The 274,028-nt window shown below is 44.1% G+C and overlaps 7 protein-coding genes across 26 annotated transcripts; 3 read left to right on the top strand and 4 right to left on the bottom strand.

Annotated features, from left to right (window-relative positions):
* The first annotated feature begins 41,221 nt into the window (after positions 1–41,221).
* Positions 41,222–164,853, top strand: PHF21A (PHD finger protein 21A). Of its 20 annotated transcripts, none has more exons than XM_021533419.2 (20): positions 42,187–42,340; positions 72,400–72,440; positions 76,150–76,285; positions 78,541–78,672; positions 79,122–79,181; positions 79,733–79,765; positions 81,824–81,910; positions 139,174–139,374; positions 142,996–143,250; positions 145,037–145,123; positions 147,359–147,655; positions 149,373–149,471; positions 150,546–150,597; positions 151,397–151,476; positions 151,918–151,978; positions 154,417–154,580; positions 159,116–159,271; positions 160,825–160,900; positions 161,227–161,330; positions 163,243–164,853. In XM_021533419.2, exons 5-20 carry the CDS (start codon positions 79,179–79,181, stop codon positions 163,495–163,497), a joined length of 2,010 nt encoding a protein of 669 aa, XP_021389094.1. In that variant the 5' UTR covers positions 42,187–42,340; positions 72,400–72,440; positions 76,150–76,285; positions 78,541–78,672; positions 79,122–79,178; the 3' UTR covers positions 163,498–164,853. The 20 variants fall into 20 exon arrangements, with proteins under 20 accessions (XP_021389085.1, XP_021389087.1, XP_021389088.1 ...); XM_021533422.2 differs by having other exon boundaries at positions 42,188–42,340; positions 81,845–81,910; XM_021533410.3 differs by lacking the exons at positions 78,541–78,672; positions 79,122–79,181 and adding an exon at positions 41,222–41,629 and having other exon boundaries at positions 42,255–42,340.
* An 8,457-nt stretch (positions 164,854–173,310) lies between these two features.
* Positions 173,311–196,673, bottom strand: LARGE2 (LARGE xylosyl- and glucuronyltransferase 2). Its single transcript, XM_077784165.1, has 15 exons — positions 196,612–196,673; positions 179,772–179,945; positions 179,223–179,479; positions 178,751–178,833; positions 178,350–178,477; positions 177,773–177,940; positions 177,513–177,617; positions 177,149–177,261; positions 176,920–177,045; positions 176,617–176,772; positions 176,338–176,501; positions 175,792–176,070; positions 175,305–175,451; positions 174,961–175,156; positions 173,311–174,853 (listed from the first exon to the last, which is right to left on the bottom strand). The coding sequence occupies exons 2-15, from the start codon at positions 179,869–179,871 to the stop codon at positions 174,656–174,658; spliced, it is 2,220 nt and encodes a 739-aa protein (XP_077640291.1). The 5' UTR covers positions 179,872–179,945; positions 196,612–196,673; the 3' UTR covers positions 173,311–174,655.
* Positions 196,674–196,745: 72 nt separating this feature from the next.
* PEX16 (peroxisomal biogenesis factor 16) lies at positions 196,746–203,517 on the top strand. The gene is made up of 11 exons (XM_021533432.2): positions 196,746–196,907; positions 197,048–197,083; positions 197,309–197,385; positions 198,631–198,764; positions 199,057–199,163; positions 199,634–199,714; positions 200,649–200,801; positions 201,145–201,217; positions 201,502–201,621; positions 201,831–201,895; positions 203,007–203,517. Exons 1-11 carry the CDS (start codon positions 196,751–196,753, stop codon positions 203,063–203,065), a joined length of 1,062 nt encoding a protein of 353 aa, XP_021389107.1. The 5' UTR covers positions 196,746–196,750; the 3' UTR covers positions 203,066–203,517.
* A 1,151-nt stretch (positions 203,518–204,668) lies between these two features.
* On the top strand, positions 204,669–205,260 carry FREY1 (Frey regulator of sperm-oocyte fusion 1). The gene is made up of 3 exons (XM_077784164.1): positions 204,669–204,736; positions 204,948–205,021; positions 205,124–205,260. Exons 1-3 carry the CDS (start codon positions 204,669–204,671, stop codon positions 205,258–205,260), a joined length of 279 nt encoding a protein of 92 aa, XP_077640290.1.
* A 221-nt stretch (positions 205,261–205,481) lies between these two features.
* MAPK8IP1 (mitogen-activated protein kinase 8 interacting protein 1) lies at positions 205,482–230,496 on the bottom strand. The gene is made up of 12 exons (XM_021533433.2): positions 230,382–230,496; positions 223,102–223,207; positions 215,526–215,759; positions 211,786–211,867; positions 210,375–211,247; positions 209,683–209,758; positions 209,078–209,250; positions 208,678–208,787; positions 208,445–208,564; positions 207,346–207,416; positions 206,923–207,021; positions 205,482–206,504 (listed from the first exon to the last, which is right to left on the bottom strand). Exons 1-12 carry the CDS (start codon positions 230,462–230,464, stop codon positions 206,432–206,434), a joined length of 2,100 nt encoding a protein of 699 aa, XP_021389108.1. The 5' UTR covers positions 230,465–230,496; the 3' UTR covers positions 205,482–206,431.
* A 3,571-nt stretch (positions 230,497–234,067) lies between these two features.
* On the bottom strand, positions 234,068–256,683 carry CRY2 (cryptochrome circadian regulator 2). Its single transcript, XM_021533435.2, has 12 exons — positions 256,479–256,683; positions 253,650–253,758; positions 250,026–250,168; positions 242,996–243,180; positions 241,592–241,680; positions 240,381–240,521; positions 239,575–239,886; positions 238,350–238,501; positions 238,020–238,222; positions 237,459–237,548; positions 236,819–236,960; positions 234,068–236,329 (listed from the first exon to the last, which is right to left on the bottom strand). Exons 1-11 carry the CDS (start codon positions 256,667–256,669, stop codon positions 236,821–236,823), a joined length of 1,755 nt encoding a protein of 584 aa, XP_021389110.1. The 5' UTR covers positions 256,670–256,683; the 3' UTR covers positions 234,068–236,329; positions 236,819–236,820.
* Positions 256,684–257,042: 359 nt separating this feature from the next.
* Positions 257,043–261,234, bottom strand: SLC35C1 (solute carrier family 35 member C1). Its single transcript, XM_021533623.2, has 2 exons — positions 260,691–261,234; positions 257,043–258,986 (listed from the first exon to the last, which is right to left on the bottom strand). The coding sequence occupies exons 1-2, from the start codon at positions 261,232–261,234 to the stop codon at positions 258,427–258,429; spliced, it is 1,104 nt and encodes a 367-aa protein (XP_021389298.1). The 3' UTR covers positions 257,043–258,426.
* Between the last annotated feature and the right edge of the window lie 12,794 nt (positions 261,235–274,028).

Below are 274,028 nucleotides of genomic sequence, written 5' to 3'. Positions count from 1 at the left end.
TTGCTTTGCCTTCACCCTGCATTGTTGTGAGCAGGACACACAAGACAAGGTAAGCAGACCCGGGGCTTGAACATGTGGACAGCAATCCAGGCCATTTGGTTACAAGCCAAGCTGAAGCTTTTGGTTCCCCCACCAAGGACTGTGCCAAGAGGTTTCACAGACTCTGCAAGGATGAGTGTTTCTTGAGGAATGTAGGGTGAAATGTCGGTGATTTTTGGTCTGCTGCATACAGGCTCTGTTGTTACAGGAATGGTCATCTGCATAGTGTTTGCAGCCTGGACACCTGGTATGGGAATGATTCATGCTGCTAGAACTGCTTTGCTTTAGAGGTCAGGCTGGCTCTTTAGGACTGCCACCCACCAAAGACAAGCTTTTACTTCAAGTGTGTGAAAGATATGATTTGTCCTGTTTATTTTTTCAGTGTTGGTGTTCATATGGATGGAATATACAGTTTCTGCCACAGCCTGTCTTCCTAGTCATGAAGGTTTTCTGGAGTCATGTGGACTCCATACTTTGGCTCTTTGCAACAGTCTTGCCTTCATTTTGCTTTATCTTTTCTCTGGATTTGATGTCTTCATTTAGGTTTTTATGGGGACAATTAAAAACTCAGGAAAAAGTCAAGACAGTGATACAGCAAAACATTCTCTAGCAAAAGGTAACTTTTGAGGAAGGACTTGCAATCACTGGAGCCTTTCTTTGCCCTCTGATTCACAACCCTGCCTCATCCAGGAAATGTGTCTCCCTTTTGATTTCCTTCCAGTGGCTGGTTTAAACTCTCTCTCTTGCACACATGGCTCTCTCCAGCCAGCATCAGCTGCTTTCCATTTCCTTCTTCCTGCTGTGTGCCCTGCCAGCCAGGTACCCAGCACACCTGTTCCCACCACCAGCAAGCAGCAGCGGGACAGGGAGGGGAGCCAGTGCAGAGATCATACCCATTGCAGCTCCCTCCTAAAAACAGAAAAGAGGGTAATACCTGTGAAAAAAATGTTCATAGATCTGCCTCCACAACTGAAAGAGGGAATGAATTGTGTTCTGCATATTGCTTTGTGTGCAGCTGCATAGGACATCAAATTAAATGTCTGCCTGCAAGCAGAAACACTTCTTTAATGTCCACCGAATCCAGGTAGGCATGAGCCATGCTGGAGCACTGAAGAGAAGTGCAGACACGTGTGTGTCATAAGGAAATATGCACCACAACTTGCACTTTTTGCCCCCATATTGCTTAGGAAGTACAGGGGAAAGTGAAGAGCATATTAATTGCATGTTTGCATATGGCAAGGGTCCATGAATGCTGTGGTTTCAATGAGCACCCTAATGCTATGTGGGGAATGAAAGGGAAGCCACAGAGCTCAGCACTGCAATTATTATTCTTTCTGGGGTAAACCTGGGGCTCTTGGATAGATTTGAATCAGCCTTGCAAACAAGGACCGAGTGACAGACAAGAAAGAAGGAAAGACCTAGGAAAAGGAAAGCCTTGAGTACAAGACATTGGATCCATGAACATCCCTTCATGGAACCCTTTTAGTGTCCTGGGAATGTGGCTGAGCTGCCTGTGGCTGTATGTCTTTCTGCCAGTATGACAAAAAGCAAAGCCCCCAAATAGTAAATGGGTACTGTAACAAAATATGAGAAATAAAACCTCACCACTTTGGAAGTAACTGATATAGGAGGAAAAATCTCTTTGTAATTCCTTCATTTCTTCATGGCAAGCTAAGACTGTTCCTTTGCCTTGTCACACACAATCTCCCCTTCCTGCTCTATACATCAGAAAGAGCACAGGCTGGCATAGGCATGACAATAGGGGATTCAAACAACTTTCAGGCTGACTGGGTGCAGAGTAACTTCAATATGAGGGCATCTCCTACCAGCAGTTTGTTAGCATTTGAAGATACTATGTGAATGGGAAGCTGCAGGACAGCAGAAGACAGTGGCCACCTCTGCTTCCTACGCACTACTTTTTATTTACTAGGCTTTTAGCCTTCATAGTTGCAAGACGCGCTTGCAGAAGGGATTCAGGCAGAGTTCACAGGGCTGGAGACAACCAGAAGAGTCATTCTTGGGGGAACGTATTGCCTCTTTTCTCCTAACCATTTCCTACAACTCAAATCTTTCCCTAGGGAGGATGACAAGCTGCACACTCTGAATTTTACCTCAAGAAGATACCCTGCATCAAGGAGTGGGAAGCAGATGGCTTTTGTACAAGAGGCAGCTGAAGAGCTGCTGGAACAGGACTGGTTGCATCAGGGCAAGGGATGGCAACAACTCTGCTTTGACACACTGTTTGTGCCATGTAGAGTCAACTCCAAACTCCCACTTACCCACATGAATGACTAGAGAGCAATTTATGCAGATTTGTGCCACTTGACCCCTCAGGCATGGTAGAGAAGTTAGACACTTGCATGTTGGCTACATCCAACAGAATCTGCCCTGGTCAGAACCAAGTGGACACAGCACACACAGGCTGGTCATGAAAGTGGGAGGATGATGTTTCCTGTACTGCCAAGGGTTAAAAGCAAGGTCCAGATCCACAAGAAATCCTGTGAGGAGAAAAGCACAACCCAGCAATTCAGGCATGTCTCACCCCCGTTCAAATGACATTGTTTCAGTGCTGTCTGCCTCACCCCTCAGTGGTAATTACAGACTTTCACTACAGGGGAAGAGAACACGGTGGAAGAAACCTTCATTACAGACATCTCCTAGAGAAAAGCAACCCCAGTGTAAAGTCTCAGGCACATAGCCAGGATCAGCCACCAAAGCAAAAACACATTTAGGACAAAAATAAAAGGCGGAGAAGTGTTAAGTGTTTTGGGAAGATTAGAAGCCCACCAGGTTGGCTGCTGTACAGTGCTGGGTGTGGGGAACACTTTGGAGGAACTGGAATGTTGCCCTGCTTTTAAGTGGTGCGGTTTGCATTTACATTCTTCCTTCCTTCCTCCTTCTCTGGGTGCTTGTTTTCCCTGATGTGTCCCTTTGTCACCCCTGGCAAACACCAGTGGGCTGGGAATGGATGATTTTCCTAGGCTTCCTAGCTCGATGTTTGTCAAAGGGGCACATAAACCTGTAGGTGTACTTGGCTGACCCCTCTCCCTTTTGTACACCTAGCTTAAGATATACATTCAAGAACAGGCTTTTTGTACTCAAAGCTGGGGGTTCCTTCTTACCTTGTGTATATTACAGGGGACCAAAGTTTGAGTTTTGTTACAAAGGATGCGAGAGGGTTTTTCTTCCCAGTAGGTCATGCTGGGAAGAAAAATCTGTTACAGCCCATGATCATTTCCTATTGCTATGGTGCATCTGTCAGGCTTAGTGTTGACCTTTCCTCAGGTGTCTGACATCTCTGGCAAAAAAATGGTCTCATTCCTGCTGCTTTTCTTCCTCATTCCAACTTTCTGTTGACAGGTGGCATAGGTCCAAGCTAAGTTGCTCTTTTTACCCATGCCTATTCACATGTGTGAAACTGAGAACCACTGTCATGGCATGGTAAACTCAGTTTGTGGGAGAGGTCACTTCAGTGACAAAATTTTCCTGCAGAGCCCTTTTTTGTTGCTGGTGGTAATACTTTGTTCTTGCAGGATCTGGGGTTTGATGCTACATTAGAAAGATCCTTCAAACCAATAGGCCTTGTCCCCAGGCAGCTAACACCAGGGATGGGAGAGGACCAGGAGGAGAAAAATGTTCAATCAGAGTGCTATTAAGAAGTGTCTAGGGAACTGGCTGAATTTTAATTGTTCTTTCCTACTCAGTGAGTGAGCACAGGAAAAGATTTACCTTCTGGCCTTTCCATTTGGGCATGTTGACATTTCCAGGCGGTACTTTCCTCTGATGGAGAGGTTTGACGTCAGGTAGGCTGATTAAAGCCTGCAGTGCCTCTGACTCATTTGGCTACGTCCTGTGCAAGGGGAGTTGTAATGTGTCTCTTGTCTTTCTTTCACTCGTTATGGTTGGTTTTAAATAAATAAAGCTAAGCTCAATTCACAACTTCAGGGAAGATGCAACTCGGCTCAGGCTCAAATATGCATTGCCATGGCAACAGATGCTGTCAGGCACACACAGACGTGTCACTCTTGGCAGCAAACTCCCCTGCCCTCCTCTCCCTGCCCAAGCAGTGCATGGGGCTGGGGTGGGATGTAGGAAAGCCAGGCGAGGCTGGCACTGTCCACACCACTTGGGCAAGCAGCTGTTCCTGGGAACTGGCCTCACTGCTCTCCCAGCCTCAGGAGAGCTCATCTGGGCCAGCCAACTGCCCTCTTGCAGAGCAGGAACTACTTTGGGGGAAGCCCTGGTGAATGAAATTGCCCCTAGTGTCATTTTCTCAACTTGCAAAAAGGAGGGGAGGGACTACCTGGATGAAAAAGTCTCATACAGCTGCTGCCAAGTGTGGCATGCTCTTCATGCATGGATTGAGACCTGAAGTAAAGAAATAAAAAATATCATCTGCCTTCTGTTAAGACTCACTGAGCAAATCCTTCATGATTGCTAGAGAGATGCCCAGCGAGGAAACAGAAGTGGGGAGAGATGTGGTTTCTGCAGCTGACTGTGGGGCAGATAGCTTAGCCAAGGCAAGGCAAGGCAAGGCAGTAGAGTCCCAGTGTATCTGTGTCTCCTTGGCATACTGAGCAGGTCCCTTTGGTACTGCCATTTACTGTACAGCTTTTGATTCATCAAGAACTTGAGTATAGGAGCAGCCTAAAACATGAAACATGGCCAAAGGCAGTGTCATTAAGAAAGTGGCTCTTTGAAATGCTCAAGAACTCCCTGCCCATGGCTCTGCACCTGTGCATCTCTAACATCCGCTGATTATACAACCATCAAAGTTGGAAGAGACTTTTAAGATAACTAAGTCCTAACATCCACCCAGCAGTATCACGGTAACCCTTAAACCACATCACCCATCACAGATCCAGATGCCTCTTAAACACCTTCACGCATGGTGATTTCACCACCTCCCTGGGCAATCTATTCTAACGTTGACCACCCTAACAATGAAAAATCTTTTTCTAATACTTCATCTGAATCTCCCCTATCTCAACTTAAGGCCACTTCCTCTGCACTTCACTACAGGCATGGTAGAAGAAATCAGTCTCTCTACCTGCACAGTGCCTCAATGTCCTTTTTAAAGTGAGAGGCCCAAAACTGGATGTAGCACTTGAGGTGTGGCCTCACCAGCACTGAGTACAGAGGGGAGATCACTGCCCTGGCTACACTATTCTTGATACAGGTCAGGATGCCATTGGCATTCTTGGCCACCTGGACACAGACTGGATCATGTTCAGCCACTGTTGACCAGCACTCCCAGGCCCTTTTCTGCTGGGCAGTTTTTCAGCCACTCTTCTACAAGCCTGTAGTCCTGCATGGGGTTGTTGTGACCCAAGCACAGGACCCAGCACTTTGCCTTATTGAACCTCATACAGTTGTCCTAAGTCCATTGATTAAGCCTGTCCAGATCCCTCTGCAGAGACTTCCTACCCTCAAATCAGATCAACACTCCCACACAATTTAGTGTCATCTGCAAATTTACTGAGGGTCTCATCAATCCCAATGTCCAAGTCATCAATAAAGATATTAAACAGGACCAGTCCCAAAACTGAGCCCTGTGGAGCACCACTAGCAACCAGCTACCAAATGGATTTAGCTCCATTCACCACAATTCTCTGGGTGTGGCCATTCAGCCAGTGTTTTACCCATTGAAGAGACCACCCATCCAAGTTATGAGCAGCCAGTTTTTCTAGGAAAAGGTGTACTAGAGAAATGAGACTTTCTGGTTTGTGTGGCAAACAGGGCTAACAATGTTGCTAGATCTTCCTTTCTCCGAGTACCTCAGAACATTTAGCAGCTTTCTCAAAGCTGGGCACCTGAAGTCATGGAGATGTGGAAATTTCTTGCCTTCCTTGCTCTTAGGTGACTTCTGACAGTTGCAGGGAACTGGCTGAAAATGTGCACTGCTGGCTCCGACATAGGCAGGCAAACCTATGAAACCATCATTTACTGGTTTTAATCCTATTATTTTTAGATCACCCCATTGAGAGAGTTCTGAATTACAGTTTTTGGTTTGGTTTGTGGGCAAGCACAATGCACACAGGAAAGTGTTTGAGTGCTGTCCCACTGACCTGAGCTGCACCAAGAGGCAGCATATACCCTGTTGGACTTGTACAGGGGCAGGAAGGGGCATAAAATAATTGAGCTAAGAATCCAGTCTTCCCAAATAGATCTCTAGGGTGGGGGAATGCTTTCTAGCTTAATCCTCATTTTGTAGGTTTTATTCTTTCCCATATGGGGTGCCATGTTTTTTTCTACCACAGATGATTTGAAATTAACCTTACCTCCTACAGTCACTGCACCCTGCCACACTGGGGAAGTTAATAGTATTGGAAGAGTTTGAACTTGTGAAATGTTTCTATGACTGCATAGATTGAGCCACATTACCATGATAAATCACTGAAATATGAGAAATCTAATTTACAACACAAATTTCTTTTTTGTATGTGTGTCTTTCCCAACTCAAATTCAAGTCAGAGTGTGTCTGAAATGTGCAGTAACTCTAATCTAGCAGAACTGTGGGTGTAAGAAGGATGAAAAACAATTGCATGAGGTCTCCAGGGCTGGTCTACAATGACTCCAAACCCTAAATTGCTTATCCCTTGAACGTGGTTTACAGCAGCAATGGATCCTGGCGAAGCTGTGTAACCAGCACTTAAATAAAGGGGAGGCAGCAAGACCTCCTGAATCAGTGGCATCTGTTCTGGGAAGGGCTTGCCCAGAAACAGCCACAGCAAGTAGGTACCGAAACCCACTGTCTCCTCCTAGAAACAGAATTGAAGGTCACAAAGTAAAGACCCCTGTAAAAAGCACTGGCCTCTGATTAAAAATAAATCCTTTCATGCACAGACAGTGGCTTGAGAAAGGAAAATATTGAACTGCAGTGAAATCTTGGAGAGTTCACGGCTGGACACCTTGGAGTGGAAACACAAGTAGCATCAATTCAGGTAAAGCTCTATACCTCCAGCCACTGGCATGGCATCAATGTACAAGAGTACTCACTTCTCTCAAATATAACTTCTTCCACAATAAAACTGATTTTTATGGTGCTTTTGTCTGGGATAGTGTGAAAGTAACTCAGGAATGACAGAGATGAAAGTCTGCTTGGAGTCACCAAGCCACCTCTGAAGCCAGGAGAATCATGATTGGGAATTAGCATCATTATTTCCAAGTGATGGGGGCTGCCACTGTCTCTGCCAGAACAATAAACAAAACAAAGCACTGTGTTGTGGTCCTCCTACCCCCTTTATTGTACTCTCAGGACTAGCAGACAGCAGAGATATTTGAGCGCTTAGCAGGTTCACTTCTTCCTTTAAAATGCACTAAAGGAAGTACTGGTAAAATACATTATATGAATGGCCCACATAACTTACTGCTGTCATGTATAACTGAGAAAGAATTTCAAAGAAAGGAACTGATATTTATAGGGGTGAAAACATCCTTCTTTATTCTGAGGGCATGGCTTACAGTCCTATGAACCCTTTGCAGAATCCAGGTTATCATATAGCATCTGAAACAGGAGTTTGAAAACAGAGGACTGTTAAAAAACCTCAGCACCCTAAACTCCACATCAAACCAGAAATCTTCCTCATGAGCAAGTTAATATATAAATACACTTCATATAATATCTTTATTTCTGTGGAAGACCATTAAATTTCCAGGAAGTACCCAGTGCTTCTTGGCACATACCAAGGGAGGCCGTGACCTGAGCAACAGCTGTAATGATCCCATCACAGACAGAATATTTTGCAGTATTCTACACAAATATTAATTCTGGTGCAAGCAAGTACTTTTGCCTGGTCTTTTGCTGCCTGGTCAATCACATGTGAGTCATTCCTCCCTCACTGCAGGCTGCCATCCTCTCTTTCTTGACCAGATACTCAGTGGATTATTTTTGTCTCAGATCACATAGTCCCAATGGTACAATTACACACTGACCTCAAAGACTTGCTTTTAAAATTACCCTTCTTTAGCAAACCCTCTGTCTAGTGGGTTGGGTGGTTTTCTTATTTTTTATTTTTATATCTAAATGGTTAAATAGTGGGTGTGGCTGGGGAGAGAGGAAAAGAAGAAAGAGAAAGAAGCAGACAGAGCAAACAGTAGGGGAGACAGTTGTGAGGGTCATAAGTGCACCCAGGAGGGGACCATCCATGTAGTCCAAAGAGAAGACACTTGGCTTCCTCTCTTTCCTCAGTAACATCTTCTCCTGGAAGGTCAGTTCTTCCTGTCAACAAATGTCATTTCACTATACAGACAGTAACAGTCTCTCTTCCTCATAGCTACAGCTAAAGATTTATTCTTGGGAACCACTACCTAAACCAGAGACCAAACAAACCAGCAGCTTTCAAATATGCCATGAAACTTGGAACTTTCCTGTAAGTGCTCACAGATGTTAAACATTTTAAAAAGAGAAGAGACAGAAAAGCAACTCAGAAGGGCTCTGAAGGGCCTAGAGGAAAACAAGCCTAGGACAGGGGTAGACAATCTTAACTGTAGAGATGTGTTCACAGTGAAACCCATGTAGGACAGGTCATTTGTCCATGTTGCTCTTCAGCTTACAGTTCCATCAAATTTTTGAAAGTCTTCATAGAATGCATGAAATCTCTTCAGGAGAGATGAGTATCTTCTTTGAGGATGATGAGCTGGAGGGAATAGGACAACAGTCTGTCCTTACAAGTAAGAAATAGGGAAGCAACTCACAGGCTGACAGGAGAAACTTCAAATATGCTGCAACTTCTCACATCCAGGTTGCGCACACTACTTTTTGAATTTGCTACGTAACAGGACTTTCCCCTCCACACTATAAATAGCTTTAAAACCCATCTGAAATGGTTTTAAGGCTGATGGGAGCTGCAGTGAATTAGCTCTAAGTGATAAAAGGAACTTCAGCTGGGCTGGTTGTGAAAGTAGGCTTTCTAATAGCCACCTGTCAGCTGGGCAGTGGCTGCTCTTCCATTGTGCTCATAATGGTCTCCTTCATCCTTCACATCTTCAGGTGTGCATATGTACTCCACACTGTTCTGCATACCTTATTTTCTGTAGCCTTTTCCTCACACTGGATATGTCTCAGTCCTGACAGGATGAGTTCCCTTTGTGTCAAACCTCATCAACAAAAGGTCAAGAGTAGTACTTGAAGAGGAGGCTTGCAAACAATGTCCTGATGTATTTGAGAAGGAGGCAACTGTCACTCAGGCGCCTCCTGCTCTGCATGGGAGTTTGATTGTGTAGGACAGATGTGAGCACCATCAGATTGGAAATGATCTTTGAACATTTCATATAGTCCATATTCCAGCAGTCTGGGAAAAGAGACAATCCTCTTCCCTTTGTTCTTCCTGCAGCTACTCTTGTACACAGCATCTTTTCCCCTTCTCCACTTATTACACAATTGCAATGGGGTGTTGCCCCTATGCTGTTGCACAGCTGGCTTCACCCACACCTGAAGTTACTGCATTTTATGGTGTGTGAACTGATCTTTGGTTTGGGGAGGGTTTTTTTGTTAATTTTGTGAAAACCGAAAAGCTTTTGAAGCCTGTGAAATTGAAATGTACTTGATAGCTTGCTGGAAGACACAACAAGCTGGTTAGCACAGCCTTGGTTGGGGCAGAAAGCAGGATCAGAGCTCCAGTTAAGTGATACCTGTAAATACTGGCAAGGGACACAGTGAGGATGAACAGGCATCTATGGAGTTTGTTTCACGAATATCAGTCAGCAAGATGTCAGTCAAAAGTATTCATCTATAAAATAAAAAAATTCAAATTCCAAACTCTGGTCTTTTAATGAGCTCTGGTAAATTTGCTCCCTTTTACAGTCCTCAGGTCAATGAATTAGCAACTGCCTAGGGGTGAAACTTAATTAAGCTCAGATAACACAACAGAGGTTTCACCTCCTTGCCTTCCCTCTATACACATCCTCATTTATACTTCTGGGTAAAAGCTTCACTGCAGAGCCTGCAGAGAGCAATTGCTTCAAGCAGAGTCTCTGAGAGCACATCTGAGCTCCCAAAAAGCATTGCAAACTCTTGCATCATGCAGAGACAGGAGAAGGCAAAGCAGCTAGGAAACGAGAAGATCCACTCTGGCAAGCTGCTGCCACGGGGATAAGGTGTCACTGGGAACAACAGAAGGTGGTTTTACTGAGGAAACGTGGTGCCACGACGTATTAGTCTTTCAGCAGAAGCAGGAATCCTAGCGCTGCTCTGATGGTGCTGCTTTTGCAGCAGGAGCGAGCCAGCCATTCAGGACTAGTCTGACAAATCTGGCTCCAGCTGCTCGACTTTATTAACGACAGAAGCCCTGGAGGGGTGGGATCCAGAGGCATCACAGCGATTTTTTTCCCCTTTCCTAAGCACAAAAGACAGAAGTGGAATGTAGCTGAGGAATGCTTCGCCCTTGGAAGGGATGTAATAAATCTCCTTGGATGTGATATTTGGTTTATTTTGTGGGAGTCATTCAAAAGGAAAATGCAGATTGTGGGGCTTAATGCTCAGCCTATGCTGGCAAAGGATCTCCGACAAAGAATGTCCATTGGCAGGGAATTTCCTGACTTTGCAAGTGAGCAAACGCCTCTTTCTCAGTTACTCTAAAAGCTGTTTTGTTATTATATAAAAAGTTCTATAAAGCAGAAAACGATCAGTTCTACTCCAGATCCACTAGAAGAAGGACAAGTAATTATCAGCCTTATTTGCAGGGGGAAGGTTTTGTGCTGTGCTCGAGAGAGTGCTTTTTCTCCAGGACGGTCTCCTGGGCTGCAGGGGGCTGCTGGGGAGGCTGCAGCATCCCAATTGCTGGAAGCATTTAACGCCCATGTCATGCTCTGCTCCTGGGTGACCCCACCTCGGAGAGGGGGTGATAACTTCAGAGATCTCCCGAAGTCCCTGCCAGCCCTCTGGTGATTATTACTGTATGATTATTATTTAATAGCAGAAGTTGCCACCTTTAGGATAGGGGCTTAAGGAGGGTTCTTCCTGTGCCTAAGGTCGCTGTACCTAGGGATGTGTTAGCAGGCAGAGGTCAGGGAAGAAGAAAACAGAAGGGTACTGATGTGCAGATGAATTGGATTTACTGCAGCAATATGTCAAAGAAAAAGCCCAAAGGTCACTATGGACCCACCAGAGAACAGAATGACAGCAGGCTTACTGACAGTGGTGGGCAGGGAGGAGGGAATGGATTTATCCTGAGTTCTCAGGTCTACAAGAGAACTCTATGGGGAGCTCATGGCAGAGGCCAGATGAATGGCTGTAAACCACCTGGGAACCCTAAACCATATTTAAAGGGGACCTGGAAGGGAAGAGGAGCAGACTGCATGGAGCCAATGAAAGCTGTCTGCAGTAGTTCTACCATTGAGAGAATCCCCACAGTAGAAGGTAGAGGGGACAATCAGACATTGGGGTTATACAATCTATTTTTCCATAGTAAATACTTAATTATTACCACTGGTGGTAAAGTTGCAGCTGTGAAAAGCCCAAAGTCCTTCCACCTGCTTGTTTGGATGGAAGTGGAGTAGCCTGGACAGGCAGAGCTACCATTAGAGCACCATAATACCTGGGGAAAGGTGAGGGTGTGGTCCCTACATACACTCAAAGAACCCCAGGAACTGCCCAGGCTATGAGTGGTGGCATCACTGATGGAGACCACAGTTCAGAAGGGTCAGCCACACAAGCCTTTATCTTTGTTGCTCTGCTTATCCTCCAGAAATACAATCTTGCTCACTCCATCAGGTTACTGGAGATTCCCCTTCTCATCTGCTTATAAGAAGAGATTAAAAAGGATAGCAGATGTTTGCTAAGATTTTGATTTCCTAGAAGAGAACATGTTTGCAGAACTCAGTGGAGGGATGAAGGCCTCTACAATAGATTGTAAGAGTCCTTCAGGTTGTTGCCTGCCATTGTCACCTGCTGGAAATTACATGTTTTCAGTGTCTCCTGTCTTGTCAGGGAGCACAAATATCTTCTGTGCTACACCCTGTGTTTTCATATGGAGAGGAGGTGCCTGTGTGAAGCAAGTGACCTTATCAAGGAATTAGCACTCTTGGGTTATTACCAGGGCTGGACTGAACACTCTGCTGCTGTTATCACTCCTATTGATTTTACATTTATAGAGAGCTGCAAATTTACACAGTGCTTAATAAACACAAAGTTTCCTGGACTGCAACTAGTACAGGAGAACTGGGAGGAATTTAAAAAAAAAAAAAAAAAAAAAAAAAAAAAAAAAAAAGCAAAACAGAGCACAATTTTTAAAAAAACAATTGCATGACATTTCTATGTTATTTTTTCCACGACAGCCACAGGCTGAAGATTAAGGGAGCTGTTGCTATACTCCCATACAGCCACACACATATCAAGACATTGCAAGAGCAAACAGATCCAAAAGCTTCCCAGACAAAATGGCAATTTTGTACAATTTATCCCCACTGATATCATCCAAAATTTTGCACAGAAGGGTCTAAATTGTGTTGGGTAAGAGTATACCAGCAGAAGATCTTGGGTTCTACTCCTGTTGTGCCACTTAAAATTTCACCCAAGTTTTCCGAAGATGCAAGCATTTGCCATTTCCCTCCTGCAGGAGTGGGCCCATGAGTCTCAGACTGAGATACAACATGGGACATTACTGGACTGAAGTATTTGTGAGCAGGAAAATGATAGTTGAATTAATTCCCTCAGGGCACAGCACCATTATCATCACAAATATTTGACTGAGGACAAATTGTCAGCTTAAAAACTAAACTGTTTTGTCTTGTGGGTGTTTAAAAAATAGATTTTTTTCTGAAGGAACCTCTGAGAACAGAATTAACATCCCCATCACCTCCACCATATCTGAAAATATCACTTTGTGTGACGCTTTGTGGCAGAGAGACTCAAAAAAAAGGAAAAGGAATAGCAAACAACCACGGGGACAGAGAAACTGGAAGATGCAAGGGAAAAGTGGAAGTCATGTGGCTTTGACAAAAGGGAAAGGAGCACATGCTGAATTCAGATAATCTCTGAAGAATTAGACAGGTAGGTTGAACAATTTCTAAGTGAAAGCAGTGGTTTAGGTTCAAGATCTGAGTCATCACATATTGGTGATCAAAGGGGACTAGACAACACTAAGTTTAAGCACAGTGTTTGGGAAGCACTCAGGTAAGTGGAAACAAATGCCTGAAGGTGATGTTTGAGGGGGGAAAAAAACCCAAACTCAACAAAAAAACTCCCAGAACAAAAAAGGCTTTAAGTGCAGAGATGACATGTGGTACAGCAGAAACTCTGGCAGGAAACCCTGTGAGATACACACTTCCGCCAAGAATTTGGGTTGTCTGCTGCGAATTCTGTCTTCAGCCCCTTGCAAGGAGTTAAAGTTCTGCCACTCTTCACTCACTGCTTTTGCTGCAGACCTGGCTGTGAATCAGGCACACCATTCACACAGTTTACCTTGGCAGGATGTGAATGTCTACTGCGGGCTACAGGGTGTGGACAAGTGCGCCCAGGGCCTTTTCTGCACAGCTTCTCCATATTCTCTAGAGGCTGGCATGGATGAATGGCTCGGCCTTGGAAAATATTATTGCCTCCCAGAGAATGCTGGCTCTGAGCTGTACCCAAAGGAAGCCAGACAACACTTAGGGGAAAACTTAATAAGCAGCTGGGTGAAACTCCCTGGGTTCTGTAGATGGAGGGAAGCCAAAACCTTTGCTTTTGAGAAGTTCACCTGAGAACATTCCCCCACATCTTAGTCTTGACACTGGGCTTTCAGCCCGGTATGTACCTGTGTGCCATACACAGTGCCACCTAACAGATTTTTGGACTGCTAGGCATGTATGGATGTAACATATTTATTTGTCTGCCTCTTCCACCAGGCTATCCCAAAATACTTGACTAGGTGTTAACAGCTTGACACTCCAAGGTCCCACAGCAGAATTTCCCCAAGTACTGCTTCTAGTGAGAAGAACCCACACATTCAAATGAAGTTCTGCAACCACCTTTCCAGGTATCTTCCAAACTTCTCACGCAGTGGCCAAAGGCAGCCTGTCCAATTCTATGATCCTACAGGGAATTGCATATTGTTGTAAACATTAATTTTTCCTCTATACGTGACTGCCTGTCCTAGGAAACCAATCACAAGGGCTAAGCTATGGTGGTTCTGCTGTGCACAATGTTACTGCAGAGGCCTTGCCAGTGCTCTTCACTGAACAATTCAACTTCACTTTAACCCACCATTGTTCCATCAGTACATCTTAATGCATCTGCCAGGCAGATGATCATGTGATTCAATTTGGAGTTTTCCTGCTTGGGCCAATAGATACCAGAGTCTGTATATGAGCATATATATACAAGTTATTTTCAGCTCATCTGTGACATGCAATTCCACCCACCAGGCTTGCAGAGATATATAAATCATGGAGGTGTCTAAAATAACAGGCACTGAGGAAACATCTGTCACCTTTTCAAGCTTGGGAGGGAGGAGGATGAAGCATTCAACTCCACAACAAATTGAATTTTCTTTTAGCTCTAAGGAAGCAGAGAGCAGCCAGTCTTTCTGACACAGCCGAGATGCCCTGGCAGTTGGGTATTCTCATTGACTTCACACTGTGTTTGACCTGTGAGCGCAACAGAAGCAATAGCGGTATGCTCAGCAATTTGGATGACATTTGTGCTACCTCACCCTTATCACCAAAAGATATGGATTGCTTCAATTCTCTTTTGTTTCTGTGGGTTTTTTTTCCCCACACTAACTGGTGGTTGGCCCTTTGCACTCGATCTTTTAATCAAAGGAAAACAGAACTTGCTGTTTTGGAATCCACTGACAGCTGCTTTAGTCCTGAAACCCGCCACCGCCAGCGCTGGTGAGGCGTGTGTGCCAGAGCCTCGCCTAGCCCACAGACACTCCCCTTTCCACTCGAAAAGTCAGGAAAAGCCGTGGAGTTGTTTATTTGCCCCGTCTCTCGCTCCTCCTTTCTTCTGAAATGATCTGATCTCCTCTCTTGGACCTCAGTCCCGCTCACTCCCCGCCGCTCGTCTCAGCGGAGAAAACCGCAGCGGAGCGGGGTAAGCGGGGGGCGGCCGGCGCTGCCGGGCCGGGGCCGCCATCAGCCCCGCCCCGCCCCGCGCGCGGACCGGGCCCGTGAGGGCAGCGCGCGGCCGGCCCGCGGCGGCGCTGCCCCCTGGCGGCGGGCGGGCGGCACTGCCGCGTGCTGCTGGGTCCCTGTCCCTGTCCCTGTCCCTGTCCCTGTCCCTGTCCCTGTCCCTGTCCCTGTCCTCGTCCTCATCCTTATCCTTTACCGTGCCGTGTGCCTGTCCGTGCCCGTGTTTGTGTTACTTGTTGCCTGTGCCAGTGCCCGCGCCTGGGCCGTGCCCTTGTCCGTGTTTGTGCATGTGGCCTTGTTGGTGGCACAGCCCTGGCATGCCCGTGCCTGTGCCTATGGCATTTTGGCCATGGCCATGGCTATGTCCACGTCCTTGCCTACATCCATGTCTTTGCCTGCGCCTGTGCTGTGGCCATGGCCAAGTGCCTTTTTGCCCATGGCCTTTTAGCCTGTGATACGTCCTTGGCTATGCTTATGCCTTGGCTCTGGCCATGACCATGGCGATGACAAGTGTCCTTGTCCATAGCCTGGATGCAGCCATGACTATGCCATGGCTGTGGCTGTAGCTTTGACCATGCCGTGCCCATGTCCTTGTCTGTGCCTGTAATGTCGCTGTGGCCTTGTCTGTGCCATTTGCCATGCTGTGGCTATGCCATGCCTATGCTGTAGCCATGGCCGTGCCGGTGTCTGCACCATGTGCACCGTGAGTGCTGAGCCAAACCTCGAGGCCGAGGTTGTTTTTGTAGATAAACCTATACGGCGGACCCACTGCCCAGGCCGTAAAAGGAGAGCTGAGTATTCCCCTCCTTCGATGTATTTCCCCCAACCCCCCCCCCGCAGTTATCGGTGATTTTCCGGAAAGTTTGCGCAATCTCTCCTGTAAAACCTGCTGGTCTTTAATGTCATTTCAGTCAGGAAAGAAACCCAAACAGCAAAGAACCCAAAGCGAAGCCCCGGAACGCCGCAGTGCCGCGGGTGCCGGACGCCGGGGCGGCGATGCCGGGCTGGAGCAGGGGCGCCGGGCGGGCCCGGGCAGCCGCGGCACGCGGAGCCGCGCGCCCCCGGCACGGCCGCCAGAGGGCGCCGCCGCCGCGGCCACGGCGGGCCAGGGCGGGTCCGCGAGCGCCGCCGTGCGCGCTCCCGCGGGCGGCCGGGGCACAGCGCCGGGAAGAGCGGCTGTCCCGGGAAGCGCCGGGAAGAGCGGCTGTCCCGGGCAGCGCCGGGAAGCGCCGGGAAGAGCGGCTGTCCCGGGCAGCGCCGGGAAGAGCGGCTGTCCCGGGTCACACCTTCGGGTGGGCTTCGCGCGGCGGAGCTGCAGGGCCGGCGTCAGGCCTGCCCAGCCCTTATCTCGTGCTGTCCATTCCAGCGGAGAGGAGCTGCCTCCCCTCCATCCTTAAGCAAGGCCGTTGAAGAGAAGTCCTCGAATGGCTGCTCTGGCTAAGCGGCCACTTCTTCAACTTCAGCTCAAAACGTACTGGTTTCACTAGGCCATCCAAGAGGGAAGCTTTCCTTGGGGGATGCAGGACAGAGGCGACACTGCCTCTTATTGGAGAGGTCATTGTGTAGGGGTTCCTGTACATCTTTGGATCATTGCACTGATAGACGACCACCAGCCTTCTCCAAATGCCAAAACAGGTCCAAGATACAAACACGGAGGAAGATTTTCAAGGAGGAGATAACTGAGATTATAATTATCTGTCCAAGCCAACTATTTCCCTACTAAATAAAGCTGACTCTAACTTAGAAGAGCAGTTAAACAGTGGAGCTGGTTTTCACTGGCAGCTTGCTCTGTAAGTGGAATGTTGTGAGCAGCATGATATTTCATGCCAACTGCAAACTTGCGGAGAGGCTGGGGAAATACCCACCACCGAACCCCCAGCAGCCACGCTGTACTGTTGGGAGCTGCTAGCTGGCAGCTGCCTCCAGTCTGTCTCCACGGCCCTGGCAGCAAGGTGACCGTGCCGTGAGAAGTGCTACTGCTCACTGTGCATCAGTATGTTGATGGTGTCATGTCATCTGTTCCCTGCAGGAGCCTGGGTTTCCAGTGCAGAAGGATGGGATAAGTAAGGAATTAATTCTTTCCACTTTTGCAGTCTTTTGACTTATGTTCTGAATTGCATCAAACACCTACCTTTTGCCAAACCACCCAGTATTTAAAACAAAGCTTTTAAAAAGCTAGAAAACTAAAGTTCAGAGTTAACTCAGGTTAGCTCTCCACCCTTGTAAAAACTAGAATTTATAAAGCATTCTTAGTGCTTGGCTAAAGGGAAAATCCCATATTCAAGAAGTGATCAAAGTTGTATCAGATAGAGGATAATTAGCAGATCATGGGAAGTCACACAGACATTAATGTTCTTGGTGGCAGCAGACTGCGCTGACAAACATACATTTGACAAAGTGATGTAAAATGGTGGCAGATCACCTTAATCAGATGGATAGAAAAGGAGCTGCATAAGGGCATCCTTACAGATTCTTCACACGTGCAAGAGCTGATTGCCAGTGCCATTGCTGTGTCAGTATCTTTAATGTTTTATCTTTGATGTTGGCTCAGCACACTCTAGGACCTGCAGTTTCTGCATAGAAGTAGCTCTTTAGGCTGCCTTGGGTTGCCAAGCTGTCTCCAGGTCATGCAGAGGAAAGAACATCCATAGAAACAGAAGTGGAAATCAGTGGAAGATCTATAAAGTGATGCCAACTTATGAAAAATCTGCAAGAAACATGGTGAAACCGAACATACTGTGTATTGTTTTTGGTAAGAAACTACACAGAAAATTGCCTGTATATAAGCTGGGGAATATAAAGAATTATAAAATGCATGTAAGGGCTGAGCTGTCTGCTCCAGAGAGAGCATGGACAGATCTTTTCCAGCCACAAAGCACTGCAGAGACTGCAGCGAAGTGCAGCAAGTGGAGCATCAGACATGGAAGATTTCAGTCTGAAGTCCAAATCATGGACGCCAGAGCTGACAATGATAGAAACAGGAAGCTGCTCAGGAACAGCTAATCCTGGAACAGTTCACCAAACACCCTATTCTTTTTAACAGATACTCCACGGGCAGTTTCTCAGTTGTGGTGCATACTTATTTAGAGGGGGAAATAGCTGGATAATTGGTAAGTTCTTAAAGAGATGGCAACTAAGTTCAAAAAATTATATACTGAACAAAGGCATAGATTCCAGTGACCTTCTGGTGACTGCAGATTTTGATTTGGTTAAAAAGTAGTTAGAATCAGAGTCTGGAGAAATTTATCCCTGGAAAGCTGGTTGGGGTTTGTTGTTGTTTTTGGTGTTTGTTTTGTTATGTTTGGGGGTTTTTTTGTTGGTGCTTTTTTTTTTTTTTTTGCCCACAACAGCACTCAATTACTATTTCTGATACTTATAATCTAATAAGAAAATTCCCTTGAACAGCAGTCGGCCCTAATATATTCCTCTTCTTTTCCCCTGTTCTTGGCCACATATTGCTTGCTGTGCTAAGTGCTAAATGGCTCTTGGAAAGTGCTAAGAGGGTGTTGTGAAAGGGCTAACCCCGAATTTCACAAACAACTGCCTGTACAGAGAAATAGTCCTGTTGGTAGGTGGTACCAGGAGCACCTGGTTGAAGACCCTTGTTTTGACGAGATTGGAGAACTGAACTTCATGGTTGCCTTAAGATAATTTAAATGAGACTTTTTTATCTTGTGGAAGTGAAGGTTTCTTTGACTCTAACTGAAATGAAACCACTGAATGCTTTGTCAGAAATATTAGACGAGATCAGTATGTTCCTACTAATTAGGTCAAGTTCATCCTCTCTGCCTGCTACACCAGCAACCACCTCAGCCATCAGTCTTAGCACCTGGAAGTCTCAGAAATGAAAAGCAGTTCCTGGAAGATGATGGCCCTGATACAAATTTGTCTTCTGAAGACCCAGACAAAGTCAGGAAGAATCCCAAAGTATCCACACTGCAAAGAGGCACTGACTTGCCAATGCTTGTTCAAACATTTCCCAGCTAATCATCATTGTCTGGTCATTGGCAGAAATAAAAAAAATGGACTGATGTGTTTTATTTCCTCCAAAAAATGGCATCATGTTGGGGTCACCAATAAGCATTGCCCAGCGTATAATCTACAATCTACGTATAGCATACAATCATACAATCTACGTATGCAATCTGCAAGTAGAGGAGGAGATCCACCATGCAAGAATCCCCTTAATGGCAAGAATGTTTCAAGACTGTTTCAAGTGAAGCAGTTTCCCTGGTGAACCATCTCAGTCTGAGGTTGCAGCTTTCTTCGTAAGTGTTGGAAGATGTGGGTCTTGCCCTGTGTGCACATGAACTGGGATCACAAGACACCCCTTTGCACTGTTAGTCACTGTCACTTGGGGCATCTCTGTGACACTGGGCTGTTGCACATGGATTTACTCCAGGGAGTGCTGACATGGACTGGCTTCCAGCCCGAGTAAGCAAACACTCTGTGACTAATCGGTAAAGTTACTTATTTTAACTCTAACCCAAAAGATTTGCAAAAAACAACTCCTTCTTTACTTAGCGATTATATTGTTTATTTTATGGGATGCTTCAGATACTATGAATTTCTGTATAAAATAGATGTAGTATCATGAACATTGAGGGGTGCCTTGATAATCGTTTTAATTTTGTAATTAGATTTTTGAAATTACTGCAGGTTAGCTGCTTGCTAATACATTTAAATCAGTCCAATGAATTGGGTTTGTATCCTAACAACACATTTTGAAAGCACATGCTTCCCTTAAGTAGCATAGCATCTGTAACTGTTTTACTGAGCTATTTGGGTTTAGAAATGTGTTTATTATGAAAAATGCCACAGAGCCTGCTATGTCCTATGTAGTGTTTGCCATGCAAGCTATTTATAAGGCAAGCTATTTATAAGGAAAGTCATTCATAAAGAAAGTTAGTTAGATCTTTTAATAAGGCTAGGCTCATCTCATTTTATATTTGGAGATGTTGTGGCACAGGGACAGGTGAAAAATTTCCTCAGTGTCTTGCAGCAAGTCCAATTAGTCTCAACTCCCACTACCTGCCCATCCATCCCTCTACCTGCTCAGCCACAATGCTGTTGTTCATCTCCACCCCACTCCACAGCAAACAGGATAGTTCAGTTTTCTCAAATCCTTCCACCTATGGTGTACTGCAGGGGACACAGCTTCCTCAGTAATGATGAATCTCTATGGATCTTCTCAACTTCCCAGCTTTTATGAGAAACTTATGTCTCTTGATAGATTTTTAAGACCAGTATCTGCTAATCCTATTTCATCCAAAAAAAGGAGATATTAGTTACTAGATTTGGGCAGTGGGGGTTGGCAAACCCATATTTGTCACTTAGCACTTGCTAGGCTTTTCTTCCCCTGGTTGAGAAACAGGGTGAAAAACTCAGTGGGTTTCAGAATTTTTCTGCATTTTTGTTTTATTTTTTCCTCAATGAAATTCAAAGCTCTGGTATTTGAAGAAAGTGCAGCCAGTTCTAGAGAAAAATGAAAACATGGAGGAAAATATTGTCAATTTTTTCCCATTTAAATCACAACAGAGACTAGTAGATACTGAAACAAAAAGTGTCCACATGGATACAGGCAGACAAGCAGGGACCGCTTGCACTGACAAGGACTTAGGCACTTTATATTGCCTCCTGGAACCCTCCCAGGATCTCCTCACCAGGATGTTTAGAAATGGCTCAATGGGAAAGGCCAGGGACATAATTCATGGCCTTTTCCTGCCAGCTGCCACAGGGTTTCTCTTTAACTTTGTATGTAGGAGGAATTTGCTCTGCTTTCACTGTCAAATTAAATGTTGGCATCTGAGGGCTTACAGCAAAATAAGTAATTTTGTCTTCATTTCTGGGATGGCATGATTCTACTGGGGCCTGAGCAAGTGCCTTGAGCTTGTTTCCATCTGCATCCTTCATTTGCTGCTCACTGTCAGGCCTGATCTTACCTAGACCATCCCTGGATGAAGTTGGCCACAGCATGGTGAAGGGCACTGTGCACAGCCACCTCTGTATCTTTATGTCTTCATGTCCTTATGCCTAAATGGCAGGGGTTTTCAGAACTTCCTGGGGTCTCTGTTTTGAAGCAGAAACCTCTATTTGTTCCACTCCCAGCAATCAGCCAGAAGCCAATGGTTACTGTATTGTTCTCTAGGCCTGCCCATGTTAAACAAACCTCCTTAATCTTCCAAAGCCTCTTCTCAGGTTTGCTGCTGGGCTGTGAAACCTCCGTTTGTGTCTGTCATTCTCCAGGCCAGGAAGAACAAAATGGTCATGCTGCATTGTGCATCCAGCACCCTGCATTAGCTCAGCCTTTTTTTGGAACAGCATCATACTGTTGACTTCAGTTCATGGCTGACACCCCAAGCTGCTTTTCTGCAGTACTGCTGCCTGGCCACTTAGTCCCCATTTTCTCTTTGTGCTTTTGATTTCTTCCTCTTAAGTGTAGCACTTTACACTTTTCTTTACTGAGTCGTTGATTTTCTCCAATTTAGCAACATCATTTTGAATTCTCAGTCCATCCGCCAAACTGTTTGCATCCTCTCCCAGCTAGATGATGTCTGCAGATTTTATGAGTACTCTTTATTCCCTCGTCACAGGTTGTTAATGAAAATACTGCATAAAATGGATTCCACACAGATGTTGGAAGGATCCCATTTGAAAATTCCTCTAAGTCTGACAGAGAACAATAGTTAACTAGATTTTAAATCTATTTTTTTTAACCAGTCAGGTATCTCCTTTATGAAAATTTTAATCTAAACTGTATTTTTTTGTTTTCTTTGGAGAATGTTGTGTATAATGGTGTTCAAACTTTGTAGCAATCAAGGTGAATGACAACTGTTATTTCCTCCTTACCTGCAAAGAAAGGTGTGTGGGGCCCATGCTGACCTAAGCAGAGAAAGGTATTTTTCTACAGGCTTGAACTGCTTTATCAGTTTCCAATCTTCAGTTCAATTGCTGCAATTTTGTGTGTAGCCACAGCCTGAGTAATTGTCTCCAGTATCTCCGTGATTAAAGCTCATTCAAAATTCCAGCAAGCTTCAATAAAACATCTTCCTCTCTTGATACAATATATAGTCAAAGATCAGTTTTGGTTTTTTTATAATTCCAAATTCAACAAGGGAGAAGTTGGCACTAATACATGTAGCAGCAAAAAACACCTTTGCAAAACCACAAAGAGGTAGGTAGATTCTTGAAGGCATTTCCTACTTTGTAAAATTCACATTCAAGAAAGCATGCTGATGTGTGCTAATAGCTGTGTATCCCCTCAGTCTAATGATTTTAATTTATGTACTGTTCTGTACTACTGTGAAGTTCCTGATGTAATCAGTATCATTGCAAGAAAGTAAAGCTGTTCTTGCAGATGAGTTACAAATACTCATTAACCATCAGATGTTACATGAGACAAGCATTTGCTACATCCTCATTATATTATGCACTTTTTTTGTGCTGTTTATTGGTCACTTCTGTGTTTAATAGCCTCCATCACTCTAGTATCTAAGCAACTTGATCCCACATACACATACACGTCCGTTAAATAGAGGCCCACCTCTCGGAGATCAGAGACTCTTTTTTTTTAGTACTTTATCTGAAGGAATGAATGGTTATGATTCTGTAATATTGGAAGTGACTAATCCAGTGTTGTAAATGGGATAAAGGGAAATGGCATGTATTTTGAGAACAAACAGTAATCATTGACACAGTAATTTGCATCCCTGGATGTTCTAATAATGACTAAGTATCACTTCCCCTTGTTTGCATAAGGAAGAGGAGGCAGAGAAATCCAGTCATTTGGCTAGTGAACCACCAGCAAGCCACTGGAAAAGAGAAGATCTGAACACAGATCACTTCTCTTGCAACTTGTTTTTCTGTTTTCTGCTACATGTTTAAAATACAGCATTGCAACAGGTGTGATACCTTCAAGTGTTAAGATCTGTGTAAGGGCTTCCCTAGCTCATGCCAGAAATAGTTAACAAGAGTCGGTCAAGACTGCTGGATTTGAGAGACATGGGGCACAGCGCTTTGCCTTCAGAAGAGCTGGTGTGGACGTGTGGCTTAGACTTTTTGACAAATTACATATATTAAGTGCCAGCAGCCTCAATCTGTGCTGTCTTGCTGATGGAATTAACAGATTTCTACTGCCAAAGGAAACTTTCTTCTCTTTAGAGACTGATTGCAAAGTGTATTGAATGACCCTTCTCCTTCATAACCAGCTTACATGGATTTAAAGGGAGGGTACTCACTATGAGTTGATCCTAAGGGCATATTTGTACAGCGATCAGCTGGGCACAAACATTTCTAGAAAGGCATCCCCCTGGAAGTCAGAACCACTGCATCAGAGGGATGGAGCATTGCAAGCTGAAAAGCAAATATGTTTAATGTCTTAATTTTTAGAAAAAAATTAAACACATGAAGTACGATATGCTTTGTACTAAGTAAAGGGAGTGCAAAATACCATCAGTAGGACTGGTGACAGCATTCCAAATTGTCTTTGAATTTCACATTGCCTGCATACCACAGGACAAGGGTAAATAGCAGTTAATACAACCTTTACATAGCTTCTCCTGACAAATATAGAGTGAGGCAGTTTCATACTGACATATGGTCAGATATAGGAAAGATGTACCTAGCAAAGGTAATCCCTCTTTCTCATAACTATTTATTTTCATGTGGTTATTTATCATAACAATTCATTTTCATTGGGTCCAAAGATATGAGCAAAATCTGTAGAATTTACAGACTTCACAGTCCAAGAATACAATCAGTTTTAACAAGCACTTTTCCAGCACTTTTCTCCAGCTAACATAGTTAAACATGGGGATTAGACTTTACTGAATACATGAGGTAAGAGTTATTTGGAACAGTGTAGGATTCAGTTACAAGCAGAAAAGGGCAAAAGAGCAGAGTATCTAACTGCTTGATGTATCTCAGGCCCAAGAGAAGGACCAGAGCTGGTGAGGGCTGGCTAACTGTGGGAATCCAGGGCTTCCCTCTGGCTGCCCTGGAAGGTCTGGGACCCTGGCAAGAGGGTCAAGAATCCCCCTGTACAGAGCCCCGAGGGACACTGCCTCTGATCTCTGCCCATGGAAAAGAGTTTTCAATCTTACAGAATGACTTACAAGCTCTGAGTGTTTGGTATAAGTAATAATTAGTGTGGCATGAGTGCAAAATTAGAATTTTAGGATTCTAGATAAGGGGTTCAAAAGAGGCAAGATAGAGAAAATTGAACGTGCCTTGTCCTTTTTTCTTCTTCTTCATGTCTTCCATGTTTCACTGTAGTGTTGGCATTTTTCTATTGGTTTAGACTGGGGACACACTGTTCAACATAGGTAATAGATATTAGCATGTTATTGTAAATGTAGAATACATAGTTTCTAGTATATAATGTTTGTAACATCCCACTGAGGGGCAGAGTCCCACATGCTGTCCTGCAAGACAGACCTGCTGCAGGTCAGACAGAACATGTTATAGATAAGCAAAAATAAACAACCTTAAAAACCAACACAAACAAATTACGACTTCTTCTTTGGCAGCGGGGCTGAAAGACAAAGACTTTCTGCAATCTCAAGATCATTTAAATATCACAAATTCCAACAGCTCACCTGTGGGCAAGCATCTTCACAGAATCAGGAAGGTTGGAAGTGACCTCTGGAGTTGATCTAGTCCAATCTCCCTGCTCAAGCAGGGTACCCAAGAGTACTTTACTCATAATGGTGTCCAGAAAAAGTAGACTCCAGGAAAGTAGACTCCACAACTTCTCTAGGGAACCTGTTACAATGCTTGGTCACCCACATGGTAAAATTATTTCTCATGTTCATGGAACTTCTGTTTCAGTCTCTGCACATTTCCTCTTGTTCTATCGCTCGGCAACACTGAGCAGAGCCTGGCTCCATCTTCTTGACACCCTCCCTTCAGATACTGATAGGCATTGATGAGGTCTTTCTCTCCATTGTCTCTTCTTGAAGCTGAACAGACCTAAGTCTCTCAGTCTTTCCTTGTAAGAGAGAAGCTCCAATCCCTTAATAGTCTTTGTTTCCCTCCTCTGGACCTGCTCTAGGAGTTCCATGCTTCACTTGTACTGAGGAGCCCAGAACTGGACGCAGTGCTCCAGAGGAAGCCTCATCAGGGCTGGGCAGAGAAGGATCACCTCTCAACCTGCTGGCAGTGCTCTTCCTGATGTGCGCCCCCAAAACCATTGGTCTTCTTGGTCACAAAGGTACCACTGGCTCATGGACAGATTCTTGTTCACCAGGACCCGCAGTTCCTTTTCCACAGAGCAGTGTTCCAGCAGGTCAGACTGTGTCATCTTTCCAGCAGATAATCTTCATGTGTTTCAGATTTGGTGGGAAAAAAACCTTGGAAAAACTCAACCAGTTATTAACCCTCAGCCTGATATTCACCTTACAGCTTTGCAGATATGCTGTACTCTCCTCCCTCTTTTTGACTTTGCCTTACAGCAGAAGTGCTGCTGGGGGTTGCGAGGTCTCTTGTGGGCAAATAAACCTGCCGTGCTGTGTGATTGGCATCCTTTGGGCACCACTGCAATAAAGATGAAGGAATATTTGTTTACATTTGAGTAGAAGATCAGAAACTTGCTGATTCTGACTCATTGCCACAGCGCCAGATAACTAGGAAGAACCTTATCTTTTCTGCTGCATTTTCCAGCTGTTTTATTTGTTTTTTTTCTCTCCCTCTACCATGTCTGGGAGATTTGTGACTCTTAGTTCCTCTTTCTGGTTTTGCCTCCCTGGTCTTATTTACCTTCTTTTACTCTCTTCCTATACACTTTACTTCTTCAGCTTTACCTGTGGCTTGTTCTTCTTGATTTCTCATTTAAAGTCCTTCTTTTCAGGTTTGTCACCCTCACAGGCTATCTCAAGCCAGTCTTCCCAGAAATAGAGTGAGAGTTGGAGACTTTTGGGCTGGAGAGGGGCAATGGCAGGAAGAGAAATCTGGGAGCTAGGGAAGTTGCAAGAGAGCAAGGAAGAGGATGGAAGAAAAGGAAGAGAGGAAGGGGCACTCACTGGGATACAGGCAGCAAAAAGGAGAGCAAGGAAAAATGTCGAGAAAGGAGGCAGAGAAAGTAATGGGAAGCTAGGGAAGTGCATACACAAGAGCAAGGGAAAACAGAAGGATATAAGAGAGGATATGCATTAGGAGACAGGAGAGAAGGGAGATTTCATGGAGGAGAGTAATTAAATGTACAAGTATTCTTGCACTTAGGGCTGAAAGGAAAGAGAGGGGAAAAAATGAAAGACCTTTAATAACATGAGGTCCAACCATCAACGTAGAACCACAACCATGTTTGCCATTAGACCATGTCCTCAAGTGTTACATCCACATGTTTTTAGAACACTTCCAGAGATGGTGACTTCACCACTTTCCTGGGCAGTCTGTTCCAATGCTTTATAACTCTTTCCGTGAAACGTTTTTGTCTCATATCCAGTCTAAACCTTCCCTGGTGCAATTTGAGGCTGTTTTCTCTTGTCCTACTTGTTACCTGGGAGAAAAGGCTGACCCCCACCTCACTATAACCTCCTTTTGGGTAGTTGTAGAGAGTGATAAAGCTACTCCTGAGCCTTCTCTTCTCCAGGCTAAAAACCCCCATCTCCCTTAGCTGTTCATCATCAACTTGTGCTCCGGACTCTTCACCAGTTCTGTTGCTCTTCTCTGGACTTGCTCCAGTGCCACAATGTCTTTCTTGTAGTGAAGGGCCCAGAACTGAACATAGTATCAGACCTCTAAAGGAAGAAGTCTGTCAGGAATGACAGTGCCTCACCATGACATTTTCTGAGCCTCACTGTAGCTTGCAAGCCCTCACCTTGCTCTCCAGCACAGGAACTAATACAACACCAGCCACTCTCTTGGCTTTAACCACTAGCTTGCCATACCCAAGAATTCTGCTCAGGCCTGTTTATCACCCCTTGGCCAAGCCCCACGAAGCCTGGGTGTAGACACAGAAAGCCCATACAAATTTGGACTTCAATATTTTCCTGTACTCCTCCCACCAACTGCATAGAGGTTGCCAGAAGCACTGTTTGGATCAGGGGCTTCACAGAGAATGAAGGTATAATGGATCTTCCCAAATTTAAGAAGCCAGAGACACAGGGGAGATGGTGCTCAGCACCATATGTGTCTTGTATCTAAGTTGCAAGGTGCCCTCCCAGATCCAGATACCCAGAGACCTCCAAGCTCTGCCCTTCTGATACCCACCATACTCAATATCCTGGCAGCACCATGGAGGTGCCCTTGGGCAACTTCCCCTCCACAAACTGAAGTTCTCTGGTCCCTTCTATGTCATACAGTCCTGCACTCCAAACACTGATATTCCTTAAGCTAAGTTTCCATCCAAATGGCTGTATCCTTAATATCAGTACTGGCATATTGAGGCAAATGGACTCAGATCTGAAGGTCCCTGAATGTTGAGTGCCCCCTATGTGCCTCTCACTGAATAAATGCCCTGCAGTGAATCTGAGGCATTCTCTCATTGCCAAACTGAGATGTCTCATATCATCTCAAATGGAGGCTTAAGGGACACTTCTGAATTGTGGCACCCATTGAGATGTTTTTCTTGAAGCATCATCCATCTCCCTGGCACTGAGTAGCCTCAGCTGGTCCCAAAAGAAGCATCTTAGTCCCCTTTTAATTGAGATGATCTGTTCCCACCTTAAAATGCAAAGGAATCTCAGCCTTCAAATTACTGTGGAGCACTCCAAAAGCAGGGGTACTATCCAGGCATCACTCCACTCCCACCCATACACTGCTGAATTACCCTAGATCCTTACAGATTCAAGCATCACAGGGACCTTTCTCACCCACACCACTTGGAGTCTCCCTCAAAGTGATCCAACTGCATGCAATGCAGAAAGAAGCTTTGGCAATGTGGAAAGTTGGCATTGTGAAGGCCTCCTTATTACTGTTCCGTTTCCTCTCCCAGATGAAGATAAGGCCCATGTCTGAATAATCCTAATGCTGCACACTCTGTGCTGAGCACAGGCATATCCCCCTTGCAGATGTTAATCCCAGGTTTGTGGGTGGCAGTAGCAGAAAGCCAGGTGCACGTTTTCTCTCTGCACACAGATTTAGACTGAGCTAAGGGCGGGAGTTTGTTAATGCTGATGCTGTATATTAAGTTTCTAGGGATGGAAGTAGTCAGTCTTTTCCTTAACTGTGCCAAAAAATGTGTACAGTGCCAAATCATTCTCATCTGAATAAGGTGTTGATGCTGCTGTACTGTGGTCAACATTTTACATCTGGGACAATCCTAGTTTGCAGTGGAAAATCCCCCCACTTCCCAGCATAAGGTGCCATGCCTGTATAATTTCAAAGCATATCTATGGGGCAGCTGTATCTTGAGCCAGAGAGTGCAAAATGATGTTATTGTTTATCTGATTATGCCATTTTAGTCTCACCATTGAAACAAAGAAGAAGCCTCTAAATTTTTCAGTTGCATAGCAGAGAAGCAGGACAGACTGGCCTCAGGGGCAGGTTCCTCACTAAGCAGTTCGCTGCCTCAACCAAAAGTGAGAGACACAATTAACTAACAAGCCAAAAATCAAGGGAAAAAAAATCTCTGCTTCTCCTGCAGCTGCCTGATCGTGAAAGGAAGCCATATCGATGACAGAAGGAGATAATCCACTGACAGCTGGTTATGCTAGTAAAGATAAATAAACACAAGCTATCTGATCCCCTCTAAGGACTCCATGGTAGAAAGGGACTAACTTCCTATCCCTTGGCATTTAACAAATAGCAGGAAAACATTTTTTCTGGGGAATAATTAATTTCTTTCAGTTCTAGGTGAAAGTATAATTGCTGAGGGGTGTGGTGGATGGGAGATTGTTTTATATATTTTGACATGTTCCTTGAATATTTCTCTAAATCTGTAGTAGAGGCATTTCTTCTCCATGAGAGCATGTAGAGTTTGAGGTCTCTCATTTTATCCATCAAGGTTAATATCCAGCCTTCTCATCTTTGCCAGGAGGCATTCCTGAAAGGATTTTAAACTTTTGAGGGAATTCCCCAGAAGTATCCATTGACATAATTACTCTCTGGCCCTCTAAGTTCAGTTTTACTCATACTGAAGCTCTAGAAAGCTGCAAGTATCCCATGCAAGCAAGGGAAGACATGGTTCATGGGAAACTAGGGAGTTAAAAATATATTTTGCCAAGTCTCAATATTATATTTAGTAGTGCTGTTGTTGCCATGGTCTAAGGATAAAGAAGGGCAAGTTGTGAAGGTAATATATATATTATGAAATCAACCAGTATTGCTGAAAAACACCAACAAGCTTCTAGGCACACAAGCCTTTCCTTAGGTCCAAACTGGAAACTTCAAATTTCAGACTGATACTTGTAAATAGAGCTTCATTGTTGTGTAACATGCATTGCTTTATCTCTGAAGTGCTGTGCTTAGGACATGTCACCTTTCAGATGTTCCCTCAGAAATGAGGGCTCTGCTGCTCTTCTAAGTTTATATGGTTCAGGGAGAAGGGTTTAGAAAGAGTGGTGACTTTTCAGCAAACCAGCCCCTGCAGCTCCTTGTGGCCATCCTTTTTCTCTTGTGTGCCTCCGCAGAACCAGTGGTACTTCATACACACTCACCAGGCTGTTTACAGACAGATTTGCTCATGCCTGGAAATAAACCTTCAAGACTCTGATGCTTTCTGAATTCTTCCCTTCATCTATGTAGCAGTGGCCCCTAAGTGGAAGCTGCTGTGTGGGCTGGCCCTGATCTCCGCTTCTCCAGGGAAGAGTCTACCTGGGATGGAAGTGTGTTGGTGGATGGCTACAAACCCACCACAGAGGCCCAGCAGAGCCACACCAGGCACCAGAACCATTGGGCAGACCCCAGGCTGGCTCCTGCCTAGCGCTGGCTGCCTGGGAACAGTGGTGGAGATCAAGGATCAAGCTGTTTAAGTTTAGCAGGGACATGCAGTCCATTTCCTCCACAGCTTTCAAGCAGGCCCCTTATGTGATTCCTCTCAGAACAGTGTTTTTATTAAAAGATAAATTGCGTCTTGTTCAAAAAATGTGGTATGAATGACAATGTACGGCCTGTTTTCATTCTCAGAAGAAAACCTGACCCACAGTACAAGCAGTTTCACTTTATTTAAGAGCAAAGCCTATATACCATTGGCACTCATGAATACAGAAGCATCTTGCAGTGATATTTTTCTTCTTTACTGAAATATTACTGCTTCCTTTATTCCTGAAGTCATAAAAGTGACAGTAGTGAAGGAGACCAAAGGTGGGTCTTCTAGAGCAGGCTTTTTCTGAAAATGTCCCAACTAAGATGTTTAAGGGGGGTTGTAAGGAATGGGATGTATCCAGAAGGATCTTTCCCCATGAGCCTCTGGCAATCATTGGTAAAACTGCTTGCTGAGTCAGATGTTGTATCCTTCAGTGGGTTTGTTTAATGCCTTTCTGAACACATTTATACTATCAGGATCCATGAAATCTTGCACCAATGAGTTCCAAATGTGATTATGCATTGAGAAAAAAAGTATTGCTTTTTGTTTGTTTCAAACGTTGTATAATCATTTCACTCAGTACTTACTCTTGCAACTTGATGGTGAATGATCTCAATTTTCTTTCTCCATGATGCTCTCCCTTTAGCAGGCCTCTTATGTTCCCTCTTCAGTTTCTGTTATTTCATCTGAAACATCCTAGACCCCAGGTTGGTTTTTTTCCTCTTGGTGAAAGTTATTCCCTATCCCTTCTGTTGCCTTTTTAATTCTAGTGTATAATTTTGGAAACAATATGCTTCAGCTTGCTCTGAGGGGGTGGATGCATAATGGCTTCATAAATAGACAAAATACAAACTCCTATTGAAATTTGTACTCTTCAGTTAACTTTCAATTCCTTGTTTAACTACCTAACTGATGGCAAGCACTGAGCGAATGTTTTCAGGAGCCCCACTGATATTACCAGTGACACTAAGGTGACCTGGAACTTTGCAATGTTTTCAAACTATCATAGGTTTTTATTCAAATTCCATATGGTGTTTTCAAGTCCACTGCAAGGCAAACTAATTAAATTGTGTCATGTCATGATTGCCATGACCTGAAAATATCATAATCATATAAATAAGATTATTCTGGGAGTTACTGAAGAACATCTGAAGGACAGCATGGTTATCAGCCACCACAAGCACAGGTTCATAAGGTGAAAGTTCTGCTCATCAAATTTATCTTCCTTATAAAACAAGGAAACCCACCTTGTTGATCAAAGGAAGCCAGTTGAAGTAATCTTTTTGGATCTCAGTAAAATTTTTGATACTGTCTTTCACAGCATCCTTCAAATGTCCAGCCCACAGCTGGATAAACACATAATATGATGGGTAAGCAACTGGCTTGCAGGTTGGACATGAAGGGTTATAGTGAATGGGGTGGCATCAGACTGGCAGCTAGTCATTAGTGGGGTTCTGCAGGGGTCCAGCTAGGGGCCAGTGCTCATCAATACCTTCATTAAAGAACTGGATTCAGGACTCGAGACTCAAACTAAGTAAGTTTGCCAGTGGCACTAAAAATTAGCAGGAGCTGCTGACTCCCTGAAAGGCAGAAAGGCCCTGCAGAGAGACCTTGAGAAATCAGAGTGTTGGGCATTCACCAACCATGTGAAGTTTAACAAGGGAAGGTGCCCGATTCTGCGCCTGGGATGGGGCAACCCTGGTTGTGTGTATAGATTAGGAAGTGTAATCTGGCTGTAGAGCAGTGCCACAGGAAAGGGACATGGGCTGACAGTGGATTATGAGTCAGAAGTGCCCTGGCAGCCAGGAAGGCCAAACATGTCCTGGGGTGCATCAGGGCCAGCAGCACCAGCTGAGCCAGGGAAGGGATTGTCCCACTCTGCTCTGCACTGGGGTGGCCTCAGCTTGAGTGCTGGGGGCAGTTTCGCGTGCCACAATATAAGAAGGGCATGAAACTATTATAGATTATCCAAAGGAGGTCAAAGAAGATGGTGAAGAGCCTGGCAGGGAAGCTGTATGAGAAACTGCTTAGGTCGGTTGGTCTGTTTAGCCTGGAGAAGAGAAGACTGAGGGGAGACCTTGTTGCAGTCTACAAATTCCTCATGAGGGGAAGAGGAGGGACAGATGTTATCTCTTCACTCTGGTGACCATTGACAGGACCCAAGGGAATGGCCTGAAGCTGTGTCAGGTGAGGTTTAGATTGGATATTAGGAGAAGGTTCTTCACCCAGAGGGTGGTTGGGCACTGGAACAGGCTCCCCAGGGTAAAGGTCCCAGCACCAAGCCTGATAAGAGTTCAAGAAGTGTTTGGACAATGTCCTTGGGCACATGGTGCGATTGCAGGGGCTTTTCTGTGTAGGGCCAGGAATTGGAGTTATTGATCCTTGTGGTCCCCTTGTAATCCAGGATATTCTACGATTCTATGATATCTACTTGATAGTCTAATAAGAGTTTTGAAAGAAACAGACTTTTCATTCTGTTCCTCCTAGTGAGAAAAAAATACATGTATGCTTATGAGTGCTCTTCAAATACAGACGCAATGCCAATGAGATTTGTGAAATTATTGACATTAACTGTCTTTTAGCTGAAAAGCACAATGTTGGTGATCTTACCGTTATTAATCAATTTTGAACACAAAGAACACACAAACATGTTTAATTGCTCAATTCCCTAAGTCTTGAGTGATATATTTTGCAACTTGCCTATCACTCAAACAACAGAAGACTTGAGTGGAAGATATTAAAATCAATTATAAATAAAATATCTGTGAGGACCTCTCTCTATAAACATGTGTCTCTGAATTTATGATGTGGTAGTTGTATTGTAAGAGATGACTAAATAAAAAGGGCATTGTCTTGCTGTGCAGTGCCTCCCCTGTCTATCAGGTTTATTGACTTTTTTTTGATCTTTACCTTGTCCCTTCTCACTGTGTTGAAAACCCAGCCACATTAAACTCCATATTATCCCAGAAAGCAGCAAAATGAGATAACACAGTCAAACCAGAAGCCCAGAAATAGCCAAGGAAGCTTGGAGAAGGAGGTATCATGCCATCGGGAAGGACTGGTGACTCCAGAGGCTGTGATGGCAGGGGCGCCACAGCTCCTCAGAAGATGCAATGCTGTGTGGCACGGTGCTGTGTGAACAAGACCATGCTAATTCAGCATCGGTCATCTCAGGGGTATCTTTATCCATTATACACTTAATCCCAGATAATCTAGAGGTGACTAACACTATTTGTTGTTAGGCCATGAAAACTCACTCTGAATACCTGTACTAGCACTAACCTTTCTGTCCACTGAGTCACTGTTAACTCTTATTCTTGCATGCAAAGCTAGGCACAGCTCTGCTCCTAGATCCCCCTTCCCCATCCCTTCATAACACTTGTTTCACAACTCATCATCCCTCCCTTGTCCCTGTGCCTATGCTGGGCTACTTTCCAGCAGGGTAAAGTCAAGGCAACCTGGAATAAATACACAAGATTCCAGTAGTTTAATACTTCTCAAAGCTTACTACTTTTTTATTGCTTTCAAACACTGATGCTTTTGCTACATTACTCTATAGCATAAGATGCTGCTCAGCTGGTAGTCCCAAACTGGTGGCTAAAATATATGTTTAAGTAAATACTTAAGATAACTGAATTGCTTTTCAGATGTTCCATCCACTCAAACTCCAGGCTGTTTATGTATCTAGTGATATTGAAGGGCTTAGGGGACAAATTTACAGAAGTATTTTTGAAAACCACAATCAGTATTTATATTTGAACTACTTAATATTGTGGAATAATCATCATCCTGTAGTTTTCCTTAGGTCCTCTGATTCCCTGCCTTTCCTCTTAGTGACCTTTTGCATTATATGTTCCTTGGACTTTGGAGCAGACTTTGCTTTATGATGTCTCTCCTCAAGGTGCCAAAATTACCATTGACACCTAAAAGGACTAAAAAAACATTATTTCCCACCTAGTGGTGTTTTATTGTTTACAGAAATTGACTTTTTTTTTTTTTTTTTGTTGCTGTTTGTCACAATATCTGTACATATGGGACTCTGTCTGCAATACATTCTGGTAGCTGCTGTCTTGGTCTGTGGCTCATGCCCTTGGTTTGCCACTCTGCATTTCTATTTGCTTATCAGGTTAGTGACACACTGAAATGCTTTATTACAAAAGTTGTCAGTTCCTTTCAGCAGTCCTTGAAAACATACTCACTGGTTTAATTTCCATCCACAGTTTTCCAATTCTATATTTTTTTCCCAAGTTCCTCAGAAATAGAAGTGGAAGAATTCTTGTGAAAGCATCTGGAAAAGAGCATTTTGATGGAGACTAGATATCCCTAATCACTAATGGTCCAACCAGCACCAGCTGAAAAATTTAGTAGGGGTGACCAACATTACAACAAATCAGCTTGAATTAGAGGGCATTATATAGTTTAACAAAAAAAGGACAATGAGTCAAAACCAGTTTCTTGTATCTGATAATGGAACTGCAATTGCTCCTAGGATACTTCATACTGCTGGCTTAAAAATGAGGATCCTTTCCCTGGACCATTTGCATCTTGGCACACAACCTCTAGCTCATTGTGAATTCTAAACAGTGTACAAGATCCAAAACCATGCTTAGTCAGCCTGGCCAGCCACCTGAGTGCCATGAGCAATGCCCCCTTTATGACTGCTCACTTCTACCTAAGGGAAAAAAAAAAAAAAAGAAAAAAAAAAAAAAAAAAGAAAGAAAAAAAAAAGTATGGAAACCCATTGCGCTTGACTCCCAGAGACAGCACCACACCTCAGATCTTCCTTTAGTATGGAAGCAGCAACATCACCAGGCTCTCTGAAAAGCAAATGCATATTCAGAACAAGAAAGCAAGCATGGCTTGTGAAGGGTAAAATGCTCTCTGACCTCCCTTAATTGCAGATCTGATACAGAAGTACTGGTTGAAATAGTGTTTTGCAGGTGGTCAGATTACATAAGGAGCTGACAACCTTCCTGACTTTACATATCAAAACCTTAACAAGGCTGAAAGCCTGAGAGGGAAGCCAAGGAAGAAGAGCTCTGGGAGCTGCTGGCAGGTAAGAGATAATGGTGAGTCCTCACAGGTCCCCCATGCTCTCTGGTAGAACAGGCCAGGCTACTGCCTCTGAGCTATGGACCTCTACTTTCTGTATGAAATAACCGATGTCTCTGGTAAGCAAAGCAGTAAGTGATCAGGGGAAGAAAGAGCAGGACACAGTCTCCTTACAAGGCTACTCTCAGAAGAGTCTGCCTCCAGTGAAATCCCACTGCAGACACAATGCTGTAATGTGCTGACAGGCCTTCCCTGGCTCAGCTGCTAGGGGCAGCCCGGAGAACATGAATTTTACAAAAGCAACAGGGCAGCCTGAATGTTGAATTACTTTTACCTGAATATAGATCCTGAACAATGCACTCCTATGGCTGTTTTTAGCTCACCCTAACTGCCTCCCAGGCAGAGCATTCAGGAGAGTGAGATGTGCACCACTCCTGGTTGGACTAACTGACAGCTGACAAGTCAGAAAGCCACTTTGGGATGAGACAAGGTAAGCAGGGGTCTGCTTTATTGGCTGCTGTAAGCAATAACTCCTGTGTAAGGCAATAATCCACAAAGTCAGAGGTTGTTGTGTTAAGCAATGCAGTTTCCACTTAGGCTGATGCCCTTAATGGTGAGTGCTTCATGCTCATCGTGTTTTCAGGCTCTGGTCCCAACTGGTGGTCTAAACAGCCTGGTTAATTTTCCTTATTGTCTGGAAGTGAGCGATGCCCTATCCTTTCTTGACCTGGAAAGGGGAAGATATTTGCTTGTAGAAGGCACTCTTTGCCTGGATCCTGCTGGTGAGATAACTGTGCTCAAACACTGATGAAAAAGACAGATTCCCAACTGTTTTCTTAGGCTGGGGTATGTCTTGCCTGAAATGGTCTTATAGCTTTCATTTTTAAGCTGCACAGGTTATCTGCCCTCTTAGTTGCAGCCATCTAGCATTCCTGCCAAAAGCACAGTGAAAAACAGCAATAGGCAAGTAATTAACTCTTGGTTTAGTTTTTAAGGTAGTTTTGTTGCTAAAAACCAGAGGAAGAGAAAGTGCTATGTGACTACTCCACTGTCAACCTAATCTGTGACCTGTCAATGCACTTGCTGTGAATTCTTTTTAATACAAGTTGCTAGAAGACTGTTTATGCATGTTAACTAATATCTTCTCAGATTATGTTCAAAGTATTCTCAACAAACAGCACTGCAAGATGGGCTAACTGTAGCAAAGCTAGCATGCTATGATGTAACTTTTTATTTTGTACACTTGGTACAATAACTGTTAGCAATTACTCTTATACTTGAGATGCTCCTGCATTCATACTTTACATGGACTGTGCTTCTTTCTCTGAAATTCTCCCAAACTGGTGAAATAATATTCAATGAGAAATAAAATCTAGCAGCTGCTTATAAGTTCTCATCAAATCCTGCTGTTTTGTGACTTTTCCACTAACTCTGATAAGGCTTTGTATTTGGCTTGTACTTCCCAGTGCTCCTAGGATAAAAACTAGGCAAAGGGGATTGGACGAGCATTCAGAGTGATGTGATCAAGCAGAAAGTGGAAAACCCAGACAAACTGAACTATGACTTGTGATAAGCAGCACAAACATCACATTCAGAGGCAGAGGTGTGTGGGTCAACTTTGTGCAAAAAGACTCAACAAGCAAAGGAGGATTTTTCCCCTAAGTTTCTAGCAAGATTCCCTTTCACTGAAAGGAAATAATGGTAGATATCTCTGTATAGACCCAACGTACAAAACCAGTTTATTCAAACATTTAGCTGTGCATCTGATGATACCATTGCTTTCCATTTTATACATGAAACTCATGTTTCACCTCATGCTACTAGAAGGTGAATTCTTCATATGCACAAATGGGGGCCCTTTTTGTTGATGTGGAAGCGAAGCTAAGTAGCACAGAGGCAGGAACCGCTTCTCTTCAGCATTGCAAGTCTGAACAAAGTGCACATGCACAGTTTTCAAAGGAAAGACTTTTGGCATGTCTGTGATAATCAAGGTCTGTGGCTTAAACTGCTGAATTCAGACTGAATTCAGATGTGAAGCCCAACATGACCCAGCAATGTGTGCTTGCAGCCCAGAAAGCTAACAGCATCCTGGGCTGCATCAAAAGCAGCATGGCAGCAAAGCGAGGGAGGGGATTCAGCCCCTCTGCTCTCATGGCACCTTATGAGAAACTGGAGTGATTTGTCCAGCTCTGTGGTCCCCAACGAAAAAGTGATGTGGATCTGCTGGAGAGAGACTGGAGGAGTGCAATGAAGATGATCAGAAGGCTGGAACATTTCTCATGTGAAGACAGGCTGAGAGGGCTGGGGCTGTTCAGCCTGAAGGACACCTTATAGCAGCCTTCCAATACCTAAAGGGAGTCTACAAGAAACCTGGAGAAGCACTTCTGACAAGGGCATGTAGTGATAGAACAAGGGATAATGGATTTATTCTGAAAGAGGGTAGATTTTGATTAGATGTTAGAAAGAGATTCTTCACAGTGAGGATGGCAAGGCACTGAAACAGCTTGCTTAGAGAGGCTGTGGATGTTCCATCCCTGGAAGTGCTCAAGGCCAGGCAGGATGGAGCCCAGAGCAATCTGGTCTAGTGGAAGATGTCCCTGCCCATGGCAGGTGGGGTGGAACTAGACAACCTTTAAGATCCCTTTCAACCTGAAAGGTTCTATGATTCTATGAAAATGGTCTGAGCCACCTTGCCATGACCCAGAGATCACTGTGGGCAGTGTGTGAGATACTCATCATGGTCTGAGCTCTAAGACAAACCATGAAAAATTTCTGCGTGCATCTACAGTAACAGCTGATGATTATTTTTCCTTTGAACTTTGTCCAAAGTTCATCTTTAAAAAACAAACTTTAGGCTGTGTGTATTGACTCCTCAGCAAAATAAACATGCCGAATCTCTAATAACACTTAAATCACTCATTCTAGATTCTTTCAACTTGCTTGTTAACCAGAAAGATAAAAAAGCAGTAAAACAAACAGGCTTTACTCAGTTATTTATTTTTCTGGTGCCTCTATCAAAAAAATCTGAAGGACAAAAGCAGCTCTGGTCTGATTGTTTTCAGAGTAAGCTGACTCCTTGCTTCAAACTAACTGAAGGTAAAATCAAAATCCAGGCTGTCTTGGCTGTAACACTTGGCCTCTACAGCTTAAAGTGCTGGTAGTAAAAGTTTACACAGAGGAGGGAAAATCTAAGTATTGAAGCTGAGATTTTCAGGGGGGTTTAAAAATTTGTTACAGATTTGAGACTGGAGGGCTAAGGAGGGAGGGGGCTGGGTAGCACCCCAGCCACAGGAGAAATCACAGCAAACTACAAGCTGATCTGACAGTAAAAGAGCTTAGCCCAAGCTCACTTGATCTATTAAAAGGCTGTTGAAATAAAGTAGAAAGAAGTATAAAAAGCAAATATATACTTATTAGAAATGGTGCAATATCTATATCTCAGTTATACTAACCACAACACTTCTTGTTACAGTTGCACTGTGATGGCTGCTAGATTTTTGGTAGTCTTGTGACCTTACCTGATATCCCATGAAATGTGCACCTATCAGTAATAATTTGATGAGCACCCAGATCTAATTTCTGTGTTTTCTTTTTCTTAGTATTCTGTTAACCCTACTGTTTAGCATCATACCTGGCTTGCAAAAAAAGAAAAAAGAAAGAAAAAAAAAAAAAAAAAAAAAGGGAAAAAAAAGGGTAGGAGAAATTGCCTCAAAAAGAAAATCCTAAACAATATGACATAAAAAAAAATAAAGGCATTTTTAGATTACTCTATTTACTTCATATCTTTTCCTTTGTGTCCATTTAAGGTTTATGTCTTTAAGGTCACATCCACAAACCCACAGGCTAGAAACTTCATTAAAAAAAAATAAGCCTGAGTTTCTTGCATAATTGTATGAGTCCAGGAGCTGCAGCTTTAAGAAGGACACTTAAATGTTGTGAAGTTCACAATTAAATCACACAGAACTTTGCAACCAGTTGATGGAAAAGAAGTGGAAAATTAAAACTAATTAAATAAACAATGGCTTACAGATCTTTTTTTTACAGTTGAGAGAAAACATCTCTGTAAGTTCTCACTCACGCTGAGCCCTCTAGAATCCTCCAGATGATAAAATTGTGTGTTTCTGGCCAATTACGACTTGTCCTCGAGTTACTCATCATGACTGCTTTATGGATTTAGTTTCACAATATAATAAAAGAGTTCATCCTGGCTTCCTGAAGCATTTGCAGAGATAACGCAAACACTTTTCTTCACAATTTGTGAGAATTTCAAAGGAATAAAGCGATATAAGAGGCTATTAAAAAAAAAATCAGTTTTGCATTGCATCAAATCCCGGCTTTTCGTGAGAGCTCATGCAAATCCCGCGGCGTCCAGAACACGTCCCACTGCTTTTAGCAATGGTAGCTTCGACAGAAATGCGAGGTTTTAAGTATTTCTGGGACTCTGGAGACTTTCAGAAGCCGGAGACGCACAGGGGCATGCCTGTAACTTAAGCTAGTGTATTGCAGATAAGGAGTGACCCTGCAAGGGCTGGCCGCTGGCGGTCGGGCAGCCCCCAGCAGCGCCTTGTGCGGCGGCAGGGAACCGGGGGCACCGTGCTCCCCGAGCCGCGGCACCGGCGGGCCCGGAGCGCCCGGGGCTGCGGGGGAGGCAGCGGGGAGCCCCCGAAGCACAAGTCACGTATATTGGATTTCCACGCCAGCCAGTGCCGCAGAAACGTTCTAATCCATGGCGTGTTAACTTCCCTGCTTTGAGACTGCCCATGAAAGTTTCTGACTCGCCACGGTTGCTTTTTGTTGGTTTCTTCTTCCTTTTTATTTTATAGTTTATTTCTTTCCCCTTTCTGGAGAGGAATTAAAAGAGGAATGGGGAGGAAAAAAAAAAAAAAAAAAAAAAAAAAAAAAAAAAAAAAAGCGAAGGCTGATGCGCCGCCGCTCGCACGAAAGCAAATGGCAGCATCGCCCGGCACTGGAGTAGTAAGTTAATAAATAAATAAGCCAAGCCCGCTGCATGAACGGCGAGGCGGAGGAGGGAACACCCTCCCTTCCTACCCGGCCGCGCGGCGAGCGTGTGCGCTATTCCTTCGAATAACATGGCAGGGCCAGCGATGCGGGGAGGGAGGGAGCGGGAGAGGGCGGCCCTTGGCCCGGGCGAACGGGCCGTGGCGCATCCGCGCCTCACGCACGGCGCCGCGGCCGCCGCGCTCCCGCGCTCCCTCCCGCCGCCGCGGCCGCTTCCTGCGCGCGCCCCCCGCCCCCCCTCCCGCGGCCCTGTTGCATCAACTTCCTGTGCGGAGCCCCTCGCGGCAGGGCCCCGCGCGCCGGCTCCTCCCGCCAGCGCGCGCCCCCCCACAACCCCCCCCCCCCACCGCTCTCCGCTTCCTGCGCGCGGCCCCGCGCGCGCACCCGCGCGCCGCCCCCGCTGAGCCCCGCGCAGCCGGGCCGGCCGGGCGGGCGCGGGGAGGGAGGGTGGGAGGGGTGTGTGTGTGTGTGTGTATGTGTGTATGTGTGTGTGTGTGTATGTGTGTGTGTGTGTGTGTGTGTGTGTGTATGTGCGTATGTGCGTGGCCCTGGGCTGACGCGCGGCCGCCCCCACACTGCTGTCCCCGGACCCCGCGCCCTCACGGCCGCCCGGGACAGGCGGTGTGGGGCGGTGCGGCCGCTCAGTGCCCCCGGCGGCCGCGGCCGGCGGCGCCGCTGCTCCGGCAGAGTTTGGTGCCCTACTTCACTCTACTTTAGTTTCACTCACTTTACATCCGGGCTTTTTCCCTAGGCAATGGGTGCCGCAGCACAGCCCGTTCCTTAGGCAAAGGGAAATAAATTCGCCGCACCGACACGTCAAGTAGTCCCCCCTCAGGAGAAGCCGCCGAGCCCGCCCTCCTGGCTCCCCCCCTTGCCCTGGCCCGGGCCCGGCCGGCGGCGTCCCACCGTTGCAACGGGGAGGGGAGACCGTGGGCGTGGGCCCGCCGATCCCCGGTTCCCCGGTGGGTCTCCAGCGGCGGGCCGGGCCGGGCCGGGGCGGACGGGGGCGCGCGCGGCGGCGTGTCGGGAGCGCGCCGCAGGCAGGCAGGCAGGGAGGCCGGCGGCGGAGGGATACCGGCGAGCGGTGTGCTGCGGCCGGGCCGGGTGAATGGGATTGAAGAAGAGTTCAGCTTCTCGGCTTGTTTTTGTGTTACAGTTTCTCTCCTCCTGCGCCTCTTCGGCTTCGTGCCGCCCTCCCCGCCCGCTCCCTCCTCCCCGCCGCAGGAGGAGCCCCCCGCGGAGAGGGGGAAGGAAAAGGACCCCACAGAGGCGAGAGCGAGCGAAGAGGAGGAGGAGAAGGGAGCAACCTACCATCTTCCACTCCCCGCTTAGCTTAAAGAAAGTGAGAGGAGAGAGAGAGAGGCGCCCAGAAGAGGGGGACAGGGAGGCCCAGAGGAGCGGCGGCGCCGGCACCCTCCCCCTATGAAGAAGAGTCCTCCCCCTCACAGAGAGGTCCTGCCAGGGGGACCCCGGCCGGCCCGCAGCAGCACCGCCGCCGCCAGCAGGGTGTAGTATCCCACCTTTCGGATTCGCCTCCTCCTCCTCTTCCTCCCTGCCCCCCCCCGCCCCCCGGGCGCCGTCCCCCCTCTCCCCCCCGCGCCCCCCGGGATGGCGCCGGCGCGCCCCGCACTCTCCGGCCAACTTGGCGATGAGGAGCAGCAACTTCGCCGCGGCCCCCGGCCCCTCCCTCGGGGGGTGGCGGGGAATAGCGGAGCGTCCCGGGGCGGCCCCCCGGCCTCCCCGGCAGAAGTTTGCGAGCGGGAGCGGGAGAGGTGGAGGAGGGTGACACTTGGGGTAAAAGGAGGAGGTGACACATTGGGGTTGGGGGGAGGAGCAGGGGAAGGAGATGACACATTGCACTGGGGATGGGGTGGGGGAGGGAGGCTTATCCCCTCCCCTCCGGTTTCCTTCAGGATGATTATTTCCAGGCCCTTTTCTCTCGGTCGGGTCCTTCGCCGCGATGCTGTCGGGGAAGTTTTATTATTATCTGGGAAATGATGCCGCTCACGGTGATGGATAATTCGTAGTAAATCCGCTGCTGCGGTTTTTCTTTTTTTTTTTTTTTTTTTTTTTTTTTTTTTTTTTTTTTCGCTTCCCTCCTTCCTTTCATTCGTCTTTGTGGCCCGAGCAGCGCCGGGAAAATTCCGTTTCTTCAGCAACTTGTTATTCCGGAGCCGGGCCTGCTCCCCTCGCCCTGGGGCTGCCCTTTCCGCACAGGTACGGGGCCGGGGGTGCCCACGCCTGCCCCAGCACTGGGCACGGACACTTCTTTATTTTGGTTTGTTTCCCTCCCTCCTGCGCCAGTGTAGGTGGAGTGGGGCTCTATGTGGGACTCTGCCATTTGGTGTAGTCCTCTAGTCCTCTCATGCATGTTCCTTTCCTTTCTTCACTTGCCTTCCCGCAGGATTTTTTCTTTTTTCTTTTTCTTTTTGTGGTGGTGTGTGTTTTGTTTTTTTCCATTCTTTATTATTCCGTGCTTCACTGTCGGTAGAGCTTTCTTCTCAACCACCTCTGCAGTTTGGTGGATGCTGATGGTTTAGTATGCTGAGGTTTTTTGGGTGAATTTGTATTTTATTAATGCATGGTGCTCTTCATTCAACTTCTTCTCAAGTGTCAAAAAATAAGGCTATGAACAGATGTGTTTCAATATGGAGAAATTTCTAAGTTCCTAATTCTTGGGGGTGGAGGAAAGAGTGCCATTGGAGAGTGGCTTTTGTTTTCGATTGGTGAACAAATGTCATCACATTTCAGTCACGTGCTGTAATATTCTTTGTTCAGCTATCAAACTATGGTATCTGCTACACCTGTTCCCACTTTTTAATTGTAAGTAATAGTGATTGCCTGCACATCTTTTAATTGCAGATAGGAGCACTTTCTCCCTTTCTCTCCCCCTTGTATCCTCTTGGGTATTTGTTTGGGCCCAAGCACTGAGCTTGACAATGAACTTTTGTTCACTGTGGAGACTGCATGTAAAAAGGTCCCACTGGGGGTAATAACGTGCGTGTCACGAGAAAGTTGCGTCCTATGATGTACGGTGGGTCTGAGCATGAAGAAATCAGGTGGGGATGTGCACTCCGTAATGGCAGGGCTTGAGGAGGAGGCAGGCTTCTTTGGGCCAGGCAAATTTTCTTGTGCTGTTGCTTGTTAGGTTAAAGGATACATACTCCTATACACCCATATGGGTAGATAGAAGCTTTTTTTTTCCTTAGCTGTAGGTTTTCAGGTATCAGAAATAAAATGGATTTTGGCTGTTTACTCTCTTTTTTTTTCCTCTTCCTCCCTTCCCCGCCCCCCCCCCGCCCCTTTTTCTCATTGTGCTCACTTCTAACAATGAAGACACCTGCTTAGTTTCAGTTTTGTAACTTGTCTTCCTCTGGCCTTCCTGTGATTTCCCAGAGTTAGCTGGTGAGGCTAGACCTGCTACATAGCAGGGGTATTTCTAACTTTGATGAAGGGAAGCTTATTTTGAGGCTTCATTTGTGAAAAAAATTACATGCGTTTCAATGCCTTGTTTAAAAAAGCCCGTAGAGCTCTAAAATTCATTACTTCTACCAGGTTAGCATGTAACAACAGAACTTTAATATTGAACTTGTTAGTTATACAACTTTATCATTTTTATTAAATAGTGATATTATATTACTACTGAGAACAGGATCTTAAAGAAATAAAAAAATAGCGTAAGTACCTATATTAGTTAAACAAGTTAATTATCATATCTTAGGAAAAAGATCACAGTCTTTGGAAATTTTGTTTATATCTGTGCATGCTTCATGATAGCTAAATGAACTTTCTTTGGGGGCATTTTTTAATGTTGATTTCTAGAAAGGAATTCTGTAGCTCAGTAAATGATACTTTAAAACTGCATAAAAAGTAGATTATGAGGTTTTCAAATGTTTTTAAAACTTTCAACTTCACAATGGTAGCGAGATTCTTTTATGATAGTTATATCAGCTAGGGGTTTGAGCTGATACAGAGGGATTATGGAGCAGCCTCTCTATCCATTCATTTCGTGTTGTATAGTGGTGTGTATAGAATATCTCTTCAAGGTCTTAAGGGACCCATTGTCTAGCAGAAGGTAGGTGCTTGCTCGCTGGGAGTACTTGCCACCAGATGGATGTCAGCTATGTCATATCCCAAGATTTCAGCCTTAGTGACCTGATCAACAAGAATTTTGGAGTGGATCCCATTATGGGTTTTGGTGATCTTTCATTTAACCAGTGAAGCTAACATGTTGTGTAATTCAAAATTTTATGTGGAGGAGTCTTTGTTATTAATAATTTTTTTGCCATTAGTGTTTTTAAGATTTTTACCTGAAAGTTTTTAATCTTTACTCTCCTCTGTGTGTATCCTGAACTGGTTTTATTGATGGAAGCAGGCATTTGAAAGTGGTTTTCTTCCTTTAAGGAAAATAAAAAAACTTTCCTTCAAAGAACTTTAAAAAAGCAAAAATAGGAAATGAAAACTTAGGCTGCTTAGAAAAAACTGCTATTGTGTTTCCCAGGTTTAATAGTGAGATCTCCACTTTAGGTTTTGTAAAGCTATCTCTTCATTGTAGGCTATTCAGCTTCAGGTGTGTTTCAAATATTGGTCCTAACTATTTCTTATCCCAACTTTACTTTGTTTTTAGAGATTAGGTCTTGTGTGTGCCTATTAAACTTCACTGTAGAAATTATGATTAAAAAAATTAAAAATATCTTGGTGTGGATCCTTACAAAGGACGCAAATTTCATGGATTTTTCTTTTCCTAAAAAATAAGATGTGTTTTATTGACTCCTTATAAAAAGTTGTGTAATTCTGTGTGCAGTTGGAAAGCTTTGATAGTGAGCTTGGCTATCACTTGTGTTGTTCATGCAGTTTGTTAATGAACACATTGTAGCTGCTCAGTTCCTTTATCCTTTTTTTCAGAGCCATGAAGAATTTTATTTTGTCAAATGAATTGATACTACTGGAAGTTGTTTGCAATGGAGAGTTCTCTTTTATTTTAGTCCAGTTTGAAGGAACCTGAATGGACTATCTTATTTCATGTGTTATTGGCATTTTGTACAGGTACCATAAACTCAAGGTGAAAGTCATGTGAGAAACGTGTTGGTGACCCTAACCTTTTTACTGTTGTTTCGGGTTTGCTTGTTTAAAAAATTAAGTATAAGAAAGAACTTCATGGGGTGATAGAGCTTTGCTTTTTGGAGGGCCATCTCGTGGGGATGTGAGCTCTAAAGCATTTCCTTCAGGAGAGGCTTCTTGGGTAGAAGGGGCAGTGCTAAAAACCTATTATTAAGCTTCTAATAATATTTCTTCACTGTCCCCTTCACCCTTTATGCTTGCAACTGTGCAGTCACATGTGTAGCTGTATACTAGAAGTGTAAGACTCTATGAAAGGCCTGGCTCCTGTACGTTTGTGAATTGCCCTTGTTCAATTACTCTGTGCCAGAAAGCAGCTCACATCCTGTTTCTGGTGTATTTTAACAGCAAAAGGTTTTTTAGGAACAAACCATATAGTGGCAAGGTGGGGCAGAGCGCAGAAGGGTTTTGAGATGTCTGCCAAATGCAAAGGGCTGGTACTTACTTCTGTACCCTGTAATTAGAGGGTACAGACGGATAGTTTTTATAGGTATCTTACAGTAATATTTCATGTTTGGTATAGCACAAAGCCAGTGTCTGGCTTGTCCTGGTGATGGAGATATGCATTATGCAGGCAAAAAAAATTTATTTACATTTACTGCTGGGGGGGCGCAACTTGGTATTTTCTCAATTTCTTTTCATTTTTTGCCTTATGTCACATAGAGTCCCATTAGAAAAAATAAAATGCAGCTGCTTTGTTTCTTTCATTAGTTTTTATGTATGGCTTTTGCACTTTAAAAAGTTCCTCTCTGAACTGAAATTGTTAAAATATGATTTAAAGTTTTGATTCTGCTTTTGTTATGTCAAAACGTCACAAAAGTGAAGTGTAGATCATAGAAAGGCTGTAAAATGTACAGAAAACTAAGATTTTTTAAAAAGTCCTTAGTGTTGAGGAAAGATGCACTTGCATTGTAATCAGACTTTGCAGTTAGAATCACCCATCCCTAAAATAATTTTTTAGCTGTAGAAAGTTCTTACAGGTCCCTTCCTTTGATCTTCCTTGCCTACTGGCCTAGCAAAGCCCCAACTTTGCCACAGAATCTTTTGTTTAAATACTTTGATCATTCCAGGTTTTTTTTAGGAAAAAATGTGCTTTATGATACAGGCTTATCTACAGCATTATTTTCTTGTATATTGTTTACACCGGTTGAATATTTCTGTTGGAATTATCAAGTTCCCCATGCCTTAAAAGCTCTTTGCCTAGATGGTTTGACCTATTATTTGTTCCCTCTTGCCTGAGATTTCTTGTTTGCTGTCATTACAAATGCTCACTCTTTTGATTAGAGACTGTATGCTCAAAGCATGCTTTGAAAAACCGCACACCACAAAACAAACACACTGCCTCCACCCCCCAGACCCCAGCCCAAGCCTAATGTTTGTTGTTACTGGTGGGAATGCATCTATAAGTGGTACAGGAGCAGTGAGGCTCTGCATCCTGTGAGCTCTGTTCTAGGCCACATTCATCCAGCTTCTATGCATTTTTAATGTCCGATTTCTTAAAATGTGTGTTTTGGATTCCGCCCTTCTACCTGGCAGTTCTGCACTTGTAGGACAAAAGAGAAAGTTTGCTTGGTACAGAAGTTGTGTCACCTGCCTCTGGAGTGAGGGACTCTACCTTTGCATGTGTGATTAAAAGTACGCTTTGAAAATGTAACTGGTGTGTTTCTTGAATTGCAGTATGGATGTGTGAGTAGTTAAAACAAATGAGAGCAGATTTGAGCCTGTGACTCTAAGATGGCCTGTGAGAGAACTCTAGCAGAGCAGCCAAGCTTACGGGTAGTTCAGGTTCCTTGTTTCTGCGTATGAAATACAAGCTGTCAGTATGAAAGGAAGAAGGAACATTGATTCCTTCCCCTTTTCCACTTCAACCCTGCAGATCCAAGTTAACTGTATGGATCCCAAATGCAGTATAGTTGCAAATAGTTAATTGAGGAGATCAAGTGGTATCCTATTGAAGGTTTAAATTGTTTTAACAAAACTTCTGAGTAATCGTAATAATTATTTTCTGATAAGCTGGCTGATAGTAACTATGGCAACAGCTGTCTGGCCTACGGACAGCATTGCTGTATTGACAAAACCTTTAGATGCTCCTGAGGCCTCTTGCCTCTATAGGGAAGTGCATCAGGATGACTTTCAGGTGACTGGAGCATCACCATTTCTTTCTCTTGCACTGGGATGCTGTCTTTCTCTTGGCCCAGCCTTTTCCTTTTGCATGGTCCTCTTGCATGTTTCTGCAGGTGCTGCCTGCTAGCCTGGAAATGCTGCAAAGCCTGTCTTGTACTACAAGGACTAGGGAAGCATATAAATTCTTAGATGGAATTTTATATGCATATTATTGTTGTTTTTAAATTGTTTTAATAATAATAATCCAGAGTTCAGGGAAGCGGGAGGGCAAAAAAAAAAGGAGGACTTTTAAATTTTGTTCCCTGGTTGTTTCCTTCCTCGATTAAAACCTTCTTAGAACAGACTGGTAGGGGGAGCTGCCATTCCCTTTACTGAAGTACAGCGTATTCCTCTCTGAGGCCTACGCTGAGACACAGCTATTTAATTTTCAGCTAAGAGCCACTTCTTTTCAGAAGAGAGAGGCAAGCCCCTGCTTCAGCACACTGTAGAAATGGAGGAGGAGAGCAATTTGTTTCCAGATAACTGAATTCTGGACGGGGTGAATATGCCCCTCACCAAACATACTTTTCCTATTGCTATTCGAAAGAGTACTCTTTAATGTTATTAAATGTAGCAGCCTTGGGAGGGAAACCCCATGAATTCTTGTTGCACTTCAGTAAAAGATGTTAAAAAGCTACAGTAAACTGTGCATGTTTAAAAGTAGCCCAACTGCTGTTCTGTAAGGACTCTTGGTTAGCTGATGTTTATTTCTGCAGAAATCTTTGGCCTCTTAACTACAACGCATGAGCAATTGCTATCTATCCAGGTTACCTGATGTTTACCAGCAGCAGTCTCCCCGTTCAGGTTGTGTGTGTTGTTTGCGGGCCTGTGGAAGTGTGCAATATGGCCTACATCTGGTCTCATCTTGAGTAGGAATGTGCTCGTGGAAACTACAGGCCCCAGTGTGCAGTGCTGTGTTTTCATTGCAGTGGCCTGTCAGGATTGTGCTATCCTAAGGCATCCTGGGACCTGTAGTTTTCTTGAGCAGAAGTTGGGGATATGGAGTGAAGAGTATAAGATGCTAGCATAATTCTAGAAATGCAGTCCTCAATACTTTTTCCTGTTCTTGTTGGTCAGCTTAAGCCTGTGCAACAGTCAGGGATTTTTGTTTTCAAGTCAGAAATGGTTTATAGTTGCGTAGTATGTTTAGAGAAATCAGTCCATGAAGGAAGTCTTCCAACTGCTTATGTGTTTTTGTGTAAAGAATATATTAACTGTATTTGCTTAATCTGTGATTGCAAGTATCTTATTTGATATTCTGGGGATTTTTAAGCTTTCAGAGCAATGTTATGGATGGAAACATTTGGCAGAAGGGGATTTCTGTTACTGGCAGTATGGCAGCCATGTTGTCCTTTCCCAGTTGCTGGAAGGACAATGGGTCACGGTGGATTTCTTTTCACACAGTGAAAGAGTTTTAACAGCATTTTTAACTGATGAGAACTCACTTCTCGGCTGTTTTTCTTGAGAGTGAGTGATGACATAGCTGCCTTATGCATCAGAGCAGGGGAACCAATTTATGTTCATGCTGTGGGGGCTAGTGACTCCACTGCTGATTCCCAAGGGGACGCAGAGTCACAAACACAGGTACTGGCAGGTGCCACCAGAAGCAGAACACATCTGGTAGTTTTTGTCAGGTGCGTTTAGTCCTGACCGCTGTGCTTGAACTCACGTCAGACTTGCATCAAAGAATATGAAGTCTTTCTGAAGTCGGTATAGAGGAACAGTAATTTTTCAGAATACTTTATTTATTAGGAACTGTGTATTTTCACACAATGCTCAGTCAGATTTGCCAAAGTTTGAATGGGCCTTAAGCTGATTTTGGTTGTTCATCTAGCAACAAGTTTAATATTTGCTGTAATCTCGTGTGACTTGATTTAGATAGTGAAGTTCATTTTCAAGTGAGCAAACACTTAACTTTAACTGATCCCTGTCAATTATTTTTTTCTTCAGTTTGTATGAGATATTAATATAAAAAGGCTTGTATTTAAGTGGTAGACAATAGCAAATACACTTTGTTTTTATGTTTTTGAAGAAATTAACTAGAGCTCCAGTCTTGCAAGAATTCATGTTATTTAACACTAGTCCTGCAGGAATTAGAGAGAATAGCTGAATGCCTGAAATCAGAATCTATATAAGTAGCAGCAGGATTAAGACCTCCAGGCTTCTAATATTGGAAATTAGCTTCTTTGTAATCACCATAATTAGCTAATATCTAGGGCTGTGTGACAAAATTCTTTTTCTTATAGTAAGTGTCCAAAATTCTGCTCATTATGAATTCACAACTTACATGCACTTCATAGGTTGTACAAAAAAACACCCAAAGCCTAAAAAACATTGCTCATTCCTTCACCTGTACAGATTATATGTATGACAGATATTTTGGTGGTAATAGCCTCCTTGAGTCAGGATTGTATTTTGTCAGCACTGATGCATTGTACGCACTATATGTTGCTGGCACTTTTTAAAACTGATACAAAAAGGTGAAGAGATTAGTCTAAAACCTTACAGATTCTGTAATTGTGAAAGACTTGATAAACAGTAATATAGTTTCCTTAAAGTGTTCCCAGCCCCTTGACAGCCCATGTGGAGCAAATTGCTGACAGGGCATGCACTTAGCTGAAATAGTTACTATTAGTATCTTGACATGATTAGAAAGGCTGACATTGTTGCTATGCAAGGATGAAATTCCCATTCATTGGCTGATTTGGCCTATACAACAGGCAAGAGAAGAAACCAAGATAAATCTGTATGTAGTGGAAAGATGATGTATCTGACGTCCTTCAAGGACGTTTTACCTTCTGTAGAGAGCCTGCAACAGTGCCCTTTGTAATGCTGCTGTATCAGAGTTTCCTAGATAAGGAAAGTGAGAAGTCAGGATGTACGAAAGGGTTTGATGCACAGTTGTAAAGAAAAACTTCTGTAAGTACTTCTTATCTCATAAGAGCAAATCTGTTCTCATCTGTGAAAAAATTGTGGCCCTGTTCAAGCCAGTGGGAAACTTCACAGTTGAATTGAGAGTGCCAGGATTTTTGCCTCCCAAAATGTAGTTTTAGGTGGATTTTGCAGGCCTGAAGCTCTGGACAAGATTTGAAGACTCTCCCACCTGTTTAAGAGGCTGCTGGTGATCCCTGGGGGATCTCACTCTTGGTACTTTGTCTCCTAGTGTCTTTGCTATGCCTTTAAAAAGTGGTGAATACTGAGCTCTTGTAATGCTTTGTAAGGACTTGGAATCTATTTATTCAGGACTTTTACTTAATTTGTTAGCACGACAAAATTTTGCATGAAAGCTAGAAATTAGTCCTTGATGTGTCCAAGGAATACTTTCTGTCTCTGTCCCTCTTGCTAGTGTGACATTGAGATATTTGGTCTGAAATTTGAATAACTTGACTTGTGATGGACTTAAAAAAAATTAAGCCAAAACAATTAAAAGCACAATAAAAATCCAACCCCCTAACCTCACTAACAAACCTTTTTCATAACTATAAAAGTACTACAGTGGCCTATATTACTAATAATGAAGTTTTTTTTTTGTAATTTGCATCTAGCTGTAGCTCAGATACCACTTCACTGATTCTTAGCTTGCAGTAATTGTCTCTGAGAAGCATCTTCATCATGTAAATCTATTGTGTGTAGCATGAATTTGCTGTATTAAGGATGCTTTTGTCAGTGACCCCAAATGGAAAGGATGTGGCTACCTGAGCTTCCCTTTTTACCCTTTCAGAGAGTACATTCTGGTCAGAAATAAATTGGGAAGCACTAGACAGGTTTGTGCTGTTTCTGAATGCCAGGTACCTGCCCTTGAGGTAGTTCTTCAACTGCAGTTCTTCTCCCAAGGAGGAAACCCACCACACCATAGCTCTTATTTTGCGGTCTTAGAGAATTGTGCTGAAGTCAGTGGATTTGTCACTTTGAAATTTGTTTCAGAATCAGCCTTAGTTTCCACTTTTTACCTGCAATTTGGTGTAATTCATCTGCTCTACTTACTTTTGAATGTCAGCCTCTGAAAAAAACATGGAAATACCTCCCTTCCCATAATTCTCATTCATGTGTGGCAGTTCTTCTTGCCATAAGACTTACAATGTCTTCTTCTACCTTCTTGCAGGAATTACATTTGGATGCCTTGCTGTTGAGGAAGAACTTGTATAGTGTTTAGTGTATTTTTTTTTTTCTATGGTGATGAGCTGCTTTCTTTGCAGTCAGTCCAAATCTGGTGGTGTTGGCTGGGGAGATGCAGGTGCAGGGTTAGTGCTCTACTATGGTAACAATATCTTCTCAGCTGCAGAGTCCATTAGTTGGGCATAGGTCAGTGACACTGCAAATACTTACCTCAGGTTGTATTGCACTGACATTGTCATTGCTGCACAATTGCATGAAATGTAAAAATGCTGATTTTAGGTTTGCTCCTTTGTTGAATTGTGTTTCCAATGTCTATCCCCTCATATTGGTTTATCCCTTCATATCCCCTCTTTGTACCTCCCCACCCTCCCTATATCTGGCTGCTCTGGGCGGGGCTCCCTCTCTTTCTTGGGAGGTCCTTCGAAGCTGGATGTGGCCTGGGACCTCTCCAGGCCCTCATTAAATTTTGGAACTAATCCTGAGGGAGAGCGCCTCTTTCCTTTGCTTGTGGGACCAGCTCGTCTTTGGACTCACATGGGAGCTTCTCCCAGCCCCCCGGGATCCAAGGAGAAGTTCCTTCCCTCTGCCTGCCTCACCCCACTGCCCAGCTGGCCGGGCTCCACAGGGGTTTTGTCCCCGTGGATTCGAGGGAGAGACGCAGCACTCCTTCCTGAAGTAAAATAAAATTGTATGATTCCTCACCATTTGGGACCTTCTTTCTGCCTCCCTTTTGCTAACTTAATCTACACTTCTGTGCTCATGGTTGTTTTTGCTTCAAAATGCTGGTTTTTCCTTAAATTAATTATAAATATATTAGGTGATTTCATCATCATATATATAGAACATCTCAGTCTAACTCGCTTGAAACCTTAAACTAAGGAAGGACAGAAATATCTATTAAATACCTGTTTGTGTGTAGAAAGTACTATACATTAGACATGCCAGTACTTTTCTCTCAGGTAAACCAGAAGCTCTTGCATAAATTGGGAAATGGAGTTAAAGACTATCTGCAGATTTTTAAACATATTTTTCCATATTCCCACATATGCAGGATGCATTTTAATCCTTTACCTTTACACCTCTTTGGTATTCCAGTTGGCAGTAAGACTTATATGGGTTTCTTGGGGATCAGAAGTTGCATTAGAAGGGGACTTAAAATTATACAGTAAATATTCTTTTATATTTCTAGTCCTCATGGCTTCCACTACCACCCCTTCTCCCCCCACACTGGATAATAACCAGAGTTTAAATTGATAGGAACTGTGATTTTTCTCAAAGACATTATAAAAATAATAATTAAAAAAAAACCCCAAAAAACCACAACAACCTTATTCTTGAAATGGTAAGGAGAGGAATATGTAAGGACAGAGTAATGAGAGGAGTCCATGAGATTTTATGTGTATGTGCCTGTGTGTAGAGATGTGTTTAAACATCTTTTATAGTACAACAATAGGATTGTTAAAAATCTGGGTATTAATTTTTAAACAAAACAATATGTTTAAAGAGTAACTTTGCAAAGTAGTCTCCATAATGATGGGCACTGCACTGATATCACAGTAGTGTGAGTGTTGCTCTTGATACAACCACGTATCGGCGTATACAAATGCATACTGGTATATGCAGTACTAGTTTAGTGCTCCTCACTGTTTTCTCTCATCTTAGTCTCTGCTCTTGTGATAAGTCTTCCTGCCATGGGGTGGTTTTCTCCATCTTCTGGGACAATATTGGTGTAGGACTGTTGTATACATGGAATCAGTGGATCCCAGGAGAGCATGAGAAGATTGTGATGATGTTGGTGTGAGGGGATGTGAAGAAGTGGCCCTCAGCAGCACGTTACTGCCTTCTCTTCTGGGTGAATCACCCTGGCCCCTTACGGGCCAACTCTGCCCTCAAATAATTGGCTGCCACAACAGCCTTCTTAAAATTGCCAATCCTTTTGTTCAGAAAGTGCAATCATACCATGCTCCATGATATCTTTCATTCTCTGTCAGCATTGTGAAAGTTGAAACTGATATGACTTTCAATTGTTTATAGTAGCCACTAAAATTAGATAAACCTACAATTTATTTTTCCAACTTTAAGTAAATGATCAGTTAAAAATCTGTGGCAATTGGTGTGAGTAAAACTGTTTTGGACACTTAGTTTTCTTGTAGCTGAAGTCTACTTCCATGGTCCAGCGGTCTTGCACTTCCATTAAATGCTAATTGTTTGCTTATGTGATTCCATATTAAATTGGCCCAGTGATTCAGTATTATGTTTGTAACCTAGTGTGTAAATCTTTTTACTTGTATTGAATAATCATGGTTTTGTTCAGATTAGTGACTACCATCATACTCCCACGTTGCATGTGACTACCCCAGCTACAAATACCATTCTCCAGATGTTACAGTTCCCATTTTGAGGAGAAGAAAGAAGAAAAAAAAGTCTTTTATGGGGTAAGGAGGGAGAATATAATAAAAGGGGACAGAAAGACAGTATTTGAGATTGATACCTGTGTACTTAGAGCAGTGAGAATGCCAGCTGACTGCTATGTAGGAGAAGGAAGATAAGAGCACATCAATGTAATAGTTTTGGAGTGCTTCCTGTTGACTTGTTAATACAACATGAAATTTGGCCCAGGCAATCTGCTGTTGTGAATCAGCATAGTTTATTCATTGGAGTATAGGTGTGCTTATTATTATTTGAGAATCTGCTCTACTTAAAAGATAACAGGTCAGTCTGGTAAGTAGCATTATTCCCATGTTTGTATTAGAAACTGAGGTAGCGAGATAAATTGATTTATTCTGCATTGAAGTAATTTTATTGAAGACCTTAAACTAGGAAGGGAGGCCTTCCCTTGTGTGTTTAATACTGAAAACTGTCTGCTTGATTCATCATATCCTTATTGTTGCTATATTGTAAACAAAAGTGAGCCTAAAACTGATACACTGATTAAGTATGGGTGGTGTGCAAATAGGTACTGTTGTCCCGATGGAGGTGAGATTCTTGTAAAACTGGTTGTACAAATAAATAGGGTACTTTTTTTTCTTTTTAAGGTGTTGGATATATTTTTTTGGTTATCTTGGGTTGAAGGAAAAATAAAGGCTTGAATCAGAATGGGAGACCTTCTAATATGTGGGGAGATAATGATAAATATGAAATCCAGTAAAATCTGAGTTGCATGGGTAACCACTGGTGCAAAGAGAAAGTCCTAAGTTCTGCAGAACATGAAAAAAAGAGAAGAAAGATGGTGGTGGTAGTTGTTGCTGTTGAAATTTTGTCCTCAGATCTCTTTCTAGCTTTCTAGCCTTTCTAGCTCTGTTGCAATGTATTAATACAAGCAATTGCATGTTATCATGTAGGTATGATTGTTTCTAAAACACCTCCCGTATGTACTATGTCCTGCATATGAATGAGGTACCAGTAGCTTTACTGCATACCATCCCTGTTTCTGTGCCATACTTTAAGTTTGATACAAAGAATTTTACAGGTCTAGTTGGGTGGAATGGTTCAGTGCACAGCAAAAGTACTGAGTAATGAGTGTCGTCAGTGCTGAAGTCTTAACTGCTTGTTAAAACTATTTTGTGTACAGCTTATGTGTGCAGAATTCTTCAATCCTCCCAAGTGAGTACTGTTCAGGGACAGATAACTTCTTAATTTGTAAAAATGCCTTTTCCAAGTGAAAAATCAGCAGAGTTGGCAATACTCAAGTTTCTGCATCTGTCACACCTGGCTGGGTCCAGTGTTGCTTCCACTATCTCTTAGTGCTGCATAATAAGGGACCTATGTTCCAGTACAAACATGAAAAGTATGACTCCTGTTTTGTTATATGCCGTGCTGTTTATTGTAAACGGCTCACTTAAAACTGTGAGTCTCTTGCTTAGAAGCCCATGTCTGAGACTACCCATGTTGTTTAGCTCTTGAGCTCTGGTGGGATGTTGAATCATGATCATTTACATGCATATCTCTTGTTCTGGAGTATCTCCAGCTATAGCCCTTAATGTCGCTGCTGGTGATCTTCACTGTTGTCTTAGAGTATTTGTCGAGCACAGAAACTTTGGCATGTGCCACTCTCATGTTTCGTTAAGAGTTGTTCTGAGACTGTTTCTGCATAAGCCTGGAGTTGTCTTTCATCAGTAAGCTGGGTTACTACAGTGTCTTTACTGAACTATTTGTATGTTGTGACATCTCTACTCTGTAACTGTGGAGACAGCTTCAAGGCCAAACACAAGACAGTTTAAGTAACCACTATGTCTCATACTCTGCAGTGTGACTTCTGTGAAGTAGGATTCTTGTTTTGGTCACATCTTGATTTATAGATGGGTATAATGAAATTTCAGAAAGTATCTTGTGTTAACAATTCAGTGATTGACGTGCTTCTGTTCATGTGCAATTAGTCCTGCATACATCACCACTGCTTAATGAAATGTTTGTAAAATAAATCTCCGGGCAGGGTATATTGCCGTGGTATTAAAGGCCTGAGATCCAAAGAGACATTGTTAGCTGGCACTGCATTCCTCAGAGAGAAGACTTTCAATTCTTGTTCTTTGTATTGCAAAAGAAAGCAGTTTTGCTTTTTGTAGAAGTGTCACTGAAATGTGAAGTATGCAACTTCATGGGAACTGTATTGCACTGGGAAGCTCAGCCTTGATCATCACTAGGACCAGTGCTTGGAATTGCAGGCAAATGTGGATAAATCTGGAGATATCTGTACAGTTTTCCAGTTGCTCCTCCATCTCTGTGCAACCTAGTGTGTGAGAAGGAAGAAGACAAATCAAAACGCCTGTATTTTGGAATGTATGCGACTCAATGGAGTTTTCCTGTGTAGTAGTTGAAGAAGTAGATATGAGGGAAGAGCAGAAACTCACCTTGAACTTGAGAGGAGAGCAAGAGGATAAGCATTTGTTTTTTATTGGGAGCAAAAAGTGTGAATGAGATTTGAGAGGAACTGTTGGAAGTACACTAGAAGTGACTCTTAATGAAACATGGGGCACTTGAGAAGAAAACTTTCCAAGTTATGTATCAGGAAGACAAATTATGCATGTCTGATGGATTTGCTGGTGGGATAGAGAAGAAATGCTGCCTCGTGGATGATTAACAGTAGTACTGAAGCATGAATAAACTCAGTACACACACATGATTATATCTTCCTGTGTTTCTCTCAGAGATACCAACAAATTCAACCTGAAACATTGAGCCTAAGTCAGCTTGGAGTGAGAAAACACAAAGTAAATAAAAAGTTCCCAACTACAAACAAGAGTGCCAATTTCTTTGAATTGTTAATTTGTAGTGCTGTTTGTTGCTGGTGTAGTTTGCACAAACATCTATGGGATGATAAGGGCATTGTGTTGCTGTTTTCTTTCAGCAAGACCAATTCCAATGCTATTACTGGTCTAGATGATACCTCCCCTTGCAAAACAAAGTGAAAGACCCCCAAACCAATCTGTATGATTCTGTAAGGAGATAGTTATTTAAATAACAAAATTATAATAGCCCTTACGTGAAATGAAGGGGAAAAAAATAGCATTGCCTGAAATTCGTTTCTTGTCCTTTTATGTGACTTAAGGGATTTCTCATGTAAACTGCATCTTTCTCATATAAACTGGATTGTGGTCAGCTTTCTCAACAGTGTAGATGAGCAATAATCTCATTGAGGCAATATCTGTGAGTTCATGAAACTGCTCATAAAGCTGCTTCTCGTTTGTTTGCATGTTTTTATCCTTGATAGTTTCTTGTTCCTGGTAAAGATGATAAGCTTATTGGGTATGTTCATCTTCATCTTACTGCCTACAGCAATACTGGAAGGTTTTATATACTGGACACTTGCTTTGTTTTCCAGACCTGTTGTAATTTTGGGCTTTAGAAAATGAAACTTCTCTGTTTCCCACAGATTGAGACCTGCTTGTTTATCCTACATGGCTTTCAGTTTGGCTATCCTCAAAAGCTCATCTGTCAGAAGAGAAGGAAGCTGACAGTGATGAGAAGGCAGACATTCACCAAATTGTTTAGGCAGTGCTTTCTAGCAGGATTAGCAATACTTCTAGCAGAATTCTGTTCGATGTTTGTCCTGGGCCTCAGCTTGAGTTTATGCATTTTCTGTGACAGTATTACTTTTTCACCTAGATTTCCTTATTAAAACAGAGAGCATCCTGCACTCTTCCAGGGTCAGGCAGGACCTGAAACAAGTTCAGTTTTCTTGGAGAGGAGTCAGACATTGATCTACATGTTCCTTTTGAATCCATTGGTTCAGGAGATCTCACTCTGGTCAGCTGGGAGGATGCCAAATCTTTGCCAGTCTTAAATGGGTCTTGGCAGTTTTTGCAGCAAATATCCATGGCTTATGTTTAGTGCTGCTTTCCAACTTTGAGTCTTTCTCAGTTAGGAGAGACTTCCTGAGTCTCCTTCCATTGACACCCTAATTGGTGAGGGGCTTGGAGGAGAATTTTTCATCAATCTGGTGGGGTATATAAAAACAAAAAAACTCTATAGCCTTCAGTACTTGCTTATGGCTTTATTTCAGTGGTGCATTATGTTGCACAAACCAATATGATTTCTGCTTCATAAGCTGCAATTTCTGCTTTTAACGTTATGTGCTTGAATTTATTTATTTACCTGGTTTATTTACCAGAAAACAAATTTCCAAAACAAACCAAGACATATACCATCATGGCTGCTCAATGTGATTAAACATAGGAACTAACATACTCTGCTGGACCAAATGTCCATCTAATCCAGCATCTTGCCTTTATCAGTGCCTAGCAGCAGCAGCTGACTGAACAGTGTAGGAAATGGGTGCATTCTGTCAGCCGCTGAAATATTAACAGTAGGTTTCTGACAGTTGTTTAGCTGCTGTCTGATATGGAAGCTACATTTGGGCTATTGCACTGTGAATAGCAACATCAAAACTATTTATAGGTGGATTTGCTGCCTTTCTGAACTAATTTATAAATATCTGTGGCTTACACAGTGTTTCACAGCAGCAAGTTCTGTGCAGTTTACCTGCATTTTCTGTGTGTGGGATAGCTTGGTGCAAGAAAAAAATAGTTTCATTCATTTTAAACATATTGTCTTGTAGTCATTCCTCTTGGTACCATTTCTGTTTCTCCCTTTTTTGAGGTGAAGCAGCCAGAATGATGTGCAGCACGCATCACAGCAGAATGTTCCCTGTTTTTTCTCTATTCTGTTTCTAATACCTTCTGAGACTTTTCTCAGACTTTTTGCTGCTTAGAGTTAACTGCTTGCTTGCAGTAATCTTGAAATCTTTTTTATAAGTAGTCATGCCTAGTTTAATTTCATTGTTGTATATTTATAGCTAGATTATTTTTTCCTCTGAGTATATTATTTTGAACTTCTTGACCTGGGACAACAAAATGACAAATGAAAACCAGTCATTTGGTATTACCAGATCCCCTATACTCTCTGAAGTTTAATTACAGCTATCTGAAATGATGGAAAGCATCACAATGTGTGCAGCCTTCCTATTTGCCAGATAAGTTAAAAGTATGTTCACAGGCTTAACCCCAGTCCTTGTTGTGGTAACTTCTCTGTTGACGGTTCAATGTTTTCTTTCTTTTTATTTTCTGTATTACTTTTGTGTAGGTCCTCTCATGGCTTTTGCTCTATAAGGTGGTGTGAGGTATACTAATGGGTTTGCTTCCTTTTGTTTTTGTTGCAAATATGGTGTATGAACATTTTGGTATTTGAGATGTAGATCTCCCAGCATCTCTTTTCATTTGCTTTGAAGTTGGATGTCCAAAAGCTTCATTTCATTAAGATTGCAATCTTTTATATGAATACTTGGCAGAGAGTGTTCCTTAGAAATGTGGGGTTTTGTTGTTGGGTTTTTTTTTTCTTTGTGTGTGTGTGGTTTTGTTTTTTATGTTTTGGGTTCTTGTTTAAATGGCCAGTGCTTTGTAATCATAGTATCATGAATTATATCACCTTCAAAGGGTGATATAATTAATTTCTGCCTCTATAATTTGTCCCTACATCCTGCCTCATCCCAGCCTCTTTTCTTCAGTTTTCTCTTTCAGTTTGTGGAAGTCCTTGTCTTGTCTTTTTAACCAAATCTGTGATGTTTTTACTATGGTCAGCTGTGATATTATTTTGTAATAGATAACAAGAATCCTCTACTCATTTTGTTATTGTGATGGAATTTTAATTTTTTTACTTTAATACTCTGATTTGAAACTCAAAACTTCTCACTCACCTAGCATTGATATCAATGAGTTTTAAGGCAGTTTGACTGTCAGGCAAACGGCAGCTGTTAACTTTCTTAGGTTTACTCCTTGTCTAACTAGAATATCTTAATTTGATTATGGGGGAAGTTTGTATTAACTAGTTGAATTGTTAGGACACAGGGAGCAGATACTCTCACAGAATAAATACTGCTTGAAAGTAATGCTTCTTCTGAATATCATGCTTCTATATATATGAATTTACCTTTCTTTTGCTGCTGTAAGTATTGATTGGGTGTTAAATAATTGAACTCAAACAGTAGTGTGTGAGTGTTCATTCCTATATTTGGAGGGTAGGAAGAAGGGCTACAACAGACACTTCTGTCCAGAAGACTCGTAGCCAGAGGACAAGGAGACTAATGTGTCATGTAGGAACATGCAGATGTGACATCCAGACTGTAACTTGACAGAGGATATTCAAATGAACTAGTTCAGAACTTGGCAACACATGGTAGTGCTGATTTACCTGCTGTAGGAATTGCATCCTTTACTTCAGCTTTGCTCAGTGTGCATGGATTATACAAATTTTCAGATATCTAGGTGATTTAGGTTATTGTTGGGGGAATCAATCCTCCTTCAACGTCTTGCTATTTGTAATTGCCTTTAGTAATTTGAATTACAATTTCACATTATTGTATTCAGGAGTTCATAGCACTTTGTACTCTTGTGTGGGTGCATGCTTGTGATGCTTTGCAAGTTGTAGAAAAAATATTTTTTTAGTAGGTTAGTATTAAGCTGTTGTAGAATTTGAACAGTCTCTAGTGTACTGTGTGACTGCAACAGGAACTTAATAATCACAAAAAGTTTAATTCATAAAAATTGCTCTTACCATGAATGCTTAAGTAAGAACTTTAAAACAGATTTTTGAAAAGTAAGACTGGCAGTTTTTGATGCTCATGAATGAGAAGACTGAATACTGTGTTTTGGTTTTGTAACTCATGAAGTTAAGCAGCTGAAGCTTTCTTTGGTTGTTGGTCTCTAATTGGACAAAGCATGTTTTTGTGTGTTAGTGAACAGACACTTCTAAAAACATACAAAGCCAAGAAATAAATACTTGCACTGTTGTAAATCAGGTCTCATTATTTTGTATTTGGAAGATTAAGCTCTTAAAGTGACTTGACAGAGTCAAGTCAAATGAACTTCAGAAATTGGCAACACATGCTACTGCTGATCCCAAGGTCCTTTGGTCTGTTCAGGAAGCAACCATTCCTGTCTTCTTCAGAAAACAAATTATTTCTTACCATTCTGCCCTCTTCCAGGACTGGAGCCTGTAGAGTGTATGAAAGGATGAGGTACAAGTCTCTTCCCTCACAGAATTTGTGCCAGATGTTATGTGCTTGGTAACGCAACTTGAGAAAATAGAAAGGGCTAAAATAATTGCAATTTTTACTGTTTCTCCAATAGATGATTTGAAAATATACCATTTAGCACAGCTTAAAATGACGAGAGGGACTATTACTCACTGGGAGTGACTTCTGAAACATTAAATACCTCTGGGTTTAGCATTCTGTAAAATGCTCATGTTTGGCTTTGGGAACCTAAATATCTTCTGTCTGGGACAAGCATATATGTTTTTTTTGCAGCAGAGGGGACTGAAAAGAGTGTGGGGAGTGGTGCCATCCTTCTTTTCCTTCCTTCTAGGGAAAGTGATTTTTGAACAACAAGGGACTGAAACACAACTTGTAATTTAGTTGAGGTATATTGTGCAGAATAGAGAGAAGGAAACAGCTGCTAAGATCAGAAAACAAATCTGTAATGGAGAATAGAAAACAGGTCTTTCCAAGGTGTGTATATAAACTTGTTCTCACTTGTCCATCTTTTTTTGTTTAGGCTGTTGTCTAATACTTCATTAGGACTCTGCCATAAATGTTTTCTGAAGTGTTGTCAGGGTTTCCATTGCAATGAGCTGGTTAAATCACTGTTTAAGTAATTAAATATATATTTTAAAAGTTGTATATACTATGGAAACTCTACTTTTGCCTAGAAAAATCTTTTCTCTTTGAACTGAGCTGAACTAATACCTGGAAGAAATAAACTGGTGATTTTTTAGATTTCATGTTGATACTTTTTTTTGAGTGTAGAATTAAATTTTTTAAAGAAAAAAATGGAGTCAATTTTTACCTCCAGTGTTCAGGAAAAGTTTGCATCTCTATTTGCCTTTAAGTCTTGGTGATTTTTTTTTTTTGTGTGTATTTATTTATTTAATGCAGCATTCTGATATATGTTTGACCTCCAGAAGGTTACCCCATTTTGCTTGGCTTGGTGAAGATGAATTTTGGGAGTTCATTTATACTTTAGTTGATGCTATTGTGTTTCTCCAGTAGTTTTGTGTCAGTCCCATGAGGCTGTGTTGCACTGAGTAGTTCACCTGGGTGTCATCCAGGGTAAAGCTATGAGAAAATGTGGGGTTTATCTCACCGTTATTCCATCTTGCCTGATGAGAAAGTTCATGACTTACAGAGACAAAATTCTTTGTCCTGAACATGAGTATTGCAAAGCTACAGCTTAGATTAGAAATCCTAAGAGCAGGAAAATGCTGCATTAAGTAAAGTAAATGCTTCAAAGTAGTTGTCAGAATAGGACTACCTTGGCAGAAGAATCAAGTTCTCTATAAAAACTTCTGAGGTACTTAGGCTACAGCTTAGTTACACCTTCATTTAATAGCTTTGTATGAAAATAAACAGGGAAAGAAAGAATTGGTGTTGAAAGAGAGGAATGTGTGAATATTCAACAGTGTTGGACTTGTGTATCTGTTGGGAGAAAGAAAAAATCCAAATATTCACAGTGCTCAGCAGGAAGCAGGGAAGAGGAGATTTTCGTCCTCTTAGAGGTGTGCTGTGAAAACAGTGATGCAGCCTGGCAGGCCAAGTCCTGTTGCATTCAAGGAACAAAAAACAACAGCTGACAATGGCTCAGAAGCTGCAGGGGAGCTGGTCTAGTAAAGAAGGAAAAAATTAGGGCCAAATCTTTCACAGTAAATTGTGATGCTGTCGTCTTTTTAAATACAGTCATTACAGCTGAAGGAAGCAGAGAGAAAAAGCTGATGCTGGAACAATCTGGTAGTTAAATCTAAGGAGATGGGGAGAAGGGGGGGACTCCTGCTCATCTGCAGCAGCACTGCACACAGAGCTACCTGATTTAGGCCTAGCGACAGTGCGTTGTAGGCCTTGGGAAGGCAGATCGCTCCGGCAGCGTGTTGTGTCAGCGTGACGTGCTCGGCAGTGTGTACAGCCTGCATGCTGAATGCCACCGCTGCCTTTGACTTCGCTTCTCACACTTCTAAGAATGTAATGAAATCCCTTCTCACTCACGCTTTTATTTTGGGATGGAGGGGGAGAGAAAGGAGCTTTCAATATTCTGCTGTGTTCAGAGTTTCAAACAAGCATGTTTTACCTAATTCTGTTTACTGCCTTTTTATTTAGGCTATGTGTGAAACATATTGATACCTTTACATGCGCTATCATAATTTATCAGTACACAAAACTAAAAACTCATGATACTTATCTAATTAATCTCTACACAGGGAATACAGTAGTTATTGTTGGAGGGTCCCAAGCTGGTCTTTTTTTCTTTTTTTTTTTTTCCTTTCTTTGCTGGTCTTTGTGCTCAGGAATGCCAAAATGACAACATGGTTTACAGAAATAATGGCTGGTGAAAATGAAATAAATTTGTCTAAAAAGCAAATTGAATGCAAATATAGAATGAGAATGGTTTTTACTAAATGCAAGCAGGCTGTACTTAGAACAGATGTTATAATCAAAAAGAGAGGAAAATGTGATACCTGTCAGATAGCAGCAGAGGGTCCCAGCCACCTTTTCAGAGTTCAGAGCACCTGACAAAAGTCTGAGACTGTTTTGTGTAGAACTTTGTCAAGTTGATTTGCCAGTATTCATTCTAGAAAAAAAGATCACTTTTAGCGGTGAGAAGCATTACCTTTTTCCTCTTGTTTGTAAAATCTGAAGACAGATTAAGAAACAAATGATTGTTCTTTTGATATTTTTTCGTGTGAACATCTGTTCACTAACAAATCATTTAATATTGTCTCTTGGCAATAATTTAGAAGCCTAACATATTAGAGCAAGTTTTCTGTAGTGTTGTAAAGGCAAGAATTTATGTGTAGTTTCTCATTTTGAGCCATGTCGCTTCCTGTTAAAATGGAAGCTCCACATAAGATGAAATGAACTCCTATATTCTTATAAATATTCTTTTAAGTATTTTTCAGTATCGTAAAGTACAGAGTACAAGAATGTGTATTATCAGCTAATTTTCAATTTTATCTACTGTACCTCATATACATTAAATGGTTTCTTTTTAATATATGTGATAAAATAATTAAATTGAGAAGTCCAGTTTATTATAAGGACTTTGACAGACTAAGTGTGGGCCAGTACCTGTTGCAGTATACTGACACAAAAGTTGACCATAGCAAAGTCAGTATAGATTGGCTTAATCTTGGTATTTAAAGAATACCTATTCCATAATGAAGCTACACAGAAAAGAACAGTGATATCTATTCTGCCTGAGTAACAAGCAGAACAGAAAGAATTCAGGACTGCCAAACTCGGATGCATCTTTACCCCTAGTTGTTCTGTAGGTCTTCCTGTTTCAAAATGAAAATGATGTTCAAATGTGACTCTGTCACTGAAAATGTAGCTCACATGCCAAATTTCTGACCATGTGGGGAAAGTGAAAGGTCACTTCTTGATGATAGTTTTAATTAACAAGAATCAGCAAAGTGCTCAATCCTGTATCCAGTATAGCACACTGGAACTTGATAGCTGCTGAAGGAAGGAAGGTCTCTTCTGCTGAAGCACAGTGCTTCCACTGGTGGAGCTTGTGCATGATGTTTCCCTGACCAATCTGTGAATCACTTAAACTTTGTGTGGAGTGTGACACCCTCTCAGCCGCCATTCCTCCCAGAAAAAGTGAGGACTGCTGGAGGTAGGACCTCTCAGCTGGAAGAGGACATGAAGGAGAGTTCCTTGGCCAGCTGGATTAGCTGACTCTGGGAGTGTTATTTAGCCTGCAGGCTAAATAATAAAAAAGAAACTGAAGGTAGAACTATAAACTTTGAGCAGAACTGGGCTTCACTTAGGTCTTTGGATATACTGATAGTCTAAACTTTCCTTGTGCATGCTTAGCAAACTGCATTTAGCTTTCATGGACACATTGAGACAAGGGTTTTACTGGAAATACAGCACCTGATTTTGAAAGAACTTTATATATAAAGAACTATAAAATATTACCTGTTATTTGAAGGTACCCTGCCATATCACAATACATGTGCATTTTTAAATGTTTGCATGTTATTACATGTGTACATGCTTCTGTCTGATATTTGTGGAACAGTAACATCAGTAGAAGCTTGTGTAGCTAATCTCTCTAAATCTGTCACTGAAAATCTCACTGCTGCTCCTTGTGATTCTCAGCCAGTGATATTTTAAACAGAAAGCCCTTGTGATTGCAGGGCTTGTCTTTTTTTCTTCATTGGAAATGCCTGTTAAATTTCTTTGTTCAACAAATTATCACATTTTGCCTTTTTATTTCTTAATTTTAAAACACATTGTGGAATTGTATCTTTTTCCTGTCTGTTACATGCAAGTTGCCCTTCATCAAAGTGCATTTAACACTAGATTTATTCACTTAACCAACACTCACTTTAAGTAATTTTCACTATACTTTGTAAGCATGGAAATGCTGCATAGATAATACTTATAAGGTAGAAGGAAATTCAGGGTCTTAATTGGAGCCCTGCTGTTCTGAAATTTCTTTGGGAAAAAAAAAAAGTCTGGACTCTTAGGATTCTGTATAAATGTAATATGAAGTTTTCTGTAATGCAGAATGATCTTCTAGAATATGTCTGCTCACTTTAAATAAATTAATTTATACTATATATTCATGTTGGATAGTCCTTCAAAATATATAATCTTTCAGTTTAGTCCTCTCGGTTGTTTAGTCACAATGTTTTGCTTTTCATTTTAACGCTAGATGTAGGAAGACTTTAATTGATTTGCATTCACTCTGTGCTAACATGAAACTGAGAGCTTGCCTTTACTTGCTTGTGTTTTGGACTTGCACTTTCCCTGTTTCAAAGCATTCTTCCAGAATTTAGAGAGGAATCATATATACTTCATTTATCCTGCTTTCCCTCTCTGAGAGCAGAATCTCCTCCTTCCATTTCGACTGAGGAGATGTGTGTGGTTTGCCGAATTTTATTCCTCATGTTTAGTGTTTTAACTTTTTTTTTTAATCTTCACTTGTTTGGCATTTCCCCCTGCTGGCCGACTGCGGTAACAGCAGCTCTTTCCCCGTGGTAATGGAAGGCCAAGACTGTCCTTGAGTGTCGTGGCTGTGTCGTTGAGGCATTGGCTGCTCTTCTGACATTTTTTTGGTGTCCTCTGAACGTCTCTGGAAGGTAAATAAAATTCAAAGAATAATCTGTATAAGCAGGACGTGCACATACCTGAGGTTCTCTCCATCACAAGTGCAGTTGCACTTCCAGAGATAGTCAGAGGTACCTCTAATTTTGCACTTCATGCCTGCAGTCTTGCAACACTACCCAGATCGTCTTTTGTACTCTGGACCTCATACCAAAACTCTTAAGGCAGTTCTGCCTCACTAATATATCTTTCCCACAAGCCAGTTCTTTCTAAGATAAAGTGGGTTGCTAGGAGGGGAAAAAGGGTTTGCACTCAGTAAGAAATTTCTCCTCATGTTTAAAAGGATAAAACTGGGAATAGAGATCCCTCCCTTCATAATGGAATTTCAGGGGGAAAATTAGTTTAATAGGTACTGGGGTAGAGTTTTTAAATTTTTTTCTTGTTCCTTGCATCTTTGATTGTTAAATCAATTATTAGGATTTATCGTCTGTGTTCTTTCTAGAAACAGTCTTCTCTCCTCCTCTCAACTCCCTCTCCTCCACTTTTTCCAAGTAGTCCTCTGTCTCTGCAGTATGAAAGGAGGGCAGGAACTTCTCAGGGACTGGAATGCGAAATTTGCAACACTGGTTAAGAACAATACAGGTTAATTAAACTGATTTTGCTAGATATACCATTAAAAAACAAAACAAAACCATAAAGCACAAACATTCAAATAACTTCCCTTTGCATTTCTTATAAACTTTGAGACCTAAACAGTGGACTATTACACCTAGGAGGGGACAGCTCCTTCTGTTTTTTGTTGACCTTTGATCTTATTTTCCTTCCCAGTGGTATATATACTTTGTAAATACTTGAAAATAATTCAAAAAGGAAAAATTATAATTTTAAGACTTAACAGATTAACTGACATATTTTTGAAATGAAATTGTTGAACAATGTTTAAAAAAATCCCAAATAACCCAGGTTTCCAGCAACTTTATGGAATATCAAATAATGCAGTAAAACATTTTTAGAAACAAATGCAAAACACTCTGCCTTCTGCTGATTTATACCTTCACATCATGTAAATATTTTAATTTTGCAAAAGATTCCTCAGCTCTCCACTTCAAATATGAACTTTGCTGTTGCACTGTTAGTAAAAGATAAACTAACAGACCTTATTACTACTCTTCATGTGTGTTTAGCTAAACAGTTCTTCTGGAAAGTAATTCACTGAAAATAAAAATCCAGGTCATTCAACTTTTTTTACACGAGCAAGAAATTAGCCACACTGCATGTAAGATGATTTTGTGTGCACCTAGAACCTGGTGAAAAGTAACTCGCCGAGCAAAGTGAGGCTTAGTGGTTCTGCAATACTAGAACTTCTGAATACGACAGTGCTGTAAAACATCCTTGTACACTGGTGTCTGGGTACAAAAAGGAGAATTTTACTGATGGCAGTTTTATGAATGTTAGGTTAAATGGGGAATCTTTGGTACCAAGTCAGAAAGAACATCTTCCAGGCTTACTAATGATCATAGGTTAGAGAGGCTTCTCTGATTCAATAAATAGGCTAAGACTGTGCAAAGAAGAAGGGTTTATGCACAGGTAAAAAGTGGAGAGCAATATATCTTAAATCTGCTCAAGTGACAGATGATTCTGAGATTTGAAAACATGTTTGTGCTAATTTTTTACAAGGCCCAATGTAGTTTATAATTTTGCCAGAGGGTGAGAGTTCATACTCCTTCCCACCCCCAAGATGCTGGGAAAGACTGTGTTCAGGAAGAATTACTAATGCCCAATGTAGTTGTAGTCATAGGACAAGAGCTAAGAGGGTAATTGTCAACTGTTTACATGTGTTTGGTGCCATGGCAAGTTTTGGCTGATATTTTAAGAATCAGCTTGTGAGGTGGTTTTATCTTTACACTAGAGTTGGTCTTTTAAACAGTAATGAGTCTTCCAGCTCATTTTGTATGTGTTAAATATAGTACTGCTTCTGCAAAGACAAATGATGATGTTGCACAATTCTATTTAAACTTAGTTTGATGGTTTTATAAAGTGTTTCAGGGAAGGTGAAGCAATCTATCCCCAAGTGAAGTCGGCTTTAGGTGTCTTAAACTCCAAACTGCATTTGCTTCATGGCAGAAAAACTTTTAGGTAGAACTGAAGTTGTACTTTGAATCCTATAAGTTGTCTGCATGCATGAGCAGAAAATCCAGGCTCCTTGACCAGTTTGGGAAGAGTTATTCTATCAGTAGTGTGTGGGGATAAGGAATGAGGAGGAGAGAGCAGTTGTACAGATGGACAAATTGGAAGGCATGACTTCTACACTTCAGTGCAGTCTTAGTTATCTTGAGCAATCTTGTTGGTCCCTTTACCACCTGCTTGGCATGTGTTCCTGGGGCTGACTGGGAATTCTCCCAGCTGCAGCACAACAGGAAGGTCAGATTCTGTGCACTGCCACAAAGGAGGTTTGTTTTTGTCACAGAAGCAGCAGCACCAGCACCACTAATGATGGTCATCGAAACACGAGCCTTATAATAATATATGAAATTGGTTATATACCCTGTCTGGCCTGTGTCTTCTTAAGACTGCAGAAATCCTGCCCTGTGAAGGAATATGAGTTGCTGACTTGAAAATCACAGTAAAGTGTCTGCCATGACTTGTTTTCTTAGAAGATAGTGGTAGAGTGCTCTCTATATCCAGGATGTCTTTCAAGTATGGGAGGGAGAGCTGTTGCTTTGATGAGTTCACATCTAAAAACAAAAGTCCAAAGAAAAAAACTCTGAATCCCTTCTGTGTGGTGTATATTTTGTGCACAGACACACACAAAATTAATAATGCTTTACCCTCATATTGTAGAGCAATTCTCTGAAATGTGAAAAGATATCAGGTTCACAATTGCCTGTGCACAGCATTTAGTCTTTTTTTTTTTTTTCTGTGTACTGAACAACACTGAGATCCTTTTGGCAAAAAGTATAAGATGCATAATTAAATATTGTAACATGATATAGATGGATAGAGTTCCATGGTTTGACAATAAACATTTGCTAGTTTCTAGAGTTAGGAAGAATGTAAAGAAAAAATTGCTGAATGTGACATTTAATTCTTTCCAGTTTTTCCAAGTGAGTCTCTGGTAGCATAAACTTTATCGTATAACTTGAAAGTAGTAATAAGTATATAAGTGTTATAACCAGACATCTTAATATACAGATAATGAACATTTAAACAGTCTTAAGTTTTCAGGTGCAGTATGCTAAAATGTTTTCACCACCATGTGTTTTTCTGATGTCTTCAGGTGCTACTAAGCCTTAAACACAGGAGTTTTGAAGTCTTAGTTTTCATAATGGCCCCATGAAATGAGTAACTTTTCTAATCATAGATCATATATATATATATTTGGAATAAGGCAGTGCTCTTAATTTGACTCCCAGACCAGGGGTTTAAAACCCATTCCCAAAATATTACAGAATGTACTGTAATAATCTGCAACTTAACCTTGCAGGCCCCTACCTTGGCCAGTTTGCAGCATATTTCTAGAGCCTTCAAAAGGCTACCTCAGTAAATTGGATTGCTGAGATTTTGTGATATATTTCTGCTGAAGTTTTTGTTACAAAATCCCTGTATAATGCTAAACTCTTCAGTTGATATGAGTGATTGTGAGCTGTCTAATCCTAACTTTCTAATGTGTTTTGTAGTGAGAATGAGAGAGGCAATGTGTGTTTCTATATGTGCTTTTGCTGTGAAGAAGAAATAATCTCATTTCATCTACAGAGCAGACTTTATCCCTTTTTCATTAATACTATTCTGTCTTGATTCACAGCATCCACAAATACAGGCAGTTGTCAAGAACCAAAGTTACAGATATGGGTCGTATGCTGTTCTTACTATAAAAATGCTAAGAGCAGTTGAAAACTTATATCTGTTTAAGATGCTTGTGATTACTAATCTTGGGTATTTGTTTTTCATTTCTCTGTCTCAATTCTCTATTCAAGGAAACTTGCCTGTATCAGGCACAAGTTTTTCTGTGGCTTTCATTAGTGCACTGCATATGAAGAAACCAATTTTTTATTTGTCATAGGGCTTAGATGTTGAGTTTAAAAAGCCACACAAATCAAAAGTTCAGAACTACAAGAAATTCAATTGCTACTTCATTCTTTGTGCTTGTCCTCTCTACTAAATGAGGCACGGATGTTAGTAAAAATAGTATACCTGCGTGAGGGCAGAATTTTGTGTTGCCAGAGGTTTGACATTCAAAGGTTAACCTGTTCTAAACACTAAAGAAAAAGCCTGCAGTAAATTATCTACAGAAGAGGATGCAAATGTATTTCCATTCCCTATATAGGTCCTCTCTAAGTGACTTCTCCAAGGCAACACAGTGGTTCACTTGGATAGTCACGATTAAACTCCTTGTGTTCTAAACTCTGTCCTTGGGAGCTCCTGGCTTCCGAGTCTGAGGTTGCAGCAAGGTTAAATGCAATCTGAAGGTTTGTAACTGTGCAGCTTTATTCTGCACAGTTCCATCTTGGTGGAGCTAGGGTCCTGCTACGGAGGCGAGTCTCTCTCTACGTAGGGGGAAAATAGGAAGGAAGGAACAGTTGCTGTTATTTTTAAGTGACAGCTTTCTTTTCAGGTTGTATGTACTTATGTTACAAGGAAATTGATATTTTTCTTTTTTTAAATAAAAATCGTGCTTATTTATTATAAGACTGCATTTGCAGATGTGTAGTGCTGACTGTTTTGTTTAGCTTTTCAAAGGCAGTGATCTAGAGCAGTTAGATTTTTTTTATTATTATAGTTTTATTAATAAGCATGGACAGATAGTTGTTGCTTGTTGAAGAGGGCACTTAGTACTTGCATGATGAAAGGGCTTCCTCTGTAGGTCTCTGGGCCAATCAAGTGACTGATTGATAGTGGGAGGTGGAGGTGACAAGTAGGATTTTAGTACCAAATAGAAACATCTAGAGTTTGAGAATAATACCTGTCTCTTCAGCACCCTCAAAAATAACAGTATTTAAAATTCTGTAGCAGCCAGAGCGAATGTACTTACTTTGAATACAACCTCAAAACAGTCCATACTTCCCAGCTCATAACCTGTCGTGGTAGCAGCTGGATGTTACAGAAACTTACCTGAAATTGCTCTGAAATTAAACATCATCTGTAATATTCTGTGGTTCAAAATGCACAGTAACATTTGAGGCTAGGAGACTGACAATACTGTCACTGCCAGCATTAGGCTTCCTGTTTTCTTTTCTGTTCTCAGTGGCCATCAGCACTTGGTTCTCCTGGTTGTAAACGGAAACCCTCCACTTGTGCTGGTCTCCAATGAGAGAGAGATGATCCTGACTTTCTACTGCTGTATCTTTTTATAAGGCTGGGGCTTAAACTTTAGCTCTGTGGTGACTTATGTGTGGATAGAAATACCTCCAAAGCTCTGGTTAGCTGTGAAGTTAAAACTTCAAATACGCTAATATTACAGTATTTTACTAGAAAATTTGGAGTATTTTGGAGCCGTTTTTTAGCATCAGGCGAAGTAATTGAACAAATGAGTTATCATTTATATTGTAGCTATCTTTTTAGAACTCTGACTCATGAGTTTTTTATGATTCATGTGGTGATTTCACAGGTATTACCTTGCTGTGCCACAGAATGTTCTACCCATGACCCAGGCAGAGTAATGGACAGTGCCTCTTCTTGGGCTCCACCTTTTGTGTCTCACCATGTTGGTTTACACTGCTGTTTGTTTCAGCCCCCAGCAGTACTCAGTCTGGTGACTGAGCTGACCTACCACCTGCTCTACCATCTTTGGGTGTTGGTGTAACCTCTAGCAGAGATAGTGGGCAAATGTCTAGGGTGGGTAACCTCATCATGTTTAGCTGTGGCAACTGACAGGGTTTATGATAGAGATCTTAATAAATGTAATGGAGAGAAGGTCTTTCTTCCATGGGAGGGGTACAATGACCTTGCATGGAACTAGAAAAATTTGTACCTCTAATTACTTCACTCCCCAGTGACAGTAATAGTTTGTATTTTAATCCTGACTAAAGTTTAGGTCTTCTTAGTTTTCCCTGCCACTTCGAACAGATTTTCTTTCAAAGTGGTGTTTTATAGTTAGCTTCAGCATTAAAAAAAAAAAATAAAATTCAGCTCCCCTGGAGAAAAACTAACCAAAAACCCCCTTCTAAAGTCCCAACCCTTCCCTCTACAACTTTTCAAGTATTTGAAATTATTTTTTTGTTTCAAACTCTAGTTAAAAATATTTGTAATTATCTTTTTTGTTGTTGTTGTTTTTTTTCTTTTGTAGGAGGGGGTAGAGAGCTGAAAGGGATAACTTACTCAAAACTGGTAAGTACTTCTTCCCAAGGTTAAAATGGCTTACCTAAGAATAGATGATATGAAGAGCTGGCATCCATTCCTGGAAAACTTTGATGGTTACTGAAACTGAAATTCTACCTATTCTTATATTCTGGAATTAAGTCTTAAAAAGCAATTGTTGCTGATGGAAGTTTTATAAATAAAATCTCTGTAAGGCTGAGATTTGGGCTCAAGGGTCTATAAGTATAATGAACACTTAAATTCATCTACTCAAAAATAATATTTTTTTTCTGTGTAATGTGAAAACCAAATTTATTTGAAGAGATTTTTGGCTCAGAAAGACTTCTCTCTAGAATTCTGAATTATTCAGAGTCCTTCCATACGCACAGAAGGCATCCATGGCTTTGTGTGTGTCCTACCCTTGTTTATATAAATATATATGCCTTGTCAGCTGTGTTTCTAGTGTAGCTTCCAAAATAGCCACAGTTGGAATAGTATTGTGATATTTTAGAGGTTCCCATGTAGATTGTATTTAATTTAGATAACGGAAGTATGAATCACTTATGTGATTATTGTAGAGTTTAAGGTTTCATTCAGTCTTTGAATATATAAATAGTCTATATGCAGTGCATTGGGGCACTTATCTGAGTATGAAATTGTAAGTCTTGAAGCAACCACTTAAGAAATAAGTGATTTTTGGTAATAAATGAATGCAAGCAAGAAATTGAATGGAGGACTGCTGCCTCCAATAGTTGAAATCCATCCAAAAATGCCTCATTTACCTCTTGCTCAGTGTTCTTCCTGGCTGAGACTTGAATTATATCTGGATGTACAAGAGATGCATGTACTCCTGAATCCTGTGCCTTCCTTTTGGAAATCACCAGTTCTGGTATTGAGCAAGGCATTTGCTTGTTTTCCTTTAAAAATAATGCGATGAAGTATTTTTGCAAGCTGAGCCATTCATGCAGTTTCGGTCATCTACAAGCTTTTTATTTGAAATAACTGCACTGCCATAAGAATAAAGTGGAAAATGCACCATGTTCTATGATTGATTCAGAGATGGTTTTATACCTCTTTGGGTGTAGTATTATAGGTAGTTTATAATGCTACTGAACTTAAGTTTTTTAATCTTCCCTTTAAGTTCGGTCTAAAAGAAGAAAAGTTCAAAAATACTGAAAGTTTTTGCACTAGCAAAATGTATAGTCACTTATGTAGTTTTTTTTACCTCCATTAAAAGGAGGTAATATTCAAATGATCAATATTTAACCAGATGTCCTGATAGATATTTATAGACATTTTTCTATGTAAACTGGAAAAAAGCAGTTTAAGTTTTTGCTGGATGTAAGGAATGATTGGGGTTTTTTTTGGTTTCTATTTTTGTTTCTTTAACTGTATTGGTTGTGTATAAGGTACTTGGGGGGAATTCTAGACAGAGATAACTGAATAGTTATTCCTGCTTGGAAAGGGAAGCTGCCAAATGTGTGTTCTAGAAAGAAACAATTGTATATATTTCATATTCAGAATTTGGCAACTTGACCAAACTTTTAAATGAAATATATTTTTTCATGTTTATACTGCTATAAACATAGCTAGGCTGAGCAACTACTAACTACTTTTTTCTGCAAGGCAGTGTCACTTTTTTCTTGAACCTCTTAAAAATTAATTTTGAAAAATCTTGATAGCTGTTCAAGGCATAGATGCAATTAGCTTGGATTAGTTTTTATGAACCATCAATACTGCAATTCCTATCTGTCAAATTAAGTTGTGCATTAATAGAAGTTGCTCAATCTTTATATATTCTTTTACAGAAATACCGTGTCATATTTGCCATGAACATGTATTGGACTTTACATTACATATATTTAAGTAGTGGATATTTTTTATATTCTTTTGGATCTCTTTTGCATTCAGTTGAGATAACTCTTTTGCACTCAACTTTGAAGTTAGCATGTAGCTACAGAGCAGTGTGAACTATTCATCACGTGTGCCTTCTGAATTTTTGAAGACCCACTGAGAAAGAAACTGACCAAATCTGCCTGTCTTTACCCTGAATCTGAATTTTCAAGGGTCAAAAAGACTTCTGGCCTCTGCAGTGGGTTCCAGTTTTCATTAACCAGTCTCCCACGTGGTTTTCTGAGGCATGGCTTCTTTTGAAACTGCAGTGGTGGGGACTCAAAGCATGCTGCAATTGTTCTTGTCAGTGAGTGGAAGTAATAATCCGTGATTCTGTTTTCTCATTACTGTTTGTGGTAATAGGACAGGGAACTATATGTAATTTCCATGTATCCCTTGATACAGATTAGAGTTTTATAGAGACTAGTGCTGCAAAGGCAGCTGTTTTCACTCATCTGTGTCACATGTGGGAGAGGCCCTTGCAGAAGGTCATTTCATGTGTTGGCTAGAAAGTTTGATCAGGCCTTTGTTATTTAAATAAGTAACTTTAAGCTACCAGCAGACAACACTGACGAAGAGTTTAAATGTACTGCTTTTTAACTCCCCTTTATAATCTACTCTTTTTGTAATATATTTCTGTTTGAAAAGATAAATGATAAATAAACAAAACACTCACCTACAACCTTTTTTTTTTTTTTTCAGGAGTTCACAAATTTGTCCATTACTTCAGCTTACTGTAGTGAGACAGCATTAAAATAAAATTCTTTAACTTAGGGGAATTAATCTCTTTTTACAGCCTGCATGTCTAATCAAAGCTGTCAGGATCCTTTTGAAAACATTGTCGTCTCATTAGGAAGGCCTCTGAATTGGCAACAACACCTGTGCAATGAATGTGAGAAATTTTCAAAGAATAAAAAAGTAGGAACTATTTTAACACTGCAGCAATTCCTTAATTGTGGTGTCTGGATGGAAAAGTGACTGGAAAAATTGCTATATAAAGTTTTCCAGTGACTTTCATGTGTTTGCATATATAGATGTTTTTATACAGGTTCCACTATAATTTGAGCATATGGAAATCTTAATCCTGTTTCAGAAGCTGATTACTTTTAACATATTTCTGAAAAAAAAAGTCTTGTCCAGCATTCAGGGCTTTTAGAAGTATGTTTGATAATGCTTTTCTATGTCAGAGACTGGGGGGGGTTAATTTGTTTGTAGTACAAGTGAAGATGCTAAACTTTATACTTATGATCTACAAGTAGATTTCCAAGATTAAAAAGATTATAAAATTAATCTTTTTGAAATGTCTTGTGCTGCTAAATATCACTCTTCTTTCAGAACAGATTTCAACTGAAATTACTAACTTGGCACAAACTTTAGGAAGTGAGTTATTAATATAATAATGTTCTGTTAAATAACATGCACACTGTCCCATCTAAGAACAGCTCTATAGTATCACAAACATTTAATTTAACTATTTATTGTGGTTGTAGAATTTTATTCTCCAGAATAAATTTTCATTGACACAGATTTTTAAAACATTCTCGGTAGTCAAATTTGCTAATTTAATATGCAACTGCAATAGGATATTGGTAGGAAATAGCTGCCTGCAAACTAAGATAAGGGATAAGTATGTCAACTTTTGGATATGTGGGAAGTAACAAATTTGGCTAAATGACTCCAAGGCAGGCATTTTGTAGAGCCTGCAGATTTCTTGTGTTCAAAAGACTGACTGTATTTAGGCATTTGAATATAGTTCGCTATTGAATTCCTGTTGTGTTATAATCTCCTTTTTTCAAATGGACTTCTCTCCTTCACTAACCAAAATAAACCCCTTATTTTTCTGTAGGACTGGTGTTAAAGAGGAAACCAGAAACTAAAGGCACTGGAATCAGCAAAGACACTTCTAGAGAAAGTGGAGAAGGTAGAGAATGGAGCTGCAGACTCTACAGGAGGCTCTGAAAGTGGAAATTCAGGTTCACCAGGTAATTTATATACTTTATTGCTTTAAAGCAATAGTAGCATTAGTACTATTGACAGTATTGCTAATAATGGGAGCATTAAGCAATAGCACTACAACTATAATAATAATTGAATAATTGTTTTATAAGCTTGAAACTATTTCAGAATTTTGTACTCTGCATTTTGACCTGACCACCTGTTGTTTTTTAGCAAATGTGAAAAATCTACATATCAAACTGTGGGTGTGGGGGTTTTTTTTAGTGTTTTGTAGCAGTAATAAAAACATTCTGAAAACTGTGTTCAGCTGCTTCTGTCTGGAAGGTTTTTCTGATGTTCTGAAGCCAACTTCAGTATTCAGTTGGCAATGGAGGAATATGGTGGAGGAACTTTGATGTGAAAGGTATATAGTGCTGCAAAGTTTAATCTGATCCTTCTCTTCTGGAATTTCTTCTACTTCAGTAGCTTCTAAACTATATTTTTGATAACCAAAATGTTGTAGTGCTTGGGTTTCATAAATTTTTATAAGTTGGGTCTTTTTACTAGTAACCTGTTCAATACTATATGGCAGTAGAGTTGCAGTTTGTCATTGTTTTACAATGCCAATGAGGAACTATTACAACTAATGATACTAAAACATATTGTAGTAAATATAGGAGGACATGCATATTAATTCTTGGAAGAAAATTATTACAGTCATAGACACAGATTAGCTGCAAACTTGAAATGTTAAATTTAATGAGACCTTTTCTAAACACAGTTCTCCAAGTACTTCTGGTGCTCTTCAGATATCTGAAACTCACAACTGTTACACAAAGGATAAAAAAATATAATAAGTAACATTGATCAGTGTAGTCCATCATATGAAATTTGGAAAATGTTTCAGAATTACTTGGTGACTTGTCTAAACTTTGATCTGGATGGGTTGCTCAGTACTCGCTGCAATGCTGTGCATATTGCAAGAAGTCGAATGGATAAATTGGTAAAATCAAGCTATGTCTGCTTTAACAAAATACAACTTACAGCCAGGGAGCAAAACCTGAAAAAGCTAAGGATTTCCAGAACTATGGATGAATATTTTGCTCTCCTCAGTAACTCCAAGGCCTTTGTATTCAAAACTTCAATGAAGTTTTGTTGTGGAGGTAAGGAAGTTCAGAAATTACCCATGACATTTTGCTGGAGACATACAAATGTTTAAGGCCAGTAAGTAATTTCTGCAAGTATTAACTACTGTAAAGCAATCAAAATATTAATCATGCTCATGTTTGTATGCCAGCGTTTACCCCTTGTGTGCATCTTCATTCCCCTTTATGCCCAAGTGAACCAAAAATTTTAAGACTGTGATTTCTGAATAACCTTTTGCATCTGTTCATAATGACACTGATGAACAGGGATGAAGAGAGAGAAATATCCAAAAAGACCTTTTTTAAACAGCTTAAAATTGGTGGGGTTTTTGATTTCTTTACTTTGCCCAGTTGCCGTTCAGAAAAAGCTACCTTTTTGTCTATTTTCTACGATCAGAGAATCCACCATGAATGACACCTGACAAGATCACTTCTATATGAATGCACAACTTGAATATTCAAATGTCTTTCCTGTCAGAGCTATATTGCTTGCCCTGAGAAGGGATGCACCAAGTCTAAGTAGTTCATTCTGCTACTGTGTTGACTTAATTAAGATAAATTTGAAGCAGTTTACTCTTCATGGTTTTGATCACAAGAGGTGCTAAAGGACTTATATTTAGCTATTCTTACAGAAGGGTTGAGTTTCATGGATAATTCTTCAAGCTCATGTGTGGAAGGAACCTAAAGCATCCTTGTCTTTCTCTTATGTCATGTCATCAGTAGCTTTTAAAATACCTTAAATTTAGCTTATGTTTAAGAGGCATATCTTTTTCCTTAGGATTGCATGACGTAGTACTGTGTGATCCAAAAATATAGCAATATTTTATGAAGAGTTTACAGTGCTGACTGTATTGTCTTATGACTGCATCTGCAGGAGCACTTTATATAAAAACTAACAGATTTGTTGCTTGTCAAGCTCCAATGTGGCAGGAAGCACCGAGGAAAAATAAGCTAAGTCTGTTCCTGTGATGCTGAATGGCAGCATGACGAAACAATAATACTCAGTGTAGATAAATGCCAAGTGATGCACTTTGGAAGAACAGGCCCAGTTCTACATCTGCACTAGCAGGCTGTGAACTGGTTGTTGGCACTGTGGAAGGAGTTTTTGCAGTTTGGAGTACTTGAATGTTGCACATAGTTTTAAACTTTTTCTCCAGATGATAGAGACAAACTAGAGAATCATGGAAAACTGCCAAGAGTGAACAAAGCAATGGAATGATTTGTGCATGAGGAGTTGTTCAATCTGAAGAGGTGAAGACTGATGGGGGAATATATGGTGTGGAAAAAATGTAAGAACGAACTGCATAAAGAAGCAGCCTTAGAATCATAGAGTGCCTTAAGTTGGAAGGGATCTGTAAGGATCATCAAGTCCAGGTTCCAACTCCTCTTGACTTAAGTCAGCCCTGGTTTCCTGTAATCATATTAGGCCTTCATGCTTGCATTGTAAGGAAATAGATTCAAAAGAAAATGGAGGTCATCCTTTTACATAAGAGTCCTGTAATTTAACTTGGGAACTTATGGCCACAGAATCTAGAATGTTTTCCTGATTCAAAAAGTAATTAAAGCACATCAGTGAAATAAATGTCTGTTAGTAGCTACTAAATCTAAGGCATAATCTTTGAAAACATTCGAGATGTAAATTTCTATAAATTTACCAAAAAAGTTATTAGGAGTTTTTGCTTTACTTTGTGTCTTCAGTCTGGTCTCTGATTTTCTTTGGTAACTTTTTCTTGCTTAGCAATAGACAGCATTCTCCTGCAGCTGCCTGAAGGAAGTGAGAGAGGAAGAATAGTGAATGGTAACAATCTGTCTGTTTTCCTTTGGATGTGGAGGGCATCTCTTCTACAATGATCTCAATCTCTCTCTGAGGGAGAAAAGTGGCAAAGATACTTCTGAACATGGGTCTTCCATCTGGTACCAGCCAAGTCAACACACAGGCAGAGCTTTAGTACTTGAAACATTCTGCTCTTGAATATACAAACAGCTTTTGTGCCTGCAGCAGTTATCTGTGGTTTGTGTTTCTTCTGACTGCAAGCAAAGAGGCCAGCAGTTCTAGAGGAGACACAGCTATTAGATTATTTTACCCAGCTGGCTTAAATTGTCTTTAAAAAGCATCACTTGTTCAAGAGCTGTTTAGGAAGAGCAAAAGTGATGGCTTAATACAGTACTTTTACTGTATTAATAAGAATGGGTTTGGAAATGTTAAAATACTGGAGTCCAGGCTTTGCTATTGAAATGCTGTAAAAAAATACTTTGCTTTTACAAGAGTTCTTAAAAAATACTGATTTTTAAATTGTTCAAAATATTAGTAATGAAAATCTTCATTGTTGTGGTTTTTTTTCTTTCTAGAAATTGGTTGCCCAAATGAAGCAAGATCCACAGGTAACTATTTTTTTTATATTGGATTATTTTACTTAAAATTTTAGATATTTCTAGATCATCTTCCTCCTTGCTAACACAGTGTTTAGAAGAAAACTTGTTCATAAGTTTTTGGACAATGACTGTTGGATTGCTTAAAACAAAACCAAAATTCTTGCTATTATGGAGCTTTTTGTCTCATACATATTCTTAGTAGTTTAAATCAAGTGACTTTTCTGGGCTATGATGCAGTTCAGATGAGCAGTAAGTTTCTGATTCTATTGGAAGCTGCTCTCTATAAAAGCTGCCATAATTTGCAATAACTTTTTTTCATTTTTGGAGTAACAGAAGGTTCACAGTAAAAGAAGAGAGAGGATATTCTGTCCAAGAAATTTTGTCCAAACAATATAGCTTAAGGTTGTGCTCAGACTGCCTGTCTTGGGTGTCTTACCAGCCCTGTAGTGTCCATAGCAGGGACACTCAGCCTTGGGAAGTTTCAGAGCTTCTGAAATTGGATAACTGGTCTCCCTGCATAGACAGGAATCATCCCTTTCTCAAAGACTGTGTAAGGTCCCCGGGTTTTCTTGTACAGCAGTTAAACACTCTTGGATGCTGAATGGGGAGTGCTCTGGAGCTCTCAAACCAGTCTGAAAAGTTGAGTAGAGGGATAAAGGCTGCTCACTTGAGGCTTGCTGTTAAGAACTCCCATCCCCATACAATAGTAAATGTCCTGTAATTTTCTGAATGTACATTTTTTTCTGAGCTCAGTGAAGTAAGAAGACAGTTTTTAATAACACTCAGGTAGTTAAAGCTCTGACAGGGAGGGTTAAGCGGGGTGTATTGGAAAATCTGGTTTTTTGAACATTGTTATTCTGATGGGATTTGGGTAAGATCTGCTGCTGAAATTCACTGGTCAGGTCTGCTAACAATTAGTCTGCAGAGCAGTTCGCTTTCAGTTCATACTTGCTGAAAGTGAGGTCATGCTGCAAACAGCCATGAAAAGTTCCTAGAGTCAGGAAAAGTAAATCTGGTCTCTGTTTCCAATGCTCTTAATGCATTTTTATCCCAGATTATAAAGTAGAATCTAGAAGTAGGGAGGATGACTTGTCAATATCTGGTTTTGCTGAAATCAGAGACTATCTGCAAGCTGAGATCAAAATGCATTTCAAAATTGGAGGAATATAAAAATAGGGAATATGCATGAAATTCCTGTGATTATGTTAGTCTTGTGTTCTAATATTTCTGCTTAGCATACTAAACATGCATAATCTAGTATGAAAAGTTTACAATATAATTGAGAACAAAAAAAGTTAGAAAGGACAACAATTAAGGAAAACCTGATTCTCTGTCACATTTCTGCAGAATTTCATAGGTTTTAGACTAAAGACATATGGCTATTTTAATTTCAGTAGAAAAGAAAAAGTCCTGGTAAAAATTGGTTTCTGTCTGCATTTTTCTAGTGTTTCTTATGGCTTTAAAATCTGAAAATTTGAAAAGTGCTACTGTAAACAAAGTGCTAATATTAATGACTTATCAAGACAAATGTCTGTTTAGCACAGCCTATAGCATAAGCATATATGGAAATAAGGACTTATGTATGTTTTTCTTCAATTGATATATGTGTCAATTAAGATTTAATAGATATGCTTGATACTCTATGTAGTTAAGTGTATATGTCTTTGCATAAATATCATAGGTAAGAATGTTTTAGGTAACATACCATAGCATACTGTTATAAACAGTATGATACTGTTGTATTACATATTAACAAACTTTTACTGTTTAATTTGTAGTCTTGATGAAATGTACAAATGTGCTTTGTAATGTGATAAGCACTAATGGATGTTTTAATGAAATCTTCTTTTCAAACTGGGCTATCTCTCTGAGTGCCAGAAAGGTTCTCTGATTATTGTTGCACTTAGCGACTTAAATAAGGCTTTGTTGAGCCATTTGAATTTTATTTGCTGTACATCCAGAGGTGCTGTATTTGTAATACACTATGCAAAAACAAAGCAAACAAACAAAAAAAAACCACCTTCCTGCTACTACTCTTTGTTAACAAATGGAATATCTTTCTCACAGATATTTTTTCTTTCTAATCAGAACGCTGATTTGAAGAAACAACTTCATGAACTTCAAGCCAAAATCACAGCTCTGAGTGAGAAACAGGTAGGGAAACAGAGCTGTATTTTTAACACTGTATTCTAAAGATGTCTCTTTTCCCAGCTTCCAAGAGAGCTGCTAAATCTTTAAGTGCAAAAAAAAGTGTGGGCAACCAGACATTTTTGATTTCTATTTGATTCCTCAACAAAGGATAGGTTGAGTTATTGTGAGTCTATCAAACAAGAAGCTATTTAATCAGTGGAAGTTATAGCAATTTTTCTTGTGTGGAAACTAGCATTTTATATTAAGGGAGATGGAAAATGGATTAGTTTTGTCACTTTCTTCTTATTATCTTGAAACTTCTTCTAAACTTGACCATTCTGGTTTGGGCAAATCTTTAGATTTTGACTTAGTAGGTCCACACTGTGTATATGGGTGAGTACGCTGGAATTTTTATTAATGTCAAGACCAACTAAATGTATGTCGGTTATGGGTACTTAGTAGACAATTTGAAAATTAGTTGAATGCTTTAACCATGATAAATTGCACCACAATTTTCTTATGGTTGCCATTTGGTAGGAATACAGCTCTAAAGTATGAGTAATAATTACAACTGAATGTTTAATAGAAAGATGGTTGAACTTGAACATGGGCCTTGTGAATAGCAAGAAGAAAAAGACATAATATTGAGATATCTACAGAACTTGTTCTCACTTTTTTTTTTTAAACATGAAAGAGCAACACATGCACAAACCCCTCATATACCACATCATCCTATCTGTAGTAAACTGACTTAAGCAGTCCCTTATTGTGTTGCTTAATATATCAATAATGGAACCATATTAGACCAAAAGATTAGACCTTTGAAAAGGGGAAAAATTTAGAGCATTGGTAAAATGCATGAGTGTCACAACTAGATACCTCTATTTGTGTCACTAGCTGCATGTGTTCTGTTTTGAGTATTACTATCCCTCAAAAATAGCCAGTGATTGACATTTATCTAGAAACTGTTTACTGAAGAAAATGTAGTATGTTTTAATAGGGGAACAGCAAATCTAGGACGAAACATGTAAGGATAATAAAGAAAATTATTTTTTAATGAGAATAGTAGTTCAACAAAAACTGAGGTTTTGCTGATGTGATAGCATGCCTCTCTTGAAGATGATTTATTCTCTAAAACCAGCATGAGCCTCTGCATGTGGCTATGTCTCACAGCAAGCTGTTTCAGGATTCTCTGGTAAGCTCTGGATGCCCATGGTAATTTCAAAATGAGCTTGTCTTGATTCCACGAAGCAAACTGTATTGACTACCAGTTCACATAATGAGCATGGACAGGCAGTGAGGCACTGAGTGGAATGTAAGAAAGCAAGTACATTCTACCATAACTTTTAAATTTGTATTTATAACTATGTAAAGTTATGCTGCAGAATGGTCTGTATTAACATATATTTTAAATTACCCATCACTAGAAATGGACCTATATTTTTTCTGTTGAACTCAAAGTACTAAATTACACTTTTTCATGGGATGAATATGGGTTAAGTTTCCAAAAGGTGTTGAAAATTAAGTTTGAGTTTTCTTCTACCACACAGTGAATACAGTCTGTATGAACTCGCAGTAGTTTGCTTCTTTGTATTTTTTGGGTTTGATTATCAGAACAACAGTGAACTTCCCCATGATTGTTGAAGTTTAAATGTTTTGTTAACTCTACTACTGGACTCGGGAGCTGCCAGTGTTCCAGATGATAATGTTGTTAAAGTAGTATGACTGCTAAAATGCAATGGTCATGGTAAATATAAGTTCTAGGAAAAGAATCACAGCTTCCCTGTGCAGAGAAATGCTCACTCCCTCTTTATTTGCAGGAATCTGTTGTATATAAATCTGTGGCTTAGCAGTTCAGTTAAGCAGCACCTTAGAGACTACAACAAAGCCCTTCTTCTGTTTTCACTTTCACTTCTCTTCAGGAAAAATCATTATTATCAATTGCTTTATGGGTAGAATATTAATCAGCAATTAAATTTTCACACAGCATGGAGAAATATGCAGTTTTGTACAGTAAATATAATGGTTTACATTATGCAGTGCTTGTGTTAAGAAGGGGCACAACATGTGTAATCTGTACTCTTGTTTAGAGCCAAGTAGTTCTGGTGCCTGATATCCTGTGAGTAAACTCTGATGGCCCAACGGATGCATAATGGGCACTGTTCAATAAGGTTTTAATGATCTTTGAGAAACTGAAGTTCCAGCCTGTGTGGTGTCTCTACTTGGAGACACAGAGCTGAGATGCTGGTGTTAGAGAGGCAGAATAATAAAATACCTTTGGCTTGTGAAATGTTATGTCACCCTAATACATGCTTTTTCTTTGCTCTTACTTAATGAAGTTGGATGAAGACTTGTGCAAGAACCAAGTCAGCGGTAGGTTTAGCTTTTAGTTGCTTTAGGACTTCCCTCTGTTTCTGAAGCATTGTGAGAAGAGTGCCGACACTTGCTGCCAGTCACTGCAGTGATTCAGAATGGCTTAGGTGTCTTGCTGAGAATTAATAATGACAGTTCTGTTCAGAAGTTTGTGAAATTGAGGTGATCTGGCAAAGTACAAAAAGAAAGCAAGTAGGCTGTACAGTGTGTAGGTTTAAACCTAAAAAAAATTGTTAGCTGATGCAAGGTTGAACTGTTACAGCATAACGTATGACATGTATTCATATGTTTTTTGAAAATGTCAGAGGTGAAAATAAAGGCTTTGACTTGTTACACCTGAGAGATGATGAAGCAATATATGCTGAGTGTGTTAACACTTGAAAGGAAAACTGCAAAAAGGGAAAAACTTTACTTGAAAATAACTTGCATTTGAAGGGCTGTAAGCTTGAATTCTTCAGACTAGTAGATTTCTGTCTGCTAGTCTCTTTGTATTATTTTCAGAGTTGTAAACAACGCTTACTTGTCTAATCTGTGGGCAATAAGTGAAATTCAGTTTAATAGTCTTGCTCCTCAGCTATAAATGTGAGAGCTGCAGTCTGGAAACTCTGAATGCATTGGTTTTATAAATGGTTTCCTCTTTCTTCCCTGACCTCCCTCTTCAGTAAAGAGAAGTCAAGAGTAACTTTTTTTAGAACAGTTGTAATTACCAAATCTAAGGTTGAGTTGTAAATGTGAATTGATTCTGTAGCTTTGGAGCACTGTTTTTTTTCTATGTTTTCACATCTTTGGAAGAAATTCACAGTCAAAGTCTAGCACTTTTTCCTTTGCTTTTTATTCTACGATAGTGTTGTCTCTTGGCATTCTGATTTGTAGAATTTTACCCACAATTACTTTGCACTACTCAGCCATTGTCTGGGTTAAATGCACTCTTTACAATACCAAAATGTAAAGAATGTATTTTTAAAAAAATTATATGAGGAAGTTTTTTGTGTATACTTCTTTTTTTTTGTTTTGGGAGATTGGTTGGAAATTATTACCAGTAACACTAGTGAAAGGCTGGGGTTGAGCAGGGCTAGCATAAAGGAGGAAGAGATGTAATCTTGAAGTATTACCTTTTCTTCTGCCTACTTTCCTTCATAATTAATTTAAAAAACAAAGAATATTCACTTACAGATATGTCATGATTGAGTATGTATCATAATAGTACTTAATTTTGAAGACAAGGAAGAGGTCATGTGGGCAGCAAAAAAGATGTAGTTTTTAGCAATACTGTGTCAGATATAGGGGAATTTCTAAATGTGCTCTTATCACAGTCTCCTGGAAAAGTTAGAGCAATATTCTGTCTTATACGTGAAAGAAAACTTACACAAATAATCTTTTGACTGTGTGATAAACAGGTGATGGTGGTAAGCAGGTATGAAAGAAATCAAATGTCTCTTTCCCTTATATTTGAAAATAAAATGCAAATATCTCTTCCTGTAGTGAAATTCATTGAATCTCTAAGAATAGTGTTGTGAAAACTAGATTTGTATTGTAATGTATTTCCTCTTGATGTTGAAATAATAAAGTGGATCCCTCTGTTATTTTGATTTCTGCATATATGCAAGAAAAAGTAATCAAAAATAGTTATCAGCATATATATGCTATATGGAGATACTTGTGGTTGTATTTTTTCACAGGGGAAAAACTTTAACATACTTTATTGTGAAAAGCAGTTGAAACTGTGGAATATAATTAGAAAAAATGCATACCGTAAAAGCAAGTTTATTATTATGAATAGGCAAATTTAGTGAATTCTCCTTTTATTTGCAGCTTACAGCAAATTGAGATAGATGAGGTTATTCTAAGTCCTGTATGTTCAGGGTGAGACTCCTTTTAACCTTGCCACTAAATAGCAAGTAATGAGAAAGGGTATTTGGGATAGATACAAAAAATAACAGAGTAATTTAACCATGGGTTTGTATAGTTGAATAAATGTAAACATGTGGTTTAGACTGACAAAGGAAACTTGTTATTTAAGTTTCCAAAAACTGTCAGGAATGCTTTTAAGCATTACTGTTACTATTACAGGTACCATAACTTAGTAATGAAAAGATTGGTAGTGTGCATAAATTCATCCTATGAGACTGTTCTTCTTGAACAGTTGTCAGTCACAGTAAAGGTGAATCCTTATGGAGACTTTTTGAACACATTATCAGAAAATTGTACCCGAAACATGTTCTATTATGTTCTGTAAAGAGAAGCAGCAGTTTGGTGAGAGGAATGCAAGCTCAAGAAAGCTAGAGAGCAGGAGGGAAACTAGGTACAGTTAACAGGTAGGAAAGAGCACTTCATGCTTGTTCATAGGAAGGTAGGCAAGGTATGCCTATGTGTTATAGGTATACCAGATGAACATCATCACAACTTAGGACTAAAAATCTGGAAAGAAATAAAAAAGTCACTACTTACTCCTGCCAGTTTTGTCTGGAGTTTTTGATACTTCCTTTCTCCATGATTGATCGAGGGCATATTAAAATGCCAGTTATTCTGTCAGTAATGGATCAAGTCTGCAAATATGCCATATGAAAGTTTAATTACTAATAGCTAGAGGCAGGTGATGCCTGATTTCAGTTCCAGTTGTTTATTTGGAACTGTACATATAACTGTACTAAACTGATCTTTTCTAAGTAAATGGCATGAATGATAAAGATATGCTAATTTGCATGTAACTACAAGAATGCATTTGTGCCAACTGTTTATAAAGCAGTTGTAAAATACATGAAAAAACCTGTTTGTATAATCCTTCTTAGACTTTTTGAAGTAGTCAGTCATTTTTTCCTGTCAAAAAGATACTGGTCTATCTGGACATAAGGAGAAGTAAGTTAACTACCTCAGATCCTTTTGAACATGCTGATAGGTGTGAACAGCACCTGTTTAGAGGTGAATTTTCGAAAAATCTGCATAAGCTTACTATTTTAATCTTTGGTATTTATTTAATTTGCATCCAAATATTGCGTGAAAATGTGAATATAATGACTTCTCATTAAATTATCATCTTTCTTATTCTCAAGATATACAGGCTGAAGCAAATTTTGGACATTGTACAGATGATTGTAGATAGGCAAAGTGGATGCATCTCTCCCTGCTGCCTCTTTTGCCCCAAATTCTCATGCAAAACTGGTGTTATAATCATTTGTATATGACTGAAATATTGCTAAGCTGTCTCAGACTTTTTATAAAGCTTAAATCATTATTAAACCCATACTGGCATGTAAACTTGGATTTCCCATTCTTTTCTTAATGTAACTTCACCTAGACTTCTCACTGTTGGTTTGTGAACTTAATTTTTGCATATCTAATGTACAATTAACACTGGAATTACTCAATTTAAGAAAAGTGACCGTTTCATGATGGCATTAAGAAGAAGAAAAACTCTCCACACTTCCCCCCTGCTACTCTTTCCCTCAGTACTGATTTTCTGGCTCAACTTTTAATTTTTGAGTTCATGCTGTATTTAAGCCAGATTTGGAGGCAGCTGGAGAACTTTTTTAATTGAACCTAGTTGGATAAATCTTTCATCTTCATATAAGCCAGGGCATAACTCCAAAATAGCCTGCTCTGCTTGAAAATCAACATTGTAGATAGAAAATAGGCAATTAAACTACAGTATTTCCAGTATTTCCTTGAAAATCCCCTACTGATGGAAAGAGTTGGTTATTAGATGCTCCTGCATGTTTTGACTTGCTGGATAACCTCACAGATCAGTAGTTATTTCAAGGCCTACTATTCCCTTTTCCCTTTTATACTTGAAGGGAAGACAAGTGAAACATTAGATGATGATGACTGGGATTTAGGCTGTTTTGTATAGCACCCTTAAATGCCTCTTAGTTGGATGCTGGGAAAAGGGATTAGATCTACTGATGAATTTTTATAAGTTAAAACAAATTTAAATAGTTCATTCCGCTCTGTTCTGCATGCCTCGGTGGAACAACCTCACAGCCACAGAAACAGTATTTTGATTTATTACAAGTTAGAAAAGGAATAAAAACCAGGGATCTGCTTTTCAGAGCCTTATGTATGAATCTTTAGCTGCTATCAGAATTGCTTGGTTCCCCAGCTTTTCTGAAGTGTGTTGAATTTTGGAAGGAAGAAGAGAGACAGTGTATCCGATGTTTAGAATACAGGCAAAAGCTTGTCTCCACTGTTTGTTCTCTTCTGCCTCTACTGATTTGAAAAGAAGCCACTTCCTGAAATGTGGGTTTTTTGCACTGAGTTACTGACTGTAGTACAGCCATGGGCTAAAATACTTTTATTACCAAATATTATCTTACTGGTTTGTACCACACCAAGAACAAGACTGACTCGGGTAAGCAGTGTTAGGTGGTGTTTTCCCACATATGGGTCATGTGTTACCCCTTCATAAGGTACTGAGGAACCACTCAGTTCAACTCCTGCTGCATAGGTTGGAAAAGGACTGAGATGGATGTGATAAAGTCGCATTGCTTCTATAATGCAAGTTTGGAATTATTTTCTGTTAATTGTACTGGCTTTTACAGGTGGACTAAGGATCCTTTGTAGGGACAAATAAAGAGGAAATACATCTTTCTGGGAGTGATTTGGAGAGATGACATATTAGGGAAGTGTGAGTGGGCCAAATGAATGTACACTTTATAAAAAGATTTTTTTGGGATTTCACTTTTCTAACTGAATGTTGTCTGTCCTTATTACTCTCGCTATGGATTTTTTGTCTCATTTTTTGTGGAGACTGTGATAGGCTTGAAGGGCTTAAAGGGTGAACATACCTAGCGTATTAAAAAGTAAGAATGCTCTTCACAGAGTTTCTTAAAGTCTGTGCTTACTTTTCTATATTGGCACTGTTGGAGGCAGAGAATGCAGTTTTCTTCCTTAGAAAATCTTGATGTTCACTGAAGTGATAATCTGGGTCAGTTTTCATTTTCTGTTCCTGGAATTAAGAGTTTTATTTTCTTCAAGTATGGGCCAAGTCAATGTGAATTCACCTATTTCTGGTCATTATACACAGTCACTTTCTTTCAGTATTCTATTCACTTCTGGGTTAACTTTTCAAATACTTGTTCTGGTCTTCAGAAACTCCAGAAAGTGTATAATTTCTTTAGAGCAACTTTTTCCATCCTGTTAGATAGCAGAGACACCTGACATCGCGTCAGGGAAAATAAGTGGTAGCCAGATGAAATGTAAGTTTTCTTGGTGTGATTTTGTTTTTGTTTAAATTAGGTCCTTTATTATTTGAGCTTCTTTTTATCTCCTCCTTTGTCCTAAGTTTGTAAAAAGTGGTAGTGAAGTGCAAGGGGTCTTCTTCAACTTTCCTCACTAATAGTAATGTAACAGATTAATTTAGGCTATGGTGACTGCAGAATTCAATGGAATTTTTGCTGAAATTAAGTCAAATGTGGGGGATCAGTAGAGTGGTGAAAGCACCACCAGAAGGCAATTCAGACATGGGAACCTAATTTTTACTGTTCTGTGTTGACTTTATGAAGGCCACTCTCACTCTACTGACTATAAAAAACTACTAGGAAGATTAGGCTTTAGTTCTTTTCCCTACAGAGTTTATCTGATGTGTTCTATGACAAAGAATTCTTGTTCTATTCTGTCTCTTTTTAATTTAAGTGACTTCTTAGAGTAGACTTTTAAAAGCTAGCAGAGAGAAAGCCCTCAAGTTTCAATGAGCATATATTTTGTCCTGTGAACTTCCTCCAAAGTGAGGTGAGTTAGAAACAGTTAAGAAGTTATAATTACTTTTTTTTCCCCCTGCCTTTTTTTTCCCTCAAAGTTTCCTCAGTAAAATGTTGGCAATGTGTCAATAGTAAATGGCCATTAGTGTGTTAAAGAGTTGAACTCAGACTGCCCTGTGTAGCAAGGAGAAATGGGCTGGTTTTTTACTTACTCAATGAGAAAAAGCTCAGTGACTGTATGTACTGTTTATAGAAGGCAGAACTTGTTTATCTTATTTTTCCTTTGAAAACAAAAAAATTACATCGGAACTACAATACGTGATGTGAATTTTTGAGATACATGCTTTAGAGCTGCCTGATGTTCTGCAGAACAGCAAGTGGCTACCCTTTTATTTTAGACTTCTGAAAATTTGAATACTTGGCAGTATTTAAGCCTGTGGAGTCTTGCTCCATATCCATTCACTCTCTTTATAAATTGCTTCATTTTCAGTCTAGTATGGCACTTTTCAGAGCAGCAGTTGGTTCTTTAGAGTTGTGGCTAGCCCAGAGTGCTGTGGAAGTGTGTGATTGTCAGCAGCTTTCTAGCATCAAAGGCTCCACACACACCTTTGGGCTAGTAATAAATGCTTCAGCAATCAAATTGGACAAAATTAGGTTCTTGGGTTCTCCAACTCATTCTAAATTTTGTCATACATCTCAAGAAACAGACGTATCCCATTCCCAAGTAAATAATTTGGGGAAAGCAGTTTACAGCATCCCAGTACATTAAGCTCTTAACATTTGTGAGCTGGGCAATTTAAATTGTGTGACCTAAAGGTACTGATCTCTGTTTGAAATTTAATTTATTAATAACTTGGTATATTTATTTCCTTTAAATATTCACTCAGACATGATTATCACAAAATAGATTTGAACTTTATAGCAGTTATAAAAACTGACAAAAGACTCAGTAATTTCTCTCAAAACTATTTTAAGTGCTTTCACGTAGTTGCATGGCTTTGTTTCTGTCAATTTCAAGAATCAAGAGTGAAATTTCTGCAAAGGTCTTAATTTTTGAGCAAAATACAATTTATTTAAATGAGAAATGTTGATACTACAAATTCAGTTTTCATCTGTTTATAGAAAGATCTTTTGGATAGGGCTTTTAGTTAGTAAATTTGGGAGTTATTATGGCTTTGCAGATCAATTTGCATTTTTGAATGTTCTCTACAATCTTTTGTTTAGAGCTATGTGCATCTTCTGCTAACAGGAGCATTGGGTCGGGCCTTCAGTGAATATCAATTCAGATTTTAAAATCTAATAAATCCTATGGCTAGAGTTCAGTAAGCATTGATATGATGCCATTTTTAATCTTCAGCTTTTAATCCATTCTTCTTCTTAGACTAGCTTTCTGAAGGTCTGAAGGCCTTTAAATCCCACTTATGTGGAAAGCTATACAGAGAAAACTTCAAGAACTGACACTTAGAATGCAAATGTCATTGGATGCTGCAAGAAGTCAAGCAGTCTCACCAATAGAGACAAACAAAATGGTCTGTTGGGCAAACCAGCTTGCCAGCTGAATGGATCTGCAAACATGATTTTTTTTGGTGGTCCCCAAAGTTGCTAGGTGTAATATTAATCATAAAACCAGAGTACTTAGAAGAGAGGAAATAAATTGCCAAACATTTTTGGAAACAGCTGTACTACCTGGGTGTACCTTACTGATGCTCTACAATCAATACATTTCCCTGGATAAACCGGGTAAAAACACAGCTGATAGTTTTGTTGTGTCTTTGTAGTGAATACTGAACACATTGTGTTTATAATTTGCCATAGGAAGGTGCACTACGGTAGTATAAAAATATGTCAGATTCTGTATCCCTAAACCTTCCTTTTTCTTTTAAGATTGCAGACAATAATCAAAGTATTATGTAGGATGACCCTGCAGTAGTAGTGTGGCACTATATGGGACATTAATATAGTGTACTGTTTAAGGTAAAATCACCTTGGACTGCAATGTGGCAGTGGTAAATTTAAATCCATGTACGATATGCTGGAGTTTATATTCGAATAGCAAGAGACAGTTCTGGTCCTCATGCTCAAGAACAAAGTTTCTTATTTGAAATTCTGCATTTCTTTTGTTCTGCTTTTTAGTTTTGAATGAAAATGCAACTTGTAAACTAAATTACTTTAGAATAAGAGTATTTAATAAGCTTGTACATCCCCCTACAATAGTCAGGTGTGCTTTCAAAGCACTGGCACTACTGCACAGTGCATATGAAGTAATCTAGGTAGCACTTTTTAGAAAGTAAAGGGTAAATAAAGAGGTTTTGCCCTTTCCTCTTTCTTTATCCTGCTTATCTCCTTTTACTGTATTAAATGATGTAAACACTTTATTCCATCATTTCATAATGGCTTTACATCATTTGCTTTTAGCTGTGTGGAATTAAACTTGATGTATTTCTGAGAATAATCTTTGTGGGTTCCAAATTATTCAGAAGTTGCTTGAATGAAAATCCTGATAATTTGGAGCTTTACAGTGATAGAATCTCCTTAATCTATATAGTTCACTTAATTATCTTGAATTGTGTCAGTTTTGCTAGCTTTTAAATTTCTCTATTCAGAAAAGTGTGTTTTAAACACCATGTGTGTTATAGAATTTAGCAGATAGTTAGCTTCCCTTCTGACCTCTTCTGAGTTAGCAGGAGACCCACTTAACTGACACACATACAGTCATTTTGAGCCTTGGCTTTCAAAAATATTTTAGTGGGTCAGATGTCTCCAAAATTTCATTACATCCTTTATTTGCCTTTAAAATATTAATGATCAGCTCTTGCAAAATGCTGATTAGGACTAGAAAATGCTGAGACAAAAAGTTCATCTTAGCGCTTATGATCCTAGAGGTTTTTCTGTGTTTAGTTACATGTATGAACCCATATTACATAGTCTTAAGATCTTTTTAGTTTAAGTTCCTTCCTTGAAAAGGCAAGGTTTGACTTATTGGTTACACAATGTCTCATAAACTTCTGTATGAGAGGAGAAATCGGTTGTTGGTTGAAAGTCTACCCCACTTTGAGGCATGTGGAAGTGGTATCTTCTTATTTCTTTGGGCATTTTTATTACAATTATATCCACAACCCATGGGACAGAGTGTCAGTGCTCTCTTGAATGGATTGAGATAGCCAGTAAATCTCAGAAAATAGATTCCTTGCTCCCTCCCTCCCCACCTAATATTTTGAAAAAGAGTTGTATAAATTTCTATAAAGTTACAATTTTCTGCTGGTCTAATACCAGCACCACATTCCAAGGCCATGCAGAAATGCTAGATGCTGTAATAATCCTGGGCTCACTTGGTAAACTCTGCACTAAGACTTGGTAGCATTACTGCTGTGTCAGGCTGAAAGATGAACCAATTAGCTTGGACCAGAGCAGGGTCAGGAGTGTGTCTGAACTGAAAGTGAAGAAGGCAGGACTGCAGAGACTCTGTTAGCAGCCAGCTCGGAGGACAAAGTTTGCACTAAGCTTGGTGTCACCACTGGGTCATCTTTCTTATCAAGGGGTTTGGGTATTGGGGTATGTGTACTTTGACTGGAAGGTTTTGTAGGAGCTCGGCCCATTCTCCAATTCTTTGTATGCCTTACTGGTGTTTGGTGGGGCAGCGTTTGTATCTCTGGCTGTATCTTCCTCTCCATTATTGAAGTCATGAGGTAAGGTGCTGATTGATGTCAAAAGAGAAAGTTTTGCCTCTGGTGCTTGGGTTCAAATTGTAAGAGCAGTCACACCCAAATGCACTCTCAGTTCTACAGAAGACTTGACATTCTGTTTGCCCATCTAGTTTCTATTTGCTCTGTGTTTCCCAGTGTCCATTTCAGTTTTCACACCTGCTTTTAAGGGAAGCTGCCCAACTGTGCCACATGTTTACCTCATTCCTGCTTGGACTATTCCTGTTCACTGGAGATGAAGCCTTTTTTGCAACCCACTTACTATTTCTGGAAGTCAGCAAAGAGGAGAGACTTTGGAGAGAGGGAGGGATGCATCACCTGAAAGGATGATGCAGCTTGTGCATATCCTGTTTGCACTGTTGTTTGCTGAGTTGGTTTTACAACTGGGAAATGGCCCCAAAGGCCTGTGCTTTCAGTGTGCTGAGAAAGATGTGAAGATGATGAGTAGCAAGTGTAGTATCATAAGAAATAAAATTCTCTTCCTATAAGGCTTCAGGTAATTTAATGTTTGTATTTAAACTGCTTTGGTAAATAGTCCAATTAACTTCTATAGAAAAAAAAGTAATAAGAAAGTATCCTTAAATGTATCTTTTTTTCCACAGTGCATTCTGTTACCTTGCCTGCCCTAAAAAATACTGACTGTTTTGAAATATTTTATTTTGTAGGGCTGAGTGCATTTCCATAAATCATTTAATTGATATGTGGCATATAAGGCAAAGAAAGAGTTATTCTCTATCTGTTGCCCATTATGGAACATAAATGTTTCTTTAAGAAGCTTTTGCACTTTTTATTTTTTTAACAGGCCTTGGGTAACTCAGACTAGAGAGGTACCTGCTTTTTTAAATAAATGCTTGACTTACATAGAAAATACCCCCCAAGCCTGCTTTTTAAAAAATGCTATTTTCTTTGTCTTTTGCTAATGGTCCTTGAAAGACTGTAAGCAGGTTGCTGAGAAATATCTGTTTAAGAACATCCTGTGGTTGGGCTGATGATAACACTTTGTATTGTCATTGTGTGGAATTACTGAAGCTCTGTGCAGGAATGAGGAAAGTCAGATTGCAGTTCTTTATGCTGTCTTCCTCTGGAGCCAATGGTTCCAGCACTGTGCTTCCATGGAATCAAATTCACTGTATTTCAGAGACAAAACTGAGTTAATATCTCATACCTTTTAGTTTTGTAGGTTATGATTATATTGCCACTTTGATTATGTTTCAAATTTGACAGCTGCCATGAAAGCTGTGACCTGTCCTCCTGCCTGGTCTAGCTGCTGACTTCTACCCCTCTCTTGTGCTGGAACTAGTGCTCATGTTGCAGTGTAGTGACCAAATGAAAAAGCTGGCTGAAGAAAATTTCTGAGATGTACCATTTTTGGAGCATGATCCAATTTGCACATTTGGCTTGTGTGCAGCTGAATGAATACAGCTTTTGGTGTAAGGGAAGTGGCAGAAAGGAAGGACTGAAACCAAGGGTGAAACAGTTTACATTTGACAGCTGTCTTTATCTTGGACCAAACAGCTGTGTAACCAGAGCTTTGAGCCCAATCTGTGGTTTGGTAGTCTCCCTTTTCCAGGGATGCAGATCCAGTAAATGTACCTGCAGCTCCTAAATGGCAGAAAAGAAGGTAGGCTGTGTCCCTCTTGCTTCTCCCACTGGAATAGCTGATCCACTTAGTAGCCCTATGCATGAAGCAGGCACAACAATGGCAGTGCAGTCAAGTGACTGGAACTGAAGTATAGAAGATAGAGATTGTTACAGATGCACATGGAAAATTTCTGTTGAAGCTTTGCATTTTGTTAGTCACAATTGATACTATTTTCAGTATTACCTAACACTATAAGTATGAAGATGAAGCACAAAAAGAAATCTAAAGTAGTTCTTGAGTGTTCTTTGAAGAACTGAATTCCTGTATCTTGAGTTGTATATATGAAGAAGAGCTGAGAAGACTTTTTGGAAGCTGACAGCAGAGAGCAACCCCTTTTTCTTACAGTGTTATGATTTTGTTAAGCAAATTTCAAACTGAATTATTTGGAGACAGAACTTTTAAATTCTGCTTGAGAGCTTATGTTGCAAATCCTGAGGGTTTAGATAGATCATATGTAGTAGGTCCAAGCAGGAAGCAATGAGGTATCTGAAACCTTATTCAGTCAAAGTCCTTGTTTATTGCTTAATCTTCAGCTTTGACTAAAACAATTTATGGGCAACGGAAAATCAGACCTAAATGGTGGGCCACTGTGGCTATCCTCATTCCTGCTGCCCACTTTTAAAGAGGAGGAAGCTGGTAAAATCTGCCTAGGAGGATGTGAGCTTTTTTATCAGTACTTTTGTTTTCAATGGTCTTACACAGCCATAGCTACACTGAGAATTTGTCCTGTAGTTGGAGCTTGGTTAAAATTTGTTGCGTTATTTTTTATGTGCGTGAATTGGAATAGAAACAAGGATGTTCTTTTCCTTTTAAGTTCTTCAGTGCTGATTCAGCTTTAATAACAGTAAAGTTATTTGTTTGGGACATCTGAGTTGTACTGGTTTTGCTAGGTGAGGTTTTGGTAACAGGGAGGCTACAGGGGTGGTTTCTCTGAACATCTGCTGGAAGCTTCCCCTGCATCCACTGAAACGATTCCAACCAGCTCTAAGATGGACCTGCCACTGGCTAAGGCTGAGTCCATCAGCAATGGCAGTAATGCTTCTGAATTAACACAATTAAGAAGGAAAAAAATAAAGTTGTCGTGGAGAAGAAGATTGCAGCCAGAGAAGGGAGGGGCAGAAGATGTGTGAGAGAAATAACTCTGCAGACACCAGTCAGTATGAAGGAGGGGCAGAAGATGCTGCAGGTGCTGGAGCAAGCATTCTCTTGAAGTACTTGGTGCAGGGCATGGTGAGCAGCAGGCTGTGCCTCGGCAGCCCATGGAGGTGTGCAGTGGAGCAGAGATCCACCTGTGGAGAAGCCCACATGAGAGCAAATGGAAGACTGAAAGAAGGCTGTGACCTGTGAAGAGCCCTTGCTGGACCCTGGAGAAGCCCTGTACACAGGCAGAACCTGTGTACCTGAGGAGAAGGGAGCCCATGCTGGAGCAGATTTGCTGTCAGGACTTGTGACCCCACAAGGGAAGCTATGTTGGAGTAGTTCATTCCTGAAGGATTGCACCCATGAAAGGGTCCTACTCTGAGCAGTTAGTGAGGCACTGTAGCCCATGGGAAGGAAAAGTTTGTGAAACCGTCTCCTACAGTGTGGAAGGGGCTCCACACTGGGGTGGGGGAAGGAGTCCTCCCCCGAGGAGGAAGCAGCAGCAAAAACTACATGTGATGGACTGACCATAACCAACATTCCCATCTCCCTGCTCCTCAAGGCAGAAGGAGATAATCAGGAGTAAAATTAAGTCCAGGAAGGAGTGTGGGGACACAATGGTTTTAAGTTTTGATTTTGCTTTTCATTATCTTTCTGATTTCATTGGTAGTGAATTATATTTAATTTCTTTGAGTCAGTTTTACCTGTGACAATAACTGATGTGTGATCTCTCCTGGTCTTTTCTTGACCCATGACACTTTCTTTATATTTTCTCTCTCCCCTGTCCAGTTGACAAGGGGATTGACAGAACAGCTTTGGTGGGCACCTGGTCTACTGCCAAGGTCAAACCACCACAGGGAAGATGTCTTTGGTGGTTTTTTTTTTTTTAGACTTTAAATTTAAGTAGTGATCGACCTACTGAAGAAGACAGCTTTTCTGCACTCATGTTTCAAAGTGCAGCTGAGTCTAACAGAAAGTTAGAATTATAACTTACCAAAATCACTTTCAGAATCAAGAATTCTAGATGGTAACTTCAGTCCAATGTTGTAGAGCATCATTTTAGGTTAATATGTTGCAGTTATTCTTAGGACACTTATCCCTTGATCATTAAAAAAGTGCTCAAGAAACTCAAAGAATGCTAAAACATAAGAATATGGGCATTTTGATTTAATTAAAATTTACCTTTTGGGGGGGGCACTTAGAAGAGGTTTTCTGCTTTTTCCAAGCAGGGCAGCTTCTGAGTTTTCTGCTCTTCTGCCCCCTGCAAATTCCACATCATAGTTGTTTTAATTGGTAGCAGGGTGTGGGGTAAGGAGGAAAGACATCTGTGGAACTTCTAGCATGCTGTGTGCTGATGCAATCAGGATGTTCCTGGACAAACCAGCAGCCACGTCCACAAGGAAAGATTTGTAAATGGCAAAGACTAACATAATGGTGCTTAAAAACAGTCCAAAAACTACTTCCTACCATATCAAGCTACCACAACCACTGCAAAGAAAAAAGAAACATGGAGAAAATTTTCTTCCCAATGTCAAACAGTCTAGATATCACAAATTAGATCATCTCAGATATGCACACTGTGGGGTAGGCTTTGTTACATCCTTTGACCCGGGCTTATATTTGTGCTACTTCACCCTCCTCAAAGTGCACTGTTAATAGAGCAGATGGTTTGACTCTGGAGACATAAACTCCTGTAGGATGCTTCTTGGAATTGAGCTATGCCTCAGTGGTAAGAATTAAGATTGTTATGAGACAAGAAAGTGAAAAAAATGGAGAAGTTCAGGCTTAGGGTATACTCAAGAGCATATAATGCAAGTTTTATTTTTCTAATGTTCATTCTGGGCTGATACCAAAATTGGTGTTTTGATGGGGTAAGTTGAAATCTGTAGGTACAAAGGGAGCTACAGAGGTCATCTAGTACAACCTCCTGCACAAAGCACATATGTACTTCATGAATACAGAGTGATGCCACTCTCCTGAAAGGATTGATTGACTGGGCTTGCATTATTTCAATGGAAATATAAGCTGTTTTCCCATTTGTATTACTTAGTATACCTGTCTGATCTCAGTGCATGTGCCATCAGTCTTAATATGTTCACTTGTATATTTGACAATTTATTTTCCTGGGATGGAAAGCCCCCTCCATTGAAGTGTTTTAGGAAGATGTTTTGAAAACACTGGTGTTTTTTTATTAAAACTTTTCCAGGGCATAAACATTGCTGCAGCTCTATTGGCACTAACACCAAAAGGAGGGGTGTTGTATGCAAATGTTTTTTGTTACTGTATTATCTGTTAACTTAATGTGAAAGTAAGCAACCAATGCCACTCTCCTGTGCATCCAACCTTTATTAAATGCAGTAGATCTGAACAGGTGCTATGACAAGGAGATAAATGTTTTCATTTGTCCATCTGCAAGGTCTTATTCCAGTCTGGAAAGAGTCTTAAACTGAGTTCTTTTGTCAGTGTTTCAGATGGAATCTTTCTTACTCAAGTATAATCTAGAGCTGCTGCTAAACTTGTATTCATTTGTTAAAATTAGTGTCGTTTTACAAGAATGTAAGGAGTGAAAAGCTTATTGCGTTTTCCCCTGACTGTCAGCTCAGTTTAGTCTCTGTATACATGTAAAAGATAACCCTAGAGCCAGTTCTGTCCCTTACACAGTTAATTAACCCCCCTGCTGTGGGCCTAGATATGTGCTCTTGCTGTTCAGTGGGGTGTGTGAATTGACTGCAGAACACAGTCTTGTGCAGGCTATACAGAGGGGGAGAGAGAGCCTCCAAGAAACACAGTGAAAGATGATGGGGCAGCATGTGGCTTCATAATCTGTCATGCTGAAGTGAAACTTTACTTTTCTGAAGTAAAGCTTGCAGAAATTGAGGATTTCAGGTAAAATAGGTAACTGTAGAAAGGTACAGCTTACCATTGTATGTAATAACTAGTCGGTTTTTAAGCTGTTACTTTAGGAACAAACAATAATAAATGAAAACTTAGAAGTGTTCTTCAGTATTTCAAGCATTTGAAAACTCTCTAGTAACTAATAATCTTACACAAGTAACTGTTCAAAGATTGACTTGTGTTCTTAAAATACAGATCCTAGAAGAAAAGATGCAAACTCTAGGAAATCCGTAAAACCTGTAGCAATGCTGCTTGTGTTTAATGAACTTTAATGGAAGAAATAAAAAAAAAATTGTGCACTTTTATTGCACGATTAACCCAGTTAGTTCCCAGAAGTTTTCACAGTCCTATTTCTATACAAACTCCTATACAAATGCACACACCAAACTTTCACTGAATTTGTCATGCTTTGAAACTCAGCTGCTACAGCAGTCTCCATTAAATATATTGGACAGTATTTTTTTCTTGACTCATCTTTTTTATTGACTACTTTTGGATAACATTGTCATTGTAGTGTGATAGATTTTAATGGTTTTTTGTAGTTTCTTGGAAGGATAGGCAAGTTCTAAAACTGGGAAGGACATACCACTTACTGTATAAAACACAAAAGCAAGCTATGCTAGGGCCTGAAATCTGATTGGCAAATAGTGAGAAGACAGTAAGTGGGATATAGCAAGAGTATCCTGCTCACATCAGCTTGAATCTGCATGCCAGTCATACTAGCAAACTGCAGCATTGATATGCAAAGTGCTTAGATCACCTTCAAGGATGTGGTGGTGTGGAAATTAAAGCCCTTCCTCTCTCCAGCTTTAAGGGTGAGTTTTAGCCCGATTTCCACCAAACCCTTCCTTTTGGTCTCTGCTGTGTTGATAGTGGTACTACTTGCATGGGTAGTGTCAGTATCATTCATGCTGGGCCAGCCATGGCTGCTGATTGTTTTGGTTCCTGTGTGTGACATTAGCTATGGGGACTGTCCTGCTCTAACAGGGTTGGCCCCTTGCATATTACATTTTTTCTGAATCCTATTACTTGCTATACATATACATGTTATGTGACATAATTTCATTCTTGACTAGGGTGCTCACTGGAAATGTGGATTCAAATGTGAATTTTGCTTAACTGTGAGCTGGCAGATGTCAGTCTGTATTTAAGGATGCACAATAAATAACATAAGCTCTGCAGTGTTTTCCTGTAACTTACATGCGTCTTCATCCCATCTGCGAATGCTTCCACATTTTGCACAGTTGACTGAGGAGTCAAAAGAGTTTTAGTAAAAAGAGGCAGGAGATGCCTCCTCATACTGTGAAAAAAGGCACATTGGCACACTGGCTGTGCAGAAAGGGCACATTGATGCTCTGTAATGTGGAAAACCTTCAGACCAGGGATAATCAAATTTGAAAGTTTGATTTCTAGTGCTGTTGAAGTGATAAAAATACAAAGGGCTTTCTGTTTAACTAGTGTCCCCTAAAAAGCTGGTTTGATATGCTGATCTGTGTTGTTCACTCTAAAGCATCCACGCTCAGAGGATGATTTTCAGGCGCTTAGAAGGAGAAAGGAACTGAGAGGGTACTCATGAAAGGAAAGGGAGAACTACAGTTTTGGTCATTCTCATTATGAAGTTTAAAACAAAAAAGAAGAGGAGAAAAAACCATCTACCATCTGTATTTTCCCCTTACTATTTCACCATATTCTCTCTTCACAGAACACATTTGCAGCACGTTCTGTTCAGTGAGTAGGTAAAAAAATCATAGTCTGGAAGTTAGGGACTGTTCTGAATTCTAATTCTTACTTTCCTGTCATTCACTAGAAGTGCTTGCAAAAGCTTTTTGCTTCTCTGTCCCAGATCCCTGATCAATTAAACATGGTTCAGACTATTTCATCAAATGTCTAAGTAGCTGAAGATACATTAATTTCTGTTTACAAACTACCTAGAGTATGCAAAGAGCTATATTACTCTTGAATATAAGAGATCTGATACTATACACATGGGCATGGACATGGAAGAATATTGCTGTCAATATAGCTACACATATATAGCTATGTATAAATGCTATGTCTTCTAATTTCAAAAATCATGCCTTTTTAAAGATTGTATTTTTAAAAAATCCTTTATATGTGGAAAATCACACGTGGAAAAACTTTCAGATATATTCTGGTCTTCCACGGGAAAATGCATGCAAGGCAATAAGAGCTTTTTCACTAGACAGTAATATTTATCCAAGTGCAGTACTTAAATAGGGAATTTAAGGAAAGGAAGAATGAGAGGGCTTCTGCAGGACCCCTGCTCCTCTCCCAACAAAAGCAGTTGAAACCAATTCTAAGCTAATTATAAATTTAAACATTATAAGATACCACATTTTAACAGTACATACTTTGCAAACAAACGTTCATTAGTATTAAACTGGGGGAATTGCAACTTGGTTGAAGCTCTTTGCAACAGGGTGATAGTTCAAAGAAAGTGATCAGAGACTAGCAAGCTAGTTTTACTTTCTGCTGAATTTAAATAAGCCTTAATCTAGATAGAAAAAATGTCTTGAAGTAAATTTTTTTTGTGGAGATTTGGGTAGGATGTAATGTTTCTCAGCTTCTTGTCTTCAAGTATAATGCATTAAAAGTTGTCAGAATCAATCTATCCTTGAGAGTTGATCCTGTATTTGAAATGGGTTTCAGTCAGTGCCTTAGTGGTAAATTTATGCTGGCCTGAACCTCAGTGCCCAGTGAGAAAGCTTTGTTAATGTATGGCAAAGATGGAAACATGTTTAAAGCCGTTAGCAACAAACCCAAACTTGCCCAGTTCCCTTGATTTACTGCAAATTCAATTATTAAATGGCCTGATATAAATCATTAAATGCACATTTTATGGTTCTAAGAGAGATTAATTTTTCATTGTTTTCTTCACACATAGCCACCTAATCTGCAATTTATAGTTCTGAGGGCTAGGAAAATTATTAGAGGAATGTCCTTCAGGATGCTGAAGTGAAATGCTCACATCAGTAATCCTGCTTGGAATGTTTGCTTCTGGCATCATTGCTTTTAGATATAAATATTCATATTTGTCCTGGAACAAAAAACTGCTGATTTTTGAAAGTGGGTAGTTTTCTTTTGAAATTAACCTTTTGGCACTTTTTATTGTGTGTATTTAATACTATATCAAACCTGGGGTATTGAGTGGCAGTGTTTGTAGATGTATTCTCCTGAAACTTAGATACCTTGACAGATCCACACATGGAGAAGAGAGAGATCATTCACAGCCATATGAAGAAGGCTGCCAATGAGGAAAAGCAATATATTGTGGTATAGGCTTAGTTTGTCTTCTGCTGTGTTCTTACTCATTTTAACTAATTCATTTAGAAGTAATTATGCTGGAAGTCACATAAAATGAAGATTTTTATTCCCTAGTGCATGAAATTAAAGTGCAAAAATTGTTCCACATGTAGAGTTGTAGAATGTAAAATTTCTACTTTGTAGAATTTATTTCTGTAGACTAACTTAAAAATTACTTTCCAGATCAATTTGTTAATGTTTGTGTGGTCCTTTGAAGTATTAAATTGTCTCATATGCAATAGGGACAAAATACTATTATAAGCTACTTTGGTTGCTCATACACAAGGAAGGGCAAAATCTGTTATAATATCATTGGTTTGGTATAATGCCATAGTGTCTGGACACCGTCTAGATGTGTGTAGGTGGAGAACCATCTGTGTAGACGAGCCTACAAATATAAACACCTATTTAGGACAAGGTCTTAATGTTCAGGAGTTTCACATGTGAATCTGGAACATACTTTCGTGCTTCATTTTGCTATAAAATGAAGTGTGGAACGAAAGAAAATATAGTCTGATTTACTGCTGGTGATCTTCACTCTGATATATTTACTTAATCTTACTTAGAAAGTTTTGAGCTTCTTCAGGAAAAAAGTTGAGATTTTCATGTCCTCCACTGGTTCTTTGCTTATGGTTTCTCTATTTCTCTTCAATGATGGCTTTCCTTTGCTCGTGGAGAAACTCTTAGAAGGCAATGGATTTTAGTTATTTGCTTTGTGTTGGAAGGACACAAAAAGAATGAGTAGGTGGCAGCTCTGCAACTAGGGCCCTGCCTTAAAGTAGCCAAGATATTTCTGTTGCAGGTTGCTGCCCTGTCAGTGGAGGGAAGGAACAGGTTGAATGTTGAGTGCCAGTTCAGTCCTGTATCATATCTTAAAATCAATGTAGTAAGTTGATGTTTACAATAACATCAGATTGTGAACATGTGTGGTTGTGGAACAGAATTATCCTCTGTTCTATTGACTGATTTTTTTTTTTTTTTTTTTTTTTTTTTTTTTTTTTTTTTTGTGAACTAAATTTAGAAAAAGTAGTAAGTTAATAGGTGCAGTGCTTGGAATGGCGAACTTGCACATCAGTTTACACTGTTTGTTCAGGAAATTTCAGGTGACCACTCATGAACATCAAAATAAAGATGGCACAGAAAATGATACTTTTTTTTTTAATTGAAAGCCTAATCTGTTTACCTGTTGATGCATATGATGGGATTCTAAGTATACTACATGTGTCACAATATTCACAGGAGAGTTAGATGCCATAAGAAGTTATTTTATGCTCTCTGTCACCCTTGTGTCATTGGTTACTATTGAATATTCACTTCTTATAAATTCTAAGGATACCTTTCTATACTACTTAGCTAATTTTACAAAAGGAAAGGCTATTTTGTTGTTAAAAACAGTAGTCTTAATTTAAATTTATAAGAAGTTTGGGATCAAAACAAAGGTTTCAACAAATATTTTCCTGCTTTTTAAAGCAGGTTAAGTAAATTAACAAGATTAAAAACATAGATCAAAGTTATTGAACAGTAACTTTAAAATTTTGTTTGAATTTGTCTTGATATGAAGCAGAAATTAATATTTATTGAATAAATTCTATATGGATGGATTCACCAGTATTTAATAATAAAAGTTTGCAAAATTATTATTTAACTTTTATAACTTACAAAAAGTCTGATTAGAGTTTATCTTTGTGTATTTTTAATTATTTGCTACAATGTGTACCATATTCCAGCACCTCCCCAAATTTTATTCTCATCAGTAAATACATTTTCTGTTCACTTGAATTGGTACAGAATCAAGAATCCCAAGGAAAACTTGTATTTTCTGAATATCACTAAAAATAAAATAATTCAACTCTAAGCTGCTTTTCATCTTTTAAATAAAAAATTTACCTCTGTTGTCAGAGAAAATGAAACTATAGATCGTGAAATAGATGCAGTCCAGAGGTGAACCCAGAAACATGCTCCAGCCATGGACAGCCTGAGCAAAGCAGCCTTCAGGGCAGTATTCCCTGCAGTCATTCTGAACAGTAGTGATGGTTGACTCTTAAAGATGCCAAACAGAATAAAGGTGACAGTGTTCATAATACTTTTAATCACTACACCAATGACAGAACTTTGAGTACTTAAAAATTATTGTTGTTAATGATCATGTAAGGCATGAATTGTAGTGTATGCCTTTCATTAATGTAAAAATGCAGGTCTATAGTGGAAGTGGGTGTGTACTTAAGCACTGGTCCTGCTGTTAATTTTCCCCATCCAAAAATGAGATTCACACACTTTTGGAAAGGTGTTAGCTAGAAAATACAGCCAGTTCTTGAAGTGCTCTTTCAGGTGAATACTCACTGAATTGCTGAAAAATGGTCTTAAAATATTTGGACTGAAAAAAAAGTGTGTAGCTTAGGTATTTAGTCCATATGTAAAAGTGAAAGTAAAAGTAAAATCCTGCAAACACACCATTAGCAACATCTGTGAGAGTAGTTAAACCAGGCAATTAATGCAATAACATTATTTGCAAAGTTTTTTACCAACTTTTCTGTTGTATATCCTATTGTGTAAAAAAAGATTTGTTTCTAATCAGCTTTATTGATTCAAATATGTGTGTTGCAAACACACAGAAGTGCTGTCTAAATAAAACTGCTTTTAATAGTGTTTTGCGTTTTTTTTTTAATTGTGTAACGAATTGTTAATCTTGCTTTTTGTGGGCCTTAGTTCGTTCTCAAATATACTTTATTTGCAGTCAGCCAGGGTTTGTCCATTTCATATTTAAGAGGAATAATGGAATAAATCTGCAAAGTTAGGACTTGCTTACTTCCATGAAGGTGCAGACTTTTAAGTATCTCTTCACCTTATGCAAATGGAAAATAGACTTTGTAGTCCTTTGGGCCATCGTGGAAAATTTGTCTTTATTTAATTTGAAATTATTTTCTAAAGATTGCAGCAGGTGAAATGGAGTATAAAACTATAGCCAGGCTCTACAGTTCTTTGGAAAACAACGTGGAGCAAACATTTTGCAAAATTGTTCAGTGTTCAGTCTTTTATTGCACTGGTATGAATACTGCCCCTTTTGTTTTAAACATTGGTAAAATGAGTTAATTAAACTGAGTAGTCCTTTTTAAAATTAGAATGTAAATAGTGAAAAATATCTGAGGTTTGGTATTCAGATGATACAAGAAAAAAGAAAATTAGGTCCTTTTATAATCTCTTGACTCTTTCCCAGTTATTTAATGAGATCTTACTAATACTAAAATGTTAAGAAACTATATTTCATTCTGCTTCTCCATGGTATCTTCAGGTCCATTTTCCAGTATTAGGCAGTTATTCACACAGTGTTTGTCAGATACCATGTCATCAGCTGAAAAATGGCCAGAATTATCTCATTTTAAAAAATCCAGATAGCAGTGAAGCTTATGTACATTTTCATATTTATTTCAGTGAGGCCAAAGTTTCATCTCTTGTCCTCTTTCTGTCTCTAATTCTTAGTTTTCTTTTTCTGCCACAGACAATACAGTCTTCAGTTTCTATGTTTTTCAGGTGTGCAATTTTTAGACTTTTTTTTTTTTTAGCATGTTCATTCCATTGGTTGTAGTCATCTAGGTCAGGTATAAATCTGGTGCTTGCTATCTTAGCATCTTAAGACATGCTTTTTTAAAAAAAATCCCTATGAGCAAGCCTTATTTCATGCCTTGTCTTAACCAGTGCACTATCTTCAGCTCTGTTCTAGACATGTCTATTATGACAGAAGGAATAGAGACTTTTTTCACTTCCTAACATGTAGCTGTTAAAATAATGCTTCCTGCTTGCTGATTTAATTGTCACTCTTATTTTTGCATTCCCCCTACTGTTCACCACCCATATTTGCATCAGATTTGAGCTCTTTTCAGTACTTTTAAAGTTCTATATAATTCTGCCCTTCTTTACTTATGTTCCTTGATGAGTTTCCTGTCTCTCCCCCACTCGCTCCACTTCTTTAATGTTCCCACACATCCATCTGTCACTTCTTAGGCAGTTACTTCCATGTCATCTTCCATGTTACCATCTATACATGCTATGACCTCCCAGGACTCACCTGCAGAAGTGCTTAGATCGGCCACCTTCAAGTCCCATTTAACAGCACACTCCTCAGCTGCTTTTATGGAGCTGAGCTGGACTTTATTTAAAAAAAAAATCTTCCCTGTTTATTATTCCTCCTTCTGTAACTTCTGTTGCTGTATCTATAAACTGTATGCTGCTCATATTACTAGCTCCCTTTAAGTGCCTAGACAGATATTCTTCTGCAAAAATGTCTAGAATCTTTAAGACATTACCAGCAGCAGTTACATCTTGAAGCCTCTCAGTTAATCAAGTACTTCAAATGTCTTAGAAGTGATAGTGACCAAACTTGGGACTAAGTGGTCTCAAGCTTTCATCTGCAGAAGATTAGAACATAGAAGTAGGAATGAGGATTATGAGATGGTTTCTGCTGGAGTCCAAGATGATGGAAAGTAACCAACCAGTCTGTTCTTTGTGTTGCAGTGCTATACAATGGGTTTAAACAGGTAACCCATAACCACAGAATTTTACACTTGCAAAGATTAGTAATGAGTTTCTGTGTAGTATCAGTAAGAACCTGGGCAAGAATAGGAATCTAGACTTTTTAATACTGACAAAACTTGAAGAACAAGTGAAAAGTTTTGCTCATTATTTCTTTACTTGTCTGTGTCACCTATATTGATACTGCAGTCATGGTAAAGTCTTAGCAGCTACTGAAAATTTTAGTTCAGCATGACTATCTTAAGACTGACATAAGTGTGGAGGTAGCTGGGCCTTGGGTTTTTTTTCCTTTTGTTTTTATTATTGGTACAACACTGTTTTGTCTCTAGTTGTAGGATCCTGCCTGCAAAAGTCTGAAGCAAACATCTCTGTCCTATGTTGCTCTAAAAGAAGAAAGATATAAGATTAACCCTGATCAATGTCTTTGTTCTGATGTCTTTTGCTGAGAGCATCTGCTTCCGGCTTTCTTGAACTTTAAACAGCAGAAGTTGCACTGTACATGTTTATTTCAGTATTTTAGAGGAAATGTGCAGTAAAGAATGTAATCTTTAAATTGATCACACTGAAAATTCTGAAGTTAAGACTGTTCAATAACATGTGTGTATTGAAATGGAATAATGTGCCTTTACTGAAATAGCCACTAAACCAACTGGACTTTGAACTTTTTGGTCAAGGAATGTGTAGAAGAATTGTGACTCCCCAGTTACTTGGAGCATTATAATCATTAACAGCCTTTCAAGAAACTTTTCACTTGTGTATTCTGTTTTAAGATTACAACTTATAAGAATATAGTCTCATATGGTGGTATCTGAACATACAACTTTGTCAACAGGATGAAATAAAACTAATACTTGTCTGACAAAGTAATATGCCTATAGTCAAAAGAAAATACTTCTAAGGACAGAAAGTGTTCAAGTGGAAACAGTGTAAAGACTTCATGGAAGAAAATGTAAAACCAGAGATCATGTCTTATATTTTTTGTATTATGAATTGTACTCTGAGAGTCACCCTTTATATAATCACTCCAGAATGGTAATTATTATAAAGTATTTTAATGGTATTTCTGTGCATAACAGAGAAATAACTTGGTTTAGATTATAACTTTGATTTTTGCTTCATATGTAGTTTAAAAATGAGCTGGCAGACTTCCAAATGTGCTTTTCAGTATGTTGGTATTTGAATAAGTACCTCACTGAGTTGCATGGTTTGTGTTGCTTGCATGACACAAGACTTGACCATCTTATGATTGTTGCTTCAGGCTTCTGTGTTCTGGCATGTATATATTATTTACCTGGGTCTTGTAGCACAGGCAGTTCAGTTGTTCCTCTAAAGATAGCTGAATTATAATAGTAAACATTTAATTTATAGCAATCAATGTAAATGGGCAGGCCTAGTTAGTGTGTACACATATACAAATCAGGTAAACAGTAACAGGTTAGCAGAGAATTGTATTATTGTGAATAATCCTAAAAGCAAATGTATTTGTGCTTGTCACACCTATTGCAGAGTGTGGAGAAAATATGCAGAAATCACTGCATTGTGTTAGAAATCTAATAGAAATGGAGGGAGAAAGCAGAATGATGAGAGACAGCTGCTGCTGCTGCTGCTGCCCAGATTGGCAGCCTATTTATAATCAGGCAGGCTGAGAGCTGGAGTGCTGTGCTGGGCTCTAACACATCCCAGACCAGTGGGGATTGGTTGTATCTACACATTCAGCATTTTGTTTTTAAAGCAATGCATATTTTTCACATTCTGAAGAAATTCAATAAATGGACCAAACTAAATTTTCAGTGGTTTAAATAATTTTGGATGGTGTAGTACTTTCATTTAGAGAAGCTCTATTTAGCAGTTTGTTATTGAATTTTTGTATGAATTAAACCTGTTGGAGTAGTAGGGCTTGTTTACATGTCCTGAATGCCATCTGAAATGACAACGTTAGGTAAGATTGAACATCACACAAATCTTGGCTGCATATGAAAATGGGTCTTAACAGTTCCCATCCTGTTTCATGTTTTGCTTTTTCCTTATTTTTAATTGACATTTTAAACACATGCAGTGGTAATGCCTTAAAAGTACATTTTTAAGCACTAGGGCAACTTAATGTATAAGTCACATGGGGGAACTATAATGGCAGGCTTTCATTCCACTTGGAGGTGATTTCTGCCTAGGTGTCTGCATAACACACAAAGGCACAGAGCCCAAATGACTTGTTTCACCACTCATATGCAGAAGTTTTACCAACTGATTTGATTTCATGTAAAGGTCATTCCTCTCCAGTCTCCCACCTAGCCAGTAGCCCCAGCTCCTTTACTCTGAAACTCTGGCAAACTTCAGAAATCTTTTAAAAAACTCAGTTTTTTACATTTGGGATTGTTTCACAATAAGATTATTCTACAGCTAAGCAGTTTGGAGTGTTGCATTTCATCTTGACCTGATCTGCTCTTTGGAGTATTTCTGACAAGGAGACAAGTAAAATATTTTTATATATTGAAATAATATAATTAGATTTCCTGATTTCAAAATGTGCTATGAAATTGTAATTGATTTGGTAGCTTAACCCTTGAGAAAAATTAGACTTTCTGTCTTTTGAGGACAAATGGGAAATAAAAGGGTAGAAAGAGTCTTTTCTTTACATAATTATGCCCATACCTAAATAAATGAATGCAAGATCTTCACCAGACTACCTTATGGCTATGAGTTCTAAAAGTTAATAAACAAAATTAGTTTATATTCTATTTTCCAAAAATCATTTACATAATTTTTTTTTCACCAATCCTGTACTGTTCAGTTTTTAAAAGGGCTAAGAGGACTTGTTTTTCTGTAGCATTTATTCATTCAACTTCATCTGAAGCAATTATGTAAGTGTAATTCATATGAAAATCTTTCTAAATCTTATTTATTTGTGTTGTCTGTTACTGAATGAATTACACTTTGGCTGTTTCTGAGGTTAGAATTAGGAGAATACATACTTAGGATCCTTGGCCTACTGCTAATTCATACAGTGCTGTATCATTTCTGCATTCCATCTTTGCTTTTTTATAAAATATTTTTTCACATTGTGCAAAAACTGAGAGTCCCAAAGAAACATTGCAGTTTTTCAATGTCAAATATATTTATTGATGGATTTTGCTATGTCATTGCTGACTGGCTTGTCTAAGCTAAGCAAAATGACTTTACACTGAAGAAAAGATGGTTAAGCTGTAATTTCTTTTTGCATCTGTTAGTATAGCTATAGTATTTATATTTTAGCCTGGTGTGTATATAAAATGCCTGTTTCTGTCACTTTCTCGAGTCCTTCAAATTAAATTCCTTCATGTTTTCATGGTATTTTGTATAAATCCTCAATGACTATTTCTCCTGTAATTTTATCGTCTTGATTCCAACATCATCTCTTTGGCATCACCCTTATCATTTCAATGTATATGAGAAATAAAGTTACTGGCATATATTAATCTTCTGTGAAGATGTGTCACAAAGACATAGTTTTGATTTTTCTGCAAATTTTTGACCTTAGCCATCCATTGATTCCTCAGCAGCCCATCAGGTTGGTGGCTTCCTGCTTTCATGTGTTTTGGGAATGCCTTGGTATTGCTGGTATAGCTCTGCTATTTTCTGTTCACATTTCCTCTTGTGTCTCCTTATTTCCATCTTTCATTTCACCTGTCATAAATGATGCTTCCTCCTACAGTTTGTGAGGGGTGAGTTTTCCCTTTGAAGGTTATGTGTTTGCCTCTAGTAACCTTTCCAATCACACCAGTAGTGAAATGGGTTATTTTTCACATTTTTCCTTCCTATTGTGTATGGGTTCTTTGCTTATTTTCTGGTTTCTATAAACCTTTTTTGTTTGGTAAAAGGCTTTCTGGTAAATCTTGGTGTTTCAGTTTCCCTGCTTTTATTTTAAGGCATTTTGACCCACATAAAGTTTTCTGAAGTTTTAAGCTGGCAGTTAGTGTTTGGGCTTCCAGGTGTATAACATATGCCCTTTTCCAAAGGGATACTCTCTGGGGAATGTTCACACACATTAGTGTGTATGTGTCTGCTTAGCTAGCTTGTGTGTTTGTAGGAGTTTCCAGGCATAACCAGAGAAAACTGGTGGAGCTTGTGAACTGAGCCAGGGGGTAGTTCTGGGTTTTTTTTCCTCCCCTTTTGAAATCTAAAGTAACACAATGCAGGCAGCTGTGCTGATGCTTTTAAGTTTTTGGCTTAGATTCAAAGGAAGTGCTTTCCATTAAAGCATCCCCTGCCCGATAGACAGATATCACGGTTGGAGCCAACATCTCCATTTTATGGCGTTCCCCAGCCAGGCTTTCTGCTTCCTTTCCTCTCCGTGCTTCAGTGACCACCACCTTGTGTCATCTTTCTGCTACTGCACCGTCTTTCCTTGTTGGATTTTAATGTCCCTGGCAGGAATCTGTTCCAGCCCAGAAACAAAGACCAGACCAGCTCTGGCAAGGACGTGTATTTTTTATTTCCGTGTGCTCACATAAGTCAGATGCGTGTTGGAATATATTTCCTTTCATTACTCTTTCCTCAGCACACACACAAAGAAGTGCTCCTTCTGTAATTATTTTAACAAACTTTTTGTTTGTGGGGGAATGGAATAAACCAAAGTTGTAGTAAAAGTACTGACCCAAAGCAAGGTCAGGTTTTGCTCCCAAAAATCAAAACAGATCTGTAAGATTGCAGCTGAGAAAAACTTCACTGGTTATTAGAAAAAAATGCTCTGCCCTAAAGGGAAATGAAGACAAATTAAGAGCACCAATGTCCTGCTAGGAAGTTATTTACCTTGAGCTAATATGCCATAGCATATACCATTTTCCTGTGGTGAATAATCAGGATAGCCAAAGGAGGCAGTGGTAGTCTTTCTACTTCTGTACTGTAGAAATCCATGCAGGAAGATGTCCTCCTTGTGTAAGTCTGGAGCCAGCTTTGTCCTGCTCTATGTTAAAACCAAAGCAAAAATGGTCCCAGGCTGGTGCTTTGGTTGCTGTAATTCTGACAAAGGTGGCATTGACACACTGTACAATTCTTTATTTTACACAGTATTAAATAAAGGCTTCTCTGTATTTCTATATCTGAAGAAATAACATACATTCCTAGTTGTAATTAATTATTACAAAAATGTAGGTAAGATAACAGCCTTGACACTGTAACAGGACCTGGCCAACCATGCTATAGAACTAGACACCCATTTCATTAATTACAGAAAGGAAAGTAATGAAATTAAAAAATATAATAGTAATAATAATACAATATTATAACGTAATAAAAATGTAAGCCCACAGTGCCAAATGTCCCAAGTCATACTCCCGGAGAAAACTTGTTTTCACTGGCTCAGAGCTCCATCTTCTTTTATTGATTTTAGTGCCTTTAAAATCAGTCTTTTTATGCTTAGGCCTTGACACTGTATTTGGGGGACCTATACTTGATTTTTGTTTCTAAATTAATCTCTGTTTCAATTTTCCCATATGTGAAGTTAAAGAATAATGAATACTTTACTCCCTACCAACATTACAAGGTTATTGTGAAGATTAACTATGCTTGTAAACATTACATAAAAGCCTGAATATTGCCAGTAGTATTACTATGCTTTATTAGGTATTTGCCTGGTTCATCCTATAAATAAATGTGTACTGTTCAATGATGAGTAGTTAGCAGTTGATAATTAAAAAAAAAAAAGTGAAGAAAAAAAGATTGTTCATTTAAATATCTCCTTTTATTTTAAAATGCACCTACTTAAAGTTATTGCAAATCAATGTCATGCCCTGCTTCAATTTGAATAAATCTAATTTTAATAAAGATAATATTAAACAGTACAGGGTTGTTTCTGACATCCTAAAGAACTCAAATGAACTGCCTCATGAAAATGTGTTAAATTGAATTATGACAGTAGTAGTCCCTTCTACAGGTAAAGAGCGTATTTCCTCATTTATGTGTATTCAGTTGATTTTAGTTTATAATTGCTTCATAAAGAGCTGAAAAACAATAATGATGAAAATATTTTCTATCTTAATCTATAGGTAAAAAGCAGCTGAAGAAAATCTTGGAGGACATGTTTACTAAAAACAGTTCAGTTTTGTCTTATCAGATGGTCCTTCTCTGTTTAATACATCTGTTTTAGATGCAAATCTATCCTTGATAAACTTCCATTCCCCTGAAGTACACAATACATTCAGTATATTTGTACTGATCTTCTTTAAAACATGTAATGTTCTGGTATAATATTAATCTTCTTCTTGCCATAAATTATAGTCAGAGATTAAAAAAATAATGTCTAGTAACATGAAATAATATTTTTTATCATAGTAGTCTATATGTACATTATTTGAATAAATGCATGTTTAATTTTGTTTTTTAAAAAAATTATTTTGATAATTAAAATTATATTGATCTAAGGAAAAAAATAAGTAAACATTTTAGGGACTGTTTGTTGCATTGTCTTATAGATTCACTTCCAGTGCGAACCAGCTTTTTTTTTACAAGGTTAAAAAGAAATACAAACTCAGAAAAGATTAAAACTCAGCTGTTTGAAGATCTTCCTGTTCAAAGGAAAAAATTAAAATCAAAGTTCACAAACTTTCATGTGCACTTTAATGAATAAAATGTACCCATAGATTTTAATTTAACTCATTTGATAGTGTATAGTACATACAGATCTTTGTGTCTAGGAGTCACAGAGGGCAACAGCATTGCCCAAGTCTCTCTTTGTCCACGTGATCTGTTTTGTTCATAATGTCACTACTTTATCCATCCAGTGTCACTGGATGTTCACTCTCTCCATACCTGGAGAGAGAGGTTTGTTAAAAGCAAAGGTCAACAATATAGTGCTTTTTCTGCAACATTGTAGATTTCTGTACCTTGTTACTATTCTGTTGGTTGGTAGATTACCTCCTTGCCCATGTTTTATTCCAGCCACAGCAGGAGCAGCAGAGATGAAGAAATGAGTAGCAACTAGGCTGAACTTTTCAGTAATGTAGCAGTGTATAATAGAAACATGTAACCACAGCCTTGCCATCAGCACCCAGAAGTGAACGTGTAATTCTCCATACTGGAATTATGCTAACCTTATAGTTTACATTTTGTTGTTTGATTTTTTGAGAGTATGATTCTACAGGGCATGACTTTTTTACTGAGATCTTCTGTCATTTCAATAGATTTGATAGGCTCTTCTGTTTTTGTTTTTTTTTTTTTTTTTTTTTTAATTGGATAGACTTAAATGGGTAGTCTTTGGGGGAGTTGATATGAATTAGAATTTCACATTTTAGCCACAGCATGCCTTTGTCACGCCTATTTGTGCATACCCTGATTAATATTCAGCTGATGTCATTCTGATGTAACTTGATTTGAAGCCGAAGTCCTGAGCTCATCAGAAAGAGCTTCTAGTGGCAAATGAGAATGCTGACACTCCAGAAATGCTTTAGAAGGCTTTAAAAAACATGTGAAGTGGCTTTTCTCTGTATATTCAAGAAGTTAAAGCAAAAGCCAACTATTTAAAATGAAAAAATTGCTAGACCTCATACAATACAATGTGTCTGTCATAATGTGCTCACAAAGAAACTATATTAATTTTTAATCATCAAAGACATAGCTGATAGCATGTGGAGAACTTCAAAACCAGGCATTTAAAAATAATATTGTGTTGATGTATCAACAATACTTGAAACTTCAGAAAATGTTGATATTTACTGATAGGCCTAAGCTTTCAAAACATTCCCTCTAGGAGCTGACTTTCAAATAGGTATTACTGGCCTCTGTATATTTCTGGAAGTTTAATTTTGAATTAATTGCTTACTCTCCCTGCTCTTTTGTAGCTGCTCTAACTTGGAACCTGTCACAGTGGAGCTATGCTTTTGATACAGATACATTTTTCTGATAAGTCTTGTAACTTTTGCCAGTGCCTTGCACTGAGCTATATTGTAATTTGTCATCTCCATGAGAAGCAAACTGGACACCAGCAAGATATTAGAGATGAAGAAAAGGAAAGTGTCCTGTTGTCATGCATTCAGTTGTTCTTACTGCCTTCCCATTGTCCACCTGGAGTTACACAGAGCATCTGCATAAATACACACAAACATTCATTATCCTTGTTTTGGGAACTGCAGTCATTTCTGCTGCAACTGTGTCTTAGTGCAGTGTGTTTCAGAATCCAAAACATGCAATAAATGTACTATAAATTCTCAAAAGGCAACATTTGGAATTTTCCTAGTCTACATATGGGTTTGGGAATTCTGTAGCTGATATAAGTGGATTCTGTTTATACTGTATGGACTTCAATTTGAAAAAGGACTTGAAAAGGTACTTTTAGAAGAGTAAAAAATATTAAAAAAAAATATTAATGGATATGATAGACATTTCAGAAGAAGTTTAGTACAGATTGAGAAGGGACAGCAGCTGCTGCTCCTCAGCTTGAGTGGCAGAGAGTATTGTCATGCCTTGCTGGTCAGCAATCCTGAACAGACATGTCTCATAGTTTTCTAGTACCTTCTTAAAGCTACTGCTTCTGCTTTGGAAAGAAGGTTTTTGCAGGGGGAAAACAACAGTCAGTGGTGTGCATTATGTGAGAGTTCTCAGTAACTGTTACAGGCAAAATGCAAGTAAGAAAACCCACTGGACTCACCTGACAGTGCTTATTTGCTGGAAGCTGTCATCTTTTGTAGCATTTTTTCCTCTCTGTAAGAAACAAGGAAAAAATATTTGTAGTCTTAAGGTGTAGTTATCCACAAATAACAACCTAATTTTAATTTTTTTTCTGAGGCAACTGAGGGTAGAAAATGTTTTTAAGGAAAAAGGCTCTGAGACTTACTTAAAGGATTTAATGCTCTGCATGTTGCAACACAGTTGTTTTCTGCTTATAGTTGGTAGAGTTTTGCAGACCAGAATTTCTGAGTTGTGATTTTAGAGAATTTCTAAGAGTTCTCTCCAGTACATTCTGTATGCAATTTTTCATTGCTTTGTACACAGTGTTTCAAGAAGAAGGTAAAATAAAAATGCCAGAACTGTTTGATACAGAAGCTAATAAATGAGTCCAAAGAAGACTGAGGAATAATTTTGACTTAATTGACTCTTCAAGTGAAGCAGATAGAACCTGTAGGTAACATGTAGCTTTTTCAGGTAGAGCTTTAAGACAATCCTCCCACTAAATTGAAACCTGATAGAAGCCCTTGTGTGCAATTCTTGGTAGAGTCTGGGTAAGAATATGTCTCCAGGATGTCTTGCAGACTTTGTTCACTCCAAGGGAGGAGACGTGGCAGTGACTGAATGAATGTAGAAGATGGATTTTTGTAGTTTGTGTGCAGTGGAGTAGAGGGTGAGGGGGGAGTCCAGATAAGCCAGACTATATGGGACTACTTCATATGTATGGTATCTGGTGATATTAAACGCAAACTTAAAACAAACAGATACTGGTGCTTGTGCAGCATTCTCTGTCAGGAGAAATCCCTCTGCTTTATACTTCCTCTTCCCTTCTCATTCTATCCCTGTAAATTTTGGTTTCTTTTTCTACATTGAGGCAGGGAAGGGGAGATAGGAAGTGTCCTTGGCTTAGAAAGCTCTTGGGGGAAAGAGATGTATTTTTTATTATCTTAAGCTGAAAGGGGAAATGAATGTCATCTATCACTTTTTGGGCAAGTTCTCCAACCATAAGGACAAGTGCAGCCAAGCATTGCTGGAGTAATCTGGGTAGATGCCTAAGTGTGCAGAAAATATGTGATTTTAGGCATTCTTTCTCTTCAGGACTTCCTTCAGGCAGATTTGGACTGATGGGACTCCAGGTGCTGTAAATACTTCTTTTGTGTTAGCTCTCCCTAAGTGTAGTGACCAGCATGGCCATCTGAGTCTGCGTGTGTGAAGTCTGTGTAGTACTCTGTGTGTATTAGCCAGGATGAAGCTTTTGGTTGCACAGTGTGGAGCTCTGCTGCACTATGCAATAGGAAAAAAGTTTAGAAAAGTAAGAATGAAGTAGCTCTAGGTGCTAGACTGACTTTTCCTGTACAATGCATTTGGATTCAGTTCACTAATGGTTATTCCTCACATTTCACATGCAAGTGGTGACAAATGACTTTGCTATCCTTTTAGGTTTGAGACTTACATACAGTGGTTTGAAATGCAGATTTTGCTTTCTTAATCTCTCTATTAGTCTAGAGGAAGCAAAAGTAGGGAAGGAGATTGCGTTGGTAAATTGCCATTACTTTTCCATTTCTCCTAGGTGTAAAAAGTGAAGGCTAAAGACATCTTTTGTACAGCTTTATTGCTGTATAGCTGAGGATGAATTGTGGAAAGTGAATTTACAGGAAGTAGATTCTTTCTCAAATTAAATGCATTCTTTTATTTAACTGTTGCGGTTAGTGTATTTTTACTGGTTTATTTTCCTTAAAAGTATTAGGTTCCAGGAAGACTTTAGACAAAGTTAATATTAATGAGTAATTTTAAAAGAAAAGTTTAATTATTAATAACACCTCAGAAAGTCAGTAATGTACTGGAACAAAAACGGTAGCTTCCTGAAACAAGATTGTTGGAGTAAGGCTCTTCAATCAGTGATTTCCAACAGTATCCCGGAAAACAATTTAGTAAAGTGCTCTGTTCAACATCTGGCTTTCTCATTTTTAAAACCTCTGTTCTTTCTGTTTCCACACCCTTTACAAAAGGTGCTTCTGTTTTATGTAGAGGCACATTCTTGTCAAGCTGAAACAGAAAGAATGGTTGCATTTCTGTTTGATTCTGTGTTCTGATAAGTTTTCTTAATTACTACATTGTTATTTTTAGCTAAGTTCATCCTTGCACTTACCTTATTTAAACTTCCTTTTCACAAGATTCTAATTTTACCTTGATTTTTTGTAGCATATTCCTCCTTACATGTTCAAACCTAAGTTGAAGGATAAAAAGGTTGATGTGTTCAGTCTATTTTGCATTTACCAATAGCAGTTTAACTCAGCTCTTCCAACTTTTAAAGGCTTATTTTTGCTTATTAATGTAGACAGAAGACCTAGTTGGGATTAAAGTCTCTAGTATATGAAACAATTGTACTGGCAGTTGTGTTTTCTCCTGCAACAGTGCAAAAACATCAGGACAGAGGAAAGGAGAAGTTTTTTCTAAGTGCCTGGATACATTTAACTGCTTTATTTATAAAGTTTGGGAGCAGCAGATTAATCTCAGAACTGTGGAGTTAAGAAAAATCAATTTTTGTTCTTTGCAATGCTGGAGTTTCTGCTGACCCGTCAGCCCCTTGGGCTCCTGCTCCCACAGAGCTGCTGGGACAGAGGAGGGTGGTGCCTCAGCCTCCACACGCAGCGACATATGGTGTGTGGGACATCATCAAAATACACGAGAAGCAAGTGAAATTTCCAACACCTGTCTTCTGTTGTGTGTCTGTGTAATTTCAGTTATGGTATTTTTGTCAATGACGATTTTTTTTTTTAGAAAATATTCATGTGTATTTAATCTGACAGTTATTTATGAAAGAAAACTAAGAAAAAACCCACCAACCAACAACAGATTTTGCTACTGGCTATCATAATAAATATGATACTTTTTGTCCTTGTGCAAGTGGATTACAGGAAGATTTGAAACAAGGGCCTTTCATTAGCTCTCAGCATGGCTCTGTCTTGACAGAGTTAATGGAATAGTGGGAGAAGTAACTAAAGCAATTTGTTGGTGTGTTTGCCAAAAGTACAGCTATTTTTAAAGTAATGTTTGAATGTGCATTGGATTTCCTAGAACCTCCTCCTATTTTGAGTAGAAGCACCAGATTAGAGCTGTGGTTTTATGCAGGACAGTCAAATGTATGGATTTGACCTGCCAACTTAAATGCTGACTGGGTGAGTCTTTTTTCTTTTGTATTGGGATTGTGTTTCGTGTCTGATATTGAAGAAATACCCTCGTACAATCTATGCTAATTCATTTATAAGGCAAAAAAAACCCCAAAAAATTGTCACCCTGACAGATTGAATGGTTTGTGTCCATGTTTGATAATAAAGTGTTAGAATTGAACAGAAACACAAATAGCAGTGAGTTCACCACACGTTCCTTAAGGCCATGTATTTTATAGAACAACCATTTTCTCAACTTCTGCTTTGTAGCTTTGCATGTTGAAGGGACTTACTAACTCGAGATCTGAAACATTAAAATGTGTGATGCTGGAGAAGCCTGGAGTACCTGTGGCACTGGCACACATCTCAGAGTGGTGCTTGTGGGTTGTTAGGCCAGCAGTAGAGGTGCCTGCTCCTTTTAAGTGTGAAACCTTTTGTGTGCATGGATTGGCCAGACAGATTGCTGTTAGGAGCCGGTGGAAATTAGTATTTGTTATCAAGCATCTTGGCATACATCAGGCATCTATCCTTGTACGTCATGCAGGTTAGAGGAGGGTGCCAATAATGCTGGGGTTGTAGGGCTGATCCCTGTAAAGGCCCTTCACTTAAGAACTCGACTCAATGATCCCTTCCAACTCAGAATATCCAGTGATTTTGTAAATCTTACTTTGGTATAACTCTCAGAAATGCAGAGCCAGATTTCTTGTAATATTAATTTATTCACATCTCTTATATATATGTGTGTTTTGGTTTGTTTATGTACTTCTCATTTGAAGACACATGAAACTGGACTGGCCTTTGCTGTAAGTTGGAGGAACCTGAAAGCCTTTTGCTGAACACCTGCTTGGCTGTACCTCCACTGGCCACGGGGGTGGATAAGTCTGAGAGTGGATGTAAAGTTCAGCTTTGGTTGTGCCTGGTAGTGAGCAGTGCCCAAGCTCATGTGCCAGCTGTGCCACATGTAGGAGAAGGGGACCCTGTCTTGATGGGGTGTCTGGTGCTCCTCCCACTGGCTTCTTCCAGCTGCCATGAACCACTGGAGCAGTGCACAGCAGCTGGAATGGGATTAGCAATGGAAGTCTCAAAAGTCTTGTTCGCTCTTCTGTTAGAGCCTATGCAAACGACATAATGTGCATTAGGAGTAAATAATGTCACACAAGAGATGTTTAGTGCTGACTGTGGAGTTAAATCTAGAACAGTTTTGTTAGGAGATGAGCGTGAATGAAAACTGAAGTACAGCATAACAGCAGTACTTCAGTTTCACCGCAGACAGCTTTAGTTGTAGTTTGAGATCGTAACAAACTCGTGGAAATTTAAGTTCAACAGTGGCGGTGTGCCTTTTACATTGCTGCAAATTTTCATCTCCGCCGGTGCCTGCTGAGTAGCCGAGGGAGGGAGGGAGCGAAGGAGGGAGGAAGGGAGGGAGGGAGGGAAGGCGGAGCGGCCGCGGCCGCCGTCCCCGCTAGATGGCGGCCGTGCCCTCCCGGCTCCGGCGCCCGCGGAGCCTCCCCTGGCCGGACGGAGCTGCTGCGGCCCCGGGCTTGGGGCCGCCGAGCGGCTGCGTGAGCGCCTGCAGCCCGCGCCTTTTTCATGACGTGTGTGGCTGCTTGTAAGCTTCTGGTTTCACTGGTTTGTTAGCATTTTAGAAAGTGAAGGTCGAAACTCCGTTGCAGCTGGGATTTTCTCAGTATCTTCCAAGAAGAAGAAAGTTTTATACAACAGAATTAACAACTAAATGATTTGTTAGCCATTGTGGTCGTTTGCCAAGCAAAAAAGTGCAGTAGAAGAGATGACTCTTGTTTATTTTTGGGTTGCTTTAATATGCTTTGTTTTTTTTTGCAGTATCCATTATTTTTAATTCTTTCTTAGGTAAATTTGTGGCAAACATCCTGGAGTGCAAATTCTTCAAGATCCATGGAGCAGCCACTAGTTTGAACACCATGAGTTTATTTTCAGTGCTTGTTTTTTACTGCCAGAATTTCGGTATTCAGATTTCTTACTTTGAATATCATTCCGACCCTACTTAATTGAAAATTAATACAGAAACATTTGTAGAGGAGAGTTTTGGACAACATATTTATTTTAGTGTGCACATACATTGTATAAATGAGTAGATCTGGAAAAAAGTACAAAAGCAGAAAACAATAGGCAGAAGTGTTTAGTACTCTTAACTGATTTTTGAAGAAAATACAACAGCAAAAGTATTTAGGTGTGTAAAGTAGTCTAAACTGTCTGGGATTTGTAAAGACAGGGCACACGCTGAGCAATAGATACTATTAGTCTGTATTGTTGATTAGTGCAAGAGATTATTTTTTAATTACAGCATTAAAAGAGTTGAATAGCATTCTAGGTACGAATTCCTTATAGGGATTGCTAATCAGTTATGCTGTTGTGCTTGTGTGAAATTTATAGTTGAACAACACAGTGCAATAGCAGATGCTGTGCAACTTGCAAACACAACTTTAATCTGTGCAGTATCTCTGCAGAGTAGAATGTTGTGCTTTGAAATGTGTGTAATATGTGATTGGCAGTAGACTTTGTGAGAGGAACCCACTTGCCTGGTTATTTGTCCCACTGTCTTGATACTTACACCGAATTATGATTAAAGTAACTTCAACTGTATGACATCAAGCAGCTTCTTCACTGCAACACTACCATCGCTTACAACTTAAAGCTTTTAAGTTCCTTCCTACTTACTTCCAGTCCATTTTGCTCTTCCTGTTAAACTGTTAAAATTTTAGTAAGCATTAGCACTTTACCAATTATCATTTTTCATTATGCTGTTCCTTGTCTTTCTCTTTCTATGTGAAACACAGGTAGCAGTTATATATGATGTGGGAGCAGAGCCTCAGCTGTATATCTGAAGTTTAGGCAGTGTAGTCTGAGTTTAAGGCTAACCAAGTCTCTCCATGTCCTTAGTCACATTTCTGCATCCTAATATGTAATTTGCAGTTAATTCCCACTAGCTGTGCAGAATTGTCATGTATTTTAATTTTTATAATAGATGTGTCATTTCAGCCCTCAGCTCCTCACCCTGTAGTACTGAGGCACTCGGGTCATTCTACAGGAGCTCCTTGCAAATGCCTGAATCCCTCTTTCATGAAATGCTGTTAGCATCACCGCGGTGTGTCTCCCTGGCTCCGCTTGCCGTCGCACGAGTCAGGGAGCACAGCAGAGCAGGCAGGTTTTCTTCAGCCTCAGCCTGCCGTGCCACGTGCCAGCCGTGCTGCTGTCAGCAACAGCACAGCCCTTGGAGCCTCAGGCTGTCGTGTTTCAGGGACACGGCTTTGAACAGGAAGGGCTGGGGTGGAAGAGGATTGCTGAGGAGCAGGTGATGGGCAGGTGCTAACCTGGGTCTCTCAGAGCCCACCTTGGGCACGCTCTCTAGCTCCATGATCCCGGGGTCCTAGCTCAGGTGTTGTGCAGCAGGAGAGGCTCAACAGCAGCAGGCGGCTTGGCTGAGCCGTGTGAGGGATGGTTGTTCTCAGCTGGCAGTGCCAGGCGCTCCCGAGTGATGAGGTGGCACTTGCAAGCCAGACTGGAGTCCTTCTGTAAATAGTATTGGGTAGCAGTGCTGCAGAGGGGAATGATTTATGAAGAGAGTGTCTGCAGTTTTAAATAAAGTGTTACAACAGCTGCACAGACCCAGATTTTAAGGTTCTGTGTTCCAGTTTTAAATGTTACAGTCCCTCTAATTTTGGATTATTTTGACTAGGCACAGCTGTTAAGCCTTTCTCTCTTCCCTTGCCTCTCCCCAAAGAACATAAGCCTCTGAAAGTCTATGGTTGTCTGTTGTAATACAAGCCTTGCTGGCTATCACATATTGAATTAATGTTATTAACTACCTGGTGATTAATTTGGAAGAGAGAATGAAGAGTAACTTAGAACAGGACAGTGACTAAATAAAAAGATAATAACTTGTAGCAGAAGATTTTTCAAAATAATGTGCCTAAAGATACACATTTATTAAGAAATTCTTTAACTTGTTTTGTTTTGGGAACCATATCTTTATATGTCACATTTGAAAGTCTTATAAAAAGCTTTTACAGGTGTTTCCTCAGAAGGCATTTTACTCTTGTTGCCTAAACTGGCTGGCCTATTACAGTTGCCTTCCCAGGATGTTGTATTAATCAATGCCTTTGAGACTTAAGATCACCTCACTTGTGTAACAACAGGCCAGTTAAATTACTAAGAACACATATTAAATGTTTTTGTAGTTTTGCTAATGTTAACTAAAATAACTCATTGTTACTAATTTAATTTCCCGAAGTGAAATATCACAAATTTGCCAGTTCATAATGAGTTAAGTAAATTGATAAAATCATATTTTGTGATCTGTTTTTTGCTTTTAATGTCTGATGGTAATTTTCCAGCACTCTAGTTTTAATGAAAACATTTACTCATGTAAATGAGGGTTTCAATTTGCTTGTGTTGACAATATTATTTACTTTCAAAGGGAAAAATCCTTCCTTTCTTTACCACCTACTTTCAGAAATCTTTTGGAATGTACCAAGGAAATGTCATCCTTCCTTTGACATTCATGTTTTGTTTGGGTTTTTTCTTTTATTTTAGTTTCTGTGAAGTAATGTAAACTCTAGCTTAATTTGATCTGGCATCCCTGCAGTCGAACATTTGTAAGTATCTTGTATTGTGGCCCATCTGGGTTGTCATAGAAACCAGAGACCTCCATCCTCCTCATTGTTGTTGAAAATGGAATGCAAACAGGGCATCAAAGTGACATTTTTTGTAGTACAAGTGAGAGCTGGGTGAAGATCCAAACAGAAAGGGTTCTTACTGGACTGGTGCTCATGTGGCCTGTTGTAGCAGTTGTTACAGTTCACCCTGTTTTCTCTTAAATATCTACTAGCTGGGCAATAGAAAAAAATTTGAGCATTGTGAAAAAGCCAAGCTTGTGTGGTTAATCTTGTCCACAGCTTTTTCCTCTCTATCTTTCCTTGATGTATTTGTCTTGGACTGGACTGTTAACTAGTAAGGAGATCAGAGCATGTTGCTGCAAATCATTTGTGCTGTGAGAGGCTGAAAGAACCAATTATGTAGCATGTCCATGTGGTTTAATGTTTTTCTGCACTGATCTTCTATCCACTTACAAGCAAAAACAGCCAAATACTTCTGGCAAATATGTTGAAAAGTTTGCACTTGCAAAATAGTAGAAATGCCAAGTGATCATTCTTCAAATCTGTGTGCATTTACCAGATATAATTGCAGAATCACACACGGCTTCCCTTCCCCCACATACGCTCCAGCTGTGTACTCAGCAGTTCTGCCGGCTTGCTGCTGAATGGTCCTGTCTCCTCCCCAGGACAAAGAACCTTTGAAATCGCTGCTGAATACTCGCCAGTGCTGCCAATTGTACATGACTGTGGATTTCCAAAATAGGTTGAGAAATAATTTTCTAAATAGTGACTTGCTCATCGACTGAGAGACAGGCTCCGTCAGCACAAAGGGGGCACAGGAACAGTTTGGTTTTGTGTGTGGGAGAAAAATCTTAGTACAGTCTGTTCATGCTGAGCATGCTGTTGCTGGCCTGAAAGCAGCTGCCTGTGTAGTCTCTGCTGCTGGTGCAGTTTCTTGAGCAATGTGGGTCACTAGGCAGGCTTTTGATCTTCTCTAAATTGATTAAGGAAATGAGATTCTGCCCCTGTGCAAAAGATGAATCCTCTAGTTCAGAGAGCTATGCAGTAGGAGAATCTGTGCTGCAAGAGTTAAAAGCTTGGAGCAAAACCCCCTCTTTCGTCATTGCTCTGGTAAATTGGAAGAGGAAGATGAGAAATGTAGAGGCAGAGTGCTACAATCCTACATTATTTGTCTAGCTCATAATAAATACATTCGAAATGCAGAGTAGGAAAAGGCTTCTGAATTATTATTACTGTTTACATAGTGCTAGTATGTGTTAAATATTTCAAAAGATCTTTGCAAACTTGGTTTTTGGCCTACAGTGCATTGTGTGCAAATCGTACAACCTAACATAACAGCAAGGAAGCAAAATAGGAAAAACCATTAAGAATGTGGGTCTGTGGGGTTAAATCAAGCATGGTTTGCTGCTCAGTTCTTGCTTATGTATAATGAAATATAAATGAAATATGGACTTTTTTCTTCAATGAAAATACATTGAAAAAAAATCTCAAAGTATTCCCTGCACTACTGCTTGTGTTGCCTCAGACTTCCCTCTGGGCATAGGCCTGACATATCAGTGAGAAGGGATTTTAAAAGGGATTAGTATGACTGAAGTGTGCCCTTTTTTCAAGTCATTCATATAAAATGTAATGCTTTCTTCTACAAGCCCTCCATGGCTGTGAGGAAGGACTAATTTTTGCTTGTCCGACTTCACTACTTTTCAGTTCAGCTTTACATTGTCTGTGAATACTCTTTGCTTGTGCAAACCTTTTCTGTGTTTCCTGATTTTGTTTTTTGATACTGTTATTTTGCTTTCTTCTGAGCTTCCTCACAATCAGTGACAGCTTGACTGTCTTCCTGTGTAAACTGACAGATGTCTTTTGGATTTATTTCAGTTTTGATACAGAATCACAGAATAGCCGGAGTTGGAAGGAACCCAGAAAGATCATCAAGTCTAGATCCTAAGTGAATGGTTCATATGGGGATTGAACCTGTGACCTTGGCATTATTAGCAGCATGCTCTTACCAACTGAGCACGAACATATTTATATGATCCTCCAAACAATTGCCATGAAAGTCCTACTGGGCTCATAATTAGTACTGGCTATACAGTGCAAAGTCAAGTATTTCTGTTTGCATGTAAATGGGTTGGTTTTTTTTTTTTTTTTTGTTTTTTTTTTTTTTTTAAATTTCTACAACACCTATTACACATTGACATTCTTTTACAATTGGTCGATAATTTCTCAGTTTTTGGTCATGATGGTTTTTTTTTTCAAAGTAAAGGTAGGTCACTATTTACTTACATGCACTTGCATGTATTTAGTGATATAAAAGTGTGCATAGATTTGTGTAGGACAGATCTTTTAAAAGCCTCTTTTCTTACATCCTGTCTCAACTCCAGATGAATTACAATACAGGGTGGTTTTACCAAGACAAACAAATAATTATGGTCTATTTTCTTGAATATGTGCCCTGTTGTATTTGTTAGAAAACAAACCCTGAAGTTTGTTTCCCCAAAGCAGCCGTTCATTTCAGCATCAGCTTGGTTTATTCAGAGGTAGTGTGAGGGAAAATGTTTTCTCAGTTGTTTCTTTCATCTAATAGCCCCTCAACCTCAGATCCCACAGAACTTGCTCCCTCATATTGAAGCTCCTTTCGGCTTCTCATTTTGTGGAGTTTATCTGAGAAAGAGCATTATGTGGGGGCTTATTTTTATGAACAGTTTAGAAATGTAAACACTATATGTATAAAACTTGAATTAAATTCTTTTTGCAAAGACAGCACAGCTTTAAGTTAATTTTCTGGGTTAGTAATAGAGCTAGAGGTCCCAGTATGAGTAAAGCTACCAGACCTGAGGACACAAAGCAAGATGGCTTGCTGTAACAACCTGTGCTTCAGTTGCTAGGTTTCTGTAATCTTTCAGTCCTTCTCAACAGTGCAATATGTGATTCCTTTAAAAAAAAAATTCCATCTGTATGAAACCATGTGGAGGCAAACTACTACTGTTTTGTGATTTATAGCTGTTAGAGACAGATGTGATAGGTGTTTTTAGAGAAACCTGAGAGAGACCCAATGGTGCTGTTTCTTAGAGGTCCATGGGTATTGAGCTAACACTTCCAAACAGATTCGCAACTGAATTGTCATGCAAGAAATGCTGAGTGAATGTCAATGAAATAATACTTCTGAGTTTCATTAAGACTGTCTGATACCTCCTAGTGCAGGTTTAGCTTTTCAGACCAGTTTGTAGAATGAAATGTGTTTTTCTGGTTATACATTGCATGTACTCTGCAGTAAGTAGCAAGTCAAACATATGGTGTGAAAAAGATCTTGCACTTCATTATGTGATGAAAATATGTTTAATGTTTTTGTTTAATCTTAAAAAAAAAAACCAAAAAAAAACAACAAAAAAAAACCCAACTAATTTGCCTTTTAAATCTAATATGGGCCTGACGTGGCACAGAAGAAATCTTGGACTTCCCCAAAACCACATATATTATATTGTTGAGAATTGCATAAAGAGGAATTACAGGATAGCTTGCTTTCTCTTTCTTACCTCTTCATACTGGGTTAAAAGATCTATTCACCCACCTCAAATGCTCAAGAAATCTGCTCCACTGACATAATATATAAGGAAGGTATTGGATTGTTTTTGAGGAGTCTTCTGTGGGAAGAGAATAATAAGACAGAGCAAAATAATTGAGCATAGAGCAAAATACTTCCTTTTGAAATCTTTTCTAAGAGGTGTTGGGAAAATAACAAATATTACCAAAAAGATCAAAATAGGTACATTTCTCAGGTGATGAGTTTAAAAAGTCTTTCTCAGCTGCAATATTACATTCTTCAGAGGTGAGCATAGCCCACTTGTCAGAAAACAGTATTCCAGATGGGGTTAGCAGTGATGGCTGACTGCTTCAGGAAGTAGAAGCACTTCTGCAGTACTCTATTCTGAAAGCAGTTTCAACACTAGATGCTTACAGCCAGGAATTTTGGAGCTTTAAGTCATGATTCTAGCACATACTTCAAAAAATATGACAGCACAAGTTACAGAGGTACTGGTTACAATTCATACATAAAAATCTTTTTTGCAGAAGTAAGAGCTATGTGTGGCACAGAAATGTCTTTCTGCTTTCCTTCAGTGCTATCCTAGTCTGACAAATTTTAATCCTAGCTCAAACAAGATTTCATTGCATTATAGCATTGAAGCACTGTGGATAGATTTTCACAGAACAGGAGATAAAGATGCTGTAGTTAAATTTCTTCAACGTGTTAATTGTGTTTGTTTCAAATTTATTAGGTTTAAGAGTGATATTTAGTAGAGAAATTCTATCCACCAGAATTAATCTTGTACTTTGTTGATATCAAATGTATCCCAACAAGATAATTCAATATTCTTCAAATAAATTGTTGTTAAAAAGATACTTGTATTCACACTTTGAGCAAGTGTGTCTTAGAGGTAAGAACTAACTATCCTCTGTCTATTCAGCTTTCCTGAAGCAAACTCAGTAGCCTGAGTTCATTATGATTGATCACATCCATGAATTCTGAATTTCTGTCATAATATTACAGGCTTAGATGGCACAAGTTAAATTGCATTAAAGACTGAATCTTTAGACTAAATATAAGAAAATTGGAGAAAGAAGGTCCAAAATCTATTATAGATGTAGAAGGTGAGTCTAATGGTCTTAAATGATCACCCTTGTAAACCAAGTATCTTCAAATTACTTTTAGGTGGATTCAGTATCAATATTTACCTTCCTGTTATAAGAGAAGAACCATCTCTCTTCTCTTTGTACTGGAGGGGATCTTTGACAATGTGCACCAGAGCTCTGAAATAAAATTCCTGAACCATTCTGAACAAGAACTGGAAAGGGGTGGATTCATTGCTTGGCTTTTAGCACAAACAGATTTTGTTTTGGACACTTCAAACTTTCCAAGTCTTAGAAAACAGCAGTCATTTTGAATTATTAGCTGAAGGTTGGGAAACCCACAGTGTTAGAAAGTTATATTTATGGAGATACATGTATGCAAGTATCAAAATATGTTAAAAAACAGGAGAGGCATGGGAAAGGATAGTGGAGCTAATAGCAAAAAGAGTTTTGCCATCACTCATTTATATAGACCAGTTCCATATACCACTTTATGTTGTGAAGTAATTTGAAACAGTTAAAAAAATTAAAGGGGTTGTAAAATGTCGTTCAAAAGTGCAGATTTTGTAATGTTTCATTTATTTTAAAAATAATTTGGATTCTGTTCCAGATTGTTTACAATCCCTCCTTCCAAATTTGTTTCCCTTTTATCTGTGTAAGCATGTGCTGACACTGTTACTCGGTATACACAAATGCTAATCTACCTTCATGCACATGGAAAATAGCTTTCCTGGCACTGAGTTTAAAACTCCCCTAGAATACATTATTAATTGAAGAAGTCTGTCTTTTTAGAAAAGCTTTATTTATGTGGTCACCGTTGAGAAAGTTTATAGAGAAATATAATGCTGTTTGTAAGTAGTGTGATCTTCAGAACATACGACAAACAACCCCAGATGCAGAAAGTGCATTTAAAAATATTTAAATTTCAAAAGTAATTTTCCTTCCCTGTACTCTGGTTGCATACACTAATGTGATCTAATTAGAATGTAAGGACAACTTCTGTTGCCCTGCATGCCTTAGTGCTCTAAATACCTTTCTCTTGGCAGGTCTTTGCAGTGAGGCGAAAGTGTGATGACTGTTGGGTTCCCTGTTGTGAATAATTCCCTAGATCTGCATTTGGCTTTCTGATAGATCATGTATCTCTGAAGTTCAAGGGGTGAGGGAAGTGGATAAGGTGAGGCTGGTGTCCATGTGTGTGCAATTCAGCTGAATCTGACTGCAGCTCAGTAACAGAGCACCAGCACAGCTTCTGCGAGGGCTGCTGAGCTGAAGTGTTCCTTCAGTTACACGTGCTGGTCTTGCAAATGCTGCCGAGCCTTATCAAACACAGCCAGTTGGTGCTGCTGGTATGAAAGCACAGGGGAGCTCTCATGTGGAAGGTTAATGGAGTGTAATTAGAAAGAAGAATGAACTGCTCAACCACTCTATCTCACTCTACCTGCACTGAGAGTGACAAGTGCTCTGATCTTTTATAAACCCTAGAGCAGAGGTGTAACAGTCTAAAATTATGACAGTATAACTGTTGAACGAGCAGGCACACTGTGAAGAAGTAGTATGAACTTATGGGTAGGGATGTTTATGTTCCCTTACCTGGACTCTACTAGTACTTTTTTCATGCAAGATATTGTCCATACTTACATGGCAGATCTCAAATCCATTCTCCTGGGAAGTATCCATTGATGTCAGAAAGATCTTTGTGTGCCATTTGTGCCTTTGTCGTGTCTGCATATCACATAACCATTACCTTGCAGGATGAAGTGATGGCACCATCCTAGGGCTCTGGTACCAAGGCATTAAGCTTTCATAGAGAAGAGTTCTGGTGGAAACAATAATAGTTTCTGGGATTTATATTCTAGAAACTAAACAAAATTTAGATTACATACGTAAATTGAGACTGGATACTAGTGCCTGATCCTGTGAGTTAATTTAGGTACTATGTATGTCTGTTGAAAACTATCACATTCTTAAATTGTTGGGGTTTTTTTTTTTGTTTTTCATCTATAGCACGTAGTTGTGGGTTGTTTTTGTTTTTTCTTTTAATAGAATACACATAAACTTTAATTATGAAATGGCAGCTAGGAAGTAGAGGGGAGACACCTCACATCAGTTCCAAAAGATAAGGAAATTACTGATTTTACTTCCTGCATATTAGAGGCCATTATAGTCTACCCCAGTAATCCTGTCTGATGTCTTTTGATTCAGGGAGAATTGAACAGTTTGGTTTGTATCACATGTACTAAATTTTTGTCTTCCACATCTTTGTTTTTCAGACAACAGGTGCTGGATTATGCTGCCAGATATTCTGAAGGCCTTTACAATGTCAGCGGGTTGATAAGGGGAAATATGCCCAGCTAGTCCTAACAGGCAATCCACATTCTGCATTGCAATGAAAGGAAAAAAAAATCTCAGCAAGTCTGACCTGGAGAATTTTTTTTCCCATTCCAGATCTAAAAACAATAAAAATCTTAATTATGTAAAGAAGGCATGCAATAAAAGGCAACAAGCTTGCTTTGCTTTGCCTCTTTTTCTCTACCTGTGGCCAGTATCTTGTGTTTCAGAAGAAGGTGACAAAAGAACCTTGAGTATATCGGTTGTTTGTGCCTCTGGACGTGTTCATGTTCTAAACAGTAAGGCTGGCTTTATGTGGAGTTTCAGTGCTGGGGAAGCATTTCTCAGAGAAATTAAAAATTCTCCCATCCTTGGATTTCTTTTCTGTGTATAAATACCTGTACTCAGTGAGTAGTTGCCTCTCAATAACCTGGATAAGCGGAGCCTCAGTAAGCTTCACATTACACAGCATAGTTTGTTGGATCCTTGATTGTGGTTGTGGTCTTCCTTGAACCTCTTCCAGTACCTCTGCATCCCTCAAGAAAAAGGTAGCTTTCCATTATTTTGGGAAAATGCCTGTTCTTGGGTGTTTTAATATAAGATGGTGGTAGTTCAGCAAGTCTTCAGTTGTTGAGTAGTTTTGCCATACTTAGTGATGATAAACACAGTTCCTCTCCCCATACAATTTAAATTGGGAGGGCAAGAACTGTGGCTTTGTTTTTCAGAGAGTTTGCTTCAGAGAGTCCACAAACCTTGATACAATTGAAGGCCAGCAGTTTGGAACGTCTGCAGTGATTTCATTTGATGTCTTCTCTGTGAAGCAGGCATTTTTCTTTGTTTTGATTGTCCTTAGTTAACTAAAGAGAATAGGACAGCAGATATGTTTAACTGAACAGAGCTCCTGTCTTTGATATACTGTTCTAATTACTGGGAAGAGGAGAAAAATCTCTCATTTGAGTGGGGTGAAACTGTGACTTTTTGCTCTAATAGCTCATTCTGCTTATGAAGTAGAGATCACCAGTGAACTGTGATGTGATGTTATTAGTGATACATTTTAATTGAATTGGCATTAAACAGTATTTGATTGACAACAGGGAAATTCTGGTGTTAGTTTGTGGCATTTGTAAAGCAACTGAGGAAAGGAAGTATTTGATGCTGTTACCAAAATCAGAGTTATCAATAGGGGGTTTTATGATAGAATTTGAGCATCCAGATCTTTCTGTTCACAAAAGAATGCATTTCTGTTCTGTGGTTTGGTAAATCTAGTAATCTAGCTTGATATTTCTGATCATGCATGAGGCACATGAGTATGAACTATGTGTGTTTCCTTTTGTGAGGAAAAGAGGAGGTGTGATTCAGTCATGAGAATAGCTGTAGGATGCACAAGAATCCTACTGAAGCTGACTAAATTTTAGTCAAGGACTGTGATACTGTGCACATGAAAATCTGCTTAGTATGTTGTAAAATTACTTTATGACTATACTTTCCCTTTGAGTTATTCCAAATATGAGGAGTTACCAGGTTAAAAAGTATACTTCTCTTTAGGTTGTTTGTTTCTAAACCATGAAATAAGTTCATTTATTTAAATTGCTCCACTTTGCTTGCTTAATGCAGACAAATTTAGTTTAAAGGATGTTGTGTTATGAGGTAAATCATGGGTCGGAGAAGAGAAGCAGTGGGACTAGCCTGGCAGAGGTGCTTAGCTTTAGTAAACAGCTACTGTGTATAGACACAAACAGCTTTCCCATGGGGGTAGCTGCTCCTGTGTATTCTCCTGTGCAAGAATAACAATGCACAGTATTTTTTATTCTGAGATTTTACGTTGCAAGTTTCAGTCTATGACAGATTTTACAAGACCACATTACATGATTCTAGTAAACTAGGTTCAGTTGGAGATGATACAGACTTTTTTTTACATTGAAGTACAAAGGCTCCTGTTTCATTTCTGAAGCTATGTCTAGGTGTTTTTTTTATTTTTCCCTTAAGAACGTTTTTTTTTCCACTGTGAAACTGACAAATGGGTGTAGAACAATAAGATGGGCAAGATAAAATTAAAATGAGCACCTTTTCCAGTGTAGTCAGCAGTTTAATTCTTTAATTTCGTCAGTGTTTTCATGTTGAGCTTGTCCCCATATCCCTTTTCCAACTTTGTATTTGTACTTGGAAATATTTCTGTAAAGGAAAAAAACCTAAAGCAAGATTAACTTTGTCAAACCTTGTCAAATTTAAAAAAATAATTAAATTAATTCCTTTAATTTCATTATTCCTTAATTACATTCAAAGTACTGTACTTAACTCTTTTTCCTGTTCTGTTTTGCCTGTTGTCACACACTTAATTCCCCATTCATTAATTGCTTCATTGTTTAATTATTGTTGCTGTTCTTGCAAATTTCTTAACATACGTGCTGGGGTAAGAAGCTAGATATTACATTTAGTTAATATGTAAACTGCAGGAATACATTGCATGTGTGCTGCCTCGTGTGTGCCTGTTCATTCTCTGTGCTCTGCTTTGTGCATGACTATTCTAAAACAAGAAGACAGTGACGCTTAAGGCATTTTATGGTACAACATTCCCTCCACAAAATAATTTGACTTGGGGTGCTGCAAATATTAAAAGACACAGTAGTGAAAATAAAGCAATCAAAAAGTCACATGAAGCAGAATAGCACAACTGCTATTTTTGACAATTTTAACTTATAATTCTGGCTGTGTTTTTAAATTTAGAAAAAAATTAAGCATTCTCCCCTGTTAAGAAAGAAGGAATGAATATTATTTTCAGAACTGTCATAATCCACTTCTGAATGATTTCTAGCAGCTTTAAGTAATGTTTCTCATTAGTAAAGAAAATATTCAGTATCACTTTCAAAATATGTATGTTCATGTCTGAATTGTGTGTTTGTTTCAGAATCACACCTGTAGGAATTAATTTAAAATACAATTGTGATAAGTCTACCAACATTTTTAATGACAAAAATACTTTTCACATCATACCAATGCTATCTAATAATATTTATCTGACATAACATTGTTTTTTTATGGAATAAAATTTTATATAAATTCCATTTTACACAAGGTACCAGATGCCATAATCAGAAATTGTATTAAAGATATTAAAACTGCAAAGAAAACTTATTAATTCGGAGGTTTCCAAAACTAAGTGGTTCATCTCTAGTGCTCATCAGTATTCTAAGTGTAAATTCACCTCACAGGGCCATCATCGCAGAGGCAGGAGAAGCATTCAGTTGCCCTCACATGCTCTGCAACCTCTTTTAGATGTGCAGAAGTCCTTGCATCTTTGTGCTGCTTTTACAGCTGTGTTTTCTGTGAGCTGAATGCAGCATTTGCTCTTTGGGACACTTACTGGAGTGTTGGCAATGCAGCCATTGACTAGGTAAGGTTAGACACCCATGTATTTTAACTAAGACTTCAAAGACATACAGATTTTTCAGCTATAAAAAGAAATAGGACACATTTCAGTAATGATGCCCAGTAAGGCATTCAAGTATGAGGTGAAAGTGGCCTCCCAGTCCCACTGCTACATTTCTGTTCAGCATTCAAGCACCTCTAACTCTGGGGGAGCCTTTTTGACTGAAAGATATAGAGGCCATTTTGATCACCTTTAAGAAGTAGGAAATGGTACCACTCTTTTTTCTGGAAATAAAATTCTTTCTAATTTAGTTGGTTTAGATTTAGTTGATAGAAAGATCTGGCTATAAGTGAAGCACAGCAACAAATGCAGAATTCCATAAAAATACAGGATAACCACAGAATAACTGTAAATATTTTTGTAGTCCTTAGATCATTCTTTCAATGGAATTTAATTCAAGCTGGCTTGTACAAAAGGGTTTTTTCCATTACTGGTGTAGATTCTGCGTCATCAATTTCTATAATTGGATTTCACTATTTTAAATTTTAGATACTATCTTAAAGTAGTAAATGAGTATACAATTACTTTCCTTGCTTGTAATCTTTCCATTCCCAAATTCCATTCCCAGAATGCACCTTCTTTGCACGTTAAAAACTATTGTACCAGATCTCTTAAAGTTAAGCTTTTAACTTCTTTCTGCCATGGAAATTCTGGTATCTTTCTCTTTGGGTCATGTCAGTGGCTGGCAGCTGAGCAGCTCAAACCACATCAGCTTTGGTTTTGTGATATGAAATGTATGCATTGCAAGATTATTTAGTATGCTAGTTTACTTTCTCATTTTAAAAATTCTTTATATTTTAATTTTTATTAATTTTTGAAGTTGAAAAGCAGAGCTTTCTTTAGGTATGGATGTTTTTCTGAACATGTTCCATGAAAGAAGAGGAAAATGTGTCACCAAATACAACCAGGGATCTAGTATTTAGAAGTGAGATGTACTCAGAGAACTATGTTTTGCTTGATTGACTGATTTAAATGGAAATAATGCTTAACTAATAAGGATAAAAATCTTAAACCTACTTAAAGTTTGCACCAAGTACTTTGCTTATCCTATAAAAACATATTCATGGTAGTTTTTAATGAGCACAGAGATGTCTTTTGGCATAGATACATTACCAAGAAGATCTATTTCTCGCTTAATCAAACCAAAATAATCTTCCAATGCTGTGTTAGGATCTAGCCTGTGGCATAAATGAGAAAGTGGTATAGCAAAATGTCACAATATTGATTGCAATTATTAACTTTAAGGAAGGGTCATATGAGATGTCTCGAGCTCTGAACTCAGCAGCGTGAATGGTTCCTGATGAGATTAGCGATAAAGATGTCAAGACAGCGAGAGCTCTGAGGTGATGCAGTGTGCTTACGGGGGCACTGTTCAACAAATGGGTTTGGAAGTAGTCTGATAGTAACCATTGCATAGGGCTGGCAGTTCCTTTTTGGGTAAAATACAGTTTGGAAGAATGGATGAGATTATTAAATTCTTTCACATCATGGATGTAATGAGAGGATTGACATTCAGTTTTGAGGAAGGTTCAATAAACTTGAAAGACAAATGCTTTTCATACATTCATATTATGGCATGAAAAGAAACTATTCTAGGAGTATGAGGAGAACTAGAGCTTTAAGACATGCAGAAAACTCATTGTGTGCATGATGATGTGTTTATGATTGAGTTAATCTCAATTTAAAATGTTAAAGTAGTCTGTAAGAATTAAATATTCTTAAATATGAGTGGAAAGGAAAAATGGCAATGATTACATTTAAAGAATTAGGAATATTTTTTTAAGAATTCTGTGGTACTTTTAGAACACCTGAATCTGATCGGCATTCAGTCTCTAAGACACGCATCTAGGACTTGATATCAGCCTTGGCAAATCTCAGTCATACAGACTGTACTTTCTGCAGCACAAACTGTCTTTAAAATTGATTAAGAACAGTCAAATAACTGAGGAACAATTTTAAAACACGGTGTTAATGAAGTTTGACAGTAAACAAGAGTTTCTTTCATAGCACCCTCCCGTTTAGTTCCCTGCGGAAGGAGGCTCTGCCGAGGTTGCTGCAGACACACGTGCGCTTCAGCGGGATGCCGGGGCAGCCGTGCGCTGCGTGCGGAGTCAGAGCAGCGGCGTGGGCTGGGCCGGGCACAGGGGGACGCAGAGGGTAGCGCTGGAAACGGGACATCTGCTCCGGGTTCCTGTGTAGGTGCAACCCTGAGAAACTCGCCTGGTTTTGCAAATTCAGCTATGGACTTTGAAATATGTTGTTCAGAGCATCTCTCTTGGTAATTACGAACAAACAGACAATCCCAAACAGTCTTGCAGATAGTAAAATTATTTCAGTAGTTTCAATGTGTTATTTTTACTGACAGTTGGTAGAAACAGCTTATTAAACTGCGTAAGAAATTGGCATGCAGTGCAAACTTCAGTTTTACTCTCTGAATCTTAAAAGCATTAGATGTTTCTTCCAATTTAATATCTGCATAATGGATATGGATGGCAGGATATGCTGCTGCCAGGCAGCTCTCAGCAGCCTCCACCAGGATAGCGTAGACTTCCAGAGCAACGGCGTTTTTCCACTCACGTTATGCATCTTGTGCCAAATATGCTGAGCGTCAGTTTTTGCACAAAGCACCAATACAAACTGTGCTTCGGTCCTGTTTTACCCCATCTCTGCAGGCCGTGCTTCAGGCCCGGGGGTGGAACAGGCAGTGTGTGAATGCCATGTGACTCACCTCGCTCCTGCTCCCCTGCTTGCCTCGCTGGCTCTTGTCCTGCTGTAGCAGTATGGCAGAGGAGCCCTCAGCCTCTCTCTCTCTCTCTCTCTCTCTCTCTCTCTCTCTCCTTCTCTCTTTTTTTTATCATTTCACTAATGTTCCTCCCATTGTAAAGAACAAGATGGAAATTCATTCTTGGGCCATTGCTGCTGATTTCCTCCAGTCAGGGATTCAGTAGAAGAGCATCATTATCCCTGAATTTCGTACTGGCAGCTGTGGAAGACAAAAACTCCCTTCCTGTTCATGCTGGGTATGGTAATTCTTTAGCCTCCCGTGCAGGAGGAGTGTATGTGCAGTCCATTTTTTGGCAGGTATTCTATAAGTACATTGCATTATTTCCTCTCCTACTTTGCTGCCTTCTCTCCTCCCCCTTGGCTGCGTTTTCAGCTCTTGTATCTGCTTGCTGACGCCGCACTTTGATTTGCATGTTAACATGGTTGATCTTTTCAGAAAGCAATTTTAAATGATTGTCCAGTTATTATGTATATGAGCAAGCTGCTGGACACAGGACATTAAAACTATGTGAAATATCTGAATTAGGGAAATGCCTTCTACACTTCTGTTATATGATCCTTGTTTCAGAAGGGAACGAACAGTTTACAGCTTTTAGGCTTTGACAGCTTTTAGCACTTTGCTGGATGCAGGGTAAAATAGTTCTTTTAGTAAAGGACTTTACTAACTCCCTGAATTCTCAGCTAGGTTGGGCCAGTGTTTCTCTTGCCAGAGCTGAGCAGGCATCTTCAGCCAGGGCTGTGGGTTTTGTGGAAGCCCTGCAGTCCTTCTTCTGTTAACTTCAACTTGCTGAATTCAGTCTTTTGCTAAAAGATCGATCATGTGAGCTCACACATTTCAACATTATGAAACAGGGATGTGGGGTTTGTTGCTTGAAGTTTTTATTTGGCTTTTTAAAGTTCCAGTTTTCAAATCTGTCAATTTGGGAACTTGCCCTTTTTGTTGTCTTCTTCTGAGCTAGACGTACACATTCACTGTGTGAGGCACTGTGCTGTATTAGCTCATCATAAGCAAGATACTTAAAATCATAAGTCTACTGTATATCCATAAAATGAGGAAAACAGATTTTTTTTTTTTAAGCTCAGAATTTCATAAACATGTGCGAATGAAATTTGAGGAAAAATATTCTTCCAGTTGTAGTAAATAACTGGGGTTTTGGTTTTTTTTTCCTTCATCTCTATGTTTAGTACTGTGTCTGAATACTAGTGCTTCAAAACAAAACAAACCAAAAAAATTAAAGCATTTGGTATTGTCAAAATGGTTGTGTTATTTGAAACTTTATTTTCCATGTACGTGCAACTTCAGCATCTGGCTCTGGTAGAGCTTTCCTGACCGTTCCTGTTTCCACCAGGGCTTTCTTGGTTCAGCTTGTCCCATGCCTTTAACTTCATTCTCCTCTTCCAAAGACTGCCTTGTTGTGTAATCTCTTGGAGTGTGCATATGCTCTTGATCAAGGGGGCTTAGGTATATAGCTAAATCTTTTTAAAACTGTTCAAATTTGGGGGTGATTAAAGTATATGTAAAAATGTCCATTTCTGGTCATGCCTGCAGAAGGTAAAAAAAGGCTCACCGCGTTTTCACTGTTGTGTACACTAAAGTATAATGTGAACATAAATTGTAAGCCCTTATTATCCATGCAGATAACATGTATCTTATGCTGCAAATCACTTGATCTTAAATCCTTTTACTGTCTAAAGGAGGTGCACAATGGCTACTGGGAGAAGAGATAATTTCAATAATAATAATTTCTAACTTTAATGGAAGCTAAAATGTAATATGAAGCCCCTAAGCTGGAAGAAATAGATCTGTACCATTTTTTTCCCATATAGGTAGGGTTCTCTGATTCTTTTTCAGGTGACAATAATATTGAACAGAAGGACCATGCATCCATGCCCTTCCTGACCCACCCTTTGCACTCAAATTGACTGTTTCTCACTCAGTTTCAATGCCTGGTACAAAATGACATGCCTATTGCCTTGAAATCAGCTGGGAGGCTTCAACCCAAAGTTCTTTTTTGTCACTATTTAGGAGTGTGTGTGTTTGAAGGAGTCAAAACATGTGGAATCATGTAAATATAAGTTTCTGAGGTCTTGCAGTGGTTTGTGAATAGGCTGAATTTTGGTCAATGAGTTTCTACAAGAACAGTGAGGTCACCTTGCTGGGCTGTTAATACTCCTCTGTGGCCAATTTTAGACTGTGTCTATTAGGTAACAGCAATACTTAAAATTTCAAAAAGAGAAGTCCCACTAAGCTTCTGAGCAGTTCCTTATTTGCACTAAATAAATGTATCTTTAGGTGCTATTATTTTCTCTACTACGTGCAGCTAAATAACTGTCATCATTTCTGTTTATGATTTTGTTTATCTGGTAGAAAAGAGTGGTGGAACAGCTTCGAAAGAATTTGATAGTCAAGCAGGAACAGCCAGACAGTAAATTTCAAATACAGCCATTGGCACAGTCAGAAAACAAACTACAGACACCACAGCCACAACCACTACAACAGCTACAGCAACATCACCATCAACAGCAGCAACAGTCCACGGCACCCTCTCCAAATGTGATAGGATCACAGGTAAAAAGCTACAATTCTTTTAATTACTAAATTATGAACTCAATGAAAATTAAAAAAAGGAAAAGTGCAGAGAGAAAACTGCAAACTTTCACTTATGCCTGTTAGTGTACCAAATGAATTTTTTCTTCTGTGAATATGCAGATATGGATCTTTTGGGTTTTTTGGCAAAAATCTCCAATCTGAGTTTAAAAACAATGTGCTGTTTGAAAGTTGAATCATAATACCACAGAAAAGAAGGGTGGCAGTGTAAAAAATAAGTGAAAGTTTAGCACATGAGCCTGTCTTTTCCCTAGGTGTGTGAATGAATCTGACCTAGTACGTCTCAAGAAATAGTTAAATATTTCACACACTCTGTATGAGGTATATGATTAAAATCCTTTATTTTTAAATGACTAAGCAAATGCTCTCTACAAATGTAAACAAAATGCAAGAAAACAGTTCCTTCTTCTTTCTGCTTGGTTCTTTTTAAACAGAGGTAGGTCATACCAAATAATACCTGAATTTTCAAGGATTTGTCTAAAAGCATATAGTGTTAATTGCAGACTTCAAGTTTCAGAAAATAGGGTCTTTATTGGGAAGGTGAACTGAATTTCACTACAGTATAGGATTAGAGACATAATGCCAGAACTCAGCAGAGAAAGTGGATTGCTAAAGAGGGGAATTTTCACGTTTCTCCTGTTCAGATGTTTGAATTCATGAAAGTGTGCTAAATAAAACAGATAGAAAATGCAGGGAGGCATTCTGTAAAAAGAAGTGTATATGAAGTCTTTTCTTCCTGTTGATGCAATTTTAAGAGCTCATGTTTACCTGAATAGGCAGATGACAGAATTCACCCATGAAGTTTGCTTTATGCAAATTGCAGTGAATCACACCCACAGCTTTGACCAGTTGTGATTCTCATCTTCTCTTTTTCTGAAAGCACAGAAGAGATAAATGGTTGGGCTGTTAGTTCTCTTATTAACTCAGCAAGTTGGTTTGGATGTGCTCTAAAATGCATTAGTGAAGCTTAGCTAATTGTATTTTTGAGAAAAACACATTGAAATGAAGCAAACCTAACTAAGGAAAACACATTTTGAGCAGCAACATCAATATCAAAGCTAAAATGGAACAAAGGAGCAAATATTATTCTGTCCTAAAGTATTTATAGGCAAGCAATGGATCACTGTTGTATCAGTAATCTGTTTCTCAGTCAGAAAACATGAGAGCAGCAAACAGAGTTTCATGTGTTTCTCAGTATTCCACGTTTTGAATTCACTCATTAACTTCCAGGTCATCTCCAGGGTTGTAAAAATTGAGGTTTTGTTCAAAGTTAAAGAGCCCTCTAGCGAAACAATCAAAAAACTGCTACTCTCTTCGATGCAGTAGTGCTTGGAAAGTAGTTACAAATTGGAAGGGAGTTTGTCCTGTCCCTTGGATAAATAAACCAGCTTTTATCCTTAACACTTTTCTGATTTTATTTATGTTGTTAAAATAGTGAAGTATCCTCTCTTATTTCTGCACATTTTGTATCTAAGGTTTTGCCTCTGTCTTAACTGTCTCTCAGTCTCTTTCAGCAAAGAAAGGTGCATTACTTTGTCTCTCTATGAACAGTTTGTTCATGCCTACTTTTGTAAATAACATATTTTTCAAGTCTGTGTCACTACAGAGAATTTTTTCAGTGATTGTCTTCAGAGTAATCAAATTTAGGAATCCAGGTATATATGCCATAATTAACAGTGACACATGATATGTCCAGTTAGAAGTTCTTTTAAAATTTTCATAACTAAAAGGTCATTATTGCAATATTATGTGCAATAATGCAGACTCACTATGAATGCAACTCCAGCATGAATTAATATATTGACTACTTTTTAGAATATAGATCTAATTAATGCTCAGCAAAGTAACAGAGATATCAAGCTCTGTGATCTTCTGACTGAAGCTGTACTCTGAGCACTTGCAGAATTAGTAGAACCCCTTGGAAAAGTCACAGTCTTGCATTACATGATTGATTACACTTTTCTTTAAAACTTTTATGGTTGAATGTAATGTTTGTGAAAATGATACCACGTTACATCTCATTGGAAAAGCTTGAATAATGTTACTGCATTATGGAAATGGAGCCTCTTGCTTTGGGGAAGGTGCAGCAGAGGTTGATAAGCTTGTTAGATCTCAGATAAAAAGTTAAGAAAATTGAGTTGCAACAAGGACAGTTTAATTATGTCTGGATTTTTCATAAATGTATAAAACTGAAGCATAAATTATCCTTTGATTTGGCATTATACAGTGAATTTTTTCACACTTGTTTATAATTAAGAGTTAGGTGACAGCTTAATTATTATGAAGTTAGAGGTGTGAAGGTAAACTCTTTGTTTAAGGGAACAGTGTTGGTGAAAATACTGCAGAATTCAACTAGAAATATATTATTTTATTAGGAAAAAAGATAAAGGTCTTGTATGATTAAAGTCAAGTAGTCTAAATCAGGCATGTTCAGAACACAAAGACTGTGCAATCCCTGTTTTCCCATTTTTTCCTCTGTAAAACACAGAGCTGACATCAGGAGCAAATGCTGGTTATTTAGTACTAAAGCATTTGATCATGTGACTAAAGTTTTGAAGATGCAGTGCCATTGGTGCAATGGATTTTTTACACCAAAGTGAAAAGAAATAAGATCATTTGCCATTCTGTCGAGTGTCACATGTCATGAGTTTTCTGTTTGCATCGTGTTCTGGTTTTATATGGAGACCCTCACCTTGTTGCTTTTTGAATGAGAGTTGTAAAGTCCATTTGCTTTAGCATCTTGGGAGACAGTATATTTTAAAACAAAACTGTGAAATGATAGTTGCTTCAACTTTGGAATTTTGGACATGATGTACTGAGGCATTTCAGATAAATGCTGTTGTTACATGATTCAAAACCACTCTTTTTAAAACAGCCCAAGAGTAATCATGGTGTCAAATACATATTCCAAAATTAGCCCATTCCACAGAAGTTAAACTTAATTGTCTGCAGCTGGGCAGACTAACAGCCAGCTCTTAAAACTTCAGGACAACCCTACTGATACTATTAGGAAAGAAAGTTCAGTGCAAGGTAACTGTATGTATCACTAAAGCTGAGACTGGGATGCCCAAAATAATAATTATATTTTTATTTTTTTAAAAAATCAACTTATGAATGCTTTTCCCCTTCTTCCTCTGGTTGTGAAGATCACTGTAACTACAGTTTCCATTTGAAAATATGAGTTTTACTCAGTGAAAAGCTAGTTTGTTGCTATGTTTCATAAACCTTCACCGTAAATGTTTGATATTGACAGCACATATTTGGAAGTATTATGAAACTAAAAGATCCAAAATGCATATGCCACTGCTAACACTTAATTGTAATTGTCTCAGGAATAGGTTTTGATTCAATCTGCAGTGCTGCAGGTGATTAAAACAGAACAAACATGTGCCTCAAATGAGAATGCTTCTAGCTATCCAGTTTTCAGAGGCATAAGATAATGTGCTTGTCTGAACAGCAGGTAGATAGGTTCAGAGCTGCCTCTTCTTTCTCATGCTGTCTATTGTTTCTGACTAACCAACCCACGTCCTGTCTGATATGGAGTGTCTCTGTCTCTTACAGTGTATTTTCTGTTTCCCTTAGAAAACTGTAACTACAGCTTCTATGATCACCACTAAGACACTACCTCTCGTCTTGAAAGCAGCAACTGCGACCATGCCTGCCTCTGTTGTGGGTCAGAGACCTACCATTGCCATGGTTACTGCTATCAACAACAATCAGAAAGCAGTCCTCAGCACTGATGCGCAGAATGCACCAGTCAACCTCCAGACAACAAATAAGGTCACTGGGCCAGGAGCTGAGGCAGTCCAAATAGTGACAAAAAACACAGTAACTTTGGTAAGCGTTTCATGTGTTTGCCCTGCAGTTATGTGTGGGTTTGGTTAACAAGAGGGCTATTAGAAAAAAATAAACAGTCAGGGTTTCTCACAGAAATGAGGATAGTAGGGGCATGGTGTGAGTCTTCACTAGCTGACGTTGCTAAAGCGATAGTCTATAAGAAAAACATCTTCTCTCCATGTGGGTTGTTATTACTGTTTTGCTTTATAGAGTTAAATCAGTGCTGTCATCACCTCTGTAAAGTTTCCCCTGTTAGTAACCGTAGTCATGGAGCAGTAGTGATTGTTTTGCCCTTACTGAATCTGTATGGCTGTGCTCTGCAGAATTCCTACTCTTTTCTTAGGCAAAGGAGATGTCAGACTTTCTTTATTTGATCAATTTGAGTCTTCATCTTAGATTTTTTTGAGTCAATCTCTTACTCCCTTTGCATGATAAAGTCTCTGGTGTTAGATACATCCCTTAAGTTTGCCCACTACCATGTCTTCATTCAGCATGTTTTCAAACACATAAACGCATGCTGTTTCTTTAAAAACATGTATTTTGGAAATACCAATTTTGTGCTTTAGCTACACCACACAGTCTTTTCCAGAATAGCTAGCCACCTAGAAATAAAAGAACCAGTGTTTCAGAACTGGATTATATAGGCTTCTTGGTCTGGAAACCAGGCATTATGTAACAGCATGACAAGGAAATTTTACTTCTGAAGTAAAGGCTATGGCTTTATTAAACATAAATCCAATTTATCTATATTTATTAAAATACAGTTTAATGCAGATAGAAGTAATTTTACTCCCTAATGAGACATATGTTTGTGATCAGAATAGAGAAGACTATTTGACTGACGTTATTTCTATATTCTCTTTTCCTGTGTCATCCCTTGCACCACTGTCATCTCTTCTTTGTGTCTGTACTTCATTTCCTTGCTGAATAACTTTGATTTGAGGAGGTAATTCTATTTTAATACTAGTCTACGATTTATGTTTTTGTAGCAAATTTCATCAAAAATATCAGAATATTTTCCTGAGTACTAATTAATCAGTACAAGACCTTTTTGAAGAAAATTGCAATCTTGTGTCAGTGGACAGAAGTATAGGAGGGTATAAAATCACATTGACATTAATTTCAGAGAATCTCCCCAGGTACTCATGGTAGCTGGTAGTGCTATTCAGTGGTTAATCATGTGGCAGCTCCATGAAGGTGATTTCAGTTTCACTTTCAGGGAAGTACTTAAAATCAGATCTTAATTGTTTCAAATGAATAGCCTACTTTTGAAAATTTCAAGTTGGGTATTTAGAGCCCCTCGTAGTGTCATTAATATTGCTGAAAGAGTTGTAACTTCCCAATCTTTGCTATTTGCATGAGATGTTCTCTCATTCTTCTGTGTGTCATTTACTATAAAAAGACCATAGCTCATATAGCTGGGCAAGGAAATGTTACTATTTTCTGTCTGTTGTAATGCCATTTTTTAATGATTAAAAGAAATACAAGTTTTTATTATCATCAGATGAAATGGTTTTAGATTGCAGAGCACAATAGTTACTACAGTTGAACTAAAAGGAAATATGTCTGCAATTTATGAAGTAAGGTGTGTAGGATCTAAAAAATAAGGTTTAGTTCTGTCTTTAATACATTTCTAATTAGGAACCTCTTGCTATAAAAAAATTATTTACAGAGTGAAAACTGAGGACATCAGGTCTGAAAATAATTCTGAATATTGATTTTGGTGAAAAACTTAAAAGCTAAAGTTTCCTCTTACTTCTTACTGAGCTTTCTCATGTTCTTACAGCAGGTTCAGGCTACGCCTCAGCCCATAAAAGTGCCGCAGTTCATCCCTCCTCCCAGACTTACTCCTCGTCCAAATTTTCTTCCACAGGTGAGTATACAGAGAACAAACAATAGAAGAAGGAACTTAATTATAGCATAGATAGAAGAGACTTTTGATGAACATTTTGTGGCATTTACTGCTGATGTGCTGGAGAAGACAATTCATCCTCAACAGGTTTGCAGATGTTAACAAATTTGAGGGTGCAGTCAATATTCTTCAAGGCAGTGCTGACATGCAGACAGCCCTAGACAGGATAAAGGAAGGGGCCAGCAGGAATTTCTGGAGCCTCAGCATGAGAAAAGGTAGTCTTCAAACTTGGAATGGACTAACTCTTTGCACAGGTACAGGCTGGGGGCTGACTGGCTGAGGAGATGCACAGATTAAAAGGTCTTGGTTGACAGCAGCTAAATGAGTGATGTGCCCTAACAACAAAGAAACCTACCAGCATGTTGACCTGTACCAGCAGGATTACAGCCAGTAGATTCAGAGAAGAGATTATCCACCTTTCCTCAGCAATCGTAAAACTGAGTCCAATAAACACCCTGCAGTTTTGGAATCCCTGGTTGATAAATCTGAGAGAAGCATGGGAAGAAAGGCCACTAAGAGAGCTTGGGTGGGGCAGGAATATATAACCTGTAAGGAGAGGCCGAGGAATCTGGGCTTTTCAAATTTGGAGAAGAGGCTTTGGAGGCACCCTAACAGCAGTGTTACTTCCAGTATCAGTGAGGAAATAAACAAGAAGCTGGAGACATAGGTGGTTGGCAGGACAATTAGAGGCAATGCTCATAAATTAGGACAGCGAAGTTTTAGACTGCATATAAGGAAACACTTCTCTCCTTGAGGACAATTAGGAGCGGAAGAGGCTTTTCAGACATGTTGTGAAAGCTTCATCCTTGGGAGTTTTACAAGATTTATTTGGACAAAGCCGTGAGCCAACCAATCTGCATTTAGTGATGGTCCTGCTCTGAGCAGGAGGTCAAATTAGAGACCTCCTCAGCCATCCTCCAGCCAGTATGAGTTTGTAGTTACAAAATTTGCATATGATGATTATATATAATCTTGTTTGCAATAAGTGAAATGAACCCATGGAATAGGTGTCATCAAAATCAAAGCATCGCCCAAGGCCTTAAATTGCTCTAATTGTTGCTTGCTGCTCATGAGCAAAAAAAGAAAAAAATGATATTTCTCTAGATTATTCCCAAGTATTTCTGTATTTCAAGGGAGAATGACCTCTGTTTTCAGCTGAGTAGTAAAACTTGCAGGTCACTTTTTTTTTTCATGGTTTGGGGAGGACATGGATTGCTTCTTTTTGTAAAAAAATAAAAATATCTTGGATTAACTACTTAATTTGTATGAAATATGTGATGCTGTGAATAAAAATAAATCTTTTGCAAAGCGAGAAGGGAAAGTAAGGGCTGGTATCTGATTAAGATTTGGGTATGGTGAGATCTGTTGGAATGTGATCTAGTTTTTCATGGTAAAATGCTTTATGGAGTATTGCAGGAATCAAATAAGGAAAAAAAAGCTTTATTTTTAAAGTAAAGTGCTCTGCTTCTGTACTCTGTAATGATATTTTCAGTCCATAGTTAAGTACAAACTTAATGGAGACATGAAATAAGCAAGTATTGGTGATGGAGTTTTAGAAGATTCTTGTGGCTCTTTTCTTTCTTGTGAAAGAAGATAAATGGTTGCATTTACTTGTATGTTCAGCACTTTCAGTAAGGGATTAATATATAATCTTGTCACTTTTTTTGCTTATCAAGATTGCTTTTCCAGGTATCTAAATAATATATAGAATTGACAGATAACAGGTATTTGCTGAAAAAAAATAATTTTTTGTTTCAGGGCACAATCAACTGTTCATAACTTCTTGGAGGTTCATTACAAAGACCTGAAACACTTTTAATACTAGCGCCTCAGCTGTGCCTGTAAATATCACATGGATTTTTTTGGCCTGTAAAACCAAGATGTTAATTTAGATACAGATAAGGCATTTGGCAATAAATATTCTGTATAAGTGTCTGTGCATCCAAATACCATTTCAGGGATGATGACTGTATATGCAAATGTTATAGATGGGTTTTATGTAAGTAAGCTTGAAAATGTGGTGCTTTTTTCCTCTTAACATACTTAGGACAGTATGCTAAAAATTACGTTATCTAAAATAAATCAAGCAGCCTCCTGCAGATTATACAGGATGAATTGAAAGACAGTAAAAATTTGATCTGAAATACTGATATACAGATCTCTGGAGTTTTTTTTTCTCTTATTTTGTTTTTATAGGTTCGACCTAAACCAGTTGCCCAAAATAACATTCCTATTGCCCCTGCACCTCCTCCAATGCTTGCAGCTCCTCAGCTTATTCAGAGGCCTGTGATGTTGACAACAAAGTTCACACCCACCTCTTTACCCAACTCTCAGAACTCCATACATCCAGTTCGTGTAGTTAACGGGCAGACAGCAACCATAGCCAAAACTTTCCCTATGGCACAGCTCACCAGCATCGTGATAGCAGCACCGGGTACCAGGCTTGCTGGGCCTCAGACTGTACAGATCAGCAAACCAAACATTGAAAAACAGGTACAGATAAAGTGTCTGCTAGTGCAGGGTACTGGGTTTATTGCTTTACTGTGCAGGTTTGGAGAGGACGACAGCCAGGGAGAAGTTTTCAGTGGATACTGGAGATACTCTTGTTCCAATGGCAGTACAAATTATGGAATGACTTGGCAGCTCTTAGGATAGATGTTACCATTTCCTTCTAGTATGGGCCATTGGCACCTTTTTCTCCTGCTTCAGTGTTTTTATGCTCCCTCTACTGTTTAACCGTCAGTAGTTCATAAGCAGGCTATGTTGCAGGGTTTGACTAGTATCTTGAAGAACAAGTACAAGCTGAAATCCATCCACATAACAAGCCCTTTTGTTTTTCAAGGAGTGGTTATGTGAAAGGCAAAAATTGCACAAAATTGTAGGGATACTTAATCAGATAAATGTAGCCATTTCTTCCGTGATCCCTTGATCTTGCAATCTTGTGATTGGAGGCAAAATAGTCTCACTTAGCTTCTGAAGTCTGATAGTTCCCTGTGTCTAAATTGGATTGAATGAGTGGAAAGGAGACTTTCAGAAGCAGAGAATACTGTATGTTTAAAGTCTCTCTCCAGAAAAGACTTCTATAAAATAAAAATTACTTAAGTCAGTGTGGGTTGCAACTAAGAGTCCTCACCAGTCTGTTCAAGTAAAGCAATATTCTGATTAACTTTTAACTTTTTTGTATATTGTATGTTAGTAACAGTGTAACATTGTATACTATATTGCATACTATAACACATAATATTTATGTAATTGCTATAGATAATAGTAAGTATATATGTCACTTATAACTCTTTCCTAGACTAATGTACCTTGAAGTTACCTTCTTTCTGCTTTTGAAGTACTTCTGGAGACTGAAAATCATGTGCATGAAAGTTGTGCTCATGCTCAGTTGTGCTTGTGAAGTCTCATGAGTAGGTTCTTGCATACCTCAGGGCTGTTGTACAGGTTACTCAGCAATGTGTGTCCTTTCCATGGGAAGTTGTACTTCTACAATATTTGACTTTTGATGCCTGCTCCTTTTGGTGTCAGCAATATACATTTGCTCTTTGAATAATTACTGGCAACTACAGAAAAACATAGAAGAATGGTGGTGGTTCAATAACATATGAATTTTTCTGTATAGTTTCTCCATATCATAAATGGGAATAGTTTGCTGTCTGTAGCTTACCTTACTCAGTTTATAGCCTCAACATCCATGCTATAGACTAAGGAATGTCATGCAGAAGATTTATTACTTAAGAAAAAGGCTTCAGAAGCCTCTTAACATTGAGGGGTTCAGAGAGACAGTTTTTGAGCTATTCATAATGCTATAAAATACAAAGACTGAGGAGTGAGAAGTACAAAATGTATGTATGAAGAATGATTTTTAAGTGGAGGTCTTGATGGGATGAGTTTTCTTGAAATGGCTGTTATTCCCATACGTTATGGTGATTTCTGTAACAAAGTTAACTCTTAAAATTACTGTTTTATCTTGTATGGCTGTGTGGGATAATGGATTGGTGAGAAGGCTGTTTCATTCTTTGTGAAATGAAAATGCCTTATTTAACATTCCTCTCACATCAGATTCCTCAGTTAAGTCTTTGTTAGTACACTATCAGCTTTAAACATTTTCTCTCCTGTATCTGTGAAAGTATTTGTTTTGCTTTAATAGTCAAAGTAAAAAAAGTCATTCTTATCACTGAATGAGAGAAACACTGTTTTAATGCAGGCTATTAAACCACATGTGGAAACAGAAGAGAAGCAAACAGAAAGTCGTACAGTCACCCCACCTGCTGCACCGAAGCCAAAACGAGAAGAAAATCCACAGGTATCAGAACATACCCAGAACTTTCTTTTAAGAAAAAAAAGGGGTACTGTCCTTCAGAAAATATTTTTTCTGTCTGTTCCCTCAAGACTTCTTAACTTCAACATTCCATACATTCCTGTTGGAGAGCAGTAGTTGATAAGGCTACAGAATAAAAATAATTGATAGATGTAGTGCATTGCATTTTTCAATTGTGGAATGCATTTGGCTTCTAAGCCTTTTGTAAGTTAGAAGATTGTCATTTCTCTGCAGTACTTTCTTCAAACAGGGGTTTAGATTACAGAGTTGATTTCCACTCCTTTGAGGTTTTAGACTCTGGAGTTATTCTCAAAGCTGAAGAAATGTCTGTTTTCCTTTATAAAATATTTCTACTCTGGTGAGCAGGAAGGAAAGAGTCACATAAATCCACATTCTTCTTGTGTTTTAGTCCAATTTAGTTTCCATTGAAAGAGAGGACAGAATAACTATTTCTTAAAGCCTTTCTGCCATGAAGAGCTTTGGAACTGATTGCAGCTAAATGCTCTGCTACATTTGTTTTCGTAGATGGATTCAAATTGACTGTGTGAGCTCTAACCGTTGTCAGTTAGACAGCAAAATTCTGATTCTTACCTGTCTCTATGTTTCCTGCATTAAAATTAGAATCTTCTAAGAAATGTATAGCCCTTAGCAAATAGCAAATCTAAGCTAGGGTTGGCTCCTTGTTGATCACACTAGATGGAGAATGATCTTAAACTAGCAATATTTTTCTGGCAATTGAATTGTGTTTGTATTTTCTAATAGTTCAGTGCTGGAATGGAAGTAAAGAAAATGCTCTCTTGTTCCCAGTTCTACCTACTCTGTGATCACAAACAATGGGCATTTCCCAGTATCTCAGTCTACATTCCCATCTAGAAAATGGGACTCTTGTCTGACCTTTTCCAAGAAGTTTGACATACATGAATGAAAAGTGATTTATAGGAGCAAAGTATCATTAAAAATTTTTTTGGTGCTTAGTTACTGGTCAGCTACCTTTAAAGGGCCTAAATGACTCATCCTAACAATTGCACTTTTCATGATCTTTCTTCTTCCCCCTCACAGAAACTTGCCTTCATGGTGTCTCTGGGACTAGTTACTCATGACCATCTGGAAGGTAGGAGAAATGTCTTAGGTTGATTGTTCAGCTCTGGTTTTATGGTCATTCTGAATTGGAAGTAGAATTCCAAAATATTTCTTGTATTAAATGCAGTACTTTCTTGTACAATAGTACCTTTGGGATGTCTGTACTCTTGATCTAACTTAGTTTGTTATGCATAAGGTTTTGTTCTTCTTATGACATTGAAATAAAGCAGTTATTTATGCAGTGGAGATTGGGAAGAAAATGTATGCTCTGATGGTAGAAATCTGTGGCAATACCACTGCCTTCTGGACAGCCCCTCTATCTGCAGATACACCATGGATAATTTTACTGTAACCTACGTCTAGACTTTTAATTTATTTCATGATTCCATCAGACTGTAATTTGTAATTAATAAGTTAATGGATTAGAATTTGATTTATAATTTAATCTTCTATACATTGAAAGACAGCCTATAATTTCAATCACCTGCATATTTCTGTATGTATTTTTAAGTATCAGCAAGGTTGCCAGAGGCATTTTTTTTAGATCTCAGTTATACTGACCATTATTTTTAAGTGTCTTAGTCGTAGATTACCTGGTGAGAAGAAGGCAATGATTTAATGAGTTACTTGAGCACTTTATTTGTATTCTTTGTCAGCTGTTAGTTTTCAAACCTTCAGAAGTTAAAAGTATAACACGGTTGCCTATACCAGGCATGACTGGTGTTCTGTAGAAATCTTTGCAGCTCTTCTCACATGCGAACTGAATCTGTAAACTTTATATAATTTCTGAGATACATTGTTTTCTAACCTGAATGCTTTTGTTTTACAAGAAATCCAAAGTAAGCGACAAGAGAGGAAAAGAAGAACAACAGCAAATCCAGTGTACAGTGGAGCCGTTTTTGAGCCTGAGGTATTAATTTTTTGCTGGAGGAAGCTGATATTTTCATTCTGATCTTGAGTGTCTTTCTAACATCTTGCTACCTTGTAAGCTTTCTCAGTTCTAACTGGAAAGGCAGGCTATCATTTATAGTTCAAAAGGCCATTGCAATGACACAACCCTCAGATTTTTAAATAGTAAATACACTGGGGTGTTTCTAGTACTTATATCTTTTTCTGCCTTCTATATAAAGCTGGCATCAAATGGCAATGTGTGTTGGTCTGCTTGCATATCAGGCTGAAGCAGTTTGGATGTCAGCAGCAGTGTAAAAAAGCTAATCTTTCTAAAGATGTTCTTCAGAAAACAAAAAAGCCAGTAATCTCACTTAATACTTACTGTGCTGTTCTTCAGCTACTGCATATAGTTATTGCCAGAAATGTTCCCCAACATAAATTATTCCATTCTTCCCTGCAGCGCAAGAAGAGTACAGTGACGTACCTGAACAGCACAATGCATCCTGGGACACGTAAAAGAGGTGAGGTACACCCAGACCTGTCTCCCTGCCCAGTGCTTCTTCCTCCACATTGCATTTGTAGTCCCCATGTCAATTTGAAGAGCAAGACAAGAAGGACTCAACAGTACTTCATTTGTCCAGTAAATTTCCATGTTAGGCAAAGACCATGACTTCTCGATATTAGCATAGCAAGATCTATTAGGCATCTCAGTGTTTCATTTCAGTTTCACTCTCAAAAAAAACCAAACAAAACCACTATTTATAAAACCACCCAATTCACTAGATATTTACTAGAAATGTGGGATGTTTGAACATCATTTAGTGATATGAAGCTGCTGTTAAGATCCCCTTGTTAATGACTAGATTGTATTGTTACTGTCAAGGAGAAAGTGGTTATGGAAAAAGCATCTGTGTCCTAAGAGAGGAAACTTAGTGTGACAAAAGCCTTGTTTCCTGCTGGAAATAGGGATGGGTCCTTCAAAAGAACTTACCCTGAGTGAGAAAAGCTCTCTTGCTCATACTAAGCACTTTAACTGCAACCAGAGTGCCACTTGTCCTAAAATGACAGATGGTCTTTCATATAGACATGCAGTATTATTCAGAAGAAATCCTTCTGTAGAACAGGTAAAATTTTAAAACTTAGTTTATAGTGAAACAGAACAGCATGGGAGAGAATGTGATGCCGTTATTTGTGCATGGCATTGACCACACCTACTTGGCAATGTTTACCTGATTTCTTTATGATTTTCTGCAGTCCTTAAAGACTCATAATACCTTCTCTATCCTAAGTTTTCTGTCTAAAAAAGTAATAAATCAGATTTAAAAAAAAATAAACCAGTCTCTCACCTAGCATTGACCAGTTCCATTATCTTTTGGGGTTTTTGGCTGCAAGATGAAATATTAATTTGACATATTCTCTTCTTAATCCATGTTTTCAGTCCAGCAGACAATGTGGCAAAGCTGACACTTTTGCAGCTATGCTGTTTTTAAATAAAAGATGTGTCTTTACTGTTATCCCCTAAAAACATTAAATGTATTTTTTAAAAAGATATGATGTAGATTTTAAATATAAAGTTTTTGCATTTGCTCTGTGGATAATTAAATGTTCCTTCTTCTAGTAATGATTTCTTAATTTTATTTTAGACCTTATAATGAACAATTACTTTATCAATGCAAATGATTGCATGTATTTGTACTTGATACTCTCTTAGCCTGTTTTTGCAACTGACTATTATACTTTCTGTTTTTTTCATCACACCCTATTGTGAACCTTTACATTGCATCAGCACCAAATTAGTAGCACATGTTTTCAATTGACAAAAGATTTGGAAGTATACATTTGTTTTGTAATTTAATACAGCGATATATTGAGTGAAAAGCTTTTGTAAGCATTTGCCCTTGAGAGCTATAGTTTAATTATAGATGGTGCTGAGCATGTCAGAAATTTCACCCATGGACATCACTAGCAGAAATCCATTTCCAAGGACATACTCAGTTCTGGAACATATCCAGACCTTAAATGCAAGGTTTAGCATGTTAATAGGTGTAGACTGACAATCTGTAAACATAAGATCTGAGGAATTATTCCTAGATCCTAACTCCTTTATGTTTACATATCTATAAATTACCTTGAAGAAGGAAGGCAGAAATGATGGTTGCATACTGGGTTTTTTGCTGTCTTGCTTTGCATTCATAATTTTATAAGAATTGTTATGAAGACATTTTGCACATCTGCTAGTCTAAAGGAGTATGCATAATCAAACATACTTGGCTGAGAGAGTCTAAGAAAGAACACAGAATTTGGAGTGGGTTACAGCAGAAGACTAGTGATAGGTTAAAACTGGTAATAGTTATGGATCAGAAAACAAGACCTTTTCTTAAATAGCCTGATTTTTAAAATGTATCAGTAGGGTAGAAAGTGCTGATCTGTGAATTGACAGGTTTAAAAAATGGGGAAGAAAAGTAGGGGGGTGGTGAGTGTTGGCCTCTGATAAAGGACTTAACCTCTGTATAGATTTATGCTGGCACTTACAAAGATAGCGAAGTGTAGGATAACTGTAAATAGGATTTAATAGTAGCTATTGTAGCTTCTGAGAAGCTTTGATGCCAACATTTTTCCCCTAAAAACTGAATAGCCTCATTTTTAGGAGTGGCAACTGTTCCCATGCTGCTTTTGTGGGAATAATTCTTTGACCCTCTACAGAACTTATTTCTATTTCCTTCTGAAATACATCTTTTAAATGTTCTTTCTTTGAAAAATTCTACTTAAATATTTCTAAAAAATGTTTATATCTTTGCTTCTGTCCTTCCACTTATGACTTTTATATTAACTTCCTCTCTGTGCTACATCATTTCCTTTTTCACGCTAGCCAATGAGGACCACTGGCCAAAGGTATGTAAGATCATTTTTCCTTTTTTTTTTTTTTTTTTTGTTTGTGTTCCCTGTTGTTAATATGTAGGTCGTCCACCTAAATACAACACGGTGTTGGGGTTCGGGGCTTTGACCCCCACATCCCCTCTCTCCAGTTATCCTGACTCCCCTGAAAATGAAAAGACAGAGACCACATTTACTTTTCCCGCAGCTGTTCAGCCTGTGTCCCTGCCTAGCCCCAGCTCCACCGACGTAAGTAACTCTTGGGGAGGGGGTTACTTTTAGAAAGTTATGCAAAACAGGCATGAGGAAAATCATTGCAGGTTTTGTTTTTTTAATCTCACTCATCATTTGTCCCGATTCAGTGCAGTGAAACAGTCCAGCATTTTTATAACACCCTTCCTTTTTATCTCCTGCACCTGTGTTGTTATCCTGTAGAGATTTTATTTATAACTCCTTCAGTGGATTGAAACATTGGGAGGCACCAGGCATGCTAGATGAGCTAATTTCCTTTGTGTAGTTTCTGAGATCTTGTCTGACTGAATTGAATCTGTCATCCATGGAAAAGGGCCAGGGGGTGTGTGGGGTGGGTGGGGAAGAGGAGAATGAAAAGTATTAGTTACAGGCCATAATAACAAAAAGTTGTGTTTCTATAATGAGAGAAGGTTGGAAACTGCTTCATCATACAGAACAGCCAGGAGCAGCATTTGTGGTACTGATTTGGTAGAAAGTGTGTAGGGACTTTGCAGTGGGGGTAAAACAGTCCTCAGGAGCTGGAGTGTACTTTCATTTAAGAGCTTGCTTTTAAAAGACTGGTATTTACAGGGCACAGTTTAAAAATCAAAAGGTGCTTGGTTATTTCTTTATACTGGTGTTGCACTCTCCTTCTGCAGTTCTTCTTTTAGAAAAGAGTCATATATACTTGAGGCCCAGCTATCTGAAATGGCTTTTAAGGAAAAGCTGGGTTGTTCTATTTTCATCTGTATAGTTGCAGCACTGTAAGAACTTGGGCTGAGAGACCAACTCTACTGACCACGTAGAACAGGGAATAGAGGCCAGTTCCTTGCCTCTGAACTGTACTTGTTTTGCAGAGGTAAATGGAATTGGAGTTGTGCAAGTGTGTGTGAAGCACTGAAATAAATAGATGCAATTCTGATACCCAGGGAATACGCACGTGGAATTACAAGGTTCTCTTTATTATAGTCATTTTCTAGAGCAGGATAGCACATGACCACAAAAAAACTCTTCCTGACAGCCAAACAAATGGGATTGTGGAATAGCCCCTCATGGATACGATGGGACAGCTCCATCTCTGGGGACTTTTAAAAATAAGAAGTACAGATGACTTGCAAATGTGCTGAAGAGCACATAGTTTACATTGGCCCCAAGAGAAGAACTGGATAATGTGGTGGGGGTCTTTTCCATCTCTCATGTGTGTGTATACTGCTCAGTCTTTTCCTACTGTGTAAGAGCTCTCAAAAGAGTATAATGAGTTGTTGCTCTCTTTTCTGCAGTGCCTATGAAAACTGCAAATCAGGCCAAGTACTTGCCATGAGGCACAGTAGACCAGAACAGCCTTCTTGAATTTCTCCTGAAATGTTACTCTCTGAATGACAGGGAGAAATTTTGAAGGGAGGATGAAGCAGAAACTTAAGATGGGATTCGTGATAAGGATGGAGGGGTAGAAAGTAGGTCTAGATCCTGGGAAAAGGAAGGAAATAATGCAGTAGGCAGAACTGAGCAAAGCCTTTTTTTTTTTTTTTTTTTTATTCCCCCTTTTTTTGTCCCTTTTCCTGTTTGGCACTTGTCTCACCAAATAGTTATGTGAGCCACTTAGGAGGTACTTGGTTGTGTGTGGTTCTCCCTCATGCAGTAGTGGCATATTCACCCAGAAGATAGCAATTGCCTTTGGAGATCAATTACTCAGCAGTAAGAATTGTGCAAAAATCTCTTTTTTAGTGATGATTCAAGTGTTTGGTCACAAAATGCCTTTTTATTAGTGAACACTTATATAAAAACAGTGTTTCAATTGACAGCACTGTAGAATGTTCAGATTGCAAAGTCAAGCCCATAAAAGTTAGACTATGCCAGAATTGATACTGCTTCTGATAATTGAATTCACTTACATCATACACTATGATCATCTTTATTTATATGATCATGAACAATTCCTGTTGCAGAATTTTTAGTTTTCCCATGTTATTCCAGTGAAATGTACATATAAGTGGAGATATTACAGACTCAAGCACACAAGCTGCTTTTGTTACTGTATTATTCAGTTCAGTTGCCTAAAGCCAGGCCCTGCTGCTCTAGACACTTTATCAAAATAAATAAAACTGTTAGCTGCCCAGAAAGCTTAAATTTATTTTCCTGGTCCCTTGTGAAGAGGAAGTAGAGCAGAAAGTGACGTTAAATAGCCTTTTATGGTATCTGTTCTGAAATTATACTTCGGTCACTTCAGGCTGTAGCATGTCTGAGCAGCCTCAATGAGCTCTGCCTTAGCCTAAGTTGGCTGGCTGTAGCATACAAAAAGCTGCTTCGGAAGCTGGGGTTAGTGGGTTTATGTCACAACACTAATACCAGCCCCCTCTTTATGCATATATTTATTAACTGCCCATAAGACCTGGAGCAATTCTTTGGAATCGAGCACAGCTGGGATTTTGGTAAGGACAGCTGTTAACTCTGAGGAATTGCCCTTAATTTTGCATCACTAAAAACAGGACTGTGAATTCTGTGCATGTGTGTTGGCATCTCTGTGCATTCAGCTGCACTGTGCACTGGTCACCTGTATCACTGCAGGTTTTGCAGCACTCAGTTGAATTTGGGGTACTCTGGGTCTAAATTTATAAGTGTCTCCCCCTCAAGAAGAAACTGCATGTGTGTCTCTTTTATAGGGCTCTTTCTGCAGGATATGAGACATAACAGGTTTGGTTTTCAGCGCACCAATATTTTGCACTTTGTTACCAAGAGCCATTGTGTAGTCTGTGGCAACTAACACATCTTAAGATACATAATTCTCTAGAATAGGTTTTTTTTTTCTAAAATGAGGGATTTCCCCTCTTCTCCTTATCTTGAAGAGGATTTTATTTTAGCTTATATGATATCTCTTGCCTGCAGCCTTTTCCTTGTACTCAGAGAATGCATGATAGAGGGAAAGAAGTTCTTCCCAACCTGGTTACAACACATCATTTCACAAGAAGCATGAAATGTCACTCATTTAGATCTTCATTTAACACTGAGGAACTCTTTGGTGTTGAAGGTGAAGCAATACCATAACTCAGCTCTCAACGATCCCTGGGAGTTATGGATCCAAAACATGACACTGAAAATTCACTGAAGATTGATCCTTACAAAACATGAAATCAGTGTTAACTTTGGGAATTAAGAAGAGCTTTCCTTTTGAAGAAGGGCCTCATCAGCAATAGAGCTGGGAAGTAGAAACCTGAGCAGATTGCTCATGTGTCATTCTTCTTACATGTGTATTATATCATCCATAGCGGAGATTACTGTAATTTTCCTTGCCTGGCACCTTAACATGTGAGTGCACGGCCAAATCTGCTATCCCTCCAAATTGATAGAAATTGTTTACACATGTGAAGAGATGATCTGTACCAAAATTAAACCTTGCATAGGCTGGTATTTCATACAGGAGAGTGTGTACCCACAGTTCTGCTCCACACAGGCATCTTATGATTGCAGTCTTGCAGATCTGGTCTGTGTGTGAAACTTCACTGTAAGTCAGTGACATGGGTGTACTTCAGACACCAGATGGGGCCTTGAACACGTGGAGTTGCCAGGACAGCCCAGTGGTCAGAGGAGAGGGTGGGGTGCCCCTTGGTTCCTCTGTGAACACCAAGCCTCCTTTTTATCATGCCTCTTCATTCAGATATCTGAAAGTCAAATCAAAACAGGAGGAGAAAGAGACATAGAAGAAAAAGAAACAAAAAAACAGACCTACCTTTTTGGGATGTTAATAGCTGTAGAAAAGAATTCTCTCTGATGGAAATGCGATGGTAACTAAACCCTCATTGTTTTAAAAGACATGGCCAGTCATTTTTTCAATTCTTTCTTTTAAAAAAATAGAAAATCTCTCTTGGTACTCTTTCATCCCGGCTCTTAGTCTATGTTAGTGATGAAACAATCCACTCTCTATAGAGAATGAGAAAGTTTTGAGTCACAGCTGTTTTGGTGCAACTTGAGGTAGCCTAAGTGAAGTAAAAAGAATTGTCTCAAAACATAATTCATTCTATTCTTTTTCATTTAGAAGCACAACACCTTTTCCGTACAGTTTCATTTTTAAAGGTGACCTAAATATTTAACAGTGTTCTTTTAAGTCACTCAGCTGGGGTTTCTTACATACTATTACTGGCAAGAGACAGCCTAATCAGCATTCCTGGAGTGGAGTTGGGCTTAAATCCAAAAATCAGGAGGGTTAAGAAAGTGGGTAGCTCATCACTTCAGGCAAATAGAAAGATCAGGATAAAGAGGGAATCTGCTATGGGTTAGCAGTTGTTAAGAGAAGCTATAGTAATAAGTGTTTGCTGTTCCATTTTGCCTTGAGAGGACAGAGAGAATGTTTGGGAGGACAGATGTCAGTGTTTCTGACATCTAGCATGGTTTTCCTGCTTCAGTCTAAAAAGGGCTTGACCTTTTGGAATCACCTTAAAAATAGTTGGTGCTGTAAACCTTGAATTCAACTAAGATGTAGATATCAAAGGTCAAAGTTCACTTTTTGCCTTCTCTCTCTTGCTTTCTCTCACCCAAACCCTTTCCCCTCAATTTTGTAGGGTGATATCCATGAGGATTTTTGCAGCGTGTGCAGAAAAAGTGGGCAGTTGCTGATGTGTGACACATGTTCACGTGTCTATCACCTGGATTGTCTGGACCCACCTCTGAAAACCATTCCTAAGGGCATGTGGATCTGTCCCAAATGTCAAGACCAGGTACTGTTTGACAGACAGGGAGTTATGTACAATGCATGTGAAGATGTTTTGGTGTTAAAGACAGCCTGACACTGAACAAATCTATTTCATGTGCAATAAGGTTTGCATGAATTTCATGGAATTATTACCTCTGTTGGAATATGTGCTAATACAAAACTCTCAGGTCTTGCATCCAAATTTGGGGTCTTTATTTTTACCCTTATGTATTTACTCTTTTTCTGGATCACAGTACGCAGACTTTTGGGAAATATTATCCACAACCCATAGAAATTCTGCTGTTCATCTTAAGCTCATTGTTTCTTCAAGAGTTATTAGCAAATTCTTCTGGAAAAATAAATAAAACATTTACAGAAGCCTACCGCAATAGATAGAGCAAATATAAGCCCCTGCTTGCTTATATGAATCAAACATCAGAAAGGTTGTCTTCAGTGATCTCTTTAATATCCAGCATCAGTATAACGAGGATAGGTGAACAGTTTCCTTCCTGATCACTCTCATTAAAATATAACCTGCTTACTTCAACTGTACATTTTCAATTTTGTTTATAATCACATTGAGATTGCATACAAGATGAAGTTAACTGTTGTATTCCTAACCCTTCCATGGAACTCTAGAAGTTGCAAAGGGTTGCTGATAATAAGCAGTCTGAAGCTGTATCCTGTCTAACACAGGACGTTGCTTGGTCAGCCACATGGCCTTTGGTGCGCCAGGTGGTAGCGTAAGAAAGCAGCCTGACCTAGGATGTGCTGCTCAGAAGAATGAAAATGCAAAACTCAAGTGACTTGGTCAGTAGCTGCCAGAGAGGAGGGAGTATTTGACTTGGGTACTCCTGTTCTTGCCTACTTTCACCTTATCCCTCCTCTTCATGTTTCTGTGATAGCTTCCAACAAAATTAAGGAGGAAATCTGAGTAACTTCAGTGTAAACTGACCAAGTCCTCTGTCTTCTGAGACACCACTCTGCTCACGTACTAAAAAGTATGTGAAAGTTTGTTAAGAAGAAAAATGTAGGAAGGATCTGAAAGACATAAATGGTTCTTACCCTTATAAAGAGAGTTTGACAAGTCTATTAAGATGATTCTGATAAGAAGGGGTGATGGGACAGTGTCATGTTTTACTAGCCAGAAGTGAGATGTTTGAATGTCTGGTGCATGAAAACTTCTTTCCCAGAACAACTAAGATCAGCAGTTTGACTGAATCATGAAGTAATGTTTATGTCCCCTGGCAAGTTTTGAGTTCAGATATACTATCCTTTCATTCCTCTTTTAAGTCGTTGAGTATCATTAGCAGACTTTATTTGTGGCTATGAAGGGAATTCAGGAGAATGCTGACATTTGTAAGAAATAGGCTTGGTTTGTGGGAGCCACAATACAGTTGTGAATAATTCCCTCTGTTAAAGCTCAGATCAGGTCTGTGAAGCTTCTTGTTAGCAGGGCTGAGGCTAATGATAGCCATGAAAGAAAATCCTCCATTTTTCCCTCTTTCTCTCTCTCCTTTTTGCTTCCTCTGAGGTAGGTTTTTTACCAGCTAAATCTCTATGAAAATTTTCTTTCAGATGCTAAAGAAGGAAGAAGCAATCCCATGGCCAGGAACTTTAGCAATTGTTCATTCATACATTGCATATAAAGCAGGTAAGAAAATGATGAACACTTTTCTTTTACTTTTAATAATGGAAGATGTTATTTTTGGAGTAGGATAGAATGGTACTTCCTTTACAAAAAGAAATTTTGTCATATAAAAGGAAATTATCACTAATGAAATGAAAATAGCAGTCTGAATATTCCTTAAGCCTGTCATGCTTGTGTATCTAGGTAAATTCTGGGGGTGATTCAGTGCACAAGTTGTTAAGCATTGGTTTAAACACAATTTCCCTCTTTACATGAAGCAGCTTAGACCCTCTATCCACTATTGTAAGAGAAATATTTAAAATATTCTGCTTAATAACTCTGTTTTTCAGCAAAAGAAGAGGAAAAACAGAAACTACTTAAATGGAGTTCAGATTTAAAACAGGAAAGAGAACAACTAGAGCAGAAGGTCAAACAGCTCAGCAATTCTATAACAGTGAGTATTGTGCTCCTGAATAACCCTTTACCTGTGTTCTGGTGCCACAATGCAGGGAGAAAAGTATTATAGAGCAACTCCATCTACTAGACCTGTCTGTCCACTGGATTTATTTAGAATTAAGTGAGTGCTTTCCTTTGCTCTTTAGGATTTTGGGAAGCAGGAATGAAATAAAGGCAACATATGCTGACATTGAGTCTCGTATACATGATCCATCCTGAACATGTAGGTAGATGTATGGTGACATATAATATCAGCAGGTGACAAAAATGACCCAGAGTGGCTTTGTCTGTGGGCAGTAGATTGAGTCCAACTCTCTAGTAGCTCACTTCAACAAGAATGGTTGGGCCTCTGTGTGCAGTGATTGTTACAGCTGTGGTGCACTCTCCAGACCTTTCTGATGCAAAAGCAACCATTTACTCAGGGCTCATTCTCAGCACCTTGATATGTTGCCTTGACAGTCAGCAGCTGGACACTGCACATGCCTCTGCATAGTATTAACCAGGCAATGTCATACTTCAAACCAGAAACCTTCATTTCCACCTTAGTTTATTGCAATAATTGGAGCATACATATTGATTGGTCATTCTTCTCACCTTAATGTGTAGATTAGTCTCTTGAGATGCCAATATAGAGTTTGAGGCCCTTCTTGGTGTAGCCCTAGTCAGTATCATATCATGAAAATAAAGCATAATGTCCTGTGTGGCAACATCTGTAAGGCTGGATTCATAATTCCAGACTTTTTAGATACAGATGCACTTTCCAGGCTGCCTGTCTTTGCCTATTAGAGCAAAAGTGCCCTGTTTTTACAGACCCCTCGGTGCTGTCAATACAAATAAAATGATTGTGAGGGTCTGGCTAGCAGTCCTGGGGACTGACACCTTCTGGTTAGCAATAGCTGAGTGTAACCTGAGCAGCACTAGGCAACTAACACTGCTTCTCAGTGATGGAGCCAGGCAGATGCAAGGCCTTAACATGAGGGATTGGCAGTGGGCAAGGAGAATGTTCATACTTACATTGGACCTGTGCAAAACAGGCACATTAGGTCTTGATGCTTTAGGGTTATTATGATGCCATGAGCTGCATGTGAAAACTGTAAAGCTAAAACCAACAGTGTCTGGAGATCAACGTGGGTAAAATATTTTAAAAATGTGGACCGTTTTAAAAAGGTTGCCGTCCTCATGTCAAAACCTGAATGAAACAGACATAGCTACTATTTCCTCATTTTTGTGAGTTTCAAATACACAAATAAGCAGTTTTTCACTTTTGAAACATCATTTGTGGGCTTTTTTTAAAGTTACCTTGCCCTGGCACTTAGCTGATGAGCTAGCTATGTTACTATCACTTCTAAGAGAATGAAGTGGCCACAAAATAAGATTTTCAAGTGAAGAGGAGTTTGGTTTGCTTTTCAAGTGCCCTTTTACTTATTGAGAGAAGGAAGTGATGTTCCTGCTAAAATGTATGTGAAAGCAGAGGCTGTATCCCATTAATGGTTTGCACACACACTGTCAGCAGTCAGCTGCAGTGGGATGCCTGAGCTTGCAGATCTGAGTTAAAGAAATTTCAATAATGCAATAATAATAGAAAGAACGGTAAGAACATACACTTGGAAGTTTTCCCTCAAAAGAAACACAAAAGGATGGAGCTGTCTGTGTTTGTTTGCACACCTTGGAATGAAAGGGAGCCATACCAGGTGACAGCTATGTCTTGGCAATTTATTTCCTCAGCCTGCAGATACGAATTCTCCTCTGAACACAGCCTAGAAACACTTTTCTTCTAGGCTGGAAAAGTGAAGTTGCAGCTGCAGTCTTTTCTGGGTACTTACATTTAGATTTGTGAACATCATATTCCTTCTCTTGCCTTCTTTCATTCATAAGCTCGAACTTATTGCTGATTTTCTGCTTTGCTGTAGAAATGCATGGAAATGAAGAATACTATCCTTGCAAAACAGAAGGAGATGCACAGCTCCTTGGAGAAGGTAAAACAGCTGATCCGCCTCATCCAAGGCATCGACCTTTCAAAACCCATAAACTCTGAGGTCAATTCAGTAGCCATCTCCAACGGCATGGACTCCACTAACAATACTAATGCTGCCACCTCCACCTTAGTCCCCTCCCCTTCCCAGAGCTGCATGGTGAACTGTAACAAGGGCGATGAGACTAAATAACACAGTGAAGTTAAGAAGGAGCCAAGGGAGGTGGCGGCGAGGAGAAAGAGCAAAATAAAGAAACTCTAGAAAAGCAAAACTGGATTTCTTCTGGAAAGTGCAGAATTCTTTAGTTCTTTGGTTCCAGAGAGAGCGTGAAGATGCTTGTGCCAGGCGGCACCGGAGTTTGCCAATTGATCCTTCTTATTCTGTGTGTACATGCGAAGTTTGGATCATGTTACATGAATAGTGCCAGCTGGGGGTTCTTTGCCAGCACCATGCCAAGTGAAATAATATATTTACTCTCTCTATATTTTACACCAGTGTGTGCCTGCAGCAGCCTCCACAGCCACTATAGGTTTGTTTTATTTTTGTTTGGGGTGAGGAGCAGGGATAAGGGAGGAGAGCAGGTTTCAAGTTCCTATTTGCAGAACAGTTTGTTTAGCTAGGGGAAAACAAAAACAAGTCCAAAGAGCCTATGGGCTTTTCCTGTTTCTAAACTCTCAGTACTATTAAACCAAAAAACCAGAAATATAAATTATCAAATCCCAGTGCCCAGAAGGGACAAGTCTATCAAATAAACAGTATTTACTATTGTTTAGACAGGAGATGTACAAAAGGAAAGGAGATGGACTTTTCACTGAGTAACCAGCACATAGAATCATAGGATATGCTGAGTTTGAAGGGACCCATCAGGATCACCGAGTCCAACTCCTGGCCCTACAGGACACCCCAAGAATCACACCATGTGCCTGAGAGCCTATGGGTCCTCACACTCATCCAGAAAGTCTGTTTTGGGAATGGGAAAAGAGAGGGCCAGAAGCCAGGGTCAGCTTGGAGCATTGTATAGAGGTGTCCCAAGAGAAAATGTGCATCAATTACTTGAAAATGAGATTCCATCCCTTTTCTGTATTTAAAAACAACACAGGTATCCTGAACAAAGTAGCACATAACCCAGATGTGTGAACTCAACAGAGAAATGTCCTTTTCTTTCACTTCCTTTCTCTTCTTTTGGTAACAAGAACTAAATAAGGAATAGAAAAGCTGTTTTTCAGGCTGACAGTCTAATTAAAGAGGTAGATGGGACCTTGCATGGTATAGATTAGAAGTAATAGTGTCAGTGAGATACAGTGAGTCTTTGTGAGTCCTTGTGTCATCGTTTTGGGCACTGTTTTTTTATGCAAGGGCAAAATCTTTGTATCTGGGGGAAAAAAACCAACTTTTTTAAATTAAAAAGGAAAATAAAAGATATTGAGGTCTTCCTAGTGTTACTTAAAATAAGATCAAGGTAAGAAACATTGTAAAAAAAATTACAAAAGTGCTATTTGTTTCCTAAACAAGTGATTTCTATTAAAAAGGTGTCAGAACTGGAGAAAATGCTGTGTACTTAGAATTTTTTAATGCAGACTTTGCTTATTTATGATGACATTCTGCTGTGTTTGTGTTCTAAAATCTAATGGGACAGTTTCCATAGGTTCTACCATACATCTACTGGCTAAAGTCTAAAGAGAATCAAATCCTACAGTGTTGGATCTCACTCCACCTGGAGGATCTCCCAGGCTTGTCTCTGTTGTTACCATCTCTCTCCCATTCTTCCACGTGTTTGTAACCCAGAGAAAAGCAGTTGGCAGTGTGCTTGTGTAAGGCTTTAAGAGTTCTGTGATACAGACTGATTCGAGCTTGAGAATGAGAGGCACTGAGTTGGACTGAAATCACCCTCCCTTATCTCCTCTTGTTCAAGAAGTTAATCTCTAATGTATAATCTTTTCACTCTGGAAAGCAGAGCTTGCCTTGTGCTTCCTGACTGTGGGGTCTGGCTCAGTTTAGGGTGCTGATTCACATTGTGTTGTGTCCCAGAGCTCTCTGGTTTCACTACTGCATATACATGTTTGGGCAAAGCCCATTTCCCCTGGAAGTACCAGGAAAATTCCCTTTACTTCCTTACTTCCCGTGGGAGCAGAGTGAGCCACTACACACACAAGGTGAGGCAGTGTCCCCAGTGTGGTGGCCTTGAGAGCACGTGTTGGGGGGCAAGACAGACCTGCTCAGCTGTTCAGAGTGAAGGCAGAAAAGCTTTGCATTTCAGGGATGCATTTCTGAGAAAGTGAGTACTCCAGCCATTACATAGCCTGAGAGAGTTTCTTTGCTGCCCCAGCCAAGTGGGCTTCTGTGGGGTTCTTGGAGCTACTTTATTACCTCTCCTTTAGGTTGCCCTTCTGCCCTTTAAGGACTTCTGTTCCTTCTGTAGGAGTGTGCACTGTTTTCAGCTCTGGGCTCGGAACTGATATCCCGAGTTCTCTCATTTGTCTAAGTTGGGAAAGTGACTCTCGTACACACTTCTGAGCTGAACCAGTGATAACCCTGACTCTGTCTTTTGATGTTTGAGTTCTGTTCTGGAACTAGCAGAGCTGGAAGGATAAGTTAGCAGAAGTGGCAGGGAGACAGCTGGGCCGACTCTGTCAAAATGAACCATGCTAAAAATGTCCTTCCATCAATCCAGTTACCAATGGGGTCATCACCATTGGGCAGCATTAGGCCAGTAACCCACAGCATTTAAAGAAAGGACTGTCTGTTTCAAGGGTTGAAGAAAAAAACCAAACTGAACATGAGCCTTCTATAGAATATGAGCCATCAGCTAACAGCCAGATATTCAAGAGAAGCTGCCTTTTGGAACATGCTGGTCTTCAGCTGAAGACTTGGGTGATTCTTAACAGCATCTGAGCATTCCTGGTAAGAGATTGTCTCCATGGACAGGTGTGCTGAGTCTTTGTGGTTCTCAGGCTCTTTATTTCTGTGTTATCCTGAGCTCTCTTGGACACACTGCATTATTAGAAGGTAGGAGACTGTGCCTGGAGACTCAATAGTCCTTCTGTTGTCTTTGCTGATTCAGGAGAGGATGGAAATTAAATCCACTAGTAACCATATTTAAATTTGTACACTGTTAATCAGCCAGGAGATGTTAAAACAGCTATTACTTCTTTCCTGAGGCATCTGCTTGTCTCCAGAACCCAAGTAGATAAGTGCAGATTTTATATCCCTTTTGTTACAGGATTTGTGTTCCAGACTGTAAAAGGATGCCTTTAATTAATCATTACTTGGCAGAAAAGTTATCTTAGAATTTTTGATGCTGCTCAGGTAGTTTTCTTTCTCTCTCTCTCACTGATCCTATTGGGATGTTTTTTCTCCTGGCTCTGCAACAGTATCAGCCAATAGGCAAGGAGCATTCCTAGGGCTGCACTGATTCTGGCAATGATGCTGCTCTGTAGACAGTAAATTTGGGTTATTTCTGCCCAATTACCAACAATAGGGTGGAAGGGGAATTGGTGTTTGCTAAATACAGATGAAAATGGTTTATTTCCTATCTGCTGTAAGAAGTTCCAATCAGGGGAGAAATTTAAACTGTGACAGATTAAAGATCAAGCTTTTCTTTTTGGGTTCATATTGGTTTGGGGTTTTTTCTCATGTAGTATTTGAGATAGAATGAGTTTGTACTGAAACTTCTGCTCTTTCTGAAGCTGTCATATTGGCTGCGGTTTGTTTTTTCAAACGACCATCAAGAAATTAAATAATTCTTATGTCATTGCTTGTCATTGGTGGGAAACAAGTGGGTTTTAAATCTCTGTTATAAGGGAAGAAATAAGACCACAAAGAAATATCATATCAAAGATGGTCCTGGCTCTCAGCCCAATGCTAAGGTCTTTAAAAAGTCACCCTGCTCCTTTGCTCAGAAATAGAGCAAGCATTGCAGAAGTTTCTTTTTCCCTTCTCCCTCTGTTCTTTAAACTGCTGGAAAGGTGTGTTGTGGTCAGAGTGGGAAAGTGAGCCTGTGACCTGCTAGAAGAATTAGGATCATCATTGGTGTCTTCATTGTCTTTGTTTAGAGCCAGCAGTGGGTTTAGTGCTGTACAAAACATGGAGGAAGCAATACTTCTAGGGATGATTGGAAGGTAGGGTGAGTAGCATGGCTGCTTCTTCTAAGACGTCATTAGCCAGGAGTTACCATGCTGGTAGGATGAACTAATGTTCTGCATGAGCAAAACAGAGCTTTGTTCTGTGTTGCAAGCAAGTTTCTGTCAGTGGGCATATGAATTAAAAACCTGGAAATTAAAGAGGTAATAATTTTATGGGCAGATCTATTAGTTTTATTGTTGGCAGAAAGAATAATATTGCATTTTATCTTTGTTGGACTTAACGAAATCAAATCTGTATTCCAAATGTCTAGAAATGTGAAACCTAATTCAGACCTCCTTGGCTTCAAATCATCTTCCCTGTACTGTTGCAGGCAGCCCTGAAAAGCAGCATGGTCAGCATTCAGGAGAGCCTAGAGTGAAACCTCCTTCTTAGCCCCATCAAGCTGTGGCAGCCCACAGTACAGGAAATAAATTCCAAAATTTCTTTCTCATGTGGATACAGCAGAAAACATTTAAGGATTTGCAGTGCACGTTTCTCTCTTTTCCTCAGCTGGATTGCACCCCACCCTCTTTGATTCTGATGCACTAATAATGAAATACATGCTTTTAATGAAATGTGTTTTTAAAATAGCATATTAAGATGTTAGACCGAACTTCACTCTCTTCCTGAGGGCCTCTCAGTGAGCTGCTCAGATGCCACCGGTATTAGACTTCCTTGTGGACACACCCCTTTGGGCAGGGTTCCTTGTGTCTTTTTAGAATCATTTTGACCCTTCTTCACCTCCTGTTGTCCTCCCTTGGAATTCTGGAGATCCAAGGCAAGTTAGACTTTGCTGGGTTACTGCAAAGAGTTTTCTGATGAGTATATAGGAGTCAGGAACCTGGAGAAAGAGGAAGATGTTTTGTTGTGCAGCTGATTCATTTGGCGCTTCGTCTTGCCTGGCCAACAAACTACCTCAGCAAAGTCCATTCCCAAGCACTGTGGATTCTGTAATTTCCTGCATTCAGAAGACAAAAGGTCTAAAGAACCCTCCAGAAGCCAGCTAGGTACAGGTCTCTCAGGATGTGTGAGGAAACCTTGCAGTGACATCCTGCTGGATCCTTGTTTTCAGTGGTCAGACATGGACCAGGGAATGACCCAAAAATCAGATGGGATCAGGAAAAGTGAGAGCTGCAGATGTCTTGTCTCCAGGTTATTGCTCTCTTACTCAGCTCCTTCTTTAAGCCTCAGTCCTGTTTGTAACTCCTACAGAATGGACTATAATACTTGAAAAGTATTATGAGTATTTGAAAAGACTATGAGTCTCTCTATCCTTTACCCTTAGCTCCCATTTCCCTCCTGTTTCTCTCTTACCTGGGACAAGAACTTTCTGCATCATTGTGTCCTGTATAGGCTGAGCACATAGTTGATCAACTTGCCAATAAAGAAAATTATTTATACCTTGCACTGGTAAGCTTGGTAATTAAAGACCCATGAAAAGACAAATGCCCCTCCCAGAAGTTAATTTAATTGTGGGCTTGCATCAGGGAACCAAGAGCTTACCTGTGTGTCTGTCTGTATCCCTGTCAGTATTCCTAAAATACTTGAGTAGTGAACAGGAAAGAGGCTTGCCAGAGCACGGGTGCTGTGGAAATCACTGTGCTGTGCAAGTCCCTGGAGTGTATCTCATGAGAATAGCCAGGCCAGGGCTTCCTATCTCTCTGGCCAGAAGCAGATGCTGAAAGGGACAAATTAAAGGACAGAAGCCTCTTTTGAGAAGTGGTACAGGGTTGGAGATAGAAAGGAGGAGAGAAAAAGCAGAAGCAGCAAAGGAAATAAAGATTATGTGGGGTAAAGTAGAACAGAGAGAAAAAACATGGAAAGGCATCAGGTGAGAAAGTGAGGGTAGGAAAAATCCAGGAGTGAAACAGGTCTCCCTTCTAGTAGATAGGTATTCCTGTAGTTACAGGGTTTGAAAGTTCAGTGGAAAGAGTAGAACAAAACCAGTCTTTTATCCTACCTCAATTTCTGACATGTGTTGGTCTGTATTCCAAAAGGAGCAGGTGTGGTGGGAGAAAATAGCTACTTAGGTCCAGATTGAAAAGGAAGTAGGCACTAAGTCATCCCTAGCTCTGCTTCTACTACTGAGTGATCCCATCCTGATGAGAACCTTACTTGGCTTCTAAGATATAACAAGGGGGATAAGGCAGATCAAGCAGACCTTGAGGCAGCTAAAGCCTACTCTAATTTGGACTGTATTAATTAAACATTTTCTTGGCTATAAACATTCCCAAGACTAGCCAAAGGTTCAACTCTGCTGGTTTTGTTACACCTTCCTAGTTCAAGTGTTGCAATGAGCCCAGCTGAAACCAGCTCCCAGAGGTCCTGGGTTCTGTGTGAGTGAAGGAGATGATATGGAGTAGGATGTGTGATTCAGGTACTCCTCAGCCACCTTCTGGAGTATCTGTGGAAGATTCCTGCTCTCTGGGCTGTCATATATATGGCAGTTCTGTGCCAAAATCCCTCTGTGTGAGCAATGCCTCCCTGTTTTCTTAGGATCTGGTTTCTTTAGGGACACGTGGAAAGGGGCATTTCACCAGTACAGCTGAACAAGGGACATGTGTTAAGTTAATGTAACCTGTGAGGAGCTGAGTCCTGCCTCTTGGCTACATTCACTCTGGTATCTAAGCAGGTGTCAAAGGCTTCAGACAGAGAAACTCAGCCCAGTCCTTAGTTCTAGAAAGGAAGAAGCACTTAAGGACTTGCTTACTATCAGGAGTGCCTGAGGAAGTCAAAAGCCTTGAGAGCGTGGCTCTGTCACTGGAAGAGAGCAGGCACAGAAGGGCAGCAGCAGCAGTGAGCAGTATTGGTCAGCTCAGCACCACCTTTTGCATGTTTTTCTTTTCCCTAAATTTACACTGGCAAAAGTAAACCTCAACCAATCCCTGTTTGTTTGTCACCAGCCTTCTTACATCTGTTATGTTGGAAAACAAATGAAGTATTGTTGCCTTTGTGCTTCAAGAACACTTTTCTCAATGAGCAACCAGAACTTAGTGAGCCTTGGGGGTATAGCTCAGGTGGGGAAGGGAGGCAATGTCATAGGGCAGCTCCTGGGGCTGTGTTCTGTGACCACCCTTGATTCTGGATCCCCAGCACTGAGGTTTGATACTGCAGCAGCACTGGATACACGCTGTGCACATGGAAGGGCAGGGATTCCCCTGGCTTGTTATCCAGGTATTCGTGTCTCAGGTGGGGCCAGAATTGCTGGGGTAGGAAAACAGATTGCTTTGTGCCTCATGTTCCCCTCTGCAAGGCAGGTACTGGCAGTTCTGACTCTGGAAGAGCAGATTTCCATGGCTGCAGGCACTGGGGTAGGGTAGGCACTCTTGAAAGAAGCCCCATGCTGGGTGCAGTGGGAGGCTGCGTGTTTCTGCTTGTTCTGGGCTGATGTGTAATTTCTAATCATAGTCTTATGTTTCTTTACTGAAATTATCACTGACATCAAAACAGTGATTGACTCTGGAGCTGGGCAGTGTCTTACCTGTCTGCTCTCCCTTCCAGAAGGTGTGTTGTCTCTGAGTTGCTCCTGATGTGACAGGCAGCGAAGACCCACCTTAAGGAAGGTTTTTGCTGTTGCATAAGCCCCTGAGACTCGGGCAGCTTCCTGGCAGCCCCACACAAGCAGAGCCAGCAGTAGTCATGTCCCAAAGCTGCTTCACTCCAATTACAGCTGCAGGGTCCCCCCAAGTGCCATCTTACATGGTCAGAGGTGTCTTGGCTTCCTGTCACAGCCCCACAGAAGCAAAGCATGTGTTCCAAACTCCACTGAGTAAGGATTAAGCAAGGTAACAGCACAAAGTGGGGGAGCCTGCTAGTGTCAACCTGTCCAGGCTCCTGTGGAGGATGGAAACAACTTTGCTGTGTCATCAGCAGTGGACACAGGTGGTGGTGAGCTGCTGGCACCTGCAAGGTCTGGTGTGGCACTGGGGTGGCTGCTATGCCGAGTTTTCTTTAGGGAGCTGACTGGCTCTACTCTGCAAACACCCACCATGTCTGCAGCTGAGGGCAGGAGGATTGTGAAGGCAGCTCTGCTTGTTGAGGAGAAAATACATAGGCTTCAATCATGTTCCTACAATCATAGCAGCACCATCTCTGTAGATTTATTGATGCCACCACCCCACCTGTGTGCCATGCTTCGTCCCATTCTCCCGTGCCCACCTGGTGTTTTACCAGAACTGAGCTGTAAAACGGGAGTCCTGGCATGTTTCCAGAGCAGGAGTTCACCCTGAAGGGCTCTATGTCTGAGCCTGGTCCTTATCCCAGTCTGTCTGATTTTTCCAGGGGATTTTGGCAACCAGCTCCTTGTTCTGGCAGTGCTGTCCCTGTAGCCATGGGCCTGGTGCTGCACAGGATGACAGCAGCTGGGTTTCTAATGGCAAAGCCAGGGGCTCTGTCCTTGAAGAGCCAGTGGCACCTGTGCTGTCCCATTCCCCACCAATCTCCCTTCCTTGTGGGCCCTGGTGTAAAATGCCCTTTCTGACTGGTACTGCTCTGTTGTCACAGAATCACACCATGAGAACACCCACTTGTGAACTGGTTTGGGTTTTTTAAATATCTCTATTTTTTTTAGCCTGATGCTCATAGTGATCTGCAGTATCTGCTGCCTTCAGGTTCCTTGTGGTTTCAGTTTTGGTACAAATGTGTTTAGATTTTAGCAAATTAAAGTTGGGGGGAGGGGGTACAGAGCATCTGATCAATTTGTATTTATTTATTTTAACATTTTACTAAATAAAACACAGTAAAATATCTTGTCTCCTTAGCTGTATGTACCAGGAGGGGACAGTGGGTCCCACAGGCACAGGGGTTGTAGCAGTGCCCATAGCAAGTCCCCAGTCCCAGGAGGGGTGTCTGAGCATGGCTCTGCAAGGGCTGTGTAACACCCTGGCTCATTTTCTTGGCAGCGAGAAGGGCACTACGTTAGGAGAAATGAATTTTAGCTCCAAAAGGGGCTGTGCTCAGTTCAATCTCCCTGGCTCTGACTCGCTGGGTGCCTCCCAGCTGATGCTGCCCGGCAGAGGGCACATGGAGACCAGCCCAAGCTGGGCTTACTTCCAGGTACCTCCACCCTTGCAGGAACATTTTGGGCTAGTGCCTGTCAGGGCTGGGAAGGATAATCTGAAAATCATGGTGTACAGCCCTCCTGCTCCAGGCATACCAGTGCACCTTCCAAAACAACCACAAGCCAGCATTTCCATTGCCTCCTATCTACCAAGGAGTCAGCTGGAAGAGGTCTGCTCCATCTCAGCCCTGCTCCACCATGGCTCTAGCAGTGTCTAGATCTGATCAAACCCTTTGATCTTGCTTAGTACAGCAGCAGCACAGTATCAGTGAGCTTGAGCTGTATTAAACAAAAGCTGCCTGCTAAGGACTGGTGAGGTGGAGCTGCCCTTGGCTTCACAGTGATGAGCAATGTCTTCACAGCCCTTTCCCAAATAAAGCCTCAACACTTACTCCTGGCAAACCATCCTCGTCCTCCCCCCTGCAGAAGCAAGGCTGGTGTCTCGTGGGGCCTCAGAGCTGGCTTTTATTCCCAAGAGTCTCTTAAAGTCAAGGCTTTCAAGGACAAGCTGCAGCACCGCCACATGAAACCACATCTTCTACTTGGGTGTGATTAAACAGACTCTGTGTCTAAGCTGTGATGCCCCAGGCTCCAGCTCAGGGGTGCTGGCTGTGCAGGCAGGCTGCCTGGGTCCCACTGCAGCACAGGAACCATCAGCCTTAGGCCCACCTCAGTCAGCACCACCAGCCCTTTCAGAGCTGGCAGGGCACCTGTGTGCCTTGGGCTACTCCTCCATTGCTCTCCTCCTGCTGCCTTCCCTCCAGGGGACATGTGCAGGTTCACAGCAGAAAAAAATTAATAACCAGGCAGTTTTAACAAGAATGTGAAAAAGAATAAAAAAGCTTTAATTTAAAAATTAAATTAAAAAGAGAGAATAAGCAAGAGGCGCTTGTGCCCTTTCCATACCCCGCACTTTCTATGGTTCCTCTTAGCTGCTCCCACCATGGACGGAAATCCTCACCCTGTACAGCCCAGAGCAAAGCTAAGAAGAGAACAGTGGTGACTGCAGCAGCAACTGGCCTGGAGAGCCTCCAGGGCCACCAGCAAAATCATCTGAGAAGAAGAAAAGATTAAAAATAAAACCCAGAAATCCTAATTACTGAATTCTTATGAGAAAAGTATTAAATAATTTAAATAGTGCGAGGAAAGCAATGCATCCTCTGTGCTCCAGTGTGTGATAGCAGTAGAACAGTGTCCAGTCAAGCTGCTTCCAGCATGGGGCTCCTGCAACAGTGTTTAGTCTTGTCCAGTGTTAGCCATGTCCCTGATTGCTGATGGCAACAACTGTGCTGCTGAGAGCTGGGGAGGAGCAGGGTGGTCCTCACCAGAAACTTCTCCCAGCTTGTGCTGGCCCATGAAGCTGCTGTTCTGCCCATGGGGATGGCTGCAGCCCTGCCCTGTGGGGCAATACCAGCACAAGACAGGGTCTGTCACCATCATGGCTACTCCATGGGAAGTGCAGGTCCATCCTGGGAGCTCAGACAGCCCATCCTGGTCTGGGAGCTCATCCTGCTCTGGGTGATGCCCACACCACCTGTATGGGGCCAGCTCCACTGGAGACTGCATCCATACAGATGGGGAATAATAATATTTCCCCCTATTAACCAGCCAGCCTTGATCTGGGTTTGAACCAAGGCTCCAACTACTTGCAGTACTCCCTGGCCACTCCTCCCACGGCGCTGGGAGCTTCCCTCTGAGCCTGCTCCACAAGGACATAAAGGGCTGTTCTACAACCTCATCTCCAACTCATCAAAGCTCCTGAGGGCTGTGTGGACTGAGGCCTGGGGCCATTGAGCAGAGGCAGAACAGGGTACTGTACAGCTCCCAGATCTCTGCAGGAGCCAGGCCTCAAGGTGAGGTGAGCTAACAAAGACTGGGAATCCACATTGGCTAAAAGGAAGGGAGGAGACCCCACCCCTGGCCCCTGGCATGGGGAGGTTCCCCTGTAACACAGGAAGGCTGGAGCAGCTTGACCTGCAGGCACTGCCTGTTCTTGCAGCTGATGTCTTCCATCTTATCTACAGCCATCCCTTTGGTGGGCTGGAGAGGCTGTGCTGCTGCCTCTGCTCCCTCGGGCTGGGCTGTGGCGGTGGGCAGAGGCAGAGGGAGGCCCTGTGTCCTCCCTTCTCCAGTGTGCTGCTTGTACCCCGCAGCCACTGTCCCCAGGCGTCACAGGCTCCTCTCGGCAGTGAGGTATTTGAGTGCAGCAGCCCCGTACCGCCGTGACAGGTCCTGGTGGAACTCCTCCCGCAGTGTCTGCAGGCAGCCCCGGTACCCTGCGCTCAGGCGGAACTTGGAGATGTCGAAGCTGGGGGCATGGGGCATGTGGATCATGAAGGCATTGGGCAGGACCAGCAGCTCATACTCCTGGGGATAGAGCAGCAGCACTTACCATCACTGGTTGGTGGTACCAGCATGTCACTGCCCAGCCACAGGCCCCCAACACCCAGCGGTGCCGGGAGCCCCTCACCCACCTGCGCATCCAGCTCCATGATGTGGGAGACTTTGTTCCAGCCGAAGCCGACGAACCTCTGGTCATACTTGGGGCAGTCTCGCCTCACTACAACGTAAGGCTCAAAGTCTGGCTGCCATGCCACGCGATAGGGCACGGTGGCCGTCCGCCATTTGGCGTAGTCCGTTGGGGCGTGGCCTTTTGGCCACACGTGGTACCTACGGGGAGAGATGGAAATGAGAGACTGAGACAGTAGAGGATGCAGGGGGTCTGCTACCTCCCTCTGAGACAGGGGGTGCACAGCCCCAAGTCACAGGAGTACACAGCTGGCTTCTGCTTGGGTGGAGGGCCAGTGCTAGTCCCTACCTGAAGGTGTAGAGGGAGCCCATGTCCAGCATGGAGAGCAGTTCTGCTTTGGATTTGGGAAAGGTCAGACGGTAGTGCAGGGTCTCAAATGCTGGCACAATGAGAGCTGCCTTCCTCTGGGGCAGCTCCAGCTGTTGGATGGAGTTCCTGTGGTAGTAGGAAGGGTGTGAGGTCTCCCTGACTGAGGCTTGGCCACAGCCTCCTTCCCTCAGCCCCTCCAGCCTGCCTACTGCTCCACACAGGTATTAATGGGTTTTGAGAATTTGCAGTGGTACCACGCAGGGATAGGAGGAGCAGGGGATCCCTCACAGCCACAGCTCCTTCCTCATCTGCTGGTGTCTGACAGAAGTAAAGGCAGGACCCCAAGGCTGAACACACATGAAACAGCTTCTGCATATTGAGAGCTGCTACCCAGGGCATTTCCTGAAAACTCTGGTGCTTGGGGAACCCAGCAGGCTGAGCAAGAGCCAGCTGGAAAAAGCCTTACCTGAGGTAATCGTAGAGGCCATACATAGGCAGGAAGTCGATGTCAGTCAGGAAGACGTACGGCGTCTGCGTGTTGGCCAAGGCCACGTTGCGCAGGAGGTTGATGGGGTAGAACTGCCCCTCCTTGTAGACAATGTGGTAGGCGACGTTGCGGCGGGCGCTCAGCACCTCCGAGGCCTGGGCGTAGCGCAGGAACTGCTGTGCCTCGGCATCGGACATGTAGAGCGCCAGGCTGATGGGGCCTGCCCAGTGCTTGCAGATGGCCTCCAGCATCTGTAACCTGGAGCACAGGGCACAGCCTGAGCAGCAGATCTGCCCTGCGGCAGCTCCTGAACCAAGCCCAGAACTGGGCGCCTCCAGAGAGCCGCGTGCCGGTTCAGGAGGGTGCAGGAAGAGCTGATGTTCCCAGCTTGGGGTGCTGTTTCTCACCGCCCCATGCTGGTGTGAAAATGATGAAATGAGATTCCCTGGTAGCTCCAAAGCTGTAGAGCCTGCCCAGAGGAGTGGAGGTGGATTCCAACCTCCCACCAGTCCTACTAGCAAGTACCTGTCCATGGAGAGCTGGGCCACGAGGGTGACATCGGTGGGGTTGGGAAGGGCCAGGAACTCATACTGCAGGAAGAACAGGTGGATGCGGTGCTGCATGAGGTGCTGCTGGCGGAAGTCATAGCAGGGATCGTCCTCATCCAACTCCTCCAGCGCCTGCTGCAACTGCAACACCATGAAGGTGAGGGACAGTAGGAAGGTCTCTGCCCACCCAAAGCTCTGGGGAGGTCTCTGCCCACCCAAAGCTCTGGGCTAGGGGCAGAGTTGCAGTCAGCCTCACCTGGTCCCTGGGTGGGCTGGGAAGACTGGCACAGCCAAAAAGCTCCCTGCGCAGCAGGTTCCCATCGTACTCCAGGAAGGTCAGGTAGAGGTTACGGAAGAACTCCACATGCTTGTTCTTCACCCGCAGCTTCTTGGGCGAGTTCCAGTGGATTACCTGAGCAGTAGTATGTCAACCCACGTAAGGGAAGTCAGCAGCACCAGGCTTCCCAAGCCCTCAGACCCCATGCTGACTCCCCTGGACTTCCAGTGCCTGCATGGTCCTTCAGGCTCTCCACAGTCTCAAAGCGGCAACCCCACCCACCTTGAGATCTGAGAGCTCAGTGTAGCACTGCTCCGAGCGGGTGTGATCAGAGAGCTGCACATTCCAGAAGCAGGGAAGCCGGTACACCAGGGATGGGTCCTGCTTGATCACCGCATTGAAGATATCCTAGGAGAGAGAAAGGTGAGTGCAAGGGTGGATGAGGAAGATCCTCTGTGCAGTGCTGTGGGAATGCAGAAGGACCAGCCTGTCTCAGAGGAAGGACAGTTACCTGATCAGCCAGCGAGGTGGAGAGCATGCTCATGAGCTCCCGCTCTGCTGTCAGCCGCCACATCTGCTCCCAGCCCAGGCGACGCAGGCGGTCCAGCAGGAGCAGGATCACCCCTGGCCAGGGGAAGAGGGCACTGAGAGCACCCAGCCACTACAGAGCTGAGGCACAGCTGCCTGCATGCCTTCAGCCCCTGGGACATGCCAGTTCTCTGTGCCTACCCACAACCCTGGGATGCTGTAGCACTCCTCTTGTACCCACCACTTCCCTACTTTACTTCAGCATCTCCCAGTCTCCCTGTGCCAAATACCACCTCAGCTGCATGTGCCATGAGGCTGCACCTGCCACCCTGGCAGCCCACACTCACCCGTGTTGAAGCCGCGTCCCAGGGCTGGCCACGGTTTGTGGTTTTTCCACAGGTTGCCTAAGTACCAGTCACTTTGGTTCTCCACCAGCCCAATCACCTGCTTTTCTAAGGAAACAGAGGGACATGGATGCAGCTCAACTTGCTGTTGGTTCAGAGGGCCCAAGCAAACCCACTATGCTGGTGCTGTGGCAGGCAGGCACTGCCACACTGAGCCAAACATCCAAGGCCCTGCCAGGGCCTCAGGGGCATCCTGTCCTCACCAGAAAACTTTCTGAAGACAGCCCAGAGCTCTGCGATGTCGGTAGCAAAGGTGATGTCTGTGTCCAAGACAATGACCTTGGAGAGGTTGGATGGTAGTGCCTTGGTAAGCGTCAGCTTCATCAGCCCGTAGATGCCAGAGTAGTGCTTGTTGGGGATCCATGACACCTCTGGCTGCAAGGCAACACACCTCAGGGCTGGGCATGGCCATGCCCTTCCCCTGCCCAGGCAGGACAGCTGCATGTCCTGGAACCCCATGCAGAGGAGGCCAACAACAGAAGGGCATGCAGACCTGTGGAGCCAGCTGAGCCTGAAGCATTTCCTCCAGCCACCAGAACCCCCACATGGACCCTAGTGTCTCACTGGGGCATTCAGTTCTGCCACAGAGGCACTGCTACTGCAAGGCACCTCCCCACCCTGCCAGTACTAGCCTTGTGCTCCCCTCTCAGCAGCACCAGCAACAAGCCCAGAAAGAGGACAGGGTGAGCCAGGGATCAGCAAGAAAAAGTTATTCACCCTCCATCCACTCATCCCTCCTCTAAGCATTGGCTTGGGACAGGGTAAAGGGAGGACAAACACCTGCCTTCAAGTCATCAGCATTGTAGAAGCTGACATGGACGGAAGGCACCATCCAGGACTGGAAGAGTGTCTGGAGGATCTGGTGGGCCACCGAATCCGTGATGAAGTGAAAGTGGAGGGGGTTTTTCCTGCCAAGGGCAAGCACAGCAACATTCAGCATCACAGCAGAATGAAAAGGACATAGGTCCCCATCCCGCACATGAGACAGACATCAGCTGAGGAGGCAAATGGAAAAAAAACCCTCTGGAGGAAACAAATTCCACTCTGTCCCACTAAGCAGTGGCACAAGGGTAGAGAGAGGTCCTAGAGCCCCTCTTCTGGAGCACTGACCCGCTGCAGCCTGCAGCAGCTCATCTGAGAACCCCAACTAGCAGGCTTCCAGCACAACATGTCCCCATTACCTGTGGAAGAGGATGGATTTCACCAGGGTGACCACGTCCCGGCTCGCGTTGTGCCCAGCACACACAATCGCGACATGAAGGAGCTGCCCAAAGACAAATGGTGCCTTTTTGAGACTGGCACCCCCTCCTTGCAGGGGCTGTCAGCTCCTGCCTGGGACCACACTACAGGAAGAAGCTTCAAAACCCAACCTTTCCCATGCAGAAGGAGCCCCAAAGAGAGGTGGGAGTTCCCTAACTCAGAAGCGGGGAGCAGGAGTCTTGCTGCCACTCCTCCTGTCTGATCTCCTCCTCTGGAGAAGGAAAATGCCCTCACCCACCGAGCTCCGGAGACCCAGGATGAGGCCCCAGCATGGTCAGATCACAGGGACAGCAATGCCAAGTGAGCTGCTCATATATCCACACTCCAAAGGGTCCCAGCCCCCCATGCAACATTCCCTATCCACAATGCCACCGTGCTGGTGCCATCACCCACCTCACACTTGTGCACTGTCCGCTGCTTAGGACAAGCCGTGTGGTTGCTCCTCTCACCCCCAGGGGGGTCTCTGTCCTCAGCAGAAGCCCCCCACTGCGGGCTGCCATCGCTGCCCTCTGCCTGAGCCTGGCCAAGCTGCAGCCGGAGCTGCTGATTCTCCTCCTCCACCCTGCGCACACGTGAGGCCAGCGCCTCGCGCTCCACATCCCGGCTCGGCTGCTCGCCCAGACAGGGGGGCAGCAGGAGGAAGCGGCCATCTGTGGAAGAGATAGGGGCATGCCATGGGCATGGCAAGGCCAGGAGAGCCCAGATGTGAATGCTGGGGCAGACCCACAACTGAGAGGTTCCAGCATGCCTCACAAGTGCCCAGCCAACAGCTTATCTCTGTTCTCCTGATCTCCAGAGGTGTCCCTGGAGATGTCCTAAAGTCAGACACACCTGCAGTGACTTGCATGGCCACAGCAACCACCCCAAGGCCTAATCCCCTGCTGTGTACCCTCTGTTGTGGACTGTCCCTTGATCTGAGGAGGATGAGAAGGACTCACTCACATTCGAGGTTTCCCACAAAGAGGTAGAGCCAGGAGAGAAGAATGGCCAGGGTCACTGTGGCGAGCAGCAACTTCAGCTTCATGCGCCAGGAGCGCAACATGATGTGCTGGCAGGACACGATCAACAAGGATCAGGTGGGCAACCCAAGTCCGGCTGGCCCTGGCATCCTAGAGCCTGTGAGGGACGGGAAAAGAGAAGTCTCACCAGTAGCCCTTACCCCAGGTGTGCCAAAATCTCCCCAGCAGGACATCCTCCATCACCTGCTCCCTCCAAGACAATACCTGGGCAACTGCAGCAGCAAAACAGACACCCACTACCTCTCCAGACAGCACACTCCTCCCCACGATGGAACATTTACCCCCCCCAAGACTTGTTCCACCATCCAGACTGGACTGCAGAGCCTGTGGGGGGTGGGAACACCTCAAACATGGAGGGGAATGGGGATAGGAAGGGGGTTCCAAGAGATTTTACCCCTGCTTTGTGCCTTGCTGCCTGCCATCCCACAGGCCTAGGGCTCACAGAGAAGGGGAGAGGTAATAATGCTAAGAGGCCCTGCCGAGCTGTGCGGCGGTCCCGGAGCCTGCCCGTGGGAGGGGCGCGGCCCACGCAGGGCCTGGGGGCTCGGGAAACTCCCGCACCCAAGCGCCGCCCGCCCACTTCGATGGCAAAACCCCAAACGCCCGGGGCAGCCTCCTCGCCCCGCCGCGGCTGTGCCACGCGTGTCACGCCGCTTTCCCTCCGCCGCCCCGAGGGGCAGAGCCCTGCTCCCGCCCGGACGGACCCCGGGGCCGGGCGCCCGGGACCCCAAAACCCCGCGGGGACGAGACGCTGCGCCCCACCGCAGCCTGCCCGCGGCTCCGCGCCCTCGGCGCTGCAACATCTGGACAACAAAAGCTGCCCTCGGGCTGAATGGGCCGGATTAGGGTCTGCTCCCCCCTGCACACAGCCCGCTGGAGCCCATTGATGTGCAGATGCCCGTGGGGCCGCGGGGGCTGGAGCCTAGGAGAACACACACCGCCGCCCCCGACCCTCCCCGCGGCCCCTGGGGCCGGGTGCAAGCTCCAGCCCGCTGGAGAATTGCAGACGGATGGCCCCATCCACCCTCACGGAAGGACACTCAGGCTCTATAAGGGCTGGGGCATGGCCAGCCCGCGGGAATGTGGCCATGCCAGCCCACTGGACATACAGCTGAGCTCCCGGAGCACGGTCCCACAGAGCTGCACCCCTTTTCCTGGCAGACAAGGTGTCTACTGGTATCACAGCCCCGTGCAAGCCAGGCCCGGGCTTGACCTGCTTTTGTGCTCTACAGAGCAGGCCATGCACAGGCACGGCAGGGAAAGGGGAGCGGACACATGGAGCACACCAGGCCCAGGCACCCCTTCTCCCTGCCACAGCCACGGGCCACGCTGGGCATAGTGAGATCTCCTCGTGCTGCTGCCAGCCTGTCTCCCATCCCACATGCCAAGGTTCACACAAAGTTGGAGGGCTGTTCAGGCCAGGCTGGAGGGGAATGGTAGGGGGGCATGGTGAGGAAAGGCCAAGGAGGTCAGCAGCACCCACGGGAAGCTGAGGGGCAGGAGAGCAACTTTAGCACAAACAGAGAGAAGGTGATGGCACGCAGCAGCACCCATCCCGCTCCCACCTGCCCCCGTGGCCCCTCACTGCAGAAATGGCACACTGTCCCCAGCCTGCATGCAGACACACTGCTAGGATGGCAATTCTGCGGGACCAGATGGGACCAGCAGCAACTCAGTTTTCACAACCTCTCCCAGAGGCACTCAAGGATCCATCCAACCCCCACCTCATAACACTACCACCCCTCCGGCCATCCCTTGTCCTGCTCCTCACCTGGCTGCTTGCCTTCCCCGCAGGCGCTGATTTCCTTACCTGCCTCTCCCCTCACCTCCTCCTTCCCCGGCGCCTCCTAAGCCGGCTGGCAGCCCTCTGCTACTGCTCCCTCCCGGGCTGCCGTTCCCTGTCCTCCCTTTACTCCTCCCTTCTAGATCTGACACTTTCCCCCTCCTCCCTGCTCTCAAACCCAAGCTCCCCCCACACACTCCGGTGGCCCCCCTTTCAGAGGAAGAAAGAACAAACAAAACAAGAGATTAAATTCGCTTTCTACTCAAGAGCCCCCAGCGCCAGGGGCACAGAGTTGCCCAAAGTAAATTGGGAGGAATCCATCCTCCTTCCACCTCCCTTCCCACTCCCAGGCCTCAATATTCCTCCTTCACAGTGAAAAAAGGAAGCATCAGGACTATCTACCCCCTTCCTAGCACCTGCCTCCTCCTTTATTTGGGCAGGTGGAGAAGATTTTATCCTCACCGAGAGATCTTTGGGGGCCTTGGGATGGCGGCAGAGCCCACCTGTTCTCCCCATGACTAGGAAAGAGTAGCTCCACGGCCTACTTGGGATGCAAATATGGTGAGGGTGGGGGATGCAGACGTTTTTGCTACCCAGAGAGAAGAGATAGTGGCCACCATCAGAGTACTTGCCCATCAGCTCAGCAGAGTAGAAGCTCCAGTGTGGACCTGAAACAGAAGGAACTGTTCCCCTGCTGTCTCATCCTTGCTCTGGCTCAGAAGAGCAGGGCTCACTGAAAGGGTGCAGTGTTCAACCAGACCTGCCCAGCGTACCAGGAGTGAGCAGGATGGTGGAAGGCGGAGCAGGAGGCCGGGGCTGGGAATGCTAACTATGCAAAGAGAGGCTCTACCTGCATCTCCCCCCGTCCCCACCGCGCCGGCCCCACGGCTGGAGCAGGAGGAGAAGCCCTTGCTGGGGGTGTCCAGCACGGTCTGGAGAGGGCCGGGTGCGGTGGGAGAAGGCCGGGACGGGCAGCAGGCAGAGGAGTGGGATGCGGAGCGCCGGCACAGCGCTGCGATGCAGTGTGAGCTGCCCCCACCCCGGAGCCCGGAGCGGCGCGGCGCGCCCCGGCCTGCCCGCGCAGCCACCGCGGCGCGCAGAGGCCGCCCCGGGAGGCGCGCTCCCCGCCCGCCCGGGCAGCTCCCGCCTGCCCTTGCACAGCCCGCGACAGCGGGCAGCGCCCCTCAGCAGCGCCCTTCAGCCCAGCCCTGCCCCGGCAGGCAGAGGAAACGCCCGGGCTGCCCTGCTGCTCCTCTGAGCCGGCGGCTCCCCAGGGCAGGGGCCCTTCCTTCCCCTGCTCCCCCAGCCGCCCCGGGGCCGTGCTCAGCTCCCGGAACCGTCCTGCCCCTGCCCCACCGTGTCCATCATGTGCTCCAGATGAGGCGGTGGCCACGCAGGGCTTACCCATGCTTTGGGAGCAGTCCAGACCCTCCTGCAGCCCACTGCCAGCAGCACCGCTTCAGCAGGGGAAACCTTTCACCTCGTGCTCCGGCCGACCTCCACAGCCTCTCCACACGCTTGTCCTGGCCACCATACCTTGTTTGCTCCCAGCACCAAGAGCCAGTGCTTTGAGACCCAGAGACCCTCTCCAGCCAGGGCAGGAACAGGTAGGCTGCTGGGGAGCACAGGCACGGCAGGGGCATTTTTGGGGTGTTCATGGAGGTGAAGATGACAAACCAGAAGGCAGCTACATAGCCTCTCCTCCTCTGAAACATTACAGGCACAGCAAGCGGAGGGCAAGGCTGGAAGCAGCTCCTTGGCAAGAGGCACAGCGGGTACCAGCAGCCATGGCACAGCACGGAAAGCTCCCGGCTCTACCCGTCCCTGTCCCTGCAGTCTCGGCATGGGCCTCTCCGCCCTCCCTCCTCGGTCTCCTTGCTCACCAGACAAGCGCAGCCAGCAGTAAGACGAGAGGTTTCCCAATACTGCCAGCTTCCAACCCCAGCGGGTGCGGGGCAGAAGTGCTGTTCACAGCAGGTTATCCTCCCTCCCCCACATTCTTCCCAGGAGCAAGCACCTCCTGCTTCAGCAGGGATCAGGGGATACAGCCACTGGGAAAAAGGCACCCCTGTCCCCTCTCTAGCTGGAAGAAGCTGACCAGGGTGGATACCAGGAAAGGGGCAGGCAGGACCCAGGTCTTGTCTCATGGCTGGGACACCCTGCCTCCAGTGACAACAGGGGAATGGCCAGGGGACAGGGAATTTCATGCTAGCAGAGCTGGGCAGCTGCACAAACACCAGTGCATGCTCACACCAACCTCTGAGGCGTGGGCAGGAGCCCAAAGCTGGCTGTATGCCGGCCACCCTTCCACGCAAAAGCAACCTTCATTCCTGGGAAAGTGCAGCCACTTTGCTTTCCCCTGGCTCCCCCTGAGAGCTGCCCACGTGCTGGCATTCTACTCCTACAAGATCCACACTTTTGCAGGAAATCCCCTTTTCTTTGTAGGCCCCATCACTCAGCCTAAATGGCCTTCGCTCTCTACGGCTCAGTAATAATCAGGTGAGCAGTTAATGTTTAGGGAGAGCTGGCAGTGGAAATTTTGCCATCACATTACCATGTTTTCTCCAGCCCTGAAAGCACAGACGGGAGCAGCTCTGTTTTCCCACAACATCACATTTGGCAGCAAGGCTCATGGTAGGTGTCTCAGCCTGTTATCTCCTCTAGAGCTAATGTGTATCTGCAGAGGGACACTGAGGCACAACTACACTGTCTGTGGGTACCAAGCCAGAGGTCTGAAGGGGCATAGGGACAGTCTCAGGCTTGCTTCCCCCTCTACTGCCTCCCCCGTAGGCATTACAAGTGAAGAGACAGTCTGGCTGTTCCTAGTAAAGAGCTGCAGGGCAGCCAGGAGAATGATTTCATGGTGCCTGTTGTCTTACCTAGCTGTAGGTGACAGAAACTGCAAATTCTTCTCCCAGGTCTCATTTTTGGAAGAGTGACAGTTTAGCTGACCTGCTTAGATTGCCTCAGTAGAAGTCCAACACAACAGCTTCCCAGGTTTGCAGAAGGTGAGAAAGGGCCCGAAAGCTGCGACAAGAGTTGGACAGCCAGACTGGCAACTCAGAAGAGGCACTTTGAAGAGAGGCAACCGGGGACAATCACTTTGCTCTTACAAAGAGGGAGGGGGAAGGCTGGTTCCTCATTCAGCAGATCATCTTTAAAGTGTGTACTGCAGCACCCATCTGACAAAGTGCCTTATGATTCAGGGTCACCTCTCTGTCCTGCTCCCCATGCCTGAAATGCTGCCACTTGAGGGGGGCTGTGCCATCCAGCAGATACCACACAGGCAGTGCAGAGCAGGGTAGCTGCAGGAATTTACAGAGGCGGAATGGAATTTGGCCAGGAGAGCAGGATTAAAACCCCATGCTCCGGATTACCATGCTGTCCCTCCCTCCCCAGTCTTATGATAAGCAAAGCCTAAGTGAGAGTTTCACCTTTGTATTTCCCTGGAAAGAGCAACCTCTGGCAAAAGAGCCACCATGTTCCAGAGGTAGGGTCCAGCAGCACTCACAGAGTTGGATACCAACACATTCTGTAAAAAGAGGAAGCATCCTTGTCTCCCCACTGCTCCCAGACACCACCAAGCTGTTGAGAAAATCCTGGAAAGGATCCTCCTGGAACAATAGACAGCTGTGCCTCAGGTACAGCTCATTCTCAAACATCAAGCTCTTCTCAAGCCCGTAAGATTACCACACACACAATTCTGCCTCTCTCAGTTCAGTTTTTTATTCTGCAGAGGTCATACTGAAAAGCCATCTTCTCCTTCTCTGGCAGAACCACATCACTTGGGGAAGAGGAGCTAAAAGTCTCTGAAGGGTGCTGAAGCTCCAAGCTTGGCTGAAGCAGAGACTCTTGTCACCGTACTGTTGTCTTGTTTCCAGAGGAAACCAGCAAGTTCAGGCTGAGACTGACAGGAATGCCTTGCTGCTTCCCTCTTCATGTCCGAAACCCAGGAATGTATCAGGGGAGCAGCTCCTCTAGGCAGAGACTGTGATCACAAGGCCCTGCTGGACACAGTCTGCTTTTGCAGGTCAGTCTCCCTGCCTGCAACCAGGCACAGGGTCCAGCTGCCCAGCAGAATGTATATGTGTGCCATAGGAGGTCCAAGCCTACCAGACATCCTGTGGTGCTTACAAGCTGGGCAGCTGCATTTTTCCACAACTCTGAGGCAAAGTAAAGGGGGCCTACCCAGACAGCAACACAGTCCCCAAGTGCTCTCATTCCTCTTAAGCCCAAGAAGAAGCTGGAAGGATCCCAAAAAACTCCCAGAGGAGTTGTTCAACATGTTGCTTCCAACTTAACCTCCCTGGACTACAAATGCTAGTCCTCCCTGGACTAGCATTTGATACTAAGAGGATATTCAGCAGGTGAAATATCAACACTGACTGGCCTTTTTTTGGGCCTGGTGAAGTGCAAGCCTAACAGAGGACAGACACAGGCCACAGAGTCCTGAATCAAATCTCCTCCACACACCTCCCTGGCCAGCACAGCTTGGCACAGGAGGGACCAGACCTAGGCACTGTGCAGGAGGACCCCAACTGCCTCTTGAAACAGGAGCAGCAACAGGGGCTGATCTCCAGCTCTCTTCCTCTTTGATGGGATTAGGTTTCTACTATCTGCATTTTTGCTGATGTCTGTGCTGCAGCTAATGGCCAGCTCTGAACCCATTAAGTTCACCGTGTCCTGGTCTCCGGATGTGCTACGGGCATCAATACCTGTTCACCCTGCCATTTCCTGACACTCTCACTGCTGCAGGCTTGCAGCAGTTCCTGGGGTCAGAGCTGAGTAGGGTCAGCAGCCAAAAACTCCAGCTTTTCTCCAAGTCAGCCTGCAGCAAGCCCTCCACCAGTTCCAGCTCTGCCATCAGCAAAGCTGGAACACCCAGCAGGCAAAATGCCAATACAGCAAGGGGTAGGAGTTTCATCCCGTGTGGTCCTGATACCCCAAGTTTCCAGCTAGCAGTGCCCATATGGGTAGGGACTAACCCCACATCCCCCTGCTCTCTTGAAATGCTCTTGAACATCCTGCACAAGGTGGTGCTACCTGATGGGACAAGGGAGACCATATCCCAGCACAACAGGCCAGACTTAGCCCCTACACACGCTTGTCGATTCTGCACCACCTCAGACAAAATTAATTAGGTTAATTACACCAAAAAAATGAGACAAAGGGACTCCAACAACCCCATATTGGCACTCTACCTGGAAAAGCTCACAAGAGGTACAACACCATCCACCTCTGGGGAGGTGCCAGGGGCATGGCTGTGAGCCAGGTTGTCAGGTGCCTGCTGTTCACTGTTACCAGCAGAACTGGGTAAGTGTTTTTGGCTGAATAGTTATTGATTGAAAACTGCAGTTTCCAGACAGCTCAGAGCTATTTGCTCCTTCATTACAAGTTTTGGACAAGAACAAAATGCTTTGTTTTCCAAGCAAAAAAGTCTCATTTTGCATTGTTTTGTTTGTAATTGAGCTGCATTGCATTTAAAAGAAAAGATAAAGGGTCTCTCAAATTTGTCTGTGTTGAGTTTTTCTCCCTCCAGCTTTTCATTTTGGGCACTAAATCAAGCAATTTATTATTTGTCTAGCTCTGGTCTCCAGACAAGCTGAGAGCATCATGAGCCAAAAGGCTGGAGCAGCTTTGCCCAAGCAGCAGTGCTGAGGAGGATGTTGATTTTTTTTGTGCTGCAGGCTCCTTTCAGACCTTAGCTTGAGTTCCCTCGGGGTTATCAAACATTCCCTGGGGAGAGGAGTGCAGGGCCTTGTGCAAGGAATGGCAGGTACCCCCCCACAAGGGATCCACCACCCAGTGGGCAGCAGTTCAGGATACACAAGATCACTGTCAGTGCTTCGAGGACATGCTAGGAGCAGGGCTTCCCATGCCAACTGCCCTGCACAGAATCATAGGATAACTTGAGTTGGAAGGGACCCACAAGGATCATCAAATCTAACTCCCAGCTCAGCACAGGACAACCTCAGAAATCACACCATGTGCATGAGAGCATTGTCCAAATGCTTCTTGAACTCTGTCAGGCTTGGTGCTGTGACCACTTCCCTGGGGAGCCTGTTCCAGTGCCCAGCTACCCTCTGGGTTTTTCCTAACAACCAACCTAATCCTCTGCTGATACAGCTTCATGCCATCGGCTCGTGACACCATGGTGCCTCACTAGTCCTGCCAGTATCGGTCACTGAGTGACTCTTCCAAATTCCATCTCTCACAATGCCAAACTCTAGCCCAGCAGGCAGGTACACAAGGCACTGACTGACAAGGAAAGGCAACCCCTCTCCTCTGCATGAAAAGCAGCTGAGCTCATGGATGCAGCCTGGTACCTCTTCCACAAGGGACTAGCTCAACCTGGGAGCTGTGCTCAAGCAGCCACTCCTATATCTTCCCTGTCCAGAGCTATTCCTGGCACCAGTGCCCTCAATGTCCAAGTGAGGCTGAAAGCAGAGCTCATCCACACAGGAATGGAACAACTGCACTATAAATAGCAAACCAGAATGGGGCAGGCTCTAAAAAACCCAAGCAGCAATAGTGCCATCCACTCAGGGTGCCCTGGGTGTTTTGTACAACCAGAAGTGAGTCTGAGCTACAGAGAAACTTGCACGTTGCCAAGAGACTCTGACAACACTGGAGAAAAAAAACTGTTGTCCAGGCTAAGACACAAAACTTACCTGCAAAAAAAAACCCATATAGGGTGTCTTGCAAACTGGAAATGAGGCAGTGACTGACAAGAGCCAAAAAGGAGGGGAAGTGGATCGCAGAGGGGAGGCAGTTCCAAAAGCCAGGCAATGGAAAGGAGAATACTCCCAACATCCAAACCATTACCAGTCCTCCTCCCTTCCTGCTGCTCCTTGTGTTCCTGTTCCTGGGGCTTCTCACACTGCTGAGCTAAACTGTGAACTTGCACACCAAAGGACAAAAGCAGGGAAGAAACAGCATAGCTCAACTCAACCAAGCACATGAGTGGCTGAGGACAAAAGCTCATGTCTTCTGCAATCCACAGAAGTGCAACCTCTGTGAAGTGCCCAGCCTGCACCAGGAGAGGTATAACATCACAGACCATCCTGTGATCAGGTCTTCCAGGATGCTTCCGGGAGGAGTCATACCTTTCCCACCACACTCATCCTCACTACTCCCACTTCCCTCCCAGTGCCTCCATCTGGATCCACAAATACTCCACCTTCTCCTTCTCACTGGCACTCTATGTCCTATAAAGGGATCTCAGCCTCCCCAGATGAGGATATGACCAGCCTCATGCAGCACTGCCAGGCATCAGCCTCCCACTCCTGTGAGGGAGCCCTGCTCTTTCAGCAGTGCTGCAGCATTTGGGCATACATAAGGAATAAGAGCACAGAAGACTCTTAGGAAATCAAGAGAGGGGTGTATGCACAGGGAAGGCACACACCTGAACTAAATCACCCAGCAAGTAAACACACAAGCACACACACAAAGGGAAGCATTTGCTTCCTCTGACAGAAAGGTTATTTTGTCAGAATAAGAAGACGGCAGGCAAAAAAAAACTAAGGAAAAACACCAAACCCCTGCTTTATTGCTCCTGGAGCAACAAAACAAAACAGGACACAAAGCAAAGATAGTCAGTGACTACAAACACAACATGAGAATTCTGTAAACCCACAACTCTCTTTGCTTCTCCCCCATGGCTCTCCTGTCACCCCTTGCCCTTCCTCCTCAGTGCAGCAAGCAGGAAGAGCTGTAGAGGTCTCAAGTTTGGCCAAGTTTCCACTCAGGGAACAGAAGCTTGATAACAGGCTGGACAGGATGTGAGCACCCTTTGAGGAAGAGGATTAGTAATCCCTTAATCTGCACATTTTGGAGTCTAAGCACTTTGCTCTGCTCTTTAATTAAACCATGGAGTGAGTGCAAAGATTGCCAGAAGGTAGAAAACAAGGCGGAAGAAGGAAAGGAAAGAAGAGACTGTGTCTTAAAGGCTGTTCCTTGCAGCTTAAATGCAAGGGGAGGGTGCAACTAGCAGGGGTGTATTTCACCTCAAGTGCTTCATACTGGGCTTGTTGAGCATCCTATTGCCTTTCCTGATCCTGTCTATGGGAAGGTCAGGGGCAGGATGAAGGGCAAACTGTGTGATGGCCTGGGGATGACAAAGGAGGGAGCAAGGATATATATCAGACTGGACAAAGCTTTACCTGTGGCAGCTTTTTCTAGCTGGCCATGACTCCCAAGTCTCCCTGTCTCCTGGGAAACAATATGAACTCCAGAGCACGTTTGTCTCCACTTCACACACCTGTCTGCACAAAAGGGCCTTGTTCCAGCACTTATCTGGCTCTAAGATGGGGAGGGGCCAGTGCCTCACTGCCCTGGCACCCAGGCAGGACATTCAGCTCCATGTCGGGCTTCTTTGGATCTACCTGGCAGGGGAAAATTTCCTGACACAGGTAAAGAGGGAAACCTTTTACCACAGCCCAAGACAAACAAAGCAGTTCAAATAGTGCCCTGCTTCCCTCAAGCTATGCTCAGGCACATGTACCCGTGCAGAGTAGGCAGCAAGCCTGAGGCTCCGGAAGCTACCTGAGCAGTGAGGAAAGGAGCCCCACAGCACACCGTGGGGAGAAAGACAGCTAGTGCTAGAGCTGGGAATAGAAGAGCCAAGAGCGTCCTCACCTCCTGAAATGCTCTGCCACCAGCTCTGCCCCACCAGACCAAGGCAGGGGGGTGCCTGCAGGCAGGGGCAGCCTGTCACTCCAGCGTTCCTCTCTTCCCTCACTCCTATTCTTTGGAATTCCTCTCCTCTGTTTGCTTTGTTTCAGACCTCAATGAACAGGAAGAAAAGGGAAAGAGCCTTGACAAATCGGATCAAGGCACAGACATTGCTGAGGCTCCCTCCTGCTGGCATGCCAAGCCCTACACTAATGAGGGACAGGGAGAGAGAGGTGGCCACTGAGAACAGTGGCCCCAAAGAAACACTTGATGTGACAGAGGGAAAAGAAGCTGCTAGGACAGAACAATGCCAGCACAAGCTCCCAGCCTTCAGAAGGGGGTCTTCCCATCTTCCCTGGCCCAGAGAGCTTGTTGCAGCTCCTCAGTCTGGGTTCCAGTGACTTACTGCACACTACGCAAGAAATAAGCAATAGACCATAGTATTGTCTGGGGAGAAGGATCCAGACATGCACACTCAGGTGAACAGCCGCAGAGATGGGATCACACTTTATTCAAAGGATTGCTGGGGTGAATCTGGTCCCTCCCTCCAGAGAACTGGGCTATGGGGGCTTGTAAGTGCCAGTGTTGTCTCCAGAGCCTCCCACAGGTCCCAAATATCTACAGACACAAGCCCTTCTGCTATGTGATTATCCCCTGTATACCGACATAGAAGCACTAAAACAGCAGGGAGCAACCACATGTAAACCACCTACTTAACATACATGATGACTAACCTTTGAAGGCTGCCAATGTTGCAGGAGTGGCTAGGAACAGCTGGAGAAGTTGGCACGGCCTGGTGGTGCCTGTGAGGACCCCCCTCTAACCAAAGATTCTCAGCTTGAAGGGCAGATAAGACATCTCAGCTGTACTTGAGAGTTTTGGAGCATGCTGTCACCTGAAACCCAAAAGACAGTCACGTGAAGAGCTACTGCATAAGGGAGTTCTGAGGACAGGCCCCTGCACATCCAGGAGTCACAGATAAGAGCACCTAACACCTTGGTCCTGTCCCTATCCTCCAGCTGCCACAAAGCACAGCTCAGTGTCACCCAAGGCTACCCAGACAGCACAGGGGACAATGACTACCTGCATGCTGCATAATCCCAATCCCAATTCTCTGCACTGTCCTTTGCAAATTCCCCTCCCCACCCATGCAAGAAGGACTGTACACATGTCCCCAGAATTGCTGGCAAAGCCACAGCCACCATGTTCCATCTCAACACAAGTGAGTCTTCACACCAATCCTTCAGCAGCATCAGAGGCTGGGGGAGAGATGCAAGTTCTCTGCCCCCCCTCAAACATGATAGCAGCAGCAAGTGTCTAACTTGTGAGGCAATAAAGGGATTAACTATTTTGTCCAGTAACCTGAGCCCCCATGACATGCTTTGGGCAGCCCCATAATGGCAGTTAAGAGAGTCTATCCAAATAGATTCACACAAGGAGAGAGAAGGAGTAAAGTCAGAGGAGAGAGAAAGCAGGCAAAAAACATCACACACGCAACCTGTGCTGAAGAGAGCACAGCAGTCTGTACATGTTACTCCTCCTCAGAGGAAATCCTCTTCCTCTGCTGAGGTCTTTCCAGTGCACCTCTTTCCTCCAACTGCCACAGAGTTGGGCGCACACATTCCATAACTGCAGGATGAAATGGAGAAGCCCTTCTCCTAGGAGGCTAGAAGGATTCTTAGCTCCTTATCAGGAGAAAGCTCAAAACAGAAGAACAGACACACTAATATGCTGAGGCAAAGGAATTGGAAAAGAACTGGGAATTTTGTTTTTAAGACCCTCTATGCACACATCATTCCTCTAAGACGTAGCAGGAGAAGGACCTTAAAAGCAGGTAAAAACCTAGTAAAAGCATGGGTCTGGTCTGTCCCACCTGTTTTAAAAGGCCAAACAGAGAAACAAGCGTGCAGTGTGGTGTATTCCTGCACCCCTCTAGCCACAGCAAACCCCAGACCAGCCTGGTGCAGCACAATATGACAGAAGGGAGGTGACATCAATCCCAACAAGGGCTGGAAATAAAATATAGTAACAACAGCTGCAACCTGAACAGTGAAATCCAGCAATTTTAAGAGTGAAGTACAGCACTGCAGTGCTCAGCAAAACCCTTCTTCAGGAACAAGGCCCAACAAAACTTCTGCTTTTTGCGTCTCCCTCAGATTCTGGCTACAAGGTGGCAGCCAGTGAGAGAGGATATGTATGGACCCTACAGCACATGTCAGTAAACAGACATCTGTCTCCTCCATCATTCCCACTCTGCTTGCCCTGATTGGTCAGCTCCCACCTCAGACCAGAGGGGTCTCCGAGGGGAAACCTAGGAGATGGATACTTCTGGAACAGTAGGAACATATGAACCAGAGTGCCAAACCCTTCTGGCATACACCCCACAGCCCTCGCCCAGGTGCTACCAGAGCTTTATGTTTCCAGTTCAGCAGGTAAGAGCCAAGTCCCTCCACCTGGGCTAGGAAGCAGAAGCTGCTGGCAACAACACTGAGTACTTCCGACAGCAAAGAGTTCAAAAAGCAAAGTCCCCTGCAGCAGAGATAATACTGAGTGGGGAGACCCAGATATGTGCCTGTCACACAGCAGCACTGTCCACTGGAATCCACCACAGCATCTCTGGGACAGCAGAGTTCCCATTCAGACATGGCAGAGCCTCATTTCCAGGATAGAGCCCACATCATACAGCTGCAACCCAGGCACCAGCAGTTATTTACACAGCACCACACACAGGACATACACAGCATGCTGGGACCAATCTCAAGCTCTGCTGCCTTCTCCAGGTGGGGTCAGGAGAGCTTAGGGTGATGCTGGGGGAAAGAAAGGTCAGAAATCACAAGCAGTTACCCTCTCCCTCAGGGCCCAGTTGTATCTCTCCCTTGGAGTGTTTCCATCAACTCAGGCCACCAGAGAACTACGTGTCCAAAAGTTTTTTCCAACTGCATCACATGGTTATTAAAAGACATGGCCTCTCCCTTTCAGCCTTTGGCACAGGCAGATTTGAGTATTACAGGAGAGACTACACATTGCTAATGAATCAGGGAAGGGAGTTATCCGAGTAACAATCTGTGGCTCTAAATGGCTTTCTGGAAAAGGCATCTGGAGGCAGGAGGCAGTCAGTATCTCGCAGCAGGGCTCTGCACACATTGCCAGACATGTTACTCCTCCTGGGAAGCCAAAAAGAGTCTTTCTCCAGAGATGCCAAGTCTGAGCTAAGCTGGGAAGGGCAGGGGCACCCTGACAGAGAACAGCAACAAAATGCCTCCAAGTCAAAACACACATTAAAAGGCCCCTTAAGCTTGTTTGACCTGCATTTCCCTTTCCGTCAAACTACTGCTCCAAGTAACAGACTTGTCAGCAACACTTCAGGAAGTTAGGTACTACGCCACCAGCTTCCCCTGCCAGCTGTTACCTTTCCAGACCCTAGGAGGGCTTTCCAAGATCAGAAGTACAAGCTGCCACCACCAGCATTGCCATGCTCAGAGCATGGTGTGCTTCATTGTCCTTGTTTCCTCGTTTGGACAGAGATTTGGAACTCTCCTGAAAGGTGTTGGCCTCCAGTGGGATATCATGAGGGAACAAGGCCTTCCATTCTAGGCAGGGTTCATGTAACAGGGACTAAAATACTCCCAGGACATGCCTCCATCTACAGGTTATTTGGAGCAAGTCATAATTTATCTCTACCTATCCCAAATTATTGCCTGAGCTCATCCAGAAGCAAAGAAAATACATAGCCAGACCAAGGTGTGAGAGCTGAAAAGGGCAGGAAGGCATGCCATAAAGAGACAGGGCCAGAAAGGCCATCTCATTCTTCATCACAACTGCTCACTTTCAACCACAGCCAAAAAGATTCACATCCCTGACCTCATACTACCAGGCCACTTCCTTTCTGGCAGGGGAAGGTGAGCAGGAAGATAAGGTTGGGGAGAATATCTACTTCCCACCCCAACTACCCATCTCCCAAGACACAACCAATAATCAATATACTGAGTGTATCCTCCCCCATCCTGCTCCCCAGCTCCAGCCCTGGCAGGTACTGTACAAAAACATCCTCACCCCAGCACTCTGAAAGATGTGTTTTGAGGCTTACTTAGGATGACCTGCCTTATACCCGTGGCAGTGCTGTTCCCGGAGTCAGGCTTCCCAGAAATGGCATGGTCTCATGGATCTGAGCAAAGAACAAGACACTGGCAGCCAAGCAAGCTGGACTTCAGCACTGCACAGATGGGCTGGCAGAATATTTGCTTTTTTTTGGTTTGCTTCTTTTCTTACCGTTAGTGCTGAGCCTGCACCCCTCATCATCAGAGCATTGAAACTATTTGGCCTCAGCTACTGCCAGTGGATTTTCAGTAAGCACAAGCCATCAGTCCTCAGCACCCAGACTGGCAGCAAGCACTAAGGAAAGAGTTGCACCTAGAACATTCTGGGCACAGTCAAGAGAGAAACTCGTCCCTCAACCCAGCCTTTCACCTCCTGCTGCCACACTCACCATGGGCACCATAAGCCAAGGCAATTTAAGTCTTGCCCAGTCCCATGGACTTGCTGCTGCTCTAAGAAGCTGCCCGTCCTACAGTACTCCCTTGCAACATACTTACCATAAAAAGGCAGCTGATGCTATTCAAACTGTCCTCCAAACTCACTTGCTGCAAGCAGGAGATGAACAAAAGGGGGACATGACAGTTGGTGGGACAGAGTTTGGGGGCAAGGGGTGAAGAGAAAGCATCTGCCAAAATGCTCCTTATTCGGGGACAGAATCTAGCTGTGCTGTTCAGAGTAGCCCAAGGACTTTGTACATCAAGCTTCACCTCTGGCTGAAGACAAGGTGCCTTTGGCAGTCTCCTAGGCAGCCAGCTCTCAGATTGCTGTCTGGCAGAGCTAGAGCATCTCCTTGAAGGAGAGCAGCTCTGGCAGTCTGCACTGGATATGCCCCTAGAGTCACCAGCAGCACACACCTACCCACTAAGCTGTGCTGGAAACCTCTGTCACAAGCTTCTGGCGCTATCTCACCCGCCTTCGCACTTACAGTAGCAGCCCAGCCACCGTGAAATTCAGAGAAACTCGCAGGTAGCACTGCATGTGACTAGAAAGTTGGGTCTATTCCATATGATTCTGACTAAAAAGGTTTGTTTAGCGCCAGACTGCTTGCCAGCGGTATCTCGTGCCCTTTTTGAACTCAGCCTGCTGGAAAACAAACCCTCGGGGGATGAGGAGAGATCAGGAAGGATAAAGTGCCTGCCCATGCAACTGTAATTCCCGCCGAGGCAGCCGCAGGCACACACTGTGCCCATTGTGCGGAGGTAACCGGACAGTAGGAAGGAGGGGCGGCTCGGCCCAGCTCCGTGCGCACCCGAGAGGCCACGAAGCGCCTCCTAGCCCACGGGCACCGCCGATCTTTGCCCCGGGCAGCGTGCGGAGCCAGGCCCGGCTGCGGGCAGCGGCGCTGGCCGGCTGCCTCGGCCGAGCGGGAGGCAGAGCCGGGGCAGGGCACGGCACGGCAGGAGGAAGGTGGCGGGACCGGGCACAAGCTGGAGCCACTTCTGCAACAGGCTGCAGCCAGGCGGGCCCCGCGCCTCCCGCCGCCTGCAGCGGGGACAGCCGTGCTGGTGCGGCAAACACCGAGCGAGTCCCGCGTGGGCTCCAGGAGAGCCCCCCTGCACGGCCCGACCGCCGCCCTTCTGCTGCCCGCTCCCGTCCCCCCGGGCCCGGGCGGGGACAGACACTGTCATGCACGGACGCGAGGATGAAAGCCCCGTCCCCGAGGCCCCCCAACCTTTCCGTGCCCCCAGGGCAGCACCTTCCCTGCTCCGCAAGCAGCGAATGCGCACGGGCCGTTCAGCCCCGAGCGGAGCGGGGCTGTCCCTGCCTCCTCGGTCACACCTCCCCTTTCCCCACGCACAGCCCTCGCCAGGTGCGGAGCGAGGCTCCCCACTGCCGGGCAAGCAGCGACCCGGGTGCCCATGGCAGCCCCCGGCTGGGACGGGGGTTGCCGCACGCCGCTCCCCGGCGGGTGCCGAAAGGGCACGCACCGCTCCCGGTGCCCGCTCCCATTCCCCAGCGCCACCGGGAACTTTTTCCCGGTGCCGCAGCCAGCCCCGGCAGCTGCCCAAGCAGCCCCCGACGGACGGCCGGTCCCCGCACACCGCCCCCCCGCCGTACCGCGGAGCGCCAGACCCACGCGTGGGCAGACCCCCGCCCGCCGCAGCGCTCGAGGAACGACTCCTTCCCGCGGCCCCCCAAAACTGACCGCAGCCCGGTTCCCCACCCGGCGGCAACTGCGTCCCCGCCCGGGACACCCCCAGCCCGTCCTTACCTGCCCGGCTGCCGCCGCCGCTCCTTCAAACCCCCGCCCCGCCGCCCATCGCCCGCTCGGCGCTCGGCCCGGCGCGGCTGGCCGGGGCGGGGCGCGGCGGGGGCGGCCCCGGAAGCAGCGCGGCGGCGGCGGCGGCACCATGGCGGCGGCGGCGGCCTCGGCCCGTGCCCGCGGAGCCGGCCCGGTGTGGCGGCTGCGCCTGCTGTGCCAGCGCTACCAGGAGTACGTGCGGCGGCACCCGGCCGCCACGGCCCAGCTGGAGGGCACCGTGCGCGGGCTGTCCTACCTGCTGCCAGGTGCGGGAGCGGGGACGCGGGCGAACCTTCCTCCTCCGGCCGGGCTCTGGGCCGGGAGGGTGCGGGCACCGGGACCCGGTGGGGAGTGGGGGCTCCCCCGGCTCCGGGCGCTCGCTGTAGCCGCTCTCTTCCCTTCGCAGGTCGCTTCTCGGACTCGCACGCGCTGTCGGAGCTAGGTAGGTGGGCAGCGGGTCGGGGCCGGTGCTGTGCCCTTGCCCCGGTGCATGCGGGTCTTGCTCCCCGAGCCCTGCTTTTGTCCATGCATTCCCAGGCAGATCCCGGGAGGAGTCTGCACATCTTGCTGCCCTTCTTCCCTCATCCCCTGTCGGGGACAGAGACAGCAGGGCCGATTTGGTTTACTTTCTGTGCATCCATTCTGCGCTGTTCTCTTACTTTTCCAGTGTACTCTGCCTCCAACCTCCTAGTGCTGTTAAACGACTGGATTCTCCGAAAGGACCTGCAGCAAAGCCTGCCAGCGGTAAGCCTGGAGCGTGTGGGAGGAGGATTTGGGACATGCTTTCTTCCTTGCAGGAGCTTTCAGGGAGTGTCTGTAGAAACTTTACAGGTCTTTGCTGTGGCCTCTCTTTGCGGTCAGGTATGGAGAAGCCAGAGGCAACCTCTGAATGCAAGTAAAACAGCAGCCCTGTCCCTTAGCTCCTGGCTTGGAAGCGTGGCCAGAGTGCTCCCTGGACCACAGAAATCAGGCCTTGACTTGCACCAGAAGCTCCGCAGGCTTTTTTGAGAACCTCAGAACTTGAGCTAGGTAGAGGTGTTGATGAATAAACCATTGCTGTTTACACAGCAGTCGCTCTGGAGTACTGAAGCTCTTGATACCATCTGTCAGACTCTTCCTTTGCATAGTGTATTGAGTAAAACAAATGTAAGCGCCTTGGTACTACATCTATCTTGCGTGAGCCCCAGGCTGGCTCCCAGCATTGTTAAACCCTTTGGGGAATGGGGAAGAGGATTTTTTTTCCAGGCTCTTCTGTTAGAAACCTGCCCAGTATGTGGGTTGGGTATTGGCAGCTCCCTGAATGGAGCATCAGGCGTGTAACAAACAGAAATGCACAAGATTTGCTTCCCTGGTTAAAACTGGATAGAATTTCAGCTGTATTGTCTTTATTGATGCTTCCCAGTGGATCAAACTGTGTGGTTGACAGCAGTAGTAAGTTCCCATGTGGATAGCAGAGACCTAGACTGGAAGAGGACCCACTGTCTTAGGATTCATGCCTGAAATCTAGTCTGATGCTGTGTTCAGGCAGCATTCACTCTGTTGTAGCTGTGGACTCTGGGTTCCCTTCCCTCTACTCCAGGTACACTCCCTCATCAGCTCTGTCCAGAGAAGAGGGTGTCTTGTGTCTCAGTTTTGGGATGAGAAGGAGGGGAGGGTTTTGCTGTGGAGCTCAGGAACAGTGCCACAACCAGTGCCACATCCTGCTGTGTCAGTTAGGGTAGAGGCAATATAAAACACAGATGTGATGTGTTCCCTGTTTTTGGAGTAGAAACTCCATGTGATGTCTCAGTCTGCCCCTGCTTAGAGGTGGGCTTGTGTGTAGGCTTCAGCTGCAGTGAAGACATTGTTTTTTGTTTCTGGAGCTGTGACTTCCAAGGCCATCCGGTGCTTATTTCTGAGGGTCCCACCAGACTGGGCTGTGTTTCTGCCATCTTTAACTCCCGAGCAGAACCTGCATCCTGTCCCCCTCCTCCCCTCTGTGTTTTGCAGTCGCTGCCCCAGCAGAAGCTGCTGACCTGGCTGAGTGTACTAGAATGCGTGGAGGTCTTTGCAGAGATGGGGACAGCCAGGGTGTGGGGGGAGATGGGCCGGTGGACCATCATTGTCCTCATCCAGCTGGCTAAGTAAGTGCTGCGGGAGAGGGGAAGGGGCAGCGTGCGCTCGGAAAGGGGACCTGGAGGGCACTCCAAAAAATCCCACACAGGACTGAGCTGCCAGTCCCTGAGGCTGGGGGAATTTGGAGCTCCACGGTGTACTGGACCCTGTGCCACAGAAGGGGGCACTTACACCTCTCACCTTGCCAGTTGCTCTGAGGAGGCCCGAGTGCTTCCCTCTTCTGTGGATGCCATCTCTCCAGTGTAACAGGAACCCAGCTCCATAATCTGGTATTGAAGACTTCCACATGTCTGTTCACAGAGCAATCCTTCGTCTCCTGCTCCTGCTGTGGTACAAAGCTGGCATCCAGATGTCTCCTCCCATTGTGCCACTGAACAGGGAGAAGCAACAGCCTCTCCACCCTCAAGGTGAGCCTGTGGTGTTGTCATCATTGGCTTGGTGCCTTGCTGAGCCACATGTCTTGTCTTGCTAGAATTACTCATCAGAGCAGTGGCTTGTGCAGCACATGGAACCATAAGATGTCTGTACTCAAGGCTGAGCTGTATTCAACTTTCCACCCTTTGTAGAGGATGAGTTAGCTTAGTGGCAGGGTTGTCCTACTATCTGGAAAGAGGGGATAGAAAAGTCCAAGCTGGGAATTTCTGGCTGAACCATGAATCAGGTTACACATGCCCTGGTCTAGTAATAAGGAAAGAGGCCCTAGACCTGGGCAATGTCAGGCAGATTTACTTTTTTACCCTACTGCCTACTGTTAGCCCCCACAGAATGGTCCAGTTTGCACTAAATCAGCCTTTCAATCTGCTCTTCTTGGTGGCAGCTCTGGGGTGTGAAGCGTATTGCTTTGAAGCCTGACCCCTGTGGCTGTTTCCTTCTGCAGGCATGGAAGACAACTCCTCAGGGAAGGATGAGACCTATGTTGGCAGGCGTTCCAGCCGTGTTGTGCGTTCTCTACAGAGCAGTAAGTAACTGAACCTGTTTTTCAGCCTGAGCTCTTCCTGTTCTGTGCCTTCATGGATGATATGGGTGTGAGCAGTAAAGAGTAGAACCTTGTATTGGGACATATCTTGCCACTTACTGGGCCACTTGTGGATACGTAGGGGTATCAAAGCAACCAGAGATGTGCTGCAAGGCTAGCACTAAATTGTGTTTTCCCATGTGAGCCCTGCAACAGACACAGCTCTTCATCATGGTTACACTTTGAGGAGCATGGATCTTACAAGTACCTCTTCAAGCTTTCCTCTTTCACACCTTCACAGTGCAGAAAGCAGGGAAACATGATAGGAAGGTGTCCTGATTTGGGCTTGGATAGAATTAGTTTTCTTCCTGGTAACAGGTATAGTGCTGAGTTTTGGGTTTGGTATGAGAATAATTTGATAACATTATTGTAACTAATAGTGTAGGTTGTTGAGAAGTAGCAGTTACTCTAAGTCAAGGACTTTTGGGTTTCCTGGGTTCTGCTAGAGAGGAGATGTGCAAAAAGCTCAGAGGGAGCATGGCCAGGATGAGTGACCTGAACTGGCCAAAGGGATCTTCCATACCATAGAACACCCACTGTATAAACTGGGGGAGTTGGCTGGGAGGGGCCAGTCACTGGTTGGGAATGGGATGGCATCAGTCTGAGGGTGGTGAGCGGTTGTACATCACTTATATTTCTTGGGTTTTGTTATCTTCCTTTTCATTACTATTTTTGTTGTTTTACTTTATTTCCATTATTAAACTGTTCTGTGTTAATGCAGGAGTTTTACCTTTTTCTGATTCTTCTCCCCATCCAACCGGGGTCAGGGGGTGAAGGGTTCCAGGACCAGGTGCAGTGAGCTAGCAGTCATGTGATATGCAGTTTCCACCTGAGACAAAGCTTTTATTTGTGTTAGTAACCAGACTGTTTGTTTCAGCCCCGTCCCTGCAGTCGCGGCACTGGGGGTCCCCCCAGCAGAGGGAGGAATCGCAGAGCCGAAGAGCGGAGGAGGTGAACCAGCTTCCCACTCCTTTGGGTCTCCAAGAAACCATCGCGGAATCCATCTACATTACCCGCCCGCTGCTCCACCGTATCCTGATTCTCCGTGCGGGCTCCCAGCGCTCCGGGTGCCAGCAGAGGGTGCTGCGGGCTCGGCCGGGCGCAGGGCAGTGATCGCCAGCTCCGCTCCCTGTGCAGCTCTGCTCGGGCACGGGACTCGGGCCTCTTCCCGTTCTTACACTTTGGTGGCTGGCTGCAGCCACTAGAGCTGTGCGTGCAAGTCCTCCAGCCCCCTTCCCCGGGGCTCCCAGCCCTGCCTTAGGGTGTATTCGCCTGTGCTTGGCAGAACTTTGTGGGTACGCAGGGGGTCACTTCTCTGTGTGCCTCTTGTTAGGAATCTCTCGTCTTTTCATTCCTTGACTGTGTGTTCCTAGTTCTGAGTTTAGGAGTATGGGGTCAGAGATCATGGAAGCCCTGGCTCCTCTCGGCAGTCCTGGACATCTCGAGGTCAGTCTGATGAAGAGCCTTTCTGGTGCTTGGTTTGGTGGTGGCTGGGCATCACACTTCCCCATTCCCCAGTCCTGGGCAGGCCCTACTGAGAGAAATATGCACCCAGAATGGTCTTTAGCTTGGAGATTGACACATCTTCTACAACACGTACAGTCCTCTCTCTTCTGAGCTGCTGCGTGCTGCTCTGGCTGGAGCTGACAGCAGAGGGCTTTAGAAACCCGCTTTCTTTTCCCTGCTGACTGCTTTTGCTGTGACTTAGCTCTTTGCCCTTCTCCTTCCAGTCTGAGTTTGCTGAGTGATCTGAAAGACCTGAACAGGCGAGAGCGGGCAGAGCTGAGGCGACGAACCATCCTGCTGCTGTACTACCTGCTGAGATCTCCTTTCTATGACCGATACTCAGAGTAAGGTGCCCTTGCTGGGCTTTTGCTGAAAATTTCCCTTTTAACTGAAATAGCGTCAGTGGACTGGGTGAGTAGATCTGAAGATGTGTGGGTGCTTGTGACCAGGTTATTCTAAGCCTTTGTATAACAGCTGCCATTGCTGTTTGTGTGTTCAACAGCTGGGGCAGAAGATGTCCAGCTGAACTTGTTCATTTTCTTTCCCTTTCTAGGGGCAGGATCCTCCTCCTTTTGCGCTTGTTGGCTGATTATGTTCCTGGAGTTGGCTTCATCACACGTAAGCAGGTCCCACTGTTACATCCCCATTTCTGTCTGGTGAAAAAAATTGAGGGCAGTTGGGAACATTTATCAGTTGGTTTTCAATCTGGGGAAGGAATTGGGAAGTCCCTAGAGACGTTAGCACTAGAGCACCCTGTGTTGATGCTTGAATAATTTTTAAGTGCTGAAGGAAAAGATAATTGCTTCCTGCCTTGATGACAGTAGTAAACCTCTGTGTGCCCTGAGGCTGCAGAGCTCTGCCACATAGGCATGTTCTCCTGGGCTTCCATTCTGCACCTCAGATGGTACACCAGGGTACCAGCTTTGCAGCTCTGTTCTGAACTCTTTTCCTTGATCCCTAGTCTGCATGTGGACATGAGGGATAAATGGGAGCGTGGAAGTATTGAACCAGGCAAAAACTGATTGTAAATCAAAGGGCTAAACCAGGTCTGTGTTCTAGTTCTTCACCAGAGGATCCAATAATTATAGGCCAGCATTTCATTTCCCTCCACTCTTCCACTGATGATGTTAATCCTTTTGTGGAGTGATTCATTGCAGTGATGTGATATTACATCAGCCTGGCATCATGGCCCTTTCTTTGGGGAGGTCACAAAGCTGGCTAGCACAGGAGCCACTTCCTCCAGTTAGTGATTTCAGAGAGGCTTTGGAGCCTGCATTAAGCTCTGTGCAATGTAAGCATTTTTGCTCTACAGCAGATGCTTCTATGTTTGCACCTGCTCACTATTGCTGTGTTATCTTACTTCTTCCCTGCACAGCAGTGTTCTCCTGACTCTCTGCACGTGGGTTTTCCCCTTGCACATTGTAGACCCCCTTTCCCACTGGAGTTTGAATATGTCAGCTCTGAGGGAGTGGTTGGTGTCCCACACCATGCCTGTGCTGACAATGTTTCACACTGCTCTTGGTCCTGCTCTGATCTCTGACACCACATTGCAGTGTTGCCTTACATCTTGTCAGAAGTAACTGTTTTATTCTTGGGTTCATCTGAGTTGTGTAAGTGGAGATCTGGGGTTGTTTGGATCATAATGAGAAGTGGGGGATATACCCCATAGACACACAGCTTTAAATTGTTGCCTTTCTTCATAAATGATCCCTCTGTTCTCTTGTTTCAGGGCCACTGATGGATTACTTGCCTGCTTGGCAGAAAATATATTTCTATAACTGGGGCTGATAAGAAGATGATTACTCTCTGCTCAAATCATGGCTGGACATTCCTAAGGAGGGCAAACAGGCTAGGGGAGGGATGTTGATAACGTCTAATTTTCAGTTAAATCATAAATGAGAAGTTCCTGTTCTGCAGAGCAGGGAGGGGGTTGTATGCAATTTTTTAACAGATCTAGGCACGAATGATGGACACTAAATGTGTAGGGAGACCCTGGCAATCTGTTTCTCTGGACCATTCTGTGGCTGCAGTGATGGTGATGGGGCAACTTCTTTTTTGAAGCACTTGATTTTTTCTTCTTTTGTAATAAAGCCAGGCAGCATAGTGGTTTTTTGGAGAGCACTGTCTCACATGTCAGGGTGCTGAGGCTGACCCACAGCCTGCTCGTGTTGGCCATGCCTGGCCTATCTGCTTGGAGCGGATTTGTCTCTCAAATAAACTGACTGAATGTAGAGAACTGAGCTGAAGAACCTCTGCCTCTTTGCATGGGATCCCTTGTATCTGATTGCCAGCAGGTCTCTCTTTGCCAGAAAGAGCAGCTTTTGCAGTTGTCTACTCTGGGATACTCTGTCCTTTAGAAGCCTTTTGCTGTGGCCCGTGTCAGTCAGGGCCCACGTGTTGCTCAGCTGATGACTATAGCCTCTAATTCCCAGTGCCTGCCTCAGTCCCCACAGTCCTGGGGTTCCCCTGGGGGTACACAGAGCTGCAGTGTGCAGGCTGCTTTCATAGTACCTAATGTGTGTTAAAAGGGTTTGCAGAATGGCTGCCAGCTAGTGCTTAGGGGCTTGGCCAAAGGCAGAGAAGTGATTAATTCAGCAAATCTGCTGTGCCACATTTAATAAAGGGCCTAGGATGGGCCTGTGTCTTTTCTAATGGGGGACAGCTGAGGGACCAGACTGCACAGTGAGCTTCTGGGGAGGCTCCCTTGGCCAGGACCAAGGGTTAGTCAGCTGGTGGCACTGGACTGCCCCACAGGCAGCTGTCTGGGTCCTAAGTGTGCCTCAAGTATCAGGACCATTCCTACCTGAACCATCCCTGAGGGATTCTCAGGCTGCAGACATCACAGCCTTCTTGCCTCAGCACCCAGCATTGGAAATGTAGTCCCACACACAGACACCTCATGGGCCACCACAGCTGGGGACAACAGGACTTTGCCAGGGAGGGGTCTGTGTTGCCACCTCAGCTGGCAAGGCCCTGCAACATGGTAACAGCAGTGCAGAAAAGCCTAACCAAGAGCTATGCTCCTTTGCTCTGTCTTTTAGCAGAGGAAGATGATGCAGTGTTGTCTCCTGGGCCAAAGTAGAACCAAGTTGAGATGCAAGGGCCTGCTTTTGGAGGGTTTGAGAGGAAGGCACAAGTAGGTGCTGAGGGACAGGGACAGCCCTGGAGCTCTGACTACATGAAGGGACACGCACTAGCACAACAAAGGCTCCACAGCTGGCAGGGCCCAGGCAGAGGCAGCCCGGGACCTGAAGGGGACAAGGTAGGAAGGGACAGCAGCAGCACCTGGGAGGGGCCATGTCCCCTGCCCCACCCAGCAGGTGTCCTGGGCAACCAGGGTGGCTCCTCTGTGACCTTGCTACAGAACCAGTGGAACCAGTTAGTGTGCACCATGCTGTGCTGCCTGCTGCTCCTTGCGCTGCTGCTGGGGGCTGCCCTCCCACAGCCAGTGCGCCAGAGGTGATGGCACTTCCCTGCTTCCCCTCCTCCCTGCCCCGGTACCTGCAGGTACCCCAGGGCCCCTGACATGGGCTGGGACTTGTGGCACCAGGCCTCAAGAGCTGGCCAGACTGGGTGGAAGATGCAGCACATGTGCCAGCAGCTCTTTGTGCCAGCCTGGGTAAGTGCTGTAGGACCTTGGCTCATTCCTGACCCATGTCTTCCTCTGTAGGGGCAGCTACTCAGTTCCCGAGGATTTCTCTGCTCCCCTGGAGCTTCCACAGAAGCACTTCGGCCTGGTGGATGGTACAGTGCTCTCCTCGCCCCTCTGAGCCCCCTTTCCATGCACTCACCCCCCCAGGTGGGTGGTTGTCCCAGAGCTGAGCCCAGCCCCTGCTGTGCCTGCAGATTACGGCATCAAACCCAAGCAGCCTAGCTTCAGGACGCAGGCGGCCCCGGAGCGGGCGGCGGAGCTGCGCAGAGCTCGCAAAAGCAAGCGCGATGGGCTGGACTTGCTGGAGTACTACGAAGACGGGCACCTGTGAGCCAGCGTGCCCGGTGCCCGCCACAGCCCAGCAGGTGAGGGCTGGAGCAACAGCTGCCACAAGTCCCTTTGGATCATCATATGACCTCTGGCCTCCCAGGATTGCATCCAGAGCTCTTGGACCAATACTGAGAAGCTCCATTTCCTCTTGGGGTTCCAAGGGAAAGAAGCGCAAGGGCCCAAACCCCTTGTAGTGGGAAACAAACATCACAGTAGCTCTGCTTCGGGAACCATCATATTTAATAGTTGTTACCATCACAGCAGATCCAACTGAAGCACAGAGATCACTGGCTGCAGGGACCGGGAGAGCTCCTTTACCTCCCGGTTGCTTCACATGGCTCCCTGCAGCCTTAGCCCTTCCCTGCCCCACTTCAGGTAGACACCCAGCTTTGTGCAGGGGCTGAGCCCCACTGAACTGGGGTGCCCCAGCCCTGCCTCTGCCACCTGCAACTTGGGGGAGAGGGGAAAGGGGCAGAGAAAGGCTTCCCTCCCGAGGGTATAGTTACTGCAGGGAGGTAGGAGGGGAATTTTTCTCTCTCCCCAGGGCATGGATACAAGATGGAAGGGGTGGGGATGGGGACAGAGGCAGGGGAAAGCTGTCTCATCTCATTCTGAATCTGGCAGAGGAGATACTAGGGCTTCCTCTGCCACCCCTGCCCAGCAGCACTATCCCCAGGGCCTGGCAGGGAAGTGATCCCATCTCCCAGGCAGGAGCCAGCATATGAGTCTTTTTTTCTGTAGGTGCTGTGTTATCATTCTGCAAGAGACTGACCCTGCCACTGCAATTAAAAGTCACACCAGATGGATGTGACAGGAAGCTGTGCCATGGTCACAAGGAGGAGATGCTGTCACCCCAGCCTGCAGCTGGAAAGGGCACGAGCACACTACTGCTCCCCACCAACTGCTCACAAGCAGGGCACCCAGCGGGTGCCTTTCCAATAGAATAAACTAAGAGTATTTTGTACAATAAACACAATTTGTCCAGCCCTCCCCCCTCCCGTCCCCCCAGCCCGAGGAAGGGGAGTCACGAAAAGAGGCGGCGCTCCATGCCCCGGGGAGCCCTGCCCCGGGCCCGCTCCTCCTCCAGGCTCAAAGCAGCTCTTGTCCATGCACGACACGGGGAAGGGGCGAGACTGCAGCCCTGGCTGTGCAGGAGGTGCCTGTGCCAGCCCCTACTCCAGGTAGATGTCCTCTGTGGGGCACGTATACTCCACATACTCCTTGTAGAATTGCTGAAAAGCCCTCCTGCAACACAGCACCACGCAAAGCTTAGCAGCAGCCTCCCCACAAGGCAATTCTAGATCCTCCTGACCCTCACTCCTTACCCTGTGGCCTGTTTGACATCCCCCAGCCCCTGACCTCTTCTGCATTAGCCCCAGAGCTGCCATCAGAGCCACAGGGTCTCCATCCTTGCCCAGTGCACGACTTTCAGCCATCTGCCTGCAAAGTCTTGCACTGGGACTTGTTCCAGTACTGTCAGGAATATGATGCCCATAGCCCTATCAGCCCTGACTCTCAAGCCAAGCATCTCATTTGAGGAGAAGGTGCCAGCCTGGAGCCAGGTCCAAACCCCACATGTAGGGGGAGATGGCAGGATTCAGCCTGGCTGTCTCGTTTTGCCTGCCCTTTATAAGCCAGCCTTCTCTGCCCAACCAGGACTCACCCTACGGACTCCGCCAGTGGCTTCGTGGACTCCTCCGAGACGAAGACATGACAGGCAAATCTGTGGTCAGCAGGGTGCTTGGTGATAAACCCAAAATATCTGAGGGCAAAAAAGTGGATGTGACTGGACCGGCAGACCTGCAGGCATAGGTACCCCAGTATCTCTGAGGTGTACCCACCCTTAAGCATAGGGATTTGGGACCTGAAACCCCTCCAAAAAAACTTGGTGGCCACCCCAGGGTCATGTCAAAGCCCATGTCCAGAGCTGCAGCACTGGGCTCACAGAGAGCCCTCCAAACCAAGGCTCTGGGAAACCTTTCCTTCCTAGCCCCAGTCATGCTACCCCCAGGGAGCAGGAAGGCAGCAAAGCCTCGCTGCTGAGTTACTAGTGTTGAGAGCTGCACTACACTTCCTTGCTACTCACTTGTTGTTCTTTGGATGGTACCCACAAAAAGAAATGTTCTTCAGCTGGAAAAAATGGCTACACTTGTTTACCTGGGGGAGAGAGAGAGAGGGGAATTGTCAGAGCTTTTCTCCCCACACCCGGCAGTGCAGCTGGTCTCTGGCTACTGGAAATATGCTCTTGGGAGACTGAGGAGTGAAATTAATTGGAGACTAATCCTGAGCTGCTACCAGCAGCAGTTTCAGGATTGTTCCAAGCACCTGAACAAAGGGAGCTTTTCCAGGCAGCCCTGCTGGCTCTCACCTCAGCTGCCTTTACCGCCAGTAGCTCCTGCAGGATTTCCCTAGAGGCCCTGAGTCAGACTGTACTCAGGCTAGAGTCAGTGCTGCTGTTCACTAGCACACACAGCCCTCCTTCTTCACTAAAAAGGCTCCCAGAAACACTAGTACATAGATGAATGGATAACTTAGAACTAAACAAGTCAATTCAAGCCTGGGTGTCAAAGGGTACCAGCCAGAAATGAAAACTTATTTATACAAGTCTAAAGTGCAGCTAAGTTGATGGCATCCTCTAGATATAGGCAAGATTTGTAGAAACCTCACCCCAGCTCTATTACGGCACTCAGAGCCACGAGCTACTCCTATCCCTCAGCTGGAAGGGAGGTTTCCCAACAGCTTGCTGCAAAGCCCTCACTTTCCTCTGCTCAGCATCCCAATGTGCTTTACTAGGCTACTTATGCAGAATACTAATCAGTAGCCTGCCCTTGCCAGATAAAGAGATTACAGGGCAGATCTGGAGGACACCACTCAAAATAGCAGCAGAAAGGTTTAGAAGCAGCTGACAGATTACCAGGTATGGCTCAGCTCGCAGCATCCCACTGCAGTGACATGCCTGGCAGCTGTGAGAGCATCAGCTGGCATTACTGCCAGAGCTGGGGCCTTGTAGACATGGGGGACCTCAACTGTAGGCCTAAAATGCTGCTGCTGTTTCTCACACCCTCTGACATGGCGTGGAGACCCGTAATTTTCATATGCAATCATGGCCAGTAGCACAGAGGGCATGAGCCAGTTCAGAGCAGCAATCAGGGAAGGGATGAGATGAGCAGGGAGTGGGGCACTACCTTGCTGTGTTCCTTGGAGTCGTCAGCTTTCACAGCAATCTTGACTCCGCGCACACTGATCTCCAGGACGCAGCTGGAGGGTGGGTTAAAGTGCACAGTGAGGCGGCGCGTGGTGGCAATCTGTAGAGAGAGGCACAAAGCTGTGGGACTGTGAGCAGTGATGATGATTCCCCACTGAGGCTCTGCCCTGCTGAGCAGGCACTCCTGCTCCCTGGGATGGAGTGGGACACTACCTTCTGCATGGCCGCACAGAGCACATCATTGCCCTTGTGGTAGGGAACCTGCACAGAGCCAAGGAACTTCACCCGAAACTGGTCCACCCAGTCACTGCTCTTGGCCAGAGCTGGAAGAGAGAGCGCATGGCAGGGATCATCCCTGGTGACCAGCTGTGTGGGCTGAGATCTACCCCCCTCTCCACCTTCCCACCCCTGTGCTTTTCCCTACCCAGGAAAAGCTTCCCTCAACACCAGCTACCAACTCCCAGCATCACAGCAGAACCTGCTCATCGTTCCCTGCTGGATGCCCAGTTTGGTCCTCTCCCCCCACCCCCTGCTCAGCACCAGACTGCTCAGCATCGGGGAGGATGTGGTACCAGCTGGGGACATCAGCAGGCTGCACACAGGGGTTTGGTACCTGTTACATGGTCTGGGTCCTTGGTGACTTCAATAGCATAGTAGGCAGGGAAGATGCCCCGATCTCCTGTGCGCATGTTGTAGGCCTCATACCAATAATCTTCTGCCTGCACCTCCACCAGCAAAGGATCATCCACCTCCAGCTCCAGCTCGTCCGCGTGGCGAGGCACAAACCTGGGCAGAGAGGCACTAGCAGCTGGCTGGCTAGCAGTGCTGGTGGCCTCACTGGCACACTGCTGGGGCACTTACCACTAACCCAGGAAGTGCCCTGGGAGCCATGGGGACCTGACACACTAAACAAAGCACTGGAGGAGGTTTGGGCTCAACAGGCAGCAGCATCCTGGCACCTAATGCAAGGGTATCCCCTATTGCACCACCCAAGCTGCTCCTCAGAGGCCCTGACTGTCCTTGGAGGTCTTGCCCATGCAGCAGCCTGGGCAAATGCTGCTCCTGGGCAGGGCACGAGCTACAGACCACAGGTTTGTTCCCCAGGGCTTCCCACACGAGAAAAAAACTGGAGTTTGTGCTAGCCCCACTGTGGTGGGAGTGCAGCACCAGCCTTCCCCTGATAGAGGCTGTGGACACTGCCAGTGCCTGCAAGCTCACCTAAAGACAGCACGGTGAGTCTGCTCCTGCTCCTCCCCGTTAATCATACAGGAGAACAACCCAAAGGACTCGGCACCTGGGGACAAAGGCAGAGGAGGACATGTCAGCATTGAGGGATCAGTATCACAGCCAAGAGAAGGACATGGGCCAGGCCATCTGCTAGGGTTCCTGCAGGATGGCTCATCCAAGACAAAGCTGTGTGACACCACAGTACAGAGAGACATGGCTGGAGATGCTGTGCTGGTGCCCATCATCCCTGCTGGGAACAAGACCTCCCTGCACCAACACAAACAGCTGTGACACAGGCATGGGACCAGCCACACTACGGGAAACCCTGCCTGCTGGAGCATGCCAACAGTGCTCTTCTGGGCTTGGAGAGGAGTGTGGCATGCCAGGAATATGATGATGGCCTCCTGTGAGTTCACTCAGTCTCCCCCTCAGCATGGCCGTATCTTAGGCATGCCTCAATGCAGCCTCAAACACCTACTGCCACCCCCACTGACACTCATACAGTTTTTCCAAGCCCCACCATGCTTTCTGGACCACCAGGTACAAAGCCACAGGCTGCAGCAAGCAGAATTAGGGCTGATGTCTGCTGGTGGCTTCCTATGTCCTGAGCATGGACCAGAGACAGGCAGGGCTGCCCACACAGGCAACCACCAGCCCACCTCCCCCCAGGACTTTGCACTCACTGGAGGAGCGTGCTCGACCACTCATGAAGACATTGAGGAACTTCTTGGAGAAGTGGATGTCTGCCTCGGGGGTGGAGTCCTCAGAGAGGCAGACTGAGTCACGCTTCAGCGCATCCTCCTCATACTCCTCACCAATGGCCGACTCATAGGGTGAAGAGATGCAATTGTCGTAGACTGTGGCCGAGTCGCTCTCATCACTGTAGCCTGAGTAGCACTGCTTGAGGCTGACCAGCTCCAGCTGCACGTTCTCATCCACCACCAGCGTGTATTTGACAGAGTCATAGGAGAGGGCACTGGTGTCCGAACTCACAGAGGCTCTCTGAAGGTTGTGCCCTGGCCGGGAGCCACCACTCCCACCACCACAGGAGGCCCTGGGCAGGTTTGTCTTGTCAGGGGAGGACATGTAGTCCAGCACCTCGTCCTCCTCGCTGATGGAGGGGTTGGTTTTCCCTGCCAGGGCCGAATAGCCAGAGGTGTCAATGTCAGAGCTGATGGACATGCGGTTCTCACTGGACTGAGACAGGAACGGCTTGTCAGTCTCCAGTGGGTCCGAGTTCTTCTGCACGGGCGTCAGGTAGATCTCCTCTGTGGCCTCCAGCCTCACATCCGTCTGGTAGCGGATGCGGTCCCGGTGGGCCTCGGGACCCCTCGTTACCACCACGATGCTGGCACCATGTGGTGGGGCCTGGCTGGTGGCCTGGTGCTTCTCGGGCGGCCGGGACGAGGCAACGCAGGCTGGGGCCATCTGTGTGGCCGCCGTGCGCCGGCATGGGCTCTCCGTGGATGTGCCCCGGTCTTTGGTGGAGGTTGTGCTGTTTTGGTGATTGACCTCATCACTCAGGCAAACGTGGTCATGGGGAGGGGTCTGCTCACCTGTAGGGAGAGGAGAGCAGCATAGACAGCCACAGAGAGGGGATGCTCCCTGACAGGGAAGGTGTCCAGGGATGCCACCCTGACTCACAGAATCATAGAATCATTTAAGGTGGAAAAGACCTCTAAGATTCTCAAGTCCAAGCATTAACACTGTCAAGCCCACCACTAAATCATGTCTCCAAGCACCACATCTACACAATTTTCCACACTTCCAGGGACAGTTATTCCAGCACTCCCCTGCTCCAATGCTTGATCATTTCAATGAATAAATTTTTTCTAATATCCAACCTAGACCTTCCCTGGTGCAACTTGAGGCTATTTCCTCTTATCCTACTGCGTGCTACTTGGGAGAAGAGAGCAACTCCCAGCCCACTAACAATCTCCTTTCAGGTAATTGTAGAGATCAAGACAGATGTGCACCCTGCATCCATGTGGTATGTTTTCCCCAACCTCCTGCTCAAGCACCACTTGCCTCAGGCTCCTGGGCACCATGAAAGGGCACAAGGAGCTGACCCTGGCCAAAAGCCTGAGAACTCACCCGTTTTAAGAGGGGACGACGACCGGGACACCCGCTCCTGCCAACTGTGCTTTTTCCCCAGAGAGTTGTTATTCAGAGTGTCCTGAGGAGAAGAACAAAGCTGCCTTATAGCCCAAACAGTAAACAGCATGTGGCACAGCAGCACCCATTCCTCCTTGGGTCCACAGCACCCCGCTCAGCTGGGCATGCAGGGGCATGTGATGCCTGGGGAGACCACAGCCCCACATCTCACCATGCTGCTGCTGCAAGAGTTGGCATGATGGCTGAAGCAGGGTGGGCAAGGAGCTAGCTGGGCTGCATTCCTCCACCAGGGGAAACTCGGCTGCAGAAGCCCACAGCTGAACAGTCCCAAGACAAAAAATTCAAGACCTGAGCCTGCCAACATGCTTTGTTCCCATCCTGCCAGCCCTGCCTACCTTCAAACCAGCCAGCTTAATGAAATGGGGAAAATCCCAAGGAGCAGGTGTGCTGCTGCTCACCTAGAAGGCAGTTAGCTACTGGTTAGATTAATGCCTGCCTCTGGAGACATCTGTATTCGGTGTATACAGGGGCATACACAGACAGTGTACATGTATACAAATCTATACACACAGCCACACATATACAGTTCACTAGCAGATGTCAATCCTGAACAGCTGGAGAGGAGAGGCAGGATCAGGCCATCCCTGCTGCCCATGCCTGGGTGAGTTTCTGTGGGTGCTGAGCTCTGCCTGCCCAGCCCTGGGTGGCTGGCCATGCATGGGCACAAGGGAACACATGCTCAGCCTTACTGCAACACCCAGGGAGCAAAGGGCACCAAGTCCTCTCTAAGGAGGACCGTCCTTCAGATGGGGGACAAGTCCTCCCTGCCTGTCTCCACAGGGTGTGGCATCCTGCCTGGTGCAGTGCCAGCCCTCATCCTCTCCTCCATCCCCAGATCCTCCCTGGCTGCATGCTCCCAGCCCCTCCTATGGGGCACTGGATGTTTCTGCCCCAGCTGCAGCATTTTGCACTGTTAGGTCTTGCCTAAGTACCAAAGCACCACTGGGACTCCCTGGACTTTCTCACGGCCTTATCACCAACCCGCAGCTGTTCCCAGCAGCACAGGAGCTGCCCTGTCCTTACTTTGCTTCTCCACTGACCTGAAGGAAGCCTTTGCCCCAAAATTCCATCATGTCACACACTGCTGAACTATGCCTGCCAATTCCCTGCCTCCATGTGGGGAGGGAGAGACACCCTTCACAGAGATTTGGCAACCTCCCACCATGGCCTCCATGAGTCCCACCTGTGCCAAGGCAAATAACAGCACGTCCCTGCTAGCCTTTCCCAGGGACACGATGGGCCGGGATGTGGGCCAGGCAAGCTGTCACAACAATGGCCTCTGCGTGCAGAGTGCCACGGGGCCAGCACACACAAGCCAGCCTGGACTGGGACAGGAGGCAGCAATGCAGCAGGCACAGCCCACTGAGCCCACCCATGCCCACGGGGCCAGAGCACTCAGGGGTCTGTAATGCCCTGCCAGGGTGGAGAGGCATTCACAAAGTCTTAGAGGATGAACCCAGCCAGTCACAACAGCTGTTTCTTGCCCTCTGGGAAGCTGGGGATGTTCCTCTCACCATTTCCAGGCCACCTGAGTGGGATGATGATCATAGAATGCCCAGCAGCAACTGAGACATCACCATTCTGGATCCTAGCCCCACAGGAGCAGAGGGTGGGATTATCCTTTGCCTTGTGAACACCCTCTTTGGCAGAGCAGCTGGTGCCCCAACTGGGCAATCAAGAGAGGATGCATGGCCATGGTCTGTCTTCTGACTACTTGTAGGAGAAGGGAGCTGGGCAGGTCAAGGGGATGCAGTGTCTCACACAAGCAGAGACAGATTTCAGGCTGGTCCTCAAGGGATGCCCTGCACCTGTCTTCTCCTCAGGGCACCACATGTAGACAGGGAGAAAGTGCCTCTGGCTAGAGGTAGGCATCCAGAACAAAAACCCCAAGCACCTTACAGCCAGCCTCTCACTAGATCCTACCAAAAGCACCATCCTACCTGGCCAGCCATGCCACAGGCCTGAACCACCATCCCTGCTGGCTCAGGGCTTCCATTGCCAGCTGCAGTAAAGACACCTCTCCCATTCCCCATGTCTTCAGCTCAGCTGTGCCCACGCCTCCCAGTGAGCTCCACAGCCTCCACCATCTCCTTGCAAGGGGACCATCAGCTTCCCCTCCCCAGCCTACCATCTCTGCAACTCTCCCCACCCCCATCTCTCTCCAGACACCTGCTCCCACCCCTGGGCACTGGTTGGGACCGAGTGTCTGGGAGAGGGCCCCGCTGTTCCCCACCTCTCCCAGCTGGATGTGGCTGCCACATACCACTTGCTCCTCAGGGTCCCTGCACAGGGTGGGACAAGGCTGCTCCTGTCCCTTTGTCCATTATGCTCAGTGGAGCCCCCCCCACCTCCCCAGCCCTGCTGCCTTTGTCCCCGGTGCCAGCTGCCTGCAGGCGCCTATCCTTGGCTCTGTGCCTTCCTCCTCCTCCTCCCACCCATGGCCTCAGGCAGAGAGCTGGCATCAGCTGCCTGTGCTGGGCTGGTGACACCCAGCTCTGACTACTCCCCATCTGTCACCCACGGGGACACCTGCCTCTCACTTCATGCTCCTCGGCTGAACGTCACCGCGACAAAAATCCTCCTACTTGGCAGAAGGCAGAGCTGAATGGAGGAGGGTGGCAAAAATAGCCCTGCACGTCGCGCGCTTTGCGTGGGCTTGTGAAGTTTGCAGAAGCGGCAGAGCAAAGGGACTCCAGCCACTGCCTCGGGGGTCAGCATGCAGGGCACCAAAACATCATCCACCCCAGGGGTGACAGTAACACTATGGCTGTGTGGGGCAGGCAGTCTTGGCTAAAACCATCCCAAATCTTTACAAAATCCGAGCATGAGCGAGACAACAGTACCCCCTTGTTCTCATGACCACCATTTTGGGCGTTGCTTTTCTGCCTCTCAGATTTTTTAGGGGGTTCTAACATTAATGTTTCTCTTGCCAGGCACCACCGCTCAGAAGCTGAGGCCACCAGATCCCCACTGCCAGGCATGGGGCACCTGGTGTCACCAACCTGCCCTAGAGCTGGTGCTGCCCCAAGCCGGGGCAGCTGGAGCCCAGCCAGCTGTTGGTGCCGGCCCTGGGCTCGCCAGTCCGTGGCGCGCTGCCCGGTCCCCCGATGGCTCATTCACGCGTTCGGCATCCATGCCTCGTCTGCTCCCCGTCCCACGGGAGCCCTTCGCAGCTCCCGCCCTGCCCCGCCGCACAGCTCTCTGCCAGGCCACCCGGACCCTGCTGGGGCACATCTCAGTGCCGACACGATTCCCGGCGTGTTCCCTCTTCACCTCGGCAGCAGAGATGAAAGGACCCACCCGGTGCCTAAGCCCCCTCAAAGAAGCCCCGCCGAGCGCAGTGATGGGATGCTCGGCGGTGCGCAGGGGCGGCCCAGCAAGGTGTGCTCGGGTCCTCGGCACCCAGGGAGCCTCGGGCGCGCACATCGCTCCCTGCGGCCCGGGGTAACGCGAGCGGCCGTGGGAGGGGACACCCGGATGGCGGGGGCGGCTGCGGAGCCGAGCACCGCGGCAGCGGACCGAGCCCCACCATCCCCTTCTATTCCCTTCCCCTCCCTCCATCCGCCCGAGACAAAAGCCCCGACAGACGGCGGGAGCATCCTTCCTCCTCCTCCTCCTCCGCACCACCCAATCGCCCCGAGCTCCCCATCGCGCCTCACCTGGCTGCGAGGCACCTGCGGGAAGAGGTTGAGGGTTGTGGGTCGCTTCGGCCTGTAGACTTCGGTGGTCCCGACCGGGGGGTCTTTCTGCAGCGGCTCGGGCGCCGTCTGCTCCTCGGCCGGCGTGTCCCCCGCCGCGTCGATGAGGTCGAGCTGGAGCATCTCGGCCTGCAGCCGGCTGGCCTCCCCGCCGCCCGCCGCCCGGGCCGCGCCGCCCGCCCGGCTCACATGGCCCTGCCGGGATTAGTGCCGCGATCAGGCCACCGGGCGGGCGGGACGGGCCGCCGCGCCTCCCGCCGGGGCCGGGCAGGGGGGCCGGGGCCGCCGCATCGGCCCCCGCGGCCGCTGCCTTTTAAAGGGGCAGCGATGTTATTCCCGGAGCCGGGGAGCCCCGCGCTCCCTCCCCGCCTCCCCAGGCAGGCGTGGGCAGCATCCTTCCTCCCTCAGTGCCGGGGCTCCCCCGGCGCCTTATCCCCGGCAGGTGTCTGTCTGTAGGTACATGCAGCCGTCACGTTCGCTACGAAGCACGCAAACGTGCACACCCAGGTTTCATGTCGACATAACGAGGACATTTTTACAGTGAGAACAACCTTTCTGCAGAACAACCTCCCCAGGGAAATGGTAGAGTCCTCGTCGCAGGAGATTTTCAAGATGCCACTAGAGAGTGTGACAGATCGTCTCATCGTCTCACCCAGACTCCCTTTCCCACACAGGGTTTGCCCAGCTGATCCTTTAAGGTCCTTTCTCGTTTGGGCTGCCCTATGATTCTTCCTTCCAAGGCAGACCGTGCCCTTTCTTGGTTCCTGTCCTGGCAGGTGGGACTCATACAAGCATGTCATCAGTTTGATCAGACTTGGTCTACTCCCTGCCTGGAGCAGGTCACTTGGGGTCTTGTCCATCACACCTGAATATCCTTGTTCAGGTGGAACAAGGAGAACCCACCACCACTCTGGCCCCAGGTACTGCATTACTACTACTGCTTTTTCTTTCTACGGGGTTGAAATTTTCACTGCACACCTCTGAAAGGAGTCAGGCTCCTCCTTCCCTGTAATGGCCACTTGAACCAGCAGCTCCTTTCCCAGTCTTACTCATTGAGGACAAGTTTTCTCTGCCCACTCCTTGCATGCATTTGCATATATATGAGACCTGAGGCCATATGGAAGGGATGCCAACACTGGCTCTTCAGTCACCTGCAGGTGGTGGCTGTGCTTCGGCTGGAGGCAGCTCCACTCTTTCCCCTGTACCCTTTTGGAACAGGGTGGCCACTGTGGCCTGTGGGGACTCTGAGGAGCAGGTGTCCCATCCCACCACCCTGGCCAACTGCTGAGCCACCACACTCCCTGTGGCTGTGTTGCTGGACAAAGAGGCACCAATGTCACCTCTGTGTGTGTTTAAAGGTCCGTGGGTGCCTTCCCAAGGCCCTCTCCTTGCATTAACTGGAGCTTGCACATACAAAGTTGCTGCAGCCAGCAATAAAGGCGGCAACTTAGCATCACCGAGTTGAATTGCCCGTGTTATCAGGTGTTTGTGGTGACTGCAAGCTCTCAGCAGGCAGAGGTGGGAAGGGTGGGTTTTTGCAGCTGAATACTCTCCATGTCTCCAGCTGCATGGAGGATGCCCCTTGAATCATGAGAGAAAAAACAGCCCCAGCAGCTCTCTGGCAGTCACTCCAAGAGCTCTTGTTGCCACCAGCTCCTGAACTGTCAGACAAAAGCCAGGACAGGCACAGTACAAATGCTCTAATGGGAGCTGTTTCCCCCCAGTGTCCTTGCTGAAGTCCTGCAGTGGGCGAGCAATTGGAGAAGCACTGCCACTGATACTTGTCCTCTTGAGCCTTTAAACATTTCAATCCCTTGTTTTGAGCATTAGCCTTCATGCTACAACTTATGCAGTTCTGTCTGTGACAAATCACAAGGATTTTAACATGGAAACTGAGGCAGGGGGAAAGAACTGGAGGGAAATGCCAACTGAATAGATTATACCTAGCCAAAGTGGGCATATTGGAGTCAGCTGGTGACATTCAACCTAGACTGCTAATAATGCTACTTCCACAATCCTGTAGCTGTAGCAATCACTTGGAAAACTCACTGAGGGAAAGTCCCAGAAGGATGCAGAAAAGCAAATCACTGTCATTCTGAAGAAAAGGGCACCCTAGCAGGGGTGCAGCATTCAGGTTCAAAAACTAGGAGAAAACTACAGCCACTGCAGGTATTATTTACGGCCTGTAGCTCAACAAAGTGATTTTGAAACCACACAGAAATCAATCATCTTACCATGTGAGTGAGACCTGCAGTGATCTGCAAAGCAAGGGCAGGGACTAGACATTGGGAAGCCTTTCTAATTGCAAGGATAGTGCCACACCAGAACAGGCTGCCTGGAGAGCCCCCTAAGAACAAGTAAATGTCAAAGCAGAGTCCCTTCACTCTATGGGAGAGATTAGAGGGTGTGGGAGAGCAGTACCAGTGCCCAAATCTTGTGGCAGGATAAAAACAAGATGCACACCTCCTCCCCAGTGCAGTCATGGGGACATTTGTGCTTCCTTACAGACCTGTCCCTGGGACTGATGTGATGCTGGTGTACTCCTGCTGATCCTACCTCCCACCTGCATGGTGCCTCACAATGGCAAAGTCTCAGTGTCCAGCAACTGGTCTCTCTCTGAGAGTCCCAATGTTGTGATCCATGGTTCCAGGGGACTGGAGCAGAATGAACCCTGCTGCAATTGAGAGGTACTGGGATCACTGGTTTAACCTGGGGAATCCCATGTGCGGGGGATGCTGCCCACCTGAGGAAGCTGCTTAATTCCCTGGCAAAGGGAACAAGAAGAGTGGGGTGATACACAAGATATTGCTTGAGTGATGCAAATCTCTTCCCTGCTCCCCCACTCTCACAGCCTTCACTGTCAGAGGAGTGGCAAAGCCTTCAGCTGGGACAAGCATTTTGTGAGCACAGGGAAGCGAGGGGGACTGGCTGAGCAGAAGGCACAACTGTGCCCCTTCTCCCCACCACCGGCTGGCTTCAAAGTGCCAGGAGAAGCCTCTCTGCCCCCAGCCTGGCACAGCCACAGCTGGCCATAGACCACAGAGGCAGCTTCATGGGACAGCCTGTGAAAAGTGGCACGGAGCAAGCAGCCACCTTACTCCTTTGCTCCCAGCCCACACATCCAGTTCCCTACCAGTCCCTGGTTTGCAGGCTCATGGCAGCTGCTTCCCTCTGCGGTGGGTCCTGCTGGCATCTGGGAGCAGCACACTTGGATCAGCAGCACTGAACATCAAGAAAAAGCCCCTGGCATTTCTAGCAATATTATTATGCTAAAAAAAAACCCTGTTTTTTTCCCTTCACATATCTGTATCTTTGTGGCTGTTTCAGACCTTTTCATGCAGACCCATGAAGGCTCAGCAAAGCTCTTCATTGGCTCTTTTCCCTTTGGGTGCTTGTTCTCATGCTCTTGGTATTTCCAAGAGAGGTATTTCTTTTTTTAAAATTTTTTTTCCATTCCTGTATTAACTGTTTTCCACGGTTGCTGGAAAACAGATGAGGCACTAAACTTCTATTAACCTCTGCCTGGCTTGTTTGCTGCGATCCATCTTGGTGAAACCAGAGTTTGTCACCCTGGATTTCCAAGCCACTAAAATAAGGCCAAACCCCAAGTCTGGTGCTTTTATTGCAACTATCCCTCTCAACATATCTGACTGCTGCCATTGGTGAGGTGGAGTTGTGTCCCTCACCCCTTCTCAGCTGACCTCCTGCCTTACCATTCAACAGCCCCAAACACACCTCTGCTCCTCCTATGAGCCCTCTCCTCAGCCTATCTCACTTCTCATTTCATTCACTCGGGACTTCTTGTTGAAATTAAGGCTCTTTTCAACCACACGTGGTATTATTCCTCATTCTTAGAACATGGTTCTCCCTTCCATGAGGTGTGGTCCTTGTCAGTGGATAGTTCCCTCTTGCACAAACATCAGTTGCAGGTTCTGTGTGTCTGAGCCACTGTTTCTGAAGAGCTGCTAAAATAGCCCATAAAGAGGTCATCTTTGTTTTGCTGGGACCAAAAAAATTCCCAAAACTCATCTCTGTTTGGGTGTTGACCTCCACACCAGCCACCTGTTACTGCCACAGGTTTTGTCATCAACCAGCTCTGCCCAGACCGCCCCACCTCACCAAGGTCACAGACTGCCCCCATCCAGCAGTCACCTTTGCAGCCCTCAGGCAGGATTTGTCCCCCTTGTTCCTTGTCAGTGCTTTCTGGCTCCCTGTTGGGTTACTGTGCCTGCCCACCTCTCCAGAGACTCGCTGCCAGGCAGCTGGATGACTCCCTTGTCTCATGGTGCTCCCCAGATCCCGTTTCGCCCTTGCCCGTGGCTCTCTGCTCTGGTGTGACTCAGTGACCAGCAGCTTGTTTTAACCTCACTTTGCTCCCCTGCAGCCTTTCACCAGCTGCACGGCCCTGCAGGGGTGACCAGCGCCAACCCTTCAGCCTCTGCACCACGGCTGCTCTGTGGCACTGGGTGCTCGCCACGGGCAGGCCCCCTCACGCCCTGGCCCCTGACTCAGTAGCATCCCTGACTCGCCCCCCAGCCAGCCCCGGGGTGAGTTAGGCAGCTGATGCTGACCGCCGGCCATTGCTGATCTGCCGGCCCTGCGCCGCACGCAGGCCCGGCCACGCTGCTCCCTCTGGGCCTGACTGCTTCCATCAGGCAGATCCTGCAACCTTGTCGCCCCGAGCTGGCTCTGGATGGCAATCAGCTCGGAAAGCTCCCTGGCTCTCGCCTTCAACATTTGGGATTGAAAAGCCCCTCTCACAACCATTGTTGTCACCACTTTCAGTTCTCCTCCCCGGGCAATCCTCCGTGTCCCACATAAACCATTTGGATGTATTTTTAGCAGGCGTTTTTTCTGAGCATGATAAGCTTCCTCCTTTGCTGTGTTTATGAATAACTCATTGCTTCCCCTATGGCAGCTTTGCATCCCCCTCCCACTCCAGCAGACTCGCAGTGCACCCGGACATTTGTGTAAAGCAGCTCTGAGCTGTCCCCAGGGAAGGCACGGAGCTCGCTCCCAGAGCCTGAGCAAACCCTCTGCTGAGGGTCAGGTCTCTGTGTTGTAGCACAGGGATGCAGAAACCTCTGAATAAACTGTTTCAAATGGGCAGAAGAGACCGGTTTTCCTCTTCCTCAAGGAAGGGCTGCAGCACTTGAGATGCAAGTCCCTCCTGCCCCTTCCCCTCCCTGCCAAACTTCAGCCAAGGGCTGCCAATCTGTAGAGAAAAAAAAAAAAAAATCCTGCCCTGAGCCCAGTGGTGCTATCAGCAGTGGGGAACTGGGACAGGTAATGGGAAGAATCCAACAACAAACCCACAGGCTCTGTCTGACTCACCTATTGCAGGCAGAATCTTCCCAATGCCAGGCCCTCACTGTGGCTGTGCCCTCATGGATGCCCAGCACTGGGTTTGCCCTTGGTCTTCCCTGCAGCACTGTGCCCCCTCCCTTCAGCATACATAGCTCACAAGCCCAAACTGTCCCAGGGAAGTCTGGCCAGAACATCCTGTAGCAGGAGGAGGCTGCAGTTGGAGCAGAGATACTGAGCAGCAGCCCCATATCTGGGAACAGACAAATTTTTGCTGGGAAGGTCATGAATTAGACCAAGGAGCACAGCAAGACACCTTCACCTCCCAAGGATGAGGTCTGCCTGTACCGTCCTGCCTGCAGTGAGGAATTCCAAACGACACAAATTCACTTTCTAATTTTAAATCTGCGACAAATTCTTGTGCCTTTCCTGTCCTCGCTGGGTCTTTATCAGTTTTGCAGAGGAAGTATTTCCTCTGAGGTACAGAATGATTCTCAAACTACTTGGCTGCTCCTCCAGCATTTGCGTCCTTTAGAATGAAACACATTGACAAAATTCAGAAACTCTGTTCAGAGGTATTAGTTCTTAGCTTAAATAACTAAGTTTTAAGTAGATGAGTTAGAAGGGGTTCACAGGGTTATAATACTGTGTGATCTAACATGTTGTTTGCTCAGTTTTACTTGTCTAGCATCAGTAGCTGGATCTGCTGAAGCCTTGGGACACAAGCTGTGAGTTTACACCTAGAGATGTTTTTGACTGGAATTGAGTTAATTCTCCTAGTAATTTTCCTAGTAGCTGGTGTTTTGTCTTTCTTATGAAAGGAGCATTGATAACACACTGATGCTGCTGTGGTTATTGCTGAATAGTGTTTATCCCAAGCCTAGGGCTTTTTTATTTCCCCATCCTCTGCCAGCGAGCAGGTGCACCAGAAGTACAAACCAGAAGACAAGGAGACTCCAGCTGTCAGCAGAAGCTGTAACTCCACAAGATAAGAACAGTGTATGGCCTGCCTGCACAGACACAGAGAAAGAACCCAGTAAGATGTTAGAAGACCCCAGACCAAAAATCACCACTGGACCAAGAGGTGCATGGAGAGTGGGTGCATGAGTTGCATGAGTATAATTGCCCAGGGCTTTTTTTGTTCAGAGTCCCTCTCCACAGGCACCCAGCTTGAGCTGACCTGGTGCTGTACCACTAAACTATTTATTTTTATAAAATCTGAGCCAGGTGCTTTGCTACAGGGAGCCTAGGGTTGAGCCTGAAGGAGGAGGAGTCAGCCTTAGAGTGAGTGTGTGTTTGAGTGAGGGGTCAAAAAGGGCACCTGTCAGCTTACTGGAGCTCCCTGCTACAAAGAGACTCTGCTCCCAGCAGTTAAAAGTCTCAGGTGGTGTGTATGTGATTCTTTGAGTGGTGTGAGAAGGCTCAGGCCGCAGCTTTTCCTTTAACACCCTGCATAGTCCCAAAGCCAGTGTAATTATCAATTTATCTCCACATTTCTGCCCCCATGGCCTTCTAGGGAAGTCCAAACAGTGGTGTGAACCCATCAGGTTCTTGACAGCCTGCTCTAATATGGATGGGACACCCAGCTGCAACACCTGCACAGGCTTCCCAGCTGCCATCTTTATTCCACCTGCTGCCTGCTGGCATCAGAGCTACCTCCTTCACCCCTGTTTCAGCAGCCTCCAGGTCTCCAGCCTCCTAAAGACCTGGGAACAGCTCTAGCTAAAGCTAGCTAGCCAGCCTGAGACAACACCTCCAGTGAACAGGACAGCTCTCACCATGCCAGCCCAGCGGCATCCCCAGGGATGCATGTGGAGACAGGAGGTACAGCCCAGGTGGGACCTTTGGTGCCACCTTGCAAATGTCCTTGATTCTTAAGAATGCCTGTCAGGTGCCAGATGCTCACTGGTCATCCTGCTCAAATGGGGGCCCAAATCCTTGGGCTCATCCCTGAGGAACAAACTCTAACCCCTATAGCACTGTGTGAACCAAAATACATCTGCTTTGAGATTGAGTCCCTTGAGTTTGGCTGGTGCAAAAAGGACTTGCACTGTGCTGGAGTGAGGAGAGGGCACTGCCAAGCAGAGGGGATTGGGGCCATGGCAGTGGGCTCCTTGAGAAAGCATCACTCATCTGGGGATCTGGTGGTCCTGCATGTGGGCTGATGGTTCTGCCAGCCCCACTGGCACATTCTGCTCATTCCTATCCCTCTCCCCATTCCCATCACACTTACCCGGGTGGCCAGGCTCTCCTTGCAGTGCAGGCTGATTCCACACTCATCAGTGATCTCAGAGAGGTCTTCATCCTCAAATTCCTCAAGGCTGATGTCATGAGTGAGCCTGGAGGGAGTGGAGATGGCCTGGTCACCCACTGCCCCAGTGGTGGACAGTAGGATGCAGGGTGCTGTGATGCCTGTGGGCTGGGAGCAGGACTGACACCCCAGGAGAGGCTCTCCCAGTCTCTACTATGAAGAAAGACTGGGAAGGCAGCTTCTTCCTAGAGGGGATAGGTCTGTCCCCATCGAATGGCTGGGCTTGGCATGGTCCACAGCTGTTGGGAAGCAGAAGGAGTATGTCCCAAAGCAGTCCCTGCCTGACCAAAGACAGCAGGGACAATGGAGATTGAGAGAACATGGAACAGACAGTGCAGCCAGCCCCATTACAGGAAGTCCATTCTGCTCACACCATCCCAAGGAGCCTCTGGGATTGTCCCAGCTGGGCACAGACACCCAACAGGGCAACAGCTGGGGTTACAGGAAGTGGAAAGGCAGTGTCCAGGGCACAGCTGGAGGATGGACCTGCTGGGACAGGTGACTACATCAAGACCCACAGAACTTGTAAGCACAGGAGACCTCTCAGCCATGGCACAACCAGCCCTTGAGCTACAGCTGGGAGGGATGTCCAGGCCCAGCTGCCTGCAGTAAGAGAGGGCAGCGATTTCCCTCTGCACCAAAATCACCCCCGAGGGTGACTGTGGACATCCCTGTGAACACAGGTGCTGTTGAGCTGGTCTGCACAGCCTCAGGGGTCCCTTAGGGCTGTCAGCCCCCAGCCACACAGACTCATTACACCCCTTCAAAACAGCACAGTTTTGAAGAGAGATCCTTTTAGAAGCTGAAAATGTGCTGATGAGCCCCAGGGGAGTGGTGAAGTTATCCTGGCTTCTGAGCATTAAAACATTTCACCATAGCGGCACCTCAATGTTCTTCTCACTTACTCGTTACCACAGGGGTAAATAAAAGAGCTCAAATCAAAAGTCCTTGGCCAACCTACTCAGACCCCTGAGTTTTGTCTGGAGTGGCCATGGACACTTTGCTTGCCACCATTTCCCTTTGCTCCCAGCTCCTCTGGCTGGGAGATGCTTGGATGAAAGGGCTATGCCAAGTCCATCACCCCTCTCTGGATTGGTCCCCAGCAGTGCAGTGAGAAAGGAATGAGAATGGTTTTTTGTGACCTGCAGAGCTCCCATGTTCACTTTAAGCATTGCTTGCACATCTTGGGGCTCCCCCTTGCAGTGGCACCAACCCAGTGACATGGAGGGGTAACATCTCCCCTGCCCCAGCTTCTGGAGAGGGAAAAGAGTTGGGAGAAGCCCATGGGTGAAGCAGCATCTTCCCTCTATGTTTCTGAGGACCCCACTAGTAGTGGTCTCCCGGGGTGAAGACTACTGGGAACAACCACACCCATGGAGGCAGCCCCTACAAGACACAACAGGAAGGCAAGGACACAGCCTTCAGCACAGGGTGGGATGACTGGACCCCCCCTTTGCCTATCTCCTCCTATGGAAGGGAAGCAACGCGGAGCAGGAGGCTCATGATGAGCCTTCAAAGCACAAATTGATTTCTTCTCCGGTTACACGGGTCGCCAGGGTGGGACATCATCCATTGCTAATGCTTGGGGCCTCCACCCGCCCTGCTGTGGGAGTGCAGTGAGCACTGCGGGGTCCTGGTGAGAGGCACAATGCTGCCGAGGGGCTGCCAGGGGCTCCCTGGCTCTGCAGGAGCAGCCTGACAGGGTGGCAGTGCCCCCCACCCCAGGTGGGGACAGGCAGCCCTGTCCAGGCTCTCGGGGATGAGGAGATGCTGAGTGGGATCCCCAGCCCTGGCCCTGCCTGTCAATGCTGGGGCGCAGCAGGAGGTGTCCAGACACCTTCTGTCACTCTGGTGCCTGGCTGTCACCAGCTCCCTGTGCAGCCAGGAAAACTTTGGGCTCAACTGCATGCCAAGTTTGCTCCTGTCCTGTGGCCATCACTCACAGAGCAGGGTGATGTGCCCAGGAGCAAGGGGCTGCCCCCTCATTCCCCTGCATGCCCGCGGGATACTCCCCCCTTCCCTAGGCCCAGCCGGTCCCCTACCATTTCTCCCACTGATCTTCCAGCCAGCTCTCCTCCTCGGTGCTCGACTCCATTTTCAAGGGCAGCTGCATTGAGGAGGACCCCCCTTCTCTGGGGGACACACTCCCACACCAAAAAACACTCCCAGACCTGCTGCGAGGAGTGGTGAGGGAGATGACAGCTGAGCCCGGGGTGCCCACTGCCTCTCCGCCTGCCCCGTCGCAGTCTGTGGCTGCCGGTGCTGCTCTGTATCCTCACTGCGCAACCTGGGGAAGCTCATTAAAAATAGATGGAATCAGCTGTCCTGGAGGGGAAAAAAAAAACTAACCTCCCCAGCTGAGCCAGTGCCAAGTCCCTGCACTCTGCTGGGGATGCTGACTGCCTCTGCCTGCCAGCCAGCCAGCCTGGCTCCTGCTCTTGCTCCAGCACTCGGCTCCTCAGTACCCAAAGTGGGCACAGGGGATCTGCTAACCCCATCATGGAAACCCTCAGCACCTCCTCCGGCCCTTGCAGCATTCTGTCCCCCACAGCAGGGGGACACAGACAGGAGCATCTGTCCGGCTTCTCACCAGATGGAGCGAGGCCCGGCACCGATGCAAAGGCCAGAGGGTTTCCAGCACAGCGGGACCAGCGTCATGGCCAGCTGCACTTCCAAGCTGAGAGGAGCACCTCTGCCAAGGGACAAGCCCAGTCAGTGCAGAGCAGTGCTAGCAGCACTGCCCCTTCCCTGTCTGCCCAAAACTAACCCCCAGACCCACTCCTGCCTCAGGCAGGAGCATTCCTGTGCTTCCCCAACTTCTAACCCATGCTGAGGGCCAGAGAAATACCTGGTGAGCTGCTCTGCCAGCTTCCACCCCTCTTCTGCTGGTGAAGGAATTAGGGGTCTTTCCCAGGAGGGCCTCTCAGGTGTTGCTGACAAACTGTTGGTACAGCAGCCTCAGATAATCCTCCACCACCCCCATGCCTCCCAGACCCACTCCTCACCCCATCAAGATGAAGCCAAAGTAGCTCTAGCAGAGGCACCCACCATGACTCAGAGATGGGGACAGGGTATCCCTCTCCCCACGAGCTGCACCCATTCTGACACACAGTGGGGTGGCACCCCCACTGCCACCCACCACAGCACTGCTCTCTCACTGACACCCACTCCAGGAGCCTCAAGTAATGGGTGCATCTCCCACCACCTGCTTTGCTCCTGGACAAGTTGAAGTGGGTGATGTCACAGGAGCCCAGCTCAGGCCCTGGACTGCCCTGCTGAGCTAACTGGTTGCAAGCTCTCTCCCCACCAGTGCCACACCACTGGTGAATGTCACTCATGATACTGAGGTCACTGTCACTCAGCCTCACAAGAACAGCATCCAGGACTCTATCTTCCCTATCAGCTCTGCCTGGAGGCACTTCATCTGCTTGAAACCTCAATTAATGCAAGGAATAAAGGAATCTCTATCTCCGTATTACTCGCGCCCTTTGCTCCTCTCACATGGATGCTCCAGGACTTCTTAGGAAACACAACGAAGGCTCTCCATTACCCACCTCAGCTCCCTGTGCTGGAAACACCCCTTCCTTCCTCTCTTGCTTCTCAAAGAGGCTAAAAATACCAGCAAAATGAAACAGCTCTGACTCCTCTCAGCTCCATCATTGGCAGTGAAAGTCTGAGCACGACCTACACGTGTTATTTTGGCCAACTTCCCTTGCCAATTGCCATGGCATCACAGATATATGGGAGTCTGTCTCCATTTGTAAAGGCGAGAGAACCCTGTCCTTGCAGGTTATGAGTGCTTTCCTGAAAGATGTGCCAAGAGGCACCTGAAGGTGGGCAGCCCTGCTGTATGCATGAGAATTGATAAACTTTGGATTCTCAGGAACTGTGAGCAAGAGTACACACGTGGGTGCATGAACAGAGGTAGATGTTACCTGCCCATGGCAGGAGCAGCTTGATCACAGTCCTAAGAACAGCCTTAAAATCTCAAGATTTTAGATGACTGTGCCTCAAGAGAGGCACAGACCTGCCTGCTGTGCCTCTCTTGACCCCATCTCCTGTCAGCCCACTGCCACTGCAGGGGAGTTTCCACGCAGGGCAAAACCAGGACAAACAAAAAGATGTGATGAAGCTGGGTGCTCCAGGCCCAGCTGCCCAAGCCATGCTCTGCTAGTCTGCTGTTAGGTGCTGTGAGCAAATCCTGTAACCAGCACCGGTGGGAAAAATAAAACTAACCTACATTTGGCTGGCCCCTGCCTTTTTCTTCCATCTCAATGGCCACAGAGACGCTTTATTCAAACTGATGAGAAGGCGCCTCTCTCCCTCCTTCAGAGGAAGACAACCCTTCCATCTCCCCTCAGAAGAAGACAGGGAGCCCCATTCCAACGCCCAGCTCATTCATTGCCTCCAAACAGGCTTTGCTGACAGCTCCAGATGAGCACGACAGACACATAAAACAAACCACAGAACTAAACTGATTTTTGCCTCAGCCCGAAGGTGCATCTTTGAACTTCCCGACAAGACGGAGAGAACTTCTTCTCTCAGAGAGCCCCTCCCTTCCCAAAGGGCTGTGATTTCTGACAGCACTCCCTGAGTAGTAGAGTAGTTTCCCTCTCTCCTGACCTATGGAAATAACTCCCCAAGGGTTTCTTCCCCTAGGTGTCCTCCTACCCAGTAGCTAGGTGGATGCCCTTTACTTTTATCAGGGAAAGCTGAAGGAGATAAGAGGGGATCAGTCAGTGACCCCTCCCAGGTTCCATCTACATTAAAGCCACAGTCCTGGGGACAGTGGGACAGGCAACACTGTGAGCTCTGCATCCAGCTTCACCCCAGTTGTGCCAGTCCTCCCTGTCCCTCTAATGCTGGGTAGAGGGACCCCTAACCCAGAGAGGCTCCAGAAAGCCCCTCACAGGAAAGCCTGCCACAAAGCACAGCCAAAGCTTCTTAGCAGGGCAAGGAGCTGCAACACCGTTTCCCAGAGAAAGATGTTACGGAGCTCCAGTGAACACAGACCACACTGCAAGGCTTTGAGAAGCTTAAGGGAGGATGGATGAGAATGATTTTTGTAATTGCTGTCTCCTAAAATGGTGTTATTCTCATTGTGATGAACAGATACCTCTGGAGGACCTCCTGGCTAAAGGAGGGATTATCTCACCATCCTTTTCCTCCCACTTCTTCTCAGACAACACAAAACCATCACTGCCAGGCCACTATGCCTGGTCTCTTCAATGCTTCAGTCTGCTTGCTGGCCAGGACCAAGCCCTCTCTCAATTCAAGCCAACTGATCACCTAATGCTTGGACTGGCATGTCACCACTCAGAGCTGGGAGTGCAGATGCATGTACCAAAGGGCAGAAATCTGAAACACCTCATCCTGCAGGCAGCAGGCAGGGGCAGAGGGCAGTGCTCACCTCACTGCCAGCCATGGTCTGAGCCTTCACTCTGAACCGCATTCATCGCTGCTGGGTCCAGCTCATCCGCGGGGAACAGCCCCTCGCTGAGCCCTGCAGCAGGGATGCAGGACCTGGGACATGCACAAGCCATGCTGTGACACATAACCCAGCTTCTGAAACACAAGCACGGCTCCCTTCTCGCACGACACTCCCCACCACAACATCACCTCTGATCTGCCATACCCTGCCCCAGGCTCAGACACATCACTGCATTTACTTCCACTTACACCCTGAGCTTGGTGCCCGGGGAAGATTTTGCACTCCTGCCTTGACTCCTCAGTTTTCCACCCAGCTGCACAGCATCCTTCACGAGGTCAGTTCTTCCCTGGAGCAGGCTGGCAGCACACGGGGCTCCTTTTCCAAAGATCTGAGGCCCAGCCAGAAGCAGCAGCTCATTCTCCCTCCGAGGGCATGGCTGTTTGCTGGGGAGCAGGAGGATGCCGAGGGCACAGCCGCTACCTCCAGGACAGCAGGCGGCAGGCCCAGAGCTGCTCGGCAGCTCAGCCTCCAGCCCCTGGCTCAGTGGCCAAGCCCCTTCTCCATGGTGGATGATTCCAGAGGCAGTGTTTAATCGCTGGCTTTGCAGGGTACACCAGCCATGTTGCAACAGCTCCCAGCAGCTCTCGCAGGCAGCGCTGCAATAGGAGGCAGCTGCCAAAGACCCGGAGCCACCAGCAACGGGGGTCCAGAAGCACAGCCCTTCAAATATTAATTGCCTGAGCACTACCTTTGCTCGACTGCACCCATCTGTTTCCTCTCAGGGACCCATGGGTTCCCCAGCCTCAGGGGCTGGGCCTGACAGAGGAGGGCATGATCTTAGCTGTGGTCCCAGGTGAGGACCATCCTCTCCTTTCCACCCAAAATCTCAGCACGCAAGGCAGCTGGTACCATTCCCCTTTTTTCAGGCAGCTCCCCCCAGCACCCCTGTGTGGCAGAGGCAAGCAGAGAGCAATGGCTGACGAGGGCACAGCTGCCAGGAGCAGCGAGCCTCCCCTTATGGCAAGTGAACACCGCACCTGCAGGCAGGGGCAGGGCTCCTCCCTTACCTACCCAGCACATCCGTGTGCCAGAGCTACCCTTAGCAGGCACCAGAGGCTCCAAAACCCACAGGCATCTCTGGCCTGGCCCACGCCATCGGAAGTCCCTGTGACAAGCCTCATTGGGTTTCAGAGGAGACACAGCCCCCTGCATCCCAAATCGATGGGAGCACTTGGTATTGCTAAGAGGATCAATTCTGGCACTCTCCCACCGTCTCACTTGGGGTTCCTGTTTCACAGGGGTAGCAAGGAAGCAGAAGCACCTGGGATTTCTAGGAAAGGGCTGGGAAAAGGCTTTTCTTGGGGAGGGGAGAGAGATGAAGCTTTTTTCTTCCATGAGGAAGAGGTGCTGGAAGAGGAGATGAGACAGGTAAGGAGGCGGGATGGGGTGCGAGGGGACACGAGGGCAAGCAGGGGGCTGGGAAGCTGCAGTGGTGTATGTGTGGGGTGAGGGCCAACATGGCTTGGGTGGGCGGGCTGAGCAGCCATGGGGGGCTGGAGCGATGTCTGCGGTGGGGTTCAGCGGTGGCTGGGGCGGGGGGCAGAAGGGATGGCCGGGCCGGGGGGCTGCGCGCCGAGGGGGCAGAAGCGCTGGAGGAGGCGGGGGCCGGCGCGACCGTGCGGGCGGGGGCTGCAGCAGATGGGGAGCGCTGCCCCGGGCAGGGGGCAGGGGCAGCCCCGAGAGGGTTCCGCGGGGGGACGGCGGCCGGTACCTGAAATTGGGGGGCGAGGCGAGGTGCAGCCCCAGGAAGGGTGAGGCGGGCGGGGATGCAGCTCCTTTCTCTCGCTCCGCCATTCTGTGGCTCTCTCCATGCAGGCGGAGGGCGGGCGGGAGGGAGGGAGGCAGGGAAGGAGGGATGAAGGGAGGGGGATGCTGGCGGTGCCGGCGGGGAGGGACATACCTGCCGCCGGGCGGGGGGAGCGGGGGCGCGGCCCGGAGGCTCCATCCCGCGGCTCCCGGCGGCAGCTGCAGGACAGGCACGGCACAGATGGAGGCGTCACCTCGCACCCCGACCCCGTCCGCTCCGCCCGGGCCACGGCGAACGCCGGCCCCGGCGGGACAGATGTGCCCGCAGCTGGAGGCTGCACCCTCAAGAGCAGGTGCGAGGGACGGCCGGGGGTCTCCCAAGGCTGGGAGGAGCAACCCCAGGAGCGGGGCCGGCTGGCCGAGTGGGCAGGCAGGAGCCCAGGGCGAGGGGCTGGACACAGGGGCCACTTGCAGGGGTCTCTTCGGCAGCGGGGAGGCGCCTGCAGGCAGCAGGAGCAGCAGGAGCAACCACGCTGCACTTTGGCACCCATGGCATATTTGCCGCACCTGGCAACAGGTCTGGCAGCCCCCGTATAGACCTATCCCTGCAGCAGGGCTGCAAGCACTGCAAAGGGAATTTAAAAAGCAGCATACACATACCTTCCACAGGGACAAAGCAGGGGGGGAAAAATGAATCTTAAGGATTCAGGCCTCTCCTAGAAAGGGCAAACCCATTTTTGTATCTAGCTATGTTCCAAGAAGCATTTTATCTTGGGTGGGTACTCATTGTTGCTACTCTTCCTTACCAGCCTGGGCAGGTTTCTCTTCCCTGCTCTTCTCCCCATGCTTTGCAAGCTCAGAAAACTGTGCTGTGGACAGAAGTGGACAGCATCAGTATTTTTAGATCTCAAGGCTACTTCTGTACCTGAACAGGAGAACTTTCCTTATTCCCTGCATGCCCACTGTGCTGCCAATCTGTGTCTCTGAGAGTCCTGGATGGCATGAGTGGCACTTCTTTAGCAGTTCAAACATCCAGTCCCATCAGTGTTTCTCACACCACAGAGCTGACTGCCATTGAGGTGATGTATTAGTTCTTGGCCAAGACCCAGGATGTCAGCTGCTCCTCCAGAGAAAAGCAGGCAGAGCCCTCCAAGGCATAAGTCCTGCTCTCTCTCAGGAGTCTTAGTCTCCTACCAGACAAACTGGAAAGAGATGTTATTCCTGGACTAGTGTGGAGACAAGCACACACCCCCGGGGTCACCATGTGCAGGTAACCCTGGGGCAGCCTCCTGAGGGCGATCTAAGTGTCCCCTTTGCTGTTTGGATACACAGACTGAACTGTATTACATGCAGGACCCAAGAGACTCACCAGCATTCGTTCCAGGAGCTTTGGGGGAGCTTTGATGTAGCTCCATCTCAAAGCATAAACCCCATCTACCAGAACTGATCTCAGCAGCATGGCTGTTATTTGGCCTCTGACCTGGGGCATAAGGTAAGGATGCTGCCTTGTCCCACAGCCAGATCACCATCACTGCAGCTCACCTTCTGCTTGATTGCCAAGCACCAAAAACTCACCCCTTAGTGACGTGACCTGTAGTCAGGTCACCATCCCTGACTCAGGCTGGCCTGGCAGGAGACCCAAATGGACCTTCCTACCTGCACTACTGTCAGTCAGGCCTATTCCTCGGATGCACAGTCGTGCACACGGCCCCTGGGAGAGTGCATGCACATCTGCTGCAAATTAGGAGATAGCACTTCCATCCCAGCAGTATCTGCCCACAAGGCATTTGCTGATTTTCCTCCTTCAAATTGTCCAATTGACCATCAGGTTCAGTCCAGACCAACTCAGCCTTAAAGGAAACCTGAGGAGAGGTTATGTGCTCAGAGAAGTTTTCCTGCTCCTCGTCCCCAGCTGAACCATCTGATCTCCACCCAGATGCAGCTGTGATACCAGACTCCTCTTTTTCCATCAGCCATCCTTCTTACTGTTCTTTCCCCCTCTGCCTCAAATGGCCACATTTCCAGCTCCACTTCTTCATATCTAGGTGTGTTTTCTATTATCAGACCTTTCAGCCAGCCCCACTTGAAGCCACTCCAGCTCCTTCCTTGTGCAGACAGAAGAGACATGGAAGAAGGGAATTTTCTCAAGCACCAGCACATGGAGCAGGCAGTTCTGCTAAAAATCCAAGGTTAGCCATTTCCAATCCTGAGCCACATCACCATCATTCCTGTGACAGGTAAAACAGGTATCATGGCCAGCACAGACGAGGAGCCTCAAACCCAATCTCTTCAGCTTTAATTTACATTATTCCACTCTGGCTAGAAAAAGCTGGACTGAGTTTACTGTCATTCTGGTTCATCATCTTTTAAGGCATATGCTGATGTTTTCAGAAGGTTTTTGCCATGTGTGAGCCACCCCAAGCACTGAAGTTTTATTTTTCCAAGACCAGAAGATCCTTGCCAGAAACAAGAGAACAATTTAGCAATACCATGAGCTGAGGCACTTCCTTCCTAGATAAGCCCCACTGCTGAACCTTCACAAGGAACTGCATGGCTACATGCACTTCCTAAGTCTTGCTGGTTACTAAGAAAATTAATGTACGTCATGGAACTCTTGCTAAGGTAGAGGTTCCAGCAAGTGCATCGACACAGAAGCACCAAGGAGGATGGCAGGATGCACAAGAACTTGACTCTGTCCTTGCTAATTAGATTGCTAAGTCTAGTGTATTTAATACAAGTTCATTACTTAGCTTAGAAGTCATTAGCCAAGGCTCCATCACTGACGGGAGACCCAAGCTGAACAACTGTTCACAGCTCCGTGGGACTTCTCTGCTCCAGTATCCATGTTTAGTTGAAAGCAGCCTTCACACCACCGTGGGGAGCATCCCAAAGCCACTGCTCTCAGAGCATCAAAAGGCAACTGCTCCCTCTGCCCAAGCAAAGAGCTCACACTACACCCGTGTTAGGGGTGCCTATGTCAGGTCAGGCATTGCCAGCTTGCCCTGAGACACAGAGAACAGAAACCCCTAAACTGGTGTCCATTTCATGCTATTTCTTTACAACAGCCTCCAGCAGTCCCCTGCTGCTTCTGAAACAAAGATGGTCTAATGGTTACTGATGGCTTTTTCTTTCCCCACAAACTGGCCAAATCTTTTTGAACTCAAACTGTTAGCACCCACAACTGAGGAAAAATGTGTCACAAAGCTAAGCAAGGCACAGACTTGTTCAATCTGCCATCTTGTACTTTAACCAAGCATGCCAAATTCTAAGTATCAATGAAAACAATGAACAGTCATTCCCTGCTTGTCACACAGTTTTACCCACCTGTATTATTTCAGCTGGGAAAAGATGCCAAAGTAGATGAATCCCAGCCTATTTACAAGGTTTCTTGAAAGAAGCTTTTCCGTTATCTTTAACTGGTCTGATGCGTGTCATTCCCAGTGCTACTACCTGAGCTGCAGCTCTTCCATATACTACCATCCATATCCCAGGTATTGACAGAAACCTTGCAAATGTGATCTCCCTTGCCTCCACAAAGCCTTCTAGATCACTGAGGAGATGTGGCCTCCCCTCCCTTTGACTCTTTACCCCCACAGATCCAGCCCCAAAAATTCCATTTACCAAATGAAATAATTTGGATGACAGCAAAAAGAGGGTTAAAGACATTTATAAAAAGTTTTATTTACAGACCATTGCCTAAGCATGAAACTCTCAAAATGACAGAAGTCACAATTTCTGTAACCTAGACAAAGTGCACATCTTTCCCCTTTCTTCTTTCTGCAGCAGAAGATGGGGGTAGGGGAGTATCTCTTTTTCTTTATACCCTTCTACCCCCAAGACAATGGGAGTAACAGCTGGGTTAGAGACAAGACCTGTTGATAACTGGGTTATCCACCAGGCAAACTACAAATAGTTTAGAATAAAGTAAGGTTAAGAAAAGTGACTCTTTGTTTACTTGTTCAGTCTGCCCAGTGGATTCTCTGCAGAAAAAGAACGTAAGATCAAAGCCCCAGGGAATGGGAAGGAAAGGTTCTTCAGCTATTCATTAAATTTATTCACAGACTCAATTCAACCACTTCAGGTTTCTCAGGTACATTTGACTCAGTTTCTACTTGCAACCCTGTTGCTCTGGGTTCAAACACAGGCTCCAAAACTGAATCTGATTATCCCAGTGGGAGACAACTCCTGTACTCCCCAAGCAGTTAGTTGCATAAGCTCACATATAGCCCCACACTATCTGTGTCAGGCAGGGATGAAAGGTTTTGGACAGCAAATGAAAACAGTGCCAACAGCAGCCCATTGCACGGGATGAGCTACTCAATCTGATTCCTCTTGTAAACAGCCTCAAGAGAGAATCTCCTGCAGTACCACCCTCCCTTGCACTCTCTGGTGGCAGGCAGAGGCACTCTGCCAGCACTGTGCTGACCTGACAAGTAACAGGACCCAGCAAGGAGTGTATGGTTAAGAGCCAGGAAAGCTACACAATCACCTCGCTAGGCTACAAAGCACCAGTGTGAATGCAAACGGCAAGGAGGAGCAGTGGGCAGGTACAGGAGTTTACCGTGTGGAAATTCAACACACAGATGCCAATACAGAAAAGAATGAACAGAATGGACACTAGACTCTGAATTCAAGGAAGACTCACTTCAAGGAGCTGATGTGTAATACATCCTCTATCAGTATGAGGCACTGCACAGGCTACACACCAGACACAGGCTCCATTTGGGAGCTCTCATTCAGGGAAGGAAATGCTGTAGAGTGCTGGGCCCAGGTGTAGCTTCCTTATTACTTGGATCACATCTATTCTGAGATACTGCTTTGCTCATATCAAGGCATGATCTTATTCTCTGAACAATTCCTCCTTCTCAGAGTGACAGAATCAACTAGGTTGAAAAATACTATTGAGATCATTCAGTCCAACCTATATGACCTAACCTCAATATGTCAACTAGACCATGGCACTGAGTGCCACTGCCAATTAAACACTTCTGGGATGGTGACTCCCTGGGCAGCCTGTTCCAATGCCCAACCATTCTTTCTGTGAAGAACTTTTTCTTAATGTTCAGCCTTAACTTCCCCCAGTGCAGCTTAAGACTGTGTCTTCTTGTCCTGTCACTGGTTGCCTGGGAGTAGAGACCAACCCCCAACTTGGCTACAACCTCCTTCCAGGGAGTTGTACAGAGTTCCTCTTCCCCAGATGTCAAACAGCTCTGAAGCCAACCATTCCAGGTAATAGCACTATGACTTACCTTGCAGTGGCAAGGCTCTTTTGCAGGGAAAGTTTTAAGTGCCTTTCAAGTGTATCTACAGTTGACCTTCATTTTGTTTCCATCCCACATAAGCATTACCTTGATTTACCCAAAGCATTTTCTTCCTCCTCAGCCTAGCCTAATGAAAGAAATACTGAGTTTTCTCTGCTCTCTCGTAGGATGGGTACTCTATTTTTGACATTGTAGCAGCTTCCTTCTTATATTCTACTCTAATTTGAATTAATCAGCATACATCACTACCAAGTACTATTACTGAGAAAGGATGCTCACTATTTCTGAGATGTGCAGATGCCAATTCCTACATCAATGCATCAACTCATGCGCACTGAGCTGTTGTCAAAAAAGATAGATACACCTGGGAGTGAACAAGTTGACAGAGTGTTCTTGCCCTCTTTAATGTGGGCAGATTTTGAGCATGGCTGAGAAGAGACGCATTTAGCTCTCTGGAAACCAGAAAGCCAAATATTCCCAAGCACAAGTAATGCAGTGCCCTTCTGTGGCAGCCATTGGAATTACACAGTTATGAGACCCTGGATTTTCTGTTGCAGATCCCAAGTTCCAGTCCCTCTGTGACAGCAGTTCCTACGCTTCTGGTCACCTCTTCAGCACTCTCTCTCTTCACTTGCAAGGTGCTTGTCACTGGCTGTAGGAGAAAGTAAAAGAGAGAATTTGGCATTGACCTCCCTTGTCATACTGAAAAGTTGGCAGAACATGTGACCAGCTCCTTGGCTCCTGGGATCTGGAGCATTGCAGCCAGATGACTGGACCTGCTTGCTCTCCTGCTCTAGCCCATACCCTCACCAGATGGGAAAACCTGGCTGTGAGCCCACTCTCTGGAAGGAGAAGCAGCCTCACAAGAGCAAATGCACCAACAACTGTGCTCTATGACAGCTCCAGCAGCAGGGCACCGCTCTCCACCGGACAACAGAGCTAACAGCATGTTACACAAAATCCAAACAACCTGCAGGCTGACCACTGCCATATTTCTAGGCTGTGGAATTACACTTAGGAGCCTTACATGTCCCTCCACAAGGAAGTCCATTTTGTTCATTAAAATGGTGGAAGTAAAGATTGAATCTTGTTAGCTTCCAGAACCAGGTAGTTTAAGCCAGGTCACACTAGAAGTACTCACAATCACAAACTCTTTCCAGAGATCTCTGAAGTGGGGAGACCTGTCACTTTGGCTCGTTTGTACAGTTCTTCAGGGCATGGCTCTTCTGCTCCCTCGTGTTTGCGTTTTGGAGAAGCCTGGTCTCCTTGAGACAGTCTCACTGCTGTAGAAGAAAGAAGAGTCACTGCAATGGTTCTCCTGTGTTTAGATGGCCTCACAAGTACACCCAGGCCTAACCTGCCACAGAGCTGGGAGAAAGAAGACTGCACAAGCACAGAGACATTTGGTCAAAGCCTCTCTGAAAACTTTTACCAAAAACTTTGTTAAAAGCAGAATTAAGTCACCCCGAACAAACACCAAAGTATCCTCCTTTGACAGAGGACAGTTTAATTATACCTGATAAACCCTACAGCAATCTGCACTTCTCCATTAAGTGGCTGCATATGATTCCATACAGGCAATAAAAGATTCACATTAATGAACTTTTATTCTTCAGCCATTTTAGACATGAAGGCTCACTGAAGGACTTCTGAAGAAAGTGTAAAGAAATGTGAATGTTTTCCTAGCTACACAGCTTCTTCTTATTAGAAAAGGACCCTCTCCTGCCTATAACCTTTAATGTGACATGAAAATCAAAAGCACAAAAATAGATCCAACTCACCTGTACTGGTGCTGCATCCCTGCCCTGAAGCAGAGTCTGGGACCGGGCCACTGAGATCTTCCACACAAGAAGGGACGGATGCCAGTAAACCTAGAGAATGGCAAGAGGATCTTAGTTAAGAAACAGAACACACCTGGGCTAGGAGAAGCTTTTCACAGAAATACCTTAGTGATCACCAAACAGCACATCCATATCCCAAAGCAGGAATACTTCAGAGCTACACTGACCCAGTATTGACTACAGACACACACTGTGATCTAGCTGTGCATTTATTTAGAATACACTGCTTAGGTTTTCTTACAAAGTGAAGAATAGACCATTGATGGTATATGGATGGTGCCATGCTATCAGCACCTCTGAGACTTAAACACTCCACTCTTAACTGTCTGAGAACATAATGGAGCTCTCCCTGGAAACCAATTGAGCAGATTTGGCAGGCACTGCTTCCTCTTGCAAGGACAGGCCAGAGAGACAAGTAATACGTATTTTAAATCGTGACCTTTCCTCCCAGCGTTTTATCTCTTATTAAGGACACAAACTTTTGCAATTGTTGGTACTTACAGAGGCCCCTATAGCGTGACAGCTGCTGGTAGATCTGCTTCATGCGCTCGATGTTCAGTCGGCTGGTTTCTGCATGGTTCACCATGGGTTTAGGGTAGTCCACCCCAATGATGCACTTGGCTGCCTTCTGCACAGACTCTGGGGCATTCCACGGTTCATAGATGTATCGTGATGGGAAACCCTTTAGCTTGGGCAGATACCTCCTGCAACAAAAGTAAAAAGCAGTGTAACACACACAATGCACAGAAAGTGCCACGCACCTGTGAGCCACTGACTGACTTCAGCTTACAGATGCAGAAACAAAGATCAGCTCCAGTTAACATCACTTACTTCACATAGTCACCACTGGGGTCTGTGCGACGTCCGAAGCCCACAGGACAGTAACAGTGGAAGAACTGTTGGAAGAACGCGCTGCACGAGAGCCACATCCAGCTGCCTGCGTTCACACTGAAATCTGCATCCAGCAACAGCTCATCAAACACCTGCAGCAATTGGAGGAAAAGGCACTGAAACCTTCCCTGGGGAGGACTTTGTGGCAGTAGGACCCAGGATGCTATTTCAAATGGCAGGCACTGAGCTATGAGAACAGAGCAGCAGCACAGAACTGATCTGCTGGCTGAAGTCAGTTGGCTGGTCAATGCATCTCACTTCCTGACACTTTCACTTAGAGAACCATGGTCGGCTCACACTGATAAAGTGCTGGCTCATCTCTCATGCAGCTACAGACTAAATCACTACCTAGTGTTGCAGCAAGCTTTGGGTATTGATCCCAGCCTGGCAGGCATAATGAGTGTAAAGCACCAACCTTGGGAAGGAGAGGATGCTGCACAGAAGAACGTGCACCAAAGCAAGAAGAAAGAACCCGTCTGAAGGTCACAGAGCACACTACCACTGAGAGGCAGAAAGGTTTCAGCAGTAATTCACTCACACCCATGCACAGATGCTGCACTTTAGGCACAACTTTGAATTATGCTCTTTGTCAGCTTTGTGACTAGATGCCCCTGTCTCCACTTTCTGTGTAGGGCAGTATGTACACTGGATAGGTTTGAGCTGTCTGTCCTTTCAGATGGCCCAAGAGGAGGGTCTTTTACCTCTTTCCTTGAGAGACTCTAGACTCAGATTTCACAGTCATGGAGCGCTCCCTGACCGGCACGGTGATGGATTTTATAATGAGGAAAAAGGTCAGGTTAAGAAGTGACATTAAACTTGCAAAGAAAACAGATGGACTGAGAGAATTTTTACAAACCAGCCCCGCCCCCCCCCCCCCCAAAAAAAAAAAAGGCCCCCAAAACCCTAGTCTGTGTTTACCAGTGGGTCCCAAACACATTTAGTTATGGTTACTTGAGGCTTGTGACAAAGTCAGAGCCTTGAGGTAAAAGGCAGAAAGAAGGCAGGCTGTTGGCTGGCCAAGAGCCTGCTAGCAAATCCTCTCTTCCACGCACCATACACACATGAAGCAAAAGCCATACCTGTGTGCCCATCCTTGCAGCAAGTGCCAGAGAGACTATGTTTTCCTTATGGCTTCCTGCAAATATCTGAAAATGCCAGGACTCACCCTGACTCCTGACTCCCAGCTGATCCAGAGGTCACCTCTGGTCAGGAAGCAGGCCACTGCATGTCTGGCCAGGTGGTGGATCCACCCTTCTTGTCTCAGTTGGGTCATGATTGCATCAATCCAAGGGAAGCCTGTTTTGCCCTCTGCCCACTTTGCCAAGGCTTCAGGGTTCCTGTCCCAGGGGATTTGTATGCAGATGGGATTCCCCTCCATGCGATCAAACTTTGGGTTGTTGGTGGCTGCTGTGTAGAAGAACTCCCGCCACAGAAGCTGTCCGTACAGAGAGAGGGGGGGTGTGCTGTTCCGCTTCACCTGTGGAGAGGGGACACAAATGTTCACAAGCACAGAAGGATTGGCTTCATGAAGCTGAGCTACGAGGCACCCATGCACTTACACACATTTCCCAAGTCAGCTACTGACCACTGCCATAAAGGAGCTCAACGATGGAGCTCACCCCTTATCAGAAAGCCCAGATGGTAAAGTCAGAGCACTGACAGAGGTCACACAGTACAAAGACAAGCGACTGGAACGATGTAAAACTGTAAATGGCTCTACATGGCTCAGAACACAGGAGTCCAAACTGAAGAACAAGGTACCACCAGATTCAAGGCCTGCATGAGTACATACAGGAGAATTACTTTCTTACCCAAAAGGCTTCTCTTTAGTAGCAATGAGCTCAGCCCAACAATTAAACACTAGGGAGGCAACTTATCTTTTGCACCCATTCTGGCACGCTGTCTGGCAACCAGCATCATCCTACATATGCTCAAGCCCCACCTGCCCTCCAGGTGAACCTTTTGTCTTACCTTCTTATACAGCTCCCAGAGACGATAGTAAAACAAGCGGCAGGACAAGCAGCCAAAACGCAGGTAGGGACTGAGTCCTGTAGGGCTGGCCAGCAATGAATTGGCATTCATCCTTGGTCTTTCGTAATTTGCAACCCATGCCTAGACAGATTCAGGAGAAATGAGCCAAAAACCCCTTGTATTTGTGGGACACTGCTAAAGGCAAGGCTCTGAGCTGGTAGTGAGGCCACTCACATCTGACAGCACAGTCTCTTCTATTTACTTCCAACCTCTGCTGGCAGAGATTGCCAGCAGGCAATCCCAACCCCATGCCCCAGTCAAGAACTGCAAAACCTTTGCTCCAGGATTTAAGCCAGTCAGTTATTTTGCCCAAGAGGATTAATTTGCTTTGCATACAGGAGCTAACAACCTGGAGGGTTCCTAGGGATACAAGCTAACACAACTGTTTATGTCCAAGTATGTCTATCTCATTTCACACACTGAACAAGTAAACTGGGAAAATTCAGACCCTTTTGTGGAGCATTATGTTGATAATTTATTCCCTCTTCAGCACAAGTATTTATGCTTTGATTTCCACAACTGACATCAAGCCACCCAGCTTGATGAATTAAAGATGTACAAAATGGTTAAAACTGAATCATGCTTTGGCAGCTGGGTCCCCTTTCATTACTTTGAAATTGTTTACTTTGTGCACTATAATCAAGAACACCAGCCCCATTGAAAAAAATTCTGATTATTTCAACAAGAGACTCAAGGAAAGCCAGCCAGTGAGACACTCTATTAAGAAGCTGATGGACAAGGGGAAGGCATTATTTTATAACCATGTACTCACACTAATACTTAAGGTAAAGATAAAAAGAGATGGTGTGCAGTGTGCAGCAGGGACTGAACAACTTAACAGAAGAATTTCCAAGTTTGCACTCCTCTAAAGGAAACTGAGAAGTAGAAACAAGGAAAAGAGTCCAATGTGCTTCAAGCAGCAGCATAAATAATATACTGCTCTAGATTTTTGGACCTGAGGAAGCCAATGAGCTCTCTGCTTCACACAAAACCTAAGATCACAGGAGTACACCATCAGTCGTATACATTCCTTTCCACAGGTGAATGCTATGACCACTGCTAGGAAGAGCAGGGAATGGGGTACTAGGCAACACTGCATTTTTCATTTGGAGACACAGTTTGCAGAAAACGCCACTTAAATAAGGGGTTACCTTTCTTTCCAGGTGTTTATCCAACCGTGCCAAAGCTTCTGTCTCCCCTCCCTGCCAAACTGCAGGGGCAAGACCATCTGTAGGAAAGCCTGAGAGAAAGAACTTTGTAAGATTTGAAGCTATGTCTAACAAAGGGCATTGATACAGGATTATGCGGATTATGCACTAGCAACAGCAAGACAGTACATACTACAGCTGCCTAATGTGGCTTACTTCCTGCTTTAACCCTTGTACAGCAGGCAAATCATGTAGGATATAGGGAGAGCCTGCTCATGACACTGCACTTCAAGGGCCTCTCCCTGCAATGCTACAGGCAGCTTTATGGTGACTTTCCCCATTGCTCACAGCCAGCATTCTCTCTGGTGTGTCAGCACTACCCACAGGGCTCTGCTCTGAAGGCCAGAGCAGCTGGCAATGAAACATCTACTTTCACAGCTCTGCCTTACAAAACACCTTGCCATTGACATCAGCAGCTCACTAGATAGCCCAGCTGCTCCTGGTGTGGCTCTTATTCTGCTGAGGCTGGTGCTGGGAAAGGCACTGGATTAGCGCAAAAGAACCACTGCGAAGGGAGAAGCAATAATGCAGTCTCCTTGCAGTGCTCTGGGCAGAGGTGCCTCCCTGGCAGCAAGCAGAGCAGTGTAAGGATACAGGTAGTCTCATATTTGGCCAGATAATAAAGAAAGTAGATTCATGCAGGACTGCAGCCCTTAGGATACTCCTGTTGTGAAGCCCCATGCTTTTACATGACTGCTGAAACTGTGCCTTAAGGTACCACAAGATACTTCCTATAAAGCTAGTATGGAGCCTCTAGTCACAGACAGTACTCTGCATTAGCCCTTTCTTCCCTTGCATTTAGATTCACTTCCCTGATGTAGGTCTTGCATTCCTCACGCCTCAGCTATTCATTCTCCTTCTTCAAGTCTTACAGGATTATAAGGCACAACAGGATGAGTGAAAGAAGTTTTTGCAATAGCTTTTGTCTTGCTAAGTTCCCAAGTTGGTGCCGCTTGGCAGTAACAGAATGAAATTACCTAAACCTGGTACACAGATAGTTTACCTCTTTCAGGTCTGTTACACAACATGCCTGAGACTGCAGTAGGAGGAAAGCAGCTGGTAAGGACATGAGATGCTAGTACAGAGGTTACATGCTCAGTATAGCAGAGAACACAATGACAGATGCAGAACACTTAAGAGCAGTGCTACAGGGGGTGCTGGGCATCAACAGCAGTGCAAGGGATGCCAGTTTGTTATCACAAGGTGTGGCACTTGCTGAAAAAATTAGGCTGTGCTATGGCTAGAAGCAGCCCACATCAGGTAAGAACATGTGCCAGCCACGGGAAATAGTTCCACTAGATCCTGTTTCAGCTGGTAGTAGTTCTTGCCTTCATTCTTGACACATACCCAGCTCTTCCAGGGATGGGACCCCATAGACATCGTCATGGTTTTCCTGGATGTCCACTTTACATGTTTCCATCTGCTGACTTATTACAGTGCTCACTGGCTTCTTTGGGAGCTCCATACGGCTAATGATGGCCTGGAAGCGCTTGTAGGTGAGGGGTGGCTTGTGGCCATTCAGCTCAATTATTCTGGAGATAAAATAAACAAGGTGAAACAACACAGTCTCACTACCACAGATGACACAAAGAAATTACATCCAAACTGGACTCTGCTATCTCTGCTCAGGATAGCCTTTCACTCTGAATACAGAAATCCTTACAGACCTACGTTCCACTTGATGCATCCCTCAAACGGATATTAAAATCAACCAAACAAAATTCTAAAATACATAAGAAAAAACATCATATACTTCCTCATCTCTGTAGGATAAAAAACCTCAAAACAGCTCCAGCTGAATCAAGCTGAGCATCATATCTCTCCTGAAGCTCCTCATCAGTGTGAAATCTCTATCTGATTATTGCTTTTCTGTCTCCCCAAGGTGGCAAATCCTAGACCTGCATCTGGTTCCCCTAACACCTTGTGATATCCTAATCTGATTCTGACTGTACTTCCTTCTTGTCTGACACAGAAGACTCAGCTTGTTAGTGACCCCTCCTCTACCTATCTTGGATGAGACAAATCCCAGTTTGCATCATTCCTCTCTCTCTGTGATTAGAGAGATCACTACCCTCCTCCATGCCACAAGGTCACGAGCAGCCCTGTCTCATGGAATTGACCTGTGTCAGATCACACTGTGGAAAAACACAAAGTTCCCTATTCCTCTACTTCACCAAGCATCCACAGCCTGCTGGGGCCACAGTCTTATTTTTCCTGTGACAGAGAGCTTTGAGAAGCCCCCATGCCAAGATAAACTTCTCCAGGCTGAAAGATGTCATTTTTAACCCCTCTTCTGTAGGAGTGGAAGGAGTTAACTACAAAGCCGACAGCACAGGGATCACCAGCATTACATAAAGCGGAGGCAGGCATCCCCACAGCTCACACGGGAGCTGCCGCACAGCAGCCTTCCCCACCCATTTCAATCAACAGCTTATGCAAGGGGCCGGGCTTACAGCCGAGCGCCATGTGCCGCCCCTTGCCGCGGGGCCGCACGTGTGCCGGGGCGGGGCGCCACGCCGGCGCCGGGCGCTGCCGCACGGGGCTCCGCACAGCCCGGCCCAGGGAAACAGAGCTCTCCCTACGGGCAGCACGGCTGAACAGATGGAAAATGGAGCCTCCTGCAGTTTCTTCCTGATTTTCTGCTTATAAATTGTAAACACTGGGAGATAAAGACATTACTGAACAGGGCAAGGAGAGAGGAAGGCCATCGGATTGTGCACAGAGTGCAAAGTACTGTGCGTTTTTAGTGCCAGGCTAAAACAGACATGGCCAGGGTGTGGGCACAGCACTCTGACATAGACATAGCCACAGAGACAGATACATTTGCATTTGCCTTACAGCCAACATTCTGTCCTGCACCACCACACCAGAGCACATCTCTTCTGTTTTCCTGCTTGCACTTTTTTGCTGTCTCCATGTTCCACCCCAGAGACGGCAAGAAATGACAGAACTCATGAATACTACTCACCACACTTTTCTCTGTGGCTGCTTTGTAAATCCCTAAACAAGACCAGCCAAAGATCCCCAAAAAATCAGTGCTTCCATTGGATGAGAAGTGAGGCATTTCCAGCTACAGCACTCTAGAGAGGCTCGCTTGTTTCCATAGGAATTCAGAGCTTGGAAGAGAAAACGTGACAAAGCCGCACCGTGTTTGCCCTGAGGTACTTGTGATAGAGGCAGAGAAGCTACTTCTTCCACACTGCCTCTCTTTTCAGTCCTGCTAAAGCTGACGTTCAGTCTGAGATCCACACCATTGTACAAGATCCACAGCTAAAACTTCTGTGGACAGCTAGCTACATGGAGCAAATCACTGTGCCTAGCAGATGGATGCTAGTATCTGAACTTGAAATCCTCAAGGATGTGAGTATTAGTGAAGTTACCTAGTACTACTCCTGAATTCCTAAAGAGTTATTCGATCTGGGATCACAAATATTTTAAGGTAGGACTAGGACCAGCAGCACATTTCACAGCACCTGACACTGGTATTGTGCACTAAATCTGGACCTTTCACAATACAGGAAAAGTAGTATTGAATATTGGATATTGCACAATATGGTATATTATACTACACTTCCTGGGTATTGTAGTACTGTTCAGCCTTCTGTACAGAAAATAGTACAGGAAGCTCCCCAAGCAGGAGTCCTTTCCTTCCTCATACTGACCTTCTAATCCATATGACCTTCTAGGCCATACACTTTCACAAGACTTTCAATAACAAAAAAAGGGAGGCCCTTTCTCCAGGATTTAATGCCCCACTTTACCCGTCTCCCCCAGCCCAATTTGCCACATGCTGCAGTTGTTCTAGTTTTCTTCAAGTGGAACAGAGTGGAACTGTATTCACTGCACAGAACCTAACCTTAGTGAGCACACCCAAAACTGGCTGTGCTACCAAACTAGCAATATGCTGCCCAGCACTATCTGACAGTAGTACCTTGATGCCAGAGTTATGAAGGTCTATTTGACCATCAGTCACACTTCACCTCAAGAAAAGTAGACAACCCAAACCAAACCAAACAATTCCAGCACTGCTTTGATTATACAGTATCCTATCAGTCACCTGTGACAGCACAGCGTCTGCAGACTCAAACTCACACCCTCACAGGTATCAGCTTCTGAATCATCTCCACAGCAGTGCCTCTGCAGGATGGCTAATGGGCTTAGGAAAGCTGCTGGCCTCAAATATCTGACACCTCAGCTCCCTTGCAAATGAGAAGGCTGGGTTCTAGCAAGGGACTGAATGTGTTCCCTCGCTTCCTTGCAGGAGGAAGAGCTGGCTGCCAGCACTCAGCACCCAGGCTGCCCACAGCACCCCAGCTCCAATTCACACAGACTGTTTCGTTAGCCTTGCCAGCTTACGCAATTGCTCTGATCCAAATCCACGCTCCAGAGAGCTCATGGACGGCTCTGTCTACTTAGAACAAAGGGCATTTCTACACATTCGGCGAGGAGATGGACATATAACCAACTGATCTGTCCATCCAACAGATGCTGAACAAAGAACAAGCAATTCAGCTTCCCCTGAAACACATACTGAGATGAGAGATGAAGTGACTTGATGACAGGCTGGGTATTGGCAGTGGATGAAAACACCTGACACCAGACCACCATGCAAGACAGGAGAAGATAGCAAGATGTGGCAGGCAGAAGTTTGAGTAAACCTTCTTAGAAATAACCCACCTTTTTGGCACAGTGTACTGAACTGTAGAAGCACCAAGGCATGCACACTTCCCCATGCTTGGTTCCTATAAGTTAGTACATGCTCCTATGAGAACATATTCTACTGTCTTTTCAGCCTTAGGCTAGAGTATTTGAGGAAAAGGTGATCCTGATGCATGCTACAAACACACAAGATCACAGTGTTCTTTTCTGACCTAAATCACTCCCGCTGAACAACCCAGCCTGCCTGGGATTACAGAACCCACAGTGCTGACCATAAGTAAACATGCTACAAAGGATTTAGATCCCAAGGAGGAGAAAACAGGCAGATCCAGGAAAGAGACAAAACAACCTGTTATCTGGAAGTTGTCAGAGAGAATAGTTGTCAAGTAAAGGCTTATGAGCAGGCTAAGATGGTACCCAAGAGATTATCTTTTCTGTCTGACTTCTACAATCTGAACATTGCTTATCTTGATTGGAAATTCCCAGATTTTCTTAGGAGTATTTACCAGCACTGATGTTCATTTTCTACACCCCTCTCCTTGTTTTGGGGAAGAGGAGGTGAAAGATGCTCTGATAATCACACAGCTATGGTGGCAGTGCCAACAAGGGGCACATTTTAATCTCCCTACTGGGTAAAACTGGTCAAATTCACAAGTTAACTGACCAGGCTCTTTGCAGATGTTTAAAATAAGCTGGTGAAAGTGGTACCAGGAATACACTGCAGGGGACAAGAGAAGTGCTGGATTCATTTATGTAGGAGTGAAAGATTAGTCTAAATTGTTTGAAACTGGGCTAACAATCTTGTCAGAAACCTGATTAAAGAAAGATGAGGAGTAGAATGCCACCACCAGGTATTATTCCCACCTTCTAAGTATGCAGGAAAAACATTAGGGTGAGCAGAGGGACAACACATACCAAGGGTTTGAAGCTGGAGGGAGAGATAGTCTGAGACTTCCAGGAGAAATGCAGTATAAAAAACTGTATTTACCACCTGCTGAGAAATCTCAGAGATGCCAAGAACCAAGAAATGCCAGAGTAACTGAAGACTTCAAGTACATCCACACAGACTGGGTATCTATCACACCCCACCACCTGCCAAAACCCAGTTTTCTAGTTGTTATAAATGACTGCTCCATGAAACAAGAAATCAAGAACTCACAAGAAGTGTTAATTCATTATTTAGTCTTAGACAGTGCTAAGGTATAGCTGAAAATGTTAGTTATCACTTGCCTGCTCTGTGATTTTAGCATGCATCAATTTAGCACCCTTCCAGGAGCAACAATATAATACAGATGTGAAACACTATTTCAGAAAAATCACAAGAGTCAAAACAATTAAAGAATAGCATCCGCTAAGACAGAGACAGAATCTTTTGGAAAACTGAAGAAAAAGACAGAAACCCACCAAACTCTGGTAGGTTAAATTAAAACCCACAGCCTTCCTGCATCTCCTAATCAAAATGAAAGTTTAAAAAACCTTTCTTAAAATGTGTAAGTAGTAAAAAAAAACAACCAAAACAATCCCATTTACAGACACTCCAAGATATTTATAGGACCAAGAGGTGATCAACTCATTAAAGAAAGGAGACTGTAGGAGCACAAGAAAACCTCTGCATATATTTTTGCAGGTGTATTCACTATGGAGGTATCTAGGGAGGTTATGACTCTTGGTTTTTTTTAAAGAAAATGTTATCAGATGCTGTGACAGATTGGGAGACCAGGAAAAAGTGCCACAAAACAATGCTATGCTTGAAAAGCTTGCCAGGGCCACCAAATATTCACCCAGAAATTGTAAAGGACGTCATGAAATACACAAACTAATAGCTGTTTGCTGCATGTAATATAAAACTATCCAAATACTATGGGAGGAAAAAAAGAAAGAAAATACCACTCCAGATTTGTAAAGCATTTCAGGGGCATCAGAGGGACAAATGAATAGACTGATATGAACATTAGGCAGATGGGCAGAAAACACTAATGGAAACAGTGAATGCATGGATATATGCAATATGTTGGAGGGTTAATTTGGCTTTGGTAAAAGGAAGTTGTGCCTGAAAATCTATTAGAGACATTTGAGCCTGGGGCAAGGGAAATTTAGTTGATATCTCCTATGTGAATTTTGCAAAACCATCTGACTAGATCCCCCACTGAAAAAAAATTTAAAGAAACCACAATAATTTGCAGTAAAGGGAAAGGTCCATGCAGACAGAAAATTCTTTGATTTACAGAATTAGAGAAGGAATCTATTTTTCCAACAGAAAGAGAAATCCTATATTGAGCTGAGCTACAGCTTTTGCTGCTCAATATTTTTTACAAAATATCTGGAAAGGGACAAAAAAGAGCATGATGATAAAGTTTACTGACACAATAAACTATCTGGGATAGCTGAAGATAAAAGACAACTTAAAAATTTCCCTATATGCCACATAACCAAAAATATCTGATGAAATTGCAGTGTTGGTCATGTTGTTTCTCCATATGCAATCTTAAACTTATTTATACAGTAGCAGCCTCTCAAATAGCTATGCCCATTCTGGAAGGAAGCCCTGAGACATCAGTTTAATGTTTAGCAGCACTCAAAAAAACCAGAAATAATGCTACTGTTAGGAAAAGACAGGACACATTATAGCACTCTAAAAAATCCACGCTGCTTCTACATTTTGCACACTCGTTGTCATTTTCACCACTGCTCTCCAGTACTAGAAATATCTGGAAGTATAAAGAAAGGTGATAAACAGGAGATTTAGATCAGATTCCACCTGAAACTTTCCACTTTGGAAAAGACATAGGTGACATGAAGAATGTGATAGCCATTGACATTGGAGGGGCGAGGATGTAATAATCATAGGTAATAAACATGGTCCTCTCATGCAAAATTAGAAAGCAGCACCTGCTCATGAGACAGGTTCAAGAATCCCCCTCACTCCAGAGACAAGCATTTCCACACAGTATGTGCTAACTGCAAAGCTCCCTCCCATAGGAAATTATGGATGTTAAAGATTTATAGGAGAAAATGCACATTCAGCATTACTGGCACAAGTCACATCAGAAAGAAAAGGGGAAAAAAAAGGAGGAAAGAAAAAAAAGCAAGCAACCTGTAAGAATAGTACTAGAGCACTGTACTGACTTTTGAAGTCAAGCATACCTGGAGTCTCAGCTGAAAGACCATCACCATCATTTAAAATCACATGTATACAGAGGCATTATACATATAAATAAATGTATAAAAACTCAACATCAAAACAACAAACACAGGAAACACACAAAGACAAAGCATTCAGGTTTTAGAAAAAGGACAGTTTGTCCCAATCTACCTTGTTTTACTTCTTCCAGCTGTCCTGACACATCCACCAGTTAAAAGCCCTGCTTTCATAACGTGTTTGAGGTAACAGCTCAACTACCTTTATTACAATGAAACAAAAAAAAAAGCAGTCCATACATTGAGGACATGCTCAAGGAGAGCAATCAATAGGACACAGCTGAGCAAATTAAATGACACTCAAGTACAGAGTTTAAGAAGCTTGAGGCAACACCTTTCTGCACATTCACGTCACTGTCAGCACTTTGACGTGCTCTAATCAAAAGTGGAGCGTGCCAAGTAATCCTTATAGGTTCACTCAGGATCACAGTTATCAGTGTAATGGAAGAGACTGAAGTCTTTGCAGACACAACAATCCCAGCCTAGCCCTGACAACACCTCTGCCCTTTCTGTCCCCTACCTGTCCAGGTCATAGAGGGTGTGGGAGTTCTCTATCACCACCTCCACACCAGCCTCCTTGGCCAATTTGACGATAGCCGCATCCCTCTCCTTTCCAAATGGCTCCGAGTCATATTCAAAAGTGAGACGAGTGACTCCCCATTCCTGCAAGAAAAACAATACAGCCAGCTGTCAAACACAAGACTATTTCTAACCAGCACAATTACAAATGAAGATTTCAGAATTCCTGAGCAGTTTAAAGTTCTGGAAGCTTTGAGAGTGTTCCTGTGAGGAACAGCAATCTGAATTTGAGATAAGCAAAGAAGCAATAATTTTATCAGCTCTAGTAACCATCAGATCTGCTATGCAAATTTGTAGACTTCAGGTTTAAAACACATCAGAGGATGTTCAGTTCTTGCCTATTACTGTTCTTAGGTTTCAGCTCAGTTCCTGAGCCTATCAATAACATGTTTTGTTGCACGTGCTGTCCTGAGGTAACCTTACCATCCTCTTCCAACATTTGCGGAAAAAACATTTCAGAAAACTCTTTCAACAGAAGTTCTGCTCAACCCCTCATGTTTTTATGTGGCAACATTAATTAAAACCAAAACAGTGTAAATTTTTCCTGGTATCTCTTTAAAGACATCACACAATAGGAAACCAATATCCATTCCAAATTGCAGGACATAGGACAGCAACTGAGTGAACCTTTCTGTTGTGCATACTGCAATTCAGATTTAAAGTCCTGACTTTTTGGAGTTATTTTAGAATTGTAGAATTATAGAATGGCTGGAGCTGGAAGGAACCTTAAAGATCACTTAGTTCCAACCCCCCTAGCCAAGCCATGCACTTATTCTCATCTTCATACCTTTAATAGATCCCTCACAAATTACATGGCATAGGCCTTATGAAAGAGCACTCAGACTCTTCCAGGCTTTTCTAGAGCACAGATTGTTCTCAGAGTCTATGGCCTAGTTTTCCTCAGAAAATGAATCCTATGAGAAGAGGTTTAATGGTTTCCACAGTGACCCTCCCAAGACATCCATCAAGCAGAGCAGCAGCCCACAGATTTGTTTAGCAAACACAACCAGAAATCTACAGACATTTAAAAAACACCCTCACACAACTAAAAATAACATTCTCCAAGTGAGACAGTCTAAATCACCCCGGTATATACAGAAGATTTTTCTACCTGCAAAACAGAAACAAGACACAAAGAATAAATGTGGTTAGTTCACTGAAGACCATTAAAAACAATGCCAAAGATGGGGAAGGGGATTTTGAAGCAGAAAACTGTACAAGCTACCTACATGTCTAAACTTGCAGACTCAGCCCTAAACTTAACTTTAGGAAGGACAGAGAAATTAACAAGTTATGTACCAATGAATGTACATCTTAAAGAGATCCTCCACCATTTTTTTAAAGTAAGAACATGACAGCATCCGTAACTCAGAGCAGAGGTCAAACAGACATTCCAGGCCCTGCCCTGCTCCTATGTGATTTAACAGCTTCATTTTAAACATTTCTTTCTTCTATATGAAAGCCATGAGCAACTGGAAGGCTTGGAAAAGATGGATTTGGTCTCAGAGGAATATACATTACTACCTTGAAAGAATAGAATGGAATAAAAAGCCATTAGGATCACAGTGATTTTAGGTAAGTAGCCAACACTTTAAATTCAGGTATTTCCTACAGTTTTGAGAAGGCCGCTGCTCTATGTGATGCAGTAGTACACAGAAAGCAGAGCACATACCAACCAGAAAATCTGTTACCTGTATGACAGTAAATTCCTGCAGATATACAAAAGAAAAGTAATGACTGATGACTTGCCTCTTAATATCAAACCTAGAGCAAAGAAAAACTGTAGAGGGAAAAAGCACCAAAGGGATTGTGAAAACACTTCAGTGAACAAGCAGTGCACTTTTTTAGAAGAGGTAAAACTACAGATGTTTATTAAGAAGAAGTGAGGCAAAACTTCTGCAAAGGTTAACACATTGCTAACAAGTACACTTGTCATGGTATCCATGCACAGCAGTGCCTTTGTGGTGACTGTTAATGACAACATAGCTCAGCTAATGGCGGAGAGAGAAGAAATTACATTAGGCCTAAGTACTGCAGTAGTAAATGTGACATAACTCTCCTCTTCACAAAACCTGAGAGTAAGGCACAACTGCTGCTAATTCTGTTTTCAATGCAGCAGCTCTGGAGAGGCCTCAATCCCTACCAAAGCTATACATTCACCATGTAATAACACCAACTTGCCTCTACTTTTTTCAGCTCTGTTATAGCACATCTGAGATATTCATCAGCTCACCTGCCCAGACAAAGCAGACTGCAGCAAAAAGCAGTTCTGGCTGATTACACAATCAATCTCCCCAGACTTCAGACTCTGCCATCTAGTTTTTGTTCTTTAACCAAATGAACATTTTTCTCCGATAAAATTTTAATTATCCTGTGAATACCCTGAACTAAAGAGGGCATGAACTACTATGAGCTGGAACTTACTTGCAGATCAAAAGATAAAAATAATCCAGAGTCTGAAAAGGCTAAAAGTTTGTGTCATGTGTTAGGATGCAGAAGTCAAAGTAAGTATCAGTGCCCCTTCTCATCTGCACAGTCCAGTTCCTCCCCAATACTAACTGTCCTGCTCCAGAACATACACATCAGAAACATTTACAGAAGGAGGGTACATATTCAAGCTCACCTCTCCTTCTCTGGCAGCTGGTCTATAGTAGGATTTGGGGGACACCAGTTCTGTCAACCATATGTAAGGCACAGCCCACATGACACCCCCAACTCATATGACTATTAAGAGCCGCTTTTTTTTTTCATTTAGTTTTGTAACACTATCAAAGACATTGTCAAAAAGCTTCAAAAACATGGGGAAATACAATCTTAGAGCAGGATGGAGAAGAATGACATTGTATGAGAAGCCCTGATATTCAAGGAGATGCTCTTGTTAGCCCTGACATCTGCAGCACTGACATACCACTTTAGAAATGTACCCCACTAATCCATTATTCATCACCAAGGTAACTGCATATTCCACGTCCTAAACAGTACATCAGCAGGAAGCTTGCACCCAAGTATATCCTGCTGCTGAGATGACTAAACTGCAGTCATGAACAGAAAAGGAAGGTCAGCTAACATAAAAGCTCCTGAATTTTGAAATTTTAACACACAATCGCACTTGCAATTCACATACAGATCAGTGTACTTTCTTCTGTTGTCTGTAAAGGTCTATAGACACAGCGGTCTTCCTAAGTAAAAACTGCAATAAGCAAACAGCCACTAGGAAAGAAATTCCCAACAAAGGGTCTGTGTGTCACAGTGCAGCCCTGTGAGAGGTGACTTCTAGGAACAAAGTTCAAGGCCACCATCCAAAAAGAGAAGCTTGAGCACCCTGATAGTAGTTTACACGCTATAACTACATTTCTTTCCAAGTCTGAGTTCAGGTGCAGATCTGGCTCCCAAGGTGGTCCTTATAGATAGCAGTTAGTTGTAGTTAAGCAGGAAAGTTTGTTATAACTAGTAAGAACTAGTTAAAGAGATGCTGAGGGAATCACCAATCATTAGGGAGTGAAAGCAAATTTAGCACCAGGTCACTAATTTTTCTTCATTATGCTCCAAAAAATTATTCTCTTACTTTAAAGAGTCTTGGGAAGACATCTGTTGGCTGCCCTCGCACGACAAACAAGCGAGAGTTCAGTTTCCTTAAACTGTTGTCCAGATCTTCCAGCGACTGGAGAAGAAATCTGCAGAGAAGGAACAACAGCAGTTAGTGTCAGTCAGATGGGTTACAGCTAGAAGGCAAATGAGAATCTGCATGGAACTCCAGAAAAGCTGCACCACCAAATCAAACTGGAAGTTTGGAGGAACCAGAAAACAAGAATTCATTTATCTCTGGTCTAACAACTTTTATGAGACTGCAGCACCAGACAGCTCCCATTCACTCATATGCAACTTGTGCTTGTCCAGATCCAAGAGACTTCCAGGATGTTCTTCTTACTGCAACCCACTTCCCACCTTCTCCCACAGAGGTGGGAGAACACCCTTGTCAATTTTTCTCTCCACATTACATGGAGAAAGCATAAACCATGTAATTCCCTACTGTACATTTTTTCACAGGTTTTGAGGCAAAAAGGGATTTTGCATGTGAAGCAAAAAAATTTTGATGCATTACTCCAAGGAAAGCAATGACATACTGCAAGAACTGTGCAGGTTTTACAGTTTTAGCTATAAATACACCATGTCACATCAGAGAAATGTACTCTCTTAGCTCATCAGTAGCACAAGACTGAGCACCAATATCTCTGGAGGCAAGAATTATCTGTACTTTGAATAATTGCAAAGAGAACTGCAATTCACCTTGCACCATGAAGGCACAGAGATGAGAGCATGCCAAGACATTCACCTATTCCCTCTCACCCCAAAACTCTAAGAAGCCATGTAAGTGCTTTCTGCATTTATTGGTATGTCTTACTAATCCCCCACTAAGCTGTAAAACACCAAATGTATAGTATTTGCTTTCCCAGTCACACATCACCCCATCTACATAGCAACTTAATTTTGTTTTATTAAACTCTGCAAAAGACACCAGCTCTAAAACTTCAGTGTCCCCTCAGCACCTGGCAAATACACAACCCTTTGTAAGTGAGCCTGCCAACACTTACCTTTACCTCCATCCTCCATGCCCACTCTGCAGTGTGATCTGCCAGAACTGCCTCAGCTCCCTAAAGACCACCCACAGCTAAGGAAAGCCAAGCTACTGCAACTGCACTGCAAAGTGGAAATTTCTCTCTCCATAGCTGCACCACCCATAATGTGAACTGTGAGCTTCCAGATAAACAAGCTCACTCTGCATTTCTGGAGGGAGAAAAAGGTGCAGGGTTCACAGAAAGAAAGGCACTCTGTCACAAGGAAGAACACCCAGAACCAGGTCCAGGTAACCTAAACAAACCACTCCCTGAGCCCCAGCCCACTTTCCATTTATTAAGCATGAGCATCAACTACCCGAGGTGTTCTAAAAATTTTAAATGGCTCACACACACTGTGCAGCTAAATAACAAGAGATTTTCAACATGATAAATTTGTGAGAACTAGGTAAAACATAAGAATTTGTCTTTGAAGAACAGAACTCTGAATACAAATATTTGGATTTAAAAAATTAGTAAAACAAAGCCAAGGCTCACAATGGGAATGAATGGAACTCTGGCCAACATAAGTAACTTGCTAGTATGTTTTTTGCCTAACAGCCAGTAGTGCTCATTTCTGACATCTGCAGTAGTTCCACACCTCCAAGAAAACATTGTTTTTAAAAACTTTGCTCATATATTCCAGGATTACAACATAAAGAAGACTCCTAACTGTTTCCCTCCCTCCGCAACGTTGGTGGAAACAAACAAGGATTAAACAGATCAGGAATTAATCTGTTGTGGCACCACTTTGGTTCTTCCAAATGAGGACAGTCATCAACAACAGCAGCACGTGAAAGGCATTTCTGTCTGCTGCTACCTGCAGAAAGTCTGGTCTATGGAAAGATCAATTCAGATTCCTATACAGAATTCACAATTTTCTGCACTTTGAATGACTACACTGAGGTAACTTCTGCACATTTACAATTTTTAAGTCATTCTCTGATGTGGGATTCTAGAAACACATAGATATGACCCATACAACCCCATTCCTTGAAATAAAGCCAAGGGGCACAGCAGAAGCCATTAATTACAACTACTGTTACCCTAGTGCACATGACATTTCCAGGTGCTCTCAAAGCATCTTTACCCAGGTGGTTGTCTGTCGACTTCCTCTGAGGGGTTAGTGGGAGATCTGCTTCACTTGTATGCAGGGGAGTCTTGTCCGGGAGAATCCCTATCTGAATTGGGGTTCCAAATGTTTAGGCTGCCGAGACCTGATACAACAGCATTATGTAATGTTGGCTACAGGTACTGAGATCTTGATCTTTGCACAAACATGACTCATGCTATACATTTTCCCATTTGCAGAGATGATTAAAAGCCCATTCAGCTTCATCTCTAGTTTCTTAGCAGCAGCCGGTGTGTATTTCCCTAAAAACGTGAGCGCTGGAGAACGGCGCTGCGTGCGCACGTGCCTACGCGCGGCGGCAGCCCAAGGGCACAGGGGAGGCGCGGTGCAGCCACGGAACTGAGCATTCTTCTCCCTCGTCTCTAAATTCAGGGGAAAGGGTTTCCCAAAGCTACGTATCCGTCGGTTGCTGCTCTCATACATTCGCCCCACTGATAAAGCCTAATGACATTACATAAAGGTGAAGGCATCCTCCCACACAGTCAGGCAGCACCGCGGAGAAAACCGCGGCGAGGCCAAGCGGACAAGGCACAGCCGCCCTCCTGCGGGAGGGCCGGGGGGAGCAGTAAGCGGGCCCGACACGGAAGCGCTCCGGTGCCGCGGGAGCCTCCTCGCCCCGCCCGCGGCCCGCAGGCCCGCTGCCACTCACCGCCAGCGGTTGATGCCCACGGCGGAGGAGGCGGCGAACCAGGGGTCCAGGATATAGATGCAGCGGAGCGACGTGGCGTCCCGCAGCGCTTCCTGCAGCGCGGGGTTGTCGTGGAGCCGCAGCCCGCGGCGGAACCAGTGCACGGAGCGGCACAGGGCCGGCGCCGGGCCCAGCGCGGCCGCCGCCGCCATCGCCGCCACCCGAGCCGCGGCCCGCCCCGCCGCGTGACTGCCGCGCGTGGGGGCAGCCAATCGCCGCACCGGGGCCGCTCTGCCGCCCTCCAGCGGCCGCCGCCGCCGCTGCCGCCTGCGGGGCGGCGCCGCGGAAACCGCCCCGGAAATGTCGCTGCCGCCCCCGAGAGCGAGCCCCGAATTTAGTCAGCAGGGCTCGTCTTACAGGTCAACGTTGAAAATCCCCATTCCAAAAAACAAAACAAAACAAAAAAACCCCCCAAAAACCCCCAAAGAAATGTTCAAAGACCCTAAATGGCATCGATAAGATACCTGTGACCACGAACCCTGGAGCAGGAGCCCCTTCCACCCCCCGAAATTAAGCACGAACATATTCTGGGCAGAAATTGAGTGTTCTTCGGTAGGTGTGGTCAGACATCACTCACGGGACATGGTACATCATGTAGGATCCATGGAGCAGGGTATGAAGCAGTGGCATGGACTGCCCAGGATCACTACCAGAGTAACTTCATATTTAAGAGGGCCAGGGATTTAGAAAGCTGGTGCAACATCACAGCCGACCACAGGATGTTTGTTGCTGCTGACCCCAGGAATTAGAAATCTCAGCACAGACGTACTCTATTGCATAGAACCAGACTGGAGGAGTGGGGTGGATTGGGCAGAGATTTCTGTAGATCTGTTCAGCAGAAAGTTCCAAGCAAAGGGATTGATACAGCTGAGCAAAACTCATTGCATTGAATGAATTGCTGGGATGGCCATGGGGGCATTCAAAAGGAACAAATCAAAAGGCAAACTGCAAGCACTAGAGGAGCTACGAGGTAAACATGGAATAAGCCCCCTGAAACAAGGGAATGGGAAACAACGTCAAATTCAATACAAACCTACCCCCTACAAAGAGGGTAAGAAGTGTGGCAAACCCTGGGTGAACTGGGATACCCACCCTACAGCAGCAAGTGTTTCAGAGTAACTTTTCCACTCCTGCCTGTCATGGAGTGACACAGAGGCCAAGCTCACTCCATGAGAAAGGCCCCTGGAAGGAGCATCCTCTCCCCCACTGGATACAGTGCAGAGAGAATGAGGAGTTTAATTCCTGACTCTTAGCATCCTTCTTCAAATTGAGAAACCAGGTGTAAAGCAACACAGGAAAAAACTTCAGAAGGATGTGATATTGACTCTGGAAAGGCATTTTGGAGGCACTGCTGCTGCTTAGACTTATACATAGCCAGAAGGGAGAGAATTTCCATCCTCTGCACTGAATGGGGCAACAGAAGAACAGCTGTTGCAAAACCTTATACAGCAGAACAGTTTACTGAAGTCTAACCCAAACAGTCTGGCTACTTGCCTCTTCCTTTCCTGAAGGTTCAGGATTTTATAACTCCAGATTGCATTAATTCAGTTAATTTTAGATCCCTAACTACACAAGGCTCCCATTCCAGTCTTTGTCTGATATGAGCCCAACCCCCCCCCGCCCCCCCCAGATGCAAATTTCCCAGATTAGGTAAATAACAACATCCATTTAAAAAACAATCACAAAAAACCCTAACCCAGTTGATCTCTACAACACATGCTCTCCCCAACTCTGACATGGGGTGAGATAAAACATGATCCAGTCAGGTCTTTGGCTCTGGTTCCTGACACAATTCCCCATATACTCTGTAGGTGCATTTTTTTCCTGCTCCTTGCTCTTCTTCTCCCCAGGAGGAAAGGAGCACCAAAGGTTATCCCCTCAGGCTCAAAAATAGAGGTGCAGGAGTCACCTACACACCAGTGTCATTTCTTTCACTGCTTTTGACATTGGGATCCTCTTGCACCTTTCTCATTTCCAGCCCTTTCACCCACGTGTAGGCAAAGGAACCCCCGAGAACCATCAAGTTACTCGTCCACCACAAGAAGCTCTTTGTCTCCTCAAAGTAGATAACAGCCAGCACTGTTTGTGCACAGGCCTTGGCTGTCCCAGACACGTTGTGGGTGAGTGGGCTAGTGAACTTAATCTGAAGTCCAGTCACGTACCCAATGGCAAAGCCAAACACTCCCCCCAAGGTCATCATGCCCCAAAAACTGGGGCTCCCCAGCTTGTCAAAGTGGTAGAGGGTGCGGAACTCGCCCAGCAGCACCATGAGGGGGAAGAACAGGACGCAAGCGTTGATGTTGTTGTAGAAGGTCAGGCGCCAGATGCTACCATCCACCACAGGCAGCACTTTCTTGGTGTAGATGGCATTGAGAGAGACACAAAGGCTTGCTAAGATCCCAAAGAATATACCTGTCCATGACAGAGTACCCTCTGCTCCTTCCTGATCAACACCCAGCCAGAAGCCACCTGCAACCAAACAAACCAGGCATCATCTGAACAACTGCTCAAAACATACAGTCAAAAATTCATCATTTACTTTATAGTGAACACAGCGACACGCTTAAGGGCTCCCCCCTTCCATTATGTGAACCCACAAAATGCCATGATTGGGAAGACCTATTTTGCAAGTGCAAGAAATTTACTGTGCAGGTAATTCAACCTCAGAGGACTAATTCCCACACTGAGCAGGCAGCAGTTCAGAAACTACTATTCCAGCTAGTCTCTGTATATAGGTAATTTTCAGGACACCATTTTGTTTTTAATTGAAAAGGCTGGAAATTGACATATGGGTAGAAAAAATATTCTTCAAAGTTTGAATAAACCCAACTTTACAGACTTTTCTCTGCTGTTAACAGGAAGGAAAATACAAGTCAGAGAAGAAGATGGAAAGATAGTAAAAACATGGATGTAATATTAAGCATGATAAAAAAAAAATCAAAAGGCAGAAACTGTGTGCAGTATCTTCATATTGGACTTTTATATGCAAAGCACTGTCTAACCATCTCCAAAACAGGAGCTACAAGTTTTGCACCTCCAGGGCAGAGAGGGAGACCTCTCTCCATCCAGCTCATAAGCAAAACATAAAAGGGAGATGAGCTACTGAAGGAGCACTGCACCACATTTCCATTAGCTGCCTCTTGTTGGAGGCTGTCTGGGAAGTTGCCTGCAAAGCACCTAATGGCTTGAAACTAAGCCCAGATACAAATGGGTTCCATGCTTTGTGTCAGGCCACAGAGGCTGCTCAGCTGTGCTGCTATAGGCACTCAGGTGATGCTCTCACAGCAAAAGGAGATGGAGCCAGACAAGAGTATGAACCTTAGAGAAACCCTGTCAGGCTGCCAGGCACCACACTCCTGGGCAGTGCCTGAACAAAAGAATAGCTGAAGGCAATTGCTTGCATCACTTGTAGAAAATACAGTAGCTCTGTTCCTGTTCACCTCTTCCATGGAGATGAGATTCTCTTATTTTCATCTGATTCATCCAGCCATCTAACACTAAGTTAATGCATGCACAACTGGAACCAGACTGAATCAACAGTTCACCATTCTTAGCATCTAAACAGCCCTTCAGTGGAAGGTAGCTTTTGGGATTATTTTGCCTTTGGAATGGACATCTTATAAGCATTCCTGTTAAGATACTCAGTGCCTCGCCCTACATCCTAACCAAGCAACCAGATCTTCTGGTGGTGTTTTACGCTTGGCTTGATCAGCTAACCCTTTATCACATGCATTCAGCCTATTGTAAAAACCAATTGGCTGGCTCTATTGTATGGTCCCAGCGGTGCTGACATAAATGTTATTGTTACTGAAGTTAATAATCAACAAGAACTTGGGAACGGGGAGAAAGCCACCTGCTATTTTATGGCCTGTACAGGGGGAAGAAACAAAAAGGTAGGTTAAACTTCATTAGAAGGCAGAGAAGCTTTACTGCTCGAAGGCAAAAGGGAGCTGTGTCAAATGAGAGCAACTTCTTCTCTTAATGAGTCACCTACATCCTCCAGACATATAAATTTGGTTGCCATAGACAGAGTAAGGCAAGAGCCCTGAGCTACCCCACCTCACCAGGGAGCTGCCATGCAGGTGGGGATGACTTCCCAAGGGAAAGGCACCCCACCACCGCCTCTCCGGGGCTGGCTGTCGGATGGGAGCAGCCCTTCCTGCTCCCCCTCACCTATGATGACTCCGCAGGCCAGAAGGGCATAGAGGGAGGTGGTCTGCTTGAGGAGGAGGTAGGAGAGCAGCACGTTGAATACGGTGGTGAGGGAGCGCCCCACGTTGTAGAAGGCCACGCCGACGTGCTTGAGGCAGAGGTTGTTGGAGGTGACCATGCCGATGAAGACGGCGGAGAGGGGCAGGACGCTGCGGGACACCTTGGGGTCCAGGCGGAGGGCGGGCAGGCCGGCGCAGGGGGGCCCGCAGGCCGCCCCCAGGCTGAGGCCCAGGCACAGCGCGGCCGTGAGGGCGCACTGGAAGAAGGTGACGAAGAGCGGGGCGTCGAGGCGCAGCGAGGGGCTGTCCAGCAGGTACTTGTTGAGGAAGACCATGGCGATGGAGGTGAACCAGTAGAGGCAGACCACCACGGCGATGCGCAGCGCCCGCAGCAGGAAGGGCGCCCGCCGGCCCCCGCCGCCCTCCGCCGGCAGCAGCGGGTCAGCGCCGCCGCCGCCCAGCGCCATCCGCAGGATCCCCGTCCGCGTCAGCTGCGCCCTGCTCATGGCGGGCCGGGCCGCCTCCCGCCGCCGGCCCCGCACGGCCCCGCGCAGCCCCGCACAGCCCCGCGCCTCCCGCCCCGCCCGCTTTATTCACGCCCCGCGGCCGCCGCTCGGCGCCGCCCCGCCCGCGCCGCCATGGCGGGGGAAGGCCCGGCCCGGCTCCGCCCCGGGGCAGCGCCGCTGCTGCGGATGAGAAATTGATAAAAAAATCCTTAAGAAAGGATGCTCTGTGATGTTTGAACTTTTTATACTTCCAGGTCGAATCAACAAGAAAGGAGATTTAGTCCGTGGAGCACAGAGCAGCGAACAAGCAAGCTCTAAGTGATGCCGGGTGTCAAAAAGAAATTACTTGTCGGCAGAATAGCCTTGTTAAGGTTTAGGTCTCGACACATTCCAACGACCTCTGACCCAGGTGGAAGCTAGCAAAGCTTGTGGGGCAAACTGACAGGACACACAAAGAATGTAGAATTTACAGGTCCTAAGGACATTTGGCAGGACCCCTAAGATAAGGAAGAAACTAATAAAGACAACTCAGCAGCTGTACTGAGATCAGCTCCGACTGGGTAAAAGGTAATTCCAACAGGGGAGATTATAGCTACCAATTCACTGACCCAAAAGAACAGAAAGACTTGAGCATGTGCACTTGAGCACTAATAACCATGAGAATTGAGAAAATCATCTGTTGATAGAATATTAATCAACAAAAAAATCTAGGTAACTTGTAGCCAATTTGCTGTATAGCAAACAATGCCTTTGCAAAAATGTGTGAATAGTGAAAACTTTTGGTAGCTGTCACACTGGCCTTGTGGATTTGCCACCCCTTTCTGTGCAGAACTGTAAATAAACCAAATACCTCAACTCTGTGTGTGGATTGGTGTCTTGCACACTGTGTGAAAGAACCTATTTTGGGACAAAAGGGGCAGACAGCAACTGGGGCAATTTAATGAGGACCTGAGGATGGTCCTTGGGCACCCTCCACAGCCAGGAGGGAGGGCCCTGCTGTGGGTCTGCTGGGGAGGGGCCGCCACGCTCATGGATACTGATGGTGACCAGCACTGCATCCACCTGGCATCGCTGGGCAGTGGGTGGCAGGAGGGGACCAGTAGTGGTCCTTGTGTCAGGAACAACGCTGCTCTGCTGGCTTGTGTCACATCCTTCACGTGCTGGTTGGAGGGAGTGAGATCTGCGTGTTGGACATGCAGTGGTTTGCTAGCATGAATTTTGCCCACATCCCATCAAAAGCACAGTGTGCTCTGCTACCTATACCTTCTGTACAGAAAACAGATTTGCATTTTTGTGGAGGTAGATAAAACCTTCCCAATACAACCTAAATGAAGCAGGCATGGTGACATGTGCAAGCAAGGGCAGCACAGGCAAGAGTTGGCTGCCTGGTTCCCATTCCTGCATCAATAGTTTTGATATCTCACCAGGACAATGTCTCTGCCAATGCCATTTACCTCTCCAATACTGAGGTACAGACTGTGCTGACTTGTGCACTACCCAGCTACATTGCAAGCAATACAGGAGCTAACTCCTTTCAATGTAGCCTGGGTGTTAGGATAGGCTGCACACATTCTCATGCTAACTCAGTTATCCCACAGTCCCACATCATCATTCCAGGTATAAAACACCCATCTGCCCATAATCACATGCCAAAACATCCCACATTCTCTTAATGGTGCTTTATAACAAAGAAGCCTTTCAATAACAAACTCTAGCATGTTGTGAATTCAAACTGCTGGACAGGATGAAATAAATTAGAATTAATGCCAGAGTCCATGTGGTGGGGGAGGCAGCAGTGAGCTCTGTCAAACATTGGTCAGTATGACCTCGCTTATTTCAGCTGAGACTGCTGCAAAGTGTCTGGTTTGCCGTGTCCTGGGGCCCAGCAATTTGCACAGGGCATAATTAAGAGGATTTTGGAAGCAAAGCCAGCAGCATTGATTTGCCCCCGTAGCAATCTTTGCTGCTCTTACTGTTGGGAAGGATGGAAGCATAGTAGGGGTTCTGGGGAGAAAAGTACTTAATTAGGCCAGTTGGTGTGGCTGGAAAATGTTTCAGGCATAACGTGCTTTTCTCAAAGCTCTGAAGTCACTTATTTTTTTTCCTCCCAGGTGCATTAGTGAGTCTAGTAAATTATGCTGCCCTTCCTCACAACCTTTGCCTTCTAAGCAGCATCTGGGTTCTGATGGGAACCTCTGGACAATGGAAGTGCTTGCTTTGGACTAACCAAGTGCCCTGCAGGGTGAGGGAGTGTTCAGGGTTGTGTTTTGAGCAACATCTCTCAGCACTGCACCTTGTGATAGTTGCCTGGTAGAGCCCTTATAACCCCAAGTGAGTTTAGCCTGCTCACCTCACCCACCTCCCCGCTCTGCCTGCACAGCTGGGAAAGCCACCCCATGCATGGTGCTTGCCCAAGCTCACATGGGGTGTGACATCCCTTGGATGCAGGCCTGCAGCTCCTGCCATGGAAACAGCAGATTGTGACTCTGCAGAGGGACTGGCATTAAGGCAGGGAAAGCTGTTATTGAAATTTAAATTGTTATTGTTATTGAAATGACAGGGTATTCCCTGTAGCTCAGCCATGCTTTGATCATCCTGCTGCTAGAAGGCAGCTAGCATTTACTCATTACTTCATATCCTGTGTACCTTCCATCCACCTTCTTCCAGTGCCTGGGCCAGCACTTCTCTCATAAGCGTTGTCAGTCAAGAAAAAAAAGAAAGCAGTGTGTGTGGGGGACACTAAGCCCGTTCCATTGGTCCTCATGGCCTGTTACACATACCTGTGGCTTCAGCATCACATAATTTGGTTTGAATTTTGAGGAATTTGGCCTCTCCTACCACTAATGCTGCAAGAATGACAGTGCCTCTGGCAAATTTGGAGTCAGATATAATTTTTTTCTTGTCTTTGCCACTTGCTAGCATTGTTTATAGTGCCTTCTCTAAACTAAACATGAGAGTTGGAGAAGGCAAAAACCCCCTCCCATTGCATCTTGTTGACTCCTTCAGTGCACAGAAGATTGCTTTGACCTGCAGGAGTTTGAAATATCCCAATCAATAAAATCCTTGTTGCTTCTCCTGGGGGATTATCCTACAGCCCTATCACACATGTATGGCACGTCTGCATGGAAAAATCAACCAGAATAACTCTCTCACCTCTGCCAGTATAACTCCCTGGTGCTGACAGTGTATTCCAAAATAAAAGTGATTTGTCCTTGAATAATGAGGTAGTCCTGTGATAGTTGTGCTGGTCAGTCTCCCTAGGCAGAGCTTGTCTACAGCATGGCAATGGTTTGACAAATGCTTTGAATAAAGGCTTTCCTAGGTGCAAAAACTGACCAGAAGAATTACTCTGCCATAGCCCTACTTGCCTACCTGCTTCACAAGGTTGTTTTGCTTTGGGGGGAAGCTGGTTTAAAGTTGTAGATTTAGAAATTTCAAAGATAGGAATAAACAGGTTTAGACAATGTAGCCTGGCCTCTTGTATGACATGTGTCTTAGGCTTCCCTGAATTAAAGCTTACTTGAATTAAACCTGATTTTCTATGAGGAAAAAAAAAATCAAATTTGATTAAAAATTATTTCAGAGACTGAATTCAATAGGACACTAGAAATGTTATTCTGATGGCTGGTTCTTTCCCACTAAATAATGCACACTCCTTTTCATGCTTGGCATTGCCTGGTTCAATGTATCTTGTTACAGCTTTGCTGATTCTTTTACAAGAAAGCAGTTACAGGCAGATGAAGTTACCTTTTAGCCTTGTTTTTGGAGAAGATAATTTTAACTTCATTGCAGAACATGTTTATGCTACAGCAGCAAAGATTCACTTCTGTATGCAGATGAGACCTCAATATTTTCCTGCCCTGCTGCCTGGTTGTGTATTGACATGGTAGCACATATTGTGAGGAGCCAGCACAGGATTATTCCTGGCTTAGGAGTGTGCTGCTCCATGCTGCCTGAGTGCTTACAAAATAAGCAATTATCACTAGTCGAGGTCTGAGGCTGGAAAATAAGCAGCTTTGACAGGTTCTTTATGTAGGGAAATCTGGCTGGTAGTGTCCTTGCTCCCATGTCTTGTGAGGTGCCTGCAGTGCCGCTGGTGTCTAGCACACCTGATGCTCTGCCTGCTGCTGGTGTGCACAAACACTACATACACTCCTGCATCTTATTTACTTCTTTCCTATGTGATCAGAAAACCTTTTTAACTATGAGAGGTGCTTGCTGCTCCTCCAAGGGGGGAGCTCTCCCTTTCCCACTAAAATTAGGTGACCTACTTGAAAGCATGCAAATCAGCTGATAGCCAGCAGTCTGGCTTATAAAACAGCAATGGGCTTTGGGGTGTACGTCAAACCTGGTGGTGAGACAACACAGAATGCATTTCCTAGCCACACAAGAGACCTGGACATATTGACCAGTGTGTTATTGTAGGAATAGGCCCTCTGTAAGTCGTGTAGAAGAGCAAACAATGCAGCAGAAAACATTGCCAGTTTTGTTTCTGTGTTTGGGGTTAGAAACAGGACTCATTTCACTACCTCGAATGGGACATGAAAAAATCCACTCAGTAGAGAGGTCATTCCAATGTATTTAAGAATTTATTGTTCCTTACAAGCATAGGTATCTGATTTCCAGTTAATACATCCTTGATGCTGACATTTATAAAGTATGGAGCTTACAAGATATCAATCTAGATTCATACATGTATCAATACACACATATATACAAGCATATATTTATATGTGTAAATATGGATAAGTGTGTGAGTATGCTCAGACTATGTACAGGTGGTGTAGTGCCACAATGGTGTCCAAGCAGGGACCAACAACCCAGGAGGGTTCATCTGTGACAGGAGTATTGCTTTATTGTGATAGGGGTATTACTTCACTGGATCTACTGGTGATTCCTCTGGTTTGCTGTGTATCTCATTAAAATTAGCTTGAGCTTGAGGTTTCAAGTCTGAACTGCAGATATTGCCTGGTAACAACAGGTCTCAGCTGTCATACTGCTGTCATTTAGTATTTGCTAATAATCAATACAGGAAAAGAAGGCCAATGCAAAATCTAAGATTTATCAGATCAGATTAGCTGAATCAGGTCTTTCTCTGCTAGAGTAGTAAACATGAATCAGGGGAGACAATTGAGTAATCTCTTAGTATTGTCCTCAAACAACACCTGTTTTTAGCACTGGTGTTTCCCATTACAATGCAACTTCTTCCCAGACTCTCCCAGTCTGTAGGAGAAATGGCCTTGGCAGAATTTTACTGCTGTAGCCCTCCTACTGCTGTGGCAGGATAATAGATGTTGCTGCAGTTTCATTGTGGAAAAACATTGAACTCCAGGGGAGTCCAGTGCAGAGGAGGCTTGGTGTCACTGCGGAATTGGAACAGTTTTGGTCTAGGTGCATTTTTTAGCTGTGGTTCTGTGCCAGCTTTCTTGGCCCACACAGCTGCTTTGGTGCCTCCCCCACATGCTGTTCTCCAGCAGCCTGGTGACACTAGCTGGAAAGTGCTTGGATCTAGCTGCACCCAGCTCAGACACCTTCCTGGACCCTAGAACATGGGGCACTCACACGGAATCTGCTGGAGCTCAGCCCAGAAGGGGCTAATTCCCAGCTGGATCCAAACTAGCTTTGAAGCTGGATCAAAATCAGCACTGCCTGAGCTCTTCCATCTTTGGATGTCTGGTGCCAGGTCCCTGAGCAGTCAGGCTGACTCAGCTTTGTAGAGAGGCAACAGGACCTCTGCAAGGGCTCTACCACATCAGAGCAACCCTGAGCTTTGCAAATCTGAGCTATTTCTGGAAGCAGTGCAGGTGTCCCATCAGCCAATAAAACTGGCCACACCTCAGACTCTCTGCATCTGGGGCATGCGGTATAGTCCGGGATGGTCTCACTGTGCATAAATGGAAGTGCATAAGAAAGAGTTAATTAAGGTTTCTCCTGGTTGTCTTGTCCTCTCCTGGCTTCCTCAGAATTTTGGAATGGTGGTACTTGCTTTGACCATGGACAGAGACCGGAGGTAAAGGTAGCATGTTCCTTCCGCCCCAAATTATATGATCATCATTTGGCAAATATCTGAGCCTCGATCTTCCCCTTTCCTGCTCCCGTGGCGTGAAAGCCAAGCTCTGTTTGAAACAATCACACCGAAGTCCCGACTGCACATCCGTACCAGCGGCGCTGGGGGACGATCAGGATTGCGAGGAGCGGCTGTGGCAGAAGTGACACTAGAGGGCAGGGCTGGCACACGGCTGGAGCCTTCCCCGGCGGGGCGGGACGAGCCTGGGGCTGGGCTGGGGGCAGCTGCAGACCTCTTTCTGGGCTGCATGGGGATGCTAAAGCGTGGGGCACATCTCCAGCTGCCCATGCTAGCCTCTGCCACCACCCTAGAACGGTATGGAATCAAGCCTTAGAGGCCCAGGTGACAATTTAGAAATCACAGCATGACATAAACAGCACGTTCCTGAATGTTTCCTGGGCACCCCCTACTATCCACCTCATTCCTGCTTTCCACTCATGCCAGGCAGGAGCTGGCTGGGACCTGACTGCCTGCGCAGCAGAAATGACTACAAGGCAGGGTGAAAACTGGCAGCCCACAGCAAAAAAACGTGAAGAAGATGCTCCTTTGGCCCTCTGTATCTGAAGGAGAGGGGATAACAGAACGAAGGTGGACAGTATCCCAGGGTGACCCCTGATTTGAAAGAGTGTCTGGGGATGGCTCTTCTTACCATGGCTCGGGAGCAGCCTGTCTGCAGTGATACTGAGCTCTTTGCCTGCAGCTGAAAATGCCCCTGCTGCCAAGGCCAGGTCAGGTGAGGGAGTAGTAGCCCAGCCCCTTACGAGCAGGGCAGGCAGCTAGTGGGCTGTGATTTATGAGGCAAACCCTTGGAAACTCTCCAAACCCAGTGCTTAAGTGCTTCTGAATGGCAGCATTAATTACTATTAAAAACATACATTTATATCTCTCTCACCTGCTTTAAATCCTGTGAAATTAGATTTCCTACCCAACCCTTCCAGCCTTCATGGCAGCTCAGGGTGTTTTATAGCCCTATAAAGCCCCACAGTACCTGCTGTCTACATGGGCTCTTATTTACGAGCCCTTTAACAGTCTTCCTGGCTGCACCATCTGAGTCCCCTAATCATTTCGTTTCCATCTGCCTTGGAGGGAGTGGTCCCTTCAGCCCCCCCAACAGCCATTCCTCCCCACAGGGACTGGCTAATTCACAGATGCAGGTACCTGGAGTGAGAGTGAGGCTGTGCTGGGGCATCCTTATGAACCCATTTCCATTTGGGCCAGCTTCCCTGGTTTTACATAAAAAAGGGGATTCAGTGAGACAAGTGCCTCATGACAATGTTGTGAATATCCTTGTTTGTGTGTCTTGAGAGCAAAGTCATGCCAGGCATCACCAAAAACCACCCAGAACCTCCCAGGCCTGGGCTAAAACCCCAGATTTACTGAGCATAGAGATATTAGTTTATATATATAAAAAGCAAATATAATTTCCATAGATTATCCTTTCTTTTGAATGCAAGCTATGTAGAAGTATCTTAAGAGCCAGCTTTCTCTAATGGACTGCAGCCATTTTACAACTCATCTTATTTCATATGCTTTGAGAGTGTGTTTAAAAATGTAGTGTGCCTTTGGACTGAGATGTGAACTCCATTCTACTTGGGGTCCACTTGTCCCCAGGTCACAAAGAACAGGGTGGTGTGGAGTCAGGATTTGCATTCTTCTCCAGGTGTCTCCTACATAATATCTCCACTTGCCTCCCCAGCACTTCTGGGTTGTCAGGTCTGCTGGAAACCAGATGATGCTCTGGGGAACTGGCTGAATCTGTGTGCCTATATCAGCCTGCTGGGGAGGAAGTGATAGATATCTCTGCCTCCTGACTCCCAGGCTGAGCATGCTAATTTATAAATTGTATCTGTCACTCCTGATAAACGATGTCTTACTTCCCTAATGCCACCTTCAAATTGAGTTTTTAAGGCTAGGTCAGGTGGAGAAGCCAAAGGGTGACTCTGCTTTTGCTTTGCTCTGACTTTGTTCTCTGCAGTTGGGCTGAAGTTGGCTTTTCAGGTAAGATGTGCATCTGTTGTGGCATCTGCTTTGCTGGCCAATTGGGCAGAGTGCCTGCCCCTAACTGGGCTCTGGAAACTCCTGCCTGGCTCCCTCAGGTGTTTGGTTTGTTCTGATGTATTTTTAAGGAGGGCCAGCTGAGGCATCTCCCTCCTCATCCTACTCCATCCAGCTCTGGTCCCAGTCTCCTCCAGCACTGTTGAGCTGGCTAAGATGGTGGAAGTGGACACAAGGCTTTGCTAAAGAGGGTGTCAGAGCCTGAGCTTCTTCAGGGGCACAAGGCATCAACAGAAAGCTCCCAGCATTGGCTCCTGCCCACACTTGAAGCCAACAGTGTGCCCGTGCCACTCTTCAGGGAAGAGTGGCATTTTCCTTTCTCTGCACATTTCAGGTGGGATCTGTTGAGCATTAATTTCTTAAGGGGTTGTGTTTGAATGAGCACAAGCAAAGCTTTGGTGAGCATCCCTCTCCAGCAGCTGAGAGGACTGTTTCCTGGAGCACAGCCAATAGCTTAGAGCTGTACATACGTGAGTAGCTTTGTTCCTCCTCCAGGGAGCTGACTAACAAAGTTAAGAGTTGGCCAAGCAGGCCAGGATTAAGTATATCATTGGTCTAACCCTCCTGGGGTTAGAATGGTTAAAGGCACGTGAGTATGATCTGTTCATCTTGTCATTATTAAGCCCTGAATATTTTCTTTTTCCCCAAGAACAGAGTTTTTGAAGCTACCTCTTTACGCCCTTTATGCCTGAATGTCACGGCAGTAACACAAAATAAATCAGCCCAGTGAATACTTTCCACAGGTGATGAAAGAACAAACCAGTAATGTCTCACAGAGGCAGCAACCTTCTGCCCAGGGCTAACCCTGAACCTGGTAAACCACCATCCAAACTACACCACAGCCCTTGCTCAATTTCTAGCAGCCACAGCAGTCAAAATTTCCCTGCATAACAATTACAGCCATTTGAGATTGCAAATCCTGCAGCACACTGGAAACTAAAAATGATGGAGCTGGGAACAATAAATGGAATTTGAACTTCCAGTTAAAGAAACACAGAAGAAATGGATGTGATTTGATTCAGATTTAATTCAATCCAAGTTTCTCCCTTTCAAGGTTTGTTTTTTTTTCCCCCAGCTGCTGCAGACTCTCCCATCCGCTGCAATTCAAGCTGCAGAATAAACATTGCTGTTGAATTTAGGTCAAGCTTGGCTGGGAATACACTGGGCCTTGGCTATTATTAAATAAATATGTATAGCATGAAGACCATGCTGCAAATGCAGGAGTGGATGCTTTAAAGCCAGCACCCAGTTCTGTTGCACCTGAAGGACCTGTGAACTATTAGGGAGGACAGGAGCTGGCATGGGGCACAGGGGATCAAATTGTAACTATGTCTTCTAAAACTAATAAGCTGAAATCCTCGACCTCCCTGTAGTTTGGGATTTTGGTACTGAGGAGGCACTACTTTTTACTACCCAAGTCAGTAAAAGTCCTGGTCAGAGGAACCCAGGGCAGAGTGGAGGCTGACAGCGAAGTCCTCTCCAGCTGCCTCCTCCCCTGCCATTCCAGTTGGCCGCACAGGAGAATTTTTATGACATTATATTTGTGCTTTTTAACCTCTGGCTCCTGTTGACATGATGTTGAACATTCTTACATCCAGAATAGTAATAAGATTGAAAGACCCACAGGAGTCCAGCACTCATGAATGGATGGGAGGAAATGGGACAAGGAGCCCTGACCTCCCAAACTTCTTTGGAGCAGCAGGAAAGCAAGTGAGGGGCTCCCACAGGAGCTGTAGGAGGAGCTGTAGCTGGATGTCCAGCTGTGTTTAATGCGTTCTTTGCCTCTGTCTTCAACACAGATAAAGGGTTTAAAGGGGTCTCAGAGCCCTGAGCTCGAGGACCATGACTGTGAGAATGATCACCTCCCAACTGATCCTGAAATTGTGCAGGATCTGCTGCTCCAGCTGGATCCCTACAAATCTATGGGGCCTGATGGGATTCATCCAAGAAGCCTCAATGAACTGCTGATGCCATCACAAAACCTCTCTCAATGTTTTTTGAGTAGTCTTGGGAATCCAAAAAGGTCTAAACTGACTGGAAGCTGGCAAATGTTATCCTGATTTTCAAGAAGAGCAAGAAGAAGAACTCCAGAAATTCCAGGCCTGTCAATCTCGCATCAGGGACTGATAAAGTTATGGAGAAGATGATTCTGGGAGATATTGAAAGACAACTGAATGACAACGCAGTCACTGGCCACAGCCAGAGGGCTTCATCAGAGGAAAGTCCTGCTTATCAAACCTGATTTCCTTTTATGACAAGGAAACCCGCCTGGTTGATCAAGGGAAGCCAGTTGACATAATCCTTTTGGATTTCAGTGAAGTTGAGCCCTGTGTGCAGTTTTGGGTGCCACAATATAAGAAAGACATGAAAATATTAGAAAGTGTCCAAAGGAGGGCCACAAGGATGTTGAAGAGCCTGGAGGGGAAGCTGTATGAGGAATGGCTGAGGTCACTTGGTCTGCTCAGCCTGAAGAAGAGGAGACTGAAGGGAGACCTCATTGCAGTCTGCAACTTCTTCATGAGGGGAAGAGGAGGGGCAGACATTGATCTCTTCTGTCTGGTGATCAGTGACAGGACCCAAGGAAATGGCCTGAAGCTGTGTCTGGGGATGTTTAGATTGGATATTAGGAAAAGGTTTTTCACCCAGACAGTGGCTGGGCACTGGAACAGGCTCCCTAGAGAACTGCTCCCAGCACCAAGCCTGACAGAGTTCAAGAGGTTTGGACAATACACTTGGACACAGGGTGTGATTTCTGGGGATGATCCTGTGCAGGGCCAGGAGCTGGACTTGATGATCCTTGTGGGTCCCTTCCAACACAGCATCTTCTGTGATTCTGTGCAAATAGAAATGTAAATGCAATTGAGGAGAAGCCTGTGTGAGGCTGAGAAGCAGGCTCAGGCTGGGCAGGAAGGTGATTCAGTGTTCCTGCTGCGGTGAAACTGAAACAATCCCTTTTATCTTCCTGTGTGTATCAAGAATGCAGGATATGAACAGCAAGAGGGCTGCTGACAGTGCTCCAATGCACAGCAAGTTGCAGCCTGAAAATTATTCCATGGATTAAAGCATAGAAGGGCCAGTTTATGCCTCACAGAGGAGCTGTTGGCTACTGTAACATAACCCAGGAGCTGCAGGGCTTCTTGCAGCAGCTTGTATTCTTGGTAACAGAAGTGCATCTTGTGGCATTGCCTCCCTGCTGCCCTGTTCTGTGTGGGTCCATACAGTAAGAACCAAAAGGCAGGCACCCCTTCCTTGCTTCCACATATTCATCAAAGGATATAAAAAGGCTATAAAGATAATTCCCAAGAGCTCACTGAACACAAGCACTCACATAACTTCTGCCCCACTCCAGCTCTGTCTGACCTCCAGGATTCCCTGCTGGACAGGTAGACAGGCTAGAGAAAAACAAATACCAAAGGCTGGAGGGGAATAATCTCACAGGCACAGCCCATCCCACACCATGTTCTACATTAACTGGTCCTGATGCAGGTGCCTGGGGGCTGACAGGGAGAGGAGTGAGGTCTGGTGGTGTGCATCTTGTCCCCAGCTCATCCCTTGCTAATACTTCCCAGCACATTTGGAATGGCATCACTCTGATCCCCCCAGGATCACTAACCATGCTCTTTGTTACAAACCCTGGGCTGAGCTCCACATTCCCCAGCACACGGGTTCTCATATCTCATTTTGTGCTGGTGGAGCTGCTGGTGTGACTCTGATTGCCTGATAAATGTAACTGAAGTGAGTGGTTTACCCTGGTGTTATTACCTGGAGCTGCTGGTGGGAGTTTACAGTAGCTGGGGTGCAGCTGTGGTGCCTCCTGCCTTTGCAGCAGCACAGGGGACCATGCTGTGCTCTGGATCTCTCCCCTCCTGCCTCCTCCAAGCTAGGAAAATGCTCTGCCATGCAGCCCTGCTGTATCCAGCTAGCTCAGACAGTCCTTTAAGCTGCACCTTTTTGTTTTTGTAGAATCTCCCTCACACACTTGAAGGAAGCCCTTTAATGTGCTTCTGTTTTATTACTTGTCCTTTTCAATATACCTCTAGCCTGTTACACTGTGTGAAACCAAACTCTCCTGCACCACTTGCCAACAATATTGTGCTGTGGCAGACAATTAAACAAAAAAGCCTCTCAAATAATTATTTAGATAAGGTTACATCTCAAAATCTACTGGTAAAAGTGGAGACCAGACCATGTGCAGGACTATAGCATCAGGAATAAAGGACAGGAAGTATGTGATTGTAGAGCACGGATTTGGGAAAGTGCTTGTTCTCCAGCATCCCAAGGGGCTAGTGGCAGGATTAGGAGCATTATTCTGCATCAGGATCACTTAAGTGTAGAGTTTGTTAGTCAACAAGCTAAGCAGCAGTGTTAAAATAAGACATGGAAGTCCAGATTTCTGCAGAGAAGGGGTTGGACAGTCTTCTGATGTGGAGCCAGGCACTATAGGGTGGTTACTCTCCTTTCAAGGAAGTCAATAACCACTCTGATAGAAAACCAGTGGCAGTTGCAGGGCCAGGACTGTGACAGCGATTGTCCCTCCTTTTAATTGCAAGCTCTTTTCCTTGAAGAATGACAACAGATTAAATTATATCAGCTGAAACTGAGAGCAGCCCAGACTGAAGAGCTCCAAGAAGCAAAGGCTATCTGGGATGTGTCTTTTCATCTGTCTTATTGA

The sequence above is a fragment of the Lonchura striata genome, chromosome 6 (genome assembly GCF_046129695.1).
Source record: "Lonchura striata isolate bLonStr1 chromosome 6, bLonStr1.mat, whole genome shotgun sequence".
Classification (NCBI taxonomy): Eukaryota; Metazoa; Chordata; class Aves; order Passeriformes; family Estrildidae; genus Lonchura; species Lonchura striata.
This window is presented reverse-complemented; position numbering and strand designations above follow the sequence as displayed.

What these genes read in the sequence shown, in the direction of transcription:
- PHF21A (XM_021533412.3), top strand. Translation starts at nt 76,232, where the DNA reads ATGGAGCTGCAGACTCTACAGGAGGCTCTGAAAGTGGAAATTCAGGTT. An exon ending in GAGCCGTTTTTGAGCCTGAG is followed by an intron (nt 151,477 to 151,917) that starts GTATTAATTTTT and finishes TCTTCCCTGCAG; the next exon opens with CGCAAGAAGAGTACAGTGAC. An exon ending in TCCTGGGACACGTAAAAGAG is followed by an intron (nt 151,979 to 154,416) that starts GTGAGGTACACC and finishes GTTAATATGTAG; the next exon opens with GTCGTCCACCTAAATACAAC.
- LARGE2 (XM_077784165.1), bottom strand. Translation starts at nt 179,871, where the DNA reads ATGTTGCGCTCCTGGCGCATGAAGCTGAAGTTGCTGCTCGCCACAGTG. An exon ending in CCACCTCGCTGGCTGATCAG is followed by an intron (nt 177,046 to 177,148) that starts GTAACTGTCCTT and finishes TCTCTCTCCTAG; the next exon opens with GATATCTTCAATGCGGTGAT. An exon ending in GGCTCCCTCTACACCTTCAG is followed by an intron (nt 175,157 to 175,304) that starts GTAGGGACTAGC and finishes CTCTCCCCGTAG; the next exon opens with GTACCACGTGTGGCCAAAAG.
- PEX16 (XM_021533432.2), top strand. Translation starts at nt 196,751, where the DNA reads ATGGCGGCGGCGGCGGCCTCGGCCCGTGCCCGCGGAGCCGGCCCGGTG. An exon ending in TACCCGCCCGCTGCTCCACC is followed by an intron (nt 200,802 to 201,144) that starts GTATCCTGATTC and finishes GTGTGTTCCTAG; the next exon opens with TTCTGAGTTTAGGAGTATGG. An exon ending in TGGAGTTGGCTTCATCACAC is followed by an intron (nt 201,896 to 203,006) that starts GTAAGCAGGTCC and finishes CTCTTGTTTCAG; the next exon opens with GGCCACTGATGGATTACTTG.
- FREY1 (XM_077784164.1), top strand. Translation starts at nt 204,669, where the DNA reads ATGCTGTGCTGCCTGCTGCTCCTTGCGCTGCTGCTGGGGGCTGCCCTC. An exon ending in CCACAGCCAGTGCGCCAGAG is followed by an intron (nt 204,737 to 204,947) that starts GTGATGGCACTT and finishes CTTCCTCTGTAG; the next exon opens with GGGCAGCTACTCAGTTCCCG. An exon ending in GCACTTCGGCCTGGTGGATG is followed by an intron (nt 205,022 to 205,123) that starts GTACAGTGCTCT and finishes CTGTGCCTGCAG; the next exon opens with ATTACGGCATCAAACCCAAG.
- MAPK8IP1 (XM_021533433.2), bottom strand. Translation starts at nt 230,464, where the DNA reads ATGGCGGAGCGAGAGAAAGGAGCTGCATCCCCGCCCGCCTCACCCTTC. An exon ending in ACTCACCGTGCTGTCTTTAG is followed by an intron (nt 209,251 to 209,682) that starts GTGAGCTTGCAG and finishes CTCTCTGCCCAG; the next exon opens with GTTTGTGCCTCGCCACGCGG. An exon ending in TCTGTGCGGCCATGCAGAAG is followed by an intron (nt 208,565 to 208,677) that starts GTAGTGTCCCAC and finishes CTCTCTCTACAG; the next exon opens with ATTGCCACCACGCGCCGCCT.
- CRY2 (XM_021533435.2), bottom strand. Translation starts at nt 256,669, where the DNA reads ATGGCGGCGGCGGCCGCGCTGGGCCCGGCGCCGGCCCTGTGCCGCTCC. An exon ending in GTGGGCATCAACCGCTGGCG is followed by an intron (nt 253,759 to 256,478) that starts GTGAGTGGCAGC and finishes CCTTCTCTGCAG; the next exon opens with ATTTCTTCTCCAGTCGCTGG. An exon ending in TCTTCCCAAGACTCTTTAAA is followed by an intron (nt 250,169 to 253,649) that starts GTAAGAGAATAA and finishes TTTTTCTTGCAG; the next exon opens with GAATGGGGAGTCACTCGTCT.
- SLC35C1 (XM_021533623.2), bottom strand. Translation starts at nt 261,234, where the DNA reads ATGAGCAGGGCGCAGCTGACGCGGACGGGGATCCTGCGGATGGCGCTG. An exon ending in GGCCTGCGGAGTCATCATAG is followed by an intron (nt 258,987 to 260,690) that starts GTGAGGGGGAGC and finishes GTTTGGTTGCAG; the next exon opens with GTGGCTTCTGGCTGGGTGTT.